Here is a 241226-nt window from a genome sequence, read left to right as displayed (position 1 = left end):
ATACAAATCTGGTGAATTGCCAGGCCAAAGTAAGCAGTTGATCTTGTGTATATTGTAGAGCTCTTGTTGGTAAAAATGGGTATGTGCTGGAGCTCCATCTTCTAGAACAACAGTATTGGGTTGGGATTCAAGGCATTCCTTGATGAAAGGGAATAATTTGGCAAGAAGGACCTCCTGGAATGAAAGAAGTATCAGATTAGCTAGAGAATTCAATAGTAAGATGATAGAATCTTAACACCTTCTGATACCTATACCAATCAACTCCCCCCTTGCCTTGTCGAACAAGCTTGCCAGTTTTCACAGTGAATTTGAAAGTTGACTTTCTTCCACAGTTTGGGCAAATTTGTAGGTGGTGAATCCCATTGACAAGCTCCCATTCCTCTCTTGCCTTTATCTCATAGTCAATATTCAAGGCATCCAGTTTCTTTTGAGCTTGACATTTGGCTGCTGCAGTCTCTGGTTCCTAAATATGGCAGGGTCCTAGGCTGGTATTCGGGACCGGGACAGGATCCCATTTCCCATTGAACCTGGTCCCGGTCCCGAATTTAGAAACAGCCGGGATCCCAAATATGAAATCTCAGTCCCATGTCCCATCCCACTCAAGAGCTTGAGGTCCTGTTCCCATCCCTATCCCAGAAATTATTTCCCGGTCCCATCCTCAAATAGAAAATTATGTCCCACATCCCATTCCAGCAGAGATGGTAGACTCCCATTTCCCATCCCGGCCGGGTCCATAGTGGGACCAGGATGGGACCAGGATTCCCGGTCCCATCGTGTCAAATTCATAGGGAAGAGTCAAACTGATCAAATTTTGTGTGGACCATTACCAAATTTTGTTACTTTTTTGATGAAGGCGGAACCCATAGAAAAATCAATTTGATTGTCAAAAGAAACAAAGTATTAAAACTAACTAATGGCTGAAGCCAGCAAACAAACAGGAACTGCCTAAATGGCAAGTTAATCATCATCATCATCATCTTCATCATCATCATCATCCTCCTCCTCCCCCTCCTCCTCCTCCTCCCACTCCTCCTCCTCCTCCTCCTCCTCCTCCTCCTCCTCCTCCTCCTGCTCCTCCAGAACCGGCTTTGTGAACCGGACAGAGGCTCTAATACCCGCCATTTGACGGGCGGAGACCCTGACAGCGCCAGGGGGAGGCAGGGAGACAGTGGTGGGCAGTGGCAGTGGTGGTGGAGCAGCAGCAGCAGTAGTTGGCAGGGCGGGGGCAGCACGCAGGCAGCAGGTGGTGGCAGCAGGGGCAGGGTGATCAGGTGCATCAATCAGGCCGAAATAGTTCGACCCAATTTTGGCACCAATGTCAAGAATGAGCTTCATATCATCAGCGTTGACCGTAACACACTTACAGTGCGCCATTGCCATAACAGAGCCTATATTACTCAGTATAATTGTTGGTGCCATTGCTAAGGGTGACTTACACTCAAACAGAGCGCACAAGATTGCTTCAGCCACCTTCTGAAGTGACTCAATGACAGTACATTGCCAGCGATATTCATGTCCTTGGTGACAAGACAAAGTAATTTCCCAAACCAATCACTGGAACAGGGCCACCGGCAAGATTAGCTCAGTAGAGCTCTGGAAGTGGCGGATTTCCTTGATGGCACCTATTTTCACCAATTAGCATCAAGACCATTACCAAAAATCATTACTTTTTGACATACAAGTGCCAGCCTTCCAATTTTGAACAGGGGGGCGGGGGCAGAGATTCTCCTGGTCAAAGTTGGCCAGGTCAACATCTTTATTGGCTTTACACCAATTGCCCTTCTTCAGGGCCCATTCTTTCAATGCAGCCTTGTGCCGCTCCTCTCCAGCTGTGCAAAATGAACATGCACAGGGAAAACTAACATCTTGTCAGTAAACAATGTGTGCCAGAGCAGTATTCTGCAAGCACTCACCTCTTAACACAACCCATTTTGTCACAGTATATGTTCATTGTACACGCGGACATCAAAGCACAGTAAATAAAAAGGTGGTTGGGGGGGGAAGGGGAGGAATCATCAACATTAGCCCTGAAGAGAAAGAAGAAGAAGAGGAAGAGGAAGAGAAGAGAAGAGAGACTGACCTGATGTTATTATCCTGTAGCCAGCATAGCAACAATGTGTTGATCTTGCCCATAGCAACATGCCTGTAGAATGTAAACAATGTGTATAGTAACCATCCTACAGTACTTGGTCAATACACTCTATAATCCCATTATCCTGTAGCCAGCATAGCAACAACGCGTTGAGCTTGCCCATAGCAACATGCCTGTAGAATGTAAACAATGAGTATAGTAACCATCCTATGCAAGTACTTGGTCAATATACTCTATAATCTCATTATCCTGTAGCCAGCAATTCAACTCATCGCATACAATCATGAAGATGGGGCCAAAACAATATTCAATGAGAGAGAAGACCCGTGCAGCACAGGAGCACCGCCAGGCCTTGGAAGGCCATCAAAAAGACATATTCAAGGCAGGAGAGGCAGATCGCAAGGCACGCCATGACATGCTGAAGAGGATCCAAGCAAAACATGAGTGGTATGCACCCTCAGTGGTTTGCATTGAATCATATTGACATCCATTGCAGGCAGAATAGCAGCAAGAAGGATCGCAAGATGATTGAAGATAAAGCCATTGAAGAGTTGATGGCCAAGCAATTTGCCAAGGGCAAGTCAAAGAAGTACCATGAGCACCAGCTCATGGTCTCTCAGCAAAAGGAGAGGGAGGAAGAGAAGAAGCATCACCAAGAAGAGGCCACAGAGGCCAAGAATGAAGCTCAGCAGAAAAAGAAGATAGGATCCAAAAGTAACAAAATTTGGTAACAGTCCTGACATATTTAGGCCAAAACAAGCCAGGCGCAGCATCCTATTGCTGCACATAGGGAGGCCCAATTCTGCCAAATGATAGCCAGGCTTGAGGCCAAGGTCATGACCCATGGTCATGATTGTCTTGCTGCAGTCAGTGTGTCGAGAGAGGGGGTTGAGGAGGAGATGAGGGGATTCCTGGGCCAATTACAGGATCCAAGTGAAGACAACAACAGCCCACCTGCCCCAGAGGAGATGGAGAAAGATGATTTTGAGGTTGTGGTGTCCTCTGATGAGGATGATGAGGAGGACAATGAGGCAGAGGATGATTGGATTATTGATGCCTAGGGGAGGAAGTTAGGTTTTTAGTTCTTTTTTCATATTAATTTGAGAATGGGGTGCCATTAAATTGGCAAAATGTTTTATTTTCCTGAAGAAGAATGTTCCATTTTGTAGAAGAAGAAGATTTTGTAGTTGGTTGCTGTACTTACAGAGTAAAATGAGGCTAACTACCTAGAGATTGTCAAATTTTGCGTGGGCTCTGACCACATTTTGTTACTTTTTTGACTAAGGCAGAACTTAGAGAAAAATCAATTTGATTGTGAAAAAAAAAAAAAAAAGAAAGAAAAACCTAATGACTGAAGCCAGCAAACAAGCAAAATCTACAGAGGTTCCTTCAGAATTGACCATAGTTCAACATGGAAAAAAACAATTTGTATTGTGGAAGGAGCTGCATCATAAGTTGTTTGTTACTTGGTGGTTGACTACTGAAGCTGCTCAGTTGGTTAATGATAAGAAGCATGGTGACCCCAACTGGAAGGCAAAGCAACGCCATTCTGATTTTTGGTCAAAATTTGATCAGGTGGCAGAGCATTCTAAGGGCACTCCAGGGGTGATTTGCAAGCATTGCCAAACCTTTCTCAGCCATCCAAGCTTTTCTCAAAACAGTACAAGTGGTCTGAAGAAGCATTTAACAAGCAAAGATTGTACAAAAACTGGTGACAGACAGGGTAACACTCTGGTTAACATGATGGTAGGTCATGGATCCTAATTTCCCAAATGTAACAAATTTTAGTAACAGTCCTGGTGTCTTAGCAACAGTTTCCGAAGCGTCCTCGAACAGATTCAGATCTGCCTGTTCCTGAATGCAATCAAGACAATTTCCTCCGGCAGCTTGTGCAAACATTAATATCCTTGAATCTCTCATTTCGTGCTATTGAGAATCCAGCATTCCGCACATTAATAACCATGCTCAACCCTGCAATGGCTTTACAGATACCCACACGAGGAACATTATATCAGGTCATGAATGATATGTACAATCAGCTATTCCAAAATCTTCTCTTTGACCATGACCCAACAACCAAGGTATCTCTGGCAGTGGATAATTGGACAAGTCCCAATAACCTTGCCTTTATGGCAATTAATGGTTATTACATTACAAAGGATTGGGAGTACCGTGAGCATTTACTGGGTTTTGAAAGTTTAGAGGGTGCTCATACTGGCAAGAATATGGCAGAGATTCTCCAACAATCACTAGCAGCATGGAGGCTTGAGAGCAATCTTCTTGCAATTACAAGTGACAATGCATCAAACAATGGTACCATGCGAGCACATCTTACACATCAGTTGAGGCCAGCATTGCAGCAGTTGAACAAGACAACTGATTGGGATGCAGAGAGTAGGACAATACCCTGTCTTGCTCATGTGATTCAACTTGTGGTTCGAGAGCTGGTTTGCAATCTCAAGATTCAGCCAGACAATGATGCTCTACCCACTACCTTTGATGAGAGCTCAATTACTGATGACCTAGCATCAACAGACACATTTGCAAATACTCTTAGAAAGGTAACGAAATTTGGTAACGGTCTTGATATACTTGAGTTGATTTACTAATCTTTGCTTGACAATAGATTCGTCTTGTTGCCAATGCAACCAATGCCTCCCCCCAACTCGCTGCACGTTTCCGAGAATATCAACAAGAGAACCAGCGCAAGATGATCCAAGATGTTCGCACAAGATGGAATTCCACCTATGAGATGTGTGTTCGTGCCTTGTTGCTTCGACAAGCTGTGGACTTATGGATCCAGGACTCATCACCAAAATACCAAAGGCTTCACTTATTAGACCATGACTGGAAGCAGCTAGAGTATATGGTTGGACTGTTGCAGCCATTCAGTCGATTTACCAAGGTACTGTCCAAAACAACAGGCCCAACAATTCATCTGGTATGGGCAACATACAATCATCTTTTCCAGCATTTAGAAAGAGAGGAGGACAAGGCCCAACAGTTGACAACAAGAGAGAACATTCAAGAAGCTATCAAAGCTGCCAACTTGAAATTCCAGAAATACTATAGTGATACTGAGCATCCAAAGGGTGAGCTGCTAGCTGTAGCTGCTGCCCTCCATCCATCACGCCACATGAGAGCATATGATTCAGAGGATTGGACCAGTGATGAGCGTGAAACATACCAACAATATATTTTGAGGTTTTACAAAAAGCATTATGAGAAATATGAACAGCCAAGAGAAGTAATACTTGATGTGAATGATGTATGTTTGTTATAAGTATTATTCTGATTTCTTCTCTGCTAACTTCTCTAGGATATTGAGCAAATGATTTTTGAGAGACCCCATCAAAGACAAGCAAATTTCCAAAATGAAATGGAGCAATATTTAAATGACAAGAATTTGACATTACCTCAAGCTCCAATTCTGGAACAGTAGAGGATGCTAGAGCCTGATTTTCCAACTGTTGCTCAGATGGCAAGGGACATTCTGGCTATACCTTTGACAGGAGTTGGGGTAGAACAGGTTTTCAATGTTGCTCAGGATACATGTCATTATCAACAATCACAGCTCCATGCATCTACAATCAAGAAGATCATACTGCTTAAACATGGAGATAAGGTGCATATGCTGGATGAAGCACTCATATCACATGAGGAGTTGGCCAAGGAAGTCATCCAAGACAATCAAGATGATCAAGATACCCCAGAGATTGTACGGGAAGAGATTGCAAGCCTGCTAAATCCACTACTCAATCCAGATGAGGAACAGGAAATACGTCAACGTTATCAATAGATGATAGACTCAAGTAGCTAATAGCTTGCAATATGATCCAATTATGCAAAGAGCATTACCAAATTTCGGTACTTTTCCGAAGTTGAATAAATTGATAAAATTATGTTAGGACCGTTACCAAATTTCGTTACTTTTTGACAACACAAATGGACCGGGGTTCCCGGTCCCATCCTACACTTTACTGGTCCCGTCCCATATACAATATTGAAATCCCAGTCCTATCCCATTTTGTCATGTCAGGTCCCGGGCCCGTCCTACTAGCTAGATTTTGATCCCGGTCCCAATGCCATCCCAATCCCAATTCCCACAGAACTGTCCCAATATGCTGTTAAACAACCCGGTCCCATCCCATTAAGCTGAGCTTCAACCTGATCCCGTCCTCGGGACAGGAATTGGGACGGGAATCTGGGACCGGGACGGGAAATCCCGGAACCAGATACCACTCTACAGGGTCCCTTCTTCTTGTACATAAAGCAGCCCCAAAACATGAAATCTGAGGACTTCTTCCATCACCAGCATATACAGGTAGGATCATAAGCTTCTGAGAATCTTCTCCATACATGAACTGCTCCTCTTCTATGCCTAAGAACCACAGAAGTTTCATCAGTCCAGACAATATTTTTCCAGTCCTCTAGGGTCCAGTTCTTATGGGCAAGGCAGAATCTGAGCCTTTTTTTTCTTGCAGATTCAGTTAGACCTGGTTTTCAAGTTGGTTTGGCAATAACAAAGCCATGTTTCTTAAGAATTTGCAAAACACTTGAATGGGATACACCAGCTTCAAATGCCAGAATCTCAGTAGATTTCTCCCTTCCTGAGTGGCTCTTAGTCACAGATAGAGTGGTATCCGGTTCCGGGATTTCCCGTCCCGGTCCCAGATTCCCGTCCCAATTCCCGTCCCGAGGACAGGATCAGGTTGAAGCTCAGCTTAATGGGATGGGACCGGGTTGTTTAACAGCATATTGGGACAGTTCCGTGGGAATTGGGATTGGGATGGCATTGGGACCGGGATCAAAATCTAGCTAGTAGGACGGGCCCGGGACCTGACATGACAAAATGGGATAGGACCGGGATTTCAATATTGTATATGGGACGGGACCAGTAAAGTGTAGGATGGGACCGGGAACCCCGGTCCATTTGTGTTGTCAAAAAGTAACAAAATTTGGTAACGGTCCTAACATAATTTTATCAATTTATTCAACTTCGGAAAAGTACCGAAATTTGGTAATGCTCTTTGCATAATTGGATCATATTGCAAGCTATTAGCTACTTGAGTCTATCATCTATTGATAACATTGACATATTTCCTGTTCCTCATCTGGATTGAGTAGTGGATTTAGCAGGCTTGCAATCTCTTCCCGTACAATCTCTGGGGTATCTTGATCATCTTGATTGTCTTGGATGACTTCCTTGGCCAACTCCTCATGCAATATGAGTGCTTCATCCAGCATATGCACCTTATCTCCATGTTTAAGCAGCATGATCTTCTTGATTGTAGATGCATGGAGCCACAATCATCAATAATGACATGTATCCCAAGCAACATTGAAAACCCATTCTACCCCAACCCCTGTCAAAGGTATAGCCAGAATGTCCCTTGCCATCCAAGCAACAGTTGGAAAATCAGGCTCTAGCATCCTCCACTGTTCCAGAATTGGAGCTCGAGGTGATGTCAAATTCTCATCATTTAAATATCACTCCATTTCATTTTGGAAATTTGCTTGTCTTTGATGGGGTCTCTCAAAAATCATTTGCTCAATATCCTAGAGAAGTTAGCAGAGAAGAAATCAGAATAATACTTATAACAAACATACATCATTCACATCAAGTATTACTTCTCTTGGCTGTTCATATTTCTCATAATGCTTTTTGTAAAACCTCAAAATATATTGTCAGTATGTTTCACACTCATCACTGGTCCAATCCTCTGAATCATATGCTCTCATGCAGCGTGATGGATGGAGGGCAGCAGCTACAGCTAGCAGCTCACCCTTTGGATGCTCAGTATCACCATAGTATTTCTGGAATTTCAAGTTGGCAGCTTTGATAGCTTCTTGAATGTTCTCTCTTGTTGTCAACTGTTGGGCCTTGTCCTCCTCTCTTTCTAAATGCTGGAAAAGATGATTGTACATTGCCCATACCAGATGAATTGTTGGGCCTGTTGTTTTGGACAGTACCTTGGTAAATCAACTGAATGGCTGCAACAGTCCAACCATATACTCTAGCTGCTTCCAGTCATGGTCCAATAAGCGAAGCCTTTGGTATTTTGGTGATGAGTCCTGGATCCATAAGTCCACAGCTTGTCGAAGCAACAAGGCACGAACACACATCTCATAGGTGGAATTCCATCTTGTGCGAACATCTTGGATCATCTTGCGCTGGTTCTCTTGTTGATATTCTCGGAAACGTGCAGCGAGTTGGGGGGAGGCATTGGTTGCATTGGCAACAAGACGAATCTATTGTCAAGCAAAGATTAGTAAATCAACTCAAGTATATCAAGACCGTTACCAAATTTCGTTACCTTTCTAAGAGTATTTGCAAATGTGTCTGTTGATGCTAGGTCATCAGTAATTGAGCTCTCATCAAAGGTAGTGGGTAGAGCATCATTGTCTGGCTGAATCTTGAGATTGCAAACCAGCTCTCGAACCACAAGTTGAATCACATGAGCAAGACAGGGTATTGTCCCACTCTCTGCATCCCAATCAGTTGTCTTGTTCAACTGCTGCAATGCTGGCCTCAACTGATGTGTAAGATGTGCTCGCATGGTACCATTGTTTGATGCATTGTCACTTGTAATTGCAAGAAGATTGCTCTCAAGCCTCCATGCTGCTAGTGATTGTTGGAGAATCTCTGCCATATTCTTGCCAGTATGAGCACCCTCTAAACTTTCAAAACCCAGTAAATGCTCACGGTACTCCCAATCCTTTGTAATGTAATAACCATTAATTGCCATAAAGGCAAGGTTATTGGGACTTGTCCAATTATCCACTGCCAGAGATACCTTGGTTGTTGGGTCATGGTCAAAGAGAAGATTTCGGAATAGCTGATTGTACATATCATTCATGACCTGATATAATGTTCCTCGTGTGGGTATCTGTAAAGCCATTGCAGGGTTGAGCATGGTTATTAATGTGCGGAATGCTGGATTCTCAATAGCACGAAATGAGAGATTCAAGGATATTAATGTTTGCACAAGCTGCCGGAGGAAATTGTCTCAATTGCATTCAGGAACAGGCAGATCTGAATCTGTTCAAGGACGCTTCGGAAACTGTTGCTAAGACACCAGGACCGTTACTAAAATTCGTTACATTTGGGAAATTAGAATCCATGACCTACCATCATGTTAACCAGAGTGTTACCCTGTCCATCACCAGTTTTTGTACAATCTTTGCTCGTTAAATGCTTCTTCAGACCACTTGTACCATTTCAAGAAAAGCTTGGATGGCTGAAAAAGGTTTGGCAATGCTTGCAAATCACCCCTGGAGTGCCCTTAGAATGCTCTGCCACCTGATCAAATTTTGACCAAAAATCAGAATGGTGTTGCTTTGCCTTCCAGTTGGGGTCACCACGCTTCTTATCATTAACCAACTGAGCAGCTTCAGTAGTCAACCACCAAGTAACAAACAACTTATGATGCAGCTCCTTCCACAATACAAATTGTTTTTTTCCATGTTGAACTATGATCAATTCTGAAGGAACCTCTGTAGATTTTGCTTGTTTGCTGGCTTCAGCCATTAGGTTTTTCTTTCTTTTTTTTTTTTTTTCACAATCAAATTGATTTTTCTCTAAGTTCTGCCTTAGTCAAAAAAGTAACAAAATGTGGTCAGAGCCCACGCAAAATTTGACAATCTCTAGGTAGTTAGCCTCATTTTACTCTGTAAGTACAGCAACCAACTACAAAATCTTCTTCTTCTACAAAATGGAACATTCTTCTTCAGGAAAATAAAACATTTTGCCAATTTAATGGCACCCCATTCTCAAATTAATATGAAAAAAGAACTAAAAACCTAACTTCCTCCCCTAGGCATCAATAATCCAATCATCCTCCACCTCATTGTCCTCCTCATCATCCTCATCAGAGGACACCACAACCTCAAAATCATCTTCCTCCACCTCCTCTGGGGCAGGTGGGCTGTTGTTGTCTTCACTCAGACCCTGTAATTGGCCCAGGAATCCCCTCATCTCCTCCTCAACCCCCTCTCTCGACACACCGACCGCAGCAAGACAATCATGACCATGGGCCATGACCTTGGCCTCAAGCCTGGCTATCATTTGGCAGAATCAGGCCTCCCTACATGCAGCAATAGGATGCTGCGCCTGGCTTGTTTTGGCCTAAATATGTCAGGACCATTACCAAATTTCATTACTTTTGGATCCTACCTTCTTTTTCTGCCAAGCTTCATTCTCAGCCTCTGTGACCTCTTCTCAGCAACACTTCTTCTCTTCCTCCCTCTCCTTTTACTGAGAGACCATGAGCTGGTGCTCATGGTACTCCTTTGACTTGCCCTTGGCAAATCACTTGGCCATCAACTCTTCAATGGCTTTATCTTCAATCATCTTGCAATCCTCCTCACTGCTATTCTGCCTGCAATGGATGTCAATATGATTCAACACAAACCACTGAGGGTGCATACCACTCATGTTTTGCTCAGATCCTCTTCAGCACATCATGGCATGCCTTGCAATCCACCTCTCCTGCCTTGAATATGTCTTTTTGATGGCCTTCCAAGGCCTGGCGGTGCTCCCATGCCACACAGGTCTTCTCTCTCATTGAATATTGTTTTGGCCCCATCTTCACAATCATATGCGATGAGTTGAATTGCTGGCTACAGAATAATGAGATTATAGAGTATATTGACCAAGTACTTGCATAGGATGGTTACTATACTCATTGTTTACATTCTACAGGCACATTGCTATGGGCAAGCTCAACGCGTTGTTGCTATGCTGGCTACAGGATAATGGGATTATAGAGTGTATTGACCAAGTACTGTAGGATGGTTACTATACACATTGTTTACATTCTACAGGCATGTTGCTATGGGCAAGATCAACACATTGTTGCTATGCTGGCTACAGGATAATAACATCAGGTCAGTCTCTCTTCTCTTCTCTTCCTCTTCCTCTTCTTCTTCTTTCTCTTCAGGGCTAACATTGACAATTCCCCCCCTTCCCCCCCCAACCACCTTTTTATTTACTGCGCTTCAACATCCACGCGTACAACAAACATATACTGCAACAAAATGGGTCACATTAAGAGGTGAGTGCTTGCAGAATACTGCTCTGGCGCACATTGTTTACTGACAAGATGTTAGTTTTCCCCATGCACATCCATTTCGCACAGCTGGAGAGGAGCGGCACAAGGCCGCATTGAAAGAATGGGCCCTGAAGAAGGGCAATTGGCATAAAGCCAATAAAGATGTTGACCTGGCCAACTTTGACCAGGAGAATCCCCGCCCCCGCCCCCCCGTTCAAAATTGGAAGGCCGGCACTCATATGTCAAAAAGTAACAATTTTTGGTAACAGTCTTGATGCTAATTGGTGAAAATAGGTGCCATCAAGGAAATCCACCACTTCCAGAGCTCTACCAAGCTAATCTTGCCAGTGGCCCCGTTCCAGCAATTGGTTCGGGAAATTACTTTGTCCTGTCACCAAGGACATGAATATCGCTGGCAACATACTGCCATTGAGTCACTTCAGAAGACAGCTGAAGCAACCTTGTGCGCTCTGTTTGAGTGTAAGTCACCCTTAGCAATGGCACCAACAATTATACTGAGTAATATAGGCTCTGTTATGGCAATGGCGCACCATAAGCGCGTTACAGTCAACGCCAACAATATGAAGCTCGTTCTTGGCATCGGTGCCAAAATCAGGTCAAACTATTTCAGCCCAATTGATGCGCCTGATCACCCCGCCCCTGCCACCACCACCCGCCACCTGCGTGCTGCCCCCGCCCCGCCAACTACCACTGCTGCCACTCCACCACCACCACCACCACCCACCACCGCCTCCCTGCCTCCCCCGGCGCCGTCAGGGTCTCCGCCCGTCAAATGGCGGGTATTAGAGCCCCTGTCCAGTTCACAAAGCCAGTTCTGGAGGAGCAGGAGGAGGAGGAGGAGGAGAAGGAGGAGGAGGAGGAGGAGGAGTGGGAGAAGGAGGAGGAGGGGGAGGAGGAGGACAATGATGATGATGAAGATGATGACAATGATGATTAACTTGCCATTTAGGCAGTTCCTGTTTGTTTGCTGGCTTCGGCCATTAGTTAGTTTTAATACTTTGTTTCTTTTGACAATCAAATTGATTTTTCTATGGGTTCCGCCTTCATCAAAAAAGTAACGAAATTTGGTAACGGTCCACACAAAATTTGATCAGTTTGACTCTTCCCTATGAATTTGACACAATGGGACCAGGAATCCTGGTCCCATCCCGGTCCCACTATGGACCCGGCCGGGATGGGAAATGGGAGTCTACCATCTCTGCTGGGATGGGATGTGGGACATAATTTTCTATTTGAGAATGGGACCGGGAAATAATTTCTGGGATAGGGATGGGAACGGGACCTCAAGCTCTTGAGTGGGATGGGACATGGGACTGAGATTTCATATTTGGGATCCTGGCTGTTTCTAAATTCGGGACCGGGACCAGGTTCAATGGGAAATGGGATCCTGTCCCGGTCCCGAATACCAGCCTAGTCACAGAGGCAATGATTCCAGCTTCTTTGGTGCTTATTTCCTTTGGCTGGCCTGATCTAGGAGCATCTTCCACATAACTGAGAGAAATTCGAGGGTCATTCTTGGGATCAAAGCCACGGTCTTTTGCTCGCTTTTGAATGTTATAGAGGGTAGAAGGAGGAATCTGGAGGGTATGAGAAACATCTAAGATAGAAATTCCATAAGAGATCAAAGCAAGAGCTTGAATTCGCGTAACAAGCTTATCATGGAGAGAGATTTCTCTGGAAGGCATGGTGGGCAGATTTGATGTTTTGAATTTGGAGAGATTTGGAAAAAGGTGGGAGCCAGGCTGTTTGTTGAATAATAGGAGATACCTGCTACCCCACCAAATTTTGGTGGGGCAGCAGGTAACTGCAATACGTTGTAACAAAATAGAGTTTCCGGGAACTTTTGTTCCACACCTCCGTACGGAGTACCTAGGTAACAAATTCACCGATGGCTGGAAAAAAGATATTCCGTAGTTATCGAGGTTCGGCGTTATGGCCGCGAGTGAACCAACGTCCACTTGTGATCATGCCGACCAAGCGTACCCTCCGGGGGGAGATCACCTACTCCCAGGCCAAAGGGAGCGATGGCAATGTCGTACGCGAGCTGTCTTACACGGCCGAGCAGGCGAAGTTTTACACGCGCATATACCGGAATTGTGATGTGATTTCCGAGCTCGTTGCTCACCACCTAGGTATCTGTCCTTCAGCTTGTCAAGTGGAAGGACCAAAGAAATGGATGAGTGGCAGCTTCAACCTCTGCGTGCCTGTCAATGTCAACGCTTTACGGCGCGTAATCATGCGCTTTCCTCTCCCCTATCGCGTGGGCGAGAGCTTTCGTCCTGGAAACGCGGATGAGAAGGTGCGTTGTGAGGCTGCAACCTATGCTTGGATCAGCCAGGAGTGCCCTTCAATTCCAATACCACATTTATATGGGTTTGCTCTTTCAACTGGCCAGCTTGTGAGAACTTTTGTCTTTTTCTACCTCTCTTTTTTTGTTAATTTGTTGTTAATAAACTCTCCAGTTTACTTCGAGAGAGCATCTACCATTTCTCACACAGCTATGGCATTCCCTAAAATGCACATTTCGAAAGCTGCTCCAACTTCCCCTTCCATCTCGACTAGTTCAACATCCAACCACTATCTCCAATAAACTTGGCCCGTATTTGCTCATAGATTTCATTGAGGAAGCAGATGGAAGGATGCTCTCAGATGACTGGCATGACAAGTATGATGGTAATCAGGCACTACGGATGAATTTGTTTCGAAACCTTGCAAAAGTCATCCTCACCCTCAGCCACAAGCCCTTGCCAAAAATTGGATCCTTTACAATTGATAACGATGGCTTTCTGCGACTGGAAAATAGGCCTCTCGCAGCGGATTCAACAATTGTGGAAAACGAGGAGACACCTCTTGATATTCCCCGAGACCGCGTGTACCATACAGTCGACTCATATGTTAATGATCTCTTATCCGTCCACGATAGCTACTTACGCTACCAGCCAAATTCACTCGCTTGTGTGGCAGATTGTGTCACTCAAATGTCAGCATTATCTATGATGCGCGCTCTATCAGCCCGGTTTTTCGAGCCTACTCTGAACCATGGACCATTTTATCTTGACTGATTTGCACGCAAGCAACATTCTTGTTGACGATGACTGGAATATCAAGTACCTGATTGATCTCGAGTGGCCATCGCGCAACCAGTGGAATTTATGCAGCCGCCTTACTGGTTGACTGGTGAGACTGTGGATGAAATAAGCCCTGATAAATACAGTGAGCGTCATAAGGAGTTTACGGAAATGTTCAAGGAGCAGGAGCACAAGATTCACCCGTCCCACTCCATACAGTGTTCCTCCGTCATCAAGAGGGCCTGGGAGACTGGTGCATTCTGGTACATTTTAGCACTGCTGTCCCCGTCTAGCCTCGGCAAACTCTTCTATACACGGATCCAACCCCAGTTTACAATGGCAGACATGGACAGAGTCCCGTTTCTCATGACAACATATCAACACTGGACGCGCGACGCAGCGGGATTTCTGAAGACTAAGGTCAAAGATAAGATGGAGTATAACGAGCGGCTTCAACAGATATTCGGGGTGAAGGACGAGGAGCTCAACGAGGGGCTCAAAAATGACCTAGACAGGTTTGAGCGTGCAAAACTGGTATTGGGATGAGCGTCATACCTCTTCTCCCATATTTCTCTTCGATTATTTGGATTGTTTCCACCAGTCTCGCCTGTTTTCCTTGCCGCCGCGATAACATCTTCATCGACAGCTCTTTTTACCGCGTTGTCTAATTCCTGTGCCCCTCTCGCAAACCGAGCTTGCTGGGCAGCTTTCCCCGAAGTGGAGAGCTGCTTTAGTTCATTTGCATTGGCTTTGATTGCCTCGGCAATAACAGGATCATAGTCTGCGGACGACACAGAGTCCCGTTTTACAGTCTTGTTTATTCTCGGCGGACATGATAAGAGTGTAGGCAACAGGTGGAGACGGACGGTGTCCTTTTTAATTCTAAGGATCAAGAGTCATTTTAGTGTTCGGAGTCGAGATATGTTTAAGTAGTCTTACCTGGCAGGGTTGTCTTTAATGCAATTTTTTTTCAGAACTCCGTATGGAAGGGCCTGGTATTGCTAGAATGTGGATGAAGACTGAGGGATTGAATCAACTGTGAGATACTGATATTTTTCTTTGTTATATATTGAGACACTTGGCTGTTTCTGAGAATGAGAGGTAGGTCGTCAGGCAGCAGTACCACACATTGTAACACCATTGTATGCGTGCTGCGCAGTTACCACTGGTCCTTAAAACCGAGGCGGTAGAGGCATGGCAAACGGTCTGTGGTGAGGCAACCAATGTGCGAGCCAACAGCAGAATACTAATATGCACCTACCGATTCCTTAATTGACATGGCTGAGGGTGCTTCATGTAGTGAGAATTGCCAGGTAGAGACATTATCTCCAACCGAACTTTTCACCTGCTCTACCCTTGCTTTTTCTGTCCGAGTATAGTTAGTATTAGCTGACCCTGCTCCTGGGGCTACTCTTACCGATAAAGCAAGGCTGGACAACCGGCGCAGGGATTCAGCAAGCAAATGAGACATGTATTCGCCAAGTGTTGATTCTGTTGATCCACAACCCCCAATCCCCGAATGTCGGCCTCATTGGCGACGCCGATGAATAACTTTTGAGGAAAGTAACTTTTAGATCTACTTTTTTGTGAAGTCTCGCTGCACCCATGATTGGGGAAAAGATCCATCAGTTTGTTGCTTGTGTTTCGCTCTTCATTTTGCGTGTAGGTACTTGGAAAATTGGTAGGGCGGATTCCGGCGGGTGAGAGGCTGCTGCCTTATCAATAGCTTGGCTTTAGGGGACCAAATTTCGGGCGACAGGAATCGAGTCGGCGTGGTCTAAATCATTTTAGTTATAAAAGGTTTAAATTGTCCAGTAAACTTACTTGTTTTCCGACGCTTTGTTCTGCAATTACCACTGAGCACCATATGCTCTCTCTTCCTTAGTACCTGTATATCAGGATAGATGTAGTTGACCGCTTCTCCGGGTGACGCGAGGGAAGTAGAACGCAACTGAGGCGGAATCCATAAACGGGATGTTTTTCGCGCCGGCGCTTTGGGTGACTTGCTGGGGTTAGATTCCGGTGACACATAAGATATATACGGACGCATATATTCATGGTAAAGTTACCGAAGAAGGCGGGTTTGAGCAACGGCTGGACGGGATATCATCCAGGCTCCTCTTTTTAGTAATCATAGGGGGAGCTCCCGGAGGTTCATACTCGGGTGTAGGAATTTCAAGAACTGATTGTATTCTCCTAGCCTCAGCCTCCTGCTCCGCCTCCCACCGCCCTTTAAGCTTAACTGGGGTGTGGCTTGGGGGCCACTCCTCAGCATCATCCCCATAATTGCGGCGTCGCAGTGTTTGAATAAAGAGCAGGCCATCAAGGCAAAATTCGAGTTTCTTAATAAATTGAGGATCACATTTTCTTTCGCATATGGGGGTGTCGGGACGGGGCTCGAGGGAACAGTCAAATCAGATACGACATGATGAAGAAGCGATGAAGCCAGATATACATACCCCGTGCAGCTTCTCATCAATAATGGAGGCGGCACTGAGCCACGGCAACCGCTCTTCAGGCGTGGCCATGGACGCGTGGCCTCGATGGTTTCTTGCAAAAAAAAGGTAGCATATTTCAGTAGGCGGACGTTGCAAGTAGAGAAGAAACTCAAGAGGATTTTGCTTGCGTGGTTGCTTTTCAAGAGTCGCAGTGTTGCTTGACGCTGCCATCAACTCTTGGCTACCATATCGGGATTTCGTTGGTCCGAAAAACCCTTATGTTTCCGAGATCTCACAGTAACCTAATTAGGAATCATGCGAGAACCATAATCCAAATAGAGAACTGTTGGAGCACTGTAGAATTTCTATTACTCTTTCAAAAATGCTTTCTTTTGGGAAATGAGCTCAGTTCTAACACATAACTGAAATTTGAATCATGAGATCAGGGGTTATTTCAAATTGAAAGAATCTTTTCTTGATTCTGAAAACTATCGCCTTGAGGACAGGTTGTACGTCGCGTGGATGTTTATCAGGGTGAAAATCTGCTTCATCAGCCCTTCAATCCCTTTCCTCAAGGCTGACTTTCTTTAGCATGGTGCTGATTCTGCGTGATTCGGGCGGGTGGAAATGTAGAAGCCACAGGGACTTTTTTGAGCACTGGAGAATACAGGTGGGTGTTGGAAGAAACTGCACTTGAAATAGTCTCTATGCACAACAACAAGTAAAGACAGAGTAGGGAGAATAAGCTGGACCGGGGAGGGCAGACCCTCCCCGAATTTGAGCATCAGGCCGCCAATGCACGGCCAAGGCAGAAATATTTGGACCATCGCGTAAACTTGACTGAACATGATGATGCTTTCAGCGGGCGGGCGACTGGTGGGGAGGGCGGGTGATTGAGGCTGGTGAGGCAGATGGTGAGGATGTTACAAAGGGGTGAGGACAGAGCGGCGAGCCTCCCGCACTAATCCGGATGCAGCGCTGCCAGATTCCCGCGTAACAACCAATGTTACCATTGTCTTCCCTCAGATGACTGATCGGGCGTAGTTCCATGGTTCACATCCGACCATCTGCCAGAAGCTGTGTGTTGCAGTGATACAGACCGCGGACACATTTCCTCCATCAATTTCCCATTAAGACTACAGAGTACTCCGTACATACAAGCCCATCACCTCTTGTGTCTTTACTAAGCTTGAATGAAGCGAGCATAACAGACTGTTATTCTCCCCAAAAAAAAAAAAAAGAAAAAGAAATTAATGCCCCGAAAGGTCAATATAGCGCAAGTTTAATGACCGGAAGACTTAAGCCCCCGCTTAGGACTCATCATGTTAGCAAGCATCATAGTAGAAACGGAGGACTCGATCCATTCTGTCACTCAAAAGTCATAGCCCTCGCTTGTAGATTTAGAATATCTCCAGCAGGCGCTTATCAGCAGCCCAAGAATCAAACAAATTGAGCTATTTTCACACACTTGCACGTTCATACCCAGGCTCATCATTCGAACTCCACACAAAAATCGCTTTCTCCGGTTCCGGCAGAACTGCACCTCTGCTCGCAGGTTTTCACGTAGGTGATATCGTCACCTCGAGCACCTCCTGGGCAGAAGAAGAGCGTATCCGTGATTTGATAGGCTGATGGGCTAGCAACACCCACCGTCTCGAGTGCCTGTTCGATTTGGCGTTCGTAGTTACCTGGAATCGGGTATTAGTTTCTTTCTGAATAGACGAAGTACAGACTTCCGAGTATATGGATTCTATCTGGAACGGAATGTCCTCACCTATCTCCAACAGGACGAAGCCGCAGTAATAATAGCCAGCTTTGCAACCTCGCGCCGCAACCAACGGAGAGAAAGCGGCAAGGATCAGTGGAACGGAGAGCTTCATGACTGAGCTTTTGTCGTAAGTTGAGTGAATAATCGGAAGAATTATGATAAGCGTTGTCCGATTCGTTGTAAGGTGCGTTGAGTTGTCTTATACCCAGATAGAAGGGCTCCTGAGTTTCCAGGCGCAGGTCTATATAGAGATCCCTCTGGCTTCATTTTGTGAAGAAACTCCCAGTTCGGCCGGCCGTGAACTCGGGAGTTCATCCGGCAATCAAAGACAATGTTGTGCCACTCCATATCAATTAGTGATTACTACAAACGAGTCACGTAGTTTAGGACATGATACATCCTGCTCGACGAGAATGGCTGAAGGTGCATAGCGTTCATGAAACGCCACGGCAGCTTTTCAGTGTCGATTTTCAACCGGACTGCAAAAATGTTTCCTCACCCCAAGCGCAGAGTTATTCTTTCCCCTCCCCTTGTTCAATGCAAGAGGAGAGAGGAGAAACCGGCAGGTATTTCGGGACAGGAGATGCGTAACGAGTAACAAAAGAATCCAGAAGAGGCAAATCGCCGCTTTTTTGGATGCTAAGATATTGGACAACCTGTAGAAATTCATGTATCGGATATGCTTTTGATACCTAGCCAGGGATATGCGGGGTTAGAGATCAAAAGCATGCAGCTGTCAAGGACAAAAAAATTCCGTTCTATGGCACAGGCGAGTGCGTGGCTCCATTTGATAGATGAGGTTTTAGTCCTGTGCTCTGTCGGACTTTAGAATCGAAGAAAGCTAAGCTATCCAGCGAGTGTAAATTTCGTTCTTGATCTACACACTTGATGGGCTTCCCTAGGCAAACATCGCTGGCTACTCCAGGTGTCACCTCTTTCGCTCCTGTAGTAGAACGGCTGGGCAACGGCCGCCTGCTGATGACCATTGGGATTCCATGAACCCTTTGAATTTCGACGAGCACGATGCAACCTATCCTGCGTTGTGTGAGCTCCCATGCTTAACTGAAAAAGGAAAGGAAAAGGAAAGGAGTCGCATTGAGATCACACTGTAGGCTGAACGAATCAAGGTGGAAAAAAAAGAAAGAAAAAGGGCAAAGCAGAAAATGCGCTGAACTGCCACGCGCTCGATCACAGACCTCTATTTCCTGAGGTTAGCATATTTCGAGTCTGTCGGGTGTTTGACAGTTAAACCCACGTAGCCTCGTATCCACATTGTGGATATAATAAGTGGGCATCATTTTCAGCCATTTTACTATTATTCATATTCAATTAACCAACGTATATTACGTTGACTCCATTGTGGTTTTGCAGGCATGGCAGACCCGTGGTTGAGCTTGACGGGTGAAGAACCATGGATGCTCGTAACTCAGGGACAACATGGAGTGAAGGGCCTCCGCGATCTTTCAGAGAATATCAGAACATGCGGCAGACGGCGGGAGAATTCAAACTTTTTGATTGCAAATATAGAAAGATGTATTTTGTAGGTGTAACCATAGAATAGTCACATCTGAGTGCTCATAACCCAGGAAGGGAAGAGAAAATGATAGTGTGGTACCCCGAATCAAGTTCGATTATATATTTGATTTCAAAAAGAAAAAAGGGAAAAGGTCCTTATTAAAGAGAAAAAATTGATACATGTATCAGATCAACGCCATATTGCATATAAAAACAACTTATCCTTCCACACATGCAAAGTAGAATAAACGTGGCAAGCCACAGAGGTCCATCAGGGAATTATTCCCCATCAGCAGAGACCAAGGTATGAGGGGAAAATGTGACAAGGTCTCCTTGTTAGTTGAAAAAGAGACGAGCTGCTATTTGGAACCGAGTGATAGAAATGACCAAGACGGCATTAAAATAATTTCGCAGGTTTGCACTGACATCACCCCAGTTCCTGGGCTCACAATGGAGCACGGCTTTGCTCTAGTACAACTAGTCAATTCATACAAATAGTACCAAGACGTGTCTGCTCGAGTGGCATTGGTAGATGGCGAAATCTTCGTATCATCCCGCGTCATCACGCTTCAGATGCCATAACGCCGGAAAGAGATATAATCAACAGGTAGGTCGTTAAAACGGGATACAAAGGCAATGGAGGATGAGATAATAGCAGAAGGAGATCGTCGACGATAACAAAGACGGACATGATGGTTCAAATATGACTGTCAGATTGAGCAACCATCGCTCAGTAGTGTGAGTCAGGGTTAGTAACCTGGAAAATTTTAGTTTCAGCAAAAGTCTAGGTAAGCAGGTGTGGCGGGGGCCGTGCGAACCTTAAGGATCCGTCTAGAGAAGTCTTGATCATCAGCAATACTGCCGTTGCTCTGTCGTCGCTGAGACATGAGACTAGGTTCCAGTCTGGAATCAGACATCGAGCCTTCAGAATATGGTTTTCCCCCAGCCACGAAATTGCTGATTGTGGCATTGCGACGATATTCCTCCATCACTTCCTTGCGCTTCTTGTACTTCAAGAAGAAGAAGATTCCACCGATGATAGCCGCCAGGACGACCACTCCAACCACCACACCGGCAGCAATACCAGCTTTGTTAGGCCCTCCTCCCTTTTTGTCTGCATCACCGCCAGCAGTAACTACAACAGTATGGCCCGATTGCGTTATCGTCTGCATCGGTGGGCTTGTAGAAGTACCGGTAGCAGTCAGAACGCTGTCATCATCCGATTCGACCTCATCATTCCTTTCTGTAATGAAAACGGAAAATGTTTTTTTCCCACCGCCTTCAAAAATTAGCAACCATATTTACCCAAGGAGAGGGGGGATAAGTGCGTGGCTTACAGTACTCCTTAGGATATCCATCACACGTAATTTTGCAATCATCGTCATCCGTTTTTTGGGACTTCGGTGGCAATTTATCTCCACAATAGCAGTGTGATCCTCTTGACAAGGCCATGGCTGGCTTCTTCAACTTCTCACATACACCCCGGCAGTATCCTACGGACTGAAATGTGTATGGACCCTGACTTTTCATGGAACCTGATGATTTGTAACATCCTTGTGATGTCTCCTTGTTAATATCGTCTGCCGCACCTACTAGACCGCCATGCAATAATATCGAAGCCGCAATGGCGGCCACTGAAAGTAGCGACCTCATGCTTGAGTGATGTGCTTGAAGCGAGTAAGGCGAATGGGTATGAATGGCACCGTCAATCAGTGGTGCCCTGTTGGGTATCCGACACTAAACAAAAAATCCTGTTCTAGAGTATCGCTTGACTTTATGCACTCGATCGAGGCAGTTCAAGCATTTCAAAATAAAGAATATCGTTTCGTATCGAGCAAACGGTTCGACCGGCTTAAGGGGTTTCGAGGCGGTGCGAGCTTCCGGGACGAAAACTAATAAATACCGATGATGTCCAGCGAATATTCAATCAGGAATGAAAGAGTCTGTGTTGATGAGCGGTTCCCTCCAGAAATCACGGTCGATTTAATTTTTATTTGATTAGTTTTGGGATTGCTCCGGTATTCTCGGAGTAATGTAGAGCCCTTAGCAGCGAGAGACGTTCGGGTGGTTGGCGATGTGCTCTGCACACAAGTGGCTCGCACTGGAGGGATGTGAGGATCGATGGATCGATCGAGATTGTGGATGGATTTGCACGAACAGTGACTTAGGGGGTCGATGAAAGAACGGCGGAAAACTGATGAATGAGGGGGTGAGTGTTTGATGGGTTGCTCACGTCTTCCCTATCTCTAGTACACTCTCGCTAAGAGATAACAACAACGCAGAAAAAAGAGCGGAATCTGAGCCCAACGAGCCAGGAAAAGACACAATGACTGCAACACGGCTTGATGGGCTAGCCAATGGTCCTTGAAGGGTGATGCCAAAGGATGGACAGAAGTTGAACTTGGGATGGAAATGAAACGAAAGTGAAGGGCTGTGTCGATGGATCGCGGAGGATGGGTGAAACCTCCTGGAAAGGATCTGACGAGCAAGGGCCAGGCCATCTAACCGTCTTGGGCGTAAGGGACGCCCATCGAACCGTAGTTACCGTACTGACGACTGGTATTGACCGCCGGTATGGGCACTTTACACACTGCTGATTGGTAAACACGTTACCGGTACGGGAATGGTACGTCACCTGGGCCAAACACGGTCACACTGATACCGCTGGGGTCGCCTGCAGCGTATGTTATTGGCGGATTCCCTCCATACCTGGTCCCATGATTACACAAAACGCCGTAATTTCAAACAATACCTGGCGCCCATGGAAATTAAGAGCGGGCCAGGAACAAGCTTAACCTGAATAGGCCACTTCGATCTCCACACTCCCTGTCCCGGTGGCTGTGCGGGATTCTCGTCGAGTCCAAATCGAGCGCAGACGCCGTGTTGATGCCTTTCAAATTCCTCAGAGCGCAGACGGAGGAGAGGGGCTCAATAATATATATGGCATCTGCGCGCAATTTTCCTACACCGTGCCTACCCCACGGAGCAGTGATTACATCAGACCAGGAAAAAAGTCATCATGACGGGAGTCTTTTCGTTGCGCAATTTCTTCAAGCAATCCCGCCAGTCATGTGAATGTTTGCGTGAGGTCCCTTTCAAACCCTTGCGCCGTTTGGGGGAGACCTGGCGCAGATGTCTCAGAAGATTGCGTTGAACTCCGTCAGATAAGAACATGGGGTTTGCGTTAGCCAGAAAGCTCGGGTTCGAACTTTTCTTGTCCTTCGTCCTTGCAGAACTGCGAGAAGCGGGTGTGCCTTTTGCGAAACTAGCCCCCTTTTTCTGATATACAGGGCCTCCTTCAGACTCCAGGACTGTACTCCGTAGACTATGTTGACTACATATTGTTATCTCAGCCACACAGTAGTCTTCCTTGGCCTGGCAGGGCGATTAAGCAGAGACAACACAGAGCAGATGCTGGAAGAGTGTTTATCGGATCCATCCAGGATCTGTTCGTGAAGAAGGTATCTATCAGATCTCTAGTGGCTGAGTCGTGGTTTCGGAGGATATCTCCGTGATTTCGGTAATTATTCAACAAGATCCAGGTCTCAGCGCGCAGGCTCTCGGCAGCCTCGGAGGAGGATCTTTATTCTCACATTTCGATGCCTCGCAAGGCTCCATCTTTGTGCCAACTCATCAACAGTGAAAGTTACAGGAACATGTATTTGTTACAGTAAGCGACAGTCCAGCTCTTTACGAAGTACTGAAAACAGGTTCCCGCCTCTCACAAAGCCTTGGAACCAACAAACACCGTCGCCCTGAAGTTTCTTAAGCTTCTTGCTGCTCAGTCTTCCGTCTGGTCATCTTAACATGATGATGATTTTCACCTCAATACCCAATAAAAGCTGCCCCTTTTATGTATGTACAGTACACTTGACAATCCATGAGGGCCAAACATTAACCACCCTGCTTGGTAGAGAGTCGAACACTAACTATTGGCATGACCTTTCTGCGTGAAATGTTCTCTGATTACAACAAAGCAAAATCCTTTGTGTTCACAGCTCAGACGACAATGAGGTGACAGGTTCATTGTAACTTGCCTCTGTTTCATCTGCATCCAATGAGGAATGAGAAGCACCAAATCAAGCAAAATGTCTCTAGAGGTTACAGAGTGAATGTAACTTACTTCTGGAGAAGCCTCCTGCAAGACATGGGGTGACCTTGTCCTCAACTCTGGAGGATAGGTCCCAGGTGCGGAAGAGGACACATCAAAAGGTTCTATTCATGGCTACAACAGTAAATTTCTCTTTAATTGATGATCGGCCCATGACTGACTGCTCTATTCACAATGTGCCCCTCGAAGTAGGCGCACAGGCACTTAGATCATGTTGGAGACCATATGGCTTTTATCACTCTGCAAATAGCTATTGGCCTGTACTGTTTTGGCTCAGGATTTGTGTATATATACAGCGTACATACAAACTTCCATCTCTGACTTCCACACACTCCCGCAATATATTGCGAATGACTTCAAGCAGGCCCTATTAGACCTTCAAGCTCGTTGTTAACTACTCCAGTTCTCTTCCACAAATGCGGGATGACTATAATCCCATTGTTAGCCAACATGACGTGAACATGTTACATGCCCAATCGCTGAAGCTCAAGAGTCAAGAGGTGCAGGTGAACAGAATGGGATAATCTGACCAGTTTTACCCTGTTCATCACCCAATGAAAGATCAAGCTAAACATGCACGTTGGAACTGTCTACTTACATGTTATCTACAAGAAATGCCATGGCAAGAACTGATGACTGGTACTTATCAATCCCAGGTCCGCCCATGAGGATCATTCCCAGACCTGCATACTGCCAGAGACATTTGGGTGGCAAGCATAAGTATATTCAGTGCATAGACTATGTTCAGCAGTCACAGTTTCGGCTATTTCTGAACGCAGAGAAGACTCAATATATAACATGAGAAAATTGGAAGTGCGACAAAGCCAATCCCGCTCGGGTACTCCGTACATCCAGACCAATACTATATATGCGTACTTGGCTGTGTCAGACCGTGAGGGGGTGCTGCCCCAGTGTCCCCTAGATCTAAACAGGAAAGACAGCAGCAATTTGAGGTACGAACCTGACAGCCGTCGCTCATGTTTAAAACAAGATGGGGCGTTACACCCTATTTGTGACACGGGTAAAGAGGGAGACAATACTTGATACGGCACCATCGCCAGCAAATCTGTGAAGTTGTGGCGAGAATGGGCCAGGTTTTCTGAACATCAGGGTCAAAGCTCCTTAAAGAGTCAAGCTTGCGTTTGAAAACTTGGGGCCCCAATGAAGATTATTGTTTTGAAAGAGACACTGTTCATTCAAGGGTTGAATTGACCTCTGACAATGAAAAGAAACAAAAGTGCTTCCATGTTGTATAAATGGCGTAGCGATTTGATTGGCTTGTTGAGAAGTTGACTTTTACACGCTTTGATTCTTTGAGCAGCTGGGACGGGGTCAATAAATTATTCAAGCATCTGAGATTCTAGTTATACAGTACAGTGATTGACGATGGCTCAGCGCATCTTAGACTTTTAATGCATTTATTTTGCGGTACATTCACCACACAGCTGTCCCATAAACCGAGTCTTATTGTCTTCCGTTTGCCCACCTTCTAATGGTCGAAGTAAAGCAAGGCTTTTCGCAAAGCACACAAATAGCTGGTTATTAACCTAAAATTGGTTTGAACACTGATTTTTCTTCCTAAGTCGAACCCTAGAGCATCTCCTCTCTCTGTTCTTCTGCATGCCATTCACGGTTTAGGGATATGTATCGTCTTGCTTATCATTAGACAACCCCATAGAGCAAACAGGCCAGCTGCAGGATGAAATTCAAACAGGGTACCACGTGCGATCACGCCAAGGGGTATATCCTCCAAGACCCAACCTTTAGAGACCCAGTATGCCATCACAGCGGCGATAGATAGGGTGGTTGGGATCGGGGTTCCTTCAAAGTATTGTGATTTTCCGGTTTTGTCTTTGGGGAGAGTAGCAACAGTGACGTTGAATCTGGCAAGACGAGTGAGGCCGCAGAGAACGAAAAAGGCGAGGACGACGTGGTCCAGTGGTGTACGGATTCCGATAGCGAATGCGGCTGCAGCAGGAGCAACACCGAAAGATATCTGCAGCGAGTGAGAGTGGTAAGCTTGTGTTTATCGATGCTATGCATGTTGTAAAAGGAATTGGCGACAAAATAAATCTCTTACCAAATCAGCTAAGGAGTCAAGCTCCTGGCCCATGAGCGACGACTTTCTTCTCCATCTAGCAACCTTTCCGTCCATGAAGTCGAAAAACAGGCCGAATGGCATGAATGCCAAAGCAATCCACAATTCTCTAAACTGATCAGGGTCTCCAAGACAGTATCGCATCGAAGAAAATATCGACATCACTAAAAACAACAATGTAAGTAGTCAATCCCAACGAAGGGCGCGCAGGTAAAGCTTGCCTCCACAGAATCCTATGGTAGGGAGTTAGTTTTTCAATGGACCGTAAAAAAGGGTGAAAGAGGATAACGGGCGAGGCTTACCATTTAATTCAGTAATCAGATCAGCAAGATGAAGGGCCCTAACTCGTATTCTCCGTGAGCAGCTGTTCAGGCAGATATTGGAGATTCCGTAGCTTATGACTTCAACCAAGCACTGACCTGATCATGCTAAAATGCCCTGTATCCGCTGAGAGAAGCATTTTTTGTTTATCTTGAGCTAACTTAAGTAAGCTTACGCATTTCGAGGCACGCTGCTGTATGTCCCAAGTACTTACTCGAATCTTTATGGTTCGCATTGCAGTCCGAACCGGCATTGTCCACCGGAGCTGAGATCGGGACAGAACTTCTGCGGGACATTGCCAAGCCTTGGACTCGGGAGCATATAATGTGGGAAAAAGGGCTGCGAACAGGAACTTTGGTGGGAGATTGATGGTTTTGCAGTTTTTGAGGTTGTTATTGGTGTTGTTGAAAGAAGGATCACTGAGAAAATTCAAGGACAGCTGACAACGGAGCAATAGTGTTCTTGAATTTTTGGCTGCTGATTCGAAACGTCATAAGCGGCCATAGGCACCGAAATCAGAAGCTGAATTTCTTGCAGCCAAGCTTGGACTTCACAGCCAATCGAGAGGTGGAACTACAGAATGTCACAATTTTGTTGATTCACTACAAAACTCAGCGCAAAATTTTCGTCTATTTTTACACGATCCTGCTGAAATACAACAATCAGATCAAGGTTGTGGACAGCCGTATCCAAACGAAAACTCCCAGCCACACATGCTCCTGAACGCCAAATAGGAAAGGCAGAATTAACCGCGACCCCGGAACCCGCCTCGAGAACCTCCTCTTGGACCACCGCGTGAAGAGAATCCACCGCCTCTTCCACCTCGAGCTCCACCTCCACCTCTGCCTCCGAAGCCTCCTCCGAAGCCTCCTCTCCCTCTAGGAGCTCCTCTTCCACCGCGGGCGCCACCTCTTCCTCCACGGACACCACCTCTACCGGTTCCAGCGGCTTTCTTTGGTTTTGAAACCCCTAGAAGAATTTGTTAAAACATCATTTTAATATCAGTCGACGACCTTTTATCTTACCTGGTGGTGGCTTGGGTTTTGGCAGGAATCTAGGACGCGCGATTAGTATCCCAGCAAAGTATATCAACAAAGTGTCAACGTACTTCTCCAGAGGTAACAGCTTGTCGCCCCCAATGTAGAATTTGTCACCCGGTTTGAAAGATGTCGCGACGATACCCTCCTGCGGCTTTATCGTAAAGTACACTTGGTTGATTGGTCCCAAAACCTCATCTACTTTTCCGACTGGCGTCTAATTTGCGCGTCATGTTAGCCCATTGGAGGTCCTGCGATCCCGCACATAGAGAGATCATATGTACCTTATTCTCGAGATATATCGGCGTGTTGAAGTACGGGATTTTGGGATTGATTGATTCACAAACCATCTCTCCTTCGCACGCGTGCATAAATGAGCCCATTTCTAAAATTTGATCAGTTTCTCGTTCAACTAAAATGATTCGCTAAGATGTACCTAAAACGGTTGTCGGGGGCCCAAAAGATTGTTGCATTCCTCCTCGTCCTGATGCCGCAGCTCGCCATCAGCATTTTTCATGAGCAATTTCACATTTCTATCGGGGTCTTACCACCACGAGCAGAAAAACCACCACGATTGGCGCCGGTGCCAAATCCGCGGCCTCTGCTACCCCCTCGCGATGCCATGTTGCCGATCCTTTGGTTAAATGTAGACCGGTTTGGAGAATTTGTATGCAATCAACGAGTTGCTCTCGCTCAACACCAAAAGCTAGCTTCGGCTAAGATTGTGAAAAATATGTCATCACGTGACTCACCGCCTTCTCTGCCGGCGCGGGCTCGTAAAATTGTCCCCTCACCAAATCTAGATCTGGCGAGTCGATCGAGAATAGAGACTCACCAGGCGACTACGTGGGAAAATTTGGGATAGTGACAACTACAATTGGGTTCTCAACATGGCTGGAGAAAGCGCAAAGCCGCAGGTTTCTGAAGGCGTCCAAACCGACCTCCCTGATCGGTCCGTCTCGTCCACTCCCACTGCCCCTCAGCAGAAAGCGGGCAAGCCAAAGCCGAAGAAACCAGAGGAGACGCCCCTTCCAGACTTCATCGTCGAGCGTAATAGGCTGTTCGCTGAGTTGAAAAGGGCTGCTGATGAGGAATTAAAATCCAAACCTCGATTTGACATTACGGTCACCCTCGATGTCGGTGACGGCCCGCCGGCAACAGTCATTGCCAAGGCTTGGGAATCTACCCCGGGCTCTTTCTTGAAGGACATACCAAAGGAACTTAGCTCAAATGTTGTTATTGCGAAGCTTGATGGCAAACAACTCTGGGACTTGGATCGGCCTCTGGAGAGAGACTGCAGGGTTTCCTATCTTCCCTTTGACTCACCAGAGGGAAGGGAGGTGTTTTGGCACTCCAGTGCGCACGTTTTGGGTGAGGCTGCCGAGTGCGAATATGGCTGTATGCTTTCGCATGGACCTCCCACCGCCCAAGGATTTTTCTATGATATGGCTCTGCCAGACAAGTGAGCACTGCCACCCAAGATGTCGAGGTGATCACTAACCCCATGGCAGCGGAGTCGTGAAGGAATCGGACTGGCCCTCTTTGGATTCCCGGTCCGCGAGAATTTTCAAAGAAAAGCAATCCTTTGACCGATTGGAGGTGTCGAAAGAAAATTTGAGGAAGATGTTCGGTTACAGCAAATATAAAATGCATTATATCAATAACCTTGTTGAAGGAGAGAGCAGCACCGTGTATCGGTGTGGAACGCTTGTTGATTTATGCAGAGGACCCCATATTCAGAATACGGGCAAAATAAAGGCAATGAAGATCATGCAGGTAAGTTGTCAGCAATCTTGTCCGATTCCGGCGACTAACAACCTTTAGAACTCTTCTGCATATTTCCTGGGTGATCAATCAAATGACTCCCTCCAACGGATTCGTGGTGTGGCGTTCCCCGATAAGAAGTCACTGCAGGAACATCTAAAATTTCTCGAGGAGGCCGAGAAGCGCAACCACCTGAAAATCGGAAAGGAACAGGAGCTGTTCTTCTTTGACGAGGTGTCTCCTGGTTGTCCCTTCCTCCTCCCTAACGGTACCAAAATTTTCAATGCACTGCAAAAACTTCTCCGTACAGAGTACCGCAAACGCGGCTACCAAGAAGTTCAATCACCAAACATGTACGATGTTGGCTTGTGGCGTACTTCTGGTCATTGGAATCATTACAAAGACGATATGTTCAAACTTGCCGTGGAGAAACGGGAGTGGGCCTTGAAGCCCATGAACTGCCCCGGTCACTGCATTATGTTCAATCATCGTGAGAGAAGCTACCGAGAACTGCCACTCCGTATGGCGGATTTCGGCGTACTTCATAGAAATGAGGCTTCCGGTGCATTACATGGGTTGACTCGTGTTCGGAAGTTCCAGCAAGACGATACGCACATCTTCTGCACTGAGGACCAGGTATTCCTCACTCCACATTTCTAAACTAGAGACACTCACTAATGGTCGTCGCAGATCACCCAAGAAATCGAAGGCCTCTTTGACTTCCTTCGCGCTATCTATGGTCTTTTTGGGTTCAGTTTCAAACTCAAACTATCAACTCGGCCAGAGAAATATTTGGGCAAACTTGAGACTTGGGATTTTGCTGAAGCTCAATTGAAGGAGGCCCTTACCAGATTTAAAGGGTCAGATTGGGAAATAGATGAAGGTGATGGTGCATTCTACGGACCAAAGATCGATATTACCATTCAGGATGCTCTTAAGAGAGAGTTCCAGTGTGCTACCATCCAGCTCGATTACCAGCTGCCTCAAAACTTCAAGCTTGAGTACATGACCAACGAAATAGCTAAACCCAAGGCTCCGGAGCCTAAGAAGGAGGAATCTGGACCCCGGGAAGGTGGTGATAGTAAAGCTGCTGACTCTGATGATGGTGTCCCGGGACCTGGACGTGCCCGGCCTGTTATGATTCATCGCGCCATCATCGGTAGCTTTGAACGCTTCTTCGGGATTTTGATTGAACATTTTGGTGGAAAATGGCCATTCTGGCTCAGCCCTCGACAGATCCTCATTGTGCCAGTTATGCCTGCCGTCTATGATTACGTGGAGGAGCTCCAAGGTATCCTTCGCGGCGATAAACTGAACGTAGATATCGATGTCAGCGGAAATACTCTGCAGAAGAAAATTCGAAATGGCCAGTTGGCTCAATATAATTTTATCTTCGGTGGGTCTTTGCGGGTTTTCTTTCATGCCTATGGATCTTTGCTAACACCTCTTCAATTAGTTGTCGGAGCACAAGAAAAGGAAACCCGCACGGTCAACATCCGGAACCGAGATGACCCCAGCTCCCAAGCAAAGGGAAGCTTGGTCCCCCTTAATGAAGCCAGAGAGAAATTGCGTGCTTTGCGCAAGGAACGCCGCCTTGTCAATGCGCTGTAATCTTTGAAACTCAAACTTTTGCCGCAAGGAAAAGTCATCGATGATTCTACTTGTACTTAGATGACATATAGAGAAGAGGAGATCTAGAAACACCTTTTCACAATGCTAGCATTTCTAGCATTAAGGCTCTTTTCCTGACCAAGTCAAGATACCGATGAATCTTGGTACAACTGGGGGAAAGGTTAAAGAAATATAAGGAACGCTGATGACATTGACATGACTTTCATAGCCTTTTAGTTAGAACCCGGGAATGCAGAGAAATAGAGGCCTATTAGCAATTTTCTGAAGTGATATGTGTAGTCTCTGACAAAGCTGTGCTAGGGAGACCAGACCCAAAGGTGGATTTTATGATTATGGGTATCGGGAAGGTTTGACAGCGGAAACCCACCATCGCACTGAGGGAATGCTTGATAGCATCGATGATGATTGGCTCGCGGGATGATAAGGGGGGTATCGACCGTTTTTGCCTTCGTATGTCGAAGATGGAGGTTCAAAGGATATATTGAAAGATGACATTGTTAATGAAGAGCTCATGGAGGTCACCCAGCCATCAGTCGTCGATGGTGAAGCGAGGCGGGCCAAAGCATCCGACTTGAATTTTCCTCCGAACTGGCGTCCGAATTCTCGCGGCAGGAACGTAACTAATTAACTATTAGCGCGCTGCATTGAGCCAAGTCACACGGAGGGGTGATCATGAGATGGCCGATTGACTCCTGGGAGAACGGCTACAAACAGAGTACAGCTTTTGGGTTGATCAAAAAACTAGAGATAGGACTACAAAGTTTGACGGGGTCGTTTCGACATCCATTTTGTTTCATAATGTCGTGTGAGGGAGAGAAAGGCTAGAGAGGGCCAGGAATCCATTGAGCAAGTATTGGAGGTGAGGGGTCGCTGGGTGCACGTTTGCTTCCAAGACGAAATGTTGCTGCCTTGGGCAGGATCCGATCTCCAGCGCCTTGGGACTGAGCGGCCGTTCCGTCCGAACCGTGCCGCCCATCTTGCTCCGATTAACGACGGCATAATGCCACTAGCTCAAGATATCATCGATTCGGGCAGCGCGGCCAAGGATCTGCGAGATTGTTTCTCGAAGCCAAGTGGCTTGATTGGATGGACCGCACGTCAAAGGAAGCACACTTGCTGCCTATCTGCAGAATCGCGGCGAAGCGAAACACCATCGCATGCGATTTGGGTCTGGCATGCTCCCATGCTCCGAATGCAAAATGTCAGCTGAGAGGGCTTTTTGATATATGAGTTTGGGCTGAAGTAACGATCAGTCGGCTGGCTCTTTCGAACTGGAATGTGCTACAAAAGTTACGCTGTAGATTACAAAGGAGTTTGGAGTGAATTTATTGTCGTGAGGAAAATGAAGCCAGCTGATTCGCGCGTGAGCAATAAGCGGTAAGCGTATGGGGTGGTCATCACACACAGGACCTGGATGCGTGTTTTTTTCTGGTGAGCAAACCGGTTCTTGAGCTCTTGGTTCCGTCCGCATGAAATCCATCTCAGCACTTTTATCGTTCACTAGTCAACTCTAAACAGGGATGCTGCTCTTGTGGCTTTCTGCAATACCCGTATTATCATCCTCGCCAACAGCGAAAGTGGAATTGAAAAACGCATTTCGTATTTTGAGGGTGATAATTGAGTTCCGCTATGCACCTGTGATTGACTGGTCTAACTCGTAGAAAGACTGAAAGCAACCTTGGGAGATCTTGAAGCATTCATAGGCGCACGTGTGTAGATACTTCTGGAGTACTCCGTACGGAGGACATACGTACAGATATGCGGAGTATACGGCCGGGATCCCATCCGCTCGGAGAACTTTTGAGAAAGACCATTCCATGTCCATAATTATCACAGATGTCCTAGGCACTGCCTTTTGTCTCAGTGCTCACGCACGAGGTCGTGTTGCACAAGGTGATCAGTCTGAAGAATAAGTCTAAGTAGTAAGGAGAGGGATTGGCTCATCTGCCTCCCGGGTTCCCACGATGCGCAATTTACGCAGCTATCTGTGTTCCTTGTTGACCAAGAGAAGTTCCCGTCTGGAAGCCTAGCGAGCCCTGGACGTTTGATTCTCCAAGTTGGCTGCGGACTTGGAACACGGAGAGCTCTCGAATGGTTGGTGTATCCTTTGCAGGCTAATCTTCGTATTTCTGGAGCCCTATATCCCAAGCTGACGACGAAAAAAGGGCTCGTGGGCTAGGGGAAATAGTCCCAACTTCTAGGTCCTCGGGCTGCTTCCCGTAGCCCACTACTTAGTTCATGCTTCGGCTGGCACCGATCTGCTTCTCTGAGTCGATGCCAAGATATTGATTAACGAATCGTCCGCCGGATCCTGCGCCTGGACGAAACCTCGAAGCTTGAAACCAGGAGTCAATAAAAGATTGTTCCCGCCGCCCAATTCTTCCCGTCCTCTAGGCCTGGGTCTTTTTCGGGTGGTTCTGTGGCTGCTGGACGGTGGGAAGAAGCTAAATTGTATAGTTTCCAAGCTTCCTGACAATAAATCCAACAACGCCTCTCCCCCAGCCTTTTAGCTATAGCATCAGACAAGTTTGCATTACGTTGCCCAGCACCCGGACTCGAATTCTCTCTGTCCGACTTGCACTTGTGACGGCCTGCCTTGTCGATAAGTTGTTGCTGGTTTTACACTTCGACTCCCACGCACTCCACAGGTCTATCCTCCCGCAGCCCCACGTCCCGACTATCCTCTCCTTCCCCGCCTCACAAATCTGCCGGCAGAAAGCGATCCACGTCGTAGAATTTTGCCTTGACAGGACACAGAAAACAATTTGGTTTCGGTCCTTGCACCAACTTAGATCCGAATCGAGCTGGAATAGCTCACCCGAATGGAGCATTTCGGCGCAGGAAGGCCAGATGGCGCAGACTTCGATCTGTCCCAAATCACGGGCCAGCCGCCTCAAATCTTCGGCGCACCCAACACTGACACCTCTCCTATTCCGCCAACGCAGTCGGCAGCGGCCTTTTCAGAAGACCAAATGATGGGTGGTGTGGAGGACAATAATGACGCGAAGCGGAGAAGGATAGCTAGGGTATGCGGTCCCTGTTCGGGCTCTCGGGAAGATTGGAAAGCGAGAATCGCTAATGAATTTACTCTTAGGCTTGCGATATGTGTCGGAAAAAAAAGATCAAATGTGATGGAAAGATGCCAAAATGCTCACATTGCATAAATTATAAGACAGAATGTGTGTTCACGCAAGTCGAGAAGAAGAGGAACCCACCAAAAGGGTATGTTCAGTTCTCTTATGCGGTGATCGTTCTGACGTTATGCTGATATGATACTATTCTATTTAGAGCCAAATACATCGAAGGGCTTGAGAACCGCTTAGGGCGCATGGAGTCGTTGTTGAGGCTTTCTGGATTACTATCAGAGGTCGATGGTGGAAAGACAGATCTTGGGACGCTTGAACGGCGGCTTGCTGATAGATCTATGGCGGCGGGAAGCCAGGCCTCGAGAATTCCTGCTGTTCCGACCGCCATGCACTCAATGATGCAAGGCGCATCCTCGCATCAGTCTACTCCTCGCGCAGATCCAAACCTTAGCCCTCGGAGTCCCGCTGGTTCGCCTGATTCGCAAAAGGAATCTGAAGCAGAGCTAGATTCTCTTTCGGATATGATGTGCTCTCTCGTCACAACCAATTGTGGCGAAACGAGATATATTGGTAATTACACTTGATCCGTCTTCGAATAGGGCCGCTAACGTGTGTTTGCAGGATCTTCGTCAGGTTTCTCTATATTTTCTCCCAAAGGTATCCAATGGGTGAACGAGAAAACGGGAGACTCGTCCTTTGAGGATATGATATCGTCTGCTTATATCGACGACAATAAGTGGATATACTGGAAGCCGGAGATCTTCAGTGACATATTTGCTCGACGAGTGTTTAAGCCGTTGCCACCGCGTGATGAGGCACTGTCTCTCTTCAGAGATTACTTCGAAAACTTCAACTGTGTTTTCCCACTGTTTCATGAACCAACATTTATGCATTTGGTAGAGAGACAATATTCACGGGATCCCTACGAAGGGTCGGGTTGGTGGGCTAGTATCAATGTTGCACTGGCGATCGCACACCGATTACGAGTTATGAGTAACTTGGTGCCACAGGAAGAGGACAAGAAGGCTTGGCTTTACCTCAAAAATGCGATGGGTGTGCTGACAGAGTTGACCATGCGGAATGCCGATCTGTTAAGTGTGCAAGCGCTTCTTGGTATGGTGAGTAGAGACGTAGCCTTCCGAGAGGTACATTTTGCCTCAGCAAATAATTGTGATACTAATGGCCCCAGGCTCTATTTCTCCAAGGGACTCCCAACCCGCAACCAAGTTTCTTCCTTGTTGCAGCCGCTATTCGCCTTTCCCACAGTATTGGTCTCCATAAGCGCGGTTCCGGGTTCGGTCTAAATCCCGTAGAACTCGAGCAACGGAAACGCGTCTTCTGGATTGCTTATATGCTGGACAAAGAGTATGTTCTCGCCCCGGCTTTTAGTACTTGTCAACTAACCTGCTGTAGTATCTGTCTACGTTCCGGGCGCCCACCAGTTCAAGATGATGATGACATGAACGTTGAGCTCCCGAGTGAAGACCCCCCGGACAACATCGGAAATGTTCCCCTTTCCGACGGTAAAAGCAAGGTGAACTTATTTCGCCTTCTCTGCCTTTTTGCAACAATTGAAAGCAAAGTTTACAAGCAACTCTACTCAACAAAGGCTTCGCGTCAGTCTGATGGGGAGCTTCTCAACACAATTGGAGAGCTTGATAGAGAGCTTGAAGAGTGGAAAGATAGTATCCCTCTCGATTTTCGCCCCGAATACGAAATCAAGGCTACGCATCGGCCTCTAATTCTACCCATCGTGGTGCTTCATTTCGCTTACTATAATTGCCTTACCACTATACATCGCATGTCAGTCCACCATGGATACTGGACAAGTCGGCTGTCAAACTACGCCATCCAAGGTCTTAATGCCAGGCCTTTGAATCCCCGGGTATTTTCTTCCGCAGTCCTGTGTGTATCTGCCGCCAGGGCGTCGATCAACCTGATCAAGTACATCCCACAGGGGGATTTTGCTTGTGTTTGGTAAGCACTATTATCGATAATCCATGGACTCTGCTTATAGTTGACATAACCCACACAGGTTGATCCTCTACTTCCCAATTTCAGCTTTGGTTACGCTGTTCGCAAATATTCTACAGAACCCATTAGACGCCCGAGCCCGGTCTGACGTGAAGTTAATGAATCTTGTTGTGAACTTCTTATCCAAACTTGCGACGGATGAGTCGAATGGCAGTGTCAAGCGCATGCTTAGTGTCTGCTCTGAATTCGAGAGGATCGCCAAAGTTGTATTGGACCGGTCCGAAAAGGAGTCACAGGCAAAACGAAAGCGCAAGGCTGCTGGTGAGGAGAATGGCTCCGCCGAGACACCAAATGGTCCTCATGTGGATATTCCCCAAGCCGCACCGACGCCATCGGCCACACAGCCACAGACGACACAAGCATCGCCTTCCTTTTCATATATGCCGAGCAATGCTACTCGCCAGGAAGCAGCGCCTTCTATGGCCAATTTTCCATCATCTCGTCCAGAGCAGCAACCCGTCTTCCACACCCCCGCGGCCGAGAATGTCCCAGGCGCACTTCCAAAAGGCCCGCTAGGGCTTAATCAAGAGTTGTCCGACCTGTTGGGAGGCCCAACCCTAAATCAAGCAGCAGGACTCAACCAAGAGCAACAATTTTCTACTAATTCGCTGCCCATTGATATTTCAGCTTTCCAGCAACCGTTTGTGCCTCATGAGCTGTGGCAAATGCCGATGACGCTGGAGTGGGACTGGGCAGAAATGCCGAATAACGGATTTCAATTCGGAGATGAAGGGACAAATTGATAATATGAAGAAGACCATTTTTACGAAGATACCTCACCCTCCTCTCTTTTCTTTTTATTTTATTTTATTCTTTTTTTCTTTTCTACACTTTATTTTATATTTATTTATTTTCTTCCACTTTGGTTGGTAATGGGCTAGGGCCAGGGGCAACAGGGTGAAACAAATCACATAGATGCAAACATTTGGGCAACCGGGAGAGCGGTTAATATGTGAGACATTCCAGCGGAGTTTTATCTGCGGAGTATGTATATTGATTATTAGGCATCTGGTGCACCTCTCCACTATCTTTTTTGTTCCATTGTTTTTCTTTATTGAGGGCATGGGACAAGAGCTTTTGACTGCTTTACCTTTGAGACATTGTTTTATGTTAGTTTTAAGTCATTTCTTTATTTGAGAAAACATCTATTCTTAACTACCATTTCGCAATGTAGATTGGGTGCTAGACTAGGGTTGAGGAGAGCAACAAATCTGATTCAAGGCGATTTGAGCTCTGTTCAGAGCATTCTGCGGCTGAACAAACTATTGTCATCTCCAGGACATGCCCAAGTCCTGGTTTCGAACGGGCGAGCATGGCGTCGTTGCGGGCCGAGATTGTTGGTTTCTGTGGGGTTTCCAGCCAACATTGGCGGCCCAATCCCAACCGGGCGTTGAAGCAGATTGCGAGCGAGAAATTCCGCTGTCGTCCGGCGGCGAGTCACGAGTGGCAGGGTGTGGCTCGCGGGGCTTGGCGTTCTAGAATGCACTGGCGGATGAGTCAGCGGCTGGGCGAAAATTCGGTCAGCAGCCGGGCATGGTGCTGAATTCGCTCGTAGGACGTTCGCCTAAACCCCGAGCAGCAAATATCCTCGACGACGAGGGATCCCACGGCGCTCAGCTTCTTCATTCTTTCTTCTGTATTATTATCTGACATTCCCCCTGTCGCATGGGGTCTCTCACGGGTCTTCTAGCGCGGCAATTTCTCCTGAACGACTGTCGTCAATTCAAGTAGCCGGTCTCACCCTGTCCCTCTCACTCGACAATGGCCACTTTCCTTCGACGGCCTGGCAACCTTGCTCGATACTCGAGGAGAGCAACAGAGTGTGCGACGTATGCGGCGCGGAGTGCGAGGCCTCGTTCATTGCAGCAATCTCAGCTTTCCGCGTTCATATCCGCGCACCGTCCCCGAACCTATGCCACCGTGAACCAAGGCGACCCAGAACCCCCGCGGGATAAGAGAGACGAAAAGAACGGCCCCGGCGAGAATAAAGATGCTTCCGACAAGCAAATACGGGGCTCGGGTGGGCCTGAGCATAATGGTAACAGGAACTCTTCCTGGCCAGGGCCGGAACAGGGTCCTGAGGGTGGGAAGGAGCCGAAGCAGCCAGAGTACCAGGCGAACAAGGAAGAGATCGAACAGATCGATAAAATAGTTCAATCGCTGAAGAAGACGTTGCCGGCCTCGCAATCAAAGCTGATAGATGATGCGGGAGAGGAGCTCAAGCGAGCGGGTCTACCGGCGGAGGTTAAAGAGGTCCTGAAGGAAGTCCACCAGTCGAAAGAACTTTCCCTTGCAACCGCGGCGAAGCTTTTTCGAATCCTCAGCAAACATTCGTGGCAGGTGGCTTCGAAGATGACCAAGAAAGAGGGCTTCAAGGAGGGGTACTTCGACGGTAGGGAGGAGAAGGCTAGAAAAGAAAGTGAAGAGTCCCAGAAGCAAGAGGGTGGCGAGCAGAAGGGTCGGCAGGGCCAACAGGGCCAACAAGGCCATCAAGGTCAACAGTTCAAGCCCTTCGAGTTCAAATTCGACGCCGGCAACTTTTTAATCGGCGCCTTTATCTCATACTACATCTACCGCAGCCTTTTCCCCGGAGAAACTTCCAAGGACATCACATGGCAAGAGTTTAGAACTACATTCTTTGACAAGGGGCTTGTAGATAAACTCACAGTTGTCAACCGCAACAAAGTACGCGTGGAGTTGCACCGTGAAGCCGTCGCGAGCATGTATCCTGAGTCCCCCGCCAGCCAACCAAACTTCCACTACTACTTTACGATAGGATCCGTTGAAGCCTTTGAAAGGAGATTGGATGATGCACAGAGGGAGCTTGGTATACCAAGCTCAGAGCGCATTCCTGTTGCTTATTCCGATGAAGTGCCATGGCTAGCCACTTTGTTGTCCTTCGGTCCAACGTTACTGCTCATCGGATCTTTCTTTTGGTTATCCAGACGTGCCGGTGGCGGAGCAGGCGGTCAAAGTGGTATCTTCGGTATTGGGAAAAGCCGAGCCAGACGATTTAACCATGAGACCGATATCAAGATCAAATTCTCCGATGTTGCTGGCATGGACGAGGCCAAGGTTGAAATTATGGAGTTTGTTAGTTTTCTTAAGAAACCAGAGCAGTTCCAAAGACTAGGCGCGAAGATTCCTCGTGGTGCCATCTTGTCAGGTCCTCCAGGTACTGGTAAGACGCTGCTGGCAAAGGCTACGGCCGGTGAATCTGGCGTTCCTTTCTACAGCGTCAGTGGTTCAGAATTCGTGGAAATGTTTGTCGGTGTTGGTCCGTCTCGCGTTCGTGATCTTTTTGCAACTGCGCGGAAGAATACCCCTTGCATCATCTTCATTGACGAAATTGACGCTATCGGTAAATCGAGAGCAAAGCAAAACTTTGGTGGTGGTAACGACGAACGCGAAAGTACTCTCAATCAAATTCTAACGGAGATGGATGGGTTCAATACCTCTGAGCAAGTTGTCGTTCTCGCTGGTACTAATAGACCCGATGTGCTTGACAAGGCCTTGATGCGACCTGGTCGGTTCGATAGACATATTGCAATTGATAGACCAACGATGGACGGTCGCAAGCAAATTTTCGGCGTTCATTTGAAGAAAATTGTTACCCACGAAGACATGGAGTACTTGAAGGGCAGATTAGCAGCATTGACACCTGGCTTCTCTGGGGCCGACATTGCAAACTGTGTGAATGAGGCTGCCTTGGTTGGTATGTGAACACTCTACATCTATTCTTTAATACATTTTGAAACTTCAAACTAATCTTTTCACAGCTGCTCGTGGCCACGCGTCTAGCGTAACGATGAAACATTTTGAGCAAGCAATTGAAAGAGTCGTCGGCGGCCTTGAGAAGAAATCACTTGTCTTGTCGCCCGAAGAGAAACGCACTGTTGCTTACCATGAAGCTGGTCATGCCATTTGTGGTTGGTACTTCCAATATGCTGATCCGTTGCTCAAAGTATCCATCATCCCACGTGGTCAGGGTGCTCTAGGCTACGCTCAATATCTACCCGCGCAAGGCGACACCTATTTGATGAACGTTCGCCAACTTATGGATCGCATGGCTATGACACTAGGCGGCCGTGTTAGCGAAGAGCTTCATTTCGACACCGTCACAAGTGGTGCTAGTGATGATTTCAACAAAGTCACACGCCTCGCAACCGCCATGGTAACGAAATTCGGTATGTCGTCGAAGATCGGATATCTGTACTTCGAAGAGGACCAGCAACAACTACACAAGCCATTTTCCGAAGAAACTGCCAAGAACATCGATCTCGAAGTGCGACGCCTCGTTGACGAAGCCTACAAGCAATGCCGTGAGCTGTTGGAAGCAAAGAAACCAGAGATTCGCCTCGTTGCTGAGGAGCTTTTGTCCAAGGAGGTTCTCAGCCGTGATGACCTAGTCCGTCTCCTTGGCAAAAGGCCTTGGCCCGAATCTGGAGAATTTGCAAAATACTTTGATGGAACTGGCGGCGCTGGAACGCTTGCTCCGCCTCCACCACCCACCGAGGGCGGCCCAAGTATGAGCGACCACAGCCAAGAAAGCGACCGCCCTTCCCCTTAGAGCATCGATACGATTCGCCATACATAGTCCCCCACATATCTTTTCGACCCTGATGTCCCACGCGTATGTATTGTACAATCTAAAACCTCTTTTCATTTTCTCTTACGTCCAATCCTCCCAATCCACTTCTTTGACGCTCAGTTTCATATTTTCCTTCCGGACAGTTTCTTGGAATCTCCATATTCCCAATTTGTGTGTTACTAGGTGCTAGTTGATTCGAAACCATTCCTCAAAGAGTGGGAGAGATAACAAAAAAGAGAGAAGCGGCAGAAGAAGGGGTGAAATCTTGCTTTATCATGTTGTATCGATGATGGATATTGGATATTTTCACCTAGCTGGATCTCTCCTCTTACGGCGCTTGTGCTTTTTGATTTTCACACCATGAAGTGTCAACTTGGAATGTGGCTTTTCCTTGGTAGCTTATTTGTAAAGTAGCGAGCATTTTATAATATTGCTTTTTAACCACCATCCTTTCTCTACATCTATCTGGGTAGGATTATGTTGTACGGTAAGGAGATTAATACTAGTGAAGATACCATCCGTGCATCTTTTTGTTCAGCAAATGAATGCTTAACTTGGCCGCAATGTTGAGCCATTAGATGGAATCTGCGATCAAGACAAAAATCTCAACATGCATACAAAGCACAATGCACTGGGAGCTCCAGGTCAAACACCACCCGAACTCAAATCAAGCCCAGCTCGCAAATACATGGGGCGAAAACAACTCAAACGCAAGAACCCAAAAGGAGGATACGACAGACATGCCAAATCGAAAATATCTCCCATGCTGGAGATATTATACGTATGCAAAAATTGCATTATTCTGTTTTCTTCTCACTCTTTTGCTTGTGCGAAGTTTTCTTTTTCTTGGACATCGCCTTGTGTCCGGAGCCGAGCCACGGGATAGGAATGAACTTGCCGACTAAATACTGATAATCGTCATATTCAGGATACTTGCTCGCGCTGATAGATTCGGTCAGGATGGTGCTTCCCTGGAATAACAGGATATATGCCAAAACACCGGCGCCGCTCCAATTGATGTACGTCTGCGTCGCGTAGCAAGACCAAACGTATAGCATGAGCCAAACCGCTTGCTCTGCGGCGAAATTGGGATGGCGACACCAGGACCAGAGACCGCTGATAACAAATCCACGGTTAAGGTCATCGGCGGAGAAAGTAGACTTGTATTCTGTGGGCACACGGGCGGTCTGTTGGTAGGACTGCTTCGCCTTCTGGAAATCCCATTGTTGTTGGTCGGCGAAGTATTCGATGATAATGAAAAAGATCATGCCACGGGAGAATGCGAGATCTGGCAATCCGAATGCTGGTGCGGTGCCGACGGTATTCAGGACGAGGAACACGTAGGTGGGAGCGGTGATCATGAGCAAAAGAAGGGATTGCGTCAGGGAGATGAAGAAGATATTAAAGAGGAACAAAAGGAAACCATTGTTGATTTTTTCGCGGACAATAGTCCACCGGTAGTCCTCGGAGCCGATCGAGTAGCCACCTTTCCTCCAATAGTTGTATGTCAAGCGGGCCTAATCCAATCATTAATTATTACTCCTTTCCTAAAATACGACCAAAGCATGGCTCTCTGGGCCAACTTACGCTCCAGATTAAGGTGCAGACAAAAATAGTCCAGGTTCGATCTGTTGAGACACCATTCAGATAAGACCACAGAACGTAATGACCATTATAAACAGATGGTAGAATGCTCCACAGCCGGTCAACTTGAGAGTAGTTCCTATTGATTTCTGACACAATCAGCAGCAATGGCACAAGCAGCAACGAAAACGCGACCGCTGTGACTAGAGGATTCGTGTTGACATAAATGTTTTTGAGGGATTCAAAGTCGCGTCCGGCTTCGAATATCTGCGGCGGCAGGGATATGAATTGAGAGAGAAAGGGCTGAACGGTCAATGTGAAGTTTGCGCAATCTGGAACCGCCGTAAGAGTGGGCAACGCCATGGTGGACCGTTGGTGAGTCGGGGCGTCTCCGCTGGGCTTCCCGGGGTCGATTCTTGATTCTTGACAGCCTGTCGACTGGGCTGGCGTTGAGAGACGTTTGGGCGGGCGGCTAAGGTTTGCGCTAAGCCGGTTAGCGCAGCGTCAAAGAAGCTTAACGCGTCGACGGGCTTCAACACGCGCGCGAGGTCACAGAAAAGCCCGTCAGCGAAGCGGAGTGAAGCCTGGAGGAAGTGCTTCGGTGTGCTTAACACACGGCCCGAATCCCCGACATTCTCGTCCCAGGTGTGCCTCACCCAAAAAGAAAAAAAAAAGAAAAAAAAAAGAAAACACCGGGCTCGTTGATGGCTGATATGAGCACAATTCCAAAAGCACAAAGACATCTAGACTCGAGCAATGTCTGGCAGGTTCTTCTTCACTGATTCCATCAAAAACTGAACAAGATACGCAGTGCCTGCAATGCAGTGACGCATTGATGCGCCTTATCACACCTGCTAGGTGGTGGAGGAAAATATGGGTGCTCGGATCCTTTGCGTCGCTGAGAAGCCTGCCATTGCCAAGGCAGTTGCCCAGCATCTATCAGGAGGCGCTCTAAGAACAGTAAGATAACCTGAATACATCGTCCCAAAACACCTAAGAACGTCGCTAATGCGGATTAAGGTTGCTATTCGGGGCAATCAATATGTCAAAAACTATGAATTTCAATTCTCTTTTGGCCCGCCTTGGGGAAACTCCTCTGTGACAATGACCAGCGTTATTGGCCATTTGACCGCGCTGGACTTTGAATCTGAATGGCGACATTGGCAGTCGTGTCCTCCAGGACAGCTTTTCGATGCACCGGTGGTTAATGATGTAGATAAAGTACGCATCGTGACCCGGTCTTTCATTCAGCAAAGGCTAATGATTGCAGGACAAAATCGGCATTGCTGAAAATATTCGAAACAAAGCCAGGCAAGCAGATGCCCTGTTCATTTGGACCGATTGTGATCGGGAAGGAGAACACATTGGATCAGAAGTACGAACTCAGGCGGTTGGCGCAAATCCTAGGATTGAAGTCAAGAGAGCAAAATTCAGTAACACGGAAAGGGCGTCAGTTCTCTCAGCCTCCAACCCTACTTGAATCTACCTGCTAATGGTAGCCAGCCACGTATTGCGTGCAGCGAGGAATCCGATTGCTCTCGATGAACGCCAGATAAACGCTGTTGCAGCACGAATTGAGCTGGACCTTAGGATTGGCGCGGCTTTCACTCGGCTTTTAACGCTCCAGTTAGGAGCTCTGGGCGGAGCTCTATCAGAGCGTCTAATTAGCTACGGTAAGAAGACGTACGTTTCTCCCCCATTGTTTCCATCTGACTCGGTTGTAGGTTCCTGCCAATTTCCCACCCTGGGTTTCGTGGTAGATAGGTACTTTCGCGTGAAAAACTTCAAACCGGAACCTTACTGGTCCATCAAGGTCACGCATGCACGAGATGGTAAAACTGTGAACTTCACCTGGAGTCGGGGGAATTTGTTCGACAGAGCTGCAGTGGTGATGATTTTTGAAAGATGCTTAACTGCCAAAACCGCTAAGGTTACGAAGGTCAACAAGAAACCTACCAAAAAGTGGCGCCCGCTACCCTTGACAACGGTGGATCTGCAAATGATGGGAAGCAAATTCCTTCGTATGGACAGTCAGAAGGTTATGAAAGTATGTTGTGATATATCTCGTTTTTGTATGCTCTTGTGCTAATATGGAAACGTAAGGTTGCGGAATCACTTTACACCAAAGGCTTCATAAGTTATCCTCGTACAGAAACAGACCAGTTTGACAAGGGGATAGACTTGAAAAAGCTTATAGAAAAGCAGATCCAAGACGGTGTATGGGGCCAATATTCCCAAGGGTATGCATATCATTCAAAACTCCTCTCTAATCAATCTATTCTTTAGCCACGTGGCTGCTAACCCTCTTCAGTTTGATGGCCGGTGGATTCAAGCAACCACGTTCCGGTCGCCATAATGATCAAGCTCATCCCCCAATTCATCCCGTGACATATGTTGCGCCGTCCGTGCTGACTGCGGATGAACGGCGAGTCTACGAATTCGTCGTTCGTCGGTTTCTGGCTTGTTGTTCTGACGATGCGAAGGGCGAAACGTCCGAAGTTGACATTCAATATGGCGATGAGAAGTTCCATGCGCAAGGACTCATTGTTCTAGAGCGCAACTACCTTGACATTTATGTATACGACAAATGGGAAAGCAGTCAAGAACTCCCCAAATTCACGGTTGGAGAGGTCTTTGAGCCTAAAGAAGCTAAAATTACTGAAGGCAAAACTACCCCTCCCAATTACCTTACCGAGCCAGAGTTAATTGGCCTCATGGACGCCAACGGGATTGGGACGGATGCTACAATGGCAGAACATATCTTCAAAATCAAGGATCGCCAATACGTGGCCACGAGACGTCGAGGTGGAAACGGTAGGAATTCTGTTGAGGAATTCATCCCCACTAAGCTTGGTGTTGCGCTGGTTGAGGGTTATGACAACTTGGTACTTGATCTTGCTGATTGTCCCAGTCTTTGCAAACCGTTTTTACGGAAGGAGATGGAATTGCGTATGCGAGATATATGTGCTGGGACCACGACGAGAAGGCAAGTTGTAAGCGAAAATTTGGAAATGTATCGCCGGGTTTTCGTTCATACACAACGAAGGATTGAGGTCCTCAAGAGATCATGCAGAAAGTACGTTTTCGACGAGGCAGAGTAGCATTCTGCTTAAAATAACAGGCATTAAGGAGCACAATTGTATACAGGGGTTGGTCGCTTCATTTTTGATAACATGGTTTAGACAATATCTGGACCTTTCAATACTGAACTTCCTGGAGAGATCAACATCAATTGCACGGAGTAGTAGAGAGTGGAAACAGGAAGAGAGACTTTGACTTAATCCGAACCATTAGCCTTCCGACCTTGTTTCAAAAAGCCCCGCAAAAGGATGACTGGGGGAGTAATCAGCAACGTCGTTATGAATCCTAATAGGCGACTGAGTGTTGTATCCTCCCCTGACATCGGAGAGGTTGATTTGGCCAAGAAATAGTTATCATCATAATCCACAAGAAGTTATTCAATAGATTCGCCAACGAGGCTATCATTCAGTCGGCCATCCTGAAAGTACTTTCATAATGAGACAATAGAAGCCCATTAAAACAGGCGATTTGAAGACAAAAAGGGTTCATATAAAAGCCTGTGATGATTCCACGAAGAAATGCAGTTTTAAAAAAATACACAAAGTCCATATAAACCGTCGCTAAACTCCGCTAAATGCTATTTCATGACCCATACATATTGCATCACTTTTGACACACCAAGTATTTCCAATAAGACGCCGCAATCCGATGCGCAGCACTAACTCTTTTTCAGTGAATGTCTTGCTAATGTATTTCAACTGTCGACCAAGCGACGAATAGCTATTTAAGTGGACATATCAGAGTGATTTTGGATGAATTCCACATTCGTTTTGTTGTATGTAATAGAGAGAGACACCCGCTTAGTCGAAAAAGGAAAACCATTCGTTAGTTTAATGCGCGGCGTTTGGGAAAAGAGTTCGGCTCGCATCAAGAGGAAGAATAAAGAGAAAAATCGGTAGTCCTTAAGGAGTAGCTAAGAATGCATCAATTCGATAGAGACGGACGTGCACCTTTTCAGTGCGGTAGCTGTTAAAAACGACCGGGCGTAGACAGAGGACCAAGTTAGGCACCTCGAGATAAAAGGTGTAAGAGTTTAAAATAAGTTATTGCCCATCGTGATCGGTTATAAAAGTGGCCGGGAGCATCAACGAGCGGACATCGGAGGGTATAGAATAAAAAAAGATATTATTGCCATATAATGGCGGAATACCTCTGCGGGGCGAACGAACAGCGAGCCGACGTGTAGACAACAGTTTATATGGGTTTCCCGAAACCTCGGCGCAGAATGGTAAAGGATCTAAGAATCACAAAACCAACAGTTAGTCGCCAGCAGTAAAATGGGGCCGACGAGTCAGAGATGGAGACGCATACATACCGGCTAATTCAGCAAGAAGCTCTATTTTGCCTTCTTGCTCTTTTTCGAATTGCCTTTCTTCTGGCCGCTTCCACCAGGACTGGATTTGGTCTGAGGCGCCCAACGGCTGGCCTCTAATCCGGCAGGCTTCGGTTCAGGCGTCTGGGGCGCCCACCTACTTGCCTCGAGTCCCGTGGGTTTGGTTTCGGTCGGGCCAGCAGTCGCCCACATGCTGGCCTCGAGCCCGGGAGACTTGGGTTCGACAGATTTTGAAGCGTTTGACGGCTTTGAGGCTGTCTCTGTCTTCCCTTCGAGCTTAGCAGACTCTTCAGAGGCCGAACCGGTCGAGGGCTGCTCGATTTTCTTGTCCGACTTGGGTTCGCTCTTGGAGTCAGAGCCCGTTGCCGCTGGCGAAGCTTGTGAAGCCGCTGGCTTCTCCTCCTTTAAAGCTGGAGTCGAAGATCCGGGCTTGTCGGGCTTCGCTTCACCCTTGGACTGGGGTTCAGGCGCTGTTGATCCTGTTGGTGCTGGCCCAAACGGGTTTGGGGCACCATCGAAGGTGACTTTCTTGCGCTGAACTCCCAGTTTGGCGGCACAACTGGCGATATCGAACTCGTGGTATCGGAGGAGGGTGTTGGTGCCCGCGATTTCTCGTTCCGCAGCGGACATCCGGTCCCTGAAATTGTCGACCGCGAGTTCGGCACTGATCGCCGAGTTGTCAGCCTCCCTTGCCATGTCTTTGACCTTGAGCAGCTCTTCGATGGTGACAGTGCTTTGGACACTGCCACCAACCGGCCGAGCCGCCAAATCCGTCACCTTGGCAGACAATCCATTGACATCGCCTTTCAGCGAGTCGATTTCCTTGTCAAGGATCTTCAAATCGTCAGAGACCTGTCTTCCAACGGAAGCGCAGGCAAACTTGACATCCTCGTGGGTGGCGCAATGTCTTCGGGTCGAGTCCATCTCCGATTTCAACGATTGCTCCAATGCTCTGGAGGATTTCTCCAACTTATGAAGATCCACGGGCCAAGTCTCCGAGATCCAGGATTCCAGGGAGCCCTCCGTCCGCCGAATAGCTTCTGCAAGAACCCTGGTATCCTCCTTCGTCGCCAGGGAGCCTTTGAGCGTCGTGAACTCGTTAACCGCTGTCAATTGATCCTCAGTGAGGGAGCGACCCCGTTTCCACGGTTGCTCCGCCTTCAGCTGATTCACAAACTGATCAATGAGTTTCACATCGCTGGCCAGGCTTTTCTGTTCGATGTTCAAGGCAGACGAAATTTCTTTGAATGAGTGCAATTCTCGATTCAGAGACTTGACCGTGTTGCCCACTTCGGTGATTGATTCAGTCCATGGCTTGCTGTCCACCTTCTTTGTGATCAACCTGAGATCCGCCTCAACGTTGGCAAATTCGGAATTCACCACTACGGAATCCTTCCACTGGTCGAGGTCCTTCTGCAGTCGCTTGATCTGGTCGAATAACTCGTTCGTGTCTCCGCCCTGCTTAGGTGTCAGCTGCTCTAACCGTTCGTTGACACCGTGTATCCGAGCAGCTAACTCGCTATGCGGCAGCTCCCATGGCTTTCCCTCCCATTGACAAACCAGCTGTCGAACCTGTTCCTGGAGGGATTGCAAAAAGGGGGTATCCTGGACGTCAATTCCCGTGTTCTTTTCTGGCGCACTGGCGAGATCATTGACCTGTTTCCGGAGCTGTTCGAATATGGCGTCGAATTGGTCGACCTGCGTTCGGATTTGGACAAGTCCATCACCTACTAGCTTGGGGATTTGTTGTGGCCAAGAGTTGACGGTTGCTGACAGTTGGCTGAGTCGCTGGTCGAGCGATGGAAAATCGACAGTGTATCTCTCGAGTTTGGCGATAAGTGAATTGACACGACCCTGTTCCTCTGCTAGCTGAGCCTGAACAAGTTTAGAGCCAGCTTCCTCCGATTGCTCACGGGACTCACGGGTGAGTGTTTGGATCTGACGGGCGAACCACGTCATCACAAGGACTTGAACGGACAGCAAGCCGACAACGACGGTGTAGATATTGGGGTGCCGCCGCACATGGTCACCGAGAAGTGAGCCCAAGCTGGCAATGAACCATTCAGGGTATTCGGCGCCGTTGTCAAAAAGATTGTCGAATACAACGTGCTGAGCACCTCCGAAAGGCGCAGTAGGAGTTGGGATCAACGAAGTCGTCACTACCCCTGTGGGAGTTGAATCGGCCGCTGCCGCCTCTGACAACCATAACTTATGGGTTTCCCCATGAGCCGGGTCAACCGACGGCAGCGTTTGATTCAACAAGATCGAGAAATCAGTCTTGGGGTGGTTGAAGCGACAATAGAGCGTTGACACGCCTTGTGCTGCGGCGGTGAGCTGGAAGCAGCCCACCAGTCTCTCGGCCACCGGCCTCTGTGGGTTGATTGTCGTCAGGGGCACAGAGAACCAGCTGCTGAAGACCATGAGCCCTGCGAAGAGCGTCACGAGTACTGTTGGCTCCATTCTCGAGAAGTTTGAAACGCAAACGCGTTAAAACCGCGGAAAGAATGTTGTGAGAGGAGAGTCGAGAGACGATGAGAAATGGAGTATTTATAACGGAGCTTTAATAGACCTTAGCTTGAGTTGAGGACTCGAAGCTGGAAGGGAAGAGGAAAGAGAAATTTAGCGAATGATTTAAATCGAGTGTCAAGAGGATAGACTGATAAAGGCTGAGAGTGGCGGAGGAGAGCGAAGTGAGGAAGATATAGGTCAAAAAGCGAGAGTTGGAAGAACTTGAAGTTTGGAAGATGGAATTAGTGGATGAGAGATGAAGGAAAGAGGAAGAAAGATGGAGAGAAGGAGGGAAATATATAAGGTGGGCGCGCGTGTTTGTTGTGAAGGACGAACACGCCAAATAAGCGAGGTGAAAACTCTAGCAACAGTAGAGCAAGGCAAAACTGGTGGAACTTTCCGCTGCTAAGGAGAAACCCTTCACTACAGGATAGTTTAGGGAGAAGCCGAAATGGAGGAGCGTGCAAGGATAGAATTCTGGAGGAGAGATGTGTCCGCCTCCCGAGTCATGTCCTTTCAGGGAACATTCTTTGCAAGATGAGGCCCTTATACAGCCTGCGGAAGTATTACTCCGCTTGGTGCTCTCCTTACATTCTTTATCGAGTCGCCAACAATGACCGCCATTTTCTTCCCCCGGATTCTTGTTAGAGATACAAAGGGTATCAGTTTCAACTAAGCAGTGAGTAACTTCTATACCAATGGGTACATAAGCAAGCACCAGCAGTGCTTCTTTAAAGCTGTAGCTGTGCAATCGGCACAACAGCTGGACAGAGCAGAGAGGAGGAGTATAAAATACATCCTACGACAACGCAAGGGCGAGACCTCCCAAGTTCAAGATCGAATTAAAACCCGCAACAATTAGAGGAGGGCTTAGATGTGTAAAATATTGATTCTAGACAAAAAGCACTCTATTTGTCCTTTGGAATGACAATCCCCGTTGGGGAGAACGCAAGATGTCTAAATGGACTCGAACTTCAACGTATGGAAACAACAGTTGTCATTCCTGAAAGGCACCAAAAAAAAAAAAAAAAAAAAAAAAAAAAATCCCGCCTAATATTGTCACCATCAATAAATGACAAAGAAAGCAAAGGCACGCCCGCCTCTGCCTGGCCTGTCAAGGGAAGTATCGCCTATCACCACTCGTTGTTTCAGAAGGGTACACCACAAAAGCGGAAAAATCAGGGCGAAACGCTGCTTTCATTCAATCCAACGGCAAAAGCAGCCTGGCGGATTCGTGTAGTAAAGCATTGCTAAAAGAAAGGAGCGGACCGACCGTGGATCGCCCGTCGCGCTCTCGTCATGAGTCAGTCAGTCAGTTCGCCAGTCTATCCGGCCGTCGAGTCGAGTTGGACGTTGAGACAAGCTTGCTCACGTGATGCGGAGAAGCTTGAAGGTTTTCCGGAGAAACGATGTTGCGGGATGGCTTTCCGGGGAGTTACGGAGTATGTAGCCGCCAGGCCTATGGAATCATGGACAAGCCTTTCGGGCGCTGGTGATTAATTTCAGCGTACAAAGTGGGTCAGTTATTGACATTACATAGCCGCCTGATGCAAGCTTGGCCCTCCTACACAATTCTTTAGGCTGATTTCTGTTGATGCAACGTCAAAGAGAAGCTGTGAGAGCGATCAGATGTGGAGGAAATCCCCGGAACCACAATCCCCGTTTGCTACAGCGTTTGTACTAAGTCAAGGGTAACTCCTTCGCATGGATACTTATGCCCGTGCCCTCCGTCCACTGTTGTCGGTGTGACTATGACGCCATAATGGAGCGCACACTTGAACTTGGTTCGAAGCTTGGTTGTTGCTTCATCGACTTTTCGCTGGTCTGGGTTCACTCCTGGCCGGCCAAGTCATAGTGATGTTTCGACTGGTTCTCAGATTCCAGTGTCTCGAACCCAGCCTCACTACCATATGACGTGAACCATTTCGTTTCCCTTCCCCCCGGTCACTGCATTTCTATTTCCCTTTTGGTGTCGCGTGCAGAACCTCAGCCGCAGCCGAAGTGTGCCATTGCAGATCACCTACAAGGAATATTGCTCATAGGGAGACACCGACCTGCAAAGCACCGCCTACTCCGCGCGGGGACGTGGCAGTTTGTTTCTCAAACTGTGGAAATTGTCTTCGTCGCACCCGCGCTGTTTTAGCTCCCCTATATTCCCCAAGGCTGTGGGAAGAGGGGGGAATAAAGCTACCATGGCTTTTTTCCTCCCCGCCATGTTGCTGGGAACTCTGGATCTGATGTAGACCTGCTACATCGTATATTGTTGTCAAAGGACCCCTGGCCGAGGTGGATACGACATAAAACCCGAGTCAGCCTTGTGCTGTACATAAAACCAGTAGAAATCTTCTATTCCGTAAGACAGCTGGAGATCCGCGTCCATGTTATAATTCCGTGTGGATCCAGTCAGGAGATTTTCTTCTTTCAACTTTCATTCATCTACCATCCTGCGAAATTTCTGCCTGGCTGGTTTACATGCCTTCTATCCTATAATTCATCGCTCTCTCACTCCAAAAATTTATTTTTCTCCTCTCCTAGGGACGTCTTCTACGAAAAATGGATCTACAACCCGAAAAGGGAGGAGAAAGCCTTCGACCAGAAGAGGGGGAGGAAATGAAGCCCGAGGGTGCTAAAGCAATATACGATATCGAACGTCGGGGCTCTGATGGCAAGCTAAATGCCATTTTCGAGAATCCTCTCGCACAGGTTTCGAGACACCAGCTGATGGCTGATGTGGAACGATTTTGCACGAGATACAACCTTATGGATCATATCGACACTTTCAAGAAAGGGGCTCTGGTATCCCAGAATCCCGATGGCGCGCTCGACTTACCGGAACTCACTGAAGAGGACAAGGTAGCCCTACGAAGGGAAAAGACTCACAAATGGTCGCAGCCAATGGCCCTTTTCCACCTTACCAGTATGTGATGCCGGTTGTCCTCTTCTAGTTAAGAATTCAAGGGAAATGCTAATACATCGAGCAACGACAGTAATGTGCTCCATCGCCGCTGCGGTTCAAGGTATGGATGAAACGGTAAATAACGGTGCCCAAAGATTGTACTTAGAGGTATACATTATCCCTCTCAACACCATGCCTCCCCTAGTTTATATTTCTGTGCTAAGTACTGCGATGATAGCGATTCAACATCAAACCGTTCTCGGATGGTGGACGGTTCTCGCAAGCAATGACGGACAATCTGACAGGCCTTATCGTCGGTGCTCCATATTTGGCCTGTGCTATTCTCGGGTGCTGGTTGACGGAACCTATGAATCGATACACCGCCCGTCGAGGCACCATTTTCATCACATGCATGATAGCCGCTCTCGCTTCGGTCTGGGAAGGACTGGCTAATTCCTGGGTTAATCTCTTCCTAGCTCGCTTTTTCCTTGGTTTGGGTATCGGGTCAAAGTCTTCTACCGTGCCCATCTACGCTGCAGAATGTGCGCCGGCCCCGATTCGCGGAGCTCTGGTCATGATGTGGCAGATGTGAGTACAAGTTTCCTAACATGTAGAATCCTGGGCTCATGAACTAACGTGTATATTCTCAGGTGGACGGCATTTGGTATCATGCTTGGAAACATCATGGGTGTAGCATTCGGTGGTCTGGAGCCTGATCTCGCCTGGCGCCTGATGCTAGGATCAACTGTTGTCTTACCACTCATCGTCTGTGCTCAAGTTTACTACTGCCCAGAATCTCCAAGATGGCTCATTGAACACAATAAAATTGAAAAGGCATTTGAATCTTTTCTCATTCTCCGTCCCACCGAGCTCCAGGCTGCCCGCGACCTCTACTACGCATATGTCGGGGTCGAAATAGAACGCAAAATAAACCGAGGAAAGGGCTTCTTCAGCATGCTCTGGGAACTCTTCACAATCCCACGCAACGCCCGCGCAACCCTTGCATCGACCATCGTCATGTGGCTCCAACAATTCTGCGGCGTTAACATTATCGCATACTATTCCACTACCATCTTCGTCGACTCCGGGTACAGCATGTCATCCGCCCTTCTCGCTTCTATGGGCACCGGGATTCTTAACTGGGTCTTCGCGATCCCTGCGTTCCTCACAATCGACACATGGGGCCGACGCAACCTGCTCCTCTTCACCTTGCCCTGGCTCGCCCTGTTCCTCTTCTGGTCTGGCTTTTCCTTCTGGATCGAGCCCGACGACCCGCAGAGCAAAACAAGATTGGGCATGGTGACCGCAGGCATGTATCTCTTCGAAGTATTCTACTCTCCCGGCGAGGGACCCGTGCCATTTACATACTCTGCCGAAGCCTTCCCACTACACGTCCGCGAAGTTGGCATGTCCTGGGCGACAGCGGTAACATGGTGTTTCAACTTCATCATCTCCTTCACCTGGCCGCACCTGCGGAGTGCGTTTAAACCACAGGGTGCTTTCGCCTGGTATGCGGCCTGGTGCCTTATTGGCTGGTTTTTGGTTCTTCTCTTCCTTCCAGAGACAAAAGGTTTGTGCTGGCATCATCCCCTTCCCCCCCTTTCGCTTGTCGACATTTTTGCTAACTTTCCCTGCAGCTCTTACCCTTGAAGAACTTGACCAAGTATTCTCCGTCCCAACCGGGAAACACGCCATGTACCAATTGAAAAATTGCGTCTGGCACTTCCGCACCTGGGTCCTGCGCCAAAAACTGGAGCCACTACCCAAGTTCTACACCCACGCTGACAAGCTGGGTTAAGAGAGAGAGAATACAACATTGCTTAGGAGGTTTTCGCTCGTTTAACGCCGTTTTTGTATTTGATTAATTACTTTTCGATCATATTCCCCTTGAGTAAGAGTATTATTCATCGGTCTTCTATCGTACAAATGGCTTTTGCAAATAATACAATTCAAACCCGCCTTTTCCTTGGCCACCGGCCCAAAAAGCTATATTCGTCATTCACCCCATTTCCTTTCCCTCTTTGCCTCAGTAGCCGTCAATCGTCCAAGAAGTGCTCCCAAGAGCAATAAAAGGTCCACTTTATCCCAGCTCAGCAACCGGGTCCCGCAACCCTTATCCATGGAAACGCGCCTGGTTACCTTGCCAGCATGCCAAACCAGGTTGATCATCCTCAAATTTGGCATAAAAAGGTCACATCTATATTTACTAGTATCTGCACAGGCGTCAGGCCGGGTGGTGTCAAAAGAACGATTGAAGAACATTACCTCCCCACATAGACCCAATTCAAACCAACTCATATCCTACGCTCGGAGGGGGAAGCTGGAGAATTACTCCAGTGCCACGCAGCTCCGGGGCGGAGTTGGACCGAACTCGGGCGTGTACGAGGTGCAAGCCCACCAGCGTCGAGTTCGTCTACCTCGCGGGACTGACGGACTTCCTGGGTAGTAGCGGGAAGGCCAGGTTATCTCCTCCCTGGTCCTTTGGCGGCCCCTTCCCTCGGAATCCGCGAGGTTATTGTTGCCATCGACGCCGGTGTCGCTATCGCAGGCTTCTCGAAGAATTTCCTTGTCCAGCTCTGACAGTTCACCTGGGGATTCGAGGTCGGATCCGCCTTCAGAGCATATTTCCTCGAGGGTCCCCACTTCGTTCAGTGAGGACCGAGCTGACTTGATGGCGACCCGGGCGAGCGCGAGTTCTTCATCCAGACGTTGGAGATCGTCCTGAGGTAAATCAATATTAGTATATACGGCTTAAATACAGGAAAGGGGGAAACGGAGCTCACCTCCATCTGTTGGACATTCTGCTCAAGCCTAGGGAGCTGGAACACGATGTTTTCAGTCTCCTGCCCAGCCTTGTGGACGTCTTCACGAGCAGCGGCGACCTTCCTCTCGAATTCGTGGTATTCACCCTTTAGCGTGTGGATGAGTTCGTCAGCCGTTGCCTGCGTCGGGAAGCCCTTGGCCACCGTCTGAATTTTTGCGACCATCTTTTTAAGCCGTGCTTTCTCGGCTTCAAAAAGTTCAACCCAGTCGCCGAGGTGGCTGCCGCGCAGCTCCAGCGTTGTCTTTAGGAGTTCCTTCTTAAATTCAGGAACCAACGCTTTTACCTCGTCGGCCTGGACACGGAGGTGCGACCTCATGTCGTTGGCCTGGGTTGAAAGGCCCGATTTCAGTTCGTAAGCCTTAGCTAGAACGTCCAATTTCACTCCTTCGACCTGGGCGAGGAGGTCCTTCTGGGCGGCGTTTAGGGTGTCGTGGAACATCGTGAGCCGGTCACCGAGCAGATCTTCCTTGGTTGGAAAGGGGAGGTACCGCCTCTCCAGCTTGGCTACGGCATCCAGGATGCTGTCGGTGACCTGATCTGCCCGACGTTTCGTGTAGTCGAGCATCACATCGATGTTGCTCTCTTTCTCGGAAACTCTGCGCTCGATGTGATTTATCGACTCGGACACCTTTTTGTGGAAGGAATCCATCTTTTCCAGCAACATGCCCTTCTGTTGGCCAATTTCCTCCATCATCGAAGCAACTTCATTGCTATCCGCCACCGCCTTGCGGATAAACTCTCTGCCAACTTGTCGGCAGACAGAGTAGACGGTCAGAAGGACGATGACTGTTGTACCGGTAATGGCCACCAGGGTACAACCCAGAAAGACAAAAACAGTGACCTTAAAATGCCACTGAACGTCTAGAGACGACAAAGTGATCCATTTCACAGCACGGGTGACGAAAGACCAGACATCACGCACCCAGTCGAGGACGGTGGCTTCGATCGTTTCGGCTGCCGAATTGATAGCTCGAGCTAAAGGCAGTGGATGTGAAACCGCTGTAGCGGAAAGCTTCTCGTTCGGGCCCGAGGAGCTAAATGACGCTATTACTGAGGTCGCTAGAGTAGAAGCTGGCTGACTGCTCGCGAGTGTCACCGGCCGGACCGAGCACGTTGGGTAGGCAGCATGCGTGCTAATGCTTGTGTAAATGTACTCAGGGGTTGGGGTGGCGATGGGTTCCATCAGTCTGTGACGAGGAACTACTGCGTCAACAACTTCCCCAATCCTGTCAAGCACGTATCCCATTCGAAACCCACTCTGCAGGCGTAGAGCAAAATCGGCGTCAGGACGGATGTTTGTCAATGGGACTGTATGAAACACTCCCAGGAAAGCCACGGATACGGAAAACAAGAACAGTCCGATTAACTCCATGTTGGATGGGACTCGATAGGAGCCCTTGCCAAGGTGGTCGAATGTGATCTAGAATAGCAAATTAATAAGTATAAGATCCAATATATATACATATATATATATAGGAGAGAGAGGCGTGCTGGTTCCGGTCCTTTTGCACTTTTCGAAATGAATGAAATTGACACAGATTTGAAGGACGTAGAGTCTTCGAGAGCGAAAAGAGAGATACTGACATTCCTGATGCACGTAACTCGCGCTTATATCCAAGTAAATTGAGCCCCACGGGGTTGATCTCTGGGCTTTGCAAGAAATGGTTTCTCAGAACTTGGAAAGCGACGCGCCCAAAGGTGTCAAGGACTGGACTCCAAAAGGAGGAAAGGTAAATGGATTTAAAGTGAGCTTTAAGAAGAGCGGAGTATCCAAGATTAGTGAAGTTTCCTAGAATAGGCAGAAGAATGAAAGAATATGCAGATATCTTGTTGGTTGACAGATAGTGAAGGATTATAGTCGAGGATAGATAGACCAATACTGGAAAGATGGTAGATTGAAGAGAAAATGAAGAGAGCTTGTCGAGAGTAAAGGAAAGAAAAGAAAGAAAGTGAAGCATAGTAAAAGCTTTTATACCTCACAAAAGAACAGAACTTAGAAATGATATCGGAAAGTTCCATACAGAGTGACGAAGTAATCACTTTGGAGGAAGTTGTCACATCACTTGCAATTTGTTTTAATTTAGAGTGATGGAACCTTCCACAGAAGTTCTGCTGGAAGGAAAAATTCAATATAATACATATCACAGGAGTCAGTAGTACACATTCAGCTGCTATGGAAGACATTACTGGCTTGAGAATCCAACACTTTAATGCTGATGCTGCATTGACTCAAAACCAGTCACACACCCGGGGGGGATATATCTCGAAAAATCTGCTCCATTGCGTCCAGTGATAGGATTATCAAAATGCTGACGACTACCGTTTTGCCAAAATGGATGGATCAAAAATTGAGAATGCATTCAGAAGCGAATACTTATGTAAAGGAAATGCATAACAGGGCTGTTATACATTAGGATTAGAAACGCCCCGAAAAAAGCCGGAAAAGTCAACAAGAGGCCACGAAGACAGTCTGTGGAAGCAGAGATCATCAATTTTCAAGATCATAGCCAGTCATATTGACTTTGTCCCCCGGCAGTGGCCAATGTAGATGTTGTAATTATCACGAAAATTGGACCTAAAAGTGTTTAACCAGAACCGGCACCTTGCAGCAACATAGATGGTCGATCAAACCAAACGTCCGGCCAAGGTCTTGCCATAATATAAAGTGGCCGCCAATCCAGCAAGGTTGACCAGAGTAGAAATGCCATGGATACGGCCAAATGACTTGTTTAGCCTCATCATCTCCTTTGAATGCGGGCCTGGGTCGTAGTACTTCTTTCCATCAATAGATTCTTTTAGAATGTGTCAGTGGAATCTCAGAATAACCTGGGGTTCCCCAACTGCGGACTAACCTTGTCGCTGCCTCTCAGTTTTAATCTTCGATGCTGCAGGTTCCAATGCCAACATGTTTGCGAGACCGCTAACAAAGGTCACGGCAATTGGCAGCAACGTTGAGAGACGGTTGCTTTCGGCTAAAACACCGGAAATACTTGAAGGACCAAACCCACCAAATGATTGTTCACCCGGATATGTGGCAGCAACTACCAAGGGCAAAAGGGTCTGCAGGCCGAAATATACTGGGAAGATCGATGATTGCAACGCAGCAAACTGGGGACGGGGGAGGGTTTTAAAGGCGATAATGCCGCCTACGAAAGTCTGTCCGTAGAAGACTTAGCCGATAAAACCAGTAGAGTGCGTTTCAATTGTGCGTACCTGAAAAGTCTGAGTTCCCAGCAATGTTCCATAGCTGGAGACACATCAGCATCGCTTCGCATTCCTCAAGAGGATAATGATATTACCTGATAATATGGAACGGGGCAAGGATTCCGGGTCTTTCGGCCATCGTGAACAAAAAGCAACAGGCTCAGAAAATGGAGAATACGTAACTGAAATTTCAGCGGGCTAATTGCAGCGCTGCTTTACAAAGGACTCGTCGGTCCCATTGCTTGGAGCTGATCGAGTGACGTTGGGACAAGCAGCCTGATGAGTCAGCAAATGATGTCATGTGCTTTCGTGTCTCAGCAGAAACGTCCACGGCGAGACGCGTCTGCCTGGAGGACCGGTCGATGGCAGTCAGAAGAGAAGGCTGCGAACGATTTCTCTTCCTGATTCTCAATTTTGTCTGTTGAAACCCATTCATCAAGTACAATGGCTGAAAAGGAGGCTACCGTGTATATTGTGGATGTCGGGCACTCTATGGGGAAGTGCCGCGGTGGAAGAACCATCTCAGATCTAGATTGGATGATGCTTTATGTCTGGGATAGGATCACGACAACGGTAGGCAAGTGCTCAAGGGTATTGTGTTTACCTCTTATTAACAATTTGTTTCAGGTTTCTACAGGCCGAAAGACGGCCACTGTTGGGGTTGTTGGCTTGAGGACAGATGGTGAGGATGCTGCCTTTTCAATATCGGGCACCAGGTTTAATGTCTCCACAGGCTCTTCAAATCCACTGTGGGAGAAGCATGAGGAAGAGAGCTACGCTCATTTGTCAGTTTTTCAAGAGATTGGACAGTACGTTGCTCAATGCTGTTTATCTCTGCATTTTTATTAATGCCTTCTCAGGATGTTGATGCCTGATATTCGCAAATTACGCGACTTGGTCAAGCCAAGTAATACAAATCAAGGAGATGGTAGGAGTTAGAAATTGAGGGCACTCATTTCTTGTAATATCGAGCTAATACTTATGAAGCAATATCGTCTATCATTCTGGCCATAGACATGATTGTGCGATACTGCAAAAGACTAAAATACAAGCGCAAAATTGTGCTTGTCACAGATGGAAGAAGCACGACGGACTCAGATGGTATTGACAGCATTGTCAGCAAGATTAAGGAAGAAGGCATAGAACTTGTGATCCTGTATGTTTTGGGTATGAGCTACTGATGCTGGGTGTGCTAACGAAATCAGGGGCGTGGACTTTGATGATCCAGATTACGGGTTTAAAGAGGAGGATAAAGACCCGTTCAAAGTGAACACCTGTTATCATCCCTAGGGAAATTTTGATACTAACATCCTGTAGACTAAAAATGAATCCGTCCTAAAAATATTAGCCGATGACGCTGATGGAGCATACGGAACCCTTGCCCAGGCCGTCGAGGAAATGACTACTCCGCGGATCAAGGTCGTGAGAGGGATTCCGTCTTTCAGAGGTGATTTACGGCTAGGAGATCCTTCGCAATATTCAACGGGTTTGACCATCCAAGTGGAGAGGTATTACCGAACGTACGTCGCACGTCCACCAGCCGCAAGCGCGTTTGCCTTATCCATTGCACCTCCCAAAGGACAGAGTACAGCGGAATCATCTGTGACCTTACAGAACGGAGACTCAACTGTTGAAACCGCTAGTGCGAGTAATAATCTATCGGGCGTGCGAAACGCTCGTTCGTACCAGGTTATTGATGAAAACGCACCAGGAGGAAAAAAAGAAGTCGAACGGGACGACCTTGCAAAAGGTTACGAGTACGGTCGCACTGCAGTGCATATTAGTGAATCGGATGAAGTTATCACCAAGCTCGACACCACTGCCGCACTCGAGTTCATTGGATTCATACAAAGCGAAAACGTATAGCCCCATCTTCCATCCTTAGATTGATGCGCTCGCTAATTCGTTTGTTAGTATGAGCGCTACATGAACATGTCAACTTCTAACGTCATAATAGCACAAAAAATAAACGACAAGGCCATTCTAGCTCTATCTTCCATGATTCATGCGCTTTTTGAACTAGAATACTATGCTATTGGGAGATTGGTTACCAAGGATGGAAAACCACCTCTGATGGTACTCCTTGCGCCATTAATTGAACCAGACTTTGAATGCCTTCTAGAAGTGCAACTCCCATTTGCTGAAGATACTAGATCTTATCGCTTTCCTCCCCTCGACAAGATAGTCACGGTATCGGGGAAAGTGGTGAAGGAGCACCGAAACCTTCCGAGTGACGATCTTCTGGAAACAATGGGTAAATATGTTGAGAATATGGATCTCTCTGAGTTTGATGAAAACGGGTAAGGTCGACGAGGAGCTTTGATTAAAGCCAGTTGCTAATGTGGGGGACAGGGACCCATTTCAATCCTTGGCGCTAGAAGACTGTTACTCGCCTCTTGTTCATAGAATTGATCAAGCAATTCGTTGGCGTGCCGTGCACCCGACTAAACCTCTTCCTCCAGTCCCCAAGGTCTTGGAAAAGCTATCACATTGGCCAGAGGAGTTGGTCAAAAAGAGCCATGATTCTTTAAGAGATCTTATTTCCATTTCTGCCGTGAAAAAGGGTAAGCCTATTTGCTACACAAACTACCAATATGCTCACAGTTGTGATAGTTCCACCTAAAGCGAAAGGCCGTAAACGACGTCGAGAAGCTGACAAGCCACTCTCGGGGCTGAATGTTGACGATCTACTTCGTGGCGAAAAGCGTCTCAAAATATCACCAGAAAATCCTATACCTGAATTCAAGCAAACTCTGGCAAACACAGAAGATATCAGCGCGATCAGTGATGCAGTCAAACAAATGTCCGCCATCATTGAAGATCAAATCAGACAGAGTCTCGGTGATATCAATTATGACCGAGCTATTGAAGGTATAGGGACCATGAGAGAGGAATTGATCGCGTATGAAGAGCCAGGTTTGTATAATGACTTCATTCGGGGTTTGAAGGAAAAGTTACTGGATGATAAGCTGGGGGGAGATAGAAGAGAAATGTGGTGGCTTATCCGAAAAAGTAGATTGGGCTTAATTGATCAAAAGGCTTTGGATATATCAGACATAACAGAGGAACAAGCTCGAGAGGTAAGAAAACAAAGCCTTTGTGTATTTCCCTCATGCAACTTAGGACTAATTTATATGGCAGTTTTTGTCCTCTCGGCCTACTACAGTATAGGCGATCATTGCAACCGGTTCCCTGATGATTATTTTCCTCTCAGGTTTCAAGCAGGACTCATCAATAGGCGTACAGGTGGAATCATAACTTGGGTATAGTTAGTTATAACATGTTGAAACTCATTGCACTTAGGCAATCTTGTCGCGCAGAAACAACCAAAAAAGTGTGCCGTGTTAACACTGTTAAAGAAATCACCAGGATGGTAAGAAATCGAAAGCATATAATGCTGGATGTAAGACAGAGTTTAGGAACTACGAGATCTTGTCTGCTCGTCTCCTTCCAACCTGGATCTTTCTCCCAACTCTAGAGTAAATTGTCAGCAGCAGTATCGTCAAGCATGAGTGGGAGAGAGCAAACCTTTCAGCATCCTCATCAACGATATTCAACATGGCATTCTGAACCTCGAGCTCGTTATTAATCGCGATACCAAGCTCCTTTTGTCTTGCCACAATCTTTCGTAGCTCATCAATGCCAGCATCCTGATTCTCCATAATCTGTTTCTGCAGCTGTAGCACGCCATCATTATCCAACTGCCTAGTTTCCTCTGTCTCCTTGCCTAGGATTCTTCCAACCTTCGGTTTATTCCGGCTACTCCCAATAAGCGCCTGTTTATCCTGTATTGAAGCCACCGCAGAGTCCAATTTACTCTTGGTAGCCATGGCATTTAGTAAGTTCTCCAAGCCTTCTTTTTCCTTTTGGGCGCTTGCCAGCAGGTCCTTTCTGCGCCGTAGCTCTCCCTCGCCAAGCTTTGCCTCACCCCATCCAGATTTATCACCGAGATTCTTCAACCCGTTTTCGAGTGCTCCGAGCATCGTGCCAGTTTTAACCAAGCTGCTCTTCGCTTGCGCGGAGCACTCATGTTGTTTTTGGGGCGTAGATTCCTGGTCCCTTCTCGTCAGATGCAGTCTTGCATCATGTAGGTGGGATTTGACATCTCGATGGCAATCGAGCCAGGTTGTAGGATCAGTTATTGGGGCTGTACCGGGACCGGTAATGGCAGCATGTAAGCTTGATGCACGAGAAGGGGCATTACTCAGGGCTGCGCTAGGGAGGTTGAGGAACATTCGCCATGCACTGGAGTCACGCCATCGAGAGTCTTCGGATTTGTTTATGCTTTGAAGATATGCTTCTAGACCTTTTCGCCTTTCTTCGAGTAATGTAGCGTTCGTGGTCGTTTTGGAGAGCCAGGACTTTGGAGGAAGAGGAGCGGGCGGAGGGAGGGAAGTCTGTTCTATCAGCAAACTGTGAAGTGAAGTAAAATCGGAATAGCGCTTCTGAATAGTAAATGATCGGAGCGGTAAGCGGATTGCGACATTGTAAATCGTGTAGGTTTTCGGAGTATTGGAGACGGCCGTTGTCGGGATGGATATCTCCACAAAGGGTGCCATGACAAGCGTTATCATAGCCTGGTAAAGTATCCTAAGCGGTTAAAGTATTGTCAAAGGATTTAAAATATCATTTTCACTAGTTAACCATGGGTGCTTGCTGCGCTCACTTCGATGCTCGGAATGGGCGGAAAGTGGAAGAGATGGGGATGCCCAACCGTGCGTCATTGGCATGGATTTCGGGCGTGTGGTGCCGGGACGACAGCACGAGGACTGCTCGACAACCTTAAATTGTGTGTCGCAGGCCTTTTTGCTACTTTTCCAAATATAGAGTAATACACAAAGTCCGGTGGAATTATAAGACGAATGTTCAATTTCATATATAATTTGAAACCGCATCTGAAGCTCCCTGTATCCGTTCACATCAAAGTGTACCGAGCATTCAATGTAGAATTCTCCTTCCATCTGCCATTTTAGATCCGTCGGATAGCTGTAAACAATCAAGACATCCATCCCTTTTCCCCTTCTTCCCAGAGGTCTCGAGACTCGAGCAGATCGCGCTGGCCATAAAATTCCCCAACGATGCTGATAATCATGTCAAGCATAGCACGCGTTTGTTTCCGTAGCTCGGCAGCTTCAGCATCATCTTCGCTTTCAGCCGCCTCATTTTGGGCCATGTTCAAAGGGCCAGCTTCCTGATTCGCGACAACATTGTCATCTGAAACTATAGAAGCAAGCCGAGCCCGTAGTCGTGCTTTTGCTGCCTCCAGTTGATCTTCCTCAGACACAGAATTAAGAGCAATTTCGTTTATGCCAAGTCTTTCATTCCCACCCTCGGTGCATTCCTCTTCAGCATCAGCAACACTTTGGACAACGTTAGCCACATCGACTTGCACGTTTTGCTGATGTTTCGCAGCATAGCCTTGCTCCTCAATCTCCCTGACTTTTAGCAATATCTTCACTGCCCGTTTCCCAAGCTCCCTTATATCTGCCACTTCCTCACTTCCCATCTCGCCAACTTCTCTGCACCGGCCCAGAAGCCCCCACGCCCATGCAGCTAGCCTCTTCACCCGCACGGTCTCTTTGCTCTTTACTGCATCAGATATCGACCGTGTCACAACAGCCAATACGCGCAGGACATCTTCCGGGTCCATACAAGCAATCTGAACCATTTGTGGATCGACAGTTTGCAACAGCCCTCGCCATACCAGCCTCGCATGCTTGTGATCATCAGGCAGAGAAATTGGATGTTGATCGTCTAGCGACACAATCGCATCAGCCGTAGGAACGCACTTTAATGTCGAACGCAGTAGCCGGAACCGATGATAAAGGAGATTATAGTAAATTTCCTGCGGATCAGTGGTCCCTTCATCATTCTCAGGTTCGAGGGGAACGACTGCTTCAGTAGCCGTAGAAAGTGCCACGTAGACTCCATCTGAGTAATACCCGCCAGGCCCAGCTTTATCAGTCCCTGATCGAGCCCCGGTCTCTTGCTCAACAAGATTGTTTCCGTTGCCATTCACCAACCGCTCCTGTGAGATAAAAATGGCCGGGAGGTTCTTAGCTTCCGATCTGTATCAAATCACGCCCGCAGAGCAAGTTACGGAGGAGAAGCATTAGCCATTCATGTTCTGTACACTAAAGGAAACACCAAAGGAGGCAGGTTAAAAGGACTTAGCCGATGCATAAGAGTAAACGGTAAAGGGCCTTGAGGCGTAACTCACCTGACCATGCGCAGATACTGAAGGCCATCTTCCGGAGGACCGTAGAGCAGTTCATCACTATCATCGTCGTCTAAACCGGGGAAAGCGTGTTTTTGGCCGAAAACCGGGTCGCTTCTTGGGTATTTATGGGCGGTGTTTGGCGACTTCGACGAGGAGCTTTCGGCACCGTCGTCCTGTTGCTCTGAAGCCGAAACACGAGATCTTTTCGTGCTGGGCGAATCAGCAGGCATTGAAGTTGGGGTTTTACGCTTCACGGACATGCTAACGACAATATCTTGTCACGTCAGCTATCCCGAAAGAGTGTCACGAGCGTCAAAGTCGAGTGCAAAGTATCTCTGGCGCCAAGAAATGGTTTCACAGGCAAAGTCGTGTTCGTGTCGCGTGCTTCCAAGACACCAAGATTGTTTTTCGATGCGCATGATTTCACACCTTTCATAGCAGGGATTCCTTTCTTTGAAATATGGTTGTATTTTCTTGATTCTATCTAAGGAGTACATAGCACTCTTTAACCAAGCACTTACGGAGTACAGGTGATAATATCCGTTCTACGGCCGCAGTCTCTGAGGATCACGAGGGAATAATGTTGCCAACCGAATGTTAGGCAGCCCGAGGAAAAACATTACAATGCGGTTCAATCCAAGACCTCCGCCAGCATGGGGGGCACATCCCTGCCGGAAAGCACCCAGATAGTCCTCGAACCCCTCGGCCTTGGGATCAACACCGCGAGCTATCATAGCAGCTTCAAGTTCTTCGGCCACGTTGATACGCTGGGCGCCGGACATAATTTCCTCGCCTCTCATGAAGAAGTCGTACGAGTTAGAGAAAGTGGGATCTTCAGGGCATGCCTTTGTGTAAAATGGGCGCACAGCGCTTGGGAACTTGTCGAGGACGTAGAAGTCGGTGTCATACTTTTCACGGATGATTCGTCCAAGCTGCTTCTCCATAGCTGTGGTAAGATCGTTTTCGAATCTCTCCTGTTCGGACACATCGACGCCTGCCTCTTTCAACAGAGCAATCCCGTCCATATATTTAAGTCGAAGGGCTTTGCCATCCTTGGGCAAGCGGAAGTCTCCAGCTTTAGGATAGGATTTTTGAATAACCTCAATTTGATCCTTATAGCGGGTCTTCAATTCCGAGAGAATAAACACCAGAAGTTCTTCCGCAAATGATAGAACCTCATGATAATGACGATGGAATGTTCGTTCAAAATCGAGACCAATGAACTAAATACTCATCAGATCAATAGTGATACGATCATTGCCTAGATGGCCCACTTACCTCAGTCAAATGGCGATGAGTGTTGCTCTCTTCAGCTCTAAACACGGGGCCAATCTCGAACACGTTCATCATGTCGCCGGCGATACACATTTGTTTTCCTAGTTGGGGACTCTGGGAGAGGTACGCCTTTCTCTTGAAATAACCCAATTCGAAAACATCGGCACCACCTTCAGTAGCCGCACCAGAAAGCTTTGATGTGAAAATCCACCTTGCACCACTCTTCAACATGAACTCTGCGAACAGTTGTGCAACACCACTAGAAATCCAGGTAATTGCCTGACTGGTTTCGGTCTGGAGATCCAAAATCCGGTTATCAAGACGAGTCTTCAAAGTCACAATCGGCGTGCCTTCGGAATCAACCTGTCCTTCTTCATTGGACTCGGGCGGCGGTCTTTCCGCGTCTTTGACTTGCATAGGGAGTTGCTGGGCAGCCTGCGCAATCATGTAAATCTTTGTAATATGCAATTCCATATTGCTGTATGTCGCCGAGTTCACTGGGATCTCTGGCTTCTTGACAATACCGGTAACCTGCACAATTGAATTGACATTCAGACCGCCCGTGTATTTAACCATCTGTTTCGAAATAGGTTCCTTCGCGAAAATAACCGCCTGCACTTTCTTGCCTTGTTGTCTCAGCATCAAGAATGCAAGCTTTGCACTCTGAACGCGCGCATTGTCAACTCTTGCAACCACCGTGACTTCCTTCTCGTAAAAGTCTTCAGAGCCGAATTGGGGGAAGTTTGTAACCTGGGGAAATTCGTCGGTTTCTGGCATCTTGCCGTACAGGTCCTTGGCAGTGTCAGCAGCATGGCTTGCCTGGGCCTGAGCCTTCTCTTGGGCGGCGCGTTGAGCGGCCTTCTCAGCTTTAGCCTTCTCTTTGGCAGCTTTCTTCAATGCACTTTTGCTTGGTGCTGCCGGCGCCGCAGACTCTGCAGTCGCACTTCCTTCAGGCTGCTGTGGCTGCTCGCCGCCATTGGGATGGTGGGGTAATGTCGTGGATGACTGCTCCATGACGGGCGTAAAAGTTCCCGGAAATGGGTCGCTAATGGAAAGATATCGGAATCGGAACTATGATTGTAGCCAGAGGGACCTGAGGAATGTGAAGGGTATTAAATGAGACGAGCAATGGAGGACATGGCGGGAGATTGCAAGATGCGCGATGAATCATCCCCGCCATCGTCACCCCCGCCGAGTTTTCCAAGCCCTAAGCCCTAGTTGGTATCCTGTTGACCCCTACTTCATTACGCTCGAGTCATATTACTCGCATGGATTAGAAAGAATTGGTGACTGAATTAGATTTTAATTAGCTCGAATTTCTTTCCCCCTAATCCATAGTATGTGTCTAACGTTGAGGTATTACATTTTTAAACGGCACATTGTATATATACGTATGGTTGAGACAAACACGCGCTCGCGCGAGATGGGTATTGAAAACTCCAAAGGAGAGCATAAAAAAGTCACAGATTTTCTTGTTCCCCGGTCAAACGACCGGCCACTGGGATTTTCTCAAAGCCCACTCAACAGCATCCTGGACCCCGTTCACAATAACCTTGGGCTGCCAGGCTGGTTCAGCGCCGCTGTAGACCCCTGTTTTCACGAGTATGGATGTCCAATCGGTCCCAGTGGCGCTTTGAAAGGAATTGGCTCCTCTAATATCAGATTCAGGGTTATCACCAATCATATAAACGTCACGAAGGGGAACCAAATCTGCTCCTTTGAAGGAGCTTTCTCTCTGTTCAATTAAACGTTTCTCAGCGAACTCATAAGTAGACTGATGAGGTTTACCAATGACTGTGCTTTGTAGTTGCACACCAGTAGAAGGGCCACCGGTGAGAGCACCCCAAACTCCCTGCAGCGCTGCGGCGAATCCTCCTTGGCCAAGTCGTGGTAGATGATACGCTGCAGCCCATAATAAATCCGGATTAGAAAAGTATAGCTTAGGCTGTCCATCTTGTTGATAGCCGCGGTTTGGCAAATCCTTCCGATTGTTCTTGTCAGAGTAGGTTCCGACAACGCCTTGGCGCGAGAGCAGCAAGTCGACGATGACTTGGATATCTAACGCCCAATCCCTTGGATCGTTAAAGACCAGTATGGCGTCGACTTTCAGGTTTCCGGGGGATTCTCCATTGATTGGCATCGAGATAGGCTGTGCAAATCGTTTATAGTAATCGTGAAAACCTGTTGAAAACGGCCAGATTGAAGGATGTGCCATGAAGATATCAGCAGGGGTCACCACAGACTTGAATCCGTATCTAACCAGAGAGTTAGCGAATCCCAACCCATTGTGAACACTGAAAGCCATACTGCTTAGCCACATTGCGACATTTATCCTCTGGCCCACCAACAACCAGCACGCATTTATCTGCCAACGGTTCTTGTTCCTTCTTGCCTGCGACCAGCTCCGCGAAAGGGGTGTGACTCTGAATAATGCGACTATGATCAAGCTGAAGGCCCAATCGATCGTTCAATTGTCCGATTCTCTCAAACTCAGACATACCGCCGCCATTCGTCAACAATATGAACGGGATTCGATTCTTCTCGAGAAGCGAGAGGGATCTAGCAGCCCCCGGAAGGGGACGAGAAGCTCGGAGGAGAACGCCATCTATACTAGTATCGATTTAGAGAGGTGCACATTCACACAAAAGAGAAGATGGGTGTGGTTTACTCAAATGCGAAAGCAAAATCTGGGATTCTTGATTTCGATCCTGCGTCAGCTTTGAATCCTCTCCGCAAAGTTACTGCTGTAAACGCGCTTGGGCAGGCTTGGTAGCAAAGGCGTATCTGCTGGCCAAGCAGACGAGAAGCAGAAGCCATTGGCATTTTGCGTACACCAACATAAGAAAGAAATACGCGCGCTCTAAGATGGCATAACTGGAGTAGACGTAAAAAGGTGCAGAGAGAGAGCCGTGTTGTGAAACTCAAGCTCCAGGAACCGGTTACCTGGGTCCTCACTGCTTAGGCCTTGGGGACGCATCCGCGCTAATTCGTTGGCCGCCCTGGTAGGCTATGGAGAAACTCGGTTATAAACAACCACCTAGCTCCTGAGTCCTGACAAATGCTTCGGCATGGCGAATCATCAAGTCTTCTAATGATACGGAGTAATCCTACCAAGACAAGGAATAGCATAGGAAACATCGCATCAGCACCAACGATTCATATCACAAGATCATCTCAATGATAGGTCGGAGCAAGGCTATGGACAATATAAAGACCACGACTTTCATCCAGGTGCATAGCTGTGAGCCTCATTAACTAATTCTCTTCCGCAACTCCCTATCAATTAAGCGCTTTCCTCTGGCCAAACATCATACCCGAAAGTATCCTTCATGTTAACAAAACGACAGTGCCTTCCCTGAGCCACCCGATTGACCGCCTCAAACTGTTCTTGTGTCAACTCGATCTCTTTGAAATTGCTCTCAATGCGTGACGGGTTTGAGCTCTTCGGCAACACGACGTAGCCTCTCTTCAATCCCCACGCAATCAACACCTGAGCAAGCGTATGGCCGCCTTCTTTCGCAATTGCATTAAGCGTCGGATCTGTAGCAACCTTCTCGCCTGTGTTGGGGACTTGGTTCTGAGACCCCAGTGGAGAGTACGCTTCTGGCAAGATGTTCTGTGAAAAGCAAAATTCAACCAACTCGGAGTTGGGCAGGAAAGGGTGAATTTCGATCTGGTTAACGTGTGGGGCCACTTTGGCGAAGGAGAGAATCTGCTTGATGCCGGGAATAGTGAAGTTTGAGAGGCCAATGGCTCTGGCCTTTCCAGCATTGTAGAGCGCTTCCATTGCACGCCATGTCGGCTCGGGGTTCTTGGTTAACTCCTCCTTGATAACGTACTGTTGGTATTGAATAGATATATGATTTAGCGTTCTGTTCAACCCCAATAGACTTAAAAAGCCTTTTTCAATAGAAAGTACAGAGTGTAGCTCATTAAGCGAAACAAAGAGAAAAAGGGGAAAAAAGAGTAAGAGGGGTCTTCCCACCTTGCCATCAGGTCCAAGCTTCGGCATATAATTCTCATCTTTCTCAGCAGCAATTGGCCAATGAACCAAGAACAGATCCACATAATCCAGCTGCAGGTTCTTCAGGGAATTGTTCAAGGACCACTGCACCTCATCGAACTCGTGCAAATGATTCCATACTTTGGTAGTAACAAACAAATCAGATCGTTTGACAGATGGGTTCTCCTTGAGGAAATCTTTGATCGCCTGGCCAACTTCGTCCTCATTCATGTAGAACCAAGCGCAGTCCAGGTGTTTGTATCCAACCTTCAGAGCGTGAAGCACGGCCTTGTATGTTTCTCCTTTGGCGCCCTCGTTTGAGAACGTTCCAAACCCCAGACCGGGAATTGTGACGCCATTGCTAAGCTTAAACGTGATATCTTGCGACATAGCTGCTGATCTAGTATTAAAACAAATAAAAGTAAAAATAAAAATAAAAATAAAAAAATAGAGGCAGATACAAGCCGAAGGCTGCTCTTGTAAGCTGCTAACTGATATGTCGAGAGACAAACAGCTATTCTCGACAGCAATGCATTGCTCAGGAACCAAATTAAATTTCATTAATTCATAGCATAAACAGCATGCCCCAGCGGCTAAATGTCAAAGGGGCAAGGTAATCAAGGAAAAGCGTACCCGCCCGTGGTCCCCAGTGCTCCACAAGACGGGTTTCATTTTGGCCCTCATAGCTGTCTATCTATTATTTCCGAGATATTCCCACTGTCAAACGGGGCAATGACGCTTTTCCTGATTTTAAGCAAACTCAGTGATCCATAAAAATCAGAGTTTTCACGGAAACAAGCCACAACGTGGTTAAAAAGGTGGCCTGGCGGCTGAATGGATGAAGTCATCGCAGATGCCCAGGGAAAAGGAAAACTGTGTACAAATTAGGGTTTAGGGTCTAACTAACTGGCAAGCCCGGTACGATGATCGACGGCCATTGCTCACTTTGATCGAGCTTAGGTCAAATCAAAACTTTCCAGCTCACTTCTATTATGTTGCGCCCCAAGGAGCTCGCCTAGAGAAAACCTCTGCAATTCAAAGCAGTGCAAAATCGAACATCGCTCATAACGTGTAATGTTGATGATCTCTGGTCACTCGCAGTAGCCAGCTTCATTGGCCCATCACTCCAGCAATCGCTCCGACGGTGGTGGAGCTGCCTCCGCCACCCGACGTCACTCTCATATACCGCAGCCATTGTGAAGGAGTACTTCCGATGCATTGACGAGATGGCATATGAAAAATTGCGGTAAATGAGTAAAAGTCTGCTCGTTTCATCATTCCCACGCATCCGCCACGCCCGAGGAAATAACCTCCCGATAGACCTGGTCGAGTTAGTAATAAACCTTTCATTTCTGGAGACAACGATGATATTTAGGGATTGTAAGCTGATAGGTGGAGCATTCAGTAGAAATGACACTACATCCATGTTTCAATTAGGAAACTCTCGGTCAGCTAAAAAAGTGGGTGGATGGATATAAAGCCATAAGGCTCCTCTTCTGCCTTCTGCTTTCGATGTACCTGCACTTCTCCTTGTTCTCCGTCTTTTAATTTCATTTCGTTCATCCTTAGGCGGGGTTTCATGAATTCAGCTTGAAGGGTTAGCTACACAGTCAAGCAAAAATGGCAAATATCAACGACTCAAAGTTTCGAGCCGATCAAGGCGGGGATTGGCATAGAAGACAAGGGAGCCACGTCCGCGGCGGGCAGATTAGCATCCCTGCGGACCCTCACTTTGAAGGAAATGCAATTGAAGTCCGAGCATTGAGAAGTTCGATCAGTGACGCTGGCGCCCTGATGCATAACCTCAGCTTAGCACCCTCCATGAGGGATCGAAGAGGATCACGAAACTCTTTCGGCATGGCATTGCCAATTCCCAGATCTCCCCGTACGTCGAGACTTTCTTCGGTGCATCGAGATGCCGCAAGCGCAAAGAGAGACATCTTGGCCTCCCAGATACAGGATCTGTCAAAGGAAAAAGTGGAAGCTGCCAAAAACATGGCGTTTGCCTTTGATATCGACGGTGTGTTGGTTCATGGAACGCGACTTATCCCCGAGGCAGCCCGAGCGATGGAGCTTCTAAACGGCGATAACGAGCTTGGGATCAAGATTCCATATATCCTGCTCACCAATGGTGGAGGAAAGACCGAGGCAGCCCGAGTAGAAGAACTTTGTGGTATATTAGGGTCCGCAATTTCGACAGATCAGTTTATTCAGTCCCATACTCCAATGCAGGCATTGTCTGAGTACTATGAAACCGTTCTTGTGGTCGGGGGCGACGGATACAAGATCAGAGAGGTTGCCGAAGACTACGGATTCAAAAACGTAGTCCTCCCAAAGGACATTCTCGCATGGGATCCATCAATCTCCCCATGGAGCAAACTTTCAGAAGAGGAGCGAAAGCAAGCGAAAGTTCAAGCGTTCGACACAATGAACTTCGAAGCGATCATGGTCTTCGCTGACTCACGAGACTATGCAACCGATATGCAGATCATCATGGACCTTCTTCTCAGTGAAAACGGTAGACTGAAGACGAAGGCTAAGAACCCGCTCGATAACCAGTTACCCATATATTTCTCGCAGGGCGACTTGCTCATGCCCACGGAACACGGCGTCCCACGGTTGACTCAGGGCCTGTTCCGCATCAGTATCGAGGCCATGTACAAGTCGTTGACAGGTGGCGATCTCGAGCGTGTTGTGTACGGCAAGCCCGAGTTAGCCACGTATAAATTCGCAGACGAGGTGATGAAGCAATGGATGAAAGAAATTCACAACGAGCATATCTTGCCGGAAAACATATACATGGTTGGTGACAACCCTCAGTCAGACATTGTTGGCGGCAACATGTACGGATGGAATACATGTTTGGTCCGCACGGGTATATTCCAGGGCGGGGAGAACGACGAGGAGAATCCAGCGAATTTCGGCGTCTTCGCTAACGTCCTGGACGCAGTGCAAGCGGTAATCAAGAAGGAGCTTGGAACAGAGTTCAAGCTGCGGTGGAATGACAAAATCAACCCCGTTCTACACCCAGATGGGATTTCGGCGGTTGAATAGAGACAGAAATCCATCATTCTGGGTTTCTGCAGTTAGTTATTTTCTCATGTGTTCCACGTTGCTTAGTCATCCTTGGCTCCAGGTGATCTGTGTCCTGCTGGTTATCTAGAGAGGAGAACTGCAGAGGAAGATGCTTGTCAATAGTTAGCTACGGAGAAATCTTGGTGCTCCGTGATCATTGCGCGAATGCCTGCTGCCTGTCGCCCACAGCAATACGATTTTTTGATACCTCACGGTCGACAAAGCTGGCCATTAAGGAATTCAGGATGTCTCAAGAAACCGAGACCCTTCGCTGCCTTTTAGAAGACTTAAGAAAGGCGTCGAGTGGAGCTTGAACTTGAATGTGTGCAAGCTGCACAACAAGACCTAGAAACTACAATATAGAGTCTTCAGAGAGTATGAGCAAAATATATGATGCTTAAGAACGAAACTCAGGATATGCTACATGATCTACATTAATATCTTTCTGTCGAACTTTTAAGGAAGTATTTAAGTATACTCCTGTCGGTTAGCAGGCACCGAGCCCTGTCACCATTGGCCTGTAGCCTAAATTGGCTGGAATAGCCATGATGCGGGAATGAGACAATAAAACAGTAGTTATGATATTGAGAAATCCAAAAATCTAAAAAAGAAAGTTGAATATTAGACTATGAATTTTCATCATGAAGTTTTACAACATTGTGGTTTATTTTTAATTAATTTTCAAATACTCCGTAACAGGGGTCCAGATGCTGGATATAGCCATTGGCTGGTAAAAGTCGTTGGTGAATGGTCATGCACATTGGTTATGTTGGTTAATAAGTTATCTTAAGCATCAGTCAAGACCTCTCCGCCCACGGTTGCTTGGATGATGACGCCTGCTGCTGAGACACTGGGCGTGAGACACAGCGCCGACGACCCTACAGGAAGGCAAGAAATGGCCGCATGCGCAGGGCTAACTGGCCGACATGTCTACCTGCCAACAGAAATTGTCCATATAATTTTCACCTACATCCAAGAGCTCCCCGACGCACCCAAAATACTCTCATCCTGCTGCCTTGTATCGCGGCAATGGTGTTCGATCGCAACCCCTCTCTTATACCGGGAACCTCGCATCGGCCACCGTAACTTTGCTGCCTTTGCTGCTGCCTTTGTCTCTCCTAACCGGCCCCGTTCACAGAAGTCGGATTTGGGCCAATACGTGCGCCGTCTTGACCTGAGTGAGCTGGTGCATCACAGTACAGTGGCTGTGACCGCAAAGCTCCTTCAGAATGTAAGGCCAGGGCTGGAGGTTTTTATTGCGCCAGCATATTCTCTCTCGTACGTCTTCTTCCACTTTCTGAGGCAATGGCTTTTTCCAAGCTCCCCTGAGGGGAACCATGACTTAAGCTCGGATTCCGGACTGGTGGGAAAGTTGAAGGCTAACCGTGCGCAGATCTATTAATCTTATATCCATCTCAAAATGCCTAAACCTACAAATCTTGGATCTCTCTGTCGTCCTCGTGGAATTCACCCTTGACGAGGTCAAAACCGCTACCAAAAACCTCGCCAACCTCAAAAGATTACGGCTACCGCGAGCAACATCACTCACTCTCTCCGCGAATGAAATTCCCTGGCCCCCAAACCTACTAAGTCTCCAATTTGGTGGCGCAAATCCCGCCGAAATCGACCATTTTGCCGAGCAGTTCTCCTGGCCGGAATCACTGACCAGTTTGACCCTGCACGGCTGTAAGCGCCTCACACCAGAGTCAATACCCGCCATTCTCGGTAGCCCAATCCTCCAGCAGAACCTACGCCGCCTCAGAGTCACCACCGAGAGTAATGTAATGCATTTCCGATTCATGGCCGACCTGGTTCATTTTATTCCCAAGGTGAAATTCCTCAGCCTACCGGGATCTGACATCAACTCCACGGTCATCCCAGAAATGGAGACCTTGAATAAGAAATTAGACTTGGAGGTTATCGAGTTGGGTCCGTCAGCCGTGGCTTGGACATTTCCCATCAACGCATTTAAAAGGGCTCTGAAATCCTCGCTTGTGAAACTACGATATCTGCGCTTCCAAGAGACGCATCATGCGTCGCTTATGTATGACAACTGCGAGGAAGAAGTCGACAACGCCTTGATGGAAAATGCCAGAAGGGCGGGATATGACCAAACGAAACTAGAAACCGGCGAGATTTTGACCGGATGCTATGTGTACTCGTAAAATCTGGAGGACTATATCGAGAAAGAAGAGAGCCATTGCGTCGGCGAGGCGATTAAGGAGTTGGTTTAGCGGCCCATTTCCTGGTATGTGGTTGTAAGACAGATATTTATACCAAAGATATACCTTGCAAATGTGGACCACGAGGAAGTACAAAAGGAACAAAAATTTCTACCGGAGTATTTAAGACCATTCAGACATCTTTTCCATGAACCTTGGCCGACAGAGGCAGGGATGAAAACAAAGAGCAGTAGAGCGAAAAAAAAAAAAAAAAAAAAAAAAAAGAATATCCACAAAAAGAAATGACAAAGAGTTCCGGGTATTAATACTTGACTCCCAGGAACAGACCAGATTCAGAATGTCACGTCACTTGAAAATACATCGGCTGTGGATGGGGAAAGCCAATCTCTGCCTCCAGCCATTCCCAAGAAACAATTTGAGAAGGGAAACAGACTTTACTATAACCCATAGTCGTTCACCTGCATTAAAAGTCTAGATGGGGGGAAAAGGGATACATTCATTGGAAAGACGCTAGGATTTACGCAACAGACGCAACAACAAGCGAAGATAGACCTTCTTCCTCGGATCGTACTGTCACCTTAGTCGTTACACCGGTCCTCGAAGTATACGCCAAGCGAACGAGTGCAGCGACTTTGCCTCCCGTTATTGAGTTACCGTATAATTTGAGTGTGTGAGTGCTATTGCTCAGCACGACCTCACAGCCCTCGAGAGGTTGGAGGCACAAAGCAGCGATAAGTTGTTCGGTGGCATCTGAATACATAAGTTAGTAGACATAAATAAATAAACCGAGGCGTTTAGTACGTACCTTGAATACCCTTCATGTTGGAAAGCTGTAAAGTCTCGCTGGACTCTTCGCCATCGGTGGCTAGCTCGTCCCATATGCTGTCGAAACTGCCCGAGAATGCAGGGATAACATAGTCGCTACCCACAAGATCGAGATCCTCAACCTGGTACTCATCCTCGTAGCCCGTTTCCTCAGGTTCACCGGTCGTTGGGTCGATTTCCTTACTCGTGAACTTTAACACGTTGGTAAAAGAGGTGGCTGCGAAGCTAGTGTCATCGTCAACTTTTTTGAATGCGACGTATACAATGCCAGGCTCGTTTGTCATCAGCTTTGGCGTCGGAACAATGAAATCTTCTTCTAGGACCTCCTCATCCTCCGAAGGAGTGGCTACAACGGAGACATCCTCAAGTACCGTGTCGGGCAGGGTATTCATGATGTCATACTGCAAAACAATATGTTCCTTAAAGATATGTTTGACGGCAGTGACAACATACTCTGTTTCCCTCTCGGTGAGTTCAACAGGAGGCGAGGATTTGAGGAGCGCTCCATAGGCTTTGAGCTCGGGAATTTGCATAAGTTGCTCGGAATATTTTTCTGTAGCAGCAGCAGCAGCTTTTGCGCTATCAGCAGCGCCATTTTGTTTGGCGCGGTCAGGGCCCGTGGATGGAGCTCGGATGGTGGGAGTAGCGGAAGTTAATTTCTTGGTTCTTTCCTCTGCTAATGCTTGCTCCTGGGAGACAACTGGGACCTTGGACATATCGAAAGCTGTAGAAAAGGTACCCTTGTCTGTAGCTGTGACATACATCACGAGTTGATGCTCGAATGTGGCTAATGCGAACATGTTCTCTATAAATTATGAGTATAAAATCGTTATCAGATGGCAATGAAGAGGATTTCGTACCGTTCTTAATGAACCGTTCAGCCATACTGTCTTCAGACTGTATTAGTCTTAAGTTCAGGGCTGCACGGTCACGGACTTCATCATCAACATCATCCAAGCAGCGTCTGAGAAGCACATAAACGCTTCGTCTCAGTTCAGGATCTTTCTGACCAACGCCAAACTTGGCAAGCGCTGTGACAGCAGCCGCACGGACAGCGGCATTTTCGAGGACAACCCTGTTGTAAATGTAGCGGATATATTTCGTAGGATGCGACGTTTTAGGGCCTTCGATTCCCAAAAGATGTAAAATCCTGACCGCTAGTTTAGTGAATTCACAGTCTTCGATGAACTCGCAAAGGTGTGCCAGAGCTATATACGTAAGCAACAGTTCACTTTATGAGGTTTTAAATATAGCCTACCATCTTCTTTACTTCCTGGGACGAATTTGATAAGGTCAAACATGCTTTCTACCACACTTCTTTTAAACTCGTAACCGCCCTCGTCTCTGAGGATTCCGCTGAGGAACGTAAGCATGCCAGCTTGTTTGTTAGGGAATTTCAAGCAAAGAGTTCGAATCGCTTCAACGACCGTAATCTTGAATTCATCCGTGATATCGGCCATGAAACCGGAAATTTGAGACATCAAACGGTCAACACTAGCTTCGTTGCCAGTCTTAAGGAGTGTCGTGATAGCGAACGTCGCGATTGATCTGTTGGGATTCGAAATCAAGGACTCGATGTCCTGATTGCAAGTGTTAACAATGTGTGGCTTAAACGAAGCGAAGCTGTGGAGGATTCGAATAGCAGCGAATCTGCTGGTGGTCCGAGGTGAGGACAAGAAGAGTTGTAAAATATGCACAGCTTGAGCCGCTTCCGCGTCTGTGACATCTCGCATGTCGCAAATTGCCCTCGCGGCCTCAAAGTTGACCATTTCGTGCTTATGCTTTAACCAGCCCTCCAACATCTGCATCATTGGTTTTCGCAAACCTTGATCATCTGCGGCTAGCTTCGCCGCCAATCTCACCAGCAATACAAGAGCAGCCGGGCTCTTCACGGCTCCTGCAGCACCGTATTGCTGAACCATTTTGACCAAAGCCATTTTGTCATGTGCCCGCATATTGTACAACAATCCGATTGCATGATATTGGGTCATATGGTTCGTTTGCGATATTGCCGGGGGATGCTGACTACTGCTCGAGAATCCGAGGAAGCCTGACGACTGTTTCCCGCCCGCAGCGGCTTCTTGTGTCTCGCTCTGCCACCTTCTCACAACGTCCTTGGCAATAGGGAGCAGATGATACGAAGATACGAGCGCGGCTGATGAAACCGAAGGGTTCTTATCGACAATGGCAGTCTTTATAAGTCGTTCGATGCCTTGAACGGTGGTGGCCTTGGAAAGTCAGCGTGTAAACCTCCGACAAACGAAAAGGAAAAAAAAAAAAAAAAAAGGAAGGTGTCGATCAACGTACGTCTATAATACGACACAGGGCGCGAATGGAGTTGGCTCTGTAAACGACATCACTCCCCACCGTGGTATCCTTCATAATTATAGAGGTTGACATAATAACGTCTTGAGCGGTGTTTGCCAATTCCTTCAATATGAGATAGACCATCTGCCGGAGAGACGGATCTTTGTTTTGGAACAACTTCGAGATTCCGAAAAAAAGAGTCGTCGCCTCGTCCGTCGGGAATTTCTCCCCCGTAAAGAGTAAGACCGCAATCTTCGTTAAAAGCGTCCGGCATTTTCGGGGTGATATGGGGGAGGAATTGAATAATCGTGCTGTTCCGCTCTATATCAGCATTGATATCCCTTTTAGTTCCCATTGGAGGTACGTGAACAACCATCTTGAAACACCGTGGTCCTATCCAGCTTAATCATCGTTTGGTCCGCATCCTCATCCTTCTTAATGTAACTCATTGTGCTGGTCTCAAATGAACGACGGCGTTATCTTGGGTTGAAGCCAACTTGACACCGCCGAGGTCAATGGCGGCACGGGTTAAACGGGGTGACTGCAAATGCTTGTGCCCAATGGTCAATTCTCAAACATTGTCTAGTAGCAACGATATACTAGGCTGTGGACTTGTCTGTCAGGGAATCACAGCAGCGGTGCTGGGCAGTATGGTAAAGGTCGATTTGGGTGATGGTTGGAGATACACGTTGCCTCACCCTGATCCTGTGAAGTGTGTGGACCACAAGCCACAATGTGGCTGGCCAAACAGTGCAAACATCCCTCCTTCGAAATGACCGCATCATCGCCCGCCCGCAGTCGACAGATGCCTAAATACTACGGGGGAATATGCATGCTCCTTGGAACGACCGATCAACTCAATTGCTATAAGAATGGATGTGCCAGTTAATGTTCCTATTGATGACCCTAATGCGGACACTGAATGGTACACTTCCCGCCCAAAATCTAATCCGGAAAAAGCTCTCCCTGACTAGATTCCAGGAATGATATACTCCGCAAACATGGGATTATACCTGAGAAACCGCCATCGCCCACGCCGATAATAGAAGAAGCTATCTTAGACGCCCGTCGAAGAGAACATGAAAACCGACTTGAAGATAAAGATCTAGATGAACTAGATGCTCTGGAGGACGAGGAGGACGAGGAGTTCCTTGAAGCGTACCGGTTGGTAGTCGCAATCCGCATTCGCGAACGCTTTGAGATACCTATACCACTAACCAAGCGGAATAGCAAAAAGCGCATGAAGGAACTCTCGCTATTACAAAAAGCAAGCGTTCATAACCAAGTATATCCCCTCCAGAAACCCGACTATTCCAGAGAAGTCACCGAGGCATCGTCGCAGTACTTTGTGCTCGTGAACCTTACCTCGTCAACGAGTACGAATGTTGAATCGCGAATCTTAACTGAGATATGGCGACAACTTGCAGAGAAATACGGAGACATTAAGTTCTGTGAGATGCGCGCCAGCATGTGCATCGAGGGTTATCCGGAGAAGAATACCCCGACGATTTTGATTTATAGAGATGGAGACATTAAAAAGCAAATCGTCACGCTTAGGGAACTTAATGGGCTTAAGACCAGAGTTCAAGGTGAGTCTGATCAGGGCCAGTTGGTTCCTTGATCGTGTCGTGGCGCCTTGCCCGCGAAGGCACCCATTTATCCGATGTATGCTGAAGGTGGTTAATAGATATCGAACGAGTCCTCGTCTCTTTGGGTGCGATACAAGAGAATGACAGCCGCCTTAAAAAGAAGTCAGATACTCCAAAAGGGAACTATAGCGACGAGGAATATCTTGATGATTGGGATTGAGAAACCGGCAAAAGTTGATTGCAATTGAGTAATATGCGCTTATATCACGATCAAATGACGGTCCATAAAAACTGTCCATTTTGCGGAACAGTTGGAGTGCAGTACTGCCATTTTTATCGCCGATAACCACGGGCTCCAGAACTGCAAGAACACGTTGCGATTACATGGAGCCCACGAGTCGATTTTAAGTGGGCATTATAGCAATGTATATGCAATACAAAGTATGCCCTGTATGTAAGCAGAAAACACATAGCATGTCCTGCCAGGACGGCCATAAATTCACGAGAAATGTGACAAGATAAGCGGGGTTTTCTTAACAGAAATGCAAACAAACATTCGCTAAAGTTAAGTTGGAGGCACCCGTATTTTCGTGCGCCCGAGTCCCGAACGTGTCAATCTCAGCCCAAGTTGCGGGAATGGGGTAGACAGAGGTGGTCTAGGGCCAGGTAACGAACTACAGGTGCCAAATATTCAATGTCAGAGGCCTAGCGATTCTTTCACAAGAGCTCCTCAACTCCGGGCTAAGCAGCCTATGAAGTCATTCCGCAATACAACCCCGATGCTACTGGACGTCGGACGAGAGGCATGGTTACAAAAGATCCTGAAATGATCAACACACAAGACCCAAATTAATAATCATTTTATTTCGCCGACATTGGTTCCTTACCCAAGTTAAGCATCGTCAAGGGGAGAATGCGTAATTTCCGACTGCCCTTATACCCTGCAAATATCAATTCCAAGACTTGACAGACCGTCAATAGCATGTCGGCTTTTGGATATACATCTATATTGTCCCATACGCTTGTCTAAATACCATGCCTCGGTGCATCACACGCCGCCTTTGGGTGCTCCTTGCCATCACGCTGGTAGCCGTCTTTCTCTTCACAGTCCAGCTGCAACAAGCTCGTTTGATAGACGCTAGCGGCAAGAAAGCCGGCGATGGCCGCCACAACTTTCAAGCAGCCAATCCTCTTACGAGCAGCACAGCTGCCGCCATACCCTCAAGCTCTCGCCCACCGGCACCGCCCTTGGCACCTGGTCATCCCTCACCGGATTACACACGAGCACTTGTGGTCGCAAAGTTAAAGGAAGAGGACACTACCTGGGTCGACAGAGTGGTTCAAAATGACCCCAACATCACCACCGCAGTCTACGTGGTGGACGACCCAGAGGCAGACCCTTTCATTATCAAGAACAAGGGTAACGAGCTGATGCCGTATCTGACCTACATCATCGACAACTACGAAAACCTTCGGAATATCACCATTTTCATGCACGCACATAATGCGACATGGCACAATAACGACTTCTTCAACGGAAGCTCCGAAATGACGCTGAGCAGACTGAACAGCGAACACGTCATCCGTGAAGGATACATGAATCTTCGGTGTAAGCATGACCCGGGTTGCCCAGACCATATCCACCCAATGGCCAGTGGCGACGAAGATATCCGTGCTATCCCTGAGGCAGCTGTGTTCGGCAGGGCATGGAAGGAATTACTTCCCGATGACCCTGTTCCGGACGTCCTCTCGCAGCCATGCTGCAGTCAATTCGCAGTGAGCGCCGAACGCATTCGTGCAATCCCCCTCCCAAGGTATGTCTTTTGGCGGGACTGGGTTCTCCGCACGCCGCTGTATGATCGGTTAACGGGGCGTGTATGGGAATATCTCTGGCAGTATATCTTCACAGGCAAAGCGGTCCTTTGCCCCGATGAGCTCATCTGTGCTTGTAAAGGATACGGGGTATGTTCTCTCAAAGGTGAATGATATCAGTAAAAATTTTCTTTCTCAAAGGCACAAAGCGAAGCTTGCAGGTCAGCCTTGTCTCCTACAACAAGTATGGCACCTGAAAGGGACCAGCACGCAGCCACCAAGACCGGGGGCAAACCACGGTCTTAAGAGAAGGGGGGAAATAGAAGGGAAAGAGAGAAAAACGGCGGAATTTGGCGGAATCCAAGGGCATTAAAGGTGTCTATCCGGCGTTTATGCGCTCACCCCATGCCCCGTCTTCGCACCCCTATCAACCGCGCTCCTGCCCCGCCCCCGATCGGACTGGGGGTTTTCTTTGAAAAATTGGACCAGGATTCAGCTACTCCAAAAGGCAGCCCGTAGCAGCGATACAGCACACAGAGAAAGTTCCTCAGATCCGACGACCACCCCTATCAAACCACCGGACTCCCTTTACGCCGTAACCCCACTTTCCCGCTGGATGCCTCTCGTTCCAGCCAGCAACCGGCGCCAAGAAGAAAAATCTCCCTAGGCCCTTGAACATGTCCGCCACCTGATCCGGACAAGGACAGAAGAACAACCAAGGTAGGCTTACTGCTGGGTCATGAGGTAGTCTTGAGACCTAGTTGCTTTGTGGCCAGTATCTTGCTGTCGAATCCGGGCTAGAAATTTTCATGGGGTGGAGAAGGAGATCTCCCGGGTGACGGGGGGGAAGGGACCAACATCTTTAGCTCCCCCTTCTGCATTAATGACAGGGATGGCATTTTTGCAGAAGCAGGTTAGAGCGGCGGTCTCTTGCTCCGTTTTTGCAAGGAAGTAATACCGATGAAAGGTTTTCTCTTCTTACTTTTTCTCTTTTCGTTTCCTTTTTCGATACGAGGTCTAGCTTGGTTCGTCGTGGTTAATTGCTGAAAAGGGGATTTGATGAGAAATAAATACCACGTTCACTAAATCCGAAGAGGTGCCCAACATTTCCTGTCTCAGCACCAGGCTAATCGAAAAGGCCAGCGCCCACGGCTGGCCCGATTTCAAGCCTAAGAAGAGTTGTTCAGATAGATCCATTCATATCAATCAGAATATATGTAGGTAGTTTGTATATATATACGTGTGTAGACAGGGAGACAGCTAAAAAAAAAAAAAAAAAAAAAAAAAAAAAAAAGGGAGGAAAAGCTTTCACATCCAGTACGGAGATAAATGTCCAACCCAACAGCGCCTAGGCTAAACAAAACCATTCGTTTTTCAACAATCAAGTGAGGGAAGAGCGCAAAAAGAGCCACGGGAGTCCAACAACTCATCATAGGTGAAGTATGAGAAAGGCGTCACATCCAAAAACAGGAGAATACCGAAATATGTCAGTATAAAAATATTCATTGCAACGCAGGTCTTCGTCTTAAAACGACTGTAGACGGTGGGAAGCAGAGGTTCTATAATTCCAGAACAGTCCCGATTAAGGGAGCTCCTCACCTAGATCAGCTCATCTGTCCCTGATGCGATACTCTCCTCAATAGCCTTTCTGACCCGTGACTCCTCGAGCACGGGGCCCGTCCCGTCACATATTGCATGGCCTTTCAGCCGGTTATAAATGTCTTGCACGTCAACCTTGACATCCACGTCCGCCAAGCGACTCACGATGAGGTCCCACGTGGCCGCTGCATCAAGGAGTTTCTCTCCCGTCGCTCCGTTGACTTTCATCCGATGGATAGGCTTGGGTCTGTTGTCACCCTCCGGGCTGCTGTAGTCGGTCGGAGAGTATCTCATAGGACCAGTAGTGATGGGCTGTGGGTCATGATGCGCATCGACCCCAGGACACCGATTTGCGGTGGACGTAGCCCGAAGAATTTCATTTTCTGTAGCAACCTTTGCGATTTCGCGCTTCAGGCACTCGTTGTCTTCGAGAAGTGTGTTTACATTTTGCTTGTATTCGCTGAGCTCCTGCTCCAAGTCACGCACGCGGCGTTCTTTGCGCTCACGGAACGCTCGTTGACTAGATAGTAGGTGAAAACCAGTCAGTCTCATAATTTTTCTTTTCTTTTCTTTTTTTTTTTTTTTTTTTTCCTTCTTTTAATTGATTGCACAGGAGAGAAAGGAACATACGCAGCTCTATTCTGCGCCTTTCGACGACTCTGGGCTGGGGTCAAGTTATCCTTCTCCTCACTACTGCTCTGATTATTCTGTACCACCTCCGCTAGCTCGTCGCTATTCTCGGTAGTACCCGATGGTTGCACAGCAGACAGATCCGTCATTTTGTTGTCACTTGAATCGTGGCTTGGCGGGTCCAGTAGGTCAGCTGGAAACGGCTCGGGGGGAAGTACATCTGCGGGATGTTGATTCTGAACGGTTGGGTCGAAATTGTAAGGTTGGAACACATGGAAATGTTCGTTCTGCTAAAGGGGAAATAAAAAAGGTCATGTTAGCTCGACTGACACTTAATCAAGATACGGTCCGTCTTCGGTGCGAATTTGGGATCGACGAAGAAGGGAGCATACCACTGGCTGGGCATCCTGGAACTGGTCGGGGATCGTTGCACCTAGCTGAGGATGTTGAGGGTTTGGAAGCCCGTAGAACTGGTAGATTTGATGATGATGAGACGAAGAATAGAAACTGTAATCCATGCTGGGCCGTCCAGGAAGAGCTTTTTCTTTCTTTTTTTTTTTTTTTTTTTTTTTTTTCCTTCTTTGCAAAGAAGATTAGGGGATGTGTGTGTGTGTGTGGGTGAAAAAAAAAAAAGAAAAGAAAAGAAAAGAAAAAGGACGGGTCACTTTTCTGCTGCAGGAACGCTGTAGAAGGCCAGGGAAAGGGAAACTGGAATGGCAGAAGGGGGGGGGAGAGAACGAGCTGAGGAAGTCTTCGTCGAAACGAAACGGGGATTGGGAAGACACACGAAGCCTCAACGGCGTGCTGTCGGCCGGGCGGCCCTCGAAAGGCTTAACTATTCCATACACGAGGGGACAAGTCCGTTCAGGGAAAGGCGTGGAATTGCGGGACGCGGCAGGGGTGCATGGACCGGCGGGCCTTTTCCCAATGCTCTAAGGAACTGCAGACATCCTCCTCCGTGACAGGATAGTAAAAGTCCGTGTGCCCTTCTCGCGGGCTTGAAAGAAGTCAAATATGGATGCTGACGGGGAGTTTTAAAAACAGAACAGATTCTGCAAGGCTTTGCCCACAGGAGCGTGGTCGGTGCTCAAGAAAATGGGGTAAAAACCTCGCGCGGAGGGACTTAGCGATCCAAGTGGAGAGAACCCGCATGTCGTCTGGCCCCGGATGCCAACCCCGGAGTTCCACTCCAGCAAGCTCGTCACACACAGGGCCTGAATGTGGCCGGTCCTTTTAGCGCTAGATAGATAGCGGAATGCACAGGTATTCCTCGTTGGAAAGACTGGAAAACATGTGCCCGTGCATCCATGCGCCGCCTCCGCGAATTTGCCTTTGGCTTGGACCGGGGAACCCCACAGCTCCTCGGAAGGTTGGAGTGGCAGCTGTATGATTCCTTATCCACCCCCTGCTAGACTTAAACACCCAGAAGACATATATATCCCATCAGCCCAGTTGGCTCTCTATTTGAGATCGACACTTGTATTGAATAATAGAAAGCTTGGCTTCTGAAGTCACTGTGGAGAGCGAATTGTGAATAGTGATTTATAATGTGAATATACAGAGTACGGAGTACATTTGCTTGCTATGCATCCACTTGTGATGACTCTCTAAATTAATAACATCATGATTAACTAAATGTTTGATTTGAGGGCTAAAAAGCTAAGTCAACAAAACAAAAGGAAAGCAGTTGAATTTTTCTTTTTTTCTTTTTTTTCTTTTTTGGATAAGGTCTCATGTCATCCCCAAACGCATACACATCCCCATGCATGCACTCCCAGCCAACAATGTCCTCGTTCAACCCCAGCAATTAGCTTGACAGGCCAATATGTGAGAGAAGGTGGAAATGCACGTAAGGCTTTTACAAATGACATGTGCTGATAAGTCAACTTGACAAAAAGCAGTAACAAAAGGAAACATGCAAGGAAAAATGTCAACCACCCCAGAAGCAGCCCTAGCCATATCCATCACCAGACCCCACAGCTGAACAGAGACATGAGTTTGAGAGTATCGTGGCTGGGGCCTGAAAATATGCCTGTAACACAGAGAGGTAACCAGCACATCCTCGCCATCAATAAACAACCCAAGGCCCTGCTCTGACTGAAATTAATATCTGCACCTCATCCCCTGCATATATTTCCTTGCAAAATAAAGAGCAATAGAGTTGAAACAAGCAAGTGCATGTGGGAATAAGGGAATAACAGATGAGAACAGTGACAATCTGGGAAGGCAAATGAGTGATGGAACAAAACCAGTCACAACTTTGCAAACAAAGCAAGATTGCGCTAGGAATTCCTCATCCACAGTCCATCAACATTCTGCCATGATAATCAGGCAATCCCAGGGCAAGTGCATTGCAGCCCAACAGCTTGTCCAGTGGTAGCCACCAAAGTTAGTACAAGTGTTCTGAAACCTGCACCAACTATCCCATAAATCAGGGCACATTTCGAAAATCGGAAATCTTTTGATGATGGAATAACGACAAGCTGACGCATCCGAAATTTGGGAAGTTGGGCCCGAGCAAAAACGCTTCGATGAAAATTATAGAATCCGTAGCCGACATGGCCATAGGTGGAATAAAATCGAGCGGGCTGCTAAACCATAGGGGATGGAGAAGAGATTTCAGAACAGGGTGAGCCTCGGATGTCCTGTGGAAAAGAACACGTTGGCAGTGCCACATTCAACTTGCACAACGCTCCTAGATTTCGATATGAAAAAAGGGGCGGCAATTTAGAATGAGCAAAATGAAAACAATTGACTCGCAAGACATCGCATCATCATCATATCGAATTCAGTACCATTCACCAGTGATATCGTCCCGCTTCAAGCGATGAACAGGGTAGCCAGGGCCCATATGAACACCTCTTGAAGCAGAACGAAGCCTAGCGCCGAAGACTATGATATTAGTCAAATTCTAGAATTGAAAATAACCCATAGCCAGCGTCGTAAAACACCAGATGCGTAGGAGAAATGAGGCCTTTGTCGGAACTACAGGTTGCATATACTCACATCCTATCACTTCCGACGGCGCGGTTGGTGTCATGGGATTCACCCGCAGTACGTTCCACCAGCTTACGCCGATGGGTGCCGAGAGGAACAGGTTTGAGTGATCCCCCCGGGACGCCTGCGGGAGCGCCACCAGTGCTGACTTGACCACGAGGTTTATCATCTTCCTCCTGGGCATTGTTCCCTGCATTTCCGCTCGCTTGGGCAATAGCCTGGGCATTCTTTTGGTACTTATAGACAGTCCAATCGAAGACATAGTCGTACTGGAATGATTCACGCACAAAGAGGTCACGGAAGATCTTACGAAGGTAAGAGTAGTCAGGTTTGTCGTCGAAGCGAAGAGAACGGGTGTAGTTTAAGTACACAGCGAATTCATTGGGGAATCCACGGCAAAGAACTTCGGTCGGAGTGGTCATCTTCTTTTCCATAATGCGGTCGTATTTTTGTTTTTTAGTAGCAGCCTTGAGGCCTTGCCAAGGGAGGGATCCACGGCAGAAATAAAGCATGACGTAACCAAGAGATTCCATATCGTCACGTCTAGATTGCTCGACACCAAGATGGGTGTTGATACTGGCATAACGAGCCGTACCAGTTAAATTTTTGTTTTCACGGTAGGGAATATGGAAGTGGGTCTTTGGGTCACGATATTTCTTCGCGAGACCAAAATCGATCACGTTGACTTGGTTTCCACGTTTTCCAATGCCCATAAGGAAATTGTCGGGTTTAATGTCACGGTGGATAAACGATTTGGCGTGAATGTACTCGATGCGGGAGATAAGTTGATCTGCCAATAGAAGCACAGTCTTGAGCGAGAACTTCCGGTTGCAAAAGTTGAACAAGTCTTCCAAGCTGGGCCCAAGGAGATCGATGACCATGGCATTATAGTCACATTCAGTGCCAAACCAACGGACAAAGGGGATACCGACACCCCCCGCTAGCGATTTGTAGACACGAGCTTCATATTCGAGCTGTGGATGTTTCGCCTTAACACTCTCAAGTTTAATGGCAATCTCTTCACCCGAGATAATGTTCGTACCTAAAAGAACAATGAGTATTTCATCATTCCCACGAGATAAGGATAAGTATACCAAGATAGATGTCACCGAAACTACCACTACCGATCTTTCGACCGATACGATACTTGTTTCCAACGCGTAGGTCCTGAGGGAGCATTGTTAATATTTATCGTTGGGTAAAGGGCAAAGAGCAAGCAGAAGCGGGCGCGATCGTAACATCCCGCTCATAAAAACGTGAGGTAAAGGATCACTGACCATAGTTGTCATTTTGGCAATATCTTTAGTGGTATCCCGATTTCGACTCTGTAAGGAAAATGTCAAAACAATGCGCACGGGAAAGGCGAGAGTATTGCGTAGAAATGGCTAGGGATGAATGTGACGAAGGGAGATCAACCTAAAACAAAGCAAGAATTGTTAGCGTCGGTATTGACCGAGCAGAACGAAAGTGAAGATCATCGACCGTTAGAAGTATACTGACCCGGGGCAAATCAACAAGACTAGCCAGCGGAAGATATAAAAAAAGGGAAAAAAAGAGGAAATATAAAAATAAAAATAAGCTAGAGGGATGAATAGGATGTCAAATGACAACGACTGAGAGTCCAGAACTTACCTTGTAGAAAGAAAAGAAATATTACCCTTTAAAAGTTGGGCCCGCTAATTGACGTCCGCTACGACCGCAGGAGATACGATCTTCAATTAAGAGGGGGGAATCCTAAGGGGATTTGTAACAAGGACCATTCCAGCGAAACCTTCTCAATCATAAAAGAGAGAGGCAAGGCTCTGGACAAGGAATATTTCTCAAGAGAGAACCCCCTTGGAAGAAGAGAGGGAGAGTTAGTGGTTGGAGGGCGGAGATGGCGGACTGATGGAGTGGAAGAGGTGAATTGAGGATCTGAAAAAGCCGAATCGGTTGGAGCGAGCAATGCATTGGCATGAGTTTGGGCGGCGGGCGAGGGAAGGTGGGTCGCCTGCGCGTGAATGGAGTGTGGCTTCCTGCAGCGTTCGTCCGCGCCTTGCCGCATGCGGACTAGCGCCACGAGCTTTTCAATCACGTGATGTGAATATTAATAGCTTCCCTGGCAGCGATTGGTGGCGAGGTCGACGTTGCTCGCCGACCCGAATGCCGCTATCATCACGCTGCCGTCGCTGGCGAATGGCCTCGTCGCCGGAGACACCGGCTGTTGTGGGCTGATCTTAGCCTAAGCAGCTCTTTCGCACTTCCTCAAAGGCGGCTCTTCATTGAAATCTTGACTGCCCAAATTAATTTTAAGGTATTGTGGCTCCAGAGCTGCAGAGCATGATCCCTGTCCCTGCAGTTCTGCAGAAAGCTCCAGTAAATCACCCGTCGATCCCCCCGGCGAGTAGGCAAACTCTTGCTTTGTTACACGTCGGAAGGGATACAGAGCAGGATGGTATGAGTGATTTTTTTAAAACTTGACTTCCTGGTTGCCGAGAAATGCTACGCCTTATGGCAATTGAGTGCCGGTCCTGTACTCCGTAAACCACCCAATTGCCGACTATACTTTCTAACCCCTGCAAAGGGGCTCCAGGGTCCTGGTAATGGTGTCCGAGGTCCCTTGCAGATGTTATTCTCAACCAATCTCAAGTCAACATAACCCTCCATTCTGAGCGGGACTGTACAAAGACCATCGCAAAACACATTCCGACACAGCAAGATACAGGAAGCAACCAGCGACAAATTTACCTGCGGAGTGGCATGTGGTGATAAATGACCGAAGCCTCATGGTTCATGACAAATGGATATCAACTTACAGAGAAACCCCGAAGCATGTTTGCCCCATCCCTGCTGATACTCAGACTGTGTCAATGCGTTTGCCCTGCAATTCCTGGTGGCTGCCCGGGATTAGGACCTGACTCTGGCAATGGAACCGTCTTCTGTGTCTTGAAACGATTGTTTTCCTTTCGTCCGTTATCATCTCATTTCGTCGTGTTAATATCCAAGACTATACTCAGCCTTCGTAGCCTGTCTAGGGTCATCAGCTACACTCATATTTTGTGAAGTAAAGGGTGTCAAGATGGTATTTTCAGGATGAAGTCAATCAGTTTCGCAATGAAGTAAACCATCCATGTCGTGATAACCTGCACCACTTGGCTTTAGTGTGTGTACTACAATAGTGTAGTGGATATAAGTAAGCAGCTCGCGGTCGGGTGGACTGATGGTGTGTTAGGGACTTGGGTGCAAGCGAGGAATGACTAGAGATAGTAAGTCGCACAAGAATGTTTTTCTCTTCAGTTGAGTCACGAATATATTCATTCTTAATATCAGTGGCCTCAAAGTAAGTTTGGAAATCTCTGACAAATCGATGATACTTCTTGCATCAGCGAGACAATGCATCTGTTGAACTGTCCTCATTATTGTTAAGTTCCTTTTCCATTTCGGCACTTTCAAACTTTCGCGGCATTACACATGGTGTCGCAAAATAAGACAGACATTATCAATAATCAGATGGTCCAGAAAGTTATACATAGTAACCGTAGCTTTGTCCTTGCCCTTCAAGTCCCAGGATGTAAATGTGAGGATTACGGAGTACTGGATTGCAGAACCCCTTATCCATCCACTTCGGTGCATACTTGGTTAGGGTATCAAGTAAGGCTCGCGCCTTGTTGGGGAAGTTGTGACGACGAGGTTTGCTCGTCATAATGTACAGTACTGTAGAGAGAGCTCTGTGGATATGATCGTATAGCACGGAGTTAGGATTTTGACACGTCGATGTTGGAATGAGGGCCCCTTTTCGCGAATCACATGAGATTGGCTAAACTACGGTTAGCTGACGCCACAAGTGTGGCTGATACCCCACCGAATGGGGAGCCATGTGGCTTCAAGGTTGAAGCCGCATGGTATCTCACGTGACGGCCGCCTCCGCCCTTATCTCCGGCGATCGGACTGGGGAGGTGCCCATTCGGGCAAGCAGACGCGGGTTTCAGCTAACCTTAAAAGGCCACCCGTGCGGTTGAGGCTACTCTCCCGCCTCGGTCAAGGGGAAGCTTCCTGAGATTCCAGTCTTTGAGGTATTTTCGCTGCTTTATAAGAATAGCCACCTCCGGGTTCTGCAGCCTTGTCCTTGGTGAAACGTAGCGAGTAATTCGTTTGCCCAGAGCTTATTTTGCTGCGACTGCTGTCATATTCAATCGAAATTCCGCGAAAACCACGCATGGGGAGTTGACCAACTAGCGATATAGGTACGCATTCAAGCCAGATGGAAGTCCATGGTAAATCTTACAACCCCGATTAATTGCCAGGTTGATATTTAAATCCTTTCTTTCGCTCTGTTCTTCGCTATATTGTTCTGTCCTCTCATCAGACAGCTTTCGGGATGCCGTCCTGTTGTGCTTCAAAGTCTTCGGATCCAGCGGGTGGAAACAAGGATAGCGCTGATAACAGAGAGTCAAAGCTCTCGAGTGCTCTCTCGAATTTGTCCCCAATCCTACCTGCTCTTCTTCACAGTTCCTGCTGTTGGCTGCCCGTACGTGAACCCCGGAAATGAAATAAAAAAGATAAATTATCGGCAACGAAGTTGTTGATCGCTTGTGTGATATATAGGCCGTGCTCGATTTTCTCTCTATCGGCTCCGCATCCGTGACCATTTTTCAACGGTTTCGGCCTCTTTTCCTCCTGATTACCCTTCTCACACTCGCCTGGAGCGTACACAAGCGCGGACTAAATAACCGTAATCTGGCACGGATTGCATTGTCTGGAATCTTGTTGGCTTGGCCTCATATATCCGCGACACTTTCCTCGACTCCGCATACACAACACGGTGGCCACAAGAGCTGCCATTAATTGAACCCCAGTGTTATTGCCCCATAGCTCTTGCGTGTTCCCAACCAATGGCCGCCTATTTGGTTCGCCGGACTAGTCCCGTGCTATCTCAACTTGCTGTCCGCAGGTCGATGCCGTTTCCCCAACAGCATTTTCTCCGTCAGCCAATTCTCCATTGGGGTATTCGCTCCGTGTGCTCCAAAACCCAAGCCAGCAACCCTGAACCAAAACAAACTCAAGAGTCCGCGATGAGTTTGGGATTCTGGAGTTCGACGTACTTATGGAAACGCGCAGGCATCAACACGTTTCGCTGTCTGATCGGTTGTTCTCTCGGCGACTTCTCTGCAATGTGGTACCTACAGGCAAACTGCCCGGATATGTCGGTTGGATTGGTCATGGGGATATCAAGTATTTTACCTTTTCCCGGTGCTATAGCGTAGAGCAGATTCTAACCACCATGCTCTTAGTGATTTGTGGGCTAAGCTCATCGATGGTCCTGGAGACCATCCTTTTACGACTCGGGCGAGACCAGCTGACGTGGGTAACTGCAGCAAAAACCGCAGCAGGGATGAGTATGGTATCGATGTTAGGAATGGAAACCGTTCAGAATCTTGTTGATTTCCACTTGACAAGTGGAGTTGTAGCGCTTGATGACCCTAAATTTTGGATGGCTGCGGCCGCCTCGGCTTTTGCGGGGTTCCTGGCTCCATTGCCTTATAATTATTCGAGGTTGAAGAAGTACGGGAAGAGCTGTCATTAGGGGATATTTTTGATCTGTATTCTAGGGTGATTTACTTGGCTGTTTGATAATGGAGGTATCCAGAGCTCCTGCCTATGCTATATTCTGTTTTGTGTGAATGGGGATGTGGGATGATGCTTGGCGAGATTGACAAATCAAGTTCCAAGGCCACAAAGACAGGTAAGAATGAATGGATAAAGCTCTGAAGGCTCTGTGACAGATATCATTTCCTCAAGATCATATTTTTCAACAGTTCACAATTCTAACCCTTGAACTTGCAAGGTGTTGAGTGCACTATATGAGCATATGGCAGACAGGGCTCTCGGTGGGATGAGGTATGTATCCCAGCCCATATAACCAAGTGTTATTGCTGTGTTGGGTACTTGTGAACGCATGTTGCATTTGTTGTAAGATCTTGTTTTGCTTATTGGTGAGATCTGGCCTGGGATTGAAGCAAGTCAATGCTCTGCTTCCGTGGTGGAGTTCAGAAGCAGACCCTAAATCGCTTGTCTCACAAATCACAGACGCACGTCACAAAGAACGATGCATGAAGAGTCGCCAGTCCCATAGGGCACACATCGCCCAGCAGTCACTGAGAGGTCTGGAATCTTTTCCATGCCACAGACAGTGATGATCTCTACTCTTCTGCATGTTTCAGTAGGACAGAAGGAATGAACTCTGAACCATGATGCTCTTGATCGTTTAGTCCGTGCGGCGTGGTTGAATGGCTGGGAGCAGAAGTATATTTAGCTCGACGGGGGGTGAAGGGGGTGAGAGGTCTTGGCAAAAGGCCCCTAACTAAAGTTCGCTATCCCCAGAAGACTGAAAGTTCTTGCAAGCCTTGAGGCCAGGTCCCAAAGGGCAACTTGTATCTCCTCTCGTCCTTCGGTTTTATCGTTGCAGCCATTTGATTTACATGTGTTGCTAGTTCTCCACGCCATGCCAAATGGTCCCGCTGTCTAGCATTGACCTTCGCGTCCATCTGGCCATTCTGCATTCGCTCCCGACGAGGTGAATCAAACGCCTGGGCCAGGAACACAGTCAGCAACCGTGGAACCTGGGCGTTTATCCTGAAGATTACCAGGGACCGACTCGATAGCGAACCTTTCACCCGAGTCGCCCGCTCGCGAGTGCTTCTCTCTCCGGGGACAAACGTTCGATAGTTCGTCGTCTGGTGTCACGAACTTCCCTCAAGTAGACGGTGTTATTCTTCCCCAAACCGCTGCTGGTGTTCCCGGCAAAACCTTTCGCTTGACGAGTGCATTCGTTTTCGATAGATATATTACGATTCCACGATCGTTGCTACGTTCTAATCCGAATTCTTCTCTGACGCTACAACGTTTTCTCGAACTTGTCATTTTCGCCTGGTTGAACGATGGCATTCCTCTTCAAATCAAAAAAGCATAACAATTCGACAGCTCCACCACAATCCTCCAGAAATATTAACCCATCGGGGGGCAATTCTACGCCTACACCTCCTCCTGGCCCTGGGATCAACGGCGTTCCGCGAGATGCTGATCCGAAGCAAGGTCCCCCCCGTCCGCCTAATTCTGCACAAAATAACACCATGATGGGAGGGCCTCCTTCAGGTCCGCCAAACCAACCACCGTCTCGACAACGACGTGATAGGGCAGAGTCTGAGTCTCAGGTGAGTTCGCGAGCAGTTCCTGCCCGGACCCACATCATTCATCTTGAGTTGTAAGTCTGACTGTAATTTTCCATAGGGCCCGGGACGGATGCCCATAAACGCTGGCCAGCCGCCCCAAGGCCCCAATCCGGCACTGTTCCCTTGGTCACAACGCCGATTGAACCTGCCTACTCCACAGACCACGCCGTTTCCGCGATATGGTGCTGCCGTTAATGCGCTAGCTTCGGAAGATGGCGACATATACTTGATGGGCGGTTTAGTGGACGGATCGACGGTGAAAGGGGATCTTTGGATGATTGAAACTAATGGCGGCAATTTATCTTGTTTTCCTATTACTCCCGTCACCGAAGGACCGGGTCCTCGAGTCGGCCACGCTAGTTTGTTGGTTGGAAACGCATTTATTGTTTTCGGAGGGGATACAAAAATAAACGAGCATGATACCCTGGACGACACCCTTTATTTTCTAAATACTTGTGCGTATCTCACCAATTTCTCTATTTCCCCGGCTTTTCTAGGTGCTAATTCTTGTCTTCAGCATCGCGCCAATGGTCTCGTGCTGTGCCACCAGGCCCGAGACCTGCAGGGAGATATGGACATTCTCTGAATATTCTTGGCTCTAGGATTTATATCTTTGGTGGCCAGGTGGAGGGCTTTTTCTTTAATGACTTAATATCCTTTGATCTTAACGCGCTCCAAAACCCGGGAAACAAGTGGGAATTTCTTGTTCGAAACAGCCATGAAGGCGGCCCGCCCCCGGGTAAAATTCCTCCAGCCCGAACCAACCACACAATGGTTACTTTCAGCGACAAACTTTATTTGTGAGTGTCGATTCACAGTGAAGGGTGGACATGGCTAACTTGGAAATAGGTTTGGCGGCACTAATGGAATACAGTGGTTTAATGATGTTTGGTGTTATGATCCGACGACGAATCTTTGGACGCAATTAGACTACGTTGGATTTATCCCCGCCGCAAGAGAAGGCCATGCAGCCGCTCTAGTTAATGATGTTATGTACGTTTTTGGAGGTCGCACAGACGAGGGACTCGATTTGGGTGACCTTGCTGCTTTCCGAATTACAAGCAGACGTTGGTACTCGTTCCATAATATGGGACCAGGGCCGTCGCCGAGGTCGGGACACACTATGACCACTCTGGGGAAGCAAATCGTCGTTCTTGGTGGAGAGCCTAGCTCGGAGCCCCGTGATGTCCAGGAACTTGGCTTGGTATACGTACTGGACACAGGAAAAATCCGCTATCCAAATGAACAGGGCCCTACATCTCCCACTGGTGACAGACAACCCCGAAGAATACCACCTAACGAGCGACAGCCTGGTCCTTCGGGTCGTACTTCTCGTGAAGCTCTGAATTCGACCCCAGACCAACAAAGACGGGGCCCACCGCTTCAGGGGAGAGAAAATGTCACAAGTCCTGGACTTGGAGGACCTGGAGAACCCTCCGCGCCCGCTGCCCCCCCGGGCCCCCATGGCCCCTATGGCCCCCATGGACCCGGTTCTCGATTGCCGCGTGCGTCCATTGCCCAAGCTCCAGCTGGGCCACCGCCAACTGGAGAGCCACCAAACCCCCGGGGTCCACATCCTGGAGGTCAAGGACCACGGGGGAAACCGCCAATGAAACAAGGGGGAACGCCTGCTGGCCCCGTTGAAGCGATAAGAGCGTTCGAGAAAGATCGACAATCCCCTGTGATGCGTGACGTGCGACCTAGTCGAGAACAAAGTCCTATTACTGGTAATGGACGACGGACTCCAACGCAACCAGTACGCAATGCTCGGGCCATGGAAGCTGGCGAAGCTGCACCGTTAGTGAGCACACCTTCCAGACAGCGATCTCTACGACAGCAACGACATAGTTCCGTGGAGAGTGTAGATGAATCGATTCTTGGCTCAGAGCCTAGGCATTACAGAAACTCCCGAAGTTTTGGTGACGAGCCTCGCTCACCTCGGCTTACTCCACACCAAGAAGCACTCATGAAAGAGCTCGACGCAATGAAAAGCCGAAATGCGTGGTATGCATCAGAATTGGCACTAGCTAGAAAAGCCGGTTACGTGCCTAACCCAAATTCCGCGGCCCTAGACGAAAGAAGCCTCATGTCCTTTGCAGAGGACGATCGTCCATTCGTCGAGGCTTTCCTTGCAATGAAAGCAGAATTAATGAAGATGCAGGCAAATATCGATCGCCAAGCAGCAATCGCATCGAAGCGGGTCGCAGAGGTTGAGCATCAAAGAGACGTCGCTATAAACGAAGCAGCTTATGCTCGTGCAAAATTGATTGCTCACGGAGGAAGTCCTGCTCGAACGCCCCAGTCAGAGACAAATGGTCGTGATGCATCTGAGAGCCATGCAGACCGAACGACAGAAATCAGTAGACGCCTTGCATTAGCTTTGGCATCTCAATCTGAATTGAAAGCCAAGGTCGAATCGTTAATGGCGGAAGTTCAAGAAGAAAGGCGAGCGAAGGAAGTCGCAGAGGAACTCCATGAGGTTACAGATCGAAGGCTTGCTGAATTAGAAAGCCAGAGCAATGCCTTGGAGCTTGAACAGCTGCGATCCGAACTTCATCACCTTCAGTTTTCACTTAGAGAGGAGTCCACGCTACGTTCAGAGGCAGAGTCCGCGCTTCAACTTCTTGAGGTTGATAAAGCAGAATTGGCACAGAAGCTCGAAGAGTCCAATGAGCGATTACAGAGTTATAGCTCGAATATGGGCTCTCTCAAGGAAGCGGTTAACGCGTCGGTTGCCAAGGCGGCATTAATGGAGAAGCAGTTAGAAAGCGAAAAGGAGCACCGGGAGGGCCTTGAGCGTAAGCTATTAAACCTAAGGGCAGAACATGAGGAAAGGACTGCGGAACTGGAAACTGCGGTACGACGACTAAAGGAATCCGAAGAGCTAGCGGAAACAAATGCCCGCGAGGCAGAGAGTCATAAGACAGCGTTCTTGTCTGGCTTGGAACGGGCATCTTCCTTTGATTCGGAGAAAAGCAACAGTTCGCTTAACGACCAGCGCATTGCAGCTCTGCAAGCACATGTTGATCGCGCGAATGAGCTGGTGAAGAATAGTCAGCATGCTGCCAATAATGCAGCAGACAAACTCCGACGTGCCGAAGAACGGATCGCTGGACTGGAAGCATACCAGGAACAAAGCAGCCGAGAGGGTCTTCAGCTTCGGAGGCAATTACAGGCAGCTCTAAAAGAGAATCAAAGTCTGAATTCTGAAATTAGGGAGATCCGGGCGCATCTAGAGAGCCAGCAACGAGACACCAGTGCTTTGGCTATTCAACATGGTGCCCTTAAAGACCTCCTTGGCGAACGTGGTATTAACATGTCAGATAACCGACGATCACCATTACTGGATTCTCCTGGATCCCGGTTCGGAACCCCGGAACATACGCGATTGCGAGAGTTAGAACAGCAACTCCAAGCTAGCATGAAGGCACATGAAGAGATGAAGGCAACTTTTGAATTTAGAGAGCAAGAGACTGATCGCGCGTATCAAGAGAAGCTCGAACAACTAGAGAATGATTATCAGGCTGCCGTCCATTACGTTAAGGGAACAGAGAAGATGTTGAAAAAGATGAAAGACGAACTCAACAAGTATAAGGCACATTCGACTAAACTTCAAGCAGAACTGGACAATTCTCTGAAGAATTCAGAGAAAGCCTCGAACCAGCATGGGTCGTCGCCAGACTGGGAAGCCGAAAGGGCCACGCTGCAAAAGTCAATGTCTCAACTTCAGGAGAGTACGTCCGCTTCGATCGCTGCACTGGAAAGCCAGCTTGTGAAGGTTAAGGAGGATCTATTGAGAGCTAGCACTGACCGCGATAACACACGTTCTGAGCTCGAATCGCTCCAAGAAGAACTTACACAAACGATCCAGAAATCCCAAGCAGAATTGGAGCAACTGAAGAAGGAAAATGCTCTGCTTGAAAATCGTGCCCTTGATGCCGAGAAGAAGGTCACTATGCTTCTAGACCAGGTGGAATCGTCCGTCGTCAATTATCGCCGTCACTCACATGTCTTGGCCGGGAATTCCAATGGACTGAGTCGCACTACGAGCAACGCTTCGAGCGGCACTATTGCTGCTCGACGACGATCACGAACCGGAAGTACGCTTTCGCAAGATGACTCATTCCTTGATCATCGTGGTTCTCTTGCACTTGACTCACTCGCTAGCGAGCTTGATGCCCTTCGAAGTCATTGGGAGAGCACAACACGAAACTACCGCCTCAGTAATCAGTTTGACTTTGAACGCACACCAGTGAAGGAGACGTATGGAGAAGGGCTGAGCGATAGCTTTGCTAGCTGGCGACGGAGACTTGATGAAGAAGAATCTCGTGCTGAAACGCCTATCAAGACTCCAACCATGCCAACGTCCGCCACATCTTCATCCACAGTGAACATGAATTCAACAGGAGCAACAACACCGACACAGGCGAATATGATTTAATAGCTAGTGCATTTCTAGCTTATTCTGTTAGTGAGTTATACCGTTGAAGTTCTGGCGGGATGGTTGGTAGTATCTTTTTATTCCTTTTATCCCTTTATACTTGCTATCCTTTATTTTGTTTCTTTTGTCTTAATATTTCAGATTTCCAACCTTGCTGTTTCTTACGTTCCGCGCTGTGCAGGGCCATCCCTTACAACACCATATAATCCATTCTTAGTCAATGTTGATTCTAATCAACTGTTTTTCTCGACTTGAATTTGTCTTCTTCTTATTCCTCATTCCCCTTCTTTTCGTGACTCGATCATGACTAAGTTGTATCGTGCCGTATCATATTCTGCGCATAGGATTTCTGTATTAATTTCCAGGACGCAGTTCAAGCAAAACTTTTCTTGATTTTTCTTCTTTTCCCCACCCCCACTGGCGTGTTGATTCCAGCCTTTTCGATTCTTCCGGAGATCTTTGCTGCTATTTTTATTTCCTTTTTCACTGGTTGTGTTGGGTTCCCGCTCAGATATCCCCTGTCCGTTTGTGATTTTGTTTCTATCGTATTCCTGAATTGCCGCTACTTCTAGTAATGTATTCAATCTTCCTTATATAAAACTCGTTACGTTCGACAGACTCCCGAGCCACTCTCGTAGCTCACCGATCTAGGCTTTTTAAATCTAGCCTTTATACTTTGAACCCGCTATCTTCGTGTCGGCGTCCCGTTGATCCGGACCCACCACAACAATCATCCTCTTCAGCGTGGAACTCGAATAATTGTATCCACTTCTCGTTCTTGACGCATTCCTTAGATCTGTCCAACAAGTCTTATTCCTAAACCCTCTATGTATTCTTAAATTCCGCACCTAACATAGTATATTTTTCAAACCTTAGACTATGGTGGTATTTCGAGATTTCTTTTGTCAGAAACAACAATTCCAATTTGAAGCGGAGTAAATAAAAGCGACTTGCCAACCCAAATACCCAATACATCATTATCCATAATTGGCTCGAAAAGAGGAGTGGGATTGGGTGGAAGAGGCGGTAACTACTGGTCATCGACGCAAATAAAAATTAGTTGGCAGATATTTCTGTAAGCTGTAGCAAGGTGGGGGCATACCTGAATATATGGGTACTGACGTCGGTGTTGGCCATGCCTGTTATCCCACAAAGGATAAACCGCACGGATTTTGTGGGATGAGGGAAGCCAACAAAGTATCTGGTCGCTATTCCTGGATCTTGAATGTTCACCTTGATATTTAGGATGCCAATCTGTCCCTGTTCAATATTAAAGCTAACATTCTTCAGTTTAGCAAAGAGGATATATATATATTTAATTTAAAAAAAAGCGGATTATGGAAAATATTACTCCATACATCGTGAAAAATCGGGGGCTTGCAGACATCCGTTCATCTGACTATAGATGTCCCGACTTGGAAGGGGTGCGGATGCGGGTTCAATATCCATTTGCGGCCTGTCTTGGTCTCCTAAAACACGATATCTATTACGCCCATTCCATCACATTTGACAGCAAGATAGTTGCTTTCATCCAGGTTACAATCTTGACCCGTGTTCTCTGGCCAAGTCGCACAACTCAAGTCGGGTGTATTTGACATAGGTCGGTCTACTAGTAACAATCAAATAGATTGATATTATATTGCCTTGGACAGTTAATATCTCATCTGTCAATTTGCGTTGTGGAATAGTTTATGTTTAGTGGATAGTTGCGATGCGGCGTTTATGACATAGAGTAGACGCCCAACATCATACTCAAGTATCCTATGCCAAACTCACAATTGATGGATCAGATTGTCCAGCTGTTAAGATGGGCAAGAATGTAAGCTCAAAGCTGGTGGAGAGAAAGCACTCTGTGTACGGAGTTCTTCCAGAGGATTTGTGTGTCGGGAAAAAGTTGGCTCAAAAACATTAATCAAAACATAGAGCTGTGGGAAGGTTTAACAAGCTCATAGCATCTGTGAGGAACAAGAAATACCCTTTGCCTATATTGAAGCAAAGGATATGTTTCGGGTGGGCTCAACCGAAGATCAGGAGCCATCATAAGAAAGCTGGCTTTGTGGTGACGGTAATCATGATTCACGAGAGAGAGGTCTCGCGTAATGAGCGTGCAATGGAAGGTTTCAGGAACATTGTGGCCGCAAAATATCAACATCCCGCTGACATATAAGATAATAAAAGGCTCTCATTCTGAACCAAGAGTGCAGAGAGCTGCAAGAGGCATGGCTGATAGGAGAAGCGCTCTGGGGTTCTCCGGCTTCGCGGGAGCTCGCGACGGTGTTAGCCGAAGCCCATGATCACTAGTCTGTCTTCGGTTAGCGCGCCATGCGGGGCTGGGCCCTTTCAGTACTCCGTAGCGCGGCTGCGACATCATTCACCCGAATGTCACACTGAGCTCTCGACGCAATCAATGATATGGATTGATGAACGGTAAGGCCGCTTGGTCGCTACCTACTTCATATTCACTACTTGTTGCTTCGCTCTGCGGTCTGAAAGATATTTTTTTATACTTGTAATAGCAAACGGCATCCGTTACATTCTCAGTCCCTATTTTGTGGCAGGATTCTGACCGCCTGGTATTTGGGGTGGTTAACTGGTTAACTCAAGCACGGAGTACGCGACTTCACCTGGCATGCATGGAGCTCCCGCTTCCCGCTTTGGCTCCCGGTAGCACTTGACTAACTACATATATTTTGTCCTCTGCAGTGCCTAATCTTTAACCCATTCCCTTTTGCCTTTCGGTGGGCATCATGGCTCACTGAACTACGATGAGAGACCCAAAGCTAGACATGTACATGAATGCGAAACCTCAATCACAGACAGCCGAACAAATGCAGGGCCAAGTGCAGAACAAATCTGTGCGCGTCAGTTTCGAGCCACAGGTCGAAAGTTACGATTCTCTGACTCCGGAATTACGCCCTCCGGCACTGAGCCATCATAGATCTCAGACGGTGAATTTTGAAGGGAATGGCCACATCGATGTCTCTAATTCGGCCTCTGGGACAGCGACTCCCGCGTCGGGACAAGCGTCCGCACGAATAGCTGAGCCAGTAATGAGGAGCGCGAGGCCAACCTCTACTCTTGTTCGAGCGAAAAGCGATCACTGGCTTAAGAGCGATGGAGAAAACGATGCGAAGAAAGACGATGATGAAGATTTTGAGCTAAGGCACGGCTGGCAAGAGGAATATACTTCTAGTGAATACTTGAAGATATTAAATTCGGTAAGTTGCGCTTCCCCTCTCACCCTTGCCACGACTTTAGCCTCCCGTGAAACTTATCGGTTTCGAGAATTTCTATATGTATTTCAACGAGAAACGCCACGATACCGGGGGAATCCCCAAGGAACAAACGGGAAGCTGGTTACAACAGGACTGGCGCATGAGGGATCGGTTAAAGACAGTATCCGCTGCGCTCGCTATTTGCCTTAATATTGGCGTTGACCCTCCAGATGTTGTTAAGACGAATCCCAGCGCGAAGCTAGAGTGTTGGGTAGATCCAACCTCATCCGGTGGCGCACAGAATAAAGTGATGGAACAGATTGGCAAGAAACTACAGGAGCAGTACGAGACTCTAAGCCTCCGAACCCGGTATAAGCAGTATCTAGACCCATCAGTGGACGAAACAAAGAAATTCTGCATATCCCTTCGACGGAATGCGAAAGATGAGAGGGTATTATTTCACTACAATGGCCATGGCGTTCCTCTCCCAACTCCATCCGGTGAGATTTGGGTGTTCAACAAAACTTATACACAGTATATCCCGGTATCATTATACGATCTTCAATCCTGGCTTGCAGGTCCCAGCCTATTTGTCTTTGACGTCTCCCATGCGGGTCACATTGTCTCCAATTTCCATAAATTTGTGGAAAAGCATGAAAAGGAGAATGTTGAAGCTCGCAGGAAAGATGCAAATGCTCCCATTCAGAACTACAGTGATTGCATCCTTCTTGCTGCCTGCGATAAGACTGAATCCTTGCCAACTAACCCTGACCTTCCTGCCGATCTGTTTACCTGTTGTTTGACAACCCCTATTCAGATCGCTCTTAGATACTTCATGCTTCAGAATCCCTTGCAATGTGGCGTCCCGCCGGACGAAATTAAAGTTCCCGGACGCCTGCAAGACCGACGAAGTCCGCTCGGAGAACTTAATTGGATCTTTACAGCAATCACTGACACCATTGCTTGGAACACCCTTCCTCGTGCTCTTTTCAAAAAGCTTTTTCGTCAAGACCTCATGGTTGCAGCTTTATTCCGAAATTTTCTTCTCAGCGAAAGGATTATGAGAACCCATGAATGTCGCCCGATCTCCTCACCCGAACTCCCTGAAACACATACTCATCCCTTATGGCAGAGTTGGGATCTTGCCGTTGAGATGGTCCTTTCCCAGCTACCCGCACTTCTTGAACACGAGGAGGGAAAGCGGCATTACGAGTACCAGCACTCAAGTTTCTTTTCTGAACAACTCACAGCCTTTGAAGTTTACCTCTCATCTGGACCTACGGAAAGTAACCCACCAGATCAGTTACCAATTGTCTTACAGGTGTTATTAAGCCAGGCGCATCGGCTACGCGCGCTGATCCTCCTGAGCAAATTTCTTGACCTCGGTCCCTGGGCGGTTCATCTAGCACTGAGCATAGGAATATTTCCGTACGTGGTGAAATTATTACAGAGTGCCGCGCAGGAACTTAAACCCGTCATGGTGTTCATATGGGCGCGGATCATGGCAGTGGACCATACGGTTCAGAACGACTTGCTTAAGGATAATGGCATCCATTACTTTATAACCATTCTTAATCCCTCTATCGGTATCCCGGTGGGTAATGTGAGTGAACATCGGGCGATGTGCGCCTTTATTATCAGCATCTTTTGCAAGGAATACCCTCAAGGCCAAAACGTGTGTCTCTCGCCAGAATTGATCGAATTCTGTCTTCATCACCTGATGGATGTCGAGAATCCACTGTTGCGACAATGGTGCTGCCTTTGTATAAGCATGTTGTGGAATAATTTTGCTGAGGCAAAGTGGATGGGAATCCGATGCTCCGCGCCAGCACGGCTTTGCGAGCTCACTATGGACCCCGTCCCAGAGGTCCGAGCAGCAATGCTTCATGCTCTAACGAGCTTCGTTGGTATCCCTGATTTGACAGACCAAGTTGCACAGGTTGAAGAGTACCTTGCGACAGCCATTGTTCCGATGGGGAATGATGGAAGCGCCTTAGTACGAAGAGAACTTCTGGTCTTCTTATCCACTTTTGTGAAAAGGTATCAGAACAAGTTCCTGGTGACTGGTTATGAGCAACTTTTGGAAGAAAAGCATCTTCTCAAACACTCTGTTTCAGGCTCCAAGGATACTCAGCCACCACCATTCCGCGACCATGGTGTTTCTCACAATACAATATATGGATCCCTCTGGAAATTACTACTTATCCTCTCAGTCGACCCACAGGAAGAGGTAGCTCAGGACGCCGGAGTAGTTGTCGACTATGTCTACAAAATTCTTTTCGATTCACCAGTGGGAAGCTTAGCTCAGGATGTTCGTGATGAGGTTCTTGCTCTACATAGACGTTCGCGATCTAAGAAACCACAGCCTTCCGAATCAGTTGAGGTGAAGAAAATAAGACCGGAAACACCGCCGGCCCAGATCCCTAGCAAGCAGGAGGGATATCTTTCATTAAGCTTAAGGAGGACAGCAAGCGTGGCTGCATCCTTGAAAAACCTTGCATTTGGGTCGGCTGCCACCATTGATCAGCGTCCTTCATCGCCTCTTAATCCATCTGGCAGGCAAACAATGGCTAAGAACCGTATGACCATTACTCCTCGCGGTCGTGCACCTCCCGAATGGACACGACCGCCCGAAGTGAATGATCAACCAGTTTCCGCTGGTCAATATGGCCAAGCACCCACACCGCCTTCAAGGGGCGTTAATCCCAGAGATTTAACGAAGGAACCATCGATCCCGCTGAAGAGCAACTTTTTGGAATGGTCGACAGAAGTAAGTTTTCTTCTTCGTGATATAAATCAACAAGTTCTAATTTATACAACAGTACTTCCGCGAGCCGCAAATGAAACCTAACGAGCCGGATGAACCTGGCAGCGCTGATTACAATCAAAGACTATGGCGGCGCGCCCGGAATGAAAGAATAATTGTCGAAACACAACAGCTAAAGGATAAAGGCGGAAGTGGCCGGTGGGATGTAGCATTAACTCTTATGAGTAATCCAAGTCAACCGGCAAAGATGTGCTTCCACCAGTTCGAGGACCACCTCGCGGTTGCTGATGATAGAGATACTATCTGGTATTTGATATTTCTTTCACCCACGGCTGGATAGGACTGACATATCTATAGCATATGGGATTGGGAAAGCAACTCCCGGCTCAGTCGGTTTTCTAATGGCAACCCACTGGGTTCAAGGATCAATGAAGTTCGGTTTATCAACGAAGACGATCAAGCTCTCTTGATGACTGGCTCTTCTGATGGAGTTTTGAAAATATTCCGCAACTACGAGTCTGATCGGAGGATAGAGCTGATTACTGCTTTCCGCGCGCTGCCTGAACTAATCCCTAGTAATAAAAATGCCGGCCTCGTCTTAGACTGGCAACAGGGCCAGGGGAAGGCACTTATCGCTGGAGACGTAAAGGTCATTCGTGTTTGGAATGCAGCCACTGAAGTATGCACGAATGTGAGTATATTTCTTCTCAGGAAAGCCTTTCTTTTTCTTTTTCTTTTTTCTTTCTTTCTTTCCTTTTTCCCCCCCCTTCGAAAGCTAAACCACCTACTCTTAGGATATATCTGCTCGTTCCGGCTCCTGTATTACTTCTTTAACATCGGATCAAGTTGCTGGCAACATTTTCATTGCCGGATTCGGTGACGGCGCTGTTCGAGTATTCGACCAACGATTAAAACCCACCACCGCGATGGTGAAAGTCTGGCGAGAGCACAAACAATGGATTACAAACGTTCACATGCAACGAGGCGGAGTAAGAGAACTTATATCTGGGAGCCGGAATGGTGAAGTCAGACTATGGGACCTGAGAATGGATAACTCCATTGACACCATTCAAGCCACCAAGGACACATTAAGAACGTTGAGCGTACACGAGCATGCCCCAGTGTTTTCTATGTATGTATCCCTTCCTATTTCGTTGTACTAGTGTTGCACACAAATCTCTCTTGCTAACACTCGACTCGTCAGTGGTACCAACCGGCATGAAGTCAAAACTTTCAATGTCGACGGATCGTACCTCTCTTCATTCGAACCGCACGGTAGCTTCCTCTCCCAAAGCCGCACTTCGCCCGTCGTCGGCACGGCCTTCCATCCGCATAAAATGGTCATGGCATGCTCTGCCCTCTATGATAATTATGTCAATCTCGTTTCTTGCTGAAAGCTGTTTCGCCAATCTCATTTAATGTGATAATTTAATCAAATACAAGTGCATATGCTGTGGGCTATGGACTATTTTTTTTCCTCCTTAACTTTTTGATATGTTGTTCTTCTCGTTTAGACTAGTTCTTTCTATTCTTTTTCATTTTCATTTCATGGTCTTTAAAGCCTCCCTTTTCCTCTCATAAACCTTACCACAGTGATATACCCATGGGAGGACAGGTGTATATGTGTGTGTGTGTGTGTGTGTGCGCGTGTTTATGGGTGGCTAACATGAGTGTCATTTGATTACTATATTTTGGAGCAACTGATGAATTTACGATCATTTATTTTCTGCTCCAATGCTTCTCTTCACCATTCCTTAAGTTTGTGCATAGATCTGATGCCTGCGTTCTTTTTTCCATGGGAGATTCAATCTTCCTGTGGTTTCTGCATTCAGTCAGGGATATAGTGTGCTTTACATCAGATAATTGTCCATCATGGACTGATCGACTAGTATTATGACTGTTTACGAGAACAAGCTGCCCTTAAAAGTACATAGCTGGTGAGAATGAGCTATGAAGAGAAGAAGTTATCATTACACTTTTTAGGGGAGCAACCATTAAAGCAAAATCATCCATTGGAATTGTGCACAAAATTCAGTGGAAAGAGGATCAACTTTGGAGGGGATTTACATATGAAAACCAGTGCTTTTCATCTCTCACATGACAACCTTTTTGAAGAATAACCAGTCTTAGTCCTTCGTAGTATTTTCGCTTCTAGATCTCGCCGCACCGCCCCAGATATTACGGTTGAAAAAGGATGCTGGGCCTCCATTTCTGGGTTCGATAGCACTCTCGGGTACGGAACCCCAGTCTGCAAAATTTTCAGCTTGTTCAGCCCTGTCTCCAGCCAGGTATGATTGGAGATTGGCAAGGACGTGTCCGAGGATGATATTGCTTGCTTCGGCCTGTATATTCATTGTAGGGCGTTCTCCCTTGTCGATTTGTTCTTTCTCTCGGCGCTCACGGTCTTCTTGGGCGATTGTTAGAATTTGTTGACGGAGATGCTCTTCACCACGGTTGTCAGAAGCAAACCAGGTGAGAGTTTCGGCCACCTTGGGGCTAGACTCTGGATGCAGGATACCGGAAGCGAGTTCTGAGGGAATGATACTGGTGATCTTGCGAGATTGCTGGCATTCGGGCTCATCTTCTTTTTCCTTTCCAGGTTGTTCGTGTTGGATATCGTGAGGTCCGGGCGTAACGGGCCAGGGAACCGGGGTCAAAGCATCGCGGAGCGGATAGTTCGCTGCGTGAGATTGAGGTGGATTCACTGTTATGGGAACATCCCATAAACTAGACGGCATCATTGCCTGCACCATTTGAAAATAATGAGAGTTCTCATAGTTGCCCATGCCGTATCCTTGATCATAGTAGGGGAAGGTTGAATAGTATGGGTAGGCCGTATGGAACATTGAATCCTGTCTAGGAAACTCATACATTGCTAAAGGTTCCTCCGTAAATTCTTGGGTTTGGCGATGTGGACGAGGCTCAAACTGAGAAACAAACGGATCCTGATTCGAGTCGGAAATAGTCATCGCTAAAGCATGATTGATCGTGGGGTCCGTCGTAATGTTTGCAGCAAAATTGGATCCTGTGACTTGGCTACCTCTAACAAGTGCACGTTCCGCTACTGCTGCCATATAAGTCGAAGTCGACGTTCTAGAATTCGAAGACGAGCCTGCGGAGCCATAAGAAAAATCTTGGATACCCCTGCCGTGGAAAGGAGTATGAGCATGCGGAGTTGCTGATGTCTGCCCAATGTAATGTGGACTAAAGAACTGGCTGGTAAGCTGTGACGACTCGCTTGCGGTGCTGAATGCTGTCGATGACGAAGGGTGGATGTGATCAGAAGCTGTCTCACGTCTACCTTGGCGAGAACGTTCGAATTTAGGAGGGACTCTGACAGTCGGCGGGGCTCCCACTTCGTTTCGAGGAGTGGTGGCCATGTCTTCCATGTCATAAAGATAGTGATATTTGCTGAGATTGTCCAAAAGGATGGATTGTTTTTCGCGGAAAAGGAGTTTTTCCTCGTGCTTCGTAGGACTAACATCTTCAGGGCCCATCAAACGCGGGATATCCTGCGCAATGTGCGGAAAAAGACGCGATGATTTGGGAGTAGCACACGAAACTTGTTCCGCTACAAATCCTGGGTGATCAATCGGTGAAACTTGGACAACGGGTTGAGCGGCAGCCTGGAAGTCATGCCATTGTACAGCGCCATATCGTGGGGACACGTGGAAAAGGTTTCTCATACCATTCTCCATGTCCATGGTGGTGACGTTGCGTAGAGGATGCGCTCTCGGTGGGGTACGTATGGCTCCCAAAAGTTGAGATGAGGATCGCGTAAGGCGGGTATTCGTATAGCGATAATCCATTTAGCCTTTCTTGTTCTCCAAATAGGAAATGTCAGACTTGTAAACGTTTTCAAGTGACTTTTTTTTGGGACTCTGGAGCCGACGGTGAAGTGGCTAAAGTAGAGCTGGACTGTTTCAACAATGACGTGAAGGCACCGCTATTGGGAAGATTGCAATCTTCAGGTAAGCCTCGCAAGTGAGCGACAGCAGAGAAGCGCTAAACTTGAGGTTGACGGGGGAGCGAGGTGATAAACTGGATAACGACGCTGGAGGGTTTCTCGTGCGTTAGCAGTTCAGACTCAAGAGAGAATACGTGGTTGAATCGCTTACCAGCTGATGGGCAAAAAAAAAAAAAAAAAAAAAAAAGGAAAGAAAGAAAGAAAGGAAGAAAGAAAAAGAAAAGAAAACAGAAGAAGCTTGAGTTTGTGCTCCTGGTGAGATTGAAATATCAGAGACAGCGTGGGAAAGGAGGGCGAAGGGGCCTTAGGTTATACGGCCTTGGAGAGCCACCCTGTTTTCATAGAGGCCTTGCGCATCCAGTTCCAGAGTCAGTAGTAGCCCTCTGTTTGTGGACTGAGAATAGAAAAAAGAGTGGGAAAGAAACCGGAGAAACAGTTCACATCAAGATGTGACGGGGTTTAGGGGCTCGGCGTTTTGTCAAATGTTTATACGATGGTTGTACACACATGCACATATCTTCCTCCCTTTATGGGAATTTGGGTGTGCTTTCTGGGATAGTATTGCCATTCTTAGTTTTTATATCCACTAGGCATACCGGCGCTTTGCAAATAATGTTAGCTGGGCTCCTAGCTCATAGAAAGACATCCAGCAGGCACAGGGCCCATGGAGTTGATGAGGCTACTCCCCCTGCTGAGCCTGAGGCCTTTTTTCCATAGTCCCATTTGCCGTGGCCGAGCCTCCAGTACTTCATGGGACATTTGGAGGATGTTCCTATGCAATGATGCGGCTGGCAACGTTATTGTTTGTTTGACCAGCATAGCACAACGGATGTCCACTCGCTCTGCCAGAGGAGAACATCAACCCAACATAGCAACCTAGCCTGTTAAAGCTAGAAGGATGAGATGGAAGGTGATAAGAGCAGGAAATGGGACGACATATTCCCAGGGACCACAGCGCGCTGATGAGATCATGAAGCTGTTGAAGATGTAGTCTATATCTTCTGTATAGGAACTTCCGGTGGCTCAAGTTAGATAATATATCTCAGGGCGTTATGAGGATTATGGTAGTAAGACTGGTGTTTTCTCATTCGACATGAAGCATGCTACTTGCCAGAACCTAGTTGATAGGTACCAACATTGTTTGGCATAGAAAAACCTCCATGCTATGAGAGACAGCGCGCTGAATAAAGGCGCAACCTCAGAACTAGATCAAAAGGGCAAATAGGAATCTGCCTGTGGCTCGCTGTCAATTTACTCATGGGAGAGAATGGCCAGGATAAAGTAAAGGGGAATAGCATTGGACGGTTGAGGTCAACGAAAACCAATATATTTTTTCAGAGGAAGTGGGAGGTCACGGTGTCCCGAGCCAGGAGTGTTTCAATGGGCAAGTAGTTACTCTATTATTGTACGAAATATGGGCTCTGCAACGTCCTTGAGAGTAGTCTTCATAGTCACTGACTGCATAAGAATAATGAATAATAATAATAATAATAATAATAATAACGTCCTTGAGAACCACAGCCTATTCCGCGCTGCAATGTGTGTGCGGTCGAAGTCAGTTTCGGCAGTCAGGTTTTTCCGCAGCCGGCAGATTTCCGACCTCAAGGTTACCTGGTAACTGCTGGGTGTGGAGTACAGGAGCCCAGAACAAACCCCTTTATGAAAAACTTGTTTGAAGACCCCTAACTAAAGGATTTAGAATAATCACAATAGGACAACCAAAAGTGGCCTACCTACCGTGTTACCAGCCACGCAACGATGGCCGGTTCGGATTAGTCGAGTTCGATCGCATGATCTACTCTCTTATGGGAAGTCGGAGCCCATCTTCCAAAGGACCTAGGTAACGATGGACTTTAGCAATTATCGGACCTTCTGAAGTTGCTTTGAATAGGAAGCTTTTTGCCTCTGGTTATTCCGTGGTATGTCTTGTGGTGGTTCGCGGCCAGGTATGTGTTATGAAGCTGGTAAGTCGAATGGTCCAAGAATCGCTCTTCCTGATATGTAGCCACATCATCGTCCAGGGCCACGACGGCACTATGAGCCAAAACATCGAGGGCTGGATATCCATGTGCTTGAGCCCACTGCCTATGAGCGGCTGAAGGAGCAAGGAATATGTGAACCTGGAGTCATTCCTCGTTTCTTTGGAACGATAGGGAAGTTCGACCCGCAACCATGCCAACCTTACCTGAAAATATTACTTGGTGATGAATACCCTCCAAGCACTATTTATTTGGAGTACATACCGAATCTCGAAATGATTCATCTGCGCAACTGCACACAGAAACAGATGGATAACCTCGTCAAAGGTATCCAAGAGATGCACGGAGCGCGAGTACGGCACAAAGATCTAGAAACATAATGATGGTTAACGATGATCCAGAAAGAGTTGGATAGATTTTGATAGAGCAGAAACTTACAACCACATTCAACTCACTGATGAACAGGGGCATCTTTCGGATGAGGAGGAGATAGTTCTTGGCTTCGGGGACTGTTTAGTAAGTGCTCTCCCTCAAACACGCGTTATTCTGATCCTCACACTCTGCTGCAGCAAGCCAGTTGTGCAAAGTGGAAACTCGATGAGGCATACACTTTTTACTGCACCTGATGGAAACCATCCTGTGTCACATGTGAAGCGAAAAAGGGCGGTTGTCGTGAGTTTCTATTAAAGGCACTCTAATTCATGAAGCATTGTTCCTTGAGTAAAAGTTGAACAACTATCCATCAAATTCATTGCACATGGGAAAGGACAGAAGGAGGAGCAGATCACACCCATTGATGCAAACCGCTCCTTGGTTTTTGATGATTAAGCTCTAGACTTTGGAGAAATAAGTTCAATGCTCTCATGGGAAACATATCAATCTCATAGTGGGTTGAATGAGCGTAACTGCTTTTCACTACGTTTGTTCAGTGCATAAGAAAAGCCATCACCATCCCATCATTTCTCTTCATGCCCTCCACAGTGACCTGCCTAGGCGGGTTAACGGCACGTGACCAGAACGAAAGTGAGAAGTGATCTATCCAATGTCGACGTTCCTCGCCATCCGATATAGGCTCTTGCTCACCCATTTGTCAATGACTTGATAAGTGGGTTCAATTGCTACTTCTTCCTCCTCAGTGTTTGTTAGTTTGATAATACGCAATACGTGGCTGGTAGAAAATGCCTTCTAGCAATGCGACGCCTGGCCGAGTGTGGAAGAAAAACGCCGTCAGTCAAAGGCGAAGGAGGAAAACCAAGGCGCAAAGATGAAGGGAGACCAATCAAATGAGCCGCCTAAAGCTGCGGATTCGTTTGATGCATCAAAGCTAGGTGCTGAAGGGAACCACGCTGCACTTACCGTTGAAAGGGTTGTACGTCGGTATCCAAAATTGGAACGACGATTCTACGAACCCCTCGTTCTGGTACATGTTATAGATCCAGTTCGAGGTGTTCGGTTTAACAATACAAATGACACCACTGATGACACGTTGGATAAACTACGAAGATCTTTCATCAATGGAATCGCAACAATATGCGACTTTCGCAAAGGAGGTGACACTGTCACAGCTGCGGCATTGCAAGCCACCCCCGAGCACACAGTTATCTGGCTCTCCGCCAACAAAACCCCAAGCGCTAAAACTGTAAATTATTTAGAAGGAATTCTTGCAATTCTTACAGAGGTCACGGTAGAGAAAAGGTCATCCACAAGTGAAGAAATTATACGCAGGATCATTGAGTTTTGCGAACCAAGGCTGAGCTATTATTGCAATGAGCTGGTGAAAGAGCTCCCGGAATGTCTGAACAAGATAAAGTCTCTCAAAGGTGATTATCTTCGTTTCGTTTCTCTCTCTATCCAACTCCAATACTTCTTTCTTCCTCGTTCCCTTCCCTTTCCCCTTGCAAAATATCAACCAGAACCGGACTACTGATTTTATTGCTAGAGGGAGTGCAGTTGACCGACAGTGATCCCGAATTGCCCAAGGCAATTCAGTGGTTGCAAGAAATGCAGAAACTCACACTACAACGAGAGAAGCCCATCAAAGACATCATGAACTTCTGTATCAGAGGGCGATGTTTTTCTCCAACTCTTGCTAGCCTGGCGAGAAAAGAAACCGATACGCATAAACCAATAACGCGAGCAATGCACTACGTCGGACGTTTGGTTGTTTATTTGAAATGTGCTAGAACCTTAGTGGACGGCGCCCTAGACTTGCCTCAGTTGCTGGACGGTTATCAGCTTCGTATATGCGAGTCGCCTAACTGCGTTCAATCTCCACTTAACCCTGAGCAGTCAACACTTGACGGAATTGTTGGTCGTATGTTTCAGGGATCTATCGCCGACCAAACCCGTTTGGATCTTGAAAGGTTGGATATCTTCCGTGACATACCAGAAAAATTGAAGGATGCATGTATGTTTAGGGCTCGAGTCCACGCGGAGCTTCTATTGGTTGACAAATTTCGATCGAACAAATGGGACTTCTTTGCAGGTGATCGATATGTTGGTTGCAGCAAACCAGCGTGCTTCTGTTGCTACCATTACATCAACTCTCTCCCGGAGAGATATTTTGTAGCACAGTGCCATAATAAGGTCTACACGCATTGGCGAGCTCCAGACCTTACTGATATCCATGATTTCAGTGCAGCAAAAGTGAGGGAAAACGCGTTGAATGTTGTGATCGCGAAACTTCGTACGGAGGTTCGTCGCTGTATAGATGACAGGCCGGTGAGGATTCGGCCGCATTTCGATTCCATTACCGGTTCTATGTCGGTGCCTCAATCGAATGAGGCATTGTAAATTTACGGCATGCCTACGCTCCATCCCCGGTCGATGCTAGATAACTATTACTCGATTACCGAGTCGTGACTTGAGACAACGCATGCTATGTGCTTCCGCATCGGTATTCCCGAACCGGATCTTTATATGGATGAAAAGGAACAAGGTCTATTATCATTTCGCAAGTCTACTAAGTCAACTTTTTGATGGAATGATAGGTTCGAAGTGAAAGCAAGCATAGGTGATTGTATTATTGTTGTCTTCTCATAAGGTTGACAGTATCCATACGGTAGGCAAAGTAGCCCTACCGTCTAACATTTGTAGAAAGCACTAACGAGCAGACACTGGCATCATCTTCTGTGGAATTTTTTTTATTTTTTTGTTTTTAATTGGAGCTTATTTCTGACATCGTGTATGTACCGGGTGATTATGTCGGCTTCCAAAGGGCAACGAGCTACACAATAGCGCATTTAAATTGATCAAGGGATTCCCTCCAACATTTGATACTCTGCTTCTTGACCAATCCATATCTCTACTCAGCTGGGAGGCGGGTATGCGTCGGGGGCTAAACTTCCCCGGTGGATCACACGTTGTGTGCCTAGGTGCTTTCTGCGAGGTCGGTTCTTTGCTGTATTAGCCCTCATATGAAGAGGGAAGCGGTCACGAAAGAATCTCGGAAGCAAGACATCAGATGTTTCGTATCACCCGATATTTTTTTTCTTTTTCTTGGGCTTCTCAAGGAAGCATTGGGCAGGTTTAACTAGCTTGGTGATTGCTCAGCCCGCTTGAGTGTTGAAGCCTCAGTCAAGCAGATTCTTAAAGCAGCCTGTCTCCAGAGCCACTCTGACCCTAGTATGTACGCACAATTGCAGCAATGTGGGAAACTCCAGATTCCCTTACTCCGTAGTAGCGGTAGCTACCCCCACGTGAGACTTTTTTTGCTCGTGTGTCGAGATCACTCCATTATTAGACGGATGGCAGCTGCTTTGACTGCCGCTTGGGCAAACCTAAAAGGTGAAGTCGGCCACTACTTACATGGCCATAAAGCAACTGCAAGATTATGTCTGGCTCACAAGCTCTTCACGCATCTTTTGCAAGCCCTAAACCGTCCTACTAACTATGAAGCAAAAGTGCGAATGGCATCTTCTAATACCGACCATCGCCATGCAATAGCCTGAGCATCATGTTAGTGAAACCCTGACATTCTGGTGAATCTATATATGGCTTACCATTGATCCGATCGCGGTAAAGCTCGCACCCTTTCGTTTTAGATCTTGAGGACGATCCGTTTCAAACTCAAGATCTGTGATCCTATCCTCGTGAGTATCGACCCATACCTTGCATATCTTTTCTCCCTTGGCCAAGACGATTTCATAATCGTGATCTTCGGCCAGTCGACCAACGATTTCGGCTCCGCCGTAATCATAGAAGAGTCTAAGGCCTAGATATTTTCCGTCTGTACGATAAAACAGGATGCGACTCACTCCGACCAGGCTGGCATAAGACTCGTATTGGCGAGGATGTTCGTAACCCCCACGCGGAGTTATTCTGTTTGGCCTTAGAATAGGCCAGCTCGAAGGGCGTGGGCTTCCTCGTGATCCAGCTCGATATACTATCCCGCATGATGTAAAGGTCCGGTTATCTTCCATTCCAAAATATATAGAATGGATATAGTTCCCTGGAGGAGGTCTTAGGGTCTTTGTCGAATATAAATGACCTCGTACAGGAAGACTCCCGAAGAGATATTCCCTATCCCAGTTTGTCCTCACCTTGGCACGTAATGTGAGTAATTAACAATATAGATCTCATAGTACGTGTATCGCCTTACCGTGATAGAGAGTTTTTGCGATGAATGAGCAGTTTCCGTCAGTCGTATGTCAAGTTCGCTAACCACCTCGGCCGGCCCATTAATCAAAAAATGCATGTCGAAACCCGTTTCCAGGCCTATGCACTGAGAAGATTCTGGAAAATATGCGCGCACACCCGAGATCCCTGAATTGATACCGGAATCATACATCGTGATTCCATGCAAATTCTCATCCAATGTGATAGCCTCTACACAAAAGCTACCGTAACGCCTAACATTCTCAGCCTCTTGTGGAGATGCACGGACGTAATATTGTTCAGACAGAGTTCCAAACTTCGAGCCATGTTTTCCCCCCATGAGCATTGTTTCGTCGAATGAAACGTCCCCGCTATGTGACCAGGTAATTTGTCGAAACTTCAGTTGCTACAGGAGCAATCAGCAATGGACCGATTATGTGACCTATTTTCAATCAGGGCTCTACCTACATCGAGTACGACACATATTTTTGCGCTCCTTTGCAAACTCATTCCTTCCCATCCTTTAATATTCTCTGGGTTTCCGCACGACCATTCAGAGCCGGGGAGTTTTAAGCTTCTAAGTCCTCGAGGGTCCACGATGAAGCGCAGTTTATTGCATTCTCTCGATTGACAATGCAACCAGCGTCGGAATTTGGACTTATAACCCAAGAATGTGTCACCAGATGCGGATTTCCATCCGATGCCGCAAATATAATCATCACCACAAACGATAGTGATATGCACTTCAATCGCTTTTATGTCACTTGGTACGTCAGCAACTAATCGTTTCAACCCAAAGGGGTGTGGCACTTTTAATAAAAACCCCCCTGCACTCAATGTTGGTAGTTGGATGTCTCTCTCGTGGGGTTTGGATACGTATTTAGTAAGCGACTTCAAGTCAGCAATCATTTTCCATTTCCTATTAAGGCTGCGAAGATCATCCGCGCTGCACTCATAGGCAATAGCATTTATGACAGTCCACGCATCGTCTTCGGTACTCGTGGGCTTGATAGAGGGATAAAAGTGCCAGGGATTATATCGACAAAAGGGAATGATCAAGCTCTGCGCCTCTTTGCTTGAATGAAAAAAAGATATGACGGATTCTGCGGAAGCATGTTCAAGTATGATCATAATAATCTCAGCGGGAAGGATGAAGGCGCTAGACCACTGAGGTTTCGTGTCTCGATTTACACTGCCGGTTCTCGCTATTGGGCCAAGCGGATCAATGCAATCTTGCATATATAAGCATTCAGTTCCGCGCTTTAGAAAATCTCTCCACCCGGCTTAGCTATACTTCTGTAGACTTACTATTTCCTAGGTATGATGTATTTGGAGCGGGGAACCGCCGGTCGGGCTGAAGGGCTTGTGCAAGCTCAAACAACCGGACAGGGGGCACTTCTTTCACCCCAGCCACCAGCTCGAGCATTTTGATACAGGACGAGTGAAGTAAAAACGCATTGGTGGATGAGAAAGGAATACGACAAGGGAGTACCGAAACGCGGGTTCGTACAGTCTGCCCGGCTGATGAAACAGCGGTTTTATCGAAGTGCTTCTCTCTCACAGACGGGGCCCCAGTCAACATATTCCCAATATAAATGTTCCCATTTCTGACAAATACTATGATCGGGCACTTATTAGCAGGGAGATCGAGGAAGTCGGAGCCTTCAGGTCGTCTAAAAATACCAACTCGGAATTCCCTCGTCCAAATGTGCGTCAGACCGCTTCCAGAACACAGGAAACAGAGGAGAGAAGTGCGTGGCTCTTCCATCGCAACCTTAAAGACCGACGGTTCTTTGTCCTGATATTCTCTATGTAATCCGTATTATGAATGACTTTTTTGGTGCGCAGAAGTTGGGGTGACAAGATAGAACCCATGTTTAGGAAACTGGGAAGAATTAGATAGCCTACTTTAGGCTGCCGAAAAAAGAGATACTAGCTAACTCGTGTTTAGTTAGCAGTCAACTGGCCCAACAAGTTATCCCATAACTCGCAATTCCTCAGGCAGCAAGCATAGCAGACCGCGAATCTATCCTCTGGATCACACCCAGTGCCTAGGCAATGCAAGCCTGGGCTGACGTCGAATCAATACCGAAGTCAGATGAAAACTCATATCTCTCATCATCAATCACCAATTAGATAGCAGCTTCCTGCAAGATAACTCGCTCCCTATCGCCCGTGCTTGGGATGTCGCTAGGAGCCGATCAAACTCTCTGGGCAGTGGTTTGCCCTGTTTGCATGATTCTCCATCTTCGAGACTTGACTTTGCGCCAAATTGAAACCGCTGTTGCAAGGATGCGGCTTGGATCGCTATTAGGAGTCTCCATGTTGAAAAGGAATGACCCCAAAGCCCACAGCTAGGCTTTGTTATTTTGTTTCTGGGATCCCGAATGCGCCGCGCCTTGCTACAGAAAACATGCTCTGCTAATATACCGCAAATTTCAGCTGAACGACATTCTCTGGATATTCAAGTCCACAATCTGGAAGAAATCCAAAAGAGTCCCGCATATATGTGACAACCAGAAAACCCGGCTGAACAACTTTTTCCTCAGCCCAAGATCCCTCCACCATTTCAACGGGGCGGTCTAAAGGCCCTGGACAATGGATTCCTTCATTGATTGTTTGAATACAACACCATCTCCGTGGAATGAACCGGGCGCAATAGGAGCACTCTTTGGCACTTTTAGGATCTCAGTTGTCGATCCATACAAATGCTGTCAAAGACCTCGTTCTCTCTTTGATGGTTGCCCTTGTTCTGTAATGGCTTCTCGGCCATTTCAAGACGACTAGTCGATTGGGGTAGAAGGCCATAAATAAGTGAGGATGCCACTGGAGAACCCTTGAAAGATGAGACTGCATCGCGCAGACACTGAGTTACCTGTTAGCTAGCGAGTGAGAGGAGGCCAAGCTGCTATTCGCTCCATAACTAGGTACGGGTGCGAGCTCGAATCGTTCGTCTGGTTTTCTTCAGGTATGACTGGACTGTTAAACTCGTGGATTCGATTCTTCCTCAGAAAGAAAAGCATGAAGTGGGTGCTTTCGATATTCAAGGGTGGTACGGAAAAATTCATTCACTACTCGACAGCATCCCTATCATGTATTAATATTAAATCAGGGGGGAAGCTGCTGGTCGAAAGGCCTCTTCCGGTTTTGACTATTTCCATTCTGTGTATTCTCGGGTTAGAGAACGCTAGTCAGTATATTAACTCGGTTTGGGCGCCAAAGGGGAAGATAACGGAGGACAGCGCCTCATCATTAAATACTAAACCACGTGAGTGATACCCCTTGTGTGCGTCAGAGCTATTCACTGATTCATTTCTTGCAGGGACGGTGCGCAAGAAGGGGCCGAAAGCCTCTATAAAGAGTTGGTTCAAAAAGAGTGATGATGATTCGAGCTCTCAATCCAGCTTCTGGTCGGATTCAGGTGTATCATCCCCCTTCATGTACTCAGTACTTTCCGATATCTCGCATCCTGAGCGCCTAATTAATTCCAGCTCCCCCGAAACCGAGCGAAGTGGCGCCAGGATCGGGTCAAGTACTAACGGCGAACCAGGAATGCCTATGCGAGCGCCGTTCACGCCGCCTCACCAAATTATAGACATGGACGAATATCTGAATCGCCTACCGAGGCAAAGCCCAAAGCGCCGTTACTCTGGTTCTGGCTGGCCAACCGCGTTGCCAGCTGCATTATTTCGAACAGAACGTTTCTTGTGTGATTCAGATGGACATAGGCTCAAGTGGGATGCATCCGCAGAGAGGATCAGGCGTGCCGAAACCGTACCGCCGCACAAGCGGCTAAATCACCTCTGCTTCGTGGACAGGCGGACCGGGGAATGGTTCTATATGCCATTTGAACCTGTGCCATTCGGATTCACGAGGCAGCCTTTACCAGATACCCCAAGCGTCGAGAGCGTGGGTTGTGATTCAGACTTTGAGAAGATGCTCAAATATAGTCCAAGTACCTGTAAAGATAGACGAGGCGATAATCTCGGTTTTGAGGATGACGTGTACTACCGTGCCTGGAACCTCCAGACAGAGGGGAGAATAGAATTCAACACGCTCAATCTATCAGAGGCTACAATCAAGGAGACGTCGGGTAAGGATGGTTTGATCTCATTTAAACCGGAGAGCGGTGTTGGGCCCGCAGTTGATGCAGAGCCTGAAACTGACATAGTACCCCAAACTGATGAACTATCCGGAATTGACCCCGAGAACCTTGGAGAGGTAAGAAAACCGGCTTCGCGCACACAGATATATGGATGCTACCCATAGAAACTGGAAGAACGGACACTTTCTATACCCATTTGCATAGAAAGGCTATTTTGGTTGCTGCAGAAATACGGAGAGGATCTCTTGGATACTGGACAGAGTACGGAGTACAGAATACAGATTACTGGGCACGGAGTACTGGAACTTTGGATATGTGTGTGTCGGAAGATGTGGCAGTGCCCGGATTTGCAGGGCTTAGGTTATATCCCGTACTCCGTAACTAATTTGTTGTGGGAATACATATCAACAAGCACTTTTTGTTTCCCGCCGTCGGCTCCGCGTGATGCTTGAGCGGACCCAAAAAAAGCCCCTGAGCAGCAAAATCTTTGACGTCATTTGTGCCAAGCCCGCTTCCGCGGTAATGGCTTAGTCACTTTGCGCCAAGGCTGCCAAGAGCGGCAAGAAACACGCGAGGGTGACAGCCTGAATCCGGGAGAATTGCGATCCCCCAACCCTCTTCATCGCGAGACAATGCTCTTCCTCCGGCCTCTGGAGCCCCCGGGTCGTTCTTCAGCTGCTTGTCATAAGTAAGGCTGCCTTTGCAGATTCCCCCATACCTCTTGTTCTGTTCCTTCAGTTCTGGCGCCTAGTTGCGAATTCCCCTCGACCTCCTTGAATTACGTATACACACTCGATGACCGCCCGTTTTGCCCTCCCGGCGGCATCGGGGACCTCTTAGTCCTATCCAGCAATATAGCTTGATATTAGTCGGTTTGCCGCAATGCGTCCACCGCGACTACTCCTCCTGCTTGCGTGCTTCATCTTCCTTCCTGTCCTCCTCACCACGTTCTCCCTCGTGTCCGCACGTTTTCGACGGGGTACTGCAGCTACCTCAACACCTTCTCACCGCACCGGTCGCCTACGAGCTTTATTCTCATTCCACGCCCCATCGGCTCTCTTCCCTCCCTCTGCTATTATAAGCTTGACCGAAGACAACTCTACTTTCTTCTTGGCCAGGCCTGCTGCGTTTGGCCCTCCTTTACCGTCGAAGGGTCTAAGTGGCCCCTTGTGGATCGGGAGTGGGTTTAGTGATGACACTTTGAGAAAAGGCGGCGTGGGAGTTGCTGCTGAGGGTGAACTCGGATGTTCAGATGTCCCTGGATGGGAGGATGGTAGCAAAAACAAGAACGTGCGGCTTGGGGCGGGTACCCAAGACGGACTTAATAATGATGGCCGTAGTGAAGAGGGGGCTGGGCCTGGTGTTGCTCTGAATAATCGCCAAAAAAGAAGTAATGATGATGTGAACCGAGCCGGTGGAGTGAGCGGTCCCAGCGAAAAGGACGGAACGGATGACCATCTGCACCACCCGCTACCGCAGTCATATACCCCAGATCCAAACCTAAACGGTGGCGCGGGCCGACCGAACGATAGACCCAGGGATTCTACTCATGCTGATATTCAGTCGCTGCAGGAGAGTGCGGAAATATCAGGCAAGGTAGTTCTATTAAGCAGAGGCGGATGTGGGTTTCTTGAAAAGGTTAAATGGGTGCAGCGTCGAGGCGGTATCGCCCTGATTGTGGGAGATGACACACGGGGTGGGGGATTGGTGACAATGTATGCTCGTGGTGATACGTCCAATGTGACGATTCCCGCAGTTTTTACATCCTACACAACCGCACATCTTCTTTCGTCGCTTGTTCCTCCGGAAAGGGCATTCGATGCCCCCAAGATCGTCCCAGGGGATGGAAAGCAAAAGATAAAACCCAGTCTCGGAAAAGGAAAAGCTACTTCTTCTAGGGGTGCATCAAAACCAAAAGTTACCTCGCTTGCTAAGTCCGATTCGTCTCGGGCCGACAACCACGGATTTCTCCAATCCCTCGCTTCCTTCTTTGGATTTTCTGGTCGCAAGAGTTCTCCTTCGAATATACAGGAAGATAGCCGCCGGCCGCCTAGCAGTGGAAATATTGACTGGCCATCTCATGACACGCCTGATCAGGGGAAAAAGTCAGATAAGCAAGCAGGGGGAGTTGGTAGTTCGCTAAATTCCCCGCAACCCGCTAGCAATGATGACTTTGTTATTGGTGTTCAAGATTGGCGCGACCCCGATTTAGTACCAGTTAAAACAAGCACTAGTGTTTTGGCTACTGCAACTCCATTGTCGCGTGCCAAAGGTCGAAGCAACAGTGGACAGAAGGGAAATGCCTCAAAACAGGATTCGGATTCGGGTGTGCTAGAAGGAGGGAGCACCACTCCAAGAAGCGGAGAGTACAGAACCCAGAAGGACAGCCTGGATGAGCCCGGAAAAGATAAGAGCAGTGGAAGCAAGAGCAGACACTGGTGGAGTGGCCACTTTCGGTTGGGCGGATCAAAGGAAAATGATCCCCCGCCGGCGCCAGAATCACCCAAAATTCCTCCTGAAGCCAAGAAGTTTCACGGTGCTGCCGGTTCTATTGGAAATGCCAATGGTGGAAACGGGATTGAACGTGAAGGACTTTGGGTGACATTGACTCCCACTAGCATGTCCACAAGCCCTTTTTTCGACACCTTACTCGTTTTAGTTGTTAGCCCCTTGATCACTTTGACTGTTGTATATGCACTCCTTTTGCTACGATCAAGAATTCGACGTCGGCGATGGCGTGCTCCGAAGGCCATCGTTGATCGTCTTCCTGTCAGGACATATCATACAATATCCAACGTCAGCACTCCAAATACGCCTTCTCCAGACGATTCGTCACCCTCGTCCCCTTTGCTATCACATTCTCGACCCCATTCGCCACGCCCGCGACCTCGTTCACAGACTTGTGGGCCTATTTCAGCCTCTTCAAATTCCTTGGATCCGGGACATGATAAGGTAGAAAAGTCACGGTCCGGATCGACGCTGTGGCGCCGAAAATACACAGGGAGACAAGTTGAGTGTGTTGTTTGCTTGGAAGAATATATCGATGGGCTGAGCAAAGTCATGAGTTTACCTTGTGGCCATGAATTCCATGTCGAGTGCATGTAAGCGTTATCCCCAAATGATATATCCAAATGTGGATTTGTACTAACGATCTATACTAGAACTCCATGGCTTACGACACGCCGACGTACTTGTCCAATTTGCAAAGGCGATGTCGTTCGTTCACTTGGTGCTGCTGCCTCTGGCCGGCATATGGAACAAATTCAACCTACATCGGACGATGGTCAAGCACAAATCGCCGAAACACGCAATGACTCTCCGACATCAGCAATCCCCATTCCAGAAGATGATTTAGGTTCGGACCTCGAACGGGGAGTCAGCCCATCCGCTTCCCTGCTCGGCAATTCACATGGGCCAGCGGCAGCGCAGTCGAGCTGGCGAAATCTTGCGAATCTAAGTTTATCTGCTTTGAGCGGAGATTCGATGTGGCATCAATCTCGCCATACACGATCTCCGAGAAACCGTTGAATAATGATACCTTGGTTCCCGCCTGTTTCCTTTTTCCTTTTTTTGCTTACGGAATCATCTTTTTTTTGCTCTCTTTTGAGCCTCTCCTTTCATTTCTTTTGTCTGAACCATAGTTTTAAGTTAATGACCCCTTGGGTAGGGCAGGTGTTTGGTGTTTAGGGTGTTCCCAGCGGAGCGAATCCCTGGAGTGAGCCTTTCTATATGGGGTTCAAATGTTAGGGAGGGTTCTACCCCGGGATTATCAAATATTGGACATGCTGCTAACCCTCTATAAACAAAAGCGCAAAAGCAAGAGCGCGTGTGTATGTAGTAATTCTTCCTCCTTTGAGCTGGTAATTCTCAATTTGAGCCGCCTTTTTGAAGCTTCGTTCCGCGCCAATGACGTAACTCCATCGATCTCCACGTGTTGCAGCAACGCGACACTGGACAGACCATGACATCATCACCCGCATCCCCAGCCGAGCGTGTTCGTTCCCAGGATAGTTTTATCTCGAATGCGCACGATGCCACCAGACAATTCGGTCGTGAAGGCCCCTCAATGACAGTGAATCATCCTTCCATTCCAGCAGCCATTGAGACCAAATCACCAGCAACAATGTCAATCACACAATCCCACCCCACCATCATGGACCGCATCAAATCCCTCGCCCTCGACGAGATCAAAACCATCCGCACTCTTGTTCAAGACGGCCTCCGCTCAGGAGCATACACCTACCCATTCCAAGTAAAAACCCCCCATTTCCCTTCCGACGGTACCTCTTATTAACACACGCCCTTCTCTCCAGGGTATCTTCTACTTCCTCACGCACCGAAGCATCTGGCGCCCATTCCTCTCCACCCTCGCCCCGACTCTCTCCCTCTCCATCATCATAACCACATCCATGTTCTTCTTCACCTACATCCCTCAAACGGCCCTTTTGGCCTTCACCTCCGGTCCATTCGCCCCTTTCTCCGCCGCCCTCCTCGTCCTCACCGAAAGCTCCACCTTAACAAACTTCTTGGCCCGCTCCTTCATCCTGCGCGATTCGCTTTTAGATACCTTCGACGCAACACTACTATCGCGCGGGCAGACCGCGCTCGTGGCTCGAGGGCGGGAGCTCGACAGTTCGGGAGGTGTCGGCGATCCGATCGCGCGGCTGGGACGGGTGGTGAGAAGGCGGTTTACGGGTGGTGGGGTTGGGAGCGTGGTGACTATGTGGTTGCGTTCCCTACTATATCTGCCGCTGAACTTTGTGCCAGTGGTGGGGAGTTTGATGTACTTGGTCGGGCAGGGGAAGAGGGTGGGGAACATGGCGCATGTCAGGTATTTTGAGCTGAAAGGGTGGACTTCGGAGGAGAAGGAAAGGTGGCTGAAGGAGAATCGTGCCGCATATACGAGGTATGGAGTCGAAATTTTCTGTTCCTTTTCTCCCTTTGCATGGTATAGAGGAGGTCTTGCAGGAACAGAATAAACTACCAGATTGTGCCAGCAAGCGAAGCGGTAAATTGGAAACTTTTGCTAATCTCGGGGATAGTTTCGGTGCTGCGGCGTTTGTCCTTGAGATAGTTCCCTTTGCCTCCCTGGCACTCGCTTACACGAACACCGTTGGTGCCGCACTCTGGGCGTCGAACTTGGAGAAAGCTATGTCGACTGCACCCATCAAACAGACAAATAAAAACGAATAAAGTGACGGGCGCACCTCTTCGGTCCCCATCGCTTCATGTTTTGCAAGAAAATCATCTATGCTAGATGACAGTCTGCTCTCTTGAATGGCTTGGAATCAGCTGTTGATTATTCTCTCGATATCAGCAGGCCAGGCCAGCAATGCTAGTTGATCTTGATGTGACAACAGGGAGAATTATCCAGCCACAAGAAGCCTTGTTGCAACGGCTGATCCCCATAGTTTTCATTATAACAATAGTCACCTCAGGTAGTGTAAATACTAACTAATGCAGTATCATGTGCGTTTCTTGTGAATGCTGATGTTTTCTTGCTCCTAACACCCCACCTCAACATTGCTATTCTCAAATTGGTCAGTGCTTACCGTCTTTCTGGTGTTTCTTATGCTTTCTGTGGTCACCATACTTGTCATCTAGGTCTTCATCCTAATCCTTCTTATCATCTTTACCATCCTTGTTGTCTCCGCCGGCGTTTTTCTCACAATTCCCAAAGTGGCAATTGTCAGCTGCGCAGTACAATTCTGTTGAACCACAGTAGCCTCTAATAGAACAACTTCAGCAAAATGTTAGTAGTCACATAAAAACAGACGCCTCAATGTGATTTCAAATCACAACTCACCAATCGCCAAATTTTGACCCTTCGCAAATTTTATTGCCCGGAAAACGCGGCCCACAGCTTCCATCAGTGCTAACTTGGCCGGGTTTAGAGTCGCAACTCCCAGAGATGCAGTTGCCGAGACCTGAAAGCAAAGTATCAATGCATAAATTCCTTTTATTAGTGTATTATATGATCACCTACCGCACCACAACGGCCCTGAGCCGCAGTAGCCACTGGTACTACAGCAGTCACCGAAGCCAGATCCTACGCAGCTGACAGTTTGATTACACCTTCCATCTTTGCTGATGAGCTCTGGGGGCTCCGTGACCTTAGTCGGCCGGGGTCTAAGGGGCGACCAAGGTCTGCTCGTTAGGGGAAGGTCACCTTCACCCGATCCTTCAGATGGGCTTTTCCATTCGGGCTCTGTCGGTGCTGTAGTCACGGGTGCTACACAGATAGCGTAGTTGACCCATAGATTGTTACACTCAGAATCGATCTGCAAATGTAAGGCATTAAACAACAGAACGCGATGTATTGATAGCAGAGGGAGTCCTACTTGCGTGTTGTAGTCCAATACTTCACTGTAGTCGATTCCACTATGATCCTTGTTAGTAATGTTGCCAAAGCTATAAAGCACTTGTGTCCAAAACGAGTCCTTGAAGTTTGCTAGTAAAGGTCGGCCAAAGCCTGAGCAAACGAGATCAATTTTGCCTCTACTTTTAGGGGCATACTCCCTAAGGGCTATAGAAGCCCCAGAAGCAATGGAAATTTCGAGCTCCTCTCTTCATCGGATGATCTTTTTAGGTGGTTTCTCGATGTTCAATATTCAATCGTGCAGACGCCAGACAGGGACTTATTTTCTCCACCTTCTGGGGAGACATGAAACGGGACAACTTACAATCGACGCGCAATAGATACGCACTACTCCATATCATTAGCTGGGATTTGAAAAGGAAAGAGCTCACAGGCCGGCAAACCGTGTCACCAGGAACTACGTTATGATAGGCACCGCAAGATGCGATCGCACCCGGCTGGGTAGGCATCGGAGGCACGGCTTCACTTCAGGTTAAAAGTGCTAAGGGTTCACTTATAGGCTTACTCACCAGTACTAGAATGCGGCCCTCTATGTGGATTCATGGACTTCCTCATGACACTCCTGCGAGTCGGAGAGGAAGGGGCGCGAGTCGCAGCTCCAATGATAAGGGTTTGAGCAGACGTTGAGAACGGTAATTCTGTTGAGCATGTCTCTTCCAACACCTTGAACTGGTCGATGAGATAATCGGTAAAGTTACCGGGAGGAAGAGTGGGCGAAAGAAGACGCTGCCTCCACAGCAACAGGAAACACTCGCTGCAATACTATGTCACCCTTAGGAGATGCTATAGTTTACAAGAATTAAAAGATCCCACCTGCTCTCGTGGATACGCATTCGTAACGGACATAGGTTGTTCTTTTCCGGGATCAACTTGCTCGCCACAGGACGCTGGAGGGTTTTCTTCGTTGCAACTTTCCATATCCCATCTTGAGCTGTTGTTGGCTTGTTATCGTTTTGACAGTATTTTCCAGGGGCGCTCACTTGGTATAAACGCTACCGTCCCATTTCTGAGATTCCAGGATGCAAAAAGTGTCGGAACTAAGGTACGTCAGTGGAAACACGCGTTATTCCTCTGAGCGTGGGAGATCGACACTTACACATCCCGGAGGCAGGCAAGGTCATGGCCGGCAATGTATTTCAGAGGAAATGCCTTTGGTTCGAAAAGAATACCATTTGTAGTTACTTCGTCTTTGGAGCACTCCTTTTCCACTGTTGACAGCCATGAAGCTAGAGAGGCCGAGCACTCCTGTGTGCAGAGCGCCGTGAGGTTATCCCTATACCAAACTGGGTAGGTAAAGGGTTATTACTGAACAACATTTAGCTAAGCAAAAAGGGGCTCTGAATGACACACAATCATTGTCAATACCCCGAGCTGCCCGAGCAGCATTCGTCTGATCACATTCCACTGTTTGATTCCTGGAGAGGTCTGTATGTCAGCCCCCCCAACTCTAAAACAGCACGCGAAGAAATATAGTTGGGCAGATAAGCACTTACAATGCTGACAGGCATTGAGACGAAACCCCAAGAGCTGCAGCAATAACATTATGATCGTACTTGGCGTAGATATTGAAAGACGCTACGGTGAACCTAGCTAGGAGCAGGGTCAAACCCAGCTTCACCCAGAGGAAAAGCATGTGGACAACAGTTGTTGACAATCAAGAGTGAGAGTGTCGTAGAATGTAACGCTAATAGTGATGAATCCAAGAAGCAAAAAAGGAGAAGAATGCCACCAAGTAGGCATACAAACGCTTTGAAGATGCAGTGTGGTGATCTACCTGAGTGGGGGGGAGAGAAGGATGAGGAGAAGAGGAGAAGAGGAGAAGAGGAGAAGAGGAGAAGAGGAAGAGAGGAGAAAGGCGAGGCGACATCACCAATTTGGAAATCGCCCCAAAAAGGCTCAAGATGGCAGGAAGGGGTTCGACATGCATCTTCCGGCTGTGGAGATTGCCAGTTACAGTGCCAGTGGGAGAAGGAGCCACACTTGCACCTAGAGGGCATGCCAGCAAAGGCAAGAATAACTAACCACAGTAAACAACAACCATTCATCCCATTTGGAACTTCTCAGCCTCAACTGTAGACAGCATCGAAGCATACTCCGAGTGCAGGTTCCAATGCTGCCAGCCACGGCCAGGATAAGTAAGCTGTATACGGAACCGCTGAGAAAAAGAAACCACAGAGGCGTCAGCGTCTCTGTCTATCAATGTCGAAGACGTTGACACTGGTATATATATGTGTGTGTATGTGTGTGTGTGTTGGGGGGGGGGGGGGGGTTCACGTGCGTAGCATGTATGCACCAAAGAGGTACGTACACACATATGAGCCGGTTCTGTCGTAGCCCGCTCAGCCCAGTGACCTCCAGATGACCGTTGGTGGCGCCAGCCTGCATCTGGGATGGTCGAGAGAGGGGCCAAAATAACTAATCCGAAAGCTAACTAACAACCTAAGTGCGTAGTCGGTTAGCTAACAGATTCTCCTGGAGTCACCCGGGCGGCAATCCGCTCGTAGCTTGTCGAGAGACGAGCGACTCAAGCCAGTTTTAATCAGCTGCGTAAGTTAATTGATCAGTTTCAGGGGAGCCAAGGCCCCAAAAGAAAGAGCGGAGAAAAAAAAAAGAGAAAAAACACACAGAACGAGAGTGGAGAAAGGAGAAGGTCCATAAATAAAAATTCTCTATCAACTACATGGGATATCCATGGAAAAAACAATATATACGGGAGTACTTCAACACCATACAGTGTGAAAGAGCCTTATTTGATCCTGGCTAGGGATATGTTCCATCATGCGGAAATGCGCCCACTCCGAAACTAAGACCCCAAAACGAGACGCCTCCCGATGCATTTTAACAAGGGCAGAAAGCACACAAAGGAAAAAATGTCGAAAAGAAAAAGAGAAAGAAAACATTTAAGGAAAGACTGAAAAAGAGGTGTTGCTGTTTATGACCACGTATCGATCTCCTTCCAATGCTTAGGTGGTGGAATCTCCACAGAATGGGCGTCAAATACCCAGGCGCCCACTCTGGCTCTCTTTCTTCGTCTGAGGTGCCACGGCGTCAGCCATTCCTCTAGTCTACTTGCCCACTTGCCATGATCTCTATTGTTTGCCCACCCGGCAACAGAATCCTTGTAGGCGTCGTTGATAGGCTTCCTGCGGATGTTATCGTAGGTTTGAAACGCATCGTGGAGAGGCTGGCCGTAATAGACAGCGAGCACACGAGCGAACAGGATAGCATCATCAAGAGCATATGCGGCCGATTCATCACGAGGTGGCATCTACACACTCACTGTCAGCGATACAGCGTTTGCAAGCCAGGCACTTTCAAGATTACATACCGCGTGCGCCGCATCGCCTAATAATATTATCCGCTCTGTCGACCATTTGCCTCCAGGAGCAAGCTGATATACCGGATATATCGACCACCCTTCAGCCTTTTCGACTATTTCGCGAATACACGGTATTACGGACTCCCCGAATCGCCCACGGATATCATCGCGAAGGGCTCTCAAAGGGGTCCACCTTGGCCTGAAGCTACCCGTTCCTTCTTGCCTCCAGGCATCAGTTGACAGAAGGGAAGGGTCTATCTGTACCAACCCAGCGACAAAAATCTCGGTCTTCTGCAAATCACAGAACGTAGTTAATAGAGCACCTCGCCTCGATCGGTTCATCGCAGTGGCCTTGAAGTGGATGGGCGATTCTATTTTGTCTGTCTGTATCGTGGTTTGTATAAAGGATATACCGGTATACTCGGAAGGCCTTTCGGGGTCGACGATCTTTGTGCGAGTGTTGGAGTGAACTCCGTCGCATCCAACCGCCAAATCACCTGTTGCACTCCCACCATCTGCAAAGAATATAGTGACGCTTTTCTCTGATTCTACTCCTCCAATCACTTTCTTGCCAAATTCGACCGAGACGTTACCGACCCTCTCCACTGCAGCTAACATGGCGAGATGGAGACAGATTCGCATCACTCTTCTACCCTTGTACCCACCGTAGCCCCGACCATTCTTACCGGCAAAATCGACGTTTCCCATCTTCCGGCCGCTGTGGATGGAGTAGTACTCTATCCCGTCTACGTCAACGCCTGCATCGGGGCCCATTCTATCGAGTTCCTCGATGACACCAAGCTGGGCAAGGTGCCTTTGGGCGACGGGAGTGAGATTGATAGCTCCGCCGGAGGTAGAGGGTACATCGCGGAGCTCGTAGATGGTGATTTTGACATCGGGATTAAGCGGAGTGAGCTGTTTGGATAGGGCAAGGGCGGCGGCAATGCCCGCAATGCCGCCACCGAGAACAAGGATATTAGAAGGAGGAAGCATAGTGGTTATAGGAGAAATAATTATGACGAATGGATTGGGTATCCTTTACGGTATCCAAGCAAGAAACTAAACAACAAGAAAACGAGAGTGTCCGATGGGAATCAGCCCATATCCTAAAGCACTGCAGAGTTTTGGTATGAGGATATGGCAAGGGAAGCAGGGAAAAGAAATTATTGCAAAAGCGACAGTCACAGGAATACCCAATGAGCCCGGGAGAAGGGAGTTGAAGAACTCAAATACTAATCAAACGACAAACCGGAGAGGAAGTGAGGCGAAAATGGAAATTATTTTTTCTTTTTCTTTTCCTTTTTTTTTTTTTTTACTCCCGATGACCAAAATTCTTCGAAGCTTCGACCGAAACTTTGCTTCCCACCAGGAAGGTTTACCTGGAGCGAATCACAAGTCCGGCTTGTGGATCGCCCTGTTCCAGCTCCTCGAAAGGATGAGAGAAACGGCCAACGCGCGGGAGGTTTGAGTTTTCACCGACGGATTCTGGAACGTGCGCAATTCGTAGGATAGATACCCTGGTGTCCTATGACATGCCTGGGCATGTAACTAGGTACCATGTATCATGCTCGTCCGTGCAGATAGGACGTTGGTACGACGTTTACCGACTTTCATGACTCCGTATTCGCAGCTGATACGACTCCGAGCGCTTGTCCGTTCGCTGGCACCCCGGTTGCTCCGGCTCAGTTGATCCGAACTGCTTGGCGCAGCGAGTTCTGAAGAAATCCGCAGACTAGCACGTGGTGAACGCTGCGCTATCAAACCTTAATCCGACCTCAACAGCGTTTCAAGAGGCCCGTCGCAGCGCTAGCTAACGCATGTCGTACTTTTTATTGAGACTGAAGACCTTTTTTTGTGTTTACCCGGGTTAACCTCTCCCAATTATTGGTAGCAATCGCAACCTTCGCTTAAAGTTTTTCATTTGGATTCGAGGTCCTCCCTACTCCGTACGTGCACAGAACATAACGAGTAGGCCGTGCGTGCGTTGCCAGCTTGGGTAGCTAGCGAGAAGAACAGCCAGTCGTTGGTCGCCGACTTTAGAGAAGTTAATGAGAATAGCTCGTTTGTTGGGCCCGGCAATTTGCGCTTGTCCTCGTACTTCTCACCTTGAATATATCCTTGAAGCTAGAGTTTCACTTTCTACTTGCCTGTGAAATGACGTATGTGTATCTCGCCGGGTGGGATCAAACTTGGCTCCTGCAAGTGATGAGGAGATCATCGGGGGACGCTCCGTCCCTTAGTAAAGACTTCTCAATCAAACGCATGCTCCTCATATCCCGGGCTCGAGGAGGGTTGATCCGGGCGCTGGAAGTCGGCAGAGTGGACTGATGGACGCCGAGCTTCATGGAGATCACAGCAGATCACTTGACCTGCTCCCCGAAGCGGACTGCGGCTAGTCCCAGCTTGGCCTAGTCTATTCCGCCATGCAAGGGGCGAACGGCACTAGAACTCCAACGCCAAACACCTGCGAACTAACAGCGAAAAGAGGTCCCGTCGTGATGTCACGAAGCGAGGACCCTCTGGCTCGGGTGGGCCCATCCGCCGTGCCGATACTCCTCTCTCGAAACTCACGAGCAAACACCCAAATTCAATGATAGTTTTTTAGAGAAAATCTCCTGCTGAACTCCCTCTCCCCCCACCCCTCACCCTCGATGACCGCCGGCATCGAACATGGATCTTTTCCGCCGACCAGGGGAGCCCAGCTTATCGCAGGCCCAGTTTGTTAATATTATTACGCCAAAGGAATACAGAGTCTCTCCACAGTTCTGATCACCCTGATCAAGAAAAGGAAAAGAAAGGAAGAAAGAAAGGTATCTCCCCTGCTCTATTCTGCAGAAAAGGACGCCTTTATGATACATCGCCGCGGGATGAAGCACGTTTTAAGTGCTCCTCTCCTCCTTTGCGCATTTTTCTCTCATCGGATCTTGAAGAACGGAAATTGCCGGTTTGAGATTTGTCTGGTTCGCCCCTTTAATCTCTGCCCGAAAACCCGTCGGTTTGGATGGACAGACGGACGCTTTTCCATATGAGATTTTATTGTTAATATTACTCGGCCTTCCACTTCGTATCTTCCTGACAAATAATACTATCTTATCGTCGTTATTATCACATATACTTCATACCCAGTACTCCGTACTCCGCACTGACATTATTATCCAGGTTTGATATGAGGTCTCTGGTACTCTCCGTGGGGAAAGATCTCCGCATTGGCCTATGTCCCCGCCGTCGTCGCTCTTCGCGCAGTCCCAAATTTTCCCCCGCGGTGACCTTGGATCCTGCTCAAGCCAGTGCCACACACAGGAAACCATACAAAGTATCATTGCCACGGCAGCAGATAGTGAGGACCCGCCCCCGGTATTGGTTCGGCTCGGAAATATTCTCCTCTGCTATAACAAGGCACAGTGGATTCACTGCTCTTGTCTCTACCAAACTCGAGCAGAGTCAGTTATATCCTACACTGGCCATGTCCCGCATTGCTTTTGTCGTAGCAACACATTCGGGTAATAGCGCCATAATAGTGTGCGCAGAGCAACTCAACTCCACACCTTTCAATCCGGTCGTTTTGCGCTGAAATCATAGTAGAACTAGCGTATAGCCAGGGTATTGGTGTACTACGTATAGAAGGCGCTTTACCCAAATCTTTCGCTCGCAACTAACTGAGTTAATCACCTCTCTGAAGGTTATCTCGAATACATAATTCTAAACCGGTCTCGGCCCCGAATTTCATTGCCTTTCCACCTCCGATATTGCTCGTTGCCATTTACCGTCCAAACAGTGCTTTATGGCTAGATGCTTGCCTCCCTCAATCCCATGCATTGCTGGCATGCAAGACGGGGAGTGAATGTCCCATGGCTACAGAAGCATGACAAAATCAGTTCAATGCCTGACACGCTGTGAAGACTCCTTTATTGAAGAAAGCTAGCATGACCTGTATGGATATCGATAGGCAACCCTCCTTCAGCCAGGCATATGTTCCTTGCTAGCACCGGAGTTTTCTTATTCAACAACTCAGGGCAATAGAGGAAATTGCACGAATACGTATTTATGAGTAGGCTGTTGGGCATAGCTAATACACTGAATATCATTCAGAGCGTTGAAGGCAAGTTGATTTCCGGAAACCGAGGAAATAGAGGATAGCTGACCCATGACTTATATAGCTACAAGGAGGCCTTATGTCAAATTTCAATGTCCTCAAAACGCATTGCAACCTATCCAAGCATGTACGATACTTCCAATAGTACTCAATGATGCTACGGGAAAACCAGGAGTTTTTCGAGATCGGTGGCTGCCCTTCTCATTCATCTCAGGAGTGTTGTGCCTCGGAATTGTGTACCAACGGCCCCAAGCAAAGGTTTTGCGGACTATCAAGGATGCTCTACGGCTTTCACGGGTCCCCGGGGATCAATGCCCCTGGCCGAATGAGATGTCGATGGGGCACAAAGATGTTTTTGGTGGGGGTGGGGGGGGGGGGGAGAGGAAAAAAAGAAAAAAGGAAAACTACCGTTTGAGGTCTTGGAAGTTTGAACGTGAATGTGGAAGATACTAGTAGAGATGAATAGTGAAGCTGACAGAGCTCTAGGCGCACAAAGCCATGATTAATTCTGCCTTTAGCAACAATTGTTTGTCCATTTCACCCCGGAGAAGGTCAACACACCGTTATCACTCTAGTCCCCACCCATACTCGCATATTTCTGTCGAAGAGGCAGGCATGTTCACCCAAGATCAGGAATTGACTGGATCGGCAATATCATTTCCGGGCAAAAATCAACCCTTCGGAGTAGAGAACATCAACGAGCACTAATCAATCTCTCATGCAGATGGTACCTATTGTAGAGCAGCAAGATCTAAACCTCGTTGTCCAGCTATTCAAGGATGGAACGAGACCAATGAGCTCATATTTAATGCTAGCTCCAGAGTTACGGATGAACTGAGCAGTTTTTGAGAGGTATGCAGTTTACTCCGGCTCTACATCATTTGAGTGACTGACCACTACAACCTCAACAATAGTATTCCGACAAAAGAAACATCAAATTGGAACCCTCACTTCGGCCCCCTGCCTATCCACCCAACAGTTTTGCTGGCCGGTTTAGTGGGTTTTCACGACCCCGACACACCCCCCCTCCAACCAACAATACCGCTAATCTAAATATCTCGAGACCAAAATCATCCTATTCTTGCTAAAGAGGCACCCTGTGCTGTCAGCGTGGAATGTTTGGATGTTCTTCATATTCATACCTACAAAGGAAAAACGCCACAGCTGCGTAGGTTTGACAGGGATGAAAAAAAGATGGTGAGGGGTCAGGACTTGTCACCAACAGCACCAGCAGTCAATCACGTTTCATCCAGGAAGATATCCATTCATCATCCTCACGTTGATGCAGTCTGCCCCTCATCCTGTGGCTGGCTGTGTCTGATGCATATTCTACCCAAGCCGTTACAAAATGGCAACTCATTGGCAGAGAGGACACTATCCAACCCCCAGGACAAGTCGTCTCATCACACCCCATCTGTCCTTCAAATTGAACTTGTCTTTCCCCACAGGTTCACCATAAGTTCGATCTAGAGCACGCTTTGGCTCAAGTTTGGCACACCGAACATGGGATCCCTGTGCGCAATGAAATTTTTACGGGAATTCATTGGGAGTGGGCTCTCGAGAACGCGGCCTACATTTTAGTTCAGGCTTGATTGTCTGAACACAGCTTCTGCATTCCTGCCTAAGCCCGCCAGTTCTTCGAGATTCAGACGGGGCCGTTTTGTGATGGCCGAATCCGCCCACGCCCACAGCTAATGAAGAGCCAGACCACTATAAAAGCAAATACCTAAACCCTCATGCTCCTTTAGCCTTTCTATTGCGCTTCGATGTAGGCTCAAATTCAATCAACTCTCTAGTGTTTGTGTTATTCAAAACCACATCATGTTTTTAGATATTAACTCAGAAGTCTCCATTAGAGACCAGTGGGCTAACAAACATGCCATCCGGGGTGTCTTCGACGAGCTTGATAAGCATGGCCTAGACACTGATGGACTCCAAACCCCCCAACCATTGCCAGAAGAGCCGAATAAACAGTTGGAGCTTAAGGTTGGAATCATCGGCGCTGGAGCCGCTGGTCTATTTACCGGCATGATATTTGATTATCTTAACGACAATGTTTTCAGCAAGCACAAATCCCACATTCATTATGATATTCTCGAAGCTTCTACAAGGGACAGAGTCGGTGGCAGGCTCTACACTCACCATTTCAGCAAGGAGCCTCATGACTATTACGATGTTGGAGCAATGAGATTCCCCGATAATCCGGTTATGCGAAGGTAGGTAGTCCGCATTCTAAGGTTATCTTGTCGCACACGACTAACTTTTGACCAGGGTATTCGCTCTCTTCAAAAACCTTGGTATGGAGAAAAGGGATCTAGGGGAATCTACTCCGCTAGGATCTCTAATCCCTTACTACATGAAAAGCGACAGCCCCTCAGGTGAACCGTGGCATTATAATGATATCACAATGTGGGGTAATTACAACGCCATCCAGGCACAGGCAAAGGGAGGAGATCCATTCCAAATCAATACTACAGGGACAATTCCTGCAAAGTATGTTTCTCACAGAGCAAATTCCTCGTTAATTCCGGAAACTGAAAGCTTCTCCATCTAGCATTTTTCAGAACTCTCCTGACAGTGTCATGATGAGCACCATTGAACCCTTGAGAGAGATGTTGAGGAAGGATGCAAAATCTGACCCTCCGGGTCACCAGGGATGGGATCTCTTGATGACATATGATACCTACAGCACCCGCCAGTTTCTAGGCGTGTAAGCACTTCCCTCCGCCAGATGTTAAGATCACAACTAAAATCCGGAACGTAGGAAGGCGTCCAACGCCTCCACGTCTTCCACGTCTTCCCGTGGCATTCCACAACCACCCTATAACTACGATACCATTGAGTGGATGGAGACGTTTAATGGGTACGTATTTTGACCGTCTTATACAGGGTTAGACTAATATTCTTTCAGGGGTACCAATTGGTACGATCAAGCTCACAGCGAAACCGTTCTAGAGTCATTGGACTTTGAGTTTGATGACGAGACAAAGTGGTATTGCGTCCTTGGAGGTGCTCAGGAGATAGCTAAAAGAATGGAAGCCAAGCTTCATTATAAACCCGCTTACGAATCCACCGTAACTGCAATCAGAAAGAAGGACGCGAATACTATGGAGATTGATGTCAGGGCTAAAAACGGCTCGGCGGCGTCATTGACATACTCTGGAGTCTTTAGCTCCGTGCCTCTCGGCTGTTTGAGGCGAATAGACACCTCCAAGGCGGCGCTCAACTACGCCACCAAGCAAGCAGCTCGCTCGCTTTCATATGGAGCAGCTTGCAAGGTTGGGATCAAGTTTAGCCGTCCATGGTGGATTCATGACTTAGGAAATCATACTGTCAAAGGTGGTCTCGGCCATTCAGATCTAACCATCCGCACCTGCGTTTATCCATCATACAATATTAACGACCCTGCCGACAAGCCTGCAGTCCTACTCTGCTCTTATACGTGGCAACAAGACGCAGAACGCATCGCCTCTCTATTCTCCTCCAATCCTAACCACTCACAGAAAATCCAAGAGGAATCAGAGCTCAAGGAAGTCCTCCTCCGTGATCTCGCTCGCCTTCACAAAACCGAGCAAAAGAGTGAGGAAGACATTTACCAGCTCATTAGCGGTCTATATCTGGACCACCACTCCTTCGATTGGTACAAGGAACCAAATGCCACCGGTGCTTTTGGCTTCTTCCGCCCCCAACAGTTCAGCAGCATGTGGAACAAATTGATCCAACCTTCCGGTGACTTCGTGATCATTGGCGAAGCAGCCAGTCCCCATCACGCGTGGGTCGTTGGCGCGCTTGAAAGCGCCGTCCATGGGGTGCACGCCTGGCTGGGACAACACACGGGTTTGCCAGGATACAAGGAGGCTTTGGAGTGTCTAGAGAAATATGATCCAGCTATTCCATTCACTGGCTTGCCGCCATACATGGATGAGAATACTTCAAAGTGGCATTCGATTCTTGGTGTGATTCAGAGATACGATGGCGATGACTATGTCAATGAGGTTATGGAATTACTTTCCAATTTTGACTTCAGCGCGGCCTCGAGTCGTTAAAAGGTATGTAATGCCTTTTTTTCTGGATGAACATCGCGCGTGAGAAATGCTGGAGGTATGTTAGCTAGATATGCATGTAAATACCTATCGGTAGTCAGCTCGTTCCTTTTTTTCCATTTCATTGCACAATTCTTTGGCAATTTGTTAGGAAGTTGAGTATGTGATGGCCTATCAGTCTTTCCCTTATTTTCGATAACTGTTCTGCTACCACCTAATAAACGAGCATGTACTCCGTAAAAGCATCTATTATCCTGAATTCTTGTCTAGAAACATGTCACTAAAACTTAGGGAACGCCCTCCAAAATATGGATAAAAATACTCGAAAAGAAGATCAAGGTGAAAAGCTCTGACGAGCTTCAGAAGCGTCCGGAGCAAGGACATGGACACCAGGACTCTGGCCCACCCCCTCATATCAGGTTCTCATGCATAACTATTGTAGTTAATGTTCGACGAATTCACATATTCTCTCGAGCCTCTCAGATTGTAGGTATCAAGAAGGTCATTGGTGTTGATCACGGATAATCCAAGAAAACTCTATTCAGCACTAATCAAGATTGGATGGTAGCATCACAGGGAAAATCTCGGAGAATGCGTGCCCTCCAATTACCAGTTTATTAAGCCGTCAAGTTCTTCTTAATCTTCACGACATCATCGTCAGAAAATCCCAACACGCTCTTAACATATCCCTCCGCACCGTCCTGGTAGTTTTTCTCCAGATCTTCAAGGAACCGAACCATGGTCTCATAATTGGCGCTGCACAGTCCCGCAGCACCCTTCTGCATGGCCGGGTCAGACGTGAACATGCCTGAAAGGAGATCTTTCAAGATGATGTCGCGAGCGGGCTCGACTCCAATACGAGTGAGAGTATAGTCTCGCGCGATAATATCAGGAGCACAACCCGCAAGGCGCAAGATCAGCGCCGTGAGCACTCCAGTACGGTCCTTCCCAGCTACACCACGTTAGCAAAAAGCTACATTGAAACATGCCAAAAACCAGGTTTTTGTGGGGGGTGGAAGAAGGAAACAGAAAAGGAAAAGAGACTGTGACACTACCCACCTGCACAATGAAATAAAACAGGCTTGTCCGCCTCATCCTTGATATGTCCAAACACCTCCTTAAACACAGGTACATGGGTGATCAATATATCTTTATACATATCCAACATGGCGTTCAACCCACCATCCTCTGCACCAAAGTCACTGAACACAACCGGCCGCGGGTCTTGCGCCGGCGGCAACCACCGGATATCCACCCCTTCAATCTGCGGAACACCCAATTTCTCCCGCTCGCCCGCGGACCGCAGATCGAATACCTTTTTAACACCGAGTTCGGAAGCGAGCTTGATCTTGCCGGCGTCGTTGATGGAGGAGATCAGGCCGGACCGGAAGAGGAAGTTGGTGCGAACTGGGGGAGTGGCGGTGGGCTGGCCGATGTCACGGACGTTGAAGACGCCGGGGATAGTGAGGAAGGGAGGCCTGGAGATGATTTGGCTGGTGATTTCAGCAGCTATCACGGTGGCAACGTCAGTTTTGACGAGGGTCTCAATGTCTTGGAGGGCAACAGTGTCTTGGGCGACTGAGGCCATGATTGGGGATGGAGAGTGGGTCTATGAAAGATATCGACGATTTCTCGGCCGCGAGATACTTTGAGCGCTGTGAATAGGCAGTTATCCTCCGGGATATATCAAGCAGACAAGGCGAATTCAAAGAGTAGAGAGAAGTAAGGTTGCAGTTTCTCAAGACACAGTCAAGGTGGACCGGCACAATTGGATATCAAGAAGGATTTCCAAAGCAATAGAAGAGGAGCAAATTTATACTTCCTTCTCTCATTCTTCTCAAATCAGCCCAACTAAAATTCTTTCAACAAGAGAGAAGCAGAGAATGCCTTTTCAATTCGCGCACCCCGCTCCCCTCACACAGCGTCCGGGGTGCGAGTGCGCCCTGCCATCCAGCCAGCAAATCACCAGCTCCAGAACCATCGCAGGCACCAAACCTCTAAGACAAAGACCAGGTCTTTTAGGTGGGGAAACCAAAGCCGCTACGCAATCCCTCGTATTAAGAGGAAACGCCAGAAAGCAGACACCCGTCACGCCGCAACGCATGAACAGCTTAAACGCTCGTGCAACATCTCACTCTGATGGACGCATGATTCAACTCCACAGGCAGACCTTTTTGGACGGCTCTCGTGATGGGACGCATGATCCAAGCCACGGGGGGTTTACCCTCATGGTGGTAAGGGGTACGTGCGGCGCATCTTCGCGACGCAGGATTGGTTGAAGTGTGCTCCCCGACTGCGACGGTGTTGGTCATAGCGCATGAGCGCGCTTAAGCAAATGGGGCATTTGATAGGGTGAAAGATGATTGCGGCGCCAAACATGATTGGAACTCCGCAAGACAGCCATTCGGGATGTAGCGAACCAAATCCAGGAGAAAAAAGTCTGATAGTAATTTACATTTCCTACCACATCGCCTCCGATATACATAGCATCCTCGTATGTACCAGGTAGAAATCGAGTTATCAGAGCTTAGACACTAGCAAATCAATATTCCCGTGTGTAGTCCCGGTATAATAAGGTGCTGTATAAGTGGTAAAAGGAAATTCATTCGTCTCTCGATCAGAAAAATTTTTCAAATACCAATCATTATGAAACAGCAATGAAGGGACTGGAGAAAGGGGCAATTGGATACTTCACCATAGGTACGCCATACAAGGACATTAATCGCTGATACAAAATAATGGATCAAAGCAAAAGTAAGCTAGAAGAAATAGGTATTGTATTCATGGCAACAAAATATGAAAGGGGAAGAATGTATACGGAAGACAGAGAGACAAATATCTTGAAGCTGAAGAATGGGCGATAATAAGAAGAGTATAATAAACGTTGAAACTGGAATCAAGGCAAAAAGAGGAGGAAAGGAAAAAGAAAAGAAGAGCAAAGAGACGAATTGCAAGCTTAAGATGGGACGAATTTGAGACCACTGATCATTATGATCTTCTGCTGTTCCAGGAGACGTCACTAGATGCAGCACGAAAATCACTCGAAAGAAAATTAAACGGAAAAAGGCGAATAGAGAAAACAGCGGGATCGATCGAACGATACAAACCAGTACACAGAAGTATTATAGAATCCTGATATCGCTTATTCCAAATGACCACCCAAGCCCGCTTGTAAAAGGCCAAAAAAAGCAAAGGAGAAAGGTGAGCCGAGAAAAAGGGGAAAAACAAAAAAGGATACCATAGAAAGAAACATAGGAAAGGACACTATGTTCAAGGAGCGAAGATGTGGGATAAGACTCCATAATTCAATCATATCATCCTCATTTCAAAATGCACGCAACCATTCCTTGTCTCATGTGGACCGAAAAGGTATGCAATAATGATATTCTTTACTAAGAGGACAAACTTAATATTATCTGTCCCCCCTTTGCCATCCATTGAGATACGCCATTATCCCAACTCCAAGTAACACAACGCCGATCATCGAAGCATAAGGAGCTGTCTGCTCAAACATACTTGGCTTCTGCCGTTGCTTTGCGAACGCGGTGGCTGCTCGTTCGAGCTCCTGTATGCGTGTGGCTGCTATAGGCTGACATCGCATTTCTAGCGCCTCGAGTGCGCTTGTATCAAGCGATTCGCTCTCTTTTCTAAATACTGGCTCGCAGGGAACATTGGAAGACGTGCCTTCTGGCTCGGTTTGCTTCTTTGCAACCTCATCAGCACGCTCGCGTCGAACCTGCTCAACCATCTCTGCAAGGGTCTTTCGGCTCCTCGCAGCCTCGACTTCGGCCTGTTCCGCTGAACGCTTATATTTGTCAACTTCCTTGCGCATTTCATCCATTTCGGAGATTAATGTATCAAGCCGCAACTGTAGCTCTTTTGCAGCCGAATCAGAAGCCGGCAGTTCGATAGACGATTCCGACACCTCTGATGCTTTCACCTGTTTCTCATCCAGAGGCTCAACAACAGTGGTCACAGACATATCGTCATCATCTTCGACGATCTGGGCCACTGATAGTGGTTCAACTGGTACAGAACGCTCGTTTTCAAGCTTTCGAGCACGCTCTTCCGCCGTCTCGCGAGCAATTCTCTCGTGGCGCAGCAACTCTTCCAACTCTTTAACGCGAGTGCCTTGTAAATCTAGCTCCTTCTTTGCAGATGCAAGAGCTTCTATCAGCGACAATATCTGACTCGACTCGCGAACAGAGTTTGCAGGAGACCTCGCTTTCTCAGTGTCGCTACGTCTTATTGGCGATATAGCTTGGGAATGATTGGAACGCCCGGCCACATCGGGCTTCTCTGGTAAAGGTTGTTGCGGAGGAGGGGCAGGAGGGTCGGAAAATCGGGAGAATGAGTCGTTTCTATGCACCTTTGGCCGGCCATTAACTTGACGTCCGGCTGGAGGAGCATCGATGGGTGAGAGTTTAGTACGGTCCTTCTCTAAGCCGTCACGTGCGACAAGGTGCGTTATGAAATCATTTGTTTTGCCTAGGTCTTGTGTATGATACTTCGCTTGCTTCACTTCCGTCTACAGGAACGTCAGCTGAGCTTAACAGGTGAACTGAAGTAAGGGTATCGTTACCGTAAGTTTTTTTACTACTTGCTCAATGGATATCGGCGACAACCAGTAATTTATCTGCCTTTGCTGGTTCAATGCATTCAAGTGATTCCCATTAACCCCCTGGGAACTCCGAGAGCTTGCCGCCGATGATGTACTTCCTTGGCGGCCTCGCATATGGGTCAATGGCTGAGTAAGATGGTGAGGAAGTAGGCCACCTCCGGAGGTTGGGTCAATGTCGCCAAAATTCAAGTCCAAAACATTTATATTGGGTCCATAAACCCCGGCGTGTTCAACTTTTGCAGAAACTTTGTGGTGCACAATAGATTTCTGATCTTCGCTCACAATGTCAATACCCAACTCGAGTGTATCGTGCTCCCGCAGCTCATGGGGTACCGAGTCTGTGTTTTCAGGCGATAAACGTTGGCCATTGACAAAGGTGCCATTCGACGACTTAACGTCACGAATCCAGATCTTCCCTTGTCTATCGGCCCAAATTTCAGCGTGTTGTCTCGATAATACTTTTGAATCAAAATATCCATTTACAGGAGACGGAACGGTTTTCGCGTTGGTTTGGCGCCCTATGCGCAACAGCTCTGGGAAATAAGGAACTGTAATCTGCTTTCTTTCAAAAGTGCCATTCAAAGGGATCAAGCTCAGAATCGCTGTCGGTTCGTTAGGGCTCGGTCGAGTTGCACCACGGATACCATTTTGCTGCGAAGAGGGGAGGCCATGTTGGGATGGTACAACAGGAGAAGGTTGATGTAAGGCTGACATTGCTGATGATGCTGCAGATCCGGTGGGTGGTGCAGACACAGGCTGGGTACGAGCATTCGTCACTCCAGAAACAGGTTCCGCCTTCGAACCGGACCAAACGTATCTGGATGGCTTTTTCCCTGGAGGTGCACTGTTCGATTCTGAGGTGGAATTTTGGTCACCATTACTGAGTTGCGAGCGCACGGTGGCGGTAGATGAAGAGGAAGTGGAAGATGAAATAGAGGAGGAAGAGCTTGTTCGCTGGATACCTCTCCGAGGCATGAACATCCGTGAAACCTCGTCTGCACTGGCAGAGGAAAAACCACCTTGTCCACTGTTACCAGCAGAATACCATCCTAAGCGTGGACCGGATTGGACACTAGGAGGAGAAGCCACAGCAGTCATGGGTAAGGTGAGAAAACGCTGGGGGATGCGATCAACGCGGAGGTGACGGTTGCCGAGTCGAGTAGTGCTTGCCAGACTATGCTCCTGCCAGAGTTAATTGCCTGGAGGATTGGCAAAACGATCAGAGCAATCAAGCAGCATATGTAAGTGAGGCAGAGGAACGTCAGAGAAGGAGGGTTTGCGGGTCTAGTTATGGTCAATGAAATTCTTGTTGTCAGTGACTTTGTTACCCCGTGAGAGCCAAGCTACTTCACCAATATTCACAAGTGCAGAGGAAAGCAGGTCTCAGGATGGTATTGGGCACTAACATTACTGTAATCTACCAGAACTAAATATCATCGAGAATAGGAGGCAATGGCCGTCTCATCAGCGAGATGAGTCGTGTGCCGTTTAGAAGATGGAGGGGGTGGGCAAAAGGCCAGCAAACAGCCACAAGAAGGTCGTAGAAAGATGAGTCAGAGAAAAAGCGAGGGCTATCAATAAACAAGACAACGAGGAATAATAGCAACCTGGAAAACCACCCGTCGAGACTGTCCTTTGGCTATACCAGACAGAAGCGCTGGCTCGGGGCGAAGCGAGACGGAGTGAGAGAATTGCCAAAAACAGCCAAGAAAGGAATAGGGTCAACTGGCTCGTTCTTGGCGTCACGTGATAGCTTTGGACCACTCAGGTCTCACATAGCCACACCCTCCACCAGGCACTCACCACTAGCACCAAAGGCGGTAAAGCGCCGGCCGAGTTGCTGAGTCAGCTGCTCACCTGTTGCGGCTTGCTTCAAAGCTGCGATGAGAATGCGAGCAAGAGAGCAAGCAGCAGACGGTGCCGTTCAGCTTTGTCCAGCAATCCCAATTTCTGCGCTCTTGTGTGACAACAGGCTCCATTGTCCTGATATTCAAAATGCCTGCTGTAGCAGCTCCAACTGGAGGTGGAGGGATGCGTGGCCCGTCAACATTCGACAAGCGTCTGTGATCCCTTCCCGAAACCTACCTAGAGCTGGACTGACAATGCTTTATCAGTAAAAATGGGTGCCATGATGGGTGGCTGTATGTTTCTTTGAATCCCTCTCATAGCATTTCCTATGGCCTTTTCGTGATATTAATCCGTTTCCCTTTCCAGCCGTCGGTCTTATCATGGGCTTCATTATCGGTTAGTCGACCCTTCGATCTCTGCGTAGGCCGAGATTTTGCAGCTCACACTCAGCCAGGAACCGTCTCGATATTCCAGTATGGTGCCGGACCAAATGGTATAATGCGGACTCTGGGCAAATATATGGCTGGTTCAGCCGCCACCTTTGGGTATGTATGGCAAATCCCGCGATGTACTCCCGGTCAATGCTGACCACGGTCTCTTTCCAACCAGGTTCTTCATGTCTATTGGAAGCGTGATCAGAACAGAAGGACCCCACGGTTCGTACCATGCCTGGGCAAGGGCTCACCGGCGGCCCATCATGCTCTCCACGGCCCAGAGTGCCTTCCGGACCCAGCGCGATTAAGTCGAAATCCTGCGGTGATGTACCATAAACAAGCAACCAGACAAAAGAGGCACCAGGGAACTTTCCTTTGTGCCGTGTTATACCATGATTTAATGATGCTGAAAGAATTTCTGTATTTTCTTTATTTCTCCTACCAAACCCCAGCTGTAAATAAATTTTTGCCTTTCACCTCCCATTTGTTTTCAATATCTTGAGGATGCAAGAGCACTGGAGCCTAGGCCAATCTCCATTAATCGGCGTTGATAGGGTTCCTTTTCTCCCCTTCTTAGCTTTTACCCAAATTTTGAAGGTCACATATATATCAGGGTTTCATCTGTTACATCTACTTTTGGCCCTACATCAATGAAAAAGCCAAGAAAATCAAAATCTATCTTTGCTGGAGTCATGAGATTGTGCATGGTACCCGTGGACAGGATCATCCAGATTCATCCTCTAGCACTAAGATAAAGGACAGCAGCTCAACTGCATATGTGGCTTAGCCCTAGTTGAAGGCAGTATTGTGGGCAAACATGGATGGACGGGTAGCAAAGTAATTGAATTGTGCTTGACTTGGGCCTGTCTGTCCTTGTTAAAAATGGGATTTTGATTGACAATCTGCTTGTGACAGATGGTGAGCCTATGCCCGGATCAAGAGTAGTACATGTTTTCGGTCCAAGTGTACTAACCACTGGTTCGCAGCACTGCATATAATTAATCCATAGAAGCCTTAACTAGTTGGTTAGTAAGAGAGTCTAGTATTTTTGCCAGTAGAGTCAGATTTGCTGTGTATCAACACGGGAAAGCACCTGTAGACCGCCAGTTCGGAAAGGGGTATGCTCTAGTGGCTAGAGGGTCGTAACTGCTGCCAGTCCCTCAATTTTGAGGCACACACACATTTGACCAACTTGATTCTGAGGTTGGTCACATAGATAACTGGGTTATTTTGGGTGTGTGGTTCTTATAACATTTGTACTCCGTAACAAACCCCTTGATTACTAGATCCCCACAACCACTGGTTTCCCAGGACTCCATTGTATGTATGCACATTTGCTTCACAATAGAGCACGCCTTCAGCATTTATTATTCTGCCAGTTGGGAGTTGCTCAATTTTATGAGAAGTGTATAAGACTAAATGTACCAGCTTCAACCTTCCCGTTTCCCAAGAAAAATAAAGTCACGAGATCTTATATCACTCCTTCGAAAAGCATGAAGTTTCCTCGTAATAGTAGAATTCGGTCTCGTAGCCCCAATTTTCAATTCGTCCTCAAAATGATGGCGTATGGTGTACGGAGTAGACTGACTGTCCTTCCGTTGGACTAAGAACGCAAAAAGAGAGGATTTCCACTCAAAAAAAAAAAAAAAAAAAAAAAGGAATGCGATGAGTGTGCACCGCTCTAGTTGACAGCAGCTTCAAAATATATGCCTTCTAAGAAACGCAAAACAAGAGAGCAGATTCCACTCCAGGATCCAGTCCCGGTTGGATAGAGGCCAGGTGCCCTTCTGGCTGCAAGGCTGATACTGGAAGACGATGCCATATCCCGTAGACCATTCACAGTGGATATGGCTCTGCCAACGAAGCTGGCGGTGGGGAAAAAGCTGCTACATGACATCCTTGAGGACGTGGTTGGGCCTTCCACATCTGCAGAAGAGTCTTGTCTTGTCCAGAGGCAAATCATCACCCAGATTTGACCAAATTGGGCGCCCTGGGGAAGACAGTACGCTGTCAGGGAAAGTCTGTACATCAGGCAACTCAATAAGCGTGCTTCGTTGCCAGACTATTCATTGCAACCAACCAGAAGAGGGGAATATATCCAAGACTTTGAACTGCCCTTGCAAAACTCGAGCAAGATGCATTGAAAGCGCGTCCAAGGTGTTTGCACTATTCCTTGATGCTGATTTTATCTAGGTGTAGGGTTGACCCGTAGCAAAATACGCAAAAGCTCCCTCCATGGCTACACCATGGTTTCTCATCGGCAATCTTAGGACCATTGGTTAATGGTATATTCTAGATCCACGACCGTTCAATGTATGATGTGTAGGAGTACTGAAGACTGGGAGTCGTTGGTCTATAGGAGAAGCGTAACATGAGGTCCATGGCTTCCCCAAAATGGATAGCAACTACTCTGTACAGTGTACAGAGTAACCCCTAAGAAAATATCCCCTCGTCTGTGTGGTTAGTTACTGTTGTGGCTTTCAGTGCTTTTCAGGTGCGGCAATCAAATTATGCCCTGTAGCAAGGGGAGAATTGCCTTTAAGAGTTAAGACAGGGTGAGATTTGAGGAAAAGGAGAGATTCACCAGCTAAGTTTTTAGCACCCTGACATTTCAGTTACAGTGTTGCAGACAGGGTCATCCTAGAGGGAAGATGTATATGGGGTCCTCTGCACTCCGTACTCCGTGCTTTGTCTTTAGTAGTGAGAATTAAAGGCTGGGTTACAAACAGAGCGCACTCCAGAGTGCCTGTGATAAATTGTCACGCCAACCAAGGATCCGCAAAGCAACCATAATCTTACCACCGCCGGTGGTTGGCCGGCGCCAAGCGACCGTACCACCACGATACTCGTCCCGATTCCTGTGGAAAAAGCCACGCCAAGATCAATAATTACCAGGTAGTCTAGAGCTGGACAAGAGAGTTTGGAAAAGAGGGAACTCCTTCCATTCTTCCTTTCTCCCCGTCTAAATCACTCTCCCCCAAGCTTGGTAATACGGCCTTGACCCGGATTTTTCGCTTGCTTGCCCTGGAAGAGGCGTGATGAGCAAAAAGTAGACGTTGCTTGCCCTGAGCTTATCTTAGTGAGGTTAAGGGGCGCAATGAGAGCTTCACAAGATGCGGTCACGGGGGATGGGACGAGATTCGGCATCACCCCACCAGCCAATCAAGGTACCGAGACCGTGGCGGCTCGATCCAAAGTTTCTCTTTGCTGGCACCAACAGATCGACAGGCACCTTTGACTCAGCAATGCGAGTGATGAAGTGAACGTTCGTCCCTATGCAAGGAATGTGCCACATCAATTGCGCCTTGGATAAAAAAAAATTTGCACCAGCAGACGAATCAGAAGTTGGCATCGCCGGGATAAGCTGGCTGTGCTCGTACCGAAGGCTGTTCCAAATGTGAGGAATGTGTATTTCGGTACCTGACGCTAATCCCTACTAGGGAAATAACGGGGTGCCAAGCAGCGCGAAAAAGCGGTCATGACAGCTAGCGCTATGCCGCTTTTGGGTTGGGGCTGAGACCAGGCTTTTCCTGGCCTGGCAGGCTCGTCGCCAAATTTGAAGCCTCATTTCCGATGTTGGCTGCTGCTGGCCCCCTCTCCGCCTTTTCCAACTTTCTCTCCTTTTTAAACCACCCGACCAGCGCTCATTCACACACGCACACTCATTTTTGAAGCCTGATACCTTTTTGCTCTGAGATACGCTCACTCTTTTGCGTCTCGACCTACTCTCCTTTCTTTGCGCTTTCAAACCGTCGTTCACTTAAATCTCTTACTCAGTCTCCGCCGATTTGTTTCAAATCGCGACAACAACTCCGTGTCTCTCTGTCGCAGCAGCGCCTATTCGTCTATCGAGCTGTCAGCGCCTCGGTCTCATTCTGAACTTCCTTTCCTACCGTTTATATTTCCATCGCGACGCGCGCAATTTCTTGCCCTGGGCTTCACCTTAAAGCCAGCTTCATAACACACAAGCACACGAGCACGCCTTCCAAGCCTCGCCCAACATGCGCTTCTTCGTGACTTTCTTCACCGCCCTCTTCTTCATGATCGGGTCTCAGTTAATCGCCGCAGAGGAAACCGTCACCTCGACAAAAACCACCACTCAGACCCTGACCATGACCATCATTCACTCCGTCGGTGCTTCCACAACCGCCGCCACAAATGTCACCACAACCGTCGCGAGCCCCACCCCGTCTACCACCACCGCTGAAGAATCCGTTCAGTCATCTACCGCGACGGATGCTCCAACTGAGACCGGAAATGCTGCCGCTGCCGTTGTACCAAATAGTTTCTCTGCGATGGTGATGGCTGGATCGGTCGCGGCCCTCTTAGGCACCCTGCTATAAAGCGAAAACCTGCGCGTAACGCATGAGTCTGGTGGCCTCGGCTTGTGGCTGGTTTGAACATGCCGGGTTTCGTTGATGGCAGGAGCATCGGCTCCTTCTGCTGTCCTGCAGCGAATATATATTCTTGCCGCTGGTTGCCGGCCTTATCGATACCCAAACCGTACTTCACTCTCGGCTCCGCCTGAGACTTTTCTTTCGCATGCGATACCCGTATAAATAAACTTCGAATGTTCCCGGGGCCCTTTTTATATGAAGCCATTTATTCTTATCATCTTATTCATTTAGCCCCTATGCTCTTTCTGGCCCCCGGAGATCTTTATCTTTATCTTTATTTTTATTTTTATTTTTTTTTCCGCTTGAAGATAGGATTGATGTTTATGTTTATAAGACCTTCGACGACATTTCTTCTTAGGATATGATGGTGGAGTGCTTTCACGGCAGGTTCGGGGTTAGCTGGAGCATCGATGGGAACTTAGAACTGCTTCTTCACAGGCAACTGCTTTGGAGTGTTGACGCGCTGCAGCTCTGAAGAAGGCAAACCTGCTTAGTTTATTCTTGTTGACCGAGCTGGTTGTCGAGTGGCAGGTATCCTTATTCTCCTTCTTGAGATAGTGCTTCTTGGGTTAGCAGTTGTTAAAATTCCTTGGAGATGAAAGTATCTTCTTCTCTTTTCTTCTTTTTATGGCACATACCATTATTTTCTGTTCTCAAAATTTCCCTTTCCTGTGTCATTGATCTATCAAAACCATAAGCATTGGGCTGTAGTGAACATTGAGGGTCGGAAGGTGCAGCAAACGATCCCTCCTCATTGTCTTCATCTGGTAGAGCCTCTGTCTAAGAACAGTCCAGATTGCAGTGAGAGCAAACGCATCCCAATTCAAAGCCGTGGGAATTGTGTTGATGCCGACTCCCATGATCTGGCAAACAGAATAAGGAAATGATTACAAGTTACTGCTGGGACTGAACCGAAATGTTTTTCATCCCTGAGTTCATGCTGCCCAGTGATTACGTACACCTGTCCCTTGGCTACGGGCTTCAAATTGATATGCACAGATAGCTAACTCTTGGCATAGCTCATTCCCCTTGGAAACATCATATTTCCCGCGGCTATCTTTTTGAACCAACTGACTCCAGCTATCCTACTCCGTACGGATACTCACCTTTTGCCGTTGCATGCCTTGATAAATGGGGACAATTGGTGGCCGGGTTACTTGTTTCGATCAAGTAATTCGACTTACAACAACCGGTCCCATAGCTCAGTTGGTTAGAGCGTGGTGCTAATAACGCCAAGGTCGCGAGTTCGACCCTCGTTGGGACCATTAGCAGTTACAATTTTTTTTTTCAGTCTCGCCCTCTCGATTTGGTGAGAAACCTAGGAAAGCGACGCGTAGAAGCGCTAGGATTCGAGGTGCCCCATGTCTCAGTTGTGTCTCGAGGTGTAAAAAAAAAAAAAAAAAAAGGTTACGCCACCCCAGAGCGTGACGTCGGTGGTATGAACGGATGTAGCCAGGAAATTTGACCCCGTGGTACTGCTTGCGGAGTACGGAGTAATACTGGTTGAAAGACAAAGAAACCCCTTCACGCATCAATATAGCCCTTACTTCTGCTGCAACTCTTGCGAGCCAAGGAGAGACAAAGGCATTGTATGTACTTGAATTGCAGGTGATACAGAGCATACAAGGCAGCTGCAGCTAAATATCATACTGGGAAATAAGTATACTACGCTTCCGTTCCTGCATGAAGGAGTCAGGCGACGTACAACGAGCGACCCAGAGCAAGGATGCCGAAAGCCCGTAAGAGCAAAATAAAGCGCCGGCGAGAACATGCAGCCTTTGACGTTGCCAGCACTTCGCTCTACGGAGTAACGAACTGAGATATGGGACCGCCCATTACTTTGCCTCTATCGGTGATGCCCAGCGAGACACATCGAACGATCTTTCTCCGCGCCAACTCCGACGGCCTGCTGACAAATCACCGAAGAGCTTGTCAAGGTCATGTGACTTCGCGCCGATGCGCTAGACCCACCCGACGATGATTGGCCCGAGTCGCGTCATCGCGCAGCGAGAGAGTTCGAGGAGTAAACAGCGGCCTCACGTTGTCTCGACTCGACGGGAGAGGGTACGGTGGAAAATTGAGAAAGGGGCTCACGTTTCGAAAGCAAGGCTGGAGGCAACGACAATGGATTCTGATCCCCCATTACCGTTTGCTCCTCGTGCTAAACGTATCTCTACCCCGCGAACCCTGGTCAATGCGCCTAGTGCCCCTTTCTCATTCGCCCATCGTACAACGGGATTCAACTTCGATGGACTCTCGGGGCCGCCTTCCAGCGACACTCCACTATTTTCTAGCGACGATTTTCAACCAGGTTTAGAGGATTACACGCCCGCGTTGACCTCGGCGCAAGAAGCGACTGGAGCGCCCTGCAATGGCCGGGGAGATGGAGGTGCGCGGAAGCGACGGTATCGTGGGACATGGTGGGGCGAAAAAGTCCAGTGTAGGAAGAAGAGGACGAGGACGGGATTTAAGAATAAGAGAGATATGGATAGCGGCGTGTGGATGATGAGTAGTGACGACTCTGCCGGTTTGTTAAGTTCGGATATTCTTGATGACGATGGGGAAGGAGGAAGGGGAAAGGGACACGCGTATACACATGAGGATAATATTATGGACAGCCCGGTCATGCTGGACACCGTACAGCCTTCAACCGCGCTCAGAGGGGATAAGGCATCCAGAAAGTTTCTCAGGACAGATCGAGCGGCTGAAACTGAACCGCAGAGACATGCAAGGTCTGCCATAGATCGCTGCTTAGAGGAAGGAAATGATAATGTGGACCTCTCGTAAGTTGAAGACTCCCGCTTGTTTTTTTATCGGGGCACACGTTCTCACTCCTTGAACGATAGATACTTTAATCTCCAAAAGATTCCTCCGGGCACGTTCCAGCCCCTCATCCAATTAACAAAGGAACCCGCTCTGGAAAACGCCCCGATCTCTGAGGAAGGATATAGTCCCTTGGAACCTTTCCTCCGCCTATACCTCGCACAGAATCGTCTCACGTTGCTCCCCAGAGAGATGTTCGATCTTCAAGGACTAATGGTCCTTAGCTTGCGTCAAAACGAGCTCAATGAAATCCCTTGCGCGATTCAAAAGCTAACTAATCTGCAAGATTTAAACCTTGCAGTTAATAGACTCGAACATCTCCCATGGGAATTACTCAGCCTTATGCAAAAAGGCGACTTGAAGCGATTAACTGTCCACCCGAATCCATTTATCCAGCTGGACGAACTCAACATCGCCGAATGGTTCTGGGACGTTGAAGAAGGAGACGCTCCTGTCTCAGAAAGACTAAAACCTAATACCTATTCCGGCGATGCAAACCCGAAGGTGTGGCTCCCGATCCACATCGCAAACAGCCCGGTTAGCTACTTCGACATGGAAGGACATCCGCTGAGTCACAGTGACACCCTACCGCCACCCAATCGCGCCCAATCCCTCCGTGAACTGTCCCTTCAAGCCTGTCTTCGCTCGCCGCAAGTTTCCCACTTTCTCGACCTCACCATCCTTGATGCACCGGAGGAAGAGCACCCCGATTTTCCGGCTTTCGTCGTGCGCCTCCTACGGCTTGCAAAACAGGTCAAGCTCACCGGCGACCGAACGTGCTCGGTATGTGCACGAACATATGTGGTCCCTCGAGCGGAATGGGTAGAATGGTGGGACTGTACGCCGTATGAAAATGGATCGAAGATTCCGAGGGTGGCTGGGCAGCGATTGTGGCCTCTACCCTTTTTAAGGCGGGGTTGTAGTTGGGCATGTGGGAGGGACATTCAAGACAAACAAACCTCAAACCAGAAAGATTGTTAAAAGAAATTTAGCGTCCGGTATAGAGCACAGAGAACTAGAATAAGCAACCGTTATTGGGACGCATTGTATAACAAAAAAAAAAAAAAAAAGGGAAAAAAACCAAAAGAATTGCTAGGAATGTAGCAAATCAAATCCAAACATGTTGGGATGTACTGGTCATAGAAAGTTATGCGGAAAGAACCTTGGAAGTCTGATTTAGAAGCAAGCCTAGTATACTCGCAAAAAGACTGAATGAACAACGAACATAGTCATTCTGAGAGAAACTGAGCGTCAAATACAAGGAAAGTTGTAATCATTGGCCAGTATTAAGAAAAATCATTGAACGGTCCTGATATCACGCCATCGCTCAAACACGATCGCTATGTTAGATAATTACCACAAACTCAAGGATTAATGAAAGGTAAAGCAATCACCAAAACCAATATATCAATCCTCTCCACCGTCACTCCTCGCCAGCGAGGTCAGTCACGTTGTCCTCCACATCGTCCCTTACGACCACTTCAATCTCCTCCAGCCTCGGAGAGCCATGCATCTTATCCAACCAGGATAGCATGCTATCCCCTGCTCGCGGCATAATGCATTCCACATTGAGCGATTCTCCAGACGAGTAGCAGTTACATCCGAACCTGTACCTACCAGGAACGTGATGATGGAGCGGTTTGTCGGAGATCAGGTAAGCGCGGGCACGTGTGGAGACAAATTTGGCGAATTCAAGCGGATGGAGGTGATTGATATCGTGCAGGGGATTGGTGAGGCAGATTGCTGAGATACGGGGCTGCCACGTTTGCCCTAAAGGAAAGGAATTAGCGAAACGTTTTCAACTCGATTAGTGTAGCAAGAGGAAGGTCAGGTCATACAGTGTTCGGCCAGGTATCTGATCGCTCCAAGACCACCTTCTGCAAGCCCGATGATGTCTATTTTCGCGGTTTCGGGGACCATTTTTCCGAGGACCTCCTCAAATACGTATGTAATGTGTTCTTGCCAGTTTCCGTTCTCCGGAATCTTGTTGTGGTGGCTCATTTTCATGGGTGGGCTGACAGCATGTTGACGAGGGATGGCGTGCCATGTTGGCAGGGAGACTGCACGCTCTCCATTACAGTACCAAACCAGTTGCCCAGGGTTAGTAAGAATGAGGCCTGGCGCTGGGCTCGTTTCACGGTCCCTCTGGGCATCCTTGCTTTCTTCTGGATCTCCAATGACAGCTTTGGCAAAGTTAACGGCGGATCCAACATTGACGCCTTCGTCCCCTACGGTACGGTAGGCCCAGATTCCGAGGTCTTGGACGGGTTCCCCAAAGACGACAATGACGCGCGATTGGATTTCTAGAGACGGAGTAACTAGAATTGGGACATGCTGTGACTTGGGAGATGCACCGATGGGCAGACGCAAGATCTCCAATCCCAGATTACGCAATCGCGAAAGGACAATCTCGCGGATGCAAGCTGTTTCAGCAACGCATTAGCATAATCAGGGCCCCCAGATCAGAGAGGTATTCAAGCCTCGTTTACCATTCATAGATTCTTTCTGCATCTCATTATATCGATCATTGGCGTTGATCCTGTAGAGAAACTTCTGCTCAGGGTCGATAATCATCCTAATTTGGTCATTATCATTAATGAAGTAGCTGTATCATAAGGTCCGATGTTAGTATGGATCCATATCATGAACACCCTTGTGAAAGAAGAAAAGCAAGCCAAGGCGACCACGACGCACCCAAGCTGCTTCAGATCAGTTGGGAAGACAACATCTCCCGGCAGTGACTCTTTTCTGAAAACAAACATAATGGCACGTTTGATTCTGCTGTGGATGGAGTCAAGAAAGGGACGAAGTAATCTAGAATCAACAGTTGAAGCTAGAAAGGAAAAAGGAGCAAGGACGAGAGTGTGCAAGTTGGGGTTCAAGTTCACCATGGGGATTACATATATGTGAACTATTTCTGACTGGAAACAAAGGAAAAGGCAGGGGAAGTTAAATGAGTGAATGGTAAGCCTGCAGTAACCCTCGAGCTCGCTCAGATTACAGGTTGGAATGAATGTGTTGGATTGCGGCTCATCGTCTCAACGCAGCAGAAGGACAAGGCTCTGCGAAATTGCCCTCAAGACATGAAGCAACAGCTAAAGAGGGAGTGAATGACTGATATATATCACTTCACATGCTCAAGATCAGCAATGTTTTATGTAGTTATTTTGGATATCTTTAGTCACAATCTCACAGCTTCTGATAACAATGGTGATGCCTGGTGGTTGGCTGCGTTGATTAGCTGAATGACTATGTTTCACTTTCGTAAGCTTGAGTTGGCAGTTCACTCAGATGACCAACCCAGTCAGCAAAAGCAACTGTTTTCCCCTGGTTGAAAAACTATTTCTTCCAGCCTTGCAAACACAGAATGAGGAAATTCTGAGGCCTGCCAAAGAATTCTGGTACCATGGAATCTGCTCACTGAGAATTTGTGTAAGAAATACAGAGTACAGAGTATGGAGTCGTGAAGTATATAGTTAAACAGATTCTACCCTTTTAGAATTTCAATTTTGGTGCCTTTTTGTGACGCGCCCAAGCACTCATGGCCACAAGCTCTCACTCCAGGGCCACCAAAAACGGGCTCCATTCCACCTCGATCACCTTTGTCGCCCGCAATTGATCGCCCGGCTCACTGGCTAGCGATCATAGCCCCTTTAAAGGCCGGCCATCTCCTACTGCGGTGGACAATATACCTCGTCCAAGTCCTGTCCTTCTACACACGAGAGAGCTCCCGCCCCGTTTTTCTTTGATGCCCTCCTTGTTCCCATGGCCCTCACTGCTAGTGTCTTCAGTGCTAGCTTCAGAACGCCAGACTGGGAGGGGGGCCGTCCGCCAAACCGCCCGCGGCGAGGCAAATTGAAATTCTATACGGAGTCCGGAGTACTCCGTACGGACGATATATTCTGCAATCTTTTTGTATCTCTTTCCATGCATATGTTAACATGCAATCAATTCACAAAATTGAGCACAACTTAGTAGACTATATAATTAGTATGCCACTTCATTTAAACATTTTGGGTTGAATCTTTAACCTATCTTTATTTTTATTTGTCCAATCAACCTGCTGTTCCACGCAAGAAGTTATCAACCATTGATAGAGTATTATTGAAAATGCGGAGTAGCTTAAATCCAAGTTTGTATATTGTTTGACTCAATACTTTACTTTCACTTTCTCTTTTCTTTCAGACTACTCCGTAGAGGGTTCTGGGCTGATTTGCCAGGCGCGTCCGTTTGCTGAGCTTGAAGTGGAGATACATTGTTCGCACAACTGCTGCAGCGCTTCTCATTGAGTTATGTGCTTCTAATCCATTTGAATCATCGGAGCACTTGGTTTTGGCCATTGCGAGATCGATCCCTAAGCCTCCAGGTTTACCCACAGTTTTCAAAAATTTAAATCCTTTGGCCTGGCTGGGGATTGATCTATCGGGCCGTGCTCTGTACTTGGTCAAAGGAAAGGAAGTTGGGCGAAGAAGCTTTCGGAAGAGCCACAAAGGAATATATAGCATTATTCCTTTCATATACTGTACATAGTATACATATGATCCCCGCATACCAAAACGCCTAAGTCCATGGAAAGAGAAGATGCAGGAATCCGCTTAAAGATGGCCAAAACCGCACCATCCCAAAAAATCACCAGCTTGCCTTTTTGACTCCCGGAAGTTCTCCCGCTAGCGCTTGTTCTCTGAATTGATACTGTGGAAAAGAGAAGAGAGTCAGTGAAATTGACCGAAGCTCCGCGGAAAACGAAAAGGGACCTCCTTCCGATAGCTCTTGGCTAGGAGGCATAGAATAATGCAAAAGGACCACCACACGTACTCTCGCCAGTTTGAAATCCCTAAATACTGCCCTCGCTATTCCACCAGCAATACATCGGTTTTTGATTTGCGTCGGTCGAGTATAGCAGTGCATTTGTGAGAGTTGGAGTTGTGCTTGGGCGCGGACACGCATAGGAAGAGAGGTATTCCGGACAAGATAGCGGAGAGCTTGTCTTAATTAATCCAGATAAGTTAACACACAGTGTGAGGTTCGTACAATATTTTGCGTCAGAGCATGGGAAAAGGGAGTACCTTTCGGGTTCAAATTCTTTGAAGACTTTCCGCTTTGTATGGTCGCGGATCACCTTGGATGTGATAAAACCGGAAATGTCCAGCCGCTTCGCACGGAATTGAGACATGATGAGACGGGATCTCTTCACTTTTTTACCTGTCTTCTGCTGAAGAGATTCAACTTTGATAATCCAAAAGTTGCCCAAAGGCTTATATAAGCAAAAGCGTACTGTGGGGAAATATAGACATAAAATTAGAAATTGTTCTATACTACAGCCAGATCAAACACAACCCGCCCGGCCGGAGATCGACTATCTACGCACGTTTACCCCAAGGCGAGTCGTCATATCCAGGCATTTTTAGACGTAGAGACTTCTCTCAGGACTTGGTTTCTTGCAGTGGTAGGGTGCTTTCTTGGCACCTCAACGAAAGCCTCAACATAGGGAAGTAAAAGAGTCTATCTGCAAGAAGTATTCCGTACATGCAATCGGAAACGGGGCGTAGAGCTTTCAATAGAAGTATTCTATAATCAATGTACAAAGGTCTCCGGCCGAGCTTTCCCATTCAACCCCATGATTGCCGCGGTCTATATCTCGGTCGCAGGCATACTTTTTATCATCATCTGAATGTTTAATGCTTCTCTGCAGCACTGACGCGCCTGTTAGGGTTTCGTGGGTCATTTCTGAATTCCTCGGCTGTAATAGTGTGTTAGCCAATGGACGATATAAGATAGATAGTCATTTCCAGGCGGAAAGGCGAATGTGACAATGCACGATATAAAAAAGGTTGTAGAGGGGAAGATGCTCACAGTTCACCATGGCGTTCTGGAGGGAATTGACGCCGTAGAGGATGACGAATGCTACCGGCCACACGTTAGCATTCAAATTGACACTCTCCCACACCGCCCCATCGGCTGAAACAATCCATCACATTCTAATAATCGATTCAAAAGAGGGTTATGCTATGGGGGCGGAACATACAGGCGGCGATGAAAGGAGCGAGTGGGCGGGCTATCGCGAGAAACTCCGGTCAGCGCAAAGTCCACCAACTGATTCTTCGTTAATACAGTTCGAACTCACCGATAGGCACCGGGTATTTCTTCCAGGGAAAGGGCATTTTGGTTGTTGTGTAGGGTAGCGAGAACGGTTGCGGAATTGCGAGGACGAGGAGAGACCGTTGGCTTGGTTGTTGTCGTCGATGGGCTTTTGGGAGTTGCGGGTTGATTTCGGCTCATTTTGCCCCAAGTCACGTGAACTCGTCGCCAGTGGGCAGACCATCCATGTCCGTCCTATGTACGGAGTATGTAAACAATGAAACCCCCCGACGGACCGAGAAACTCAAGAGCCACGACGGTCGAGATGGCGGCTTCACTATCCTCCTCCGTGGCATCCCTGAAATCATCGCTGCAATTGCTAGAATCATCTATTGATGTCCTGGACAATGGCGTCAACGACTTTCCCCGCCTCTGCAAAATACTCCAGTCGACGAGAGTGAGTTTCCAGCACACCATAGCAGCATACAATTTGAAATAACCACAGCTTTGAGTAACTCGATCTAACGATCACTTCCAGCATTTTGAACTCCTGCCGGAACCTACTTTACAAGAAGCTCAAAAGGCTATCCTCGACGAAATCACCCCCAGCATCGCTCACTTGCTACGCCTTTCGGGGAACCATATTGACAAACTCGCCCGACGCGAAGAAGCTCTGAAGGCTAAATGTGAACTGCAGGAAGGCAGGTTGTCTCGCGACTCAAGACCTTCTTCTCGTGTCGGTGGTCATGCCGATGGAAAGACCGAACCCAGCGGCTTACGTGCTGCGAGCAGTGCTCGAGCGGCTGAACTCCGGAAGCTGGTGCAAAAGAAGGAACGACTAAAGTATGCCGTGGAGAGACTGGAGTTGCAGTCACGACAGAGGGAAAGACAACTGAGGAAGAGCATGGCGGCACAGTGAAGGACCGGCAGACAATGCTTGAACATTTTGCAACTAGGTTCAAGTTTTCTTTTTTAACTAATATGCTTTTCCACAGAAGGAAAAGAGAAAACGAGGTCATAGGACCTTTACCTGGGACCCAATCGACATTCTACGCTACCCTTAAATGATCAAGTGGGAGACTTTGATAATTCTCGTTGGTAGCAATGGAGGTATCGAGAGCGGATATTCCCAGACCCGAACCAAGACCCAAACTATCAACTTGTTCTTCAACAATAACGACGTCAATTCCGACATCAAATAAACCAATAAAAAGCTACAGGACTTAATCGTTATGTTCTACGGATGCCAAGGCGATCCGTTTTGGTGATACTCTTGAAGCTATCAAATGAGTGAAACTGTTTAGAATGGACAAGGTCAAAATGGGCGGAAAGTCGTCGTATTCTCTACCAGCGTATCGGAGGCCGCTAAATGCAACCTGAATTTGCTGTACATGGAACTCTGCGCTGGCTCTATGCAGCCGAATTCTATGCCCATCCATGGTCAGGGCCAATCAGGCAAGCTGCAAACACTTCAAGGTAACATTTACTTACCAAGAAGAATGAAAATGGGCGGTACCCATGGTATCAGATGATTCATTTGACTGGAATATTCCTGCACATCTTTCAAGTCTCGATTGGAGGATAGTTCCTTCAATACCTATGTTGACGAAGATGACGAAGTAAAATAAGTGGAATTATGTATATGGTACTCCGTTCATGATCTCGCTACTAATACAAACGCTGAAAATATATTTTACTCGTGAACAGAACCCAAAGTATAATATCCAGTGCATGTTCACAACATCCATCACCATCTCGCCTACCTCTTGGAACGCCATGTCGCGATGCCCATTCAAATAGCCGAGCAACAAGCACATCTCTAAGTCTCCGAAAAAGACTTGCTATATTTCTCCCGGAGTTTTCGCGCCCTCCTTTTCTCCATCTTTTTTATCCAGGTCGGCACTGTCACGTCAGATGGTCGGCGCTTGGGCTTCATATCCCGCGCATTGTCCTGATCCTCGCTGATCCTCTTGTTTTTGCCCGCTTTGGCGCCTCGCTCGTTGAACTTCTCCATTATCCTCTCAAAATCAGGAATGTCAAATCCATCTTCGTCCATGATTCCGAGTTCATCATCGACGTCCTCCTTGTTATTCTTTGATTTGCTCGCTTCCTTTTTAGTCTTGATAACCGATTTTTTCGCAGTCCCTAGCTTCAAGGCGCGTGTCATTCGTGTCTTAGCACCTAAGGCCCAGAGATCCCCCCACTTGGACTTGCGAGCGTCGCGATATGCTTGTTTGCTAAACGAGCGAGGGACAACCCAGCGTTCGATTTTACCGGCGGGCGTACACACGTCCATTACCACATGTCCTTTGCGTTTTATCGGGGGAAGAATGAGTCGGGGAAGGGAAAGAGTGTTGACTTGTGGGGTTGTAGATTCATTCATTTCACTCAGCTCTTGGATTTCAAAGTGGCCTGCGTTATCCACAGAAGCTTCATAACCGGAGAAAGCAGCATCGGCGGCACTGGGCCCCTGTATTATACCTTGATTCTCGCGTTGGTCAACTCCTCTCTGGACGACGAGATAGCTGAATTCAACGTCCTCATGATTTTTGCCAATGGCTCCTGAAATTTTCTGGAGAAAATCTGGGCGGATATAACGTTGACTGAAATGACAATAATCTCTTTTCGGGACATGCACATCTGGACCAACGTACATCGGGCATTTGGAATGGTTTGTACATGGAGCAACAATCATGCCTTTTTCCTTTTGTACGATTGCCTCATCGCCAGGGGATTCTAGGACATTCTCGTATTGGGTAGATCCGGGGGAAGCGATCAACCTCTCTAAAATCATTTCCCGAGCGCCTCCAATGACATCAAACCCTCGTTGGATACCCTTTTCCGCCAAAACAAGAATACCGCCATTCGGATTCAATAAGGACCAAAGATTCAGAACGTATTCCTTGCGCATATAAGGTTCTTGGAAATGCATCAATGTATGCGGTGCGATGATCACATCAAACTGCTTCCGTTTTGGCGGCAAGGCATCCGTATCGATGACCGACTTATCTCTCAAATGCAAATAATCCGGCAGGCGTGGGATAAATGTCGTATTATCGAGAAGCTTGCTGGTCCGATGTCGCAATGAATCGGATCCAACCACAACCGTGGCTTTTCCCTGAGGAGCTTGGGATTCTGAAGGGTGGTCAGGGTACATCAGCGACCACTCTGCTTTGAGTATGTCTCTCCATGCCAAAATACCAGCTCCACCCGCCCCAGCGTCGAGTACTGTCGGGCCTCCCTCTTTATATATCAGATCGCGTAACCATTTAGTCCCTAGTCTCTTTCGAACTTCCGTCAATATACTTAAAGTGGTCGCGTACATGCCAGGATACAGAACAGCAAGAAAGAGGCTAGCTTCAATTCCAGACATGATGCGTTGTGATGGAGAAGAGGTGATAGGTTCTTGAGGGGTGCGTTTGGTAGTAGTGGTGGATTTTGATAAACAAGGCATGAATAGGTTATGCGCAGCCTCGCTGATATGTTTCGGGCTGTGATGTGAAAGTAAATCCCTGATAGGTTTCGTAAAGGTATCTGTTGGCATGTACACTGTAGAAGGGTACGTCCTAAACTCGGCAGCGGCGGTCAAAGGGTGTGCGCGAGGCTGTGCGTTTCCATACGAATAGTCATTTTGAGGAAACTCGGTAATTACATCCCCTTCAAGTTGTTTCGCAACCTCATACATCCGTCTTTCAAGTTCCTCCGGGCTATCAACGGGAAAGATGTCACTTGGTTGTGCGTTTTCCTCCCCGGTCGGGTCTACGAGCTCTGTCTCCAGGTCCACTTCGACAAATTCACCTTCGCTGTTCTGCCGAAAAAGCGTGTTTCCCGCTTCCTCCGGAGGTTGAGGCTCAGTCTCCGACAAAGTTGCTGGCTCTCCATATAGCCGTGTATATAGGGTCATCTCTTCCTCATTTAATTCGCCCTCCGGAAGGGAATTTCCATATTGCTGCCTTGCGAGCCTGACTTTTTCACCTAAGGTCTCTTGATTCAGATGGCCCAGGATATCGACAAACTCATCCGTTAAGCGCAGTTCAAAAAGGTGGCCAAGTTCGGGAAACCTGATTAGCATCCCTAGGTCATGTACATCCTCCAAGAGGTCGTAGTGGTGGGCATGTATCCTATCGAGCAATGCGAACACGGCGGCTTTCTTGGAGGAGGCATGGTCCGAGGAAGGGGAGGAGAAAAAGCGTTGACTATGACAGCTTCCGACGGGCCGCCCATTCTGTGACCCTAAAGCTAATAATGATATTCTGGAGAGCCAGCTATGGGAACGGAGGACTCCCGGCACCCCAAGCCGCGATTGTAGAGAGCGTAGCGCAGGGCTTCTCACCAAGCTGAACGAGCAACGGGCAAGGGCACGAAAGAGATCTGGAGAACAAGCCGTGCAGACTCTCCGGCTAGAAAGCATAGTTTAGCGAAGGGCGCGTCGAATGTCTCCAGAGGATGTCACCCTTAGCGTAATGGAAAAAGATGAAGCGCAACGGCGAACTGAATCTCCATCGTTCAAGCTTTGCGCGCCCAAAACGGGTTTAGTGCACGTGCCACGGATGTGGCTTGTGTCCATGGTCTGGACTCCGCAGATCCAGATTCTGGCCCCAGTCGCTGCAACGCCGCCCGTCAATATAACCAGTATTACGGAGTACTCTGCAAACAGCAGAAGACCTACTATATGGTTCTACGATGGTTATTATTGCAAAAGAGATATTGCAAGATGGACAGTCTTATAGCTACAGGCTTTCAACCCAAATGATCCCATGATATGATTAAGAAACTTTGATTCAAGATGCACTAATACCTATTCAGTCGCTATCGCTCTCCTCGTCTCCCATTACAACAGCAAGCGCCTTCTTGAGCTTTGCAACTTCATGTTCTAAAGCAGTGAGCTTGGCCATGGCCGCCATCAAGCTAGGGTCCTGACTTTCCACCCTGACCTTCTCTTTCACTTTAACTTCCTCGCCGTTCCAGCAGAATACATCCCCCGATTCATCATGACTTTGATGTTTGGTTCCGAACAGACGATCTCGAAGAGAAAAGCCGCTTAGGCCGATTTCTGGAGCAAAGTAGGTAGTTGGGATATCGGAAGTGGCATGTGGCTCCAGTGTACGAACGTACAGGACTAACGCCGCCTCGGAGACACTAAGGTAAAACGATAAATGACTAGGTAGCGGTGGATCGAATGCCTTGTTGTAAGGTCAGCTTGAGAGGTGGAGCAGGAAGAAGAGGTGAATACATTTGCATCCGCGCTGCCTTCATTCCAAGGCTTCCTCATATCCTCGCGGTCACCCTTCAAGGCATGCCGCGCTTCCATTATGTGCTCTTGCAGCAACCGTAACTGGCCGGATATAAAGTTAGCATTCATGGGATCACCCGTAAAGGTGCTAACGTCCACTACGTCGAGACTGTCATTTATCTGCCGGCGCGCTAGTGCAATCTGGTCCAGTATTAACTCTGGGGCGGTAGGACTCGTAGAAAGACAAAGTCTGGTGGCATGTGAGCCGCGAGGAGGAGGTAAAGAGTTCAGTCGGAGGTGAACGTCCTATCGGTTAGAAAGGATACTTAGCTATACTATCTTACATCTTCGTGATGCATCCTACAGCTGTAGTAGCACTAGGTAGATATACGCCAGGTAACTCACCCCTTTCACGATCCTCGGCCCTACCCGCGTGACATAGCCTTTGACGCTCTCGGACCGTAAAGAAGAAAGCACCAGGGTAGAGCCGGGCTCCGTGGGAGCAAGAAGGGCGGCACACTCTTGAAGTCCCTCCCGCAAAGCAGCCAGAGATTCCTGCAGCGACCGAAGAAGCCATTCGAGCTCACGGGACTAAAACCATGTTTCGTTAGTCGAGAAGTTAAGCTTAGCCGCTGCATGAAAGCCGTTACCAGTGACTCTTCTTCCTCCCGCTTGAGCTGATCCGGAGGCAGCTGGGGATATACCCAAGTCGCCATGATACTGCAATTAGTAAATCGGATGACTCTGGAGGAGTCCTGATGCTTCAGCAGAGTCGCATGTCGTCAGATTTTTTTCATTTCTTCTCAACTTCACACAATTACTGCTTTGGTGACGATGATCCCATGGCGTGGGATGGACTGACTGACTAAGCCACGTTAATGAGTTAACCACTAGCAGGGAACTCATCAGGGGACCCTGTGAGTCCCGACAGCCCACCAGCTGGCCGTCGTCAGCATGGCGCTTCAACCGCCCAACTTGGTCTTCCTGTTTATTTTCCAGAAGCACTGTTGAATCAGACCAAGAAAAGATTGACGGCCTTTACCAGGGATATGGTTATTTCTGGGCCTCTTCGGGAAATTTAAAGCCACGTACTGGCTCGTCACCAGACCCCAGGACCGTTCCTCAATTCCAAATCCCACCACCTGCGACAGAAGATGATGGAATTGGAGAATTATTCTTATGTAAAAGGAGAGCTACGACTTCCATATCAATGCTGGGGATGAGCCACCGCGGCTAAAGTTCCTGCCCACGCGCCAACGGTTTGACGATCCTCAAGCTCAAACCAAGGTGCGGCACTCCGTGTTCGACGATCGCGACATTCGATGGTTCACGTCAAACCTCTTGGTGATTTCTGTGCTTACCAGCCAAGGCCAGCATTCATGCATTTCCACGGCGCAGAATCTCCGGAATTTTCCTCCTCCCCAGCTCTTCCATTCCCAAGAATGGCATGGCCTTAACCTCTTCGGGCCACAGGTAGCAGATCTCCTCAATGTAATCTGTGACAGTGAGGATGTCAAGTCGAGTTTCAAAGCGCTGCAATCACTCTCTCATCTCCTCAGTACTTTGCTTTGCAAGCTGGGTCTGTCTCACCAGTTTGGCTTTTCAAATATTTCTTACTTATGACCCAAGTCCGTTGGCCTATTTCTCTTTCTCCCTCTTTTGTCTTCTGCATCTTCCCACAATCAATAACTTGTGACTTCCTTTCGGTGCAGTGGTTGAAGACAATCGCTTAAGGGGTTACTTTCATTCCATGTTAAGTCACCCTCTTTTCTTTCCAACCATCCACTGTCTAATGAGTTCACGTTGATCGTGGATTTTATTTTCTTTATTTTCTTTCTTTCCTTTTCACACTTGGAGTCGTTACTGGTGAACACCTTTCCAAAAAACAATAATATCAACAAGAAATTAAAATACGGGTTTTCCAACTCCTTACTAAACGCAGAAACGCTTTGGACTCGACGACGTGGATCTAGGAGAGTCAGTTATTAACCATGTTGACCAAGAACTTCGCCCTTGCGCTACTCCTCTCGTCGAGCCTTCTCGGCGGTGTAATGGGCCAGACCCGAGGTGGTGGTGGGAGGAACGGTGGTCAAAACGGTGGCAATCAGAGGGGCAATGGAGGCAATAACGGCGGGAACAACGGCGGGAACAATGGCGGAAACAATGGCGGAAACAATGGTGGGAACAACGGCGGCAATAATGGCAACCAGAATGAGCTCTTGCTTAACCCAGAAAACATCCAGAAGGGCAGCCAGAATGATGGAAATGCAAATGCAGAAGAGGGCCAGGCCGCTTCCAACACGTATGCGTATGCTGATTCTAATACGACCTACCCGTACTAACAGGTTGTTGGCAGTGACAACGCAAACTTCATCAATTTCTGCACAGGAAAGACATTAACCAACGGTCTTCAAATCCGGGGCGGATCTTGTAACGGAGTCGGTTTGTTGGTCCTATTATGAATTCCCACTGTCCATAAAAAAAGCTATACTGACTTTTAACAGTGATGGGAGATATTCCCAGTAAGAATAACATGGTTTCGACCATTATAATGAACCCGGGACCCGGAGAAGATCTGCCTGCAAATCAGGACTTTGATGTCGAACTCCAAGTTTCAAACTTGGTTGCTGGCTCCTTTACCAACCCCGATAACACCTACTACTCGGCACCGCAGGAGCTTGAAGGCGGAAACATTGTCGGCCACAGTCACGTCACTATTCAGTCCCTTGGCAACAATCTGGCTACGCAAACCCCTCCTGATCCCGAGCAGTTTGTGTTCTTTAAGGGTATCAACGACGCTGGCAATGGTCGAGGTGGTCTCAAGGCTACTGTGGAGGGTGGGCTGCCTGCTGGTGCATATCGCGTGTGCACCATGAATTCAGCTTCTAATCATCAACCTGTCATCATGCCTGTAAGTTCTTGCTGCTTGTTCATTCTTCTAGTGTCATTTAGTGGGATGGCCAACATCTTTTTAGGTTGCACAACGCGGTGCCCAGGATGATTGTCAGAAGTTTACGGTCGGCCGAGGAAACAACAACAACAACAACAACAACAACAACAACAACAATGGTGGAAACAATGGCGGCAACAACGGCGGCAACAACGGTGGAAATAACCGCGGAAACAATGGCGGAAACAACGGTGGAAATAATGGAGGCAACAATGGCGGATCAAATGGTGGAGCCAATGCAGGCGGTCGAGGAGGTGACAATAGACGTCTCCGTCAGCGCCCAACGATGATGCGTGGAGGACGAACCCGCCTTTCCTTCGGCAAGAGGGAGTTCATTGCTTAAGTGAGTCGATCATGGAGCGGCTCCCCTTTTTGAAATGTAACTACAAATATGACGTTTGCGCGTGATCTTACTCTGCCGTGCTTCGGGGCTTGCTCTCCACATGATGCAGGTGACGGACTTTTATGTATTCATGCCTATTTCTTTGCTACATCTTGCAGTTGTTGTGTACGATTTTGAGTGCTGGCATTTCACACCCTTTGCTTCTTCTTTCTTGGTTAATGGACTATTTTGAAAAGGCTGCAAATGGCTTCGATCAGTGATATATCCCGGCTGGTGTACTCCGTGGAACCATGATCTTCTCAACTCCCGCACGACATCGCAGTGCTTGAGACAACGGTAATCCTAACCATCCCTGAACTTCATAAGGACTCTGTCTGACCCGTCTCCCGCGATTCCATGAAACTGTCCTCGAATCTGCATCGTACCACCTCAAGGTCCTCACTCTAAGCAGGAGACATACATACAGGTATTAAAACATAGGGATCCCGCGAAGTCATTGACCTGCGGTCAGGAAAAAGGGGTACTCGATCCGCAGTCTAATTGGTTGTTTATACATCCCGGTCAGTACAGAGTGCCTGCCTCAGGCAAAATTTATCGCGATACTCCCCGATGTCTCGCGAAAACACACGGTGGAACGCCACCCGCCATTGGCTGCGCAGTGGCGCGAACACCCGAAAAGAACCGATACCTCTTCAGACATGGGGAAAAATCATGGGTATTTTTTGCTAGTCGATAATTGAACAATTATACACTGGAGTACGGAGTACGGAGTACTCCATAGAGCCAGCAACCCTGTTGAGCCTGTAACGCATTTCCCCACAGAGCTCAAACAGTGCTAGTGTGGACAATGGAGCATGTTCGTATTGCCTTCAAACTATGTAGCAATATATTTATCCCGGGGGGGGGGGGGTTTGAACGAACACACATTCACACAGGGAGACCAAGCCACAAGTGGTTTGACGTCATGTAGCTGACTGGAGTGGCTTTCGCGTGGAGCTGGCTAACTAGTTGCCTGTCGAGATCCGCTCAATGATTTTTGGTGGGTATACCGGCTAACGGGCGTCTCCAAGCCGTCAAGGGGAGCGACGGATTGGCCTTGTGTTCATCCCACGTATGTCCCAACGGCGTAACTAGTCACCAATAGCCACGTATGCGGTTAGCAGCTTGAAAAGTGGGTGTCATGGATTCGGCGAGGTTGATGGGATGGATCCCAATCTTCGCAATCCCCCGTACATGCCACGTGAAGAGGAAAAGGGGACGAATCGGAAGAATTCAAAACGCATATTTCATATAAATAGGTTCTGTAGTCTAGATATCTTGGGTATGGATGTACAGTACGTATCGAAAACTAGGATAAAAAAATTAAGTCTCAAGGATGCGATAACCAGTCGGCCCTTTGAGATATGTACAAACATGAGAGTATGTGGAGAGGGGAGAAACTCCATCCATCCACGAGAATTCAAGAGCAAAGAAAAAACAAATAATCCCCCAAGTGAGAAAATATCCCGCGACGTAGAATCCAAACAGCGCACTCGCCTGCGCGAAATAGAGCAAGAATCATCCCATGCTCCAGGACCGCCCGCCCGCAGCTGAGCTCAAAAAAATCGCAATACCAACCGACATCGAAGAGATTCCAATCCTGAAATCAGAGGGTAAAAAAAACGTGTGCAAAACTTCACCGAGAGAATGTTGAATTCGTCTCCGGTACCCCACTCCAGAACCACCCATTCTCGGGGTAATTCTTCGACCAAATCCCTGTACAAGAGGCCTTATTACGCCCATGCTCCAACTAGACTCATTCCAAATGCGCCAAGGAAGACTAGTAAACAGGCAAAGATGCGCCTTTTCCCTCTCAGGATTCGCCAGCTTTCATCGGTGAGGAAGTCCTCAGCCAAAAGCTCCACGAGAGAGGCGTAAACAAGCAGACCCGACGAAATTGCATTCATGGTGCCAACCATGATGAGGCCAACTTCGGAATCGGGGTCATACAGGGAGTGTGTAGCCAAGCCAATGGCTTGACCAATAGGGGTTCTAAGTTGCCTATTAGCGTCACCTTCTTCGTGTAGTTTTCCCTGCTATCAACGTTTCGGGATGTAACAAGCCATCAACTTACGTGCAACCGTATGCGAGAGCCATGAGCCATGGCTGTTTGGCATCTGGATTCCAGGAAAGTGCTGAGATACGCGCGCCGAGCGCCAAACCTTCAAAACACTCTGCGAAGGAAGTTAGCAGAACAAGTACCGAACGTCACAAAGAAAATGGGGAAAATTGGTGGGGGGTTGGTGATGGTGCTTTGACTTACGGTGGAATGAAATCGCAACCAACAGAATGACGAACTCGTTTCCGACGGAAACACTCAGCGCCATTCCAATAAAAACACTGTGGAATAAAATTCCAACTTCTAAGAGAACGCATTGTAAAAACGCTTTTCGGGTCCTCTGCTCGGGAGTTAGAACGATAGGAGCATGCACATCGGGCACGTCCTTTTCAGCACCCTCCCGGTTGACCGCGTTAGTCCCCGTCACCATTTCAGGCCCTTCAGCCGTAGATTGACGAGAAATAGGGCTACGGACTCCATAATCTCCGCGAAGATGAGGATCGGAGTCGGATGATTTTCCGCCTTCCAGAGCTTCCACGGGGCTGGCCGTTGCTCCGTAACCCTGGTGGCCTGTAGGAGTTGAATCTTGATGGCAGATCATCTGGGTGACTCCCCTGGTATCACCACAGATATGTCTAGCGGGGCTGAAAACCATCTCTACCGTGGTAACAAGGAAGACGGCTGCCAGAGCGATGGCGCCAGGCATTGCGGGATAGTCCACCGTCCAAAATTGTGATAAACATGGGTTTCCAAGTGAAACAAAAGCGGTGGGCAAGAGGTGGACGAATGCTGTGGCAATCAAGACACCGGTACCAAAATGTCGCACGAAGAAAAGGAAAGAATGCGGGATTCGTAGACGTGGAAACCTGACCGCAAGCATTGGAAATGCACAGGCCCCAAAGGATACGAATAAAATGATAGCAAGTGCAGCGACATGCAGGCCAACGCTGTAGTTTGGTTTACTGCTGCCAGTTTGACAGCTTTCGGCTCTCTTTACGACGCGGGCCGTCGCTAGTTTTTGCCCTAGAAAGGCAGCAGTTAGAATAAACACGGGAGGAGAATGGACATGGTTGACGTACGGGGCCGGAAGGTCGAGAGGACAACTCCCATATAGTAGACAGAGAATACTGCCATTGAAATTGCTGGCAGCCACCATAGCAAGCCATGATGGAACCAGGACTTTAACGTCTTTACCCTGTAAGGCATCTGACGACTTGCAGCGCAAAATTCTAACCAACCCTCAGTCAGCATTTACCTGCACCAGATCAGTAGCCAACTGTGCATTGACCAACGCCTACCTTCGTAGTAATCACGAGGAAGTTTTGCATCTGCAAAGGGTGGGCGGTGCTTGGAGCCAGGAGGGACGTCGAGTCCCTTCTCGGGGCCTTCATCGGCACCGGCTGCGAACCCGAGAGACGAGAAATGAGAGGATAGCTCCCGGAATTGGGTAGCGTTTATACGGCCATTGAGATCCTGCCGCGCGGTGAGATCGGGAGATAGAACCGGTGGGTTCTGATTCCAGTCCGGGCGGTCAGGATCATGCTCCGTTCGGGACGGGCAGTTCATGGCGAGCAAGCGACGGTGAACTGAACTCGACGTCCAGGTCTAACGGCCACGATGGATGGAAAATAGAAAAGAGGGTGATTTGGGAACGATTTCAGCAAATCGAGAGAATGGAATCGGCCGTTTTATATAGTTGTAGGCGAAAACGCAAAGCTGATGCAACATAGAATTGCTTTTCTCCCGGCATCCCGTCATCGCCCGGGTCTATTTTCGGTCGTTGGCAGAGGCAGTTTCACGGCAGCCCATGGAGGCCAGCCCGCAAATTGGTAATTTAACAAACTTCCAAGAACACGCACACACAGTTGAGTTACCGGGTTGGTTACGGGGGTCGTTACGGGCCAATGAGCACACAGACGTTGGTCACCAAGTCGTGAGGCCCTGCGTTTTGTTCACCACCTGCAAATCGGAATTTGTAATTTGATATTTTTATTTTTGAAATCGGATCCAAGACCTGGATGCTCTATGGAGGAATCAGGTGCGCCATGTTCCTCTCTCCTACATCCACTCACACCACCCTGCTGTTATGGGTAGTCAACCGGCTCTACGCGAGGTACCGCCCATTCAAATTGACTAGCACTACTCCGTAAGGAGGTACGGGATATGCAAGACGCATTTCCTTTTGCAGACTTCAGATGTGGAGATACGCAGGTCGACAGGACATGGCCGGAGGTTTGCATCTCTGCATTGGCGCCCAAATCGGTACCGCAGCTGTTTGCGTATCTATTTGTTGAAGCAAAGCAGACCTATCTGACAACTTTCAATATTTTAAAATAGATTCTGCACGGCAAAAATCATATCAAAAAGTTATTCCCCTCGTCCCCAGCTAGGCCTTCAGCTTCCGTACCCCGGACTCCGTGCATAGGGCTGAATACGCTCAATGAAAGTTGAGGTAATGGAGGAAATGCGACTTTGTCGATATTTCCCAGCCACGCGAGTCTCGGGTTTAACCTCCAGCGCTGAGCAGAGCGCTGTCTCTCGTCACAACTCACCTACCGGGTTGAACTGAAGAATGAGTTAGCTCGAGAGGTTCATTCAGCCAGGCTGTCGGTTTCTCATAGCTTCTGCCACTTCACACAACACAACTACTAAATAGTTTACTCCGTACAGCGGCGCTGATCAACTACTTACGAGATAATGTATGCTATCGACTGAGATTTAGAAAGATGTACGGAGTATAGACTCAATACACACATTGCATAGCTGAAATACTTTATAACTAAGTACCTATTCCACCCCCCCCCCCCCCCCCCCCCCCGCCGGGTAGGGATAAGACTATAGAGGTTTAAGACATTGAACCTTCCATGATCCTCTATTTACACTTCCCATGAATCCTCATAGGCTTGCTCTCCGCATCGCTGAACGCCGATTGGCCTGTTGGGATAAGTTCTCATGGTGGCATTATACTTTACTAGTCAATTACGAATCCTGGCGGACTGGCCCGTTTTAGGCGTCGTACTTCGCTGCAGCGCCCCACGTGACGGCTACTTATCGATAAGATCCCTCTTGAAATTTCTCACCTGCAACAAAGCGAACGACCGACGCGAATTGGGACTCCACGAAGTGAACGGCTGTGGAGCACTCACGGGCTCTAATGAAGAGTCCTCTGCATTAGCGACTCCAGGAAGCACCATGTCGGCTCCGTTAATTCTCCTACCGGGAGACACGGTCCCAAGCCACCTCAAAACCGCCAGTAACAACTCTCTCAAACTCGGCCAAAACCTCCACGTTTTATCACACGCCACATCACCCATCCCGATCACAAGCACCCAGGCTGGCCTTCTACTCCAAGATCCCAAGCGTAATTCCGTTAATATTCTCACCTTTCCACGCCGCCGCTACATCCCGCAGCCCAGCGATCTTGTTATCGCTCAAATCCACCACTCAAGTGCCGATTATTTTCATTGCACCCTCTCCCCGCACACGCCGCATGTTTTCCTCCCACAGTTAGCTTTCGAGGGCGCCACGCGGAAAACGCGCCCACAGTTGAAAAGTGGCGAATTAGTGTATGCGCGTGTGCTGTCGGTCGGCTTGGGGCCAGGCGCTGAAATTGAGTTAACATGTGTGAATCCCGCGACAGGCAAGGCAGAGCCGGGTGGGCTTGGGCCTCTGAATGGCGGAATGGTGTTTGACGTTTCGGTGGGTTTGGCGGGGAGGTTGATGTCTCCGGGAGGAAGTGGAGGTGTCGTAGTGTTGGAGGAGCTGGGAAAGAAACTTGAATCGCTTGGGGGGTTCGAGATTGCCGTGGGAAAGAATGGAAGAGTATGGGTGGACAGTTCGGCTGGTGGAGAAGAAGGGATTAAAATGATTGTCGCGGTTGGTAGGTGTCTGAGAGAGGTGGATGAAGAGAATTTGGAGGTTGGGGGGCAGAAGAAGCTGGTTTCGAGGGTCCTTAAGCAGATGGGACTTGGAGCCTGATACCCAGCAGCTTCCTACTGACGGTGACCATTGTACTCGCATCGCTTCCCTTGTCGAGTTATACTAATACGTTTTTTTGGAGTTCTATGGAGTTGTGAATACAGGCGTGCGGTTCAATATACCATCAAGGATAAAGGTATTGTTGGCGAAAATTGGGTTATATCGAATGCGTTCATTCATATACAAAAGTGTTCCTAAAACATAAATGATCTCTTTTGAACATCATTTTCACCTCACAGTCCAACTTTTGTACACAAGCAGTTGGCTTTTCTTTGTGAATGCTAACCCCACTAGATGCAACAAGAATAACGTAGATACTGGATATCTCTGCTTTTATCAGAGGGACCAAAGGCTGGTCCCGGGATTCGAATCACGGATAGAAAACATCTGGCCTCCATATGCCATTTTTCGACGAACTATAAAAGCAAAGTCAGAACTCCTAAAAGGGTCACATGCCGAGAGAAATAGGAGCAAGAGGAGAATATACAAGAATCCAATTCCTTTTCTCTCGCTTCCGCAATCGACATCTGCCACCCGTTCCAAATCTTCGCGCACCATCCAGTAACCAGCACATCCACCAACTTGTCCCCCAAGTTCTTCACCACATGTAGGCCAGGCTTTGATCCTTCATTCGCACACCATTGCGTCTCCACGGCAACAAGCTGTCTCTCCGCATCTTCCCACTGAAGTTTATCCACCTTGTGCGGATTTCTGGTGGGCCGGGTACGGAACAGCAGTGTGCTCCGATCGCTTGTGGGAGGACGATGGCATACTTCCCAACTCTGTTTCAGGAACGAATGATTCAGCCGGAGATATAGGGTCCCAGGGAGTGTGCTGCGACGCTTCCCGATGATTTCGACGGTTGTGGAGAATAAAGATTGGGTGAAAGAGTAGATGTGCTTGTCCCGTCTGCCGGTGAACTCTGGTGAGTTAGTGAAGGGGGCGAAACGGGATATTGCGATAGTACTGTGGCCAGTGTCTAGCTCATGGGATAGTCGATAAGTAAGACTCGTTTCGTTAGCAGAGGAATAGCCAACAGTGTTAATAGCAGTTCTATCGATTTTAAGATTGAATGTTTTGGGACCCGAGGCTACGCGCGATGCTGCGCCAGACGCGGATTCTTCGTAGGAAGGGGGCGGGGTTGGCGGAGCGAGATCTTCTGCGGTTAGAGTTTCGAGCATGGCGGGATCCATAGCTTTGAGTTTCGACTCCTCCTTTGAGTCTTCATCATCTCATATCTATGATGTACGAGCGAGACACCATAGCTCTCTGGGGGCTCATGCGGCTGAGACACGATTCGGGTTGCCAGCCTCATGTCAGCTCCCGTCAGGCGGCTCGGTCCCTGGATGACATCAGTCAGTTCTTGTTCGCAAAGCTAAACCTTATTAGGACTAGCTCAGGTATCTAGGCTCAACGGCAGACAAGCAAACGGTGAATCCAGCCGATAGTCCTGCTTCTTAGGCAGAAAACTCATCCCGCGTCGTGTTCCAGTTTACATCCATCTTTTAACGAACTGGCTAAGAACGAGAACTGTGGACTGACCAATCAACAAAGGATGTATATCACCATTGGAAGAAGTTGCTGGGATCTTGGCCCCGTGCTCAGGTTATGGTACAGTCCCTCATACTTCTTGAGACACTTGCTCCGATAGTGGCCACCTAATGCGTCTGAAAGCATTGATCACAGAAGAGCAAATCTCAATATCTTACACCAGGTGAACCAAAACACAATTCGAATTTAATGTACGGAGTGGCTCAAACACTGAGACCTCGTCGTTTCGACATCGGTCTTTTCTATAAGCCACTGCACATTGTTTCCGGGGAAATTTGTATTTTCTGTACCATATCCTTTGGCCAGGGTCCCAGATTGCGGCAGCCATGGGAGCATAAATGGCTCCAACGCCAAATAAGAAAGCATATTGGTAAAAACTGGGGCACCAATATCAACCTGGAACGGATATTTCACCCATGCTTTCACTTTCCCAACTAACAATGTCTCAACGGAGGCTGAATTGAAGTACCGGGTCAAAATCCATAGAGGGTAGGGTCGGCTGATATATGCGGGGGCGGATGGCGGTCGTCTCAAGGAGGTGTCTATCCGATCACAATTGAGCAAGGCAGGGCTGGAGAGCCAGGGCTGGAGTTCTGGCTTCACTTCAAAGTTACAGCGATTTCCACAACATTAACCCAGCGGGTGCGCGATTCAGGCAAGTCGTCATCTGCATCAAGCCTCTTCCTCTTTCCGTTTTGTTTTGGAGTGTGCATTGTGTGCACATCGGGTAGCGCTGGGCCTGCCGTCCGGGCAATTTCTGCAAAAGAATTCACCTCCATATTATTGTCTTGAACATTGCTCTTAAACTGCTCCCGCTTTGCTCTCTTGCTCAGCTCCTTTTTCTTCAGGCCTTCATCCTCAACGATATCGTCGACTACTAAGACCGTCCCTGTCTTCACAGTGATGCTATACCCTTCCTTCTCGCCGAACCATTTGCCAATGTCCATGGCCTTTTTAATAGCCCGACCAGTAGCTTTGATGAATACCTCCTCCTTTTGCAGGGCCTGGCTACTTTCTTTCAGCTGGGTTACCTTAGCTTTCTCGCCTGTCTTGCTATCATGGAGGTCGATCTTGGGCATAGCGCGCTTTTCAACTTCTCGCAAGAGTTTTTGAACGCGTTTTGCTGCGCTCATGAAGGGTGTCTTAGTCGAAACATAGACGATCTTCGGCACCTTAGAGCCGGCGTAAGGGGAGGCTGCAGGGGGATGGGGAATAGGGCGCTTTTCAACCCGGACATCTGAATATTAAAATTAAAACAAAAAATTAGTACCCGTGCTGTGCAAAGAGAAATCTATCTCAAATCCTTCAACGCCTTATTTTTGGGAGTTCAGGTTACATTTTGGTAGCTTTTTAAGATCTTTGTTTTTCCTTTCGAAGACAAGTTCAGGATGATACTTGTGCTTTAGCTCCGTCATAGTCAATAGCATAGAATCTTCCCAGGTAGACGATGGAATATTCGATGTTCACATTTCGTATTAACGAGGGGGATCTATGCTCCGAACAGACAACGACCACGGCCGGCCGCGAAGCTGGCGACGACGGTGCAAAGATAAGCTCAGCCTTGAAGTTAAAACTAGAAGGTTTAGCCGAAGATCTTATCGATAACGCACACCGGCAAGTTGACGCGAGCCTCAACTTTTTTGGATTTTCGCGATCGAGAAATTGCTGGCAAGCAAAAAGACACGAACTGTCGCTGGTTTGCCTCCGCTAAGACGGGTTTTCACCTCAAGTTTCCTGGCCGAACCTTTGGGGATCGTTATAATTTTCATTGCACCATGAGCGACCAGCCTAACGGCGTTGCTGCCGAGACAACGGAGAGATACGCCATTGGTATCTCCTTCGGAAACTCGAACAGCTCCATAGCTCATATCTCACCGGTGAGAACAGATATATTCTGTTTCCACAAGTGTCTGAAAGGGCGGCTCTAACTAGCCTTGCTTTCGTAGGAAGGAAAACCTCAGGTTATCGCCAACGAAGAAGGAGGTCGGTTACCCTGCACCAGTACCTCGAAAGAATTGCTCGATTAACAGTGACCTGGTAGATCGCCATATCCCTTCTGTCTTGTCCTATGTCGAGGGTGAAGAATACCACGGTGCACAGGCAAAGGCTCAACTAGTGCGGAATCCAAAAAATACTATTGCATATTTCAGAGATTATCTAGGAAAAGAGTACGTCTCCCCCATGGGCCGGGGCGGGGGCATCAACCCGCCCGTGGTATAGCCACGAATATACGCTAAGCCGTGTCTCCATTCAGTTTTAAATCTATAGATCCGACTCCTGCTCACGCTTCTGCGCATCCTCAATTGCATGATTCGTCCGTTGCGTTCACCGTCCGCGATACAGCCGCCGAGGAACCCAACACTATTACTGTTTCCGAGGTCACTACCCGCCATTTGCGACGACTGAAGCAGTCTGCTTCTGATTTTCTCGGAAAAGATGTTAACGCTGCTGTTGTCACCGTTCCCACAGACTTCTCTGAAGCGCAACGCACCGCCTTGAAAGCAGCAGCGAAGGAAGCTGGCGTCGATGTTATTCAATTTGTTCATGAACCAGTTGCAGCCTTATTGGCGTACGACGCGATACCCGAGACACAAGTCAAGGATAAGTTAGTTGTTGTTGCGGATTTCGGTGGGACTAGATCGGATATCGCCATCATTGCTTCAAGGGGAGGAATGTATACTGTCTTGGCTACCGTCCATGACCCCGAGCTTGGAGGTGCCCAGTTGGATCAAATCCTTATCGATCACTTTGCGAAGGAATTTATCAAGAAGCATAAAACCGACCCGCGTGAGAACGAGCGCAGTTTGGCGAAAATGAAACTTGAGGCGGAGGTCACAAAGAAAGCTTTGAGCCTTGGAACTACCGCAGCGCTCAGCATTGAAAGCCTGGCCAGCGGTATCGACTTCAGTTCTACTGTAAATCGAACGAGATTCGAGTTGTTGTCCGGCAAGGTCTTTAGCAGCTTTACTCAGCTGATTGAACAAGCAATCAAAAAAGCTGAGTTGGATGTGCTGGACATTGACGAGGTTTGTTCTAGATACGCCCATTCTACAGCGCTTGAAACTAAAATATGATAGGTTATTCTTTGCGGTGGAACTTCCCACATTCCAAAGATCGCTCGCCTCGTACAATCTCTCTTCTCTCCCTCAACTACAGTCCTCTCGCCATCTACATCTCCCACCGCAATTAACCCCTCGGACCTCGCTGCTCGCGGAGCCGCCATCCAAGCTTCACTAATAGAAGAGTTTGAGAAGGAAGACATTGAGCAGTCCACGCATCCTATGGTCACTGTCGCTCCCCACCTTGAAAAAGCAATTGGCGTGCAACTCGTCTCAGCCGATCAAAGTGCTGAATCCACGGCAATTTTCAAGCCGCTTCTTAGCGCTGAGACTGCCCTTCCCGCCCGCCGCACTGCGCAGTACGCCGTTCCCAAGGATGGTGGCGATGTCATCATTCGCGTCTGCGAAGGTGCTCGCGACATCAAAGTCATCAAGCCTGAACCCAAACCCAAGCCCGCTGGACCCAAGGAAGACTCGGACGTTGACTCTGACGATGAGAGCGAGGAAGAGGAAGAAGACATCCGTGAAATTGTGTGGAATGTATCCAAGCCGATCGCGGAGTTTGCTATTAAGGGAGTTAAAGCTAATGGTAAAGTGGAAGTGATGATCAGTGTTAACGAGCATTTAGTCATGCAAGTAACTGCTAGGGAGGTGGGTGCGAAGGGAGGCGTTCGCGGTGTTGTGGATGGTCCTCAGAATGGAGTTGCTGCTTAGATAGGTGGTCATGACGAGAGCACGAGTCATTTGCCGAAATGAGTTTCTCTTATCTGATTAGAAAAGGATAGATATAGCCTTTTTTTTTTCTTTTTTCCCTGGCCGGTTACAAGTGTTGTTTAGCCTTTTCATAGCCGCATCATTCAAAAATAAGATATTAGATGATTTTATTCAGGCTTCTGTGCTCCAGCAGTCATAACTGCTCAAGGTGAGGGTCTCAAAAAGGCCCATGAACTATCGACGGTGTGAATTATCACAGCACCACTGCAATAGAAGCTTTGAAAGCAAAGAGGTCTACAGCCAAACATCTGTGTATGTAGAGACTCTAGGTGAAAGTTGTGATTGGCAATGAGAGGGGTTAACTTAGTATATATGGACCAATTTGCCCTGAATTCGATGTAAAATGCGAACCCAGTAGATTGATCGTGACACAGCTCCGAAAAGTAATGAAAAACAAGAGGCCAAAAGAGCCGCAGTCAACGTCTCCCTTAAACATTACAATAGCTTCCCCTCCATCACCATTGTCGCCCTCCCCGAAAGTGTAATCCTCGACACCCCCGAACCTTGCTCGTTCAATCTCACTTCAATGCAAAGTTGGCTCTTCCGCCCCATTTCGATTCCTTGCTCAATGGCATACGCATGTCTCGAATTCTTCCCACCCTTCTGCATTGCTAGATGTGCCGCCAGCGCACAGCATCCGCTTGCGCTGGCCGCTTCTTCCACCCCGTCAGCGATGACACGGGCTTCTAACCTGGTAATGTACGGTTCTTCGGTGAAATCGGTTTGGAGTTGGATAAAATATACCGCGCCGTAGAAAGAAGATGGCGATGGAGAATCACCGCCGCCATCATCTCCCACTGGTGCTGCTCTCCATCCAGCGTCGAGGTTCGGCTCCGGGGCTTCGCTTGGCTGGAGGAGGCTAATCAGGGTGGGGCAATTGGTGAAGTCGACCAGGGTGAATGTTACACCTTCGTAAATAGATACGACCGAGTATGATGCTTTCATTTTATCTATCTGCGGACTTGTGCCGAGTTTGCGCTGCACGGCGAGAATTTCGTCTTTCGACGTCTCTTTGGCATGGACGTGGATGTCGAAGGGGACTTCGATGGCAGTGACTTGTCTTGCCGGGTCGAAGAATGCATGAATCACGCCTGATTTTGTCTGCAAAGCACATTTGGATAGTTTCGCTCCGGGTTTACTCCCAGAGGCGATGTTAGGACTGGGAAGAGCGGTGGCATCTTCGTTTGTCGCTAGGCATTGGAAAATATACTGAGCCGTTCCTAGGACGGCATCAGCGGCGAAATGCCGTTCACCTTTGGAGCTGAACAGTTCGAGTTTGCGCGGTTGATATGGGTGAGGGCTATCATGGAGGAATGCTGTCGTTGAATGGTTGAATTCTTTGGCGATCTGTCTTTTTTGTTGATAACTGAGCGCGTTGCTACGAATGCTGACGATGGCAAGTTGATTGCCGAGATATCTATTTTGGTGGTTAGAGCGAATTCGATGCTAAAAGAGCAAACATAAGAATATCTGGGTATTTATTCCCTATAGTGGGTAGGATATTCTCTTCTTCTGATACAAAGCTGCACTTGGTTGGGGGGAATATAAAGTAATTCCACGACGAAAAGAAGGAAAAGTTGTAATTAACCTTTCCGATGCAAAGACATCAGCAACAACTGTCGATTCTCAGTTAGATGGATCGTCTGCAAAATATTTTGGAGGTATCATGGCCATGAATGCAATCTCTGGCAGGAAGGGCATCCGACTCTGTGAAGTGGATTCCGCCGGCAAAATGCATAGCAGGGTTGCCCGGCGGGTGGAAGGAAAACAGACCACATGTGCAAATTCAAGGATAATGGACTCATTCTCACCAAATGTATGCGGTCCTGCTGCCATGTTGATCTGTGTGAGATCAATTCAATCGTCAGAATGAACGGTCCCAGCTCTTTGTAGTTCTTGGACGCTTCCGAAGTTCAGAGTTGGCACTTGGAGATGTTAGCCACCTAAAACTATTGTTAACTGTCATAGAAGCATCCATGACAGCAAATTTTCTTTAAGCTCATACAGTGCAGATAAACTTAAGCTTTTCGTCCGCGTTGAACTCGGCCACACTCCGGATCTCTGGTCGATGGATTCAGGGCATGCGAGAAAGAGTTGATGGTTGAAGATCGTGATCGACGAAAAGCCGTTGGAAAGCGTGTTCCATGATAAGAGTTTGGGCAAAATTCACTGTTGCTTGGATAATGCTTGCTCTGGGTCACCGACATGATTGGGTGGATTGTTGACAGAGACCTGGTACTGATGGAGCCATGAACGGGCATGGCGGCGTTGGGGTTTTTCCTTCGTAACCTTTTTCTTTTTTTTTTTTTCTTTTCTTTGTTGTTGCCGCCAATCATCAAAATGATTTGTGTCTCAGTTTGAAAGTTAACTCTTGATCAGACACCTGCAAGGGAATTAATAATTCGTCGTCTGTTCTGGCCCTCGGAATGCCTGTTCCGCGCAAAATATCTTCGGGATGGTGGGCACGGGCCTGGTATATTAATAGCTTAGAGCGTCTTTGGGCACTCACCCGACTAAGCAAAGCTTGACGATCCAAGGTAGATAGCGGGCAGGGAAAGGCTTTGCAGTCCTTGTATCGTGGAGTCAGATATCGGTTGCTCTCAATGAACACATTTACTGCTTATATTTATCTGCATTTGGACGCATTGAGTATTCTGTTGCCAATTCCCGCCACTGGTTTGACAAGCAGTAGAAATTTTTGGGCCATAAAAATATTCATGTAACATTTTTCAAATAGTCCGCTTGTAGGAAAGGTTGTTGCATCTCATCATACCGCAGAAGATTATTAATTTTTTATTGCATTTTAGAAAGGGAAGTGACATTAGATGCCTGCCGTGAATGTGGCCATGCATAGGATTTATGACAGGTGAAGCCCTGCGACCTGTCGTGTCACTATGTTGACTCGGAGGAATGAGTTGAGAAGCAGACCTGCGGCGATGCCGGTAGCCGCTTTATTGAACATGTTGCTGTAGGTAGCCCTATCACGCACATCATGACGGCATTGATTACGATGGAATCCCAAGCTCTTATTCTATAGCTATCGGCATGTGTCCCGGACACATTTTTTCCTTCTTTGGCACCAATGTAGGCACCTCGCCTTCCGACTTGCATCAACATCCATCCTTAAAGCTCTTCCGATCTGTGTGGCGAGCGGATTGAATGCATTGATTTGCGTTGATCCATTCTGGAGACTTGAGCCAGCGGAAGTTGTCAGTGGTGGGAGGGTTCCGGTTTCCTGTCGAACGATCCGCAATTGGCGGAATCTAGCAAGCAGTTCGAACAAAAATTCTCCACAGCACTGCATACATTATACATACATTACTGATGAGTGCAACTTGATTTGTTAGTGGCCAAGCTGTGGAAAGGCCTTCATTGGGCCAGAAGTCGATCTTTGAGATCCATCAAATCTTTGGCGGCGGCGGCGGCGGTGGTGGCAAGGTCGTTTCAGGTCAGAGGATGCGCAAGCCAGATAGCTTTGATCTTCCCAGCAATCTGGTTTCTGGAAACACCCCTCTCTGGTCCTGGTGTGCACTCTGGCCACATTAGATAATTTCCTTGCGCCCCTGAGCTGGTCTTTTCGTCTTTCGTCGTAGAAGTACGACTCAATGTTGCTCCATCGTCTGCAAGGGACAGATATTTTCTGCGTCACACTGTAACACTTTACTGTCGTGTGCTTTTCTAGGGACATTACAAGAAGGGGGGAGACAAAAAGGGCGGACGGATAGTGGAGTACTTTGGGGCTCACATTTTGGTCAACTTTTTTTTGTGAGAACATGCGCCGGAGGCCTCAGCACCTCATACGCCCAGCCATGGTGATAGGCAACATACCGAGGGGTGACAGTCACAGCTGAAGAGGGGGGAAAAGCGAGGCTCGCATCCTCAAAACAAGCATTGACAGCCTTTTCCGTATCTTCGGGGAAAAAGGAAAGAAATTTGGATTCCTCAGAAGTGACTTTGGGGACACGCAACAGGGAGTATGGAGTACTCCGTACCACCCACCATATATATCCACCGCGAGAGGAGAAAAGCGAGCGATTTATCTCAGGTCCCACTGGCGGCTCGCAGCCCTATTTGTGCGGTGTTTGATAGGCCCCCATTAACGATCAGGGATGGCGATTCGCTGCACCAACAGCATCTGGCCGGTGTGGTGCAAGCTAAATCCCCTTGAAGGCCGGCACGCGGAACGGTCTGCGATTATTGGGCCTGGCCTGGACCTTAGTGTCGAGCAAGCTGCATTGTGACTGCAGGTGCCGCGCGTTTTGAAATAGAGCTGGATTTGGACTCGAGCTGCACCTGTACGGAGTAACTACTGTACGATGTGATATTCTCAAGGGAAAAAAAAAAAAGGGAGGTCTCCCAGTTTCTCTTCCCTAGGTTTCCGGTAACGCGTCCTGTGTCCTCTCTGTCACCGGAGTTAGGGGCAGACGGTGAGCTGGGGGAACTCACGACATAAAGTATTTATGTACTCGGTATTGGCGCAGCGCAGCTGGTGGAGATTTGACTTCCTGTTCCTTGTGGGATCAGTGGAAATGTGAGCCGGTTCCCTGGTTCGTGTTTTAGCGTTGAGCTTCAAGAACATCCCCAAGCCGAAGCGAGATCCTAGTTCGGAGGTGGGTTTATTTCGCCGGAGAGATAAGTAACTAAGCCTAGCGAGCAGCGAGGAGGAGAAAGAGGAGGGATCTTCGGGACGGAAAAGGCCGTTTGCATCTTCCTCCAGCTCATTGGTGGGCAGTTGCAACGACAAAAGATAGACAGACACAGAGTGGGAGAGACGGACGGCAGATATCATATTCATTTTTTTTTTTTTTTTTTTCCCTCACTCCCTCACGGACAATCAGTCTCAGACAGTCCCTCTAGATATCGCCTCAATTGATTGAAAGGATCTGGTGTTCTTCTTCCCCTGTGGCATTCCTTCTCTTGTGACTCAATTGCTCGCCACCAGCTCCCTGGCTAGCTTCTCTCATCTTGTCTCATTTGCGCTTTTTTTTTTTTTTCAGCAGTGGACAGCAATCTCTACAGGTCCGGACCCTAAGAGAAAAGCACAAGGTGTTATTCAAGCCTCGCTGCAGACCAAAATAAACACTTCCGGAAGCCCTGCAGAAATTCAACACACTTGTTTTGTCCCACATTCTCTCCTTTGATCAGATAAATAAACATCACAAACCACCAAATAGCCCTGTCAACTCAACCACTAACGCTACTTTCCGCCTCTTTCTTTGTCCTTCTCCCTTCCTCTGCTTTGTCTGCTTCTGCCAACTTGATGCTGCTGTTCGTTCTTTAACCCTCTGCAACCTGTCGTTCTCGCTTCGTTAGCAGCCAAAATGGACAGTCACCTGGACCACACCCGTCATCGCAGCATCTCTTCGAATCCAAACGAAGGCGCAGCTCTGCCTTGGATCCTGGAACACCTGCTTGCGTATCCCGGAAACTATGAGATCCCCCTTCGAACTATGTACACATTGAATTCGACTTCAATCGCCCAGCCTCCCGCTCTCTCGCCGCCGTTAGTCCCGCCCAGCTCGGCATTCTCTCGCGAAGCTCAGGGCAACGCGTTTCCGGCCGCCAGGACCACCAACGACAAGCAGAATGTGCCGAACGTGTCTGATACTGCCGCGATGTTCAAGGCACAGCTGATGTCCCAGATCTCGCAGTTGCCCTCGCAGCCGTGCTCGCTTCCGCCCACCTTCATTACGTCCTTTGTTCGTCGATGCTTTCCGCCGGTCGTTGAAGAGGTTGACTTTCCTCAGGCTTTGACAGCTTTGGATTACCTTCGGGACCTCGAGAATCGCAGAAGAAAGGGGGTCATGGACGCCTTGCACAGACTGGGCATTACTGGTGCCGAAGGGGAAAAGCAGGATCTTTCAAAGCGCTATCCTGGTGTGCTCACATGGATTGACGCCATGGAATGCAAAGAAAGAGTTGCTGCTGCACTGTATACTCAAGTTTACATACGCCTTCGTCGCTGGGTGAGTGCAAAAGAGATTTACCTGCGTGGCGGAATTCGTCCGCGTCTGCTTTCGACTCTCCTAAGCTGACATTGCTGATTTAGACTTTGATCAACGAAATGCTACTCGAGCCGTTTAACAAGGCTAACTGTATTGCCATGCTCAATACCTTGTTCCCACCGATCGTCGGCACCCCGCCTACTTCTCATCTCAATTCGAAAATCCTCAACGACCAGAGAAACGGCTTCTTTGACCTCATCCTGGATGTTGGAAAGCGGGGAAAGCGGGTTCTTGAGCCAATGATTCAACAGGATATGCGTCCCGGCGATGCTACCGGATGGCCTGTCGCCCAAGAGTATATCGATAAATATCTTCGTGCAGCTACTGCAATCATTGACGAATGCGCTGACGTTACAAGCCGACAATATTTCGAGGAGCCACCATTCGAAAGGAAACACAAGGGAAGAAAGGTTGATTCCGGGATCAGTTTTATGTCTGTCGACAGACCATCCACAAGCAGCAGCATCACTAGCCACAATAGCAAGCTCCTCAACAAACCGCTTCCCCAGTCTCCCACCTCAGCTAAGTCCAAACATGGCGGAACAACACTGGAAAGAATTGCCAAAGAAATTCGCAAGATCAAATCGCGTGGTGACCTGGGGGAGTCGGCAAAGGAAGAAAAGAAGGCCTCCAAGGGCCTCAAAAAAAAGCGATCCGGTCTCCTCAAGGACAAAGAGAAGCGTCACTCCGGCAGTTCGGACAGTGATCCGCCTTTTGATCCAGAAGAGTTCAAACAGCGCAGAATGGAGTGGGAGGCGAAGAATGCCGACAAGCTCGAACATGCCCGTCGGATCAGCAATTCATGAGCGAAACACGATTCACTTCAGGAAATGAGTATTATGAGTATATGATGATATCGGCGTTTTTCGGAGTCTTCCAACAAAATCTTCATGCTCGACCTTTTTCTTTTTATCGTACGCGTTGTTTCATTTTGAATTGTATTTTGGTGAGGAACTGTTGAGTTATCCGCCGTTCAATAAGCCCACTGCAAATGCTGTTTACGGAGAAATCTGGCGCACGGTATCGGATTGAATATCACCTCGAAGATGGATGTGGCTCTCACGAGCGTTAAAAAAAAAAAAAAAAAAAAAAAAAAAAGGCAAAGCAAAACTGTTTCCTTTTGGGCGCTTTCGCTGACGGCGATGAGTGGTCTGCGTTTCCTTTACTGCCACTGCGTACGCCTTATTTTGAGGTTCCCCACTTCATCTTTCTTCGTTTGGATTCTGGCACATTGTATGAAACCCTTATTCCACCATGTTTTATTGTCTGTTCGTTAAAGATGTCTGTTACCGAGCTACCTGTGATGACTTGAGATGCCGATGTCGATGTATCTTTGATATGTCTGCAGTGTGAATGATACGTGAATGATTCGCTTGATGAACCTTCTTTAAACAATGTAGCCTAGATCTGATGCGCTTTTACCAATATTCCCGTATTCCAGTGTTATATGTCGCGTGCGGTGTGATGATTTCCGTCGTCCTCTTGATCACAAGCGTGAGAGATGACTACGGTACACCATTAATACCCAAAGTGCTGACCGAAACCGACATGTGGCCGGAACAGACGCCAGGTGCTCCCATAACAGTTGACAGTCGCTTCATGTCCAGCCTCGCTGTCGGAAGCGCGATTTTAGGAAGTGTGGCGGGCTAGGTAGCTTACAACACATTCCGTCACTTCAATTACGAACACTAGGTCTCTTATCGAATATGAATTGTCCCTCAAAATCAGTGAATGTTGTGCCCTTCTGATCTCGCGGGCTTATCAAACTTGCTCCTGGTGAGCCCAACTTGAGCTTTGTCCTAGCTACCTATGAAATAAGTCTGGACGTAGACGACACTGGCACATTATGCCATTTAAGGCAGCCTCGTTACCATGGCAATTGGGCCTCTTTCTGGGAGCGCTATTGCTTCCCCCTGCTGTCCAGGCAAGCCGTTCGGTGAACGTGGCCTTGAGCGCTTCGTTTAGCTCTCCACCGTATCTTCTGGAGTTATTGTAGGTATATCCTCTTGAAGCTTACTCCCCGAGCGAAGATGTAGCAAAGGGACGTCGAATAATAATCTAACTGACGACAGGGAGACAGCCGCCGAAGAAAACTCCACCAGCTATTTCCCCCTCCTTGACCGTATCGCAGACGGAGCCTTTGCGGAATCTCGGACGGATAAGGACTTATACGACCAATTTCTACGTGTCTTGCGGGATGAAGGACATATACGTGATCCGGATGCGTTGTCGTCGTTTAAGCTCGCCATGTCGCTTCGCTCGACGGCACCGAGAATACAAGCACATTACCAGTACTATAATACCTCTGTAGAGCAATCGTTGATGGTCGTTCAGGATGCGGTGTGTCAGGTTTGGGCGCATTATGGTGGAGAGCAGCATTGCTCGCCGAGCTTGAAGCATGCACAGCAAAGTGTTTCTGGAGACCAGTGCGTGAGTTCGGGAGTTTGAGTAGTGTATTAATGAACAATGCTGATGGATTTTTTTTTGCTTTGATATTAGGGATGATCATGTTTTACCTTTTGATCGTGTGCTCGGCCGTGGTGATCAACCGCTGGTTCTGTATGCTGATATCTCCTCTCCTCTGTTTGGTGATTTTCATAAGGAGTTAAGCAAAAGGGCTGTGGAGGGAGAGTTTTCCTACAGAGTGCGATACCGTCCCTCTTCGTTGGGCCATGCCAACCGGCTCTTTGTGAGTGGCTATGGCGTCGAACTCGCCTTGAAACGGACGGATTATATTGTAATCGATGATCGAGATGCGGAGCAGAGTAGTTCTAGCTCGAGTTCAAGCTCAGAGAAAGCGAAGGCTACGCACGGAACCGCTAAGGACTTGAAGGAAGAGTCTCCGGCTGACTTGAAGCCTTTGTCTGCATCGGAAGTCTCGACACTTGGAATCAATGCCGCCAGTTTTATTATGAACAGCGAGGATCCGTTCGAGACGCTGTTGAAGCTATCTCAGGATTTCCCCCGTCACTCCTCTATTATTGCGAATACCAACGCTACTATTGAATTTCTTGTTGAATTGGCGAATAACCAGGCACATATGCTCCCCGTCGGCTATAACGTCATGTGGATCAACGGCGTTCAATTGGATCCTCGCCGAACTAATGCATTCTCACTGCTGAACCATTTACGCTATGAACGGAAGGTGATTAACAATTTTCGTGAGCTTGACCTATCTGCTGGGGATGTCGTGAGATTACTCGCTCATCCGGTCGTCGCGAGATCTCAGGCGATTGAGGAAGCCCCACGGTACGACTACAGGGACGAGACAGAAGGTGGGGGTGTGATTATCTGGCTCAATGACCTGGAGAAGGATAGGAGATATTCGAACTGGTCTCGTGGATTGGCTGCGGTATGGGTACTCTTTTGAACACGCTGTTCCTCCCTTACTGATTGCTTTTCTAGCTTCTTCAGCGAACGTATCCAGGTCAATTCCCTCAAGCCCGCCGCGATGTTAATAATGTAATCGTTCTTTTAAACTTGGCCGATCGGACAGACCTACGGATGCTTGTGTCGCAGCTTCAAATGTTTATTACTAGAAAGATACCTATTAGATTTGGGATGGTTCCCACATTACCGGATGAAGCGTCCATGCAGCAGATCAGGGTTGCATCTTACTTGCACCAAACATATGGTTTGAAAACTCTTTTGACATACTTTGAAAATGTAAGTTTTGTCAATTCTGATACTTCTCTCCGCTGCTTATATTTATTGGGTGCAATTCTAGGCATTGGAGGGGGCCAAGAGTCAGATAGTCTGGCCGAGCAAGGACAGCTTCAACGCTGCGGTTCAAGACCGTGAACATCACGCGGACCGACCTAAGTTGACTTTTGAGGAAATCTTATCCTCTGATCACTTCGAACCAATTATCACAAAAACAAAGGCGTACCTAAAAAGATTATCTTCTGATGGCCCGAACCCGCCGATGTTCGTGAATGGAGCTATAATTCCTCGGGATGAACACTGGATGCAACCTTTGGTTACCAGATTAGCCCAGGATTTGGAGGAGATACAACAAGCAATTTATGGGGGGCTTTATGATGACGATTCCTGGCTTCCCATTCATTTCCTTGATGGAGCTGTGTTGACCCGGAATCCGTTGATCATACCAGAGGACCCTGGTGCAGTCCAAATCCGGGACTTACACGCCGCATTTAAGAGCCGTCGATCCGCATTTGATGCCCTTCCGCGGATTAGAGCATCTAGCGATTCGAATTTGGAGAATTGGAGCAGCTTGATATTGATTGCCGATTTTGACAGCGAAGGTGGAATAAAACAGTTGGGTTCCGTGCTTGAGTTTCGTGAAAAGAATCCGGGGATTGAAGTCCTTCTTCTCCACGATTCCCACCTAGATTTTTCTGGTCGTGTTTCGGCTGAACTTTTCAATCTTATGAAAGAGAGCCGGGATGTGGATGTGTCTGCGCTAAAATCCATTTTAGAGGTTGGCTCTGAACGACTCCTCACCCAAGAACCTGACGTGGAGCGGCGTCGCAATTATTTTTCGTCTTTCTCACCGCTGGCGAGAGAGCTAGGAAGCAACCAAGGTGGTGTTGACATTGTGTTCAATGGAAGGCTTATTGGCCCAATTCCCTCTTCATCACTTTTTGGTGTCCAAGAATTGGAACAACTTCTAGCTTATGAGCGACAGAGGCGGCTAGAACCACTTTTCGGAGCCGTTAAATCGTTGGAGCTCAAGGATGTGGTCGACGGTCCGTTTAAACTTGCGAGGTTGACCTCTCTTGTTGCCCGTTCCACGAAACTAGATATTCCAGAGGATATCTACGATAGCGGGCCCGCCTTACGCACCAACTCTTACGAAAAGTGGAGTACGGAGCACTCCGGCTTTATGTTATCTCACGCAGACGATCCTGTGATCCAAGTCGTTGCTGTCATTGATCCTGCATCGGAAGCCGCCCAGCGCTATATTCCTATCCTGAAGGTCCTCTCTAAACTTTCAGGAGTTTCGGTGAAAGTAATCCTCAGTCCAATCCAGCCATTGAAAGAATTGCCTATCAAGCGGTTCTATCGACAAGTTTTCGAATCGGAGCCATCGTTCAACGATGATGGTTCCTTGCGGAGACCGGAGGCATCTTTTACAAGTATACCGGAAGATGCACTCTTAACGTTAGGCATGGACGTCGCTCCGTCTTGGTTGGTTGCACCAAAAGAGTCCGTTTATGACCTGGATAATATAAAACTAAGCTCCCTGAGGGAGGGTGCAAATGTTGACGCTGTATATGAACTCGAGCACATTTTGATCGAGGGACACTCAAGAGATGTGACACATGGAAGCCCTCCTCGAGGGGTTCAACTTCTCCTGGGAACGGAGAAAACCCCACATTTTGCCGATACAATCATCATGGCGAACTTGGGTTACTTCCAATTCAAGGCCCAGCCTGGATGTTGGCGAATTACCTTGAAGCCAGGACCAAGCGAACGCATTTACCAGTTGGATAGTGTTGGTGGTATGGGGTATGTTCCGAAGCCTGGCGATGAGACAAACGAGGTTGCCTTGTTGTCCTTCCAGGGCACAACTCTTTTCCCACGACTATCGCGGAAGCCCGGCCACGAAGAGGACGACGTTCTGGAAGCCGGGTCGAAAGCGGGATCTGTTAAAAATTACTTTTCAAAAGGTCTCAACTTTGCGTCTGATGTGATTTCTAGCATAACTGGGTCACAGAAAGAGAAGCACGCAGATATAAACATCTTTTCAGTCGCCAGCGGTCACTTGTACGAGCGAATGTTGAATATTATGATGGTGTCGGTAATGCGGCATACGAAGCACTCGGTCAAGTTTTGGTTCATTGAGCAGTTCCTGTCACCGTCATTCAAATCTTTTCTCCCACATTTGGCGAAGGAATATGGATTCTCGTACGAAATGGTTACCTATAAGTGGCCTCATTGGCTTCGTTCACAACGGGAGAAGCAGCGAGAGATTTGGGGCTATAAGATATTGTTTTTGGATGTGCTCTTCCCACTTTCTCTGGATAAAGTTATTTTCGTGGATGCAGACCAAATTGTCCGGACAGACATGTACGACCTAATCACTATGGATCTCGAGGGGGCACCATACGGGTTCACACCCATGTGCGACTCGCGGACAGAAATGGAAGGCTTCCGCTTCTGGAAGCAAGGTTACTGGAAGAAGTTCCTCAAAGGCCTTCCATACCACATCTCTGCACTCTACGTGGTTGATCTCAACCGTTTCCGTGAACTCGCTGCTGGTGACCGGCTCCGAGGACAGTATCAATCTCTCTCAGCTGATCCAAACAGCCTAGCCAATCTGGACCAGGACCTACCGAACCATATGCAGCATGCTATTCCGATCAAGAGTCTGTCGCAGGACTGGCTATGGTGTGAAACATGGTGCTCAGATGAGGCATTGAAGACGGCAAGAACAATTGATTTGTGTAATAATCCGATGACGAAGGAGCCAAAGTTGGAGAGGGCGAGGAGACAGGTGCCGGAGTGGACGGAATACGATGACGAGATTGCGGAATTGGGGAGAAGGGTTGCAAGGGAGCAGGGGCAGGCAGGGGATGAGAAGAATGAGAAAATGAGGGAGAGAGATGAGTTGTAGACTTGACTTTATTGGCCTGTATGTTAATAGATGTTTGGTTTATGCTCTTTGGTTGTTCGATTTAGGATTGCATAGAAAGTTTCTATTCCATTGAGAGTTGGCACCTCTTTTTATGTTCGACGAGCCTGTTTTCTTATTTCCCTCAATAGTGACTGATTCGCTGGGCCCAAACACACTAAAGTAAGGGGGACAAACAAAAGGAAACAAGCTTTCACAGGCCCCTTGCCTCTGTGTTGAGGTGACTATGACCCCCGACCCGGGCCTCCCTCTCTATGTGTGGAAATGGCGTCTGGAGTCTCTAGTGACCAAAATATCCCCACCCCAGCCGGTAACAGCGTGATTTTAAACTTATTCGGCTAGGCGAGCCTCTCATAACGAAGTCCTGGGGGCACTGAGCCCCTTCTTTTCGGTTCGATGCACTGGGGCAAATGGAAGAGATGGCCCCTTCTCGACCTAACGAACATCGTGTAGAGACCTCCTCCGGTGAAGACGGCCACGCAGCTCATCAACACGGGCCATTGGAACTGCTCTGGCCGTGAGAAAATAATTGTCGTAGCATACGAACAAAGTTCAAAGGTGCTCTGCCATGATGCTTCCATCGAAGAGAAAGAGCCTCTGTGGTCAGGTTCAACTTCCTTGAGGGATATGTTAGCGGAGGGCTCTAATTGGGTAAGTTAAATCAGGTATAAATGCAGCCTTACCTCTTGCACTATAATCTGCGCCGAGAGATCAAACCCCCAGAGTCCTACACGGCTAGAAATTGAACCGCAAACAAGGCAGGTGGCAGCCATAATTTCAGATCTGATCTCCCAGAAGCCACTTGCTGCGGCTGCCAAGGACAGCATTTGCCAGCTTAGGAACCATATTCCCGCTCGAATCGGACCAATTTTTGACATGACAGCTGGGGCGATCCATGTAGCTGATATTTCAAACGCGACTGATACTGTCCTCGCGATACCGATGTGAAACGAGTTATAGCCGATGGAGAGGAGGTATGTTACCATTTGTCCTGAAAAGGATAGCACGGTGAAGTAAAGTAGAGCGCAGGAAAAGGATGGTAGGAAGGCTCGGTGTCGGAAGTAAAATTTCAGGTCTCGCAGTACGGTAAGACGTGCTCTAAGACACCGCCGTCCGCGCTGAGCGTCACTAGCCCCTGTGTCCTCCACTGTCGATCTGTTTGGTGCGTGTAGTGCTGGGACCATCTGATAGACCTGGATGGCATGGTTAGCATGCTTTCCAGGCGACAAGTACTGACCAATAACGGACCTTTGCGATAGCGTAGTATTCGACCGAAATTGATAGAAGATTCATTCCTAAGTTTACTAGGATCGCAACTTGGGTTGAGACTCCGTCGATAAGGGCTATAAAAAATGGTCCTGCTAGCTTGCAGATCAAGTCGATGCGGCGCATCTGCGCATTGAGAGCTGATCGTACTGTGAGTCCTTTGGAAACAGAAGAAAGGGGGCCTGTAAATTACCTCGTAACGATGGCTCACTACCCTGAGCAATGATAACAACCTGTTATGATTGCATATCAGCATGCTTTCATGGGTAGAAGTTCCGTTCCGGTGCGCAACCCAGTCTCGTTCAACAGATATAAGATTCATAATGGCACAAAGCTTCTCAACACACGCCAACACCGTAAGGAGCGCCATTAGCCATGACTTCGATGCGCTCCCGGATGTCTCTTCCGTCGCTAAGATCCAAAACACAACGCAGGAAGCTGCCACAGCTATTCGCTGAAGGACTATACGAAAGATAGTTCAGACCTTGGGCAGTATTCTATGGACCGAAGGACGTACCAACTGAGAGCCTCACGACCTGCAGTCGCTCACCGGTATCGATATAATGACCAATCGCTGGGGAAAATACAATCGCCGAAGCACCACGAGCCAGTGCGTAGACTGACATCGGCAACAAGGTATTGGGGAAGATGGATGCTAGATACAACACAGCACCAAACTCAAACACGCGGGAATTACATGTTGAGAGAAAGTGAGATATGTAGAGGCGACGCTCTACTGATGGGGATATGTCTTTCCCAGGGCCTTCAGAGCCATCTGAGCCCGAAAGCAATGGGGCTTCCGCAGAGACCGAATCCGACGAATTCGAATTCATCCTGTCTGGTGTGAGCACTGGCTTTGAGAGAGAAAGGGGCACCATTGCATACTAATATATAATTCCATCGATTAGAGATCGAGGTTAACTTTGCATCTTCCGATCTCTTCCACGTTCACTAATAACAAGGTACTCAGCGAGCCGTCTCTTCACCTCCACCATGGTTCGCTGTTGAGATCGGGATAAGCGGGGAAGAGCAGGTCGAGACCATTTTTAGATCGTCGATTTTCTTCTTTTTCCCCAATGTCTTCTTTTGTTGATGCCATGTGCTTGTCGGATGATGTTTCGGTGGTGTCCACGAGATGTTGTGTGCTTTGACCACGGCGAGGTCAACCAGACATAACCACCAAAAAGCAATGCTGGCAGAGAGTCCCGGCTGAACGTAGCAGAGCGTGCAGCAAGGGAACTTTAGGCTTTTTTGAAATCCAAACTCTCCTCCATACAGAGCTGATTCTCAAAGATTTCCAGACGGCCACATAGCTCCACACAGCTTAACTCCAAACCCTCACTGACTTCGGAAGGCAGAAACTCAAATCACCAGCACCAAATGGCCGCGGCGCAGTCAGACACCATCATGCTCTGCTCCTCGCGAGCTCTTGTCTCTGGCCGTCTGTGCCCCGCTACCATCACCGTCTCCCGCGCCACCGGTAAGATCACTGCCATTCACTCTTCTATCTTATCACCAGCTCTCTTTCCTCCCAATACCCCTTACATTGACTTCTCACCCTACATCCTCCTTCCTGGTCTTGTGGATGCGCATGTACATCTTAATGAGCCAGGGCGCACGGAATGGGAAGGATTCTACACGGGCACGCAGGCTGCTGCGTTTGGCGGGGTTACCACCGTGATTGACATGCCGCTGAATAGTATTCCACCCACAACTAGTGTGGGAGGGCTGGAAGAGAAGATTGTAGCGGCAGAGGAGCAGGTGTGGGTTGACGTAGGGTTCTACGGGGGAGTGGTCCCAGGAAATGTTGGCAAAGGGGAGTTGAAAAGACTGGTTAGGAGAGGTGTGAGAGGGTTTAAGGGGTTTTTGATCGATAGTGGAGTAGGTTTTGGGCGATATTTTTCTGTTTGGCTGAGATCCGAATCACTGACGTGTATTTCAGGTTGAGGAATTTCCTGCAATTAAGCCTAGTGATATCAAAGAGGCCCTGATGGAATTGGCAGACGAGAAGACAACGCTCATGTTCCATGCAGAAATGATTCCCCCAGGGACGTTTGAGGAAGAGATCGACATGCAGATTTTGGTCCAAAAATCATCGAATGCATACTCAACGTTCCTCTCCTCTCGACCCCCAGTGTTCGAAACATGTGCCATGGAACAAATTCTCTCTCTTTCGCAGCTTGCGCCAGATTTGCCTCTCCACATCGTTCATCTCTCTGCCGCGCAAGCAATTCCTCTTCTGCGCGAAGCTAGAAAAAGGGGGGTCAAAATTACTGCGGAAACGTGCTTCCATTACCTCACCATGGCGGCGGAAAATATCCCAGACGGAGACACGAGATATAAATGCTGTCCACCGATCCGCGAGCAAGCGAACCAAGACGAGCTATGGCAGGAATTATTCCGACACGAGTCTGACGACGGTGTCATCAAAACAGTCGTATCTGATCATTCGCCCTGCACGCCTGACCTGAAAATTCTCCCTGGGCATATACCCAGCAGTGCCCCACCAACAAAAAGGGAGCAAAACGCTAATGAAAATGAAAGTGAAAGCCTAGGCGACTTCCTCGCCGCATGGGGAGGAATCTCATCCGTCGGTCTTGGGCTTTCAATTCTCTGGACAGGGTTAAATCGTCGATATCCCGACGTGTCAACAGCACATCCCTCGGGAAGATTGTTACTTGAACATGTAGTCCAATGGTGCTGTATTAACCCTGCTACACAGGTGGGATTGAAAGGCCAAAAGGGTGACTTGGCCGTGGGATACGATGCAGATATCTGTGTGTTTGACGATGAAGCGGAATGGACTGTGGAACCTGACACGATGCTGTTTCGGAACAAGTGCTCGCCGTACCAGGGGAAGAGGCTCAGGGGGGTGGTGAGAGAGACGTGGCTCCGAGGCCAACGGGTGTTTAGTCGCGATGAAGGGTTTGGCGATGGGAAACCGCAGGGAAAGCTTTTGCTATAGCCTCGCGGGGTGACGCTTGATTCAAGCAGAAACCTAGCGTCACAGCTTGGACCTCTCAGGAAGCTCATCGTCGGATGAGAAACGTAAAAGTGGCGCGCGTGGCCAAGCGGTAAGGCGTCGCACTCGTACCCTCATGACATGCGGAAATCGCCGGTTCGAATCCGGTCGTGCGCACTTTTTTTTTTTTAAAAAAAAGCCCACTCGAGCAAGCGAGCAACGAAGAATTATTTTTCTACTGTTGAACCAACATTAAGCTTTCTGGCTCTTAAATATTCTCTCCGTGCGATAAACCCAATGCACCCTTGGTCATTTGTTCAACTTGAAATATACATACACTATCAATGCAAGCATCAAATGAGCAATGCCCTTTTCAAGATGAGCCTTCTCGAAATAACCCCCAAAGAGCACACAAATAAAGAAATTGGGTATAATATACATGCAAATCTAACGCTTAAATCAATAGTATCATCTGTAACGGCATCGGCAAATGAGACCAAATGCCTTGACCAACGGGACATCTGTGCTCAGATCTATGCCCAAGAGCCATAGCACCTAGAATCAGTAGATATTCGTTCATTTCTCTTCCAGATCCTGCTTCTCCTTCCATCTTTCCCTAACCCTCCTCCTCACGCCTCCATTGACTCCCTTTCCCCAAATTTCTTCCTTCTCGCGGTCTTCATCTTGTAATGGCCCAGCATCTACATCCTTCTTTCGCGAGCCTACACCAACTTCCCCGATAACGGTCTTCTTCTCCACTATTCTCTTTTCCTTCTTCTTTGCCATATCAACCTTTCTCAAGTATGCCGCGTAAACGCCCACTTCCGCTATCCCAACAACCACCGCTGCCAGGAGGGATATAAACACTCTGCTGGGCTGGGAATAAACAGATCCGGGGTAGTTGTGCGCATATGCACTGTTAGAACTCGAGAATGAGAAGATGGTGGAGAGAAATTGTGGAGTGCGAAAGTTCGTTAGCGCCCAGTATGTCGCGAATCCAGTGAAGAGAATCGATACGAGGATGTTGAGGACTAGGGAAGGAGTGAGCGCGTCATCGTCGGTGTTGGCCGGGTGTTCATCTGTGGGTGAGGAATGCGAAAAGATCGGTGATGGTTGGCGATTTAACTGGGACGCCGATGGGCGATGTAGGTAGGCATGATATTCTTTGGCCTGGGCTTCGGCTTCAAGACGGGCCTTCAGGGCGAGATATTCGGGGGTCTGGAGAGACATGATCAGTATTTTGTTTTTTACTTTTATCTCTTTTGATGGGAAATGTTCTTTTCCGTCACATACCGGTGCAGGTTTGGGCGGTGGAGGAGGTATGTACAGCTTCGCGCCGCGGAGGAGGCAATTGAGAGAATAGGCACGCGAGGGTTCATGCCTAGTTGTTGAATCTAGTCCTTTTGAATCTGTAGAAGAGAGTTTGCGTGAGAGGGTAATTAGCTGCGAGTGGGAGATGGCTTCGTTCAATGCTGGAGCCGGTAGGGAGAGGTCGTCGCGGATGGACTGGGGGATCGACTCGAGGGCGGACAAGATCGCGGGTGTGATGATCAGGAGGACCATCTTGCTTGGCCACGAAGCATTTCTGCTCACAATACTCCGTACAGGCTATAGCAGAGGGGGTCTTCCAAGGAGGTTCAAATTATCTAGCTTGCTTGTCCAGTTCGAAGCTCGTCTTAGTCATGAGTTTATTCAGCTGAGAGGTGACGATCTGGTAGATATCCGGGCTCTTGCTTCCTCCCCTTTCACCGAAGCGCAATCGACCATTCATGGGAAGTATAGCTCAAAGAGTATCGCTATTCTGCTTCGTCCTTCCGTTGAGATGATGATTAAATTATATTCGGTACGAGGTAGACCGGGAAGCCCGGTTTACAACGCTGCGAGCGACTTCTTCGCCTTCGTGTCTGGTTCCACGCGTGGTTTCAGATATCATCTTTCGATCCGGATAGACGGTCGTACTAGACTCTCAGGCAGCTAAATTCTTAAAGCGCAGCTACAATGCTTACTTTCCCGTCCTCTTTTCGGGTCTTAAACGCAGGGAATGGAAAAGGTATAAACCCCAGCAACAACCCTACGAGTAGTACGAAACGAGGCTACCACGAGGAGAATACACGCGACATTGGTCAGCAATGTCTTTTCGGTTGACAGATTCGCCTTGCTCTCCTGATGCCTGTAATTGTGCGGCATTACACCGTTGAGGTTCTTGCCGGAAGCAAGAATCATCACTGGCACACAAGGAGGAGCAGGTGGCCTTAATACCCGGCGTGTACATAATTACCGATGAAGATTGGAAAAGAAATTGCTCCATCAGAGAATGTCGAGGATGGATACTGAGAGCATTGAATGAGGCATAAGGCTGGCGCTCGTAGTGCCAGCAACGCCGCCAGAACGGTCACCCCCAAAGCTGAAAGCAGGGTCTCGGAGTGACGATCAAAAAGTCTCGCCAGTCATTACTGGACAGACAATACGGAGTTACTGGGGAGAAGACATGGACGATGATTTGTTCGGGTAAGAGAGTGGCGGATGTCGTACACGGAAAGTTACTAGCAATGCAGGCCAAATCTCCCTTGGTTTGCATATCTTCCTCACTTCACTCTCTGTGCGCACGGTTGCGTCCCAAGGCTGTGTGTCCCTTTTAAAATCAAGAGTAATCAGCTAGTTACCCGATATACATCTGAATTTTGCTCGAATGACGATTTACCAATCAATCTTCCTCTTATTCTGGGTTCTACGGGGATGCATTCCTCGACAAATTCCCATTGCCGTTGAGACGAGCTCCTATGCCCCGTCGCCCCTGACCAGGGCTTTCGAAAAAAAGGTCAACTGGTCGCTTGACCATTTTAACGTACCAGGCCTTGCAGTTTCATTCATTACGGCCGACAAGGTCTTCACAAAGGTTAGCTCCTTACGATCTCTACGTATATTCCGTTTAACGTCCCAGTGTCGAGGTATAATGGGCCCCATCTTACTATTGTGTTACAGGGATATGGCGTTTCTGATCTATCCACCTCACGAGCTGTCTCGGAGCATACACTCTTCTTTGGTGGCAGTACAACAAAGGCCTTTACTGCAGCATTGATGGCACTTCTCGTTGACGACGAGAACTATCCCGACATTCACTGGCACACTCCCGTCCATAATATCATTCCAAATGATTTTATTCTTCAGGACCCTTGGGCCACTGCGCAAGTTACCATAGAGGATATGCTGTCGCATCGTTCTGGTATGCCTCGCCATGATTGGGTTTGGTTCGCCAACATGACGCTTCAGCAGGCCGTGTACAAGATGAGGGATCTGCCACTCACGGCACCTATCCGCACCAGCTTCCAGTATTGCAACTTGATGTACATGGCTGCAGCTCATCTTATAGAGACAGTGACTGGGCAACCATTTAAGGACGTCCTGCGTGAACGGATCCTAAAGCCATTAAACATGACTGAAACTTATATTTCCCTCTCTGATGCCAAGGCAGCAGAGGGAGACATCGCTCGCGGATACTTCTTAAACTCGACAGGGCAACTGCAGGACACAGAATTATCGTTCCAAGAAAGTATACGGGGGGCTGGGAATATTATCTCTTCTGCAGCGGATTATTCGAAATGGGTCAATGCTTTAATCCATCATCGTTTGCCACTTTCTCCTCCAGGATATGCAGCGCTTATGGGCGCCCATACGATTATTTCACCGGAGCCAGTTGCACCGGATACGTCGCCATTGCTGTATGGGCTCGGATGGTTTCTGCGAACGTACGCCGGGGAAGTAATAATTCAGCACCCTGGTGGAATAGAAGGATTCGGCAGCTTCGTTTGTTTCCTACCAAAGCGGCGAGTTGGATTTGCCATTCTAGGAAATAATATGATCGGGATGAATGCTGCAGTGATGATGCTTGGAAATCACTTAATCGATGAGATTCTTGAAATCCCAGAGCAACATCGCTTTGACTGGCGAAGAAGGCACGTCTTTCTTTGCGTATCTACTACTGCCTGTTGGTCCTCCACTTGGAATATACATTTTTGGCTGACAGGAAAGAATACTTCACAGGGCAGAGGAAAGCATAAATAACACCAAGATCCCTCCCCAAATACTCCAGAATCTCTATCCACGCATCCCTGATCCTCCCCTTCCACCTCCTGTCATGCTCTCTGCATTCGAGGGTGTCTATACTCATGCTGCTTATCCAACTCTTAATATCACCAGCGAATGCCCCGATCGTTCTTTATTCCCGCCATTATCCGGCAAGCAAAAGTTAGGCCCCCTGAAACTTTGTGCCACACTCTCTAAGAGCGCGTTCGGTGATTCAGCCTTGGTGTTGGAACTCCGACATGTCACGGGTGACTTTTGGATAGTTGGAACACTGATGTACGGTGCGTCTACTGCCATCAAGGCAGAATTCAAACTCAGTCCAGAAGGAACGATAAGCCGTGTTTTGATTGAGATGGAGCCAAATATGGCTTTTGAAGATAAGGGCATATGGTGGGAGAAGAAAGCTTAGGTCAGTGGAGCACTCTCACTTTTTTGATCTTGATATGTAGTTTTGTGACACTTTCTTAGCTTGTAATATTGGGTTAAGATAGGTAGCCCCGCAACATCATGTTATCCTATTCTACCTATGATCTGGGTGGCAATTGCTACTCCATACCAAAGGTAGAGCTTGGGTTTCGTTAGTAGTATACACTGCGGTGACATAGCATACATGACTTCCTAAAAATATATACAGATGCGATAAGCGTTTTGCTTTGGTGATCCTCTCTTTCTCTCTCTCCCCCTCTTCTTCGTTTTTTTTTTTTTTTTTTTGTGGGGTTTAGCTATCCCATCTTGAACATCAAGCGCAGTACCTGGAGGGTCAAGTAAGCAGATGCACAGATGTCAGGTGCTTTTGATTGGTGGTGCTGGCGGGATGTGAGAGATGAAAATTTCATTTTTGTCAACATCAGTTCACGGCCGCCTGAAAGGCTGTTTATAGCACTCTCAAACATTGTTAAAACTATGTTTGCTGACTCCATATCAATCAAGCGACCATCAGCAGTAATTGATATCTCAAGGCGGTCGCCTTTTGGCCGCGCTGATACTTCGATATTAGTCGGTACAGCATACGGCTTTCTGAACCAGTCCAGCTTTGCAACGCTAGAGCTTTCGTCTTCGGACAGGGAAATTTCTGGGGTTTCGTCAATATCATGGTACTGGAGCAGCGAATCAATTTTAGTCTCAGTTGGCCACTGAGTGCAGTTCTGTACTATGTCCTGAAATCCCAAAGAATCTGCTTCCCCCATGGAAAGGTGCTGATCCATGACATGATGCAGAAGGTCGGTAGTTGTCCATGCCGGGAAGAAACGGATTCGAACTGGGACGGTGTTCATGCAGGGCCCAGCCACTTCCTGAATCTGAGGAATACTAGCGTTGCGCCCGGCGACGATGAAACCATACACGACATCCATACTTCCGGTAAGGTTCCTAAGGACAAGTGACCAAGCGGAGCTCACAAGGGATGCAACAGTGATTCCTTTTGGTGAAATGGGCATTGGGAGAGTTTTTCCAATATGGGTTTTGAGCGTCTCCGCTTGTGGCGAGCGGTGTGCTGCTAATGTCGTGGAAATCTGGGCCATTCTTGATCCCTGAAGGAGTTCAGTCCAATACTTGCGCGACTGGGCGGCTCGTTCGAGTATATACGATACATAGCTGGAGAAGCTCAAAGTTGGACTCAACGACAATCCCAAATAGGCTTCCCTAAAGCACTTTAGGATAAGAGGCCACGACATGCCATCATATTGAGCGTGAGAAATGCGGAAAATGAGTCGAGACCCCGAATATGTATGCCGAATGAGCGTAAGCGACCAAAAGAGTGAACCAGGGTTGACTCCGTTTTCTAGATCCTTAAGACAGAACGCATCACTTGCTTGGCACAAGTCTTCCTCGGCGTCACGAACTTGAAGGACTGTCTTGAGTTTGCGGAGGATGATTTGATATGTCTTGCCACAAAATAAGACAAATATTGTGCGTAATATAGAGAAATGATCAGTTATGTCATAGCAAGCTTTGTTCAGACGGTTCAAGCAAAGGTCGTCCTTGAAATCAAGATAAAAGTAATTAAGGGCCTCTTGGGAGGATTCGGATGCACGCGCGACATAAAATGCCTGTACATCAGTGGCTGGGAGGACATTTTCGATGTTAGAAACATCTCTGGCGTAAGGGCCAGGCTGTGTAAGTGATATGATGTGCTTCAGGTTTCCTGTGTCGAAATGGACAAATGGCTCGGCGACAAGGGGTTTTAATGTCGGGGTAGATGAAGATCTAGCCATTCTACCCAGCTCATCAATATGAGGATGGCGGAATATGTCTGCCACGGTTAATATGATACCGGTCTTCCGCGCGGCCGCGACCACTTTCATGGCCGAGACAGAATCTCCACCAAGACGAAAAAAACTACTGTCCAAACTGATTTGGTCCTTATCAACATTTAGCACAGTGGCCCATAACTGTTGCAGCTGCAGCTCTATCTTAGTTGAAGGCGACCGCCTATCTTGACCATGTTCATTGTTCGTCTGTGCGAGTTGTTCAGCTGAGAAAGCGGAGCCTATCTCACGCAGGCGATGTCGATCTGTTTTGCCACTCACAGTGATTGGTATTGCGGACACGGCGAAAAAGGCTGCGGGAACCATATAGCATGGTAGGCGATCTTCCAGCTGTTGTATGACACTCTTTGACGTCCACAAAGGCCGGACTTCAGTAAAAACCTCCTCCATGGCATGTTGATTCCCAGCTGACACACAGTCTATACCTGCGCTGGAACATAGGAACGCAGCAAGCACCGTCTTGTCTTCTCCAACCGGCCGTATAACCTCCGCCACTACTGCCGATACGTCCGGAAAGCACTCACGCACATGGTGTTCAACTTCGCCAAGCTCAACCCGCTGGCCGCGTATTTTAACTTGTGTGTCCTTGCGTCCACAGTAGGTGAGACTGCCATCAGCATTTCGTCGTCCCAAGTCTCCTGTTTTGTACACTCTCCCATGAGGAAGCCAGGCCGGATGAATGAATGAGGTCGTTGTCCTCTGTAAATCACGGAGGTAGCCCTGGCTAACTTGACGAGATTCAACAACAAGCTGCCCTACGCACCCAGTAGGGGCAAGCCGGTTATCGTCTGTTACCTCTGTAATCCAGATACGGGTGCCTGCTACGGCATGGCCGAGGTTTGTGGGATCATCAGCTGGGTGAATTGGACCTTTTACAGAAACACATATGGTTGTTTCAGCTGGACCATATCCATTGTAGAGATCAACAAAGTCAGCCCATGTTGCTACATCCTGGCAGGACATTTGCTCGCCACAGAGAATCAAAGTCTTCAGGCAGGGAACATCTTGAGGTCTAATTAGTCTTGCCACAGTTGGTGTAAATAATGCCAAATTCACTTGCATCTGGTTAATGCAATGCGAGAGATTTGATAGTCGCTCGTCTTCAGAAGGCACACATATGCAACCGCCATGTGCCAAAGTTGTGAGGATTTCTTGCAGAGAGGCATCGAAGGTAAAGGATGCAAATTGCAGCGTTCGCGTCTCTCGGGAAAATTTATAACTTCGTCCGTGTCCAACCAACATGCTTGTGGCGAGAGACCCGTGGTCTATAACGATCCCTTTAGGGGCTCCTGTGGTTCCCGAGGTGTAGACAATCGATGCTTTGTCAGTGCCATTTATTACAGGTAAGCAAACCTCGGTAGATGGGACGGAGCATTCGACATCTCGCTTGCCTACCGCAATCGTTGGAGTTTCGGTGGTATCAAAAAGTGGAATATACTTGGATTCAGTAACGACAAGTCTCGCGCAACAGTGCTCAACAATAGCCTTAAGACGCTGTTGCGAATGAAGTGGGTTTGCAGCTACAAAAGTAGCACCAGCCTTCATGATTCCAAGTAGAGTGATGATAGACCAGCATGATTTATCGAGACACGCGACAATATGATCCCCACGGTTCACACCTTGGCAGATTAAATACTTCGCAAGTCTCGTGTACCATTTTACCATTTGGTCGTAGGAGAATTCTCCATCCCAGGATAGGATGCCTGGGAGATCTGGCTGTGACGTCGCCTGCCCCTCCACAGCATCGAGTACACTCATTTCCACCGCATTCAGTGGTGAATGCTGCATGGAATCCAATTTGTTAAAGTCGCTATCGCAAAGCAACGATATAGAATCGATGGATGTATCGACAGACTCAAGGAAGCAATTTAAAGCCTTCTTAAATGTATTCGCGATGTATGTTACGTCGGTATCAGTAAGGGATGGCCAGTATAAGAAGCCAAGTTTGATCTGACCGTGCAAAATATCGACGTTGGCAACTAGGTCGTACTGCAAAGCACGTTATTAGTGTGCTAAGGCCAATGGAAACAACCAAACAGACTTACCTCCGTTGGGTCGTCCTGCTCCCTGATTTCCTCAAGGACTAAAGAAGACTCAGCATACGGATCCGTTTTAGCTGTCCACTCCATTGATACCGCTGTATTGAACATTGCCTCGCTGCCTTCAGGATAGAGTCTACCTTTTAGCTCTGTTAAGGGGTAGTGCTGGTATGGTATACTCTCAATGTACTCCTGTTGCATTTTCCTCGCAAGAGTTGCCAAGGTTGCATCGGGCACGAACTGAGCACGACAAGGCTGTATGCTTAGGCATAGTCCAATCATTTGATCAATATTCTCGATTGGAACGTCCCTTCCAGCAGCAACATAAGTAAAAGAGACATCTCGAGAACCAGTATAGGCCCGAAGGACCAATGCCCATGCAACTCTAATCGCGGATGCTATAGTTATATGGTTCTCCTTGCAGCTGGATAAGAAGTTATCACTTCTTTCATAATCGAAATCTTTTCGCAAGAAGCAAGTTGGTGAAGAGTCGAAGGCAATCCGTGTGTTTACTGGAATCATGCATGGCGGGCAATTCTCAAGATAAGCCGTCCAGTATTTAGCACTTGCCTCGCTGTTCCGTGTGGCCGTGTATTCCACAAAATCGCGATACCTTGGAGCGTGGTGAGAAAGCGACTTCTCATCGCAAGCATGAGCAAAGTCTCTCATAAGGGCTTCCATCGCGGCTCCGTCCACCAGGGCGTGAGAAATTTCCACCATCAAGTAGGTGACCTCGCTATCGCACACACATACGGTCAGTCGGTGGAAGGGCGAGCCTTTTTTAAAAGACTCTACTGAACGAGTGAAGATTTCCATGGCATCAGATGAGGATGTATTTGCTGGCACCTCATGCACGCGAAGGTCCACCCGAGGCTGCCGTATCACAACTGAATGATAGTCAGCGTCAGCTCCAAGATCGTCCACGAAGATTGTGCGAAGCGATGGATGATGAGCAACAACTCTACGCCATGCAGCTTCCACCTTTGCAAAGCTAAGCAAACTCCCCGTCTTAGACCTAACCTTGTAAAAGAAGCGAAGATGATATGACCCCGGCTTACGGATTTGGCCAATGAACATGCCCGCTTGCATCGAAGTACATGGGTATACGTCTTCAATTTCGTCAAAGTGGGAAACTTCCAGATACGAAAGACTGTAATCCTGCTGGAGTTTCTTCCAAGCTGTTTGAAAACGGACAACAGAGTCTGATTTGCTTGGAGTATTAATTTTGGTGAGTGAAGTCGCCATAACTGCGGCCGCGGAGACCCCCTCGCACGTCAGAATGTTCATTATTGTTAGGCCGACGCTATTTTTGCGGCATTTAGCAACGACTTCCTGAGCGAGAATGGAGTTTCCGCCGAGTTGGATGAAAGACTGATGAAGGCCAACCCGTTGTGGGGATAACCCGAGAACGTTGCTCCAGGCTTCCTGGATTACCCATTCAATATGCGTTGTAGGCTCAGCGTTATCCATAAACTCAGGCCTAGTCCCAGTTATTTCAGAAAATGTTGTCTCTGACATGTCTTCGACCCATTTCCGCACTCTGACACGATCTATTTTCCCAGAAGCTGACATGGGCATGGACTCGACAAACGCCCATATCGTTGGCACCATATATCTTGGTAGTGCATTCTGCAGCTGGGCTCGGAGAGATCGAGCGACTGTATCAATTGATTGATCATTAAGCAGTGACATGTCGTTGGTCATGCTGCGACTTCCCGGGTTTGACTTCAAAGAAATGACTGAAATTAAATTGTTTTGGCTCCGCCCAGTCTTGGGAACTATCGCCACGGCATGGCGGACCTCACTGTGGAGAGTCAAATGGAACTCAACTTCTCCGAGTTCTAGGCGCTGACCGTGAAGTTTCACTTGTGCGTCTACTCGACCGCAAAATGTGAGGGTTCCATCAGAGTTCCAGCGGACTAGGTCGCCGGTTTTGTAGCAGCAGAAATTTTTGTACCGAGGATCACTTTGCAAAAATACCACATCATCTAGGAAAACCTGAGATGTCTTGACTGGGTCCTTGAGGTATCCTAATCCAACAATAGGCCCAGAGACGAGCAATTCTCCAATCGCACCAACGGGGACGAGCTTATTATAGTTATTTGGCATAACAACCCAGCACGCCGCGTTATTTGGAGCCCCGATATTTGAAGGGTCAGTGTTTCTGTGAGTAATTGCCCGGGTTGATGAATTTATAGAGCACTCGCTGGGACCGTAGAATTGGAACAGATTAATTTTCTCCGACCATAGCGTGACAATTTCCTTGGGAAATGCTTCGCCTCCTAGACATAGAACCTTTAGGCCGGGTACAGTTTGAGGGTCCAATCTACGGGCAAGCGATGGAGTCATGACCGCTAACGTTATGTTGTACTTATTGATCGCATGAGAGAGGTCTTCCTCAATCTCTTCCGTCCGAGGCACGCATACGCATGCTCCAGAACCTAGACTAGTGCAAATCTCGAGAAGGCTCATGTCAAATGTGTGGCTTAGCATCTGAAGGACACGGCGATTTGGCCCAAACTTCCACTCGGGCGCCTTTTTAAGGGCTCCATTCAGGAAGGACAAATGTGAAACCATGCACCCCTTTGGCACGCCTGTTGAACCACTGGTGAAAATAACGTAGAGCATATCTGTCGGTTTTACACTCGAGATTAATGCGGTGTCACAAGCTGGCAAGCGATTAATACGGTCACCTTCTATCGGAATCCAGTTAAACCCGGGGGTCCAGAGATGGCCATGGTCCGACGTCGTCAACACTATTGTCGGCCCAACCATTTGAATTATAGCCGCCCGTCTGCCAGGTGGAAGGTAAGGCGGGATGCTGACGAAGGCACCTCCGGCCTTAGAGACAGCTAGCATAGCAACTATCGCCCAAGCTGATCTCTCGAAGCAAATTGGGACGATAACCCTAGGGCCCACACCTTGGGTTTGGAGATATTGTGCAAGTCGAGTTGTCAACCTAGACAAGTCTTGGTACGTAAATTGCGCATCCCATGCGTCTATAGCCTGCGCCAACGGTCTATCTAGGGCATGCCGCTCGACCACCTGATGAAAGCATTCGCTCCAGGGTTTCTCAGGGACAGTATCGTTGAATTTCCACAATTGGTCCAGGTGAGATTGGTTCATGAAATCCATGCATCCAATGGAAATGTTCAACTCCTTTCCCAGGCTAGAAAAAATTGTGACGAATGTCGTACTAACGTTGATCGCTTGTCCATCCGAAAGCATGCAATGTTGATAGCCCATATAGCAGTCTGTGCCACCTCTGGCTTTTAAAACGTTAAGGCTAAGAAACTTGTTCTATACAAGCAATTAGTCAATAGTAGCTATTGAATGGAGGATATATGAATACCTTATGCATTATATGCTCGAGTGTAGGTGAAGCGCTATCGCAAAGCCCATTAGAATATATAACCGCTGTATTGGCGGGCTCACTGAACAATTCATACGACTCGTGTTGGAATGAATCGTTAACGGGTATGCCTCGGACCTTGATATCATTAAGTAAGGTCTGTGTCCGTTGGAGGAGTTGCAGTTTTGTTTGGGATTCATGGAGATTTAAACGGCAGATCGAAAATTTCCAATTGAATTTGCCATCTAGGAAGACGTAGAAGGAAACATCGTCTTCTCCAATATACTTGGAAACGGTGCAAGCCCATGCGGCAATAACGACTGCTTCAGGGGAAATTTCATAGGAGCCGAGTACATCTTGAGCTTCAGAAACATAATTGGAAACCTGAGAGTCAAGTTCGTAGGTTTTGTTTCCAGTGTTGGTGCATTCGGCAATATACCCGTCTGTCAGGGAGGGGAAAATGCCGGTTGAGGTATTCGTGGTAGGCATTCCGCTAGGGAGAGTATCGATTGGTAATATTTCCGGCGTTGAGTCCATGTTGAAGATTCAAACAAAATTTTGCGGAAGAGAAAACGCAGTTTGTTCCGTGAATCGTCTTGAAGCGATAAGCTGATATGATGAGAGTGGATAGCCTTGGAATGACACATTAAGGAACCGTTCCACAGAGAATTTCATACGCCCTCGCTAACTTTCTTTGCTGGTCTCATCCTTTCGAAGCCAAGGAATTCACTGAGAAGTGCGACATCAGCTGAGGCCACTTTTCATTTCACATTCAATGAAGACGAGAAAATGAGATTCGTCATTGAGTGTGGGTGAGTCTGCATGAAGTCAGCAATGTGACCACAATAGCATGAGAATGTTTCATACCTTTTCAGCCAGCCACCGCTCCATGAGTTTTCGGTTAAAGCGTCCTTTAGCTCCTTGCAGTGGCATCTTGGCCTGGATGGGTTACATTAACAAGGCGACGGAGGATGGGTGCTCGGCGCATTACGCCGCCCCCAGGTTCGATTACGCTCACCTGATATGTGAACTGATAATTGTAAGCCTTATATCTGGAAGGATATAAAGTTCCCAAGAAGGCCGCAATTCAGCATTGCTTCATTAAACCTCGAATTTTCTAGCCTTAAGAACCTTCGTTGCCTGCCAAACCTTTCTTTCGTTCAAAAAGGTTTTCTCCAATCTATTTGTTACGTACTCTATCGTTGTTGACAATGGGCATCCCATCGAACGCAGAAATCAAAGAGCTCCTGGAGTCGCAATTTCACTCTCGTCTTCAGAAAGCGGATCTCCACAGCGATTCCGAGACGCTCTTCCAGTTCGGACACCTGGACGAACTCTTTGCCGAAGATGTCGAGGTCCACATTTCTGGTCACGAATTCCATCTGAACGGGAAGCACCGGGGCCTGGATGCCTTCAAAGGCCACCTGGAATCCGATGACATGCCATCCTTGAGCAGCATCATTGATGTGACTAAGCCAATTAAGGGTGCTGTCCTCCACGTCATCGGTGGTGAGAACGACGAATGGAAAGCTGCCGTCCTCCACAGCACCGCAACAACTCGCAACAGTGAGAAGCTTTTCTTGCTCCATTGGATGTAGGCATCAAAAGCTAACAGAAGACGTCTAGACAAGCCGTGGAACCACGAAATGGTGGTCGTGATGCGCTTCAATCACGACGGGAAAATTACTGAGCTGCGAGCATACGCGGACACCCAGCACGTCCACAACCATATCCAGGACCACAAGTAGCTAGGCTGGCCCCCATTTTAGTTTGTATTGGGAAATCAATTAGAGGTCGCCCTCGTATACTGGAGAGAAGTTGTTATTTTTACCCTATCAAATTCAGTCAGACAAAATCGGAATAGTCGAATTCATTAAAATCCATGAAAATTCAAGCGCTTACATAAATATGCATTAATCCACTTCAATATAAACATACTCAAAGTCCTCATATAGTTCCATAGACCTTTCTAGGCGGTAATAATGGAGAACGGCTAAGACCAATTTGTTTCTTCGGATACAGTATCGTCCGTTAATGGCTAGAAACGGCATTCTGCATGAATCCCCATTCCATGCCTGGAGCTCTCTCTCCAATCCTAGCCATTTCTGGGCTGCCTGTCCGAAATTGACACAGACAAGAGAATATCAGAATGGGCGGGCCCTACGGGGCTATGCGATTGTCAAGGGCTCATTTCACGGCTGATTCGACCATTTCCCGGAAGGCCTAGACCGGCATATCGTATCTGACGTCGGAGGTTTGCCATGGATGCCACGAACTAGGTTGCAGTGTGGCGGTCGAATAACGGATTCTTGTCAGTCGGGGGTCGGACCGTCTGGGTGGTCTTGCGTGGCCTATCATCTTACTCCGTACACTTTCCGTTAACTCCCGCCGTGCCAATTTTCTTGGGAATCTAACAAATATGATGCCAGAAGCCAATGCCTGAAAAGCTCTCTGCAATTCCAGGCATGTATTGGCGATGGTGGTGGTCACAAGCACCGAGACTGGTGAGACCGTGCAAGCTCAGGAGATGCTAATTTAGCCGAGATGTTGAATTAAGCTTCGTCCATCCTCTGTGTTGCCCCGCATAGCTTAATTGAGTTTGTTTTTCACACTGACACCTCACGTAATCCTACGCTCGACACCGTATTTCCTCGAGAACTAAGCCAATGAATCTGGCCATTCACTGAAGACACATAGCATGTCTAACAAAAGCAGGATTTTGAGAATGGAATTAGACATGACATGGGTCATGCCATTGATTAACGCTGTCGTTCGGCAACTACGGGTTTCAGGAGGTTCTTGGGTTGGCTTCATAAAACCTTGTCAGTGGCGGCACAGGGCTGAGGCGATTAAATTTTCCCTAGTGAAAACGGCCCGGTACCTAACGTTGAAGCCCGGCGGCCTGCGTTTGCGACCGACATGATCATCCCGTTTAACGGAATATCTGCCCAAAATCCAGCGGCATTCGCGTCAATGGAACGCCTGAATCTCGAGGGTCTAGACGATTATCTTCTGCTACGCCAGCCTGGTAGTTTATGCAAGAAGCCAAATTAATCACCTTGGGCACGTCCGGTGACTCCGAATGGACATGGGGAGGAGCGGACCAGAGCCCTCCGTACTCCGTAAAGTAAATCACAAATGCTGAGGCCGCAGGGTTCTCGCCCCTTGCTGGTTGAACAAGAGGCTGGGAATGATTGCCCGATGGTAGCCATTCTTGCATTTGTGCGTTCATCAAGCTGACCCCTTGACCAATGATCGCCCTTAGGGCGCCTTACAAGGATGCGGTCGAGACTACGGAGTACTCCGTATTCAATCTCTCAATAAGGTTCTCTGCAGAACTCGGTCCGGCGCCGAACATTCCTCGGTCAAATTTGCGCTATCGAACCTTCTTATCAGCCAGCCTTGTCGGATCTAGAAAAGACCGCAACCTGATGGCAATATTTACGAGATGAGCATATCTGTCTCAGGCTGTGCAAGGGTTTGCTCGAGGGATAGTATCACAGCAGGATGTACTTGATGCTCAGTGCGGCTGCCCGTGTCAAACGTCCCCCTCTCACATTTTCACCTTGGACTGTTTGTTGTCTCTTCCCCTCCACAATCCCGAACTATAGCCCCACGAATAGAAAATGCCTCCAAACTCAACGGCTTGCCCGCGTGGGTCCAATAAGTCTGAAGCCATATGGAGAGATCCCAAGATCGTCGCTGACTATCGCTCCGCGGAGAAGGTGACGGTAGTATTTGCGAAGTCCCTTGTTGAACAATCCGGCATCCTTTCTACTGCCAAAGAGCAGACACCCTTGGTGGTTCTTGACAATGCTTGTGGCACAGGAGCGGTTTCCATGGTTCTTCATGACATGCTTAATGACTTGACCGGGTGGAAACTGACCTGCGCAGACTTCTCCGAGGCTATGATTGATGCTGTCAAGGACACAATCAAACATGAAGGATGGAAAAATACAGACACTGCGATCGCAGACTTGCAGGAAACAGGCTTTTCAACCGCTCACTATACTCATGTCTTTGCATCGTTTGGTGAGTATGAAGCATAATTAGTTCTGCTCTCCGAAGGAGGGTTAACCACTAACAAGTTGCAACCAACCTCCAGCAATAATGGCGCTTCCGAATTCCCAGGCCGGCCTTGACGGTAAGTACACATTGTATATTCCCGTCCTTGCACCCTTTCGAAAGTGCAGCTCCATTGTTGCATAAATGATGCTAACGAAGTTGTCAAAGAATGTCTCCGTATTCTCAAGCCCGGTGGAACGGTCGCATTTACCACTTGGAAAAAATGTAGGTTTGAGGATAAGATCACTTATTGTATCCCTGATATTTGGCTCCCTGGCTATATGAAGGCCGCTCAGATCAGTTGCTAAATTTTTCGATAGCTGGATGGAGCGAAGATGTCAACGCCGCCATTGCTACCATGCCTGGTAATCTTGCCCAACCCACTCCAGAAGAATTCTTGATGTCGCTTGGAAACGGTGACGAATGGCATGATCCATCCTGGGTCAAGGCCCAGCTATGGAAGCGGGGCCTCGAGAACATACAGGTCAACCTCGTCTCTAAGACAATTGCCACAAGCACTGTGCCAGAAACGATACCCGCTCTTGCTCCTATTATGGCTCATATTCCAGCAAAATTCTGGAACGAAAAGCAAAGACAGAAGAGCGCTGGTAGCTTGGCATCCACGGTTTCGAGTTATTTGGAGACAAAGTATGGCACCGACAAACCTATACCAATGCATTGGATTGCGGTGGTAGCAACGGCACAGAAGCCCATACCTTTAGTTTAGCCTTCTCTAGAAGCTCCTGCCGTGAAACGGAACACATCATTTAGTTCAATTAACTCTTTGTTCATGTAGATCGGTATCATCGTGTCTTGATGCATATGGGAGAGAATGCATAGCTGTGGTCAAGGGTAAAAGCCTTAAGAAACTTGGAAGAACAACGGGAGCTTTCCCATATTATCTTTGCTCGATTGTAATGGTCAAATGCTGTCAGATCATCCAGCGGTGGGCCCTTGAATAACCCCGCCTCCGCTGCTATTATTTTCAATCTGACTGTTGCCTCGACGCTTTGTGGAATTCTCTCGATTCGAGATGCTAGACAAGCTCACTATAGCAACGGGATATCGTGGGCAATAAAGGGGTGTGTGTGTGAAAGAGTAGGTTAGCCTAATAACCTTCAAATCCATATCCCATAGCGAGGACTCATACATGATATGCCTTAGACATCAATGCCACACTCTGGCCGGTGCAAAAGAGAAAAAATCTGGAGGGCATGGCTCCTCTGCATGGAGCAACAAGCACCATCAAGCAGCCAGGGTCGGTTGGAAAAGGCTGAGATAATTCTGCCTGGCTCCAGCAGTCGTAACTGATTTGGTTCGTGGCGGGTAGTTACCCTTAAAAAAAAAAAAAAAAAAAAAAAAAAAAAAAAGCTCAGCAATGAATTCGGCGCAGAGCAGCTGGAACTGGGACTTTAACATCAGAACGTGCCAGAAGCTAATCAGCAATCGGTTCCCGGCTAAATTTTCCATAGCTTAATTGCCGGTCAGCTATGGGATAAGTTGAGGTCATAAGAATCGAGATATCTTAACGCAATTGCTATTCTCTCTGCCAAAGCGTAGCACTAGCAATTTCCAGCGAGAGTTAGCGAAGCAGGCAATGGGAACAGCTCGACCTGCTGAGAGGAGTGCTTGAATGCCATAAGGATCGGGAGAGATGTGGACATCCAAAATCGACATTGCCTCGATCGCTCTTGGTGACCGGATGCAACGCAAATTTCTGCTGATCATGATTTCCGATCCTCATCAAAGGGCACTCAGTGGCGTCCCAGGCGATCACAAAAAAGGAGACACATTTGTTGGTTGGTTGGTTAAAGTTCACGAACAGCTCCGTCGTCGATTGCTTACATTATCTGTGTTGTGCCCGTTCACCACCATCGAATCCAGAGAGGGAGAGCAGTAGAATACCCCGGGGCAGCGCAGCCCTTGAATGAGTTTGATTTCTTTAAAATAATGCACCCCTGAGCTTCCATAACTTCTCCGCTCAGCATCATGGCGGAAAATCAGCCCGGAAAGTATGCACGCACACACGCACCGCCTCTCCCGCCCTCCCTCCTGGTCAACTTTCTGCACGACACACCTCCCAATGCGGCCGCTTTTCAACAGGCTAACGTCCTCTCAGAACCCTCTCTTCTTCTGCCGCCGGCACCCCCACTAATCCGCGCGGCATACCCACCGCTCCCTTCGTCGACGATGTCACTGACTATGTCTCCACGCGCGCCGATGTCGAGCCCACACTCCGCTCTTTCCAGGAGATGATATCCAAATACCAATTCATGGAGCTCAACACGCAGCGACGTGCGCAGGGACTGAAAGATAAAATCCCGGATATTACAAAGACCCTGGAAACCGTGAAGTTCCTAAGTGCTAGGAGGAAGGTAAATATCAAATCCTATCGAAAAACAATAAAAGCGCCAATCCCCTCCCCACCTTTTTTCTGTCTCCCAGAGACCGCACCCGACGCTTAACGAAAAGGAAAAACACCCGTTCGCCATTAAAAGCTAACACAGAGGACCCTACTCAAAATAATATTAGGCCGAATCTTCGATCCCTATCGAAACCGCCTTTGAGCTCAACGACACGCTGTATGCTCGCGCAACCATCGCTCCAGAGAACACCAGCGAGGTATACCTCTGGCTCGGAGCTAACGTAATGCTCGCGTATCCTATCAACGAGGCTCAAAAGCTACTTGAAGACAAGCTACGGGTGGCGCAGTTGAGCCTAGGGAACTGCGAGGAGGATCTGGAATTTTTGCGGGAGCAGATCACGGTAAGTGTGCCCGCTTGACCAAAATAACATTTGTCTCTTTCCGGCCACCTATATATAGCTCACAGGGCTATTTGGTTTCTTCATCCTTGAAGACGAAACTTGACTAACGCTTTTCCAGACTCTTGAAGTCGCGACTGCGCGCGTATACAACTGGGACGTAATGCAAAAGCGAAAAGAGAAAGCAGAAGGGAAGGGAGAGCACGAGAAGAAAATTCCGGATGAGTGATAAAAGGGAAATTAATTATCAACACGTACATGGATATGTGAACAAAAACGAAGTTATTTGGTTTAGACACACAAAATTGGGGTGGGTAAATTAATTACTACATCCTCAGCGGAACAAGAATCAGGGCAAGGAGATGCAGCAACTTCGCTGAAATGCTCTATTTGGCCTAATAAATAAACCCGGTGCGGAACTGACTATGTATTGTTTCGGTTGTGGAGTTGAAAGATCATCATATATCTGTGGAGTAGCTACTCTGCCCCGATCTTAAAATGCCAGCTACTGTTTTCGCTCGCTATATCTATATCACGTAGTGAAGTGTGTTAACTTGCGTTGGGAGGTACTCAACTGGATGAAAGCCATAGCAGATGCTGTCTGCAAACACCAAAGCAAAACTGAGAACATGAGCTGAGAAAGAAATGATCCCAAATTCACGTAAAAAGGGGAGTATTCAAGGTCAACATCGCCTGAATCAGAGAGGAGATAAGATTACGATGTAAAGCAGAACCGTCTAGGTGCCCCACAAGTCGCTCGCATCACCCACCTTAATCTAGGACAAAGACACAAATAACAAACACAAATAAAGCAAAGTCCTCAAAAAGTAATAGAGATGCGCTCAAGCTAACCCATAGAAGGTACTGGTAAGTAGCCTAAAACATCAAAGGCAAATAACGCTCCAAATCCGTAAAGAATTGAAACTCCGCATCGCGGATTGCACGTCAGTTCCATTCTTCCTGAGCCCTCTTCTTCCTGAGCCCTCTTCTTCCTGAGCCCTCTTCTTCCTGAGCCCTCTTCTTCCTGAGCCCTACTCTATCACTGCACGAAAGAAAACAACTTATCATTAATAGAGCAGAGCAGGACTTGCGCCGAACCCAAATTCAACTCCATAAATGGACCCTGAATTCAATTCGTTAACAAGTCATCAAACATCATCATAATGGGTTGTAATATAGCTAGCGTCGAGCCGTATCATTCATCGCGTAACATCCTCCTCGCCGTCATCTTCATCGACAACAATATCTGGTAGTGTACCTGTCGCCAGGGCTGCACTAGCCCGTAGGTCAAATTCGCTTTCACGGCCTTTGCTGCTCTGAGAAAGTTCCATGTCTATGTCTGGATGGCCAACCAATGTCCATGTATCTTCAATACCGGCCAAATCATCCTCCCAATCATGGCGAGCTTTAGGAGATCCTAGAGGTACAGGTAGTGGTGGGGACGCTGCTGCTATAGAGCGTCGCCGGACAAGGGTTTTGGCATATTCGAGATCGCGGTAGAGGGCTTGAATAGCCTTCTCTACTCCGTTCTCCTGTACATCGAAATATCAATTTAGCGTGAAGAGAAGGAAGAAAGAAAAAGGCTCGGATGAGAGCATACCTTGCGGATTTTCTCACCGAGTAACTTGGCCTTCACGATCATCCGCTCGGAATTAGTTGCCTCCCATAGTGCCCTCGAAAAAACGTTTACGTTCAATTTCTTCAACGAAATGCCCACACCGAGATCCTCTACCCTGGTTCCAAAGAAAAACTGGTCTCCAAAAAAAGGTTTGATGATCGTTGGAACACCAGCTCGAAGACTTGCCCCAGTAGTACCTGCGCCACCATGATGGGCAACAGCGTCCACTTGGGAAAACAGCCAATCATGCGGTGCTGCTGTAATCTGGTATATTTCTGGTGGCAGGGGAACTTCGGTTTTCGCGCTCGAAGGGTCCCCGAGTCTGTCAGACCAACCTTTTGATAGAACACACCGCACGTCGGCCTTCAAAACGGATTCAATGACAGTTTTTGTCAACGCCGTTGGATCGGAAACAACAATGGAGCCGAACCCAATGTAAACGATCCTTTTACGATCGTTTCGTGCTTTTTGGATAAAGGCCGTAAGCTGCTCTGGCGGTGACCAGCTCGATCCTTCATCCAGAAACCAATAACCGGTCACACGAATCCAATCGCCATAGTCCATCGGCGGAGGCACAACGGACGGGGAGAAGTTGTATAAAAATGGAACCTTGTTCGGCTGCATCTTGTCCAAGTTCGTACCCCGTAGGCCCAACTGCCGCTTCCTCCACCGATTCACCTGACCAGCAATAGCTTTCCAGAAGACGTTGTCAAACATTACATACGTCATATAATTGTAAGCTCCACCCATCTTATGGTCTGGCACAGCAAAGGCATGAGGGTAGGCCCTCGTTCTCGTCCACGGCATAGTAAAAGCACGGAAATAGGGTATCCGCAGCGCCTCCGCGATGTGTATACCCGCCATCGCGCTGGGGGATTCAATCAGAATGTCACTGCCCTGACAACTCGACCACGCAGAGGAGAGCAAATCATCTATCCACCCACGGAACTTCAGGGACGCTTCTTTCAAAAATGAATACGTAAACATCCCGTTCTCAACGCATATTCGCATGAGTTCGGCCGGATCGCCTTCCACGGGCGCAAAATCAATACCATGCTGCCTAACCCAGGGTTCAAACTCTCGGTGGGTTGCAATCCTAGGTTTATGACCTTCGGCCAGGAGCCCTTTGCAAAGCGCAATGTATGGCTGAACGTCACCGCGGGATCCGATCGTGAGACAAGTTATCCTCAACGACTCGCTGGGTTTGAAATTTACGATGGAGGCACATGGGTCGTCAAAGTGGATCGGAGCAGCCTCTGGCGGAGAGAGATTTGACGCCTCTGAAGGTTCTAGGTCATAGTTATTGCTACTGCTGGCGCTGCCGTCGAGAGCTCTTGTAAGTTCAGGAAAAAGGGAGTCATCAGGCTCATTTTCGTAAGCTTCGGAGCCTCCGTTGTCAGCATCTTCTTTTTCTTGCTGGGCAAGCAGCTCGCATAGCCGCCAGAACGTATTGGACATGGAACGCTGGTTGGTGGGTAGGAGAGATATGGAGGTTAGGATACGATAGAAAACGCTTGCATTGTCCATTATGGGGTCATAGGCGGATATGGTCGGCGGCAAGTACAGGACGCAAGGCACAACTAACAAAGTGAGCCTGGCCAAGAAGTTGCGGAAGAAGGACGACTGAGAGTGGATGTTCCTCTTATCGCCAGTGACATTCTGAACGGGTTTCTTGACCTGGAAGAAAGAGAAGTGAAAGCGGCTGTCGCAGCCTACATGCTGACCAACTGAAAGGCTGACCGACTGACACTCACTGACTGACTGACTGACTGACTGACTGACCTGAAAGCGAGACAAGCAGGCGTCGGGAGCGAGCTTGACCACTGAAGACGCAATACGTAACCTATACGCGGTGACACATGGCAAGGTCTGGTGGTCTGGCGGGCTCAGCGGTATTGGCGGTGTATCGATACCGCCCAAGGTGCCTGGAGTAGCTATACACTAAGCCTCTTTCAGTTAGTGTGTGTTCTGTAATTACATCATCCAACCATCTGTCACGTGCATACGAGCGACACAAAATGAACAAACCCAAGGGTAACGAGCATAACCAATGTATATAATATGACTGAGTTCTCAGTGGCAGGCAGGTAGTGGATATGCGTGAGGAAAGGATGACAATATGGCAGCAAGCGGCTTACACTAAGTAATCTAGCTAAGAACACCTAAATCTCTATATCGATGTGCAGTACAATCTATCCAAAACTAATCTAATCTATATACACATATATAAGCCTTGAAGCAGGAAAATTGAATCAGAAAGGATCATTTTATCCAAACACTCTATCCTTGAAACCGATTGCCGCAGCTATGATCTCGGTCATCTCGAGAACCTTCTCTTCTTGCAGCCTCTGTCCTAAAACTTGGAGTCCAACGGGGGCACCGTGCCAAAAGTCGGCATCGTAGTCGCTCTGCACGAAGGCATCTCTCTCACCGTTTGGAACCCAATCCGCTCCTCTCTTGGGGTCTAGGTCCTTATCAGCATATGTTACCGGGAACGAGCAGCCCGGAAGGTCTATCATCAAAAAGAAACTGTTAGCCAGAATATTTAATTCTATGAAAGCAAAGAAATAGAACAATTTTTCTTGGGATCGGGGAAATTTTATCATACCCATGACGTTGCCGAAACCGGTGAGCCCTCCGTAGACCTTCTGGGGGTCCATCTGCAAGCGAGCTGCCGCAGGCACCGCAACGGGCCCAATGATACCGTCGACATTCGTCTCTCTCCATTGGTCCAGCATGTCCTTTTGGAGCTGGTTACGTGAGAGAATCAGTTCACGGAGTTTTGCGGGAGTAAGCTCCGGAGGACCGTTGGTGCCACCAGGGAACAAAAGCTTCAAGACCCCGAGCAGGGGCTCGTCGTATGCCTGAAGAGGAGGTAGGACAGCATCGGAGCCGGTGAGAGTGAAAACTTGGGTCGTGAGACCTTCAACCCCCGCTGGATTCACTGGTGCCCTGGATATATCGTCAGAGAACAGTTTATTGTAAAAGGATGGGACCTTCTTGGGGCCTCCACGACTCACCAATCGACAACCTCATGACCAGCATCCCTCAAGGCCTTGGCAGTAATCTTGAGAGCTCTCTCCACAGGCGGATGGCAGGTAACGATGCCGTCGCTGCAGGGAAGAAGACCAAATTTAAGTTTCTTGTCGGCCGGAATTACTCTTCTCTTCCAGGGCATCGGATTCATCTTCGGGTCGAGCAACCAAGGAGCAGCTTGTTCAGAGAGAACAGCCTCAGCAAAGAGTCTTATAGACGGTAGAGAGTGAGACATTGGTCCGGAGATAGAGTAAATGATGTCTTGACCCTTTATGGCCGGTTTGGAGCCCCATGTGGGGAACCGTCCGAGAGAAGGCTTCAACCCATATAGATGGCCATAGGCGCCAGGAATACGGATACTGCCGCCAATATCCGTTCCAACACCCAACGGCGAGGCTCGCATGGCCGCGATCGCACCTTCACCTCCAGAAGATCCACCAGGGGTGAGATGTTTATGGATTGGATTTATTGTTTCGCCCCAGACATTGTTAATAGTTTCACCCATCAGCATGGCGGTCGGAACGTTGGTCTTGACGTAAAATACAGCACCCAGATCCTCCAGCATGTCAACGATAACAGACCGCTCAGTGGTTGGTTCAATGGCATAAGCAGCCATACCAATAGATGATGGGTGAGGAGGAGTAGTGAAGGTGTCCTTCAGAGAAATTGGCAAACCGTGAAGCGGACCAATAGGCTTTCCGGTTCGCTTGAAATAGTCGTCGACGTACTTCGCTCGTTTCAGTGCCTCATCAAATAAGACCTCAGTCACACAGTTGGTCTAAATGGGTATACATTAGCAGCTCGAAATACTGACGAAATTTCAAAGTAGGAGACGTACCAGATTCTGGGCGATGACGGTGGCTTTGCAGAATGCGGTCGTCACCTCCTGAGAAGTCAAGTTTCCTCGAATCATCTTTCGGACCAAAGTCGCGGCATCGGATTGGACAATCCTGATTTCAGACTTGGTCAAGACACCGGAATTCAACAGAACGGGCCGGAGATCGTTTCCAATGCCCGTCATATTGAGGGCTGGGAGCGGCAGGAAGGCGTTGAGTGCGTCATCGCGGCGTTTCTGTGCAGCAGCGGCAACTGCTTTGTACTTTGGCTCTGTGGTCGTCCTAGGTTCGAGATGGCTCTCATGGCGGGGCGTGGTGAGAGACTGCGTCCCGTCGAAGAGGAGGCAGAGCGCCAAAATACATAATGTCTTCGTCTTCCCTAACATCGTGAAAGTTTCCTCGGCAAGTTATACGGAAATCATATAACTTGCAAAGCAGATCACTCTGGGGACTACCCCGGAGAACAGGCGGGAGCGGACATTTATTTATAATTCGGGGAGGGGCAAACGCCCTTCCTTGGACCGGCCCTTTTCAGCTGGAGTCCGGGGTCATCGTGGCAGAAGCGGTCCTCCAGGGGTGGGAAAGATATCACAAGGAATTGGGTTCGAAATTCAAAATTGCTTTGGAGGGTCGGGTTGGGTCTAGAGTGTGTGAGGCCGCGCAGTGGGGATGTGCGCCATCGCTTGCATGGATCGCCCATGGAATCTTCTCCAGGGCATCTCGAACAGGCGGTGTTTTGGTCGGCCGACTGTCCAATCTGTATCCATCATTGAAGCTTTTAGTGTGTTGGTCTCGGTTAACTGGATCTTTTAGTAGCTAGTTTGACTAGTAACTCCGTACCAGCTAACTACAAATTCGTTAGTGAGTCCACTGGCGGGTAGTGTTAGCCTGCCCGGCGGTTTCTTCCGGAAGACACCACGTTTTTAGTTGTCGTGGACAAAAACAACGTGGAGATGGGATCTTGGTTTGGCGGCCGAGAATGTCTCAGTAGCTTAGCTTCGCTTAGGAGCTAGCTATGTGTACGCATTACTTTTATTGTGTCACGGTGGGCCTCAGAAGCACTCCGGACTCGCCTTTGATGCGGAGGAATGTTGCTCGAGTTTAATTAGTTATCATGCTGGCATTGCGGAATAATGATTGTTGTCACCGTCTTCTCTGACCCGCTCCACTGGGCCTCCCTGGTCGAGTTCAGCTGCTCCCCGCATTTACCCATGACAATGCTGCTTGGGCGTCAGGGCTAACACGACCATCGAGACAGAAGAAATGAGGCAGGCACTTTGAATCCTTGCACGATGTCTGAGCAATCCCTGGGAGGCTTCGTCGTGGGATAGATTGGCATCGTGAGCGATCACTGATCATCGATCAGCTCATGTCTTCGGGTAGAACGGACACCGCAGGCTTCGCGGAGGAAATTGCTTAGCCAGAGAGGCCCTGGCGCGCACACACGAGCCAGTCAAAATAATACTAAAATACTCCGTAATTCTGGGCGGAACAACTCTTGGTAGAATCCTGGAAATAATTGCAATTAACTAATAATGGCTCGGCCACAGACGGGGCGGTTGACAAGGGCAAAAGGCAAACACTCCGTGAAGCCACACCGATTCCATTCGACGATCACGGTGTCGATGAGTCACCCTGGTAACTATAGAATGGAGAGGACCTCTTCAATTGGCAAGGAAACAGAATTAGAATAGAGTAGAAAGGAACGAGGAAGAAGACGCAGAAGAAGAGCGAGCTTCGGAGTGAGAAGAGTGGAAAAAGGTAAGTTTCCACCAGTTACCAGCTTTGCCACGTTTTTCACCCTTACCGCATGCTTTTCTATTGCCGGCGTGCCTGCAGGTGGAGAATCTGCCCTCCTGTCCACCATTCATTTTATGTTCCGCGCTGCATATAAGGTTGTGCCGACCAACGATCCAGACTGCGCCGGTACCCGCTGGTTATTGATATTGGTTGCGTTGCACTGCTATGGTCACCTCGCGCGTTGATTCAAAAGGTCGGCTGGATAGACAGATATGAGATGTTACTCTGTGCAAAGATAAATCGACCGCTCTGGATGTGGTATTATTGGCTTTTATCTCCCCTCACAGTCTCTGATGCACTGGTAGCTTAAAACGGTGGCAGCGCGTCATCTCTCGTGGTCAGGCTGGCGACCTCTTAGCCCCGAAATATAGGAGTAATTAGTTCAATAATATTATTTGGATGCTTGTTTCACCCGAAATCGATAGCATGTCCTATCCACCTGCAGAGCCCGCGTGGAGGCCAACCCTATCAGCCCCGGCGAGATCAGTTCCTCCATCCTGTCTATGGGGAAAACATCTCCGAGCATCGTTTTTGAATCTACCAACACCTTACCGTCCCCACAACAAAGTAACCGCGGCTCGCATGTATAGCCCTCTTTGAGGTATTTCAGCATAGCCTTTGTTAGTGGACTGGGACACGGCACTTTCATGGCTACTCCGTAAAGCAGAATATATTCCCAGAGTGGGTTCCCACTAGTGGCACCCTTTTGGTCCTATTTACTCCCAATTCTCTCGAATGTGAGATAGAAATTGAGCCTGTAATGCATCTGTAGAAAAACGGCGTCTTCCCCGGCCCGGATCTGGATACCGCTTGCTTCGTGGGCTGCGAAACTCGGACCCTTCCAAGTTCCGGAAAAAGCTTTATAAGGGGTACGTTATCACGAAGACCTTCAGCTAACGGCGCGAAGCATGATATATTTCCTAAGAGAAGAACAGCACACTTATCTAACTCGGATGGACGTTAAGTTTGAGTTGTCAGATATGATAAAGAAAGAATCGAGCTTTTCCCAGACGTTGAAGAATTCCAACAGGAACAAAAGGCCAATCCCATGGGACAGCAAAGAAGCATCAAGTGACTCATGGCCATTTTCTTTTGCGAAGTGTGTTTTCACACCCAACTTTCAGTGCTCCTGGTTCGTGCTCTTGTCAGCATCTGCGGGACAAACCTTCCAAGCTACTTTATACATACCCCCAGGGGATTTTCCCCCGGACCTGCACGGTTTGTGCTCCCGGAGTTGAGTAATTGTTACATAAAAGGAAACAAGCCACATGCGCCACTCCTGCAAACAATGCAAACATATACTACCTGACATCCACGTGATTTCGTGCGGCGCGGATTAAATATTTTCCTAACCAGATATTACCTTAACTATATATGGACTAGTGTTGGATTGTGCCCATCCAGGTTTGGTAAGGCGCCGCGTTTTTTGTGCCCGGCGCGGATTAATGCGCTTCACAAAGTGAATCCGATGCAATCGAAACTCCCGTCGTGACGATCCCGCCGAAGCGCAGTATTAACTCGGTAGCCTCCCGAGCCCGCCCAGGATCTGGTCTTCGATGCAGCCAACCCGCGTTCCCGTTATTGAATGAACGGCCGCCGGTAGAAGCTATGGTATCAGCAATAGAGTAACTACAAATTCAAATATCATGCACAGAACTGCTGGCTTATGCTGGTTTCGTGCGGACTCCCTCGTCGAACACAAATTGGGGTGTGCCCACCCCTGTGTTTTGCTTTGTATCCAGGCATCGCCCGCAAGCAGGTCCCATCAGTCATTCAACTCGTGAGTTTCGGGTTACATAGTTCATCCCGCCGCAGATCATGGGGCCGGGGCTTGAGCGTTAAGCCAGCGCAAGTGCAAGTATGTGCCTGCATAAAGTCGCACAACGCAATTATACTCGACGATGGCCGTTGATTGCTTGTCATGGCCTGTCGACCAGGGATACCGGCCAAATCCCACGGTCGAGGCCATGTTGCCATGCGCACACGCAGGGTCGTTATGCAGGCATACGCACGTCTTCCGGGTGCATATCCTTCCGGAAAAACTACCCAGGTGTATGGCGTGTTGCTGCGGTTTGGGTTATTTATCTGGCCTCTTCCTCTGGTGTCTTTCAGACCCATTCCCAGGAGGCTAAAACACACACAACTTTCGCGAACGTTACATGATGCCGGTAGACTCGGGCATTGCGGAGGCCAGTGCCTCCCCGTCGGAGGAATCCCTCGCGAACGGAACAAAGCCACACCCGGTCGTGGAGACAGCCAACGTCAGCTCCAATGGCTTCAGCGCGTCGAAGATCCAAAACATACACCAGAAGTACGCTGAGGAGCGAAGCAAGCGCCTGCGCCCTGACGGAATGGCACAATACATCAACTTGACAACGACAGAGAACCAGAGCCTCAAGCGCCTCTTGGAGGATAAGTGGGATGATGGATCAGCCCCTTCGCTGACCCTTGAGGAAGGCGCACACTACAAGATTATCATCGTGGGAGCAGGGTATGGAGGCATCTTGTTTGCAGTGCGTTTGCTGGACGCTGGATTTAAGCCAAAGGACATCGTCATCGTCGACACAGCCGCCGGATTCGGAGGCACCTGGTACTGGAACCGCTATCCTGGTCTGATGTGCGATGTCGAGAGCTACATCTACATGCCACTCCTGGAAGAAACTGGGTATATGCCGAAGCATAAGTATTCATACGGAGAGGAGCTGAGAGAACAGGCCAACCGGATTGCGAAGAATTGGTCATTTGCTGACAGGGCCATGTTCCGGACGATGTTTCAGCGATGCTGCTGGAATGAGGATACTCGCACATGGGCTGTTGAGATGACCCAGCAGCAGCCACCAAACAGCCAGCCGGTATCTGCCAAGGTCCACGCTGACTTTGTGGCGCTGATACCAGGTCTATTAAACCGCCCGAAGATCTCCAACTTTGCGGGCCTCGAGACCTTCCAAGGCCAGGGCTTCCACGCAGCCCGTTGGGATTATAAAATCACCGGAGGCAGTCAAGAAGATCCAACTCTAACCAATCTCCAAGATAAAAGAGTCGGAATCATCGGCACAGGCGCCACGGCCATCCAGGCTGTTCCCCAATTGGCCAAATGGAGCAAACATCTCTACGTCTTCCAGCGAACGCCCTCTTCGGTGGATGTCCGCAACCAGAGGGCCACCGACCCCGAGGAATGGGCTCAGAAGATCGCAACGGGACCAGGATGGCAAATGGCCCGAAACCGCAATTTTATCTCCATGGCATCCAACGCTAAACCCCGCCCGTCTGTTGACATGGTCTCCGACGGATGGTCAGCGTTTCCAGGCTTCTGTGCTCTGACGGGCGGGCCAAACGCAGTAACAATGGAAAACGTTGCCGACCATGTTGCCGAGATGCACTCCCTCGACCTGCCACGATCGGAGCGGATCCGCACACGAGTCGACGAGGTGGTGCAAGACAAAAAGGTAGCCGAGAATCTCAAACCCTGGTACGCGGGTTGGTGTAAACGACCTGGCTTCCACGACGAGTACCTCCAAGCCTTCAACCTTCCACAGGTCACTCTCGTGGACACAGGGGGGAAAGGCGTCCAGGAAATCACCAAAACCGGCGTCGTCGCCAACGGGGAGCACTTCGACCTCGACGTGCTCATCTTCGCCATGGGCTTCGACATAAGCGGCCGACAGAGCCCCGCTTTCCGCAGCGGTGCCCAGATCCTCGGTCGAGGAGGCCAGTGCCTGGACGAAAAATGGTCACGGGGAATCGCCACACTGCACGGCATCACCACCAATGGCTTCCCGAACTTCTTCTTCGTCGGGCCCAGCCAGACCGGCGTTTCGCCAAACTACACCCCGACACTGGACACATTGGCCCGGCACGTCGCGTTCATCATATCTGAGAACTTGAAAAATGCCGGCGACCGGGGTAAGGTCGCTATCGAGCCGACCCGCGCAGCGGAAGAAGCCTGGGCGGCACGCATCAAAGCCGGGGCGGCAGTCTTGGCACCGGTTGCCGGGTGTACGCCATCTTATTACAACGGAGAGGGGGGGAAGGACAAGTTGTCGGCGGAGGAAAAGTTGGCCGGCGCGGCCGCGGGGCCGTGGCCGCTGGGTCTGAACAGTTACATGGATCTTTTGCAGGAGTGGCGGGATACAGGCGATTTTAGTGGGTTTGACATTAGTGTAGCATAGTTAGCCGGTATCAACATAATACTTATATCACTTACATAGCTGCATCATGCAGTATATATATATATCCTCTGTACATACCTCTACTACCTTAGGAATGAAAATTAGAAGAACATTAACCAACCAACCATCTCGATCCCAAAAAAGATGCAACCACGGCACCAAACAGTGCAATAGGTTATGGTTCCTTCCCATACATCCTCCTCTTCTTCTTTTCTCTTTTTCTTTTCTCCATCATGTTGGCTGATAACGCGAAATGGAGGATTTCCCCATGAAAGGCAGGTCATCTATGGGCGACAAATGTCTAGGGAATCAAGACTGCTTTATGGTACAATCAACGTCAAGATATGGTGCTTCGGCTATCTAGAGCAGAGCGGACTAACTAGCTAGCAGCTGGTTAACGAGTTTACCCAAAACAGTAATTTGTAATAGCCACCCTTATGGCACTGGAATTATTTAAACCCAAGAAAGCCATCATGGGTAGACAGATATTAGTTAAAGCTTGTTTCATTTGAAGACTAAGAATGATGCGTGTACGCTTTGAGAAAAAGAACGGGACCCTTCCAATGCACATATTATACGCCCTTCAACCCAAATCAGCGCCCGCTGTCTCCATTCCAGTACGCCAGAATGTTGTCCGTACCCAGACAACCCACAAAAATAAAAACATTCTAGAGTGTATAAAGCTATATAATACCACCGCACTACCCGCTCTCTTCGTACTTCTTTAGCTTGACTTCGAACTCAGAGATCCACTCGCTGAGGATAAGCGCAGCAATGTTCATCCCTGAGAGCGCACTGGTTTCCATTGTTGAGATGAAATGCTCTATAGCGCTGGTATACCATAGGCCTGGTGCTAATTTGATGTCCTCAAACGTAGCACGGGGGTATAGATAAGGATACGAGTGCCACTTTTTTTCGTGAAGCCAGGAGATCTCGTTGGCAGAAAACCCTCCGATGGTAGAACCCGACCTGTGGAAGGTGGTATTATGGTCGTCATACAGGTCCATCTCTGAAATGTCAAAGAGATCCGAAATGAACTGAGGGCTCAGCGGCTGTGGCGAGAAGATCTTGTATACGTAATGGTCGCCACTCGAAGGATAGGAGGCGGTTGGTGGTCTGGCTTTCTTGATAGTGCTTATGCTCCAAAATCCGGCCGGGCCTACTCCATCACGACGAGCTCCCAGGTCGAGACCATGGGGAAGGGTAGTAAGGATCACCGACGGAACGGAAGCTTTGTTATCTGGAAGTCTAAAAAAACGGGGCGAGATTTTATGCGGCGAGGCCAGTAGTGTAACATGAAGGTCAACATAGGGAGTGTCATCGGGGAGGGTTTCGAGGTTAGGCGAAATTTTGATACCGGAAAACTGGAGAGGACTTGCGATAACAACCTGATCAAAGTCGGCATACTGTGAGAAATCACTCCCTTCCATTTCATAGGTGAGTGTGTAGGTATCATCGTCGTTGCGGTGTACCTCTTGTACAGTGGTTTCAAGGTTCAAGTGCGCTTTGGATACATCGACCATGCCCTGGAAGATCTGCCAGTTTCCTCCTTCAACGGACTTGGCGCCATCCGTGGCCATGCAGACCATTGTCTCCAAGCCATGGATCAATGCGAGGTTCTGCCCGTAGTTCACTCGAGTACTAGCTTGGATGACCTCCCGCGCAAACTCTTCAGTAATGTGATTTTCCTTCAGAAACTCTGCGCCCGTCGACCAAGTCGCTTCCACGAGGCCGGTGCTCATAGCCACCGCCGACAGAGACTTCCACGGGAAGTAAGGCCACTTGTAAAGCTTGAGAAACTTGTCGACAGTGGCGCTCATCACACTCTGGGTTCTCATGGGAGCCCAGCCGTACTTCCACAGCAGCTGGAAGATATTCCACCAGCGGAAGTTAGTCTCGCGCTGTAAAAAGACGAATCGCGATCCGTCCCATACTCCCAAGCTGTGGACGGAATCTCGCGGCATATCGTGGTCGGCCTCTTTAACTTTCAAGCCAAACTTCTTCGCCGCCTTGAGAAGATTGCTGTTGGCCTTGACGAAGATCGACGCGCCCAGCTCAACAGGTTGGGCGGGGTCATCGAAGAGATCGACAGTCATGGATCTGCCGCCGACATAGTTAGATCTCTCAAAGACCGTGATGTTGATTGGAATGGAGAAGAAATCGGCATATTTGCGAAGATGATAAGCGGCAGATGACCCTCCAGCTCCGGCACCTGCGGTAAGGTCAGCCCAGCCATCCCTTGCCTATTTCTAGGTAGGCATGCAAGTTTGCTGTAGTCATCTTGGTGCTGCAACAGAACCCATACCTATGATGGCAATCTGCTTTGGCTCGCCGGCCGGCGGATCTTTCTGAAGGGTGCTCTGCCATTGAGACAAGACCAGCGGTGCCAGCAAGAGGGAGACGAAGAGGGTTCGAAGGCAGGTGAATGAAACGGGCAGGGGCGCCATGACGATACGACGGATGGTGGTGATATTGATAAGAAATTCGCGAATAAAAAGAATGCTCTCCTGATGCAAGGAGTAAAAGGCTCTCTTTCGCAGACTCCAACAAACAGTGGAGGGGTTCTGAGAGAGACCAGTATCTGTCTACACGATGGTCCAGACGAGAGAGAGCAGCGGAGAAGATGGAGGAAGAAGAAATCAGTCAAAACGCGGGGGAGCCTCTTTTGTGTGTATTTTTTTTTTTTTTCTTTTTTAAGCAAGGACAGCGCCGCTACTGTGTTTACCCTGCGGATTGGTTGGGTTAGAGCGTTAAAAGCTGGTTACACTGCAGGCGCGACTGGGCAGGCTGGAAGGAGCTCTCCTCTTGGCCCAAGGAAAGCAAGTCCCTTAACTAGGGGGAAGCGGAAGGGGAAGGCGCGTGGCAAGCATGCGGCAGGCTCGACGCGCAGAAGCGAGAGAGAGAGAGAGAGAGAGAGAGAGAGAGAGAGAGAGAGAGAAAGCAGCACTTGCCGGCATGGGCAATGGGTTCTTGCCGTCCAGCGGAACAAACAGAGCAGATCTGAAGTAGGAAGTAGCAATAACGTAATCCACCCCCGAGCGAGACACCAAAATATACATGCATGATACAAAATCTCAACTTTTTGCTCTCTTATATCTCAACAACATTGTTGAATATAGACTTTAGAATTTATATGTAGAGTATATAGATACTTAATAAACAGTCTTATCAATTTTATTTAACTATTTAACTTTATTATTTGTAAAGATATTATCAGTTTTAATAAACTTTATAAATTATAAGAAATATCTAAATATAAAAATTATTTCTTAAGTTATAGTATTTTATTATCTGTTTACTCCGTACTGGCAAGTACCATCGAAGTAAATGATTATCTGGTGAGTGCTGCCTCAAGCTCACCAGCCCACCTGCATCCAGTCTAGCACCACCCATGTTGGATCTAGCATGGCCTGATTGGGTTTGGTACAGCTGCTAAGTTGGGTATGGTCTGGCAGCCCTCACCACCCTAATGTTCAGCTGGCTGACATTGCCTTGCCTCACCTGACCTGACTGAGAGTTGTTTTCGTTAAAAAGACTTGGAAGTTGAAGGGAACGGAAGGCCCGACTGCAAGACACCAAAATCAAAGCCAGGAGGTATCTGGTCAATTGCTGAACAAATCCTTTTAAGGTGAGTCGGCATCCATATATCATAGACATTCTTCGTAAACCTGTATGCAGTCCACTTCTCCTTGCCATCCAGGGCAGCAAAGGAAAAGTTGTGAATCGGGTGTCGGTAAAATGTGATCTTATCATCGTCAACTAGAGCGTAATGGCCATAGATTCTCACTGCTGTATGATCATGGGATATTGAAAACGCGAGGATTTCCCGGTGGACTTCATTTTCACGCTTTACTGCCCTAAAAAGTTCAACCACACCTCTCACTGAAAGAGTCATGCTGTGGGCGTTTTGTCGGTCTGCAATATCAAGTGCCACCTCACCACATTTTACCTCGCATGTCAGAAATGGAAAATGCATCGTGTCTGTGGCCATAAAAAAGGAAGTGTCATCCCAATCACCGATGAAGGGCTTCAGCTTCTCAAGTTGATCATCTGTGAATGCAGACCGCCTGAAACCCACCGAGTAATCAGGCTGTGGGCGGGGACCATAAAAAGGGATGCTTTTGTTCCAGCCTTTATTCACAGTCTCAACTAAGTGCTCTAGATTGGTGGCACCATATGTAGCTAGAGTTTCGGCAGACGGCACGATCAGTTGTCCGATATCTCGAATAATTCTAGGTTCGTTCTCGCATTGGATCTTTTCGCAGGTGGTGTCGAATAAGTCGTCTCGAAACAGCGAATTTTGCGGGACCATCTGATCTGTGTTAAGCAATGCTTTGATAAGAAGACTACTTTCGTCTCTAATCCCAACACGCGCTTTCTTCATAAAGCTGCCTTTTGTTTCAAGAATAGTTTGGTAGCGGGGATTTACGTATGGAGCATTCTTTTCCTCCTTTTGTTTCTCATCACTAGGCCCTTTACGGCGAAGAGAAGACGTCGACTTCTTCCTTGGAAGCAGGGAACTCATACTGATGTCCTGGTTAAAATACTTCTTGGGCCAATATCCTTTCTGGATCCAATTACGTATTGGGTCAATCTCGTTCTTGGCAGCATCGCTCGCTGGCTCCTGGATAGGTGTGTCCTCAGCAGCGAGGAACGTTTGCGATCGCCTTCGAAGCTTGGCTCGAAAATGGAGAGGTTCTTCCGTGTCTTGTGGCCGTTTCCGTTTTCGATCATTTACTTGCGGAGGGCTTGGGGGTTTAGATTGGAACTGGGTACTGAGTTAGTTTCAGAGCATAGCAAGCATAGGGATAACTTGCCTCCTTTCCAGCTGTATTTTTGGTTGAAGAGGGATACCGATACTCGTGCTGGGTGTTTCTGCTCCATTCATGACATGAATGTCGTAAACGCACGCTTCTGCGAACTGGTTCTTGTGGAGGCTTTGTGATGCGTCGGGGTTGCTTTGCTATTGATGGTCAGTTAAAGTGGTCTGGCAGGAACAGCAACTCAATGGATAAAGGTCGGATTTGGATAGCTACGAAGCGCGAATAGCTCTTACCTTTGTCCCCCAGCGACAAAAACTCCTGCCTGCTTTTTCGGACGTTGGCCTCCACTCGACGGTCATTTTGTTTTTTGGGACTCGTGGACATATCGACAGGAAGAGGGAGGTTGTGTTTTATGCATCAGAACAGGGGGTTTGTGCAGCGCTGCGAGGGAAGAGGTCGACGGGGCGCCAACGACTGAGCAGAGGAGAGATGAGTGGTGACAGGGTGGATCTAAGCACGGGCCGCACCGTTCGCCACCCAGCTCCTCAGTGCTATTGGTGATGACATGACTTTAATCTCAGAAACTCAAATTGCTTTCCACTACTCCGTACTGTAACTGGGAGCTCTCGAACCATGGCTAAGATCAGGAGTTCGTGGATGAACCTAAAACCAAGGGCCCATCGAGATTCAAAAAGCTAACTGCGGAGTACAGCACGGAGTACTGAATACTTGGAGCACAACCTTGGAACCAACCTGCCAGCCCACTTACGTATAATTAGCAGGGATCGTGTGGCGATGCTGCTGCACTCCGAGTTGTGCCCGGCGCCCGATCCACAGTACCGCGTGGATCTCGCGTGCTTGGGGGATATGCTTGGGACTTGTCGACAGTCCAAACCGCCCTGATCATTTCAACCAACTTGGCCTACAAACCCAAGCTATGCCGGAAGGAACAATGCATTTCACAATCGCACTGAAAAGCAGCTTCCACAGGGGCCACACGCTCTGCCAAGCAGGAGAGAACACGGGCTGCTTTCCCTCTGTCCCGTGTAGCATGTCTGCACATTCTACGGCTGGTGCAGTCAGCTGTGACATACCTCCTCCCCCCTTTTTTCAATTTTTTTTTTTTTTTTTTTTTTAATTTTTTCATTGTTTCTATTTCGTTTCTTTTATAGCAGCGTGGTATTATATCAAGCATCGGGGGTTCTGCGATTCAAAGAATATAATAAATACCTCTCATAGCCACTCCCACACCACATAGAGAGTGACTGATTGACACAACACCAAACAATGGCTATGATGGAATGGCTTGCCGAAACATGGATTATCCGCATCCTCTTCTTCCTCATCGCCTACTATGCCGCCAACTCCCAGATCGACCGCGCAACCCGCAAGGCCAACTCCGCCGAGTATCGTGCCCGCAGAGCCGAACGTGCCCTGGAGAACGCCCAGTCGGACATTCGCATCAACGCAAACGAGTGCGTCGAGCTGCGCAAGAGGGTCAGCTATCTCGAAGAGAAGATGGACGAGTACGTGCGCGTGCTGGAGGCGCTGAGCGTGCCTTTCGCGTCGTCGGCCGTGGAGGACGACGGCGACAGGGTCGCGAGTAGAGGGGTCTGTGGGAGCAGTTCGGTGGACGTGGAAGCTCTGTCGGGCGCCCAGGTCGGGATCCCAGCGTCCACTGCACAGGCCAGGTTGGATAGTTCTCTATCACACAAACAGCAGCCCCAGCAACATCAACAGCATTACATTATAAGATCCAGCGATGGAGCCAAGGAGCCCACGGGAAGATCTTCAAGTTCCTCAGACCAATCCACCTCGTCCAGCCTCGAGAGAATATCCGGGCTCCGGGGCAGACTTGAATCCCGCAAAGACTCTGTGATATCAGCTTTGAACAACCTGCCTGGAAGGCGGAGCAATCGGGGAAGCAGGTCCGGAGGGATTTCAGCCAGTTCGATCTACCATACTATGCCAGGTCGTGCTCTTGTACGGATGGCAAGGAGATCGCGTTCAAAAGCTAGCGATAGTGAAGCTATAGAATAAACGTCCTGCGAGCGTGTGGCGCCGTAAAATAGCGATGGTGCTGCCAGCCTTGATGATACCGTTTGTCACGACTGTCGTATACTTATAGAGCGTACTCTGCGGATAACAAAATCTTCGCACTAGGTAGTTGTTTTCATGACGAACAAAGGCTGCCTCGTATGGAAGAACTTCCGTGGAGTGTGGGGTGAAGAGGGCTTTTGTTTTGCAGTTTATCTACACATACAGCATTAGCGGCTTCGTCTGACCTTTTGTATAATAGGAAGATTGGTATCGGGCTAGCTTCTTTTCGAATAGAATTCGGCTCTTCTGACTTTTTCCCATATCAAGAACGAGAAGTATCGATACCAGCCAATATAGGTTCTCAAAGAAAAAAAAAAAAAAAAAAGGTCATGAATTTCTTTCTTGGTTATCGAAAAGGTCCCCTATGGCACACGAACGTCGGAGATACATTTATGAGCCGTCAACCACATCACAACTTCGACAAGATCTGTCCGGCATCTCCACTGCCCAAAACAATCTCATCGCTACGATAATCCGGATTGAACGTCTCAGCATTCAGCGGATTCTGTCTGTGCGCCCGATCGAATAGGTCTTCGTATACCTTCCCATCATATCTCCCCAGAGCGCTGCCGTACACAAAAAGAAAAGGAGGGGGGTTAGCTACTTAGTCTATCAAATATTCCATTTCCAAGGTAGACAGGAAGGTAGTAGGTAAAATGAAACCCAAGCCTACACGTGTTGGTAGGTAGCCACATACCTATCGAGCAAGAAATCCGGGATCTTCCACGCATCCACCAGCCGGACTGCGTGCGGACGTATCCGGCCCATGAGCTCGAGTATGCGTGCGGACAGAGCGTCGAGGGCGTCGTTCGACACCGCTCCTGAGCTGCAGAATTCTCGGGCCTCGGCATCCATGGTGGTGAAGGCGAAGAGGAGGAAGAGGTCGCGGAGGACTGCGCGGGTCGTGGAGTCGAGACGTGCGGTTTCGGGGTTGTTGGGTTGGAGGGCCTGGTGGAAATTGAGGATGAGGATGGATTGGGAGTATGCTGGGGAAGAAGTGAAATAAGGGTTAGTTGTAATAAAGGAGAATTCGGTTTTCGTAAATGGGATGTGCGCACCTCGACTTAGCTTGTGGAAGTCAATGAGAAGGCTGTTCCAGGATTTCTTTTGGATTTCTCGCTGTTCATATGCTTTGAATACCTATTTTGTTCTCTCTATGTGAGTTTGATATGCTTCCGACAAATTCTAGCGGTGGGTGGGCGAGGGCCTCACAAGATGTGCTGTTCTCCACTCGAATGCCTCCAGAATAGCGTTGTCGTCTTCGTATACCTTCAAATTTAAGGTCTTCTGCCTCGCATACAAGTATCGTTTCAGGCTCTCCTCTGTTCGAGCACCTGCACGGCTCTTTGCAGACGCCGATAGAGCCTTGGCTTTCTTGATCAGATACCTAGCAACCTGCTGCGTGATCGTCCAGTTATCCCCTTCAACAGTCGGTTTGGATAAGTAGTTCGCGTTAAGCTGCACAAGACCACTTGCCCCGAACCCGTGCCCGCCCATAGCTCGACGGCAGATCTCGATACCACCAGCGGTGAGATCGGTGGCAAGGCTCTTCAAGCCGGATGAGGTGCTGTGCAGTTCGGCCAGAGTCTCGAAATCTCCGTTCTCTTCGATATTCTTCCGAGTTCGCGCGTATAGCTCCCCCATCGCCTTGCCGCTATAGTGAAGGGCAAATGCGGTGGCTAGCAGAGGAAAGATACGGACCTGCACGGTCGAGTAGTCCAGAACGGGCATTTCAGGGTCGGACGGATTATCTGAATCTTTGTCTCTAAACTGACGTCGGATGGATAGGTATCGAACAGCTACTGTGACTGCGCGAGCGAGGGCAAGCCTAGCTTCCATAACAATAGTAGCTCGCACCTAGAATTTTGTTACTACGATTTGATTCTATGTGTGATCGATAATGCTTGAAGTGAGAGAGCTCACATGAGTTAAAGAGCCGTAGACAACTTCTGGGTTTCCAGGCTTGGTATATTTACCGGTTTCCGGGTCTACTCGAGAATACCGAGAGAGCATTGCATCGTGAGGTACCCTGTCTCTCTTATCAATATTCAATTCTTGAAATGGAAACGGATATAAAAGGATATAGTTTCACACCTATGGTTATTGAACAACATGTACCCATTATCCATCGATGCATAGCCGTATTTTGGACCAATATCTCCAATAATTATGCTCTCTGGTGGCTGATGTGTTCTTGAGTCGCGGATTTGCACGATAAACGGATGCGGACCGTACGACTTGTACTTCGTTTCAGCGCCTTTACCCGATACAGGTAGCATCAGCTGGGCGACTGCAATCGCGTGGGTAGCGGTGCGCCCCATAGTCCCATTCCACCACTTACTCGCGGTAAGATGGGGGCTGTGAAGAATAAACTCCCTCGTCTCGGGATCCCATCTCGCTTCCAGCTCGATTCCACGAACGTTGCTGCCGTGGCCCAGCTCTGTCTGTGCATATGCCCCGATAATCTCCCACCTTTCGATCCTAGGCACCCAACGAGCTCTCTGGGCATCGCTTCCTTGCTGGCTGACAGTCGTAATGAACATCGCGGTATGCAGGTGGTACGGCAAGACATCGTCGCACAGATAAGCGGCCATGTGGTAGTCCTCCTCATCCCAGCCCAGTTTTTCCTTCAGCTGGCGGATCTTCTTTCCCCGGGCAAGGCCCAGTTTGTATCTGTCGGGCCTGGACAGGTTGGCCTGATTCGTCTTTTTGAAAACTGGCTCTTTCAGCAATACCTTCAGCACCCGGTCCTGTCGTTCGAGAAAGTCAGGAGTAAGAAGATAGCCGGCCAGCTGGTCCACTGGGATACTCGACCTGGCTCTCTCCTGCGCAATAATAGTCGCCCCGTCTGGAGGAGCGGGCCTCAGTGCGGCACTCCAATCAGGCTTGTCTGCCATTCTGAGTTATTGGTGCTCTCTTGCCCACGGAACTTCTCTTCGGCTTGGGGGACGATCGGGGCAGGGAACGAATTTAACGACAGCCATGTATGTATATGAACAGCTAGAAGTAGCCTCTGTCAGCCCTCCAATCGGGAGGCCAGACCACGCCGAGAGAAAGGGCATCATGATCGCGCCATGCCTCCTAGCCTAGGCACCTGATGAACGCGAAGCAGAGTGCCGATGCGGTATTGGCAGAAAGGCCGTTTGTTGAAGGCGCGAATTTGCCGGGGTAGCTTGGCCAGTCCGTGGGGAATAACCGGTGCAGGCAGACCATCGCTTGTCGGCTCGGGAATCCCGGGCAGGGAGAGCCAAAGGTTTCGGCAATCTTGTGACAAGCGAAGAAGATGGCCCGGTTGCCGACGGTGAAATTGCAGCTTGAATCTATAATTATAATCAAGCCACATATAGGAATATAAAACTAATAGCATAGCATCGCACACGGCATTAACTACCGTTTGCTCAAAATACCACGAAACTGCACGAGAAAAAGTAAAATATTGCAACAAAGTCCAGGAAATAGGAGAGGGCAGTTATTTATTCAACTAATTTATTAAAATAATAAAAAAAAAAAAAGGAAAGAAAATAAAAGATTTATTATGTTGGCCCGAGCCGCGATTCGAACGCGGGACCTCTCGCATGCTTGAACTTCATTGTTGAAGCTCGGGAAATTGTGGACCCGAAGCGAGAATCATACCAACTAGACCACCCGGGCTGCGGTGCCGGACTTCTCCTCCTTTGCACTGATGAATTATACTCCGTAAAGTCCCTCGATTACGACAATTGCTAGAGCTCGACTGGTTGTCCTAATTCGTGGTTCTCCGGCTTAGCGTCCGTGCAGGAACAAATCCCTGCAAGTCTGCAAAATTGCCAAATTCCCGAAGCTAACGAGGCTTCCTCGGGAAGTCAAATTTCGTAATGCCGACGCTGCACCAGTCCCGTTTGGACCGCCCCGGGGAAACCTGGGAGACAGCCAGGAGCTCCGCTCCGCGATGCGTGGGAACCGACGGAGATGTGATTGCCCTGGGCTGCCTGCCAAGGTTAAATGAATGGCCTGAGAATGCATAGCACGACATGAGAGTGTTGAGATATTCAACAAAGTTGGAAGATCTTACATGCGCATTATGCCACCCCGGAACATCAGCAACAAACCGAACGAAACTCCGCTGTCGGTCTTCCTCTGGGGAGGGAAGGACAAATTTGAAGCCCGAAAGCAGCTCCTAAAGGCCCTTACCACTAACCCCATCTTCTCGAAGCGCGCGGTTACTGTCCCGTCCCTTTCAAGAAAGGATGCCTGGGTGAGAGCCGTGCATCAGGCCCGTGAGCTGATCGCGCTGAAGCAGAAGGAAAAATGGAGCCATGAACAGTTTAGACAAGCTGTGGTCATGTTGGATTATTTCCTGCCTGTGCAGCCACAGTTCAGAAGTAACTATGCTCTGTCTCTGAATTTGATTTCTCTTATCGTCCTGGCTGCGGCTTGCCTGACATCTGGTTAGTATTCCTGTCCAACATGGAAAGGCAGATGAGCGATGAGCAGAAGGCGATTTGGATGCCCAAGGCCGAGAGACTTGAGATATTCGGCTCCTATGCGCAGACGGAACTAGGCCATGGTTCGAATGTCCGTGGCATTGAGACTACGGCGACGTTTGACCGCGACGCAGACGAATTCGTCATCAATTCCCCAACCCTGAGCAGCACCAAATACTGGATTGGAGCCACCGGTATCTGGGCGACTCATTCTCTCGTTGTCGCGCGTTTGATAATCCACGCCAAAGACTACGGAAATCATCTGTTCCTCATCCAGTTGCGGGACCTTGATACTCAGGAGCTGATGCCGGGCGTGGAAATCTACGAGCTTGGTCCCAAGGCTTTCCAGGGAATGGTGGGTGTGGATAACGGCGCCATGCAGTTCCACAATGTCAGAATTCCCCGGTCTCAGATGCTGGCGCGGAATGCGCAGGTGCTAAGGGATGGAACCTACGTGCCACCCAAAAACACGAAACATTCATACGGATCGATGGTCACGGTTCGTGCAATTATGGTTGAGGCTACAGGTTATGAGTTGCTTAAAGCTGTTTCGGTAGCGTATCACTACACCACCTTTAGGAAGCAATTCTGGAGGAAAGGGCAGGAGGAAGAAACAACCGTCTTCGACTATGCCAGTGTAAAGTACAGGCTTTTGCCGCTTTTGGCGCAGGTAATTCCTGGTATTATTTTCTCTTGCTGTGACTGGGCCCTAACTCTTGTCAATTCTAGGGCACCGCTCTCGTTTTAGTGGGCCAAAGTATCAAGCAGGCCTTTGATGAATACAGCAAGCTGGTCATTAACACCGGCGATTTCTCGCAGCTAGAAGATCTCCACCTTCAGACCGTCGGTGCCAAAGTCTACTCCACGGACATTACTGCACGAGGGGTTGAGACTTGCAGAATCGCTTGCGGTGGACATGGCTACAGCGCTCTGTCAGGATTCGGTCGCATGTATGCCCATACTGTCAACGCGGTTACCTATGAAGGAGACAATTACGTTATCTCTCAACAGGTGCCACGTGCTATACTGAAACATTACAATGGGTACGTATCTCTCCGATGATTGGGAGATCCAAGTCTTGACCGTATGCCCAGGAGAACCGAGAGTACCGTCCCAAGCCTTTCCTATTTGAGTTTTATACGGGACCCTGATGCCGCAGGTATACTCACCGCGGCATCAGAATCCGGCTGGTTTAAGCTAGAGAATCAGCAGTGGGTTCTCGAACGCCGGCTAGCTACATTAGTCAGGGCGCATCTAGATGCTACTGTCTGTGGGAAAGACACCAGCTTCACTGTCCATGAGCTCACTATGGCGCATTGCGATTTTGTATACTGGCGCGGTTTTTGGGATGTTGTTCGCAAAGCTGTCGGGTCTGAATTCAATGGCCCATTGGAAGCCCTGGCTCATGTGGTATGTTGTCCCTGCCCTCCCCCCCCCCCAACCAAAACCAATCCAATGCTAAGGTTTACATTTTCTGACTTTTTTGTAAAGTTCTCCCTCTCCATCCTCCAAACCGCCTACAAAGACATCTACTCACCGCACTCTCTTACCGAGCATCAACGAAAAACCCTTGTATCCGCTTACGACCAGGCTATCGAAACTCTCGCAGAGCATTCAAAGTCCATCATAGAGGCATATGGCTTTACGGACTTTGAAATGGATAGTGCCCTGGCCAGACCGGATATGGATCCGTACGAAGCGCTTTGGCAGGGCGCAAGGCAGAGCGAGATGAATAATTTCAGAGAGATTTGGCCTTTGATAGTTGATGCGAGGAAGATATGGGGGCGACTCGAAGGAGAGAAAGCAAAACTGTAGAGAATGTTAGGTTTCTTTGCATTCAGTGGCTAGATCCGCATCTTCACTTTTTCTTTTTCCTTTTTTTTTTCTTTTTTGGAGGGGGGGAGAATTTCTCTGGGATTCAGAGTAAAAAAGATGCCATTAAATTGGACTCGCCAATAGATGACCATGTAAAATTATTGGTGCTTACGGAGTATAGAGTACTGGTAATATATAGGATTATGTTGCCAACCAGTCAACAACTACTTGTCATTTGTAGATCTAGGGGGGCTTTATGTAGGGAAGGTCCTAGGGTGTTTGGAATTAAGGGTTCTATCTAGGAACAGCCGCGGTTGTCATTAGCCCCGAAATTGCCCACCAAGCTCATCTCTGCGGGTGTCCTGGTTCGACGGCGCGAATAAACATCAATTAGGGATTATGGAAATGAGTTTTTCTGATGTTAGTGACTGGGAAATAAACTTCAAATGATTTTATTGACCAAATTCAATAATGAACGGCTGTTGGCTGATGGTTAATAGTTTTTAACCTAACCTTCGACACGTTTACAGAGTACTGAGAGAAATAACTCCCCTAACATTTGCATGCAATACTAGTTGCCTTTGCTCTACGGAGTACGGAGTACTCCGTACTTCTTTTGGAGATCGCCCTGAATCGCCTGGGTTGGGTCTCTCCGGAAAGACATTCAACTGTTCCACTCTCCACCTAGTTAGGTACCTTAGATCTTTATGGCTGGGATCTCCGCAGCTATTGATGTACAACTGCCTATACCACAGAACTTCTTATCTCCACCTTGCCTTCCATCTTCCATACAGCTTTGAACAGAGAGATAGCTAGATCTATATTTCTGGAATCTTTGCAGCTATCAATGTATGACTGTCTATATCATCTTGCTGGGTTATTTGAGCCTAGAACCTGCCCACATCACATATTATTATAGAAGCTTTTCCCCTTCTGAGGCTTTTACTTCACAGAGATGAAGGACAACAGTATCAAGAGAGTAGAGAATTAAATAACACAGCACCCCATTCTTGCTTCACTATTAATACATCTTAGATCAGCATCATTATGAAGTCTTTACTGCCCAATGCACCTACAGACTTTCTGAGATAAGAATATGATGCATCTTTCTCTTAGTAAGTCAAAGACTCTTACAGTATGCATCAAGTCACATCCGTAGCAGCATATGTACACTGCCATATTAGAAGAGATTAAAGCTGTCAGATCTAGAAATCTTATAGTGGGCTCAGGGGATCTCCAGAGACTAACTACTCTGGATGGACCTGAGCTAAACAAGACAACAGAAAGAAAGTAGATAAGACAGCCCCTGCCACAAGCCACTTATCAGCACAGTGGCATCCCGCATAGCCGCCCAATAGGCGGCTGGGACAGTGTATGACTAAAACCAACCAACCAAACCAACCAAACCTAGTTAGGTACCTTGGAAAGCTGCACTGTTATGATCTGAAGGCAGCCTTATCTCCTGTGAAACACATCCATGAGACAGATTTCTGACCACACCGACTACAAAGCACTTTTTTTGAAAGTGGAGGAGGAAAGGAAACGGGCAGAGGAGGTAATAAAACAGGCAGAGAAGGTAAGCAAACAGGCAGAGGAGGAAAAGAAACAACAAATACAGAAACGATTGACAGAAGAGACGAAGCACATCCAAAAAACCACCTTTGAAGAGTTTGTTCAATATTGTCACAATCTACTTTCGTCCCCGTTGAGAGTTGGAAATACTGTTGAATCTATAAAGGGCAAAATACCCGCTCCCACTGGAAAATATTGTCCTTTACGACTGCGACCCTGGAAAGACTGCCGTCAGGCAACAAGAAATCTATGTCTCTGTCCGTCGATATCTGCAGCCGGCAGGAAGAGAGGCACCGCGGTTGTTTGTGTCCCTTCATGCGCTAGAATAACTTGCGCCGCGGTTCACACGTCGACTAATCAGTTGTGAAAAGGATATTGAGCATTATGAGCGGATAGCTGTGGAGGACCACGTGCATGATATTATTTCAGCATTATGCAAGATTCCTCAAGCCCGGGAAGAATTTGGTCTCGGTGATGGAGTACAGTTTGAAAATCACGGCAATTCACTGGATCAGGTTGAGGATGAATCAGAGGCTGATCCGTGGCGTTCCCAACCTGCTCAGTTCTGCATCCACCGAGTCGATGGCAATACCAAGACCTTGCTCACCACTGTGGAGTACACACCCCCCCATAAACTGTCCTTGGAGAATCTTCGCTCCGGGCTCCGACCGATTGATTTCTATCATGAGATCGTTGAATCGAACATCATTCCTACCGGCGGTCCGGAGAAATTAAGATACAATGCCACGCGGCTTGCTGGATCGGCTATTGTGCAGGAATACCATGTGATGATCCAAGAAGGGCTCGAGTACTCATATTTGAGCACAGGGCTGGCAAATGTGCAACTGCATGTCCCCTTTGATGACCCGGCCACCCTTTATTACGACCTAGGTGAGCCTAACTTAGACGTCGATGCGGATACATGGGGCTCTGGGGGGCCAAAGACAGAGATTGAAAGAGTGTTGTGCCTCTGCTTAATGAGTTGCGTCTCTCAAGTCCGTGGTCAGGCCTGGCGGAATTCTGCGCGGGCACAGTTACCAACCTGGGAAACCAATTTCAGCCACATTCGATCCCAGATTCCTGCAAATGAATTACGACAGAAACCCCCAAGCCCCGACTACGCTAGTACCGAGCCCACTAGCTCCGAGGAGTCTCCACCTGAGTACGTGCCTTCGTCTCCGGTCGAATCTCCTGTCGGCCAGGGCCGACAGGTGCCCACTCGATCCCGATTCAGCTGTGGACCTCCAAGTATTCGCTCTGGTGAAGATGCCTCCGACTCCGATTCTGACCTCGCCCCCCCAGCAAGACGAAAGCGAGGCTTCAGTCAGGTCACATCTCCCCCCCCAACTCAGCGCTCGACGTCAACCCCTCAAATGAACCCACAAAGGTCTTGAGGGAGCCAGTCCCATCCACATAACAATGAATTCTGCACACAGCTGTGTCTCCTAGGCCTACAGCAGGGTGGAGACTTGGATTCTCGTTGTCCCAACTTCGAGCTCCACCGGTCTGGGGCGCATGGCCACCAACACCCGATCAGTGCGCAAGACCTGGTGCTGATGCTCAAACGGCAGCTTGATCAGGACCTTGATCAGGACTGCACTCCAATGGGAGAATGTGGGGCGTACGGGGCGCCGTTCAAAGTCACCTGTGCTGCATATGGTTACACGGTTGTTGGTAAAGGAACAACATCGCGACTCTGGAAAGAAGTTTCACAGGAGGCTGAAATCTACCATGTTCTTCAGCGTGTACAGGGATCAGCAGTTCCGGTCTTTCTTGGAAAGATTGATTTGGCACAGATTTACTTCCTACATGGTGCTGGACAGATTCGCCACATGCTCCTCATGGGCTGGGGTGGAGAGAGTGTTGTCCATACCAAGCAAGATAAGAGTATCCGATCTGCCATCTCACAGTCCAAGAGGGAAATCCGCTCCCTTGGCGTGTTGCATGGGGACCTTCGGCCAGAAAACATTTTGTGGAATACAGAGCTGAAACGGGCTCTGATAATTGACTTCCATCGATGCACTCTATCTAATCAACCGAAGCACAGACGATCCCGACCTCTCAAAAGACAATTGTGTGGGCGTGAAGAACAGGAATCAAAACATATACGGTTTGTCTAAGCTGCGCCCAAAGGCCCGAAGGTTTCTCTAGAAATTTCTTGATTACCAACCTGAAGAGAATATTAGATTACACCCTGCGAGTGGATTTGACTCCTTTGAGGAATTCTTAACCTCGGGACTCTTTTCTCTAGATTTCCATAACTTGACTTTGATGAAAAGTGTCGTAAAGCGCATTTTAATTCAATCCGTTCTTGTTTTCCTTTTTGCGATTGGCCTCACTTTACGTTTTCCCACCCGCCTTCCATAATATATTCCTTTTATATTCCTTTTTTTTTTTTTGGTTGGGTGGGGGGGGATTCCCAAACGTACTGATTAATTTTCAAAGCTCGAGGCAGCATTATCTAGTCTTTAGTAGTCTTGGAAATGAAAAAGGATGATCTCAAGTGAGACAACATCATGTTAAAATTTTTGTAGCTTTTCTCAGGGGATACAACATAAAACTGAGAGACAAAGTGGTCTCCCCCAGTATCGTCTTTTTTGGATGCAGCTCAGTGTACACATAGTGTCTTGGTTCGAGCGTGTCTTGAATACTACCTTTAATGGCACGGGGATAATGCAAACAGTGTCAACAAGATGGGTTCTCGCGCATAGGACAGCTTTTGCTTGTGTCACAAATCAGATTTGATATCACAAGTGGGCTTCCTGTCCCTTTCATTGATTT

The 241226-nt window shown here is 48.2% G+C and overlaps 83 protein-coding genes and 2 non-coding genes across 87 annotated transcripts; 43 read left to right on the top strand and 42 right to left on the bottom strand.

Moving 5' to 3' along the window:
- Positions 1-13132: 13132 nt before the first annotated feature.
- Positions 13133-14228, top strand: D8B26_001432 (uncharacterized protein; the record flags this gene model as incomplete). The annotated part of the gene is made up of 2 exons (XM_066123534.1): positions 13133-13564; positions 13629-14228. 2 exons carry the CDS (start codon positions 13133-13135, stop codon positions 14226-14228), a joined length of 1032 nt encoding a protein of 343 aa, XP_065979608.1.
- Positions 14229-14288: 60 nt separating this feature from the next.
- Positions 14289-14780, top strand: D8B26_001431 (uncharacterized protein; the record flags this gene model as incomplete). The annotated part of the gene is made up of 1 exon (XM_066123533.1): positions 14289-14780. The coding sequence occupies exon 1, from the start codon at positions 14319-14321 to the stop codon at positions 14778-14780; it is 462 nt and encodes a 153-aa protein (XP_065979607.1). The 5' UTR covers positions 14289-14318.
- A 1508-nt stretch (positions 14781-16288) lies between these two features.
- On the bottom strand, positions 16289-16762 carry D8B26_001430 (uncharacterized protein; the record flags this gene model as incomplete). The annotated part of the gene is made up of 2 exons (XM_066123532.1): positions 16289-16630; positions 16694-16762. 2 exons carry the CDS (start codon positions 16760-16762, stop codon positions 16289-16291), a joined length of 411 nt encoding a protein of 136 aa, XP_065979606.1.
- A 1072-nt stretch (positions 16763-17834) lies between these two features.
- On the bottom strand, positions 17835-18552 carry D8B26_001429 (uncharacterized protein; the record flags this gene model as incomplete). The annotated part of the gene is made up of 2 exons (XM_003065432.2): positions 17835-18360; positions 18447-18552. The coding sequence occupies 2 exons, from the start codon at positions 18550-18552 to the stop codon at positions 18164-18166; spliced, it is 303 nt and encodes a 100-aa protein (XP_003065478.1). The 3' UTR covers positions 17835-18163.
- Positions 18553-20685: 2133 nt separating this feature from the next.
- D8B26_001428 (uncharacterized protein) lies at positions 20686-21608 on the bottom strand (the record flags this gene model as incomplete). The annotated part of the gene is made up of 3 exons (XM_003065431.2): positions 20686-20712; positions 20774-21234; positions 21293-21608. The coding sequence occupies 3 exons, from the start codon at positions 21606-21608 to the stop codon at positions 20686-20688; spliced, it is 804 nt and encodes a 267-aa protein (XP_003065477.1).
- Positions 21609-25383: 3775 nt separating this feature from the next.
- Positions 25384-26900, bottom strand: CHO1 (CDP-diacylglycerol-serine O-phosphatidyltransferase). The gene is made up of 6 exons (XM_003065430.2): positions 26700-26900; positions 26584-26641; positions 26467-26504; positions 26386-26397; positions 26147-26328; positions 25384-26062 (listed from the first exon to the last, which is right to left on the bottom strand). The coding sequence occupies exons 1-6, from the start codon at positions 26779-26781 to the stop codon at positions 25694-25696; spliced, it is 741 nt and encodes a 246-aa protein (XP_003065476.1). The 5' UTR covers positions 26782-26900; the 3' UTR covers positions 25384-25693.
- Positions 26901-27067: 167 nt separating this feature from the next.
- Positions 27068-28188, bottom strand: GAR1_1 (H/ACA snoRNP pseudouridylase subunit). Its single transcript, XM_003065429.2, has 6 exons — positions 28071-28188; positions 27959-28006; positions 27807-27907; positions 27594-27739; positions 27511-27539; positions 27068-27454 (listed from the first exon to the last, which is right to left on the bottom strand). The coding sequence occupies exons 1-6, from the start codon at positions 28144-28146 to the stop codon at positions 27231-27233; spliced, it is 624 nt and encodes a 207-aa protein (XP_003065475.2). The 5' UTR covers positions 28147-28188; the 3' UTR covers positions 27068-27230.
- Positions 28189-28412: 224 nt separating this feature from the next.
- On the top strand, positions 28413-30897 carry THS1 (threonyl-tRNA synthetase; the record flags this gene model as incomplete). The annotated part of the gene is made up of 5 exons (XM_003065428.2): positions 28413-28984; positions 29034-29298; positions 29347-29922; positions 29977-30682; positions 30743-30897. 5 exons carry the CDS (start codon positions 28413-28415, stop codon positions 30895-30897), a joined length of 2274 nt encoding a protein of 757 aa, XP_003065474.1.
- Positions 30898-33312: 2415 nt separating this feature from the next.
- On the top strand, positions 33313-36824 carry D8B26_001423 (uncharacterized protein). The gene is made up of 7 exons (XM_003065427.2): positions 33313-33944; positions 34013-34140; positions 34207-34574; positions 34626-35122; positions 35194-35369; positions 35418-35981; positions 36040-36824. The coding sequence occupies exons 1-7, from the start codon at positions 33741-33743 to the stop codon at positions 36779-36781; spliced, it is 2679 nt and encodes an 892-aa protein (XP_003065473.1). The 5' UTR covers positions 33313-33740; the 3' UTR covers positions 36782-36824.
- A 783-nt stretch (positions 36825-37607) lies between these two features.
- Positions 37608-41083, top strand: AFG3 (AAA ATPase afg3). The gene is made up of 2 exons (XM_003065426.2): positions 37608-39753; positions 39818-41083. Exons 1-2 carry the CDS (start codon positions 37800-37802, stop codon positions 40606-40608), a joined length of 2745 nt encoding a protein of 914 aa, XP_003065472.1. The 5' UTR covers positions 37608-37799; the 3' UTR covers positions 40609-41083.
- On the bottom strand, positions 41072-42622 carry D8B26_001421 (uncharacterized protein). Its single transcript, XM_003065425.2, has 2 exons — positions 42217-42622; positions 41072-42146 (listed from the first exon to the last, which is right to left on the bottom strand). The coding sequence occupies exons 1-2, from the start codon at positions 42574-42576 to the stop codon at positions 41427-41429; spliced, it is 1080 nt and encodes a 359-aa protein (XP_003065471.2). The 5' UTR covers positions 42577-42622; the 3' UTR covers positions 41072-41426.
- A 162-nt stretch (positions 42623-42784) lies between these two features.
- On the top strand, positions 42785-45536 carry TOP3 (DNA topoisomerase). The gene is made up of 7 exons (XM_066123531.1): positions 42785-43173; positions 43234-43434; positions 43484-43662; positions 43717-43886; positions 43938-44260; positions 44317-44453; positions 44525-45536. Exons 1-7 carry the CDS (start codon positions 43087-43089, stop codon positions 45312-45314), a joined length of 1887 nt encoding a protein of 628 aa, XP_065979605.1. The 5' UTR covers positions 42785-43086; the 3' UTR covers positions 45315-45536.
- A 1094-nt stretch (positions 45537-46630) lies between these two features.
- Positions 46631-49087, bottom strand: D8B26_001419 (uncharacterized protein; the record flags this gene model as incomplete). Its single annotated transcript, XM_003065423.2, has 1 exon — positions 46631-49087. The coding sequence occupies one exon, from the start codon at positions 49085-49087 to the stop codon at positions 46631-46633; it is 2457 nt and encodes an 818-aa protein (XP_003065469.2).
- Positions 49088-50059: 972 nt separating this feature from the next.
- D8B26_001418 (uncharacterized protein) lies at positions 50060-50389 on the top strand (the record flags this gene model as incomplete). Its single annotated transcript, XM_066123530.1, has 1 exon — positions 50060-50389. The coding sequence occupies one exon, from the start codon at positions 50060-50062 to the stop codon at positions 50387-50389; it is 330 nt and encodes a 109-aa protein (XP_065979604.1).
- A 791-nt stretch (positions 50390-51180) lies between these two features.
- Positions 51181-53829, top strand: D8B26_001417 (uncharacterized protein; the record flags this gene model as incomplete). Its single annotated transcript, XM_003065422.2, has 5 exons — positions 51181-52052; positions 52123-52199; positions 52270-52619; positions 52682-53601; positions 53669-53829. The coding sequence occupies exons 1-5, from the start codon at positions 51689-51691 to the stop codon at positions 53827-53829; spliced, it is 1872 nt and encodes a 623-aa protein (XP_003065468.2). The 5' UTR covers positions 51181-51688.
- A 530-nt stretch (positions 53830-54359) lies between these two features.
- D8B26_001416 (uncharacterized protein) lies at positions 54360-56227 on the bottom strand (the record flags this gene model as incomplete). Its single annotated transcript, XM_003065421.2, has 2 exons — positions 54360-54752; positions 54815-56227. 2 exons carry the CDS (start codon positions 56225-56227, stop codon positions 54360-54362), a joined length of 1806 nt encoding a protein of 601 aa, XP_003065467.1.
- Positions 56228-56973: 746 nt separating this feature from the next.
- On the bottom strand, positions 56974-58292 carry D8B26_001415 (uncharacterized protein). The gene is made up of 4 exons (XM_003065420.2): positions 58155-58292; positions 58069-58102; positions 57708-58011; positions 56974-57647 (listed from the first exon to the last, which is right to left on the bottom strand). Exons 1-4 carry the CDS (start codon positions 58196-58198, stop codon positions 57481-57483), a joined length of 549 nt encoding a protein of 182 aa, XP_003065466.2. The 5' UTR covers positions 58199-58292; the 3' UTR covers positions 56974-57480.
- Positions 58293-58414: 122 nt separating this feature from the next.
- On the top strand, positions 58415-61278 carry KU80 (ATP-dependent DNA helicase II subunit 2). Its single transcript, XM_066123529.1, has 11 exons — positions 58415-58632; positions 58687-58741; positions 58793-58868; positions 58920-58987; positions 59047-59215; positions 59265-59325; positions 59377-59919; positions 59974-60359; positions 60412-60623; positions 60673-61139; positions 61201-61278. Exons 1-11 carry the CDS (start codon positions 58504-58506, stop codon positions 61228-61230), a joined length of 2196 nt encoding a protein of 731 aa, XP_065979603.1. The 5' UTR covers positions 58415-58503; the 3' UTR covers positions 61231-61278.
- A 177-nt stretch (positions 61279-61455) lies between these two features.
- D8B26_001413 (uncharacterized protein) lies at positions 61456-62654 on the bottom strand. Its single transcript, XM_003065418.2, has 2 exons — positions 61588-62654; positions 61456-61533 (listed from the first exon to the last, which is right to left on the bottom strand). The coding sequence occupies exons 1-2, from the start codon at positions 62631-62633 to the stop codon at positions 61482-61484; spliced, it is 1098 nt and encodes a 365-aa protein (XP_003065464.2). The 5' UTR covers positions 62634-62654; the 3' UTR covers positions 61456-61481.
- Positions 62655-62901: 247 nt separating this feature from the next.
- D8B26_001412 (uncharacterized protein) lies at positions 62902-64539 on the bottom strand (the record flags this gene model as incomplete). The annotated part of the gene is made up of 2 exons (XM_003065417.2): positions 62902-64127; positions 64280-64539. 2 exons carry the CDS (start codon positions 64537-64539, stop codon positions 63056-63058), a joined length of 1332 nt encoding a protein of 443 aa, XP_003065463.2. The 3' UTR covers positions 62902-63055.
- A 201-nt stretch (positions 64540-64740) lies between these two features.
- On the bottom strand, positions 64741-66699 carry D8B26_001411 (uncharacterized protein). Its single transcript, XM_003065416.2, has 2 exons — positions 65558-66699; positions 64741-65502 (listed from the first exon to the last, which is right to left on the bottom strand). Exons 1-2 carry the CDS (start codon positions 66566-66568, stop codon positions 64825-64827), a joined length of 1689 nt encoding a protein of 562 aa, XP_003065462.1. The 5' UTR covers positions 66569-66699; the 3' UTR covers positions 64741-64824.
- A 164-nt stretch (positions 66700-66863) lies between these two features.
- On the bottom strand, positions 66864-68377 carry D8B26_001410 (uncharacterized protein; the record flags this gene model as incomplete). Its single annotated transcript, XM_003065415.2, has 3 exons — positions 66864-67809; positions 67862-68164; positions 68223-68377. 3 exons carry the CDS (start codon positions 68375-68377, stop codon positions 67038-67040), a joined length of 1230 nt encoding a protein of 409 aa, XP_003065461.1. The 3' UTR covers positions 66864-67037.
- A 312-nt stretch (positions 68378-68689) lies between these two features.
- Positions 68690-69972, bottom strand: GLD2 (Glycerol 2-dehydrogenase (NADP(+))). The gene is made up of 2 exons (XM_003065414.2): positions 69540-69972; positions 68690-69392 (listed from the first exon to the last, which is right to left on the bottom strand). The coding sequence occupies exons 1-2, from the start codon at positions 69945-69947 to the stop codon at positions 68838-68840; spliced, it is 963 nt and encodes a 320-aa protein (XP_003065460.2). The 5' UTR covers positions 69948-69972; the 3' UTR covers positions 68690-68837.
- Positions 69973-70572: 600 nt separating this feature from the next.
- D8B26_001408 (uncharacterized protein) lies at positions 70573-70983 on the bottom strand (the record flags this gene model as incomplete). The annotated part of the gene is made up of 1 exon (XM_066123528.1): positions 70573-70983. The coding sequence occupies one exon, from the start codon at positions 70981-70983 to the stop codon at positions 70573-70575; it is 411 nt and encodes a 136-aa protein (XP_065979602.1).
- A 194-nt stretch (positions 70984-71177) lies between these two features.
- D8B26_001407 (uncharacterized protein) lies at positions 71178-72611 on the top strand (the record flags this gene model as incomplete). The annotated part of the gene is made up of 1 exon (XM_003065413.2): positions 71178-72611. One exon carries the CDS (start codon positions 71178-71180, stop codon positions 72609-72611), a length of 1434 nt encoding a protein of 477 aa, XP_003065459.1.
- Positions 72612-73457: 846 nt separating this feature from the next.
- D8B26_001406 (uncharacterized protein) lies at positions 73458-74896 on the top strand. Its single transcript, XM_003065412.2, has 2 exons — positions 73458-73910; positions 74026-74896. Exons 1-2 carry the CDS (start codon positions 73459-73461, stop codon positions 74795-74797), a joined length of 1224 nt encoding a protein of 407 aa, XP_003065458.1. The 5' UTR covers position 73458; the 3' UTR covers positions 74798-74896.
- A 196-nt stretch (positions 74897-75092) lies between these two features.
- Positions 75093-78618, bottom strand: SEC21 (coatomer subunit gamma). Its single transcript, XM_003065411.2, has 6 exons — positions 78321-78618; positions 77948-78258; positions 76899-77868; positions 76501-76848; positions 75621-76445; positions 75093-75565 (listed from the first exon to the last, which is right to left on the bottom strand). The coding sequence occupies exons 1-6, from the start codon at positions 78394-78396 to the stop codon at positions 75333-75335; spliced, it is 2763 nt and encodes a 920-aa protein (XP_003065457.1). The 5' UTR covers positions 78397-78618; the 3' UTR covers positions 75093-75332.
- Positions 78619-78761: 143 nt separating this feature from the next.
- On the top strand, positions 78762-80097 carry D8B26_001404 (uncharacterized protein). The gene is made up of 4 exons (XM_003065410.2): positions 78762-78872; positions 78929-79111; positions 79178-79536; positions 79635-80097. The coding sequence occupies exons 1-4, from the start codon at positions 78820-78822 to the stop codon at positions 79754-79756; spliced, it is 717 nt and encodes a 238-aa protein (XP_003065456.1). The 5' UTR covers positions 78762-78819; the 3' UTR covers positions 79757-80097.
- A 474-nt stretch (positions 80098-80571) lies between these two features.
- D8B26_001403 (uncharacterized protein) lies at positions 80572-81522 on the top strand (the record flags this gene model as incomplete). Its single annotated transcript, XM_003065409.2, has 1 exon — positions 80572-81522. The coding sequence occupies one exon, from the start codon at positions 80572-80574 to the stop codon at positions 81520-81522; it is 951 nt and encodes a 316-aa protein (XP_003065455.2).
- A 1043-nt stretch (positions 81523-82565) lies between these two features.
- Positions 82566-84782, bottom strand: D8B26_001402 (uncharacterized protein). The gene is made up of 3 exons (XM_003065408.2): positions 83970-84782; positions 83578-83867; positions 82566-83467 (listed from the first exon to the last, which is right to left on the bottom strand). The coding sequence occupies exons 1-3, from the start codon at positions 84093-84095 to the stop codon at positions 82948-82950; spliced, it is 936 nt and encodes a 311-aa protein (XP_003065454.1). The 5' UTR covers positions 84096-84782; the 3' UTR covers positions 82566-82947.
- A 404-nt stretch (positions 84783-85186) lies between these two features.
- Positions 85187-87991, bottom strand: HRR25_1 (serine/threonine protein kinase). 2 transcript variants are annotated; one of them, XM_066123527.1, is made up of 4 exons: positions 87852-87991; positions 87669-87741; positions 86584-87616; positions 85187-86469 (listed from the first exon to the last, which is right to left on the bottom strand). In XM_066123527.1, the coding sequence occupies exons 1-4, from the start codon at positions 87861-87863 to the stop codon at positions 86457-86459; spliced, it is 1131 nt and encodes a 376-aa protein (XP_065979601.1). In that variant the 5' UTR covers positions 87864-87991; the 3' UTR covers positions 85187-86456. The 2 variants fall into 2 exon arrangements, with proteins under 2 accessions (XP_065979601.1, XP_003065453.1); XM_003065407.2 differs by having other exon boundaries at positions 85187-87616.
- A 2666-nt stretch (positions 87992-90657) lies between these two features.
- Positions 90658-92340, top strand: D8B26_001400 (uncharacterized protein). Its single transcript, XM_003065406.2, has 4 exons — positions 90658-90797; positions 90858-91081; positions 91159-91785; positions 91845-92340. Exons 3-4 carry the CDS (start codon positions 91446-91448, stop codon positions 92135-92137), a joined length of 633 nt encoding a protein of 210 aa, XP_003065452.1. The 5' UTR covers positions 90658-90797; positions 90858-91081; positions 91159-91445; the 3' UTR covers positions 92138-92340.
- Positions 92341-92840: 500 nt separating this feature from the next.
- On the top strand, positions 92841-98790 carry KEL2 (Negative regulator of mitotic exit). Its single transcript, XM_003065405.2, has 4 exons — positions 92841-93764; positions 93841-94237; positions 94300-94582; positions 94632-98790. The coding sequence occupies exons 1-4, from the start codon at positions 93492-93494 to the stop codon at positions 98221-98223; spliced, it is 4545 nt and encodes a 1514-aa protein (XP_003065451.2). The 5' UTR covers positions 92841-93491; the 3' UTR covers positions 98224-98790.
- A 2037-nt stretch (positions 98791-100827) lies between these two features.
- D8B26_001398 (uncharacterized protein) lies at positions 100828-105599 on the top strand (the record flags this gene model as incomplete). The annotated part of the gene is made up of 7 exons (XM_003065404.2): positions 100828-100833; positions 100927-101441; positions 101509-104208; positions 104261-104511; positions 104563-104896; positions 105000-105337; positions 105410-105599. Exons 2-7 carry the CDS (start codon positions 100989-100991, stop codon positions 105597-105599), a joined length of 4266 nt encoding a protein of 1421 aa, XP_003065450.2. The 5' UTR covers positions 100828-100833; positions 100927-100988.
- A 732-nt stretch (positions 105600-106331) lies between these two features.
- D8B26_001397 (uncharacterized protein) lies at positions 106332-107909 on the bottom strand (the record flags this gene model as incomplete). The annotated part of the gene is made up of 1 exon (XM_003065403.2): positions 106332-107909. The coding sequence occupies one exon, from the start codon at positions 107907-107909 to the stop codon at positions 106332-106334; it is 1578 nt and encodes a 525-aa protein (XP_003065449.2).
- Positions 107910-111415: 3506 nt separating this feature from the next.
- D8B26_001396 (uncharacterized protein) lies at positions 111416-112944 on the top strand (the record flags this gene model as incomplete). The annotated part of the gene is made up of 2 exons (XM_003065402.2): positions 111416-111971; positions 112091-112944. 2 exons carry the CDS (start codon positions 111416-111418, stop codon positions 112942-112944), a joined length of 1410 nt encoding a protein of 469 aa, XP_003065448.2.
- A 1096-nt stretch (positions 112945-114040) lies between these two features.
- On the bottom strand, positions 114041-116466 carry D8B26_001395 (uncharacterized protein; the record flags this gene model as incomplete). The annotated part of the gene is made up of 6 exons (XM_066123526.1): positions 116431-116466; positions 116056-116364; positions 115216-115979; positions 114752-115153; positions 114153-114692; positions 114041-114097 (listed from the first exon to the last, which is right to left on the bottom strand). Exons 2-6 carry the CDS (start codon positions 116327-116329, stop codon positions 114041-114043), a joined length of 2037 nt encoding a protein of 678 aa, XP_065979600.1. The 5' UTR covers positions 116330-116364; positions 116431-116466.
- A 1302-nt stretch (positions 116467-117768) lies between these two features.
- Positions 117769-119056, top strand: D8B26_001394 (uncharacterized protein; the record flags this gene model as incomplete). The annotated part of the gene is made up of 3 exons (XM_066123525.1): positions 117769-118015; positions 118070-118968; positions 119027-119056. The coding sequence occupies 3 exons, from the start codon at positions 117769-117771 to the stop codon at positions 119054-119056; spliced, it is 1176 nt and encodes a 391-aa protein (XP_065979599.1).
- A 421-nt stretch (positions 119057-119477) lies between these two features.
- Positions 119478-122736, top strand: D8B26_001393 (uncharacterized protein). The gene is made up of 2 exons (XM_003065400.2): positions 119478-121953; positions 122014-122736. Exons 1-2 carry the CDS (start codon positions 119735-119737, stop codon positions 122378-122380), a joined length of 2586 nt encoding a protein of 861 aa, XP_003065446.1. The 5' UTR covers positions 119478-119734; the 3' UTR covers positions 122381-122736.
- A 77-nt stretch (positions 122737-122813) lies between these two features.
- On the top strand, positions 122814-124074 carry D8B26_001392 (uncharacterized protein; the record flags this gene model as incomplete). Its single annotated transcript, XM_003065399.2, has 3 exons — positions 122814-123104; positions 123166-123758; positions 123895-124074. The coding sequence occupies 3 exons, from the start codon at positions 122814-122816 to the stop codon at positions 124043-124045; spliced, it is 1035 nt and encodes a 344-aa protein (XP_003065445.1). The 3' UTR covers positions 124046-124074.
- A 50-nt stretch (positions 124075-124124) lies between these two features.
- Positions 124125-127407, bottom strand: D8B26_001391 (uncharacterized protein; the record flags this gene model as incomplete). Of its 2 annotated transcripts, XM_066123523.1 has the most annotated exons (14): positions 124125-124378; positions 124446-124592; positions 124659-124779; positions 124839-125133; positions 125194-125233; positions 125536-125558; positions 125615-125691; positions 125741-125993; positions 126045-126156; positions 126212-126268; positions 126328-126514; positions 126582-126646; positions 126725-126821; positions 127254-127407. In XM_066123523.1, the coding sequence occupies 13 exons, from the start codon at positions 127270-127272 to the stop codon at positions 124466-124468; spliced, it is 1473 nt and encodes a 490-aa protein (XP_065979597.1). In that variant the 3' UTR covers positions 124125-124378; positions 124446-124465. The 2 variants fall into 2 exon arrangements, with proteins under 2 accessions (XP_065979597.1, XP_065979598.1); XM_066123524.1 differs by lacking the exon at positions 127254-127407 and having other exon boundaries at positions 124125-124592; positions 126725-126864.
- A 736-nt stretch (positions 127408-128143) lies between these two features.
- Positions 128144-129543, bottom strand: D8B26_001390 (uncharacterized protein; the record flags this gene model as incomplete). Its single annotated transcript, XM_003065398.2, has 2 exons — positions 128144-128499; positions 128560-129543. The coding sequence occupies 2 exons, from the start codon at positions 129541-129543 to the stop codon at positions 128164-128166; spliced, it is 1320 nt and encodes a 439-aa protein (XP_003065444.2). The 3' UTR covers positions 128144-128163.
- A 1663-nt stretch (positions 129544-131206) lies between these two features.
- On the top strand, positions 131207-132541 carry D8B26_001389 (uncharacterized protein). Its single transcript, XM_066123522.1, has 2 exons — positions 131207-131360; positions 131710-132541. Exon 2 carries the CDS (start codon positions 131717-131719, stop codon positions 132119-132121), a length of 405 nt encoding a protein of 134 aa, XP_065979596.1. The 5' UTR covers positions 131207-131360; positions 131710-131716; the 3' UTR covers positions 132122-132541.
- Positions 132542-134464: 1923 nt separating this feature from the next.
- Positions 134465-136689, top strand: D8B26_001388 (uncharacterized protein; the record flags this gene model as incomplete). Its single annotated transcript, XM_003065397.2, has 5 exons — positions 134465-134859; positions 134915-135136; positions 135198-135353; positions 135408-135506; positions 135555-136689. The coding sequence occupies 5 exons, from the start codon at positions 134465-134467 to the stop codon at positions 136687-136689; spliced, it is 2007 nt and encodes a 668-aa protein (XP_003065443.1).
- Positions 136690-137158: 469 nt separating this feature from the next.
- D8B26_001387 (uncharacterized protein) lies at positions 137159-138843 on the bottom strand. Its single transcript, XM_003065396.2, has 2 exons — positions 137746-138843; positions 137159-137638 (listed from the first exon to the last, which is right to left on the bottom strand). Exons 1-2 carry the CDS (start codon positions 138272-138274, stop codon positions 137304-137306), a joined length of 864 nt encoding a protein of 287 aa, XP_003065442.1. The 5' UTR covers positions 138275-138843; the 3' UTR covers positions 137159-137303.
- A 453-nt stretch (positions 138844-139296) lies between these two features.
- D8B26_001386 (uncharacterized protein) lies at positions 139297-142953 on the bottom strand. The gene is made up of 3 exons (XM_003065395.2): positions 142714-142953; positions 141269-142591; positions 139297-141214 (listed from the first exon to the last, which is right to left on the bottom strand). Exons 2-3 carry the CDS (start codon positions 142403-142405, stop codon positions 140099-140101), a joined length of 2253 nt encoding a protein of 750 aa, XP_003065441.2. The 5' UTR covers positions 142406-142591; positions 142714-142953; the 3' UTR covers positions 139297-140098.
- Positions 142954-143302: 349 nt separating this feature from the next.
- MGR2 (subunit of TIM23 translocase complex) lies at positions 143303-143897 on the top strand (the record flags this gene model as incomplete). The annotated part of the gene is made up of 5 exons (XM_003065394.2): positions 143303-143366; positions 143422-143448; positions 143522-143551; positions 143610-143700; positions 143765-143897. The coding sequence occupies 5 exons, from the start codon at positions 143303-143305 to the stop codon at positions 143895-143897; spliced, it is 345 nt and encodes a 114-aa protein (XP_003065440.2).
- Positions 143898-147590: 3693 nt separating this feature from the next.
- Positions 147591-147932, top strand: D8B26_001384 (uncharacterized protein; the record flags this gene model as incomplete). Its single annotated transcript, XM_003065393.1, has 1 exon — positions 147591-147932. The coding sequence occupies one exon, from the start codon at positions 147591-147593 to the stop codon at positions 147930-147932; it is 342 nt and encodes a 113-aa protein (XP_003065439.1).
- A 1245-nt stretch (positions 147933-149177) lies between these two features.
- Positions 149178-149251, top strand: D8B26_001383. Its single transcript has one exon. It is a non-coding gene; the product is annotated as a tRNA-Ile (tRNA).
- Positions 149252-149963: 712 nt separating this feature from the next.
- On the top strand, positions 149964-151859 carry D8B26_001382 (uncharacterized protein; the record flags this gene model as incomplete). The annotated part of the gene is made up of 2 exons (XM_003065392.2): positions 149964-150769; positions 150833-151859. The coding sequence occupies 2 exons, from the start codon at positions 149964-149966 to the stop codon at positions 151788-151790; spliced, it is 1764 nt and encodes a 587-aa protein (XP_003065438.2). The 3' UTR covers positions 151791-151859.
- Positions 151860-151878: 19 nt separating this feature from the next.
- On the bottom strand, positions 151879-153960 carry D8B26_001381 (uncharacterized protein). Its single transcript, XM_003065391.2, has 4 exons — positions 153504-153960; positions 153299-153414; positions 152648-153232; positions 151879-152579 (listed from the first exon to the last, which is right to left on the bottom strand). Exons 1-4 carry the CDS (start codon positions 153698-153700, stop codon positions 152233-152235), a joined length of 1245 nt encoding a protein of 414 aa, XP_003065437.2. The 5' UTR covers positions 153701-153960; the 3' UTR covers positions 151879-152232.
- Positions 153961-155281: 1321 nt separating this feature from the next.
- Positions 155282-156010, bottom strand: MRP2 (mitochondrial 37S ribosomal protein uS14m). The gene is made up of 3 exons (XM_003065390.2): positions 155876-156010; positions 155625-155796; positions 155282-155501 (listed from the first exon to the last, which is right to left on the bottom strand). The coding sequence occupies exons 1-3, from the start codon at positions 155980-155982 to the stop codon at positions 155439-155441; spliced, it is 342 nt and encodes a 113-aa protein (XP_003065436.1). The 5' UTR covers positions 155983-156010; the 3' UTR covers positions 155282-155438.
- Positions 156011-156484: 474 nt separating this feature from the next.
- On the bottom strand, positions 156485-156970 carry D8B26_001379 (uncharacterized protein; the record flags this gene model as incomplete). Its single annotated transcript, XM_003065389.2, has 4 exons — positions 156485-156549; positions 156663-156713; positions 156835-156864; positions 156934-156970. 4 exons carry the CDS (start codon positions 156968-156970, stop codon positions 156485-156487), a joined length of 183 nt encoding a protein of 60 aa, XP_003065435.1.
- A 194-nt stretch (positions 156971-157164) lies between these two features.
- D8B26_001378 (uncharacterized protein) lies at positions 157165-158355 on the top strand (the record flags this gene model as incomplete). Its single annotated transcript, XM_003065388.2, has 2 exons — positions 157165-157344; positions 157426-158355. The coding sequence occupies 2 exons, from the start codon at positions 157165-157167 to the stop codon at positions 157804-157806; spliced, it is 561 nt and encodes a 186-aa protein (XP_003065434.2). The 3' UTR covers positions 157807-158355.
- A 160-nt stretch (positions 158356-158515) lies between these two features.
- On the bottom strand, positions 158516-160959 carry RSM22 (37S ribosomal protein S22; the record flags this gene model as incomplete). Its single annotated transcript, XM_003065387.2, has 1 exon — positions 158516-160959. The coding sequence occupies one exon, from the start codon at positions 160957-160959 to the stop codon at positions 158707-158709; it is 2253 nt and encodes a 750-aa protein (XP_003065433.2). The 3' UTR covers positions 158516-158706.
- Positions 160960-161640: 681 nt separating this feature from the next.
- On the bottom strand, positions 161641-162942 carry D8B26_001376 (uncharacterized protein). The gene is made up of 4 exons (XM_003065386.2): positions 162771-162942; positions 162526-162711; positions 162121-162426; positions 161641-162070 (listed from the first exon to the last, which is right to left on the bottom strand). The coding sequence occupies exons 1-4, from the start codon at positions 162834-162836 to the stop codon at positions 161690-161692; spliced, it is 939 nt and encodes a 312-aa protein (XP_003065432.1). The 5' UTR covers positions 162837-162942; the 3' UTR covers positions 161641-161689.
- Positions 162943-164111: 1169 nt separating this feature from the next.
- Positions 164112-165413, top strand: D8B26_001375 (uncharacterized protein; the record flags this gene model as incomplete). The annotated part of the gene is made up of 4 exons (XM_066123521.1): positions 164112-164422; positions 164477-164562; positions 164625-165031; positions 165096-165413. 4 exons carry the CDS (start codon positions 164112-164114, stop codon positions 165411-165413), a joined length of 1122 nt encoding a protein of 373 aa, XP_065979595.1.
- Positions 165414-166716: 1303 nt separating this feature from the next.
- On the bottom strand, positions 166717-169170 carry D8B26_001374 (uncharacterized protein). The gene is made up of 5 exons (XM_003065384.2): positions 168810-169170; positions 168591-168740; positions 167716-168534; positions 167527-167626; positions 166717-167444 (listed from the first exon to the last, which is right to left on the bottom strand). The coding sequence occupies exons 1-5, from the start codon at positions 169075-169077 to the stop codon at positions 167186-167188; spliced, it is 1596 nt and encodes a 531-aa protein (XP_003065430.1). The 5' UTR covers positions 169078-169170; the 3' UTR covers positions 166717-167185.
- A 1533-nt stretch (positions 169171-170703) lies between these two features.
- RRP40 (exosome non-catalytic core subunit rrp40) lies at positions 170704-171596 on the top strand (the record flags this gene model as incomplete). Its single annotated transcript, XM_003065383.2, has 1 exon — positions 170704-171596. The coding sequence occupies one exon, from the start codon at positions 170704-170706 to the stop codon at positions 171487-171489; it is 786 nt and encodes a 261-aa protein (XP_003065429.2). The 3' UTR covers positions 171490-171596.
- A 229-nt stretch (positions 171597-171825) lies between these two features.
- Positions 171826-172682, bottom strand: D8B26_001372 (uncharacterized protein; the record flags this gene model as incomplete). Its single annotated transcript, XM_003065382.2, has 2 exons — positions 171826-171905; positions 171977-172682. The coding sequence occupies 2 exons, from the start codon at positions 172680-172682 to the stop codon at positions 171826-171828; spliced, it is 786 nt and encodes a 261-aa protein (XP_003065428.2).
- Positions 172683-173025: 343 nt separating this feature from the next.
- Positions 173026-174555, bottom strand: D8B26_001371 (uncharacterized protein). The gene is made up of 2 exons (XM_003065381.2): positions 174377-174555; positions 173026-174277 (listed from the first exon to the last, which is right to left on the bottom strand). The coding sequence occupies exons 1-2, from the start codon at positions 174465-174467 to the stop codon at positions 173640-173642; spliced, it is 729 nt and encodes a 242-aa protein (XP_003065427.2). The 5' UTR covers positions 174468-174555; the 3' UTR covers positions 173026-173639.
- A 163-nt stretch (positions 174556-174718) lies between these two features.
- SSZ1 (Hsp70 protein that interacts with Zuo1p) lies at positions 174719-176952 on the top strand. Its single transcript, XM_003065380.2, has 5 exons — positions 174719-174917; positions 174987-175023; positions 175082-175208; positions 175295-176066; positions 176118-176952. Exons 1-5 carry the CDS (start codon positions 174816-174818, stop codon positions 176811-176813), a joined length of 1734 nt encoding a protein of 577 aa, XP_003065426.2. The 5' UTR covers positions 174719-174815; the 3' UTR covers positions 176814-176952.
- Positions 176953-177136: 184 nt separating this feature from the next.
- Positions 177137-178985, bottom strand: D8B26_001369 (uncharacterized protein). Its single transcript, XM_066123520.1, has 4 exons — positions 178879-178985; positions 178685-178798; positions 178462-178489; positions 177137-178290 (listed from the first exon to the last, which is right to left on the bottom strand). Exons 2-4 carry the CDS (start codon positions 178707-178709, stop codon positions 177309-177311), a joined length of 1035 nt encoding a protein of 344 aa, XP_065979594.1. The 5' UTR covers positions 178710-178798; positions 178879-178985; the 3' UTR covers positions 177137-177308.
- A 782-nt stretch (positions 178986-179767) lies between these two features.
- D8B26_001368 (uncharacterized protein) lies at positions 179768-180419 on the top strand (the record flags this gene model as incomplete). Its single annotated transcript, XM_066123519.1, has 3 exons — positions 179768-179841; positions 179962-180089; positions 180229-180419. The coding sequence occupies 3 exons, from the start codon at positions 179768-179770 to the stop codon at positions 180417-180419; spliced, it is 393 nt and encodes a 130-aa protein (XP_065979593.1).
- A 1000-nt stretch (positions 180420-181419) lies between these two features.
- On the top strand, positions 181420-184295 carry D8B26_001367 (uncharacterized protein). Its single transcript, XM_003065378.2, has 2 exons — positions 181420-182839; positions 182923-184295. Exons 1-2 carry the CDS (start codon positions 182195-182197, stop codon positions 183682-183684), a joined length of 1407 nt encoding a protein of 468 aa, XP_003065424.2. The 5' UTR covers positions 181420-182194; the 3' UTR covers positions 183685-184295.
- A 429-nt stretch (positions 184296-184724) lies between these two features.
- On the top strand, positions 184725-189458 carry D8B26_001366 (uncharacterized protein; the record flags this gene model as incomplete). The annotated part of the gene is made up of 5 exons (XM_003065377.2): positions 184725-184870; positions 184951-185304; positions 185378-186230; positions 186284-186544; positions 186606-189458. 5 exons carry the CDS (start codon positions 184725-184727, stop codon positions 189456-189458), a joined length of 4467 nt encoding a protein of 1488 aa, XP_003065423.2.
- Positions 189459-189814: 356 nt separating this feature from the next.
- Positions 189815-191575, bottom strand: D8B26_001365 (uncharacterized protein; the record flags this gene model as incomplete). Its single annotated transcript, XM_066123518.1, has 6 exons — positions 189815-190093; positions 190160-190669; positions 190725-190882; positions 190936-190975; positions 191035-191204; positions 191260-191575. 6 exons carry the CDS (start codon positions 191573-191575, stop codon positions 189815-189817), a joined length of 1473 nt encoding a protein of 490 aa, XP_065979592.1.
- Positions 191576-192035: 460 nt separating this feature from the next.
- D8B26_001364 (uncharacterized protein) lies at positions 192036-193865 on the top strand. Its single transcript, XM_003065376.2, has 2 exons — positions 192036-192623; positions 192685-193865. Exons 1-2 carry the CDS (start codon positions 192123-192125, stop codon positions 193705-193707), a joined length of 1524 nt encoding a protein of 507 aa, XP_003065422.2. The 5' UTR covers positions 192036-192122; the 3' UTR covers positions 193708-193865.
- A 150-nt stretch (positions 193866-194015) lies between these two features.
- On the bottom strand, positions 194016-195468 carry D8B26_001362 (uncharacterized protein). The gene is made up of 2 exons (XM_003065375.2): positions 194998-195468; positions 194016-194922 (listed from the first exon to the last, which is right to left on the bottom strand). Exons 1-2 carry the CDS (start codon positions 195265-195267, stop codon positions 194281-194283), a joined length of 912 nt encoding a protein of 303 aa, XP_003065421.1. The 5' UTR covers positions 195268-195468; the 3' UTR covers positions 194016-194280.
- Positions 195469-196393: 925 nt separating this feature from the next.
- Positions 196394-198196, top strand: D8B26_001361 (uncharacterized protein; the record flags this gene model as incomplete). Its single annotated transcript, XM_003065374.2, has 3 exons — positions 196394-196600; positions 196687-197657; positions 197746-198196. The coding sequence occupies 3 exons, from the start codon at positions 196394-196396 to the stop codon at positions 198194-198196; spliced, it is 1629 nt and encodes a 542-aa protein (XP_003065420.1).
- A 313-nt stretch (positions 198197-198509) lies between these two features.
- D8B26_001360 (NRPS-like protein biosynthetic cluster) lies at positions 198510-205982 on the bottom strand (the record flags this gene model as incomplete). The annotated part of the gene is made up of 4 exons (XM_066123517.1): positions 198510-202043; positions 202100-205393; positions 205446-205479; positions 205543-205982. 4 exons carry the CDS (start codon positions 205980-205982, stop codon positions 198510-198512), a joined length of 7302 nt encoding a protein of 2433 aa, XP_065979591.1.
- A 674-nt stretch (positions 205983-206656) lies between these two features.
- D8B26_001359 (uncharacterized protein) lies at positions 206657-207193 on the top strand (the record flags this gene model as incomplete). Its single annotated transcript, XM_003065372.2, has 2 exons — positions 206657-207011; positions 207072-207193. The coding sequence occupies 2 exons, from the start codon at positions 206657-206659 to the stop codon at positions 207191-207193; spliced, it is 477 nt and encodes a 158-aa protein (XP_003065418.2).
- Positions 207194-209071: 1878 nt separating this feature from the next.
- Positions 209072-210237, top strand: D8B26_001358 (uncharacterized protein; the record flags this gene model as incomplete). The annotated part of the gene is made up of 4 exons (XM_066123516.1): positions 209072-209477; positions 209551-209589; positions 209679-209735; positions 209831-210237. The coding sequence occupies 4 exons, from the start codon at positions 209072-209074 to the stop codon at positions 210235-210237; spliced, it is 909 nt and encodes a 302-aa protein (XP_065979590.1).
- Positions 210238-211369: 1132 nt separating this feature from the next.
- Positions 211370-212797, top strand: PRF1 (peptide chain release factor 1). The gene is made up of 4 exons (XM_003065370.2): positions 211370-211522; positions 211630-211885; positions 212043-212276; positions 212395-212797. The coding sequence occupies exons 1-4, from the start codon at positions 211500-211502 to the stop codon at positions 212500-212502; spliced, it is 621 nt and encodes a 206-aa protein (XP_003065416.1). The 5' UTR covers positions 211370-211499; the 3' UTR covers positions 212503-212797.
- A 607-nt stretch (positions 212798-213404) lies between these two features.
- On the bottom strand, positions 213405-215677 carry ATG26 (Sterol 3-beta-glucosyltransferase). Its single transcript, XM_003065369.2, has 2 exons — positions 213874-215677; positions 213405-213805 (listed from the first exon to the last, which is right to left on the bottom strand). Exons 1-2 carry the CDS (start codon positions 215416-215418, stop codon positions 213473-213475), a joined length of 1878 nt encoding a protein of 625 aa, XP_003065415.2. The 5' UTR covers positions 215419-215677; the 3' UTR covers positions 213405-213472.
- A 444-nt stretch (positions 215678-216121) lies between these two features.
- D8B26_001355 (uncharacterized protein) lies at positions 216122-217711 on the bottom strand. The gene is made up of 3 exons (XM_003065368.2): positions 216912-217711; positions 216500-216843; positions 216122-216403 (listed from the first exon to the last, which is right to left on the bottom strand). Exons 1-3 carry the CDS (start codon positions 217541-217543, stop codon positions 216159-216161), a joined length of 1221 nt encoding a protein of 406 aa, XP_003065414.2. The 5' UTR covers positions 217544-217711; the 3' UTR covers positions 216122-216158.
- A 4011-nt stretch (positions 217712-221722) lies between these two features.
- On the top strand, positions 221723-223732 carry D8B26_001354 (uncharacterized protein; the record flags this gene model as incomplete). Its single annotated transcript, XM_003065367.2, has 1 exon — positions 221723-223732. One exon carries the CDS (start codon positions 221723-221725, stop codon positions 223730-223732), a length of 2010 nt encoding a protein of 669 aa, XP_003065413.1.
- Positions 223733-224223: 491 nt separating this feature from the next.
- Positions 224224-226520, bottom strand: D8B26_001353 (uncharacterized protein). The gene is made up of 2 exons (XM_003065366.2): positions 226038-226520; positions 224224-225944 (listed from the first exon to the last, which is right to left on the bottom strand). The coding sequence occupies exons 1-2, from the start codon at positions 226177-226179 to the stop codon at positions 224434-224436; spliced, it is 1653 nt and encodes a 550-aa protein (XP_003065412.2). The 5' UTR covers positions 226180-226520; the 3' UTR covers positions 224224-224433.
- A 524-nt stretch (positions 226521-227044) lies between these two features.
- Positions 227045-228955, bottom strand: D8B26_001352 (uncharacterized protein). Its single transcript, XM_003065365.2, has 3 exons — positions 228789-228955; positions 228550-228695; positions 227045-228500 (listed from the first exon to the last, which is right to left on the bottom strand). The coding sequence occupies exons 1-3, from the start codon at positions 228877-228879 to the stop codon at positions 227259-227261; spliced, it is 1479 nt and encodes a 492-aa protein (XP_003065411.2). The 5' UTR covers positions 228880-228955; the 3' UTR covers positions 227045-227258.
- Positions 228956-229782: 827 nt separating this feature from the next.
- On the top strand, positions 229783-230535 carry D8B26_001351 (uncharacterized protein; the record flags this gene model as incomplete). Its single annotated transcript, XM_003065364.2, has 1 exon — positions 229783-230535. The coding sequence occupies one exon, from the start codon at positions 229783-229785 to the stop codon at positions 230533-230535; it is 753 nt and encodes a 250-aa protein (XP_003065410.2).
- A 386-nt stretch (positions 230536-230921) lies between these two features.
- D8B26_001350 (uncharacterized protein) lies at positions 230922-233681 on the bottom strand. The gene is made up of 6 exons (XM_066123515.1): positions 232690-233681; positions 232519-232624; positions 231808-232452; positions 231654-231735; positions 231293-231581; positions 230922-231161 (listed from the first exon to the last, which is right to left on the bottom strand). Exons 1-6 carry the CDS (start codon positions 233490-233492, stop codon positions 231005-231007), a joined length of 2082 nt encoding a protein of 693 aa, XP_065979589.1. The 5' UTR covers positions 233493-233681; the 3' UTR covers positions 230922-231004.
- Positions 233682-234135: 454 nt separating this feature from the next.
- D8B26_001349 lies at positions 234136-234246 on the bottom strand. The gene has a single exon. It is a non-coding gene; the product is annotated as a tRNA-Pro (tRNA).
- Positions 234247-234655: 409 nt separating this feature from the next.
- On the top strand, positions 234656-236926 carry D8B26_001348 (uncharacterized protein; the record flags this gene model as incomplete). The annotated part of the gene is made up of 5 exons (XM_003065362.2): positions 234656-234956; positions 235028-235728; positions 235788-236101; positions 236153-236468; positions 236550-236926. The coding sequence occupies 5 exons, from the start codon at positions 234656-234658 to the stop codon at positions 236871-236873; spliced, it is 1956 nt and encodes a 651-aa protein (XP_003065408.2). The 3' UTR covers positions 236874-236926.
- A 1424-nt stretch (positions 236927-238350) lies between these two features.
- Positions 238351-239839, top strand: D8B26_001347 (uncharacterized protein; the record flags this gene model as incomplete). The annotated part of the gene is made up of 2 exons (XM_066123514.1): positions 238351-238746; positions 238817-239839. 2 exons carry the CDS (start codon positions 238351-238353, stop codon positions 239837-239839), a joined length of 1419 nt encoding a protein of 472 aa, XP_065979588.1.
- Positions 239840-240001: 162 nt separating this feature from the next.
- On the top strand, positions 240002-240565 carry D8B26_001346 (uncharacterized protein; the record flags this gene model as incomplete). The annotated part of the gene is made up of 1 exon (XM_066123513.1): positions 240002-240565. The coding sequence occupies one exon, from the start codon at positions 240002-240004 to the stop codon at positions 240563-240565; it is 564 nt and encodes a 187-aa protein (XP_065979587.1).
- Positions 240566-241226: the final 661 nt, after the last annotated feature.

This window comes from Coccidioides posadasii, chromosome 1 (genome assembly GCF_018416015.2).
Source record: "Coccidioides posadasii str. Silveira chromosome 1, complete sequence".
Classification (NCBI taxonomy): Eukaryota; Fungi; Ascomycota; class Eurotiomycetes; order Onygenales; family Onygenaceae; genus Coccidioides; species Coccidioides posadasii.
This window is presented reverse-complemented; position numbering and strand designations above follow the sequence as displayed.

Coding starts and splice junctions, on each gene's coding strand:
- CHO1 (XM_003065430.2), bottom strand. CDS start 26,781: ATGTCCCGCAGAAGTTCTGTCCCGATCTCAGCTCCGGTGGACAATGCC. Junction 26,642..26,699: donor TGCGAACCATAAAGATTCGA/GTAAGTACTTGG, acceptor TACTTAAGTTAG/CTCAAGATAAACAAAAAATG. Junction 26,063..26,146: donor TTGACTCCTTAGCTGATTTG/GTAAGAGATTTA, acceptor CACTCGCTGCAG/ATATCTTTCGGTGTTGCTCC.
- GAR1_1 (XM_003065429.2), bottom strand. CDS start 28,146: ATGGCATCGCGAGGGGGTAGCAGAGGCCGCGGATTTGGCACCGGCGCC. Junction 28,007..28,070: donor TGGTTTTTCTGCTCGTGGTG/GTAAGACCCCGA, acceptor CTGCGGCATCAG/GACGAGGAGGAATGCAACAA. Junction 27,908..27,958: donor GCCCCCGACAACCGTTTTAG/GTACATCTTAGC, acceptor ATCAAATTTTAG/AAATGGGCTCATTTATGCAC.
- D8B26_001423 (XM_003065427.2), top strand. CDS start 33,741: ATGGAGCATTTCGGCGCAGGAAGGCCAGATGGCGCAGACTTCGATCTG. Junction 34,141..34,206: donor AAGAGGAACCCACCAAAAGG/GTATGTTCAGTT, acceptor TATTCTATTTAG/AGCCAAATACATCGAAGGGC. Junction 35,370..35,417: donor GCTTATATGCTGGACAAAGA/GTATGTTCTCGC, acceptor AACCTGCTGTAG/TATCTGTCTACGTTCCGGGC.
- AFG3 (XM_003065426.2), top strand. CDS start 37,800: ATGGCCACTTTCCTTCGACGGCCTGGCAACCTTGCTCGATACTCGAGG. Junction 39,754..39,817: donor GAATGAGGCTGCCTTGGTTG/GTATGTGAACAC, acceptor ATCTTTTCACAG/CTGCTCGTGGCCACGCGTCT.
- D8B26_001421 (XM_003065425.2), bottom strand. CDS start 42,576: ATGGCGTTGCCCACTCTTACGGCGGTTCCAGATTGCGCAAACTTCACA. Junction 42,147..42,216: donor TCTGCACCTTAATCTGGAGC/GTAAGTTGGCCC, acceptor TGATTGGATTAG/GCCCGCTTGACATACAACTA.
- TOP3 (XM_066123531.1), top strand. CDS start 43,087: ATGGGTGCTCGGATCCTTTGCGTCGCTGAGAAGCCTGCCATTGCCAAG. Junction 43,174..43,233: donor CAGGAGGCGCTCTAAGAACA/GTAAGATAACCT, acceptor ATGCGGATTAAG/GTTGCTATTCGGGGCAATCA. Junction 43,663..43,716: donor TTCAGTAACACGGAAAGGGC/GTCAGTTCTCTC, acceptor AATGGTAGCCAG/CCACGTATTGCGTGCAGCGA.
- D8B26_001415 (XM_003065420.2), bottom strand. CDS start 58,198: ATGGCCGAAAGACCCGGAATCCTTGCCCCGTTCCATATTATCAG. Junction 58,103..58,154: donor GCCCCGTTCCATATTATCAG/GTAATATCATTA, acceptor ATGTGTCTCCAG/CTATGGAACATTGCTGGGAA. Junction 57,648..57,707: donor AACTGAGAGGCAGCGACAAG/GTTAGTCCGCAG, acceptor ACATTCTAAAAG/AATCTATTGATGGAAAGAAG.
- KU80 (XM_066123529.1), top strand. CDS start 58,504: ATGGCTGAAAAGGAGGCTACCGTGTATATTGTGGATGTCGGGCACTCT. Junction 59,216..59,264: donor GGCATAGAACTTGTGATCCT/GTATGTTTTGGG, acceptor TAACGAAATCAG/GGGCGTGGACTTTGATGATC. Junction 60,624..60,672: donor CATTTCTGCCGTGAAAAAGG/GTAAGCCTATTT, acceptor CAGTTGTGATAG/TTCCACCTAAAGCGAAAGGC.
- D8B26_001413 (XM_003065418.2), bottom strand. CDS start 62,633: ATGATAACGCTTGTCATGGCACCCTTTGTGGAGATATCCATCCCGACA. Junction 61,534..61,587: donor GTTGATGAGGATGCTGAAAG/GTTTGCTCTCTC, acceptor AATTTACTCTAG/AGTTGGGAGAAAGATCCAGG.
- D8B26_001411 (XM_003065416.2), bottom strand. CDS start 66,568: ATGGAGCAGTCATCCACGACATTACCCCACCATCCCAATGGCGGCGAG. Junction 65,503..65,557: donor CTCATCGCCATTTGACTGAG/GTAAGTGGGCCA, acceptor ATGAGTATTTAG/TTCATTGGTCTCGATTTTGA.
- GLD2 (XM_003065414.2), bottom strand. CDS start 69,947: ATGTCGCAAGATATCACGTTTAAGCTTAGCAATGGCGTCACAATTCCC. Junction 69,393..69,539: donor AGCTTGGACCTGATGGCAAG/GTGGGAAGACCC, acceptor CAATACCAACAG/TACGTTATCAAGGAGGAGTT.
- D8B26_001406 (XM_003065412.2), top strand. CDS start 73,459: ATGATGACGCCTGCTGCTGAGACACTGGGCGTGAGACACAGCGCCGAC. Junction 73,911..74,025: donor GCGCCAGCATATTCTCTCTC/GTACGTCTTCTT, acceptor AACCGTGCGCAG/ATCTATTAATCTTATATCCA.
- SEC21 (XM_003065411.2), bottom strand. CDS start 78,396: ATGAGTTACATTAAGAAGGATGAGGATGCGGACCAAACGATGATTAAG. Junction 76,849..76,898: donor CCCAGGAAGTAAAGAAGATG/GTAGGCTATATT, acceptor TTACGTATATAG/CTCTGGCACACCTTTGCGAG. Junction 75,566..75,620: donor CAACATGAAGGGTATTCAAG/GTACGTACTAAA, acceptor TTATGTATTCAG/ATGCCACCGAACAACTTATC.
- D8B26_001404 (XM_003065410.2), top strand. CDS start 78,820: ATGGATGTGCCAGTTAATGTTCCTATTGATGACCCTAATGCGGACACT. Junction 78,873..78,928: donor CCTAATGCGGACACTGAATG/GTACACTTCCCG, acceptor ACTAGATTCCAG/GAATGATATACTCCGCAAAC. Junction 79,537..79,634: donor GCTTAAGACCAGAGTTCAAG/GTGAGTCTGATC, acceptor GGTGGTTAATAG/ATATCGAACGAGTCCTCGTC.
- D8B26_001402 (XM_003065408.2), bottom strand. CDS start 84,095: ATGGATTACAGTTTCTATTCTTCGTCTCATCATCATCAAATCTACCAG. Junction 83,868..83,969: donor TCCAGGATGCCCAGCCAGTG/GTATGCTCCCTT, acceptor TTTCCCCTTTAG/CAGAACGAACATTTCCATGT. Junction 83,468..83,577: donor AAGGCGCAGAATAGAGCTGC/GTATGTTCCTTT, acceptor CCTACTATCTAG/TCAACGAGCGTTCCGTGAGC.
- HRR25_1 (XM_066123527.1), bottom strand. Junction 87,617..87,668: donor TTTCGGTGACATCTATCTTG/GTATACTTATCC, acceptor TTGTTCTTTTAG/GTACGAACATTATCTCGGGT.
- D8B26_001400 (XM_003065406.2), top strand. CDS start 91,446: ATGGCCGCCTATTTGGTTCGCCGGACTAGTCCCGTGCTATCTCAACTT. Junction 91,786..91,844: donor ATTGGTCATGGGGATATCAA/GTATTTTACCTT, acceptor CCATGCTCTTAG/TGATTTGTGGGCTAAGCTCA.
- KEL2 (XM_003065405.2), top strand. CDS start 93,492: ATGGCATTCCTCTTCAAATCAAAAAAGCATAACAATTCGACAGCTCCA. Junction 93,765..93,840: donor GGGCAGAGTCTGAGTCTCAG/GTGAGTTCGCGA, acceptor AATTTTCCATAG/GGCCCGGGACGGATGCCCAT. Junction 94,583..94,631: donor TTCAGCGACAAACTTTATTT/GTGAGTGTCGAT, acceptor ACTTGGAAATAG/GTTTGGCGGCACTAATGGAA.
- D8B26_001393 (XM_003065400.2), top strand. CDS start 119,735: ATGCGTCCACCGCGACTACTCCTCCTGCTTGCGTGCTTCATCTTCCTT. Junction 121,954..122,013: donor GAATTCCATGTCGAGTGCAT/GTAAGCGTTATC, acceptor GATCTATACTAG/AACTCCATGGCTTACGACAC.
- D8B26_001389 (XM_066123522.1), top strand. CDS start 131,717: ATGAGGTCTCTGGTACTCTCCGTGGGGAAAGATCTCCGCATTGGCCTA.
- D8B26_001387 (XM_003065396.2), bottom strand. CDS start 138,274: ATGGCCTCAGTCGCCCAAGACACTGTTGCCCTCCAAGACATTGAGACC. Junction 137,639..137,745: donor TGTTTTATTTCATTGTGCAG/GTGGGTAGTGTC, acceptor AACGTGGTGTAG/CTGGGAAGGACCGTACTGGA.
- D8B26_001386 (XM_003065395.2), bottom strand. CDS start 142,405: ATGACTGCTGTGGCTTCTCCTCCTAGTGTCCAATCCGGTCCACGCTTA. Junction 141,215..141,268: donor AAGTAGTAAAAAAACTTACG/GTAACGATACCC, acceptor ACGTTCCTGTAG/ACGGAAGTGAAGCAAGCGAA.
- D8B26_001381 (XM_003065391.2), bottom strand. CDS start 153,700: ATGGTGAACTTGAACCCCAACTTGCACACTCTCGTCCTTGCTCCTTTT. Junction 153,415..153,503: donor ACTGATCTGAAGCAGCTTGG/GTGCGTCGTGGT, acceptor CTTATGATACAG/CTACTTCATTAATGATAATG. Junction 152,580..152,647: donor CAGATACCTGGCCGAACACT/GTATGACCTGAC, acceptor CCTTTCCTTTAG/GGCAAACGTGGCAGCCCCGT.
- MRP2 (XM_003065390.2), bottom strand. CDS start 155,982: ATGTCTCAATTCCGTGCGAAGCGGCTGGACATTTCCGGTTTTATCACA. Junction 155,797..155,875: donor AAAGAATTTGAACCCGAAAG/GTACTCCCTTTT, acceptor GGATTAATTAAG/ACAAGCTCTCCGCTATCTTG. Junction 155,502..155,624: donor GGGATTTCAAACTGGCGAGA/GTACGTGTGGTG, acceptor TCTTTTCCACAG/TATCAATTCAGAGAACAAGC.
- D8B26_001376 (XM_003065386.2), bottom strand. CDS start 162,836: ATGGCGACTTGGGTATATCCCCAGCTGCCTCCGGATCAGCTCAAGCGG. Junction 162,712..162,770: donor GGGAGGAAGAAGAGTCACTG/GTAACGGCTTTC, acceptor ACATGGTTTTAG/TCCCGTGAGCTCGAATGGCT. Junction 162,071..162,120: donor AAGGCAGCGCGGATGCAAAT/GTATTCACCTCT, acceptor CCTTACAACAAG/GCATTCGATCCACCGCTACC.
- D8B26_001374 (XM_003065384.2), bottom strand. CDS start 169,077: ATGAACTGCCCGTCCCGAACGGAGCATGATCCTGACCGCCCGGACTGG. Junction 167,627..167,715: donor GGTTGCGATTTCATTCCACC/GTAAGTCAAAGC, acceptor CTTCCTTCGCAG/AGTGTTTTGAAGGTTTGGCG. Junction 167,445..167,526: donor GCTCTCGCATACGGTTGCAC/GTAAGTTGATGG, acceptor TAGGCAACTTAG/AACCCCTATTGGTCAAGCCA.
- D8B26_001371 (XM_003065381.2), bottom strand. CDS start 174,467: ATGCTATTGACTATGACGGAGCTAAAGCACAAGTATCATCCTGAACTT. Junction 174,278..174,376: donor TCTTAAAAAGCTACCAAAAT/GTAACCTGAACT, acceptor TTTAATATTCAG/ATGTCCGGGTTGAAAAGCGC.
- SSZ1 (XM_003065380.2), top strand. CDS start 174,816: ATGAGCGACCAGCCTAACGGCGTTGCTGCCGAGACAACGGAGAGATAC. Junction 175,024..175,081: donor TATCGCCAACGAAGAAGGAG/GTCGGTTACCCT, acceptor GTGACCTGGTAG/ATCGCCATATCCCTTCTGTC. Junction 175,209..175,294: donor AGAGATTATCTAGGAAAAGA/GTACGTCTCCCC, acceptor GTCTCCATTCAG/TTTTAAATCTATAGATCCGA.
- D8B26_001369 (XM_066123520.1), bottom strand. CDS start 178,709: ATGGCAGCAGGACCGCATACATTTG. Junction 178,490..178,684: donor AGCAGGACCGCATACATTTG/GTGAGAATGAGT, acceptor GAGAATCGACAG/TTGTTGCTGATGTCTTTGCA. Junction 178,291..178,461: donor GATGTCTTTGCATCGGAAAG/GTTAATTACAAC, acceptor CCACCAAAATAG/ATATCTCGGCAATCAACTTG.
- D8B26_001367 (XM_003065378.2), top strand. CDS start 182,195: ATGGACAGTCACCTGGACCACACCCGTCATCGCAGCATCTCTTCGAAT. Junction 182,840..182,922: donor ACATACGCCTTCGTCGCTGG/GTGAGTGCAAAA, acceptor TTGCTGATTTAG/ACTTTGATCAACGAAATGCT.
- D8B26_001364 (XM_003065376.2), top strand. CDS start 192,123: ATGGCCGCGGCGCAGTCAGACACCATCATGCTCTGCTCCTCGCGAGCT. Junction 192,624..192,684: donor GGTTTTTGATCGATAGTGGA/GTAGGTTTTGGG, acceptor CGTGTATTTCAG/GTTGAGGAATTTCCTGCAAT.
- D8B26_001362 (XM_003065375.2), bottom strand. CDS start 195,267: ATGGTCCTCCTGATCATCACACCCGCGATCTTGTCCGCCCTCGAGTCG. Junction 194,923..194,997: donor CACCGCCCAAACCTGCACCG/GTATGTGACGGA, acceptor ATGTCTCTCCAG/ACCCCCGAATATCTCGCCCT.
- PRF1 (XM_003065370.2), top strand. CDS start 211,500: ATGGCGGAAAATCAGCCCGGAAA. Junction 211,886..212,042: donor TCCTAAGTGCTAGGAGGAAG/GTAAATATCAAA, acceptor AAATAATATTAG/GCCGAATCTTCGATCCCTAT. Junction 212,277..212,394: donor TTTTGCGGGAGCAGATCACG/GTAAGTGTGCCC, acceptor ACGCTTTTCCAG/ACTCTTGAAGTCGCGACTGC.
- ATG26 (XM_003065369.2), bottom strand. CDS start 215,418: ATGGACAATGCAAGCGTTTTCTATCGTATCCTAACCTCCATATCTCTC. Junction 213,806..213,873: donor TCGGTGAGAAAATCCGCAAG/GTATGCTCTCAT, acceptor TTCGATGTACAG/GAGAACGGAGTAGAGAAGGC.
- D8B26_001355 (XM_003065368.2), bottom strand. CDS start 217,543: ATGGCTGCTTATGCCATTGAACCAACCACTGAGCGGTCTGTTATCGTT. Junction 216,844..216,911: donor GGTCATGAGGTTGTCGATTG/GTGAGTCGTGGA, acceptor CGATATATCCAG/GGCACCAGTGAATCCAGCGG. Junction 216,404..216,499: donor CGGTTTCGGCAACGTCATGG/GTATGATAAAAT, acceptor TTTTGATGATAG/ACCTTCCGGGCTGCTCGTTC.
- D8B26_001353 (XM_003065366.2), bottom strand. CDS start 226,179: ATGGCGCCCCTGCCCGTTTCATTCACCTGCCTTCGAACCCTCTTCGTC. Junction 225,945..226,037: donor AAAGCAGATTGCCATCATAG/GTATGGGTTCTG, acceptor ACCTTACCGCAG/GTGCCGGAGCTGGAGGGTCA.
- D8B26_001352 (XM_003065365.2), bottom strand. CDS start 228,879: ATGTCCACGAGTCCCAAAAAACAAAATGACCGTCGAGTGGAGGCCAAC. Junction 228,696..228,788: donor TTTGTCGCTGGGGGACAAAG/GTAAGAGCTATT, acceptor GACCATCAATAG/CAAAGCAACCCCGACGCATC. Junction 228,501..228,549: donor AAAATACAGCTGGAAAGGAG/GCAAGTTATCCC, acceptor CTCAGTACCCAG/TTCCAATCTAAACCCCCAAG.
- D8B26_001350 (XM_066123515.1), bottom strand. CDS start 233,492: ATGGCAGACAAGCCTGATTGGAGTGCCGCACTGAGGCCCGCTCCTCCA. Junction 232,625..232,689: donor ATGTTGTTCAATAACCATAG/GTGTGAAACTAT, acceptor TAAGAGAGACAG/GGTACCTCACGATGCAATGC. Junction 231,162..231,292: donor CCGGATTTCTTGCTCGATAG/GTATGTGGCTAC, acceptor TGTGTACGGCAG/CGCTCTGGGGAGATATGATG.